The following is a 236,195-nucleotide window of genomic DNA, read 5'->3' on the forward strand; positions in this document are numbered from 1 at the left end:
AGTCTTACTTCTGTCTGGAGCACAACAGGTAGTGAATTAAAAGTGGTGTGGCTCTTTCCTGATAAGCAGGGCCGGAGATACAGAAATACAGTGGGGAGAGAACCAAATTAATGTAGCTACACCACAAATTCTTACTTCAGCATGTAACCCAGTGAATAACTTAGTTGTATTAATATATACAAATACAACAAACATTCAAGGTTCAGGAATTGCAGCTTTCAAAGTGATCAAAGTGGATCAAAGGATGATTAAGCATCCAGCTCATGTTTTGCAGAGCTCACTTGGAAAACTGGAGTGGAGGAATAAGAAACAATATTGTGGAGTCTCCAATATCATTACATACACCCTGTATCTGTGCCAAAGTGACATCTTGTTATTTAGATTGTAGTAATGATACTGCTTGAGTTTTCTCTGAATATAAATGTTCTGAATAGATAGACTGCAATGTAAACAAAACTAATCTTCATATGCGTATGATATCTGCTCTATTGTACTAACTGTTAAGGAATAATTGTTTTGCAGTGAGTGCGCTGTCAGAAGCAGAACATGCATTTTTACATACACATGATTTTAATTCTATTTTCCTTGTTGTCATGATTTTTTCCATTCTTGCTTTTTACTCAGTGGGCATCACTGCCAATCAGATTGTCCCCTGGAATGACTGCTACATGCAGGGAGATCTGTTCTTGCATCAGCTGTGCTCTCAAATGCCATTTTCTAGCACAGCAGGAGGAGAGTCTTTCACAGAGCAGATTTTGTACACTCAGCTGCCTTGCCTGTCTTCTTCTATATATTGCCTTCAAGTGCTCCATGGGGCAACATTAGGATCCATGCCACATACTGGAAAACAAAAGGGAGCCATCAAGCCAAAGTTCATACCAGTATCACCAAAAAGAACTGGAGTTGACATCACTTGCTGAAAGCGAGGAAATAGGGAGCAGCATCAAGGAGCAAGAGAGTACTGTTGGTAATGGAAATGGAGAATAAATGGTATGAGTAAAATAGATGGCAAAATTCTGTGTTTTATCAGACTTACTGCATTATAAGTTGAGCAGCTACATAGGATTGATTTTCTACATGTCTCTTCAAGGCAGAACTTCTTGAGAAAGAAGAGAGGAAAGGATGGCTTTTTTTGTTTGATTTCCCAAATGACTTTTCAGAAAAAAGACATTTATTTTAGATACAAAATTACGATGCTCTAGATTTGCTGTAAAGATCTGAGGGAGGATGTTTGTCTAATTTTGCAATGTGAATTATTTGAAAAAAATCCAGGCAATTCTAGGCCATGTAAGAATTGAATTTTCTTAATCTGTTTTTCTTCAGATGTTAAAGAAGAATTGATTGATGCTGTGTTCTGAGAAAAGAGGAAACATTACTATTTGAACTGCAAAATAAGAATAAAGAAGAGAATATCATACCATTTACTTTTTTTTTTTTTTTTTTTTTTTTTTTTAATTGCCATTATTGTTTTCCTGCTCAGGAAAGAAGCTGGAAAATTTAAATTGATCTAACTTCTAGTCTACGTTTTTTTTTTTTTTGTTTGTTTGTTTTTTGTTTTTGTTTTGTTTTGTTTTTTTCAAAATCTGACTTTATTCTTAATAATATTCTTAATGAGCATGCAGAAAAAAAAAAGCTGATACAGGCAACACAGTCCCCTGGATAGGTGGAAATTCTCAAGAGTTTGAAAGTATGGCTCTCCTGGGAAGAGAGCCCAGGGAGATTAAGTTGTATACAAAACGAGGAGGAACTCCAGCACATACAGCTAATTTTAGGAACTACAGACAGTACAAGAAGTGTTGTGGGAAGTCCAATCCATCATTTGTTTCATGTTTGCCAGCTTTAAAATGCAAATACTATAAAAATTAATATATTCAAACTATAAGTGTCAGCGATATAACCAAATCTCCATCAGCTATTAGTTGATTTGCTTCTAGTCTGAACTGCTGAGAATTATGTTGTTCAAACTTAGGAATTGGTAACTTAAATATTAGGTGAGTAACACTTCCATGAGATACTAAGATGACACAACACTTGAAGTGACTCAGTTACTGCAAGATGGGTTAATACTTTTAACTGTCTTTTTCAGTTAATAGAAACTGTGAACTGTTCAGTGTTTTGCCTTGCATTCGCACCTGCATCCTTTTAGGATGTGTAGCAATTTAATCTGATGGGATGTTTCAGCTGTGGCTTTTCTCTCACATTCTTGCAAATCTTAATGCGGGAACATCAACCTGCAGTGTTATTATGAGTAATTTAGTACAGCAAGTGATCTTGATTCAGTAGTCATGGCTGCTGCTTTACCTGGGGCTGTCCTCTTAGGAAATAGATAAAAATACACCTCTGAAATTAGCCATCAGTTGTAGTAGCAGAGGACTTTACTGAAGAGGTTTTATACCTTGGTTCATAAACAAATGGTTACAATTCCTATGAACTGTGGCTTCCAAATAAGCTTTAACCAGATGAATGCATAGGATGTATAAGGAGTGTCTAAAATATCAGGATCTTGCCATGTCCTTCTGAGGACAAACAATTGTCTTACACAGAGTTGACAGTGCATTTCCTCTGATGATTTCTGTGTTGAACTGTGAGCCTTTTCATTGTCTTTTAGACACAGGCATGGCTTAAGTAATTTTTACATTACCATGTTCTATATACTTCTATTATATTCTATGAAATTAAGCATTGTCAGGTCTTCTGCTTCATTTTTTTTTCTGTACCATTAAGGATGTTGGTAGGAGTTGAACAGTGCTGGTCCACTTTTTTTTTTCTTTCCCATTTCAATGTATTGTACAACATTATCAGTGGCCAAAGGCTAAGCAATGTAGGCAGAAACAGATTTATATCACGAATCTACAAAATTGAGAAGGAATTTTCTTTTCCTAAAGCAAACACTTATTATCCTAAAGCAAACACAGAAGGTTAGGAATATGGCGGGGAATGAGTATCAGTTCAGTTCATGCTTGTTTCACTCATCCACAGCTGAACAGTCTAAACCAATATTTCTAAGAAGCATGAAAAAGAATTTTCACTGCAATTACAACTGTGACCTGAAAACTGTTAGCGATGACTGCAGTATTCTTTTTAGCTTGTTTTGTTTTTAAATATTGTCTGAGTCCAAAACCAACCGTTCCAGGAGATAACAAGGACAAGAATAACAACAAAATATTGGCTTGTCTGCTCTTACTTGCCTCTTTTCTCACCCTGAATTGTTTTTCTCTTTACTGCATATTCTTGAAAAATTTTTAGCTTCAGAAATAGGCCTTTTGGTTGTCGTTTGATGAGTTGCACAGTGAACTTGCATATTCTGCTTGTGATATATCCCATAAAAATTATATGGGCATTCAGGATCACAATGTAAAGCAATTTCAGAAATTACCGGGATTGAGTGAGCATAGTAAAATTTTTAAATAGAAAATCTTTTGTTTTCAAGCCTTTGAATAAAGTGTAGGCATCTCCAAGTATTTTCAGTGGAACAGTAAGATTCATTTCTGTACTTGCACCTTAGATTTGCCAAGTTAACTTGGCTTGAAGTTTTGAAGTTCTTTTGCCCCTGTAGAAAACAGGGTAGGTATGTATAGGTAGGTAGAAAACAGGGACAGTATGCAGGAGGCCAAATTCATCCCTTCTGCAGTTCCACTGACTTAGCTGGAGCTAAACCAAATTTAATCTACTCCAAAGATACAAAGGTAATTTTTTGCCACTTGTGAAAATAATGACGGTTTGCATGAGCTGTGCTCACATAACACCAAGAGTTGGTCTGCTACATCTGCAATAGCAGATACACTAGTAGCTTGAACTCTCATAATTTCTTAGGCTCCTCTTGTTATTCTCTCTGCTGCAGCTTCTCTTAGTAGAATTGGATTATGTTTTACAAATGCACTGCTTGTTTTATGTTTACAAGATTCTTTGCATGCCATCTGCTCAAGAGAAAGTCTAATGAAATAACACATGTTTTAATGAAGAGGAATATTCTTAGTTTCTTTGAAGAAGGATGAATTACAAAGTATCAACGTTTATTCAGCTGATCAGTTGAAATTCCAGTTTTTATCACTTATAAGGATTATTAAAAAATATAATCTATTGCTGCATGGTAAGTATTGATTTTCCTCTTCATATGGTTGTGTCTGCATGAGAATAATACATAGAAATAATCAAGTCCATTATCTGACAGTATCATGCATCTTCACAGATAAATGCTGACAAGCATGGAAACACCTGTGATAACTCATTAAGCTTAGTGATAATCAGATCCTCAGAACTGATAATAAATCAACCAGAACAGTATGCAGAGCATAAGATGCATGGTGTAAGTCATGCATGCACTGTAGGACTTTCAGATGTGTTGCTCAGTTGTCTTATTTAAGATAACAGAGCTGAGCATTGAAAAATTAGGAAATGTTGCTGTAAAAGTGCAGCTGCTTTTGTGCCTATCTATTATAATAGTAGGTGACCTTGTAATTAATTAGTATTTTAGCTCACAGCCTCTGTCTCAGCCAGTGGATATGTAGGCAGTAATTTGGATTTTAGGGGGCTTTCCAGGCAGTGTATGACTGAGATCATATTTACTTGGTGTAATCTTTATTAACAACATAGTAAGTAATTATTCCTACATGGCATTTTTGATGATGTTCACAGCATTGTTGGTAAGTGGTACAGAGACATGAATCCTACATGAATAGGAGCCACTACAACAATTCTTTCCTGTATCTTTTTTTGCAGCTTATGAATGCAGGCACAAAAATGATAAAGTTCAGAAATGGGCACTGGCATTAAACTAAGACAATAAAGCCATAATTGCATTCACAGATGCAATCTTTTGTTGTGCATGGCTCTTACGGACTTCATTTGCTGTCATTTGTGCCCAACACTGTACCAAAGCTAAAGACACTTCTACACACAGAAAATGAGAGATCAGCTGTGTGTCTTGTCCTGCACCACTCTCAGTCAGAAGCAGACATTCTGTCTAGTTCTGATAACATAATTTGTCTTCATCACAAGGCAATTCTTTCTTTTTCTCATTTCCTCTCATTTTCTCTGTATTAGGACTTCCAATCTGCTGCCAAAGGGAAAAAAGATATCTTGTAGATCTATGTCAAAATGTATGAATACATGAATTAGAGTTTTCCTTCATGTTTTTTTTATGGTAGCATCACTTGAGATCGTAACCTTAATGTCATTTACTCTCTGTTCTTGAGTGTTGATTTTCGTTGTTGTTAAATAAGTGGTAAAAATATATGTTTCATGAGGTGGGGTCACTAGCACATATAATGATCATCAGAAGATTGAATTCTTCAATTTCATTATTTGAGCTAATGAGCTTGCAAATAGTTTTGAGGATTGCAACACAGGATTAGCAACAAAGTCATGGGCATGAGAGGACCTGCTCTCAATGTTGTAGTCTGGCACATCATACCTGCACCTGACATGTTGCACCGTTTTGCAGTTTCTATAGGAACTTGGCAATACAGCCCATAGCAACAGGTTACAACCTGACTGCGCATTAATTAAATTGTTGCTAGACTTTAAAAAATACATATTATATATAATATCTTTTTCTTAAGCATTGGCAGAGCAACAAGTTGTGTTTCTGTAAGTTCACTGTTGAAAACACCTCAGCTCTACTTCCTGAAACTTAAGTTCATATAACAAAATTCAACTTGAGGCAGGCAGAAAGTTCCTGCATTGACATTTGAACTCTGGTATGATAAGAAGCTGACAATAAGATCTGTTCACAAAAAGCATGGAGGAATCATGTGAAAAGCTACTATTAGATGGAAGAAAAACTTTACAAATAAACACGTTGTAAAGCAAACATTTACGGAAGGAAAATTTTCCAAACATTTAACAGAATTTTCCCATGTAAGTAAGCAACATCACTACAGAAGCCCAGACAGAGGGCAGGTTTTCTCACAGTGTAACAAAATGCTCAAATTGGATGGATCCCTGTTATGAAAAGGACAATGTTTGCTTCCCTTTGCACAGCTGGGAAAGCTTGGGAAGCAGCTTGTGAGATTTCTGACAGAACAAGGAAGGGGAACATTTGGCAGAAAAGCCTGCTTCTTATACCTGAGTCAAGCTAAACTGGCCCTTGCAAACAGGAGAAAGTTATTCTTCCTAGTGGATCTTGACATATAGGACTAGCAATCTTGCCAAAGGGAGGCAGTCCTTGACAGGAAGATTTTGTTAAGTAGGGCCTTCACTGTTGGTCCAGCTTTCTGTCTCATTTCTACTTCAGTGTTATTTCTTTTTCCATAACATTCTTGATCATGGACACTCTATCCTTCAAAAACCCATAAGGCAGCAAAAACCTGTGTATTGTTTTTCATTACCTACAGTTCTTCTCACTTTGGCTACTAACTAAATGAAGCATCACAAGGGAGAATCCAAGAGCAAAAGTCTGCAGCTTCTCAGAGAGCAGCCGAACAAGAGCTGTGTCTGTGATAACTTCTCCAGACAACTACCCAATGTCAAAGACTTCTTAAATATCTTCCCAGAAGAGCAAAGTATTTTCACTATTTGCTTCTGTTGGAAACAGATTCTTAGCCCACAAGTAGTGCAAGTTTCCAAGTGCATAAAAAATCTTTTTAAAGGAGGTCAATAACCAGTGTGCTGCATCTAAAACATAGTGCCCAGTTTTGGGACTCAATATCCATCACTGAAAAAACAGAGTGAGCTCAGTGGAGGGCAACAAAGATAGTAGCTTTCTGAAGCATGTTCACTGTGAGAAGATGCTGAAGTTATGACGCTTTACCAACCTGCAGAAGAGAAGAATGGTGGGGGCTAGTTACACCCTCCCTATACCTGTGAGGTTACCAAAAAGACAGAGCCAGCAGCCTCACTGTGGAACATAGTGGTAGGATGGCAGATAATTAGCATAAGTTGAACCAAGAGAAGTTCAAACTCTTGTAAGGAAAGCTTTTCCTCCAGAAGACAACCAAGCAGTGGATTAGATTTCTGTAAGACATTGTGCAGTTCTCATCCTTGGAGGTTTTCAGGATTGTGTTGGATAAAGCCTTGTTTAATCCGTCCTGACCTCATGGCTGACTCTGCTTTGAATAGATGGTCAGACCTCCTGAGGTCAACACAAAATTGGCCTGTTCTGCGATCCTATGGATCTCTTTAAGCTTAACAGTTCTCTCTACCCTACAGAAAGTAAGGGTCAGCCCAGCCTCTGCAGTAAAACTGAAGGAACTTTGCATTTTTTAATTACTATTTGCTTCCTTGGACCTGCCAGTGGGCAGGCAGCTGATAGGTTGAATGGCAGAATCCCAGACATTTTCCCCTCATAAATTGCAAAAAAGCCTCAAATCCTTGTTGCCCTGCTGGAGGATAGCAGGCACACAGTATGTCATGCTTTCTGCTTCTACAAGAAAAGACCTCATTAATTCACCTCACCCATTAAAGCATGATTTACACTAGTGGAGGATGAGTTGGATTTGACTGTCTGCCATCTTCCATCCATTTACACCATGTTTGACATGTTACTTTCTTTTCAAGAGCATTCTTTGATGTGCAAAAACCTTCAAGTATGGTGCAGGACGAAGGCTGAAGATATGGACTATGCAAGAGGGATTGGAGAAGGAGCAAAATCCCCTTCTGTCCCACAGGTGCAGTCTGCGTCTGGGGGCTCACATAGCCCCCAACAAAAATTTAAAAAGAAAGAAAAAAGCACAATCATTTTCTTTAGAGGAGACTGAAGCGAGGCCTCATTGCAGTGTACAGCTTCCTCAGTAGGAACGGCCTCCTAGGAGCATGAATCATGACTTGCTGACAAGGAACCACATCTCTCCTCCTATTGTTTGTCCAAGGATGGGATGTAACCTGTAATTTGGAGGTGTTAGTCGCCCTGCTCAGAATCTTTCCTGCAAGGGGAATCATGCCAGAATGTACATCAAAGCACTTCGGCACAGCAGCAGATGAGTAAAGGATAACAATTAAGAAGGATTCTTCTAATTACCATCCTCAAAGGACTGCATCACTGAGGTGAGGCGTGGCTTTAGAAAAGACTGCTGAGCACTGCCCCAGCTCTCCAGGAGCAGCAGCGTATGCATAAGCTGATGGTGCAGTTTGTATGCTGTTTCATTCCTACAAAGCCAAAAAACCTCTCTCTCCAACCCCCAGAGCAGAAGCTCAAACCTAAAATTCTTGTCATAAGAAGGGCATGGCAGGCTAAGGTTGATGCTTCATGATGACATTGCATGAGCCATTTCTTTGGTGGGATAAAGCAGAAGTGCAAGCCCTCAGCACATAGTAAGTTAGCAATTAAATGTCAACATGGAGAACAGGGCAAAAAATAGTTTTCAGCCTGAATTGAATGTCAAATAGCCAGCTAGAGAAGAGAAGCATTCAAACAGCCATAAAAGGCTGCCTTGTAGATTCATTTTTGTAGGAGACGCATGTGTGAAAGCCTGTATCCAGCAGTGGAAAATCTCACTAATTATTATTGCCAGTGAAGTCTGGAAGCTGCCTACATGTTCTAGGTTCATTTAAAAGTGACTTTTGGTAGGAACCAAGGTTCTCAATGCTGACAGTTTGAATTAGGTCAGTTCAAATTAGGTCATTTCCTCAGAGCTGCCAAGAAGCAGAAACTGAAGAGGTTACTATTTTATAATCATCCTAATTATATAGTGGCTGTAGGCAAAAGCCACCCTCTTAACATAGAAACACAGAAGAGTCCAAGCTGGGTTTTACTTAGCTAGTGCTTGTGAATACTCTGTTGGACAAGCAGCTTTCCCCTGAGGGACAGAAATCCCCTCACCAGGCCCTCTTGGGGTCCCAACTAGACACTCCCCATAAACAGGAATTTGACTCACATTTAGCACTATGATTTCAGTCCCTGTCACTCTTTTCTATCTACCTCCCCTTCCTGTTGCTCCTAGCCAGATCCTGTGACACTCACTTGAACTGTAGATCCAGCAGGAAATGTAGAATAGGGCAGATGTACAACCAGTTCTTAAGAACTGTCTGCAAATGCTCTACAGTATTTGGGCTGACAGGTAAAAGGGATACAGAATCATCCTGATCCAGATAGCCTGTCAACGTAAGTTCATGGTGTTGCTGCTGAAACATTTCTTTTTTCAGATCATACTGTAGCTAAAAACAGTATCTCCCTGTCAGACATTTTCTACCCCCTTTAGAAATAAACTAATTGCTGAACTATAGTTCAGCAAATTGTCAGAATACAATCTGACAGTTCTTCCCACAGTGAGTCTGTTAGGCTCACACCTTTCTTTTACTGGCAGCTTCTTCCAACATCTCTCACTGTTTCCACAGTTCAGGGATCTGCTGTTATTTTTTCTTTGCACTTGACTCAATTGTTAATATACTAGGACTCCCTTAAAATGACAATATGCTAATATGCTGTGCCACAGTTGTCCCTCCTAGCTCCACTATAAAAAGGAACCTCTTCTGTAGTGGTAAGTGTTGCTCCTGTGCAAAACCCAAGTTCTCTCCATGTTAATGCACTTTCTGACAACATCGCCAACCATGTAGCTATCTTGAGGCCTCCCTTAATTTCTGAGGCAGACTAGGTCTGACTTTGAAAGTGGTCAAAAATATATACATTTTTTAAGGAAAGCCTCAATCCAGTCCAAGAACTTTGTAAGATTTGGCCAAGTGGCAAGGACATATTTTGAGTACATAGCAGCAGATATGCTGTTTGTTTCTTGGAGCAAATTTCCGTATTTTATGTACGCCTTTTCCCAGCTGTCCTTGGCTAGCTTACAACAAATAAATAGCCATATCTTCTAGCGCCTTGACTTCATTTTCCTTTGATTTTCCTCATAGCAGTGGATAGCAGGCACAACTTGTAGCAGCCTCAGAGCAATGCAGTACAAAGCTTATCAATGTTTCCTCATGAACACTGCAAAAACTAGCATCAAGTTATTCTCTGCCACATGCATTTCAACAGCTCATGCTATCTTTGCCTACCATTCATCTGATGGTTCAATGATCAGTGTTATGTTAGTGCCTTACCCAGGACTTACACCCATTATCAGTTATCTCTTGAGATATGCCATTCCAAGCAAGTATCTTTCAGATACACCTAATCTGATTTGAAGATGAGAAACTCACCCTCTGCTCAGAGGGACAGTACAAGAAAGCCTTTTTTTAATTAAAAAAGTGGTATCGCTTTTACTTAGAAGCAAATTCTTCAGGAAATCTACCTAGTTGCTGCCTGAAAAGCCAGCTGCCTCAGAAGCAGTTGTTTGAGATGTATCGATTTGATAACAGCTTTAAGGTCTTAGCAGGACTGAAACCAGATATCACACCTATAATTCACGTTTCTGCTAAAAGGAAAGTAATAATCAAGTAACCATCAGTAACTATAATCAGCTGTCTTTGAAAAAAGATTTACAGAAAACTCAAACCAGCACATATAGAATGTTCAAGAAGGGCTGAAGGTTGGGTTGTAGTACTTCCAGAAAGAGTTTGATGGCAGACAACCATGAAACGTTGCCATAAACACTGTAAGAAGGCAGTATTGTAAAATAAAGACTAGTGTGTACAGAAAATGCTCATTTAGGTTCTTTAGCAAACAGGTGCAAACATATCCTTCCAGGTATTCAGTTGAATTCTACATCAGTTTGAGAGCTACCACCACAGCTCATGCTATTCACCTGCACTCCTGCTATCAACAACATTCTCTCATGAGCTTATAACTGAGTTAATTCAAGTCTAAACTAAATGCATGCTTCCCACTTCCTTTAGAGTGATCTTTTTTAAGAAGACAGTATGTACTAGAGAACAGATTACAGAGGAAAGCTTGTATTTGCATAAGGCTTTGAATTTATCAACAAGGCAAGACATCCAGATATTAATCTATTGCTACAGTTAGAGCCCCAAACCTCCACAATTCTGACACTTCCCATGTCAAAAGAGAACCTCTTTATGAGAGAAAAGTGGGAAGTGCTGAAAAATTTAAAATACACAGATGGCAAACACCAGAAACTCCTAAGAACATATATGAGGTGCTAGAGCTGAACATAGCATGCAGGTATAGCACAGCAACTGGCAAAGCTCTGAGGTTTGTATCCCACCAAGAGGTATTTTAAACACTATAAAGGCCATTTAGATTGCAAGGATAGGAAAACTAGTAACTTTTCAGCTAGGGTTTCCGCAATAGCACAGCTGCTCTGTCCCATTTTTCACTTTTAGTCTGAAACACAACAGCCACAGTGCTTGTCGCTGCTATGAGCAGCGACTGCAGAGTAGTACATTAACTTCTAGTAGAACTTGTGTTCCCTCCCCAGAATTCGAGATTTGGCCTTTAAGACTGTGTACATCAGTAGTTCTGGATAGACAATGCACAAAGTCAGCCACTGAGAAAAATCGTGTGAGTACACGCTATAGGAATTTGCTTTATCAAGACACTGAGGCCATATCAGATGCCAGGGGACAGAGTTATGCCAGGACACAAGCTAAGAAAGCCCACTTGGCATCAGAGTAGAGCCTAGCACAGCAGGCTACCACTGCCTGTGTATCATTAGTATGACAGTTATCTTCTAACATCCTATATGAAGATGATGTTGCAGCAGTACAAAAAACATACCTGGTTTTGTTCAAGCACTGAAAAAGGGAGAAATTATGAGATCTTCCACAGTATGTACCAATAAAGCAAATCATGAAAGATCTTTGCATTCTTTGGAATTGTCTCCTAAAATTACATCAAAATAAACATAAAATGACTGAATGGTTCAGGTAGGAAAAGACCTATAAAGAACATATACTTTCAACCCTCTGCCATGGGCAGGGACATCTCTCACTAGACCAAATTGCTCAGAGCCCCATACAATCAGGCTCTGCTCCATCAATGATTTTCCCCAAACATAAAATACATCTTACTCTTTATTAAGTATCAAATTGCCTTAAACATAAATATATCCAAATTATTTAAATTTCAAGAAAAACAGATGGTTTGTGTACAGTATTCATCTTGAGTCAAATATAACTTTATCATTTTAACCTATAGCATAAAAAGCAAACCTATATCAGTACCAAATAAAGCATTAAAAAGGTAACATACAATTTTCTTTTAGAAATGCTTTGAGAACACTAGAGTTAATGACAGATTTTATAGTGCAGACACCTTGGATTTACAGCCCTTAGACCATTTCTCTGTTTCTGCGGATAGCACAGCAAAGAACCATACTGAATATCATGCCAAAAATCTGTAAAGAAAACAAACTCATTAGAAATCAGAATGGGGAAAAAAACATTCTTATCAAGATGCAAAAAAGCATAGATACTTCCTGGCTCAAAATGCATGCTAACAACTTATTTTGCAGTTTATGCCCCCAGGCCTCCTTTCACTCTGATCCCCAAATTTCAGCTAATTCTCACTAATCCCCCTTACCCTCAGTACTTCAAAACAAATCAAATACAAATTCAAGTCAATCTCTTAAAGATTGAATCTTCCCAACGTACGTTGTTGCATCTGCATAATATTTGCCTCCCAAGAAAGGAAACAAGTGCAAGTTTTCTTATTAGCGCTGTTATTTCAGACTCCTGGTCAATTACAGAGGAAATAAACTGTTCATATTGCTAAGCCTATGTTTACAACCTGCACACCCCACACTCACTCAGTACAAGTTAACCAATGCTAAAGCTACAAGGAGGCAGATCCTAATCCAAAGTAGCATAGCGTCCCTAGGTACCCCACCCATCAAGTTGTTTCAAGGACCCACAGCATACAACTTCATCTTACGGGTCCTCATGATTAGCAGAACAGGCTCACAGACTGTAGTTAATGTCAGGCACTGTTCAATAGACTTGTACTCAAAGCAGCCTTGGCCAGGCAGCAACCCCATAACCTGCAAACTCACCATTATCACAGCAATACCAAGGCCAACTGCTCCAATGACATTCAGTTTTGTATTAAAGACATCATCAATGGCTTTAGGGCATGGCTGAAAGGAAACCATATTTGTTAGCATTCATGCATAGTGAAACACTGATTTATTTGCTTGTTTGAGCTTATCTGCTCAACCTGTCACAAGAGGTGCTCCCCAGGGGCCGGTGCTGGGGCCTGTCCTCTTCAAGATCTTTACTGATAACCTGGATGAGGGCACTGAGTGCACCCTCAGTAAGTTTGCAGATGACATCAAGTTGGCTGGAAGTGTTCATCTGCCTGAGGGTAGCAAGGCCCTACAGAGGGATTTGGACAGGCTGGATAGCTGGGCTGAAGCCAATGGGATGAGTTTCAACAAGGCCAAATGCCAGGTCCTGCACTTTGGCTGCAAAAACCCCAGGCAACACTACAGGCTTGGGGTGGAGTAGTTGGAAGGTTGCGTAGACGACCTGGGGGTACTGACTGATGCTCGGCTGAACATGAGCCAGCAGTGTGGCCCAGGTGGCCAAGAAGGCCAATGGCATCTTGGCTTGCATCAGGAACAGCGTTGCCAGCAGGGACAGGGAAGTGATTGTCCCCCTGTACTCAGCTCTGGCGAGGCCACACCTCGAGTACTGTGTCCAGTTTTGGGTCCCTCACTGCAAGAAAGACATTGAGGCCCTGGAGCAGGTTCAAAGACGGGCAACAAAGCTGGTGAGGGGTCTGAAGCACAGGCCATATGAGGAGCAGCTGAAGGAGCTGGAATTGTTCAGTCTGGAGAAGAGGAGGCTCAGGGGAGACCTTACTGCTCTCTATAATTACCTGAAGGGAGGCTGTAGTGAGCTGGAGGTCAGCCTCTTCTCTTGTGTAACTGGTGATAGAACTAGAGAGAATGGCTCCAAGCCATGCCAGGGAATATTTAGGCTGGACTTTAGGAAATACTACTTTTCTGAAAGAGTGGTCAGACACTGGAATGGGCTGCCCAGGGAGGTGGTGGAATCACCAACCCAGGAGGTCAGTGGAAGGAACGTTTGGATTTTGTGTTGAGGGATATGGTTGTGTGAGAACTATTGGTGATAGGTGGATGGTTGGACTGGACTTGTAGGTCTTTTCCAACCTTGGTTATTCTGTGAACTATAAAAGTGCCTCTCCTCTCTGTGGCACTGCAGCACTATTTCAACACTGGAATCTGATTCAGAGAATTTGTTTATGATATAACCACTCAAGCAAGACACTAGTGCACTATCTATCCTATCTCCTGTTTTCAAAAATGCCAAATTTCTCACTGAAATTTCAGACTTGCTCCCTTCTCATGTTCTCCTCCCAAAGGAAGAGAGGCAACAGCATTAGGGCATATCAAGAAGTCACTTCATGGTAGCAGCAGTCCTGACAACAGAACTCTGGAGTGTGTTACGTGAAGTTTTTGCATTAATTTGTTCATCGTGCCCCTGAATTTAATGACATAGGCCTCAACACCATACATCTGCATGTATCTACTAAGTACTGATTTCCCGCTCATCTCACTTGTTCCTTCTACAGGGAGACTGTATATTTTGTACAAGTGGATTGACTGTGTGGATAGGCTGCCTATCAAGAATGACAGGCATTTTTCATGGACTGGAAGGTTTTATTCAGAGAACTGTTTCTCATTCTCATTTGGTAGAATGACTGAAGAGTTAGGTCATGAGTTACCATTGTAGTAAGTGACTCAGGCAAGGTCTTCTTTGGACAGGTGTCCATCAACTGCTGCTCAAGACCTCCAGTAATACCACAGCAATTCAGCTACAACAGAAAACAGGAAGAGAAAACCAAGTTACATTTTTTTTTCCCCCTCTCCATACTTGCTTAAAAAAAAGAGCTAGATTACAATAGCTATTATTACAGATCTTATGTAGTTTGCTTAGAAGTCCTGCAAATCTGATTAATGTAAAAGGATTTTAAAACAAGGTTTATAGCAAAATATAAGATTCCAAAAGTAAGAACTTAATCTCATTAAATATACACATGTACACATTTTGGGGGGAGCTTGGTACTGCTTATAGGCAAAAGATTAACTTTTTAAACACATGCAACTACACATATTGTGGTACTTTCAGATCAGGGCTAGAACTCTAGAGTTTCTCAGCTTGCTTTTAAATTTATTTAGGAAAAGAACTAGTCCTACTTATTTCAAAGGGAAAAAAAGTATACCATTAGTGAATTCAGTATACAAGAGCTGCATTTCTTACCAATTCTCCTTTGGTTTCTTCTAGTTAGTAAGGTACTAGATTTGTACAGGATTCTGGATTTATTAGAAAACAGTGTCAAACAGTATAACTACCTAGTTTAATACTAACTATGTTTACTTACAGCAAAATGGAATGCTTTCAAGGTTTCTCTGGCAGCTGGTTGAGATCTCTTTTCATAGGTTTCTCTGTAGAAATCCTGTAACTCTTCAACAACCTACAAGATAGATAGTCGTATTCTATTAATGTTTTACCTTGATTAATAACTTGTTTTGGATAGAGTAGTCATTAAAATTTCTACAATCTACAATACATGGCCTTTTGACATACAGAAATAGAGAGCGGAAACTGGGTGGACAGCATTACTCACCTGGAACAAGTAAGCCTAAATGGTGTACTTACATTAAAACATTGACCCAAACAGATAATCTTCACAGATTCCCTTCAGAACTATGAGCTTCTAAGAGGATTGAGAAAACTAAGTTTTCCCCATTAGTTACACAGAATTATTTCCTACTCATTGCTGTACTCCAGAAGTCACTACAACCCCCAGCTGCATAATATAAGCAGCAAAACAATCCTGAACCAAGAACTCAGTTTGGAAATAAAAAAAAAATCTGAGCATTAAAAAGCAGAATTGAATTCTATTCTACAAAGTATATCCAAAGAGTTTCAATTATTTTTGCTATTTTTTAAATGTTTGCCAAAAAGTCTAGAGCCAAACCTACATTAGAGTTTCCTTGGCATAGGAAGCCAACGCATCTACCAACATTTCTATTCTTGCAGTCTGCATCACCTTCCATTGGCTTGTTTTGCTTACATGATGCTGGTGATTCAGCATAAAGCCCTCCTATTTCTGAGCTGTTAGAGCAGCAATAATCTGTGGTACTCCCAGCCTGACTGGTATGGAAGGCCTCACCACAGGATCTGCACCAAAACTGCAGCCAGCTCGATGCCTTACTGTTACGTAAACTCATACATAGTGACAAGGCAATATTCAGAGCACGTGAACATCCATAGTGGTAAAGGAGATACCTGAGGAGGAGATAGCAACTGGAGGCACGAATACAGAACAGTCATGGCTTAGATATGATATTCAGCCTTTAACTGCAAGCTCCTTCCTAGAAATTTTAAGACCTTACCAAAGGCTTGCTTCACTTCACAGTGAAGTGAATTGAAGCAGACATTCAGAAGGCACCTGTAAGGGACAATAGCACCTTGGATTCTGGCCCCTCTGCTACAGTCTTTTTAATTCAGTAATTAGTTTCTCAATTTGGCTGCAACAAGCCTTCTCCCTCCTCCTCCAAATTAAAATAGATTATCAATATTTGATTATTACTGGTACATTTTTCACTAGACATCTACATTTGAACAGGCACGAGTCCTCAAATTTAAAAAGAAGCACAAAGCCAGTAGGAACAGCACTTGATGCACTTAAACCCAAATGGACAAGGGCCTGCTGGGCCCCATGCCAGGTGGAAGTGAAATAGCTGGGGTGAAACGCAGAAGGACGTTTGGTTGCTGGGCCAAAACCCAGAAGAAAGATAGCTTGATGGGCCAGAAGTAAGAAGGAATGGGGCTTTCTGGTCCAAAATGCAGAAGGAAGGAGACTTTTTGGACACGCACAGGATGTAGGGGACTTGCTGCTCTGAAACACAGAAGGTGGGGGGCTTGCTGTCCACATACCCAAATGGAAGGGGGTTTGTTTGGTCCTTACCCAGAAGAAAGGGGGCTTACTAGGCCCCAAGCAAGAAGGAAGTGAATTTGCTGTGTACAAAACCAGAAGGAATTAAGCTAGCGTGCTGAAACCCAGAAGGAAGGCATCCTAGGTTAAAAGCCAAGAGGAAGTTGTCTTACTGAGCCAAAAAGCAGAAGGATGGAGGCCAGCCATATTGAAAGCTAGAAGGAATAGGCTTGCTGAGTCCAAAGGCTGTAGGACCAGAATTTACTGTGCCCAAATGCTGAAAGAAGTTGCTTGCTGGGCTGAGACATAGATGGAAGGTGCTTGCTGGGCAAAAATCTATAAGGGAGAGATTTTCTGCACAGAAACCCCAGAAGGACAGTATTAAAGGTTAAGAAAACTACAATATCATTTAAGACCTGTAGCTTTGGGAAAAATATTTGCATTTAGAAGCTGTGACATTGAAAGAATAAGTAACTAACATACATGGCCTTTCAAGTGAAGAACACTCACTCTGAGATCTCAGATAAGGTTTTGTTGATCACTTTGGTTGTTACTTAACAGCTACCTACCTTTTCTTTATTTGCAAATCCCCAGATGGCAGTAGCAATTTCAAGGGCAAAAATCACAAAAAGGAAGACGAAGAACTAGAAGAGCAAGATCACATCATTAACCAATGCCATAACACCAAAAAAAAGAAAAAAAAAAAAAACAAAAGCCAACAGTAGCAGACATCCTTGAAAGCTTGTCTGGTCCCCAGTGTTAAGCCTTGTGGGAATTATCACTCATTCTGTTTTTAGCTGAAGTTCTGGAACTCTGGTTGAAAACAGGGAATAGGACATACATTCAACACTTACTTCTGACAGCATCAGTAAGCTTGGCTATGTTTTCTAAGCAGGAGTCCTGCTTTTTTGATCAGTGTTAATTAAAGCCAATTATTTGTTAATTTAGACTTGAAGTTACACAGGTCACACAGACATCATATAGTTAACATGCTTTCTCTGGTTTGTCACCCTTATTGCTCTACAAGTCGTAACTTAATACCTAGCATGCCACCTGAGAGCCTAACTTCAGTGCTGATAGTCACTTGTTTCTAACACAAATAGAAGTAACACCATATTCAACTGACTATCAGTTTCAGAACACTGATCACTTAAAGGCACTTTAAAAAGAGGTGTCCATTATGGTAATTCTGAACTAGCAGCATAATTTTGCAAGAAAGGTAAAGCTTTACAAATCATTATACAGGAAGTGAATTATTTTTCCACCAGCTATATTAGTCCTATTAACCATATTTGAATTAATAGTTCCACAATAGGCACAAACATACTTGAACTCAGTAAGTCCCAGCAGTCTAAAAACAATGGGGTTACTCTCTGACAACTGATTTGAAGAACACTTGTCAACTAGACTACTTCACACAGTGATTATGAACAGCAGAAGTTTTCTGCTTTGAGGAGCTTATAATACTCCAGTACTGGTCTCAAATATCTCAACAAAGCATTCAGAATTTAGGACTGTTTAATAAACAGCATTAATCTTACCAAAATTTTAGTCCTGCATTCACACATTCTCCAATTCTCTTGATACACCTCAGTGTCTGAATGTCATTAACTTGGTCATTTTGCATTCAAATGTAACATACATTTTGATTTAGTGCCAGAAATGGAAACTAAATATCATTATTTAAATATTTTATCATTATGTATATGACCATAAATTAAAACATTGTGAGACCCATCCAATTAGCATTTGTTCCCTTTTTCTCCACAGCCAATATTATCCTTCCTTTCTGATCAGACAGCTAAGTTTAAACACTACTTTGTTAAGCACTCATGCTTACCAGTCCAAGCATACACTGTGATTCCTGCAACGCACCACAGCATCCCAAGAAGCCAACCAGCATCATGAGTGCACCAGCTCCAATTAGTATGTAAACTCCTGGAAAGGAAACAAAAATTCATACAAACTAGTTGAATCCTCAGCTGCAAGTTAGTTGCTCTATAAATAGCTTTTAAAAAATTTGTTGTTTTCAGCAAAAAGGAGGTGAACTTAATTTTCACAGTAAACTTCCCCACAAACTTTGAGACGCTATGAATACAAGAACTTCAACTTACAACAGGTGATGTGCACCGCTGCTGCAGTTTCACAAAATTTAGAAAAAGTACAAGATAAAGCCATCAAAATAAAACCATAAACACAATTAAAAATTGGCTCAGAGACCAAATAATATACTTATTTTTGGATAAAAGTGTTGCAGTTAGTTGGAACTAGTGATTTATCAAGAACTCAAAATTCTTTCAGTACCTGTTCTCCTAATGGAAGTGGACAGTACAATCTGTCAAAGCTTTAAATGCTTTTGTACCCTACTTGTCTGTCAAGAATTACCGAATTATTTTACCAGCCACAGTGTCATATTCAGCTGCCTAATTTAACAGCTAAAAGAAATTCAAAATCTTCTGCCTTTTTGAAAGCAGATACTTCTTTAAATCAAGTGGTTAAACCTATAGACCATTTTGCCCAGAATTTAAGTGTTAAAGAGGAGGGAGCAAACGGTTCTGGACTAAGTATTCCTATGCCCAAATATCTCCTAATCTTGGGAACTATCAAGTTAAGAATTACAGCTCTTCAGCTGCTAGCTATTAAAAGCATTAAGAGATAGCTAAGAAAACACAGGTCCCATGGGATGGATGACAAGTATCACTTAGATGGTGAAAAATGGTAAAAAAACAAACAAACAAACAAACAAAAAAACTAACACAACACATGTAAAATTACTTTGACATTCCATAGAATCATAGAATGGCCTGGGTTGAAAAGGACCACAATGATCATCTAGTTTCAACCCCCCTGCTATGTGCAAGGTGGCCAACCACTGGACGAGGCTGTCCAGAGCCACATCCTGCCTCACCTTGAATGGGCTCCAGGGATGAGGCATCCACAACCTCATTTTGCAACGCAAGCATGTCACCACCCTCTGTGTGTAAAGCCTCCTAATATTAACCTAAATCTTCCCTATCTTAGTTTAAAACCATTCCCCCTTGTCCTATCACAATCCTCCCTTGTAAACAGATGTAACCCTTCCAGTTTAGATGCTCCCTTCAAATACTGGAAGGCCACAATGAGGTCTCCCTGAAGCCTTTTTTTTTTTTTTTTTTTTTTTTTTTCCCCCCAAGCTAAACAAGCCCAGTTCCCTCAACCCTTCTTCACAAGATACGTGCTCCAGCCCTCTGATCATCTTAGTGGCCCTCCTCTGGACCTGTTCCAAGTGGTCCACTTCCTTCTCATGCTGGGGGTCCCAGGCCTGGACACAGTACTCCAGATGGGACCTCACAAGAGCTGAGTAGAGAGGGACAATCACCTCCCTCTCCCTGATAACTATTCCTCTTTTAATGCAGCCCAGAACATAGTTGGCCTTCCAGGCTGCAATCGTATACTGCTGGTTCATATCCAGCTTCTCTTTCTATCAATACAGACGAGAATTACAGTTCTTGTGTTCAGAGACTCAATCCACCACATCCCTATCTCCAAATTGGAGGAATGTAGACTTGATGGGTGGACCACTCAACGGATAAAAAAATTAGTTGAAAGGCCACAGACAGAGGGAGGTCATCAATACCTCTATGTCCAGGTGGAGGCCGGTAATGAGCGGCGTCCCCTAGGGGTCTCTCTTGGGACCAGTACTCTTTAACATCTTTATCAATGACATCAATGACAGAATCGAGTGCACCCTCAGCAAATTTCCTGATGACACCAAGCTGAGTGGTGTGGTTGACAAGGTAGAAGGAAGGGATGCCATTCAGAGGGATCTTGAGAGGCTAGAAAGGCAAGCCCGGGTGAATCTGATGAGGTTCAACACAGCAAAGTGCAGAGTTTTGCACTTGGGACTGAGGAATCCCAGGCATCCATACAGACTGGAAGGAGCAGTCCTTCCAGACAGCAGCCCTGCAGAAGAGGACCCGGGGGTCCTGATGGATGAAAAACTTAACATGAGCCAGCAGTGTGCTCTTGCAGCTCAGAAAGCAAATGGTATCCTGGGCTCTGTCAAAAGAGGATTGGCCAACAGGGACAGGGAGGTGATTGTCCCCCTCTACTCTGCTCTTGTGAGGCCCCATCTGGACTACTGTGTCCAAGTGTGGAGCCCCCAGTACCAGAAAGGCATGGAGCTGTTGGAGAGGGTCCAGAGGAGAGCCACAAAGATGATCAGGGGACTGGAGCACCTCCCCTACGAGCACAGGCTGAGGGAGCTGGGCTTGTTCAGCCTGGAGAAAAGAAGGCTGCAGGGTAACCTCATTGCAGCCTTTCAATACCTAAAGGGAGCCTACAAATAAGAGGGGAATCAAGTCTTTGAAAGCGTTGATACTGCAGGACAAGGGGAAATGGTTTTAAGTTGAGGGAGGGGAGATTTAGGTTGGATGTCAGGAGGAAATTCTTTACAGAGAGAGTGGTGAGGAACTGGAACAGGCTGCCCAGAGAGGTTGTGGATGCCCTGTCCTTGGAGGTGTTCAAGGCCGGATTGGATGGAGCCCCGGGCAGCCTGGTCTAGTATTGGCAGCCTTGCTGTGGCAGGGGGGTTACAGATTCATGATCCTTGAGGTCCCTTCCAAGCAGGGCCATTCTGTGATTCTTTAATAAACAAGTAAGTATTACCTGCCAAAATAAACATCTAACTTGATTAAGTCTATGTAAATGATTATTCTTATCAACAATTACAGCACTTTATAAACTCAGTTGAAATTCTTCCCATTGTAGGGGGAAAGAATTCATAAGAACCTCTTATTTTAAATTTTACTTATAGTAGAATAGAAGGCCTTTGAGGTAATTTCATAGAACCATAGAATGCCTTTGGTTGGAAGGGATCTTGGAGTTCCTATCCTCCTGCTATGGGCATGAGTCATCTTCAGTACCTGTAAGGATGAGGCACCCACAACTTCTCTGGCCAGCCTGTCCCAGTGTCTCACCACTCTGACAGTTTCCTTCTAACATCTAACCTAAATCTTCCTTCTTTTAGTTTAAAAAAAAAAAAAAAACTATTAAATTTATTATTAAAAAAATACTATTACTCAGATGGTGAAAACCAGATTCCCTTTGCTTTCTTATTAGCTGCAAGCTGGCAGACTCTTTTAACCTCCCACTGAAAGCTACCGCCAGAAATTAGCTCTGTAAAAATGTCAAGCCATTAATTCATATTTACCTCTTTCTTAACTCAGTTTAACCTACAGACTTTAAATAGGTTTGTTTCATGTATTCAGCCATAGGCTCAAATACAACATTACAAAACTGCCATAAATTTTAGGAGGTGAAAGGGTTGTTTTAGATTACTCAAAATTGAGCTCAGCTATGTTTAGCTCTCTTCCCCTCTCAAAGTCCAGTTAAAAGCATCTGGAAATCTGGGCAGCTGCAGGAAGAACCCACTCTACTGCCATATCAGTGGAATACAGGCTTTCTTGCCAGCTAGCATGCTTGTGGACTGCAGCTGATTCATGGTGATGCACAAGTATAAATTATTTATCCTAGCTACTGTCTCTAAAAAAACTCAACTCAGTATTAACAGTATTCTCTGCAAGACTACGTGATACCCAAAAGCTACAGTGTGAACAGTGCATACCAGGATGGCTTACATTGTCTTCACTGACCCCACGGATATCTGTTTGGATGCTGAAAACAGTTCAAGTACCTAAATCACAAGAAAGCTGCCTAAGACAAACCTGTTGGGGATGGCTAATAGTGTAGCCCACAAGCCCACATCCTATATGAAGTATATTGACACAAAGTATGTACGTACAACAAGCATCCAAGCATATGATGGCAGATACATGCAAGAAACATATTTTAATTTTCTTTGTATGCAGTTGTTTGGGACATTCAAGCTCAGCTACTCTGTTTCACGAAGGGTTTGAGCATCTACTGATGGTAAATGAAGGAACACCTGTTCTTCTGTCCAAGCCTGACAGTGGCTGTAGAGATCAATATCTTAAGAGTTACCAGGCTTTGTTGGCAGGTAACCTAGACTGAGATCTTATTAGATCAGAAAATACCAAGGAGTAAATTCTACCTGTCCTAAAACTATATTGGTTAGGTTGACCATAATGAATGCTGAAAGATTAAGACATTGTACATCCTTTTCAGTATTAGTATGCAAAGAGCTGTAGGAATTTCACAATAGTATGTATATTTCTTCAGAGATGGGAAGGGATGCAGTTATGGTTTTGTAAGCCTTGTCAATTCAGGGAAAAAGTACTTATTAATGTCACTAATAACTTATTTTAGAGTGAAATCTGACTGACTTATCTGAGAGAATCATCAGCAGGACACATTTCCTGTGCTTATCAGAAGTTCCCAAGTGCTTACCAACAGCATGCAGAGTCAACCACTGCTGCTCTTAGCACAGAGGCTCAGAGCACAAGCAAAAGCAAGCTACTTTCAGCCCAACAGATGTTGATTAGGACTGTTTTGTCTTTAGCCTTGAAAAAAGTAGCCAGGGACTCTATGAGCAAAACAGTGATCTATCCCATTGAGTTACTGCACAACTTACCTGTATAGAATGTCGTGTTGTTGGATTCCAGTTCAAAGATGCTTTTGGTCTGTACATCAAACCGAAGCCATAATCCTATTGCAAGAACTGCTGTTCCTGCAAGCTGTAGGAACAAGTAAGTAAAACCAACTAATACATTCATCCTACCAACACCAGAATTAATCGAAGGATTTGGTGCTGTTATTTAACAAGGTGTTGACAGAACCAGCATGAAGACAGGGATACCAAAATAAGACTAAAGTCACTTCCTGATGTGAGGCATCTTGTTGACAGTTCTGTTTGCATATTGAAGTACAACAAGAGAACAATGCCATGCTTTTTTTTTTTTATAATACTGAAAATACCATATGTTTACAGATGTGTCAAATACCAGATTTTCCACTGACTACTCTACCCGTGTTTTATTCCAACTGACTAATGATACTGCATGGCTAACAGATCTTGCATACGCCTTACGAAAGACATGCACAATGTAAAGAAAAGCACTTTACCATGTATTATAGGGCCAGCAAAAATTGTTAACACATTAAACACTGATGTGTACATTAAACACTGTTCAGTGTACCACAGCGCTGAGTTTAGAAAGAATGATCTCATTTGTAAAGCATGAGCAAAGACACAACAAGTTATCACACCCACAGAAAGTAGAAAATAAAGGCTACTAAAACAGCAACATCGCTGTGTGCTGACCCAGAAGAACACAGTTAAGCTTTAGGTAATATTTAACTTTGTGACATACCATTTTTGCCTGTATCCCTCTAGGCTCCTTTTGACACAGGGCTTGTGTTTGTGGCAAGCATGTGCTTTTCTTTTATCTGAATAGCATTTAACTATCAAAAGAACAGCTCAAAAGAAGGAATGATACATATACCAACACACAATACAAAAAAAAAAAAAAAGTTTTATGAAGACCAACAAGCTTAAAGCTTAGCAAGTACAGAACTTCATTTAGGCTGAGCATGCATGAAAATAAAAAAAAGAAAGCCTTATCTTTGTGAAGTCCCTTCTAGAAGGCAACACATTCTTGAATTACCTCCAAAAAATGGGGAGGTGTTTACTTTCAAGTGCCAACTTTAAACAAGAATATGGAAAGAATTCACACAGAAGGCATGTGAACACCCTCAGACACTAAGCCTAACCCTTGGCCCTATGTTCTTTCTAAAGAATGAGAACTTGTTCTCTGACAGGAATATTCATATTTACTGAAGGCAGGCATGCTCCCGTTGCCTATAGCTATCTATTCTAACCTCCTAACCTTTATCAAGAGAAGAAAAAAAAAAAAAAAAAAGCTTTCAAGATTGATAGGGGATAAAGGATCAAGCTAAGAAAGGGTTCAATGGGAAGGTATCACCCTTGTAAATTCTCACCAGAAAACATTCTAACTGAAGTCTTCAAGTGCTCAGGTACCAGTGAGTAAAAGTGAGACAGGCAGCTCTCAGAGAAGCCAAATTTGCTAGAAAAACAAAAAAAAACCCAAAACAAACAAACAAAAAAACCCCAGCACTATCTATACAGCAGACACATACCTGCTAAGCCTTCCTCTAAAGGCAGAAGAGAAGAGCTAGAGGGTTGAGGCTGGGAAAAAGATGAATTGAACACACAGAACTAAACCCACATAAAGGTTTCCAAAGCTATGCAAATGATATTTAGTGCCATGTGCATAGGTGCAGGCTTAGTCATTAACACATAATAACACATAATACAGCAAGAACAAAGTCTGCACAGAGAGAGCGCCTCCCTTGTTAGACCTATGCTGGCAGAAAAACTAAATCTCACCGTTGATGCAATAACTAAATGTAATAAGATTGTGTCACCTCTACATACTGTACAGTTGCACCATCTCAAGAGAAGAGAAGCAGCCAAGGGGATTGCAGGGAGAGAAGTTCCTGCTCTATGTAGCACTCTCTGCATCAGCATTGCTTGGGAAAATCTCTGGCAATCTCTAACACCAGAAAGGCTTGGTGATAAGCACCACCACAGCACCACCACAGCACCACCACAGCACCACCACAGCACCACCACAGCACCACCACAGCACCACCACAGCACCACCACAGCACCACCACAGCACCACCACAGCACCACCACAGCACCACCAACAAAAAAAAAAAAAAAAAAAAAAAAAAAAAAACCAACTATACTTACAGCTTACTTTCCAGTCACCCAACATTTAATTCCCTGATAGAGCCCTGCTTTCTAGGGTCTTCAGCTTTTACAGATACCCAGTTCTGAAGTGTTAGGAGAAAAACCTGCTGCCTCTTCATGGCTTCCTGAGAACTCGTGAATTGCAGAGTTCAAGAGTGCCTGGCTGTGTGCAGCTATATATTTCTGCTGCTTGACAAGCTCCAGTGTTCAAGCAGAGAACACAAGGACTGTGCTGCAAACAGAACAGGGCACAGTGAAGGTTTGCACAACTTAAATAGCATTTATAATCCAGCAGATCTTTATTTGTGAAGGAAGAACACTGCATCAAGTAGATAATCTTGCAATTCTAAGCAAAGTGGAATGTTTTGTTAATCCTTCAGGGAAAGAAATTGCATGACCAATGTTAGGAAGTCTTGACATACTTGATATGGATCATTTTGAAGAGGCTTAATACACACCTGAAGTACTATAAACAAATGGCACTCTGGTGTTTTCTCCTTTGGAACATAGCTATCTTGAGAGAAAAAAAAAATAACAGGATAATCACAGGGCATCAGCTCAGTATCACTGAGAACTGCAGGATTAAAAGGGATCTCCCTCATCATGATATACATGCAAAAGTGAATTTTTCCTCCATTTCTTAAGGGAAGTGAATTTGTTTTTCCAGTTTGTGATTTTCCAATGACTGAACTAAAAAAAGGACATTTTAAAGTCGAAGGTTAAAAAACAAAAAAAAAAAAAGGAGTTAAATCTTGAATTACTTTCATTGAAACAAGTTTAATAAGATAGGGCACTAACTTGTGTCTCAGAGGAAAAAGTAGGTATTCTTCCACTGCACTCTTGCAGGCAGCAGCAACTGCTCAGACTTCAGCTCACCATTGGCATTTAGGAAGCATTTCTGCTTCCTGGTGCTACTTCAGTAGCTGTCAAGTGGCTTTGGTAGTTCTATTTCTCCTCCCTGACAAAGGTATTTAAGCTCCCCTGCCCAGGACGCCTGGAAGCTAAACTCTCCAATGCTAAATCTCCTCTGCTAAGGAGGAGATTTTTTTTTTTTTTTTTTTTAATGTTTTCTTAGTTTAACAGGTGAATTTCTGCATTGTCATGCAAGTTCAATAATTCCAGATATTTCTAAGTACAAATAAGCTGCACTGAAACAGGAAATTTAACAGAGAGAATAGAACTCTTCCTGAAGCCAGCGTTCTATGTTCACTAAATCTACAAAAATGAACTTGTTTGTGCTTATGAAAGATACTGTAGTAAAATATATTGGCAAGAGTATCTGGGAGACAGTTTCACCAGCCTGAACAGTCTGTCATTAAAATGGAAATTATTTACTTACTGTATTAGAAACAAGTTTGAGGCAGCAAAACTCCAGCAGTAAGTTCAAACGTACTACATAAATAGCACAAGCATACTACTGACATTCCTGAAAGCTCCTCTTGTTTTCTATAACCACTATTAAGCATCTTAAAGTTCCCAGTTTATTTCCTCTTAACTCTATTCTATAGTGACAAAGGACAAGGATAAAAATCCCTGATTATTCTAGCTCTACTTTAATGGAGGCTTCTTGCTTGCATGTAGTATCAAAAGTGGCATCTCCATTGCTCTAAACATACTGCTCCTACATGCATCCTTCTGCTGCAAGAGGAAGAAAAAAAAAAAGAAAAAAAAAGAAAAAGCAGTCTTCCCAGCTTTTTTCCACCCCCCTCCCTTTGCAGTTCTGCTGCTCCCATAGCACAATCTCCCACTAAAACTTCTCTCAAGCCAGCCTATAACTAAGGGCTTATCTACCTCTGGGTGTGACACAGTCTTGCATCTCCAAAACAATGCTTTTAGCCTTCAATGTCACAAGACATAGCTGACAAAGCATCTACGTCATGATAGAGATTTGCTCTGTAGTTAAGATGAGTAACAGCTGACCTATTCTGAAGGCAAAACTGAAAATACTTCTCCTCATCATAGTTGGGCTGGCTTCAGTATCACCTTAGAGTTTAGCCACTGAGTGAAATTATCAAGCTGCTTCCACTATCATCTCTCTCTCTCCCTCACAAAGCTATCTGAAGTTTCACAGTCTGCCAGTAAAAAGTTTTCAAAGGGAGACATTAGATTTAATGACACTGGTGGGAAAACATCAAGTTACTATTTGAGCTGCTCAGGTTCAAAATTTTATTAATAGTAGTATCAGAACACTGTGATCCTATTTCAGGAAGCTGGAAAGCTTGTTTCAGATTAAATTACTCTTTCTCAAAGATCACTTTGTTCAGTCCTTTCTGAACTCGTTATCCTGACCCACCTTGAGAAAGCACAACCCTGCAGCCACAGAGCTGCCAATTGCTATAGACATCTTCCAATAAACTGCCTTTTTATGCACAAAGCCTGCTTGAGGTCCAAAAGGTTAGCAAGTCCTTATAGTTGACTGATGTAGCTTAGATGGCAGACCCCTTCAAAGCACCTTTATACAGAAAAAGCCTCTTTTATACAATTTTAGTGCATTTACACCAAAGATATTGGCAACTTCTATCAAGTACGTGGCACTACCTCAAGCAGAAGGTAAATCAATATGTGGAAATATAGTCCGTCCAAAAAAAAAAAAACAAAAACAAACAACAACAACAAAAAAAAACACAAAAAAACAAATCTCAAAGCTGCTTTCAGTGCTGCCTGCTCAGCGTGTCATTTAACAGAAGACTTTATGTAAAAAAGTATGCCAGGCTCTATATGGCTGTTATGCTAGTTTTACATAGGGCGCACCAACAGTACACTGCCATTAATCTCTAAAGCAACATCCACAAACAGGAAGTACAGGTGAGGCTCAACATAACTAAACCTTTAATTGCAACATCAGTATTCACAACAGAACTTCTACTTCAAGATCTGAGGGGAAAAAAAAGCAGAACACCCAAACCATCCTAGAAGATGTGAAATGACTGCTAGCAGTTAAATATAAAGCAACAGCTATTTCCACACTCTGAGACGGGGAAAAAAAAAAAAAAAAAAATACTGGAAAGGAAGTACTTCCAAGTTCTCAAGAATACTGTGGGCTAAATTAAAGTCACAATATTTACTGCAGTAAAATGGGACTCCAATAGAGTAGCAACAGCACTATAGAATTCCTGAGCCACAGCCAAGATCAGTGCCCATTTCACAGAAGTTCCAATTCAGGAGGAAGCCTACTGTATTTGCAAATAACTTAAACTCTAAAAGGCAACATCCTCTAGTTCCATTCTTGACTTAGTGTCTGCTTGAACTAAAAGCTGATAAACTGAACCAAAGCAGCATTTGACCTTGACACTCGGCAGCTAGATTACTTGATTAGAGAAGACAAAACCTACTCCTGTTGCTCTTGTATGTATATATGTCTGCATATATGTATATTCCCTGTTCATCCAACAATTCTGCTTCTTCCTATCACCAAGTGTACAATTAATGAACATACAGATGTTAAGGTATAGCAGAGAGTTTGGCTACATAGTTGTTACACCAAAGCAGGAAACAGAAACAATAGGTACACTCACCCATATCCTGAGCTCACATAGAAAACTCCAGTGGAACAGATCTCCAAAAGAGATCTTTCCCCACTCGTAGTCAGCTCTTAAATGGGTCTAGGAGAGGTGGAGCCAGGCTCCACCCCTTCCGGCATTACAAGTGAATTGCACAGATGAATTGCCTCAGGTGATCAACCAGAGGTTCAGGCAGTGACTCAGCAGTTCCCATACACTCCACCCCTTGACGGCACAAACCAATGATCAGGTTGACTAAAGGCTAAGCTTTTCCCAATACAGAGATCCAATGTATCGTGACGCTTTTAAATTTCCATCATGACGCATGTTGTTAAAATTCAAGATGAGTGACGATTAGTGAACATTGATATTCTTTCATGGGCCAGTGCTCAATGATGTTACTGGAGGCATGCAGTCATGAGGTGCAGGTCCATCCTATGTTCCATCAGTCCCATGTAGACCATCACCAGGTGTTGCACATGATCTGACAGTAACACTGGAATGCTTTGATGGCATTCTGATCCTTCCAGTGATCCTGAAAGCTCAAAGACTCATGGGGAGTAATACAGATGTTTCAGAGGTACCAAGAGGGGAGGTCTGCTCTCCAGGGCAAGACACAGGCTGTATTTCTATCCTAGGTCAACACTTCAGCTTGTACTAGGGCATGTCCTCGCCACCTGTAGCACATACTCTGGCCAGATGTCTGCGGCTGCATAACTGTATCAGTCACCAAAGGGGGTGTCCTGATCTGCCACTGGGACATGATGGGAGTCCCTTTAGCAATGAAGATCTGAGTGTTGACCACAAAAGTAGGCCATGTACCTATTACTGCAGGGACTACTAAGCCTCCCGCCTCCAACAATCTCCCCCAAGGTGCAAGTAGGCCACACCACTTGGGTCCTACCTGCACCTTCCAAGGCCATTTTATTCTATGGGTGCCTGGATCTAAATTCTCAGGGTCAGGGAGTAGAAGACTATTTTCATTACCAATCTAGGGTCTTACCTGATGATCAGTGCCCGTAATTTGGATCCTAAGCATGGTGGCCCATGTTGTCTGCAACATTCTCAGGGCACTGGGTCTGCCATCTCAGGGTCTTTCATTCAGGTCCCGCAAGATTTCGTAGAGTCTTTTTGTCCACCCCTGCAGGGACTGGGAGTCTGTCTTCAGGGCAGTCTTAAGAATATTGTTATAACATTCCACGAGGCCTGCCCCCATTGGATTATATGGCAGGTAGAATCACCATTCAATCTTATTTTCTTCTGCCCAGAGCTGTATCGTTGCACCAGTAAAATGAGTCCCTTGGTTACTCTCAATGTCTTAAGGCATCCAGTAGGCAGACATCAGTTTAGTGAGTGCCTTGATGGTATATGCCTGGTTTGCTTTTGGTACTCGATAGGCCTGCAGTAGCCCACCGGCAGTGTTGACGCAGGTCAGGGCGTATCTCGCCCCCTCAGACCGAGGAATGGGCCCAATGTAATCGACCTGCCATTGCTTGAGAGGATTGTGTCCTCTAGCAAGATGGGCTGTTGTTTCAGGCAATGATCTTGGTCTCATCTTAGAGCAAGCACTGCAATCCGGGCTTGCCTGGACAATGTCCGGTAGCTGTATGGGCAGTTGCCATGCTTTAGCAGCTGCCCACATTGTCTTTTGTCCCACATGCCAGAGCTTCTGATGTAACCAGAGGGCAATGTTCTCAGATGGTGAATTCTCAATCCATCAAACTCAGGCCAGCATCGCTTCATCATTTCCCAGTGACTGTAGGGGCTGGTGACCAGAAATGTGGTAGACACGTATAGTCCTGTGTTTGACTGTACTCCATATATCTAACCACCACATGTATTTGCCTTAGATTGGTCAGGCGTGGATAGTCCATTCCTGGATGGCCCACTGTGCAATCCAAAAAGTGAGACCCCAGTACACAGCACAACTATCTGTACAGATGTTCAAGATACCATCACCGGGTTCCTTGGTTATAGCCATCCACATGGCTCACAGTTCTGCCCATTGGCTGCTCTGACCATCCCCCTCGTCAAACCAGATTGTCTCAATGGAAGGATGATATGCTATTTCTCTCCACTTGCTCAGGCTGGCCTTGCTGGACCCATCTGTGTACCAGGCATCTTCAGGGATAGGATATTTTCCCTCCTGAATGGGACTCTTCTCTGGTGGAGCAACCAATGTTTCTTATGGTGCATCACTGTGATAGGTCACTGGGCATATGATCTTCTGAAGTTCTTCTTTCAAGGGTGATGAAGACAGACTTCTCCTTTGGCTGAGATAGGTGACCCATCGTGCCTCTGTCTGTGCTTGGGCCATCCCTGTCTTAGGAAGGTGGGTCAGATCTTTCACCCACCCCTGAATCGGCAGAGTGGTCTTAAGTAATACTTCAGCCATTTGAGCTATTGGCTCTACTGCCTGTAATGACGAATAAGCAGCCAATATCTGATTTTCAACCATACTGAATCTTTCTTCTGCTCCATGCCAGACCCGAGATCAGAAACTAATGGGGGTCCAAACAGAACTCTGGCATTGCCACAGGCCTCAACCAAAGCCATCTTGAGTTAACGTCTAAATCAGCTGGGAGGGTAGAATCAAATATACCCAATGCCTGGGCCTGTTTGACTGCAAGTTTTGCCTGTTGGAAAGCATCCTGTTCTGTTTTCCCCCCAATCAATTTCCCCCCTTTTTTGAGAGTCTGTACAGTGAGCAGCCTCAGCAGCTATGCTAGGTGAGGTATAAAGGAACGCCAATAACCCAATATACCTCAAAACTCTTGCAGCTGCTTTGATGTTGCAGGGACTGGGAACACCTGAACCTTACCTATGACAGCAGTGGGTAGTACTTTGGTCTTTTCTGACCAAACCAGCCCCAGGAATTTTATGGACAGGCCCAGACCTTGCACCTTTCAGGGATTTATAGCCCATCCCCTCTGTTGTAAATAGGTGGTTGATGAATCTGCCGCCTGCCCTATTGCCTCCGGTGAGTCAGATGTCAGCAGGAGATCATCAATATAATGATATAAGTTAACATAATCAGGTTTTTTCCAGTCAGCCAGGTCATGCGCCACTAGATTGTGACAATATGTTGGTGAATGCACGTACCCCTGTGGCAGGACCTGAAAGGTCCACTGCCTGCCTCCCCATGTAAATGCAAACTGATCTTGTGATTCCTCAGCCATTGGGATACTGAAGAATGCATTTGCTGAATCTAGGACACAATGATAGGTTTTTATCTCTCTACTCAATGTGTCTACTAGGTAGGCAATATTGGGTGCAGCCGCATGAATAGGCAGCGTGACCTTATTTAGCTCTCTGTAATCCACTGTCATTCTCCATGTGCCATCCAACTTACGCACTGGCCATAAGAGGGAGTTATATGGGCTGTGTGCAGGTCTTATAATGCCCACTTTTTCTAATTCCTGCACCATTTTCGATCTTTCATCTTGCCCACCCAGGAATCTATACTGTCATACTTTAGTAATCCGGCGCAGTTTCAGCAGGTAAACAGTCCCATGTTTCACATGACCTCTTAATATTGCCTGCACCTCCTGGATACTGATACAACTCTGTCAAAGTCTGAACTTTCCCACAGTTGTCTGGAAGGCCACACCCCATAGAATATCTATTCTCAAGTTGTATTACTGAACTGGGGCAATAGACACCTTATACTCCTGAGGTGGGAGACGCCCAACCCACAATTTTAACCACATTTGGGTGACAGGAATAGTCTGTCCCCCAAAACTACCAATCGTCACTCTGTCTCCATCAAATTTGGTTGTATCTCCGTAGATAGTTGATGTTTCTGCTCCAGTGTCCATTAATGCCATAACTCTGAATATTTTTTCGGGACCAACAAATAGTTAATTCTATATAGGGCCTCTGGTCCCATCTGGAGGCCCTAGGGGGACTAACATCCCTCGTCACACCATGAATTGTGCTAGGGCCAATTCTTTTGCTTCCGGTGGCTCAGGCATCATGGCCTGAGACACCTGAGGCAGCTTTTTTTTTTCCTGCTATGAACAATGAAATTTTCTAGGTTCCATGTTGTTATTGGTATTTTCTCTATAACCCTTACCCTTGGTTTCTTAGGGTAGCTCTGAAATTTTTGATTATCCTTTAGTTGTCTTCAAAGCTGGAGAAGGACATGGTTGGGCTGGCGGCCAATCTTAGCAAATTGGACTCCAACCCAAATTAAATCATTAAACATTTGTTTTCAGGAAACCCTTATGGGTCCCGATCAAGGAGCTCAAGTAGCCAGCATCTTGGTTTTAGTCACCAGCAGGACCTCAGCTTCTTCTAATGTCTAAACGTTGTGCATGGTCCGCAGGCGTTCTGTTTCTCCTAGGTCAGCCACTAACTGGGCAGCCTACTGGACTACTGCTTCTGAGGCCACAGGGGATTTGATGTAGAGATTAAAGTACTGTATGGGAACTGCTGAGTCATGGCCTAAATGGATTGATCACCTGAGGCGAGCAATGAGTCAGCCAGAGGAGCACAGGTGAAGGCTGTGCTGCCGGAAGGGGTGGAGTCTGGCTCCACCTCTCCTAGACCTATTTAAGAGCTGGCTACCAGTAGGGAAGAATCTCTTCTAGAGATCTGCTCTGCTGGAGTTTTGTAAGTGAGCCCAGGATAGGGGTAAGCTTTCTATCTATTCTCTTTTTGTTATCACAATCTGCTTTGCCTAACTGTCTTGTTTATTTTGTAGTTATAACATCTTAATTTTCATTGATTTTACAAGTACCATATAAATGAGAGGGAGTTTGCTGTAGAATTAAGTTTCTCATTCCTGCTGAAAATTTGACCATATCAAGGCCATCAAATGTGTCTTCATAAATTACTTCCCTTATGCCTAATTCACAGATATGATTTTGAAAATCCTCCACGGAGGATCACATCCCTGTATGTAGAGGTATACCAGATTTAATTGGCCCTACCATACAGCAGGCCACCATTAACCATTCTATTTTAGAATGGTTTTCATTAGGATATTTGTTACCCACATATAACCTCTGCCTGAGAGCAGGATGGATAGTCATGGTGGCCAACTTGGCTGTTTCTAGGCCATTCACCATAATACTTTTTGCTCCAGAATCCCACAGTCTTAATAACCAGACTGGCACACTTTCTCTAGGCTTCTGCCAAAATTATTGTATTAAATCCATCAATTCTGTTGCTGCATACTGCTGTTATGTGCAAGTGAGTCTGGGCAGGAGGCCACTGATCAGGTAGTACCCCTGCTAGTCTGTCCCGTACATTTTTTTTGTTTTCAAAGTTATGACAGGACAGACTTCTAGTGGATCTGTCAAAATCAGATTTGAGATTTAATTTAGATTTTTTATTTTCCTGATCAATTAAGTCTACTGATTCAGGAGTCCGGTCATCGTCTATTGGAATGTTATGAACTTGACCTAATAGAAGATACAGAATTGGTTTCTTCCCTTTTAGTACGCCAAGTTCTTGCTCTAACTTTTTGATATGGTCTTTCAAAAGTTGGTTTTCATTTTCTAAACTATTATTCCTCATTTCTGCATGATTTAAAGCATTTAATAGCGACCATGCCATCATGGAAGCAGCAATTGTCTTTCTTTCGTCATTAGTATATCTTTGCTAAGTCACAACACGTAAGGGACCCCATTTTACAATGTTAACTGCTAATTCATAATAGGGAGATCCCACAAATCCTGGGATCTGCCGTGGAACCATTTTATCTAGGGGGGCGTAACATCCTCCCCCTTGAACCATTTAAAGAAATTCCATAGGAAGGACATAATGTAAAGTTAGTATATTTTGCCTACCTGGCGTACAGATATACAGATGCTATAGAAGAGAGTTTGGCTATGTAGTTGTTACACCAAAGCAGGAAACAGAAATGATAGGTACACTCACCTGTATCCTGGGCTCATGCGGAAAACTCCAGTGGAGTGGATCTCCAAAAGAGATCCTTCCCCACTGGTAGTCAGCTCTTAAATGGGTCTAGGAGAGGTGGAGCCAGGCTCTGTGCCTTCTGGCATCACAGCTGAATTGCCTTTACCTGTGCTCCTATGGCTGACTCATTGCTTGCCTCACGTGATTAATCAGAGATTCAGGCAGTGATTCAGCAGTTCCTATACATTTTGTTTGAACAGCAAAATCAGAACACTGATCTGGCTGTCTCAAGAGCAATATAAACAGCAGGATTGTGGCCCAGAATGAAGTCACAGATAAACTCCAAATTATCAAAGAAGAACTCTCCAAGCCTGATCCAACTAATCTTGCTTTAAAAGGAGCTCTCCTAGAGTAAAGGACTTGTTTATAACTGAAAGATTCCAAATAGAAAACCTGGTCAGGACAGTTGCCTTGTTGTAGAAAGGAGCAAGAAAGTGAATCCTTGCAAAGACTGCATGAACTCTGAGCATATGCTGTAAAACTTCCATGGTTATAAACATAGTAAGTTGTAAACATTAGCAGAAGACATCTTTGTATGCCAGGAAATTCACCAGGGAAAAAACAGGCATTTAAGCTTAATGATGCAAGCCCTGACTTCTGTTCAGGAAGGGAAAGCCAGTGGGATAGCATGCAGGTGCAAGACCGTACACACAGTCGCACTAGGAGCTGTCTCACATTTATTTGCCACCTACCCCATGTCAGCCCAGCAAGCTATGGAAGCTCAGTGGGAACAATGATTCATAACACAGATGGAGGTAATCAGGCATACGCTCAGACTAAGGTTGTTCAGAGCAAAGTGAACACCACTCAGGTTTAAGGCACATTATGGGAAGTTTCCACCATTTTCTTGCCAGACTCAAGCTGTGAACATCTATTAGTTGTTTACAAACCTCTACATCTCCCTTCCCCACACCATCTCGAACTTTAAAAAACAAAAACAAAAACAAAAAAAAAAAAAAAAAAAAACCAGTATGGTTTTTATTACTAAGTATGATACAGCCAGTATTGATAGCATTATGACAGAACAGCAGTGTGCAAGTCCATTGATCGAAACAGCAAGAAAAAAAAGAAGAAATAAAAGTTATCAAATTGGCTATGCTCAGGATCTAGCTGAGTATCCCATGTGTGTGCTTTCTGGGAAGGGCATCAGAACAAAGCAGGGCAGGCAGTGTTATTTCCCCAGACTGATCTCCCAATTCACATGTTGAGCAGTAGAGGCTATGCAAAGATGGAGATAGCTCTACTGGAAAAGAATAATAGAATCATTAAGGTTGGAAAGACCTCCAAGATGATGTAATCCAACAGTCAGCCCATCACCACCACATCCACTAAATCCTTGAGTGCCACATCTACCCTTTTCTTCCAGGGATGGTGACTCTACCACTTACTTGGGCAGCCTGTTCCAATCTCACCACATTTGAGAAATTTCTCCAAATACTGAACTTGAATCTTTACTGGTGTATTACCAATCATCCTATCACTAGTAACTTGGGAAGTGGCCCACTCCCATGTCATTACAACCTTCTTTCAGATAGTTGTAGAAAGCAAAGAGGCCTTTCCTGATCCTCTTCTCCAGAACAAACAATCTCTTCTCTTAAGACTTGTGCTCCACACCCTTTACCAGCTTTGTTGCCGTTCTTTGGGCAAGCTCCTGGGTCTCAATGTCTTTCTTGTAGTGAGGGGCCCAAAACTGAATGCAGTATTAGATTCACAGCCTCACCAGTGCTGAGTATAGACAGATATCACCTCCTCAGTTTTACTAATTGTGCTGTGTTTAACACAAGCCACAATGCCATTGACCTTGTTGACAACCTGGGCCCAGTGGTGACTCATGTTCAGCCACCTGTTGAGTAGCACTCTCATATTTTTTTCTCCATGCAGCTTCCCCAACACTCCGCAGCACTGTGTTGTTGTGATTGAAGTGCAGGACCCAGAACTTGGTCTAGTTGAAGCAACTGACCTCAGACTATCAATACAGCCTATTCAGACACCTCCATAGGGCCTTCCTACCTCAGATAAACACTTCCTCCCATCTTGGTGCCATTTGCAATCTTACTGAAGGTGCACTCAATCCCCTTATCCAGATCATCAATAAAGAGGACTAGCCCCAGTACTGATCTTTGGGGAACACTACTAGCGACCAGATACCAACTGGATTTAACTCCATCCCATTCTGGGCTCAGCTGGTATTTTTATTTTTTATTTTTTCTTAAACAGCAAAGAGTACACTTATCCAATCCACAGGCAGACAGCTTCTCCAAGGGAATGCTGTGGGAGACAGTCAAAAGTTTTACTAAAGCCTAGGTAGACTAAATCTACAACCTTTCCCTCATCTGCTAGGTTGGTTACCTGGTCACAGAAGGAGATCCAGTTGGTCAAGCAGGATCTGTCTTTCACAAATCCATGACCAAATTCCCCAGTTGTCTGCACTTGCCATGGGAACACACATAACAATCTGCTTCATGACCTTATCCAATACCAAAATCATGCTTACATGCTTGTAAGTTCCCCAGATCCTCCTTCTGACAGTTCTTGTCAATAGGCATCATGCTGGTAAGTCACTCCAGGACTGCTTAGCATCCCCAAAGAGCCCTTAAACTTCTAGGGGACATACAAAAAGTAAACTAGTAGTAATAAGCATTCACTCCTCCTCCAGCATTCAGGCTTTTGAAGGCTTCAAAGCAAAGTGCATCTTAAATTCCTTACAGTAGCCATTCTTTGTTGCATAACATCACATCTCCATCTGTACACCAACTTTTTATAAAGAGAATCTTCTCAGTCTATTTCCAGAGGCACCATATATGCCACTATTCTATTTTTATAGGAGCTGTAAATAATGTCTACTGCACTCCAGTTCCCTGTCCCTAAGGTGAGCAGTAAGCCAGAGGTTTTACCTAAGCACAGCACATTTATTTATAGTTCTGAAATAACTGTTATGACTCTGGCAAGTTTTTAGTCAGCATTTTTTATTGTTATTTCACTACTCTTCCATCAGGAGATTAATCCCAAGATGGATATGGTGTCACGGACAGGTTATTCCACAGGACATCCCACGTGTTTCTCAAATATGCCAAGCAAAGTCAAGTTTTGCAGTATCTTCCTACTAACCCGCTTACACCTGGATTGGCTACTGCATTTAAGGACTCTGGAAGGCCTCCTGGTCCTAGTGCCTCTAAAGAGGGAGTATATTATTTGGATTTTTTTTTTTTTTTTTTTGCAAGTTACTGTAAAGCTCAATTCCAGCTTGCCTTACTGCATTTTTATTTGGCTTGCCAGCATTTATGGACATTTATCTTCTTGGAAAACAGCTTCAACTCTGTTTCCCACTTCTGGTCTTAGTAACCCCTGACACCCTTGTCTCCTCTTGTTCTCTCTCAAATCTCTTTTGAAGAGAGATAATATGTCACTTAATATACCGTTTGTACATATCTGTATGTTTGTTGCAGGCCATTTAAATTCTTCACTTGTCCTTTTGAGGACAACTGTTTTAAAAATAAATATGAACTTCATCACACTTCAAGCAATCTGCACTTTCTGCTGGTTCAGGAGGCATACTGGCTCTAACTATAGCAATGCGGACAATGTTAAGTAGCTCTTGGACAACAGAATGCCAGAACTTTGGGCTATGTAGAATAAAGCAAAGGTTTTTTTACTCCTCTTGGGGATCACAGAATGGCCCAGCTTGGAAGGGACCTCAAGGATCATGAATCTGTAACCCCCCTGCCACAGCAAGGCTGCCAATACTAGACCAGGCTGCCCGGGGCTCCATCCAACCTGGCCTTGAACACCTCCAGGGATGGGGCATCCACAATCTCTCTGGACAGCCTGTTCCAGTACCTCACCACTCTCTCTGTAAAGAATTTCCCCCTGACATCCAACCTAAATCAACCCAACCCCTCCCTCAACTTAAAACCATTTCCCCTTGTCCTGCAGTATCAACGCTTTCAATGAGGTCACCCTGCAGCCTTCTTTTCTCCAGGCTGAACAAGCCCAGCTCCCTCAGCCTGTGCTCGTAGGGGAGGTGCTCCAGTCCCCTGATCATCTTTGTGGCTCTCCTCTGGACTCTCTCTAACAGTTCTGTCTTTCTGGTACTGGGGGCTCCACACTTGGACACAGTAGTCCAGATGGGGCCTCACAAGGGTGGAGTAGAGAGGAACAGTCAATTCCCTGTTCCTGTTGGCCAATCCTCTTCTGATGGAGCCCAGGATACTGTTTGCTTTCTGAGCTGCAAGAGCACACTGCTGGCTCATGTTAAGTTTTTCATCCATCAGGACCCCCGGGTCCTCTTCTGCAGGGCTGCTGTCTGGAAGGACTGCTCCTTCCAGTCTGTATGGATGCCTGGGATTCCTCAGTCCCAAGTGCAAAACTCTGCACTTTGCTGTGTTGAACCTCATTAGGTTTACCTAGGCCCACACTTTGTGTGTGTTGAGGTCCCTATAACGGGCATTCCTTCCATCCTCTGTGTCTCACAGCCAAACAGTAGATCAGACTTCCAGATTTGGTATAAAAATGGCACTTATTTATGCACAGTCCAATTTTTCACCTCCAGAAAGATAAGACGACTGTGGAAAGACTTTCTTAAATGTTGCCTAGAGAAGTCACAAATGCCCCATCCCAGGAGGTACTCAAGGCCAAATTGGATGGAGCCCTGGGATGCATAATCTTGTAGATGGCAGAGTTGCCTACAGTAGGAAGTGTTGGAACTAGATGATCTTTAAGATCCCTCCCAACTCAAGCCATTCTAAGATCTCCCTCAAATTCTTCTCTTACAGGACCTTTACCCACCCTTTTCCCATATTTGGATCATTATTACCCTTGGAAAGGCCATTCTGCCTTTTAGGGTTGCAGATGCTTCACTGCAAGAGTTACCTAGGCATATGCAGTGTCAGCACATGATTCTGCAGGCCAGAAGCATTTCCTTCACCCACCACTCCTGTACTGAGAACTCCACATCTGGATGCATTACTCCAGCACACAGTAGACGGGCAGGATCATCTCAATTCACCTACTGTCTGCATCAAAAGAAGTGTAGCCAAGGGTACAGTTAGTTTCCCGGCTGCAAGGGTGCATTGCTAATGCATACCCAGCTTTCCATCTACTAATACTCTAATACTCCCAGGTATTTTTCAGCAGGGCTGCACTAGACAAAGAAGGCATCAACCTTTTTTCATGACTCAACAGGAAGTTTAGCAGCTCACTGATTCAGAGGCTTCAGCTAATATGCAGTTCAGCTCCTTTTTTAGCAATTATATGCCTCCAAACTAAACTCCTTCCTCACTATCCTAAACAGTCAAGGATTTTCTTTATCTATCTTTATCTTTATCTTTATAAAATTCTAATTTATTTTCTCCTCTTCAGAAGGTGATGAGCATAAAAATGTCACACATGCAGTTCTCTGCAGCAGCAGACAGCAGAGAAAATTTGTTTTTTATTTGAAATGAGGAAGAATTGCTTCTCAAACAAATTCCTTTTACCCTCACACTTATACATCCAGCACACAGGAAGTCACACTGTGTTTCCTCTATACTTTTCCCAGAAGGCAAACACCAATAAATTCAGATGTCCTTTCAGCAGCTTGAACATAAGGTACGTCATGCTTCTCAATACTGCTGTACACATGAGGTATTTGTACCCAAAGCCATGCTAGAGATACAACTCCTACTTGTTCTATGCTACTACATATTGAATCATTTTAGGCTTTTCTTTAGGAGGCACTGCCTCAAAGATCTGATGCAGAAGCTCTGGCTTTACCCAGGGGTCCCACCAAGAAAAGTTAACGTATAAGACAACAGTGACTTCAAATGCTACCTTGCAAGGATTTAATTCAGTACCCCCAATAGTCTGCACACCAAAACAGCCTCCATACTGCCAAGAAGAGCAGCTTCATGGTACACAGTGTTGGGAAAGCTGCCTTCCCATCCAGCTGCATCACACAGTAACACAAGCAGGATATGCAGCTTGTCTTTTCCAACTATAGCTCTAAAAAACAAAAAACAAAAAAAAAAACAACCAAACCAAATAAAAACAAACAAACAAACAAAAAAACCCAAAAAAACTAAAAAGAAAACATGAGCTGGCTGTGAGTTCTACTCAGGCTCCTCCTGACAGCACAAGAAATCTCTGAAGGCCGCACCCGACTGTGCCCCGCTCCCGAGCACGGACGGCTCCAACCCTTCCTCAGCACTTAGTTGCAGGGCTCTCGTGAACGCTTCCGGCCGTTTCTAAACCGGCGAATCAGGACGGGCTCCAGGGAGAGCAGCGCGGCTGTGGCCCCTACTCCAGGAGCCCTGTAATACCGGCTCGACGAGGGCGGGGCAGACGCTCCCGACCCGTAGAGGCTTCGACGGGACAGAGGAGAGAGCACAGCGTGTCTCCTCTATGGGCAGGGGAAAAGAACTAGCAAGAAACAAATCCCAAAACAAGCAAACTGCAACAACCGCTGCCGCTCCCGCTCCTACTCCGCGCGGTCAGAGCAGATCTCAGCTCCCTCCCGGGGGAGGTCCCGTCGGGGAAGCGCTAGAGAGGGTCCCCTCCCGAATCCAGGCACGGGTCTCTTACCCAGAATATGAAGTTGAAGCCAAAGAGCAAATATTTGATGCACTTAGTGCCTCCTTTGACAGGCATCCTGCTGAGGGATAGCAACGAGTAGACCTAAGGACAAGTACACAAAGAACAGCTTTGGCACTCACCACTCCTTAAGTACTGCCCCGTCAAGTCCCTGCCCGCCTACTGTCTCCAGCCCGTGCAGCCCGGCCTTCTCCCCTCCCTTGTCCACGCCCAGGCTCAATGTCTCTTGCTGCCTGCACCTGCCGCAGCCCGGGGGCTCCGGGGGCCAGGGGGAAGGAGGGGGGGCTTTCCCAGGACGGGCAGAGGAGAGGGAGCGCTACTACCTGGCTGCCTTTGTGCACGGCAGTTTCACACTACCTCGATGTGTCGGGAACCTTGTTTTGCAAGCAGGTGTCCCACTTGGGCTCTGTATCATGCGTTGGCCATGCGGGTACTATGTGCAAGTGATAAAAGCCCTGCAGATCCTGGGGAGAATAAAAACGGGAGAGAGGCTGGCAGGGGATGCTCTGCTGGCCCTACCTATAGGATCCACTGCCAGCATGCTCCTTCTCTCTGCTTTTCGGGAGTTTGCCATCTCTCAAGTGTCCATAAGTTACAGTGCACTTACTTAGGGAGTTTCTCCTTGACGCTTACTGGGATTATCTAAAATGGATGCCTATGTGTGTGTGGGTATGTTAAACAAAATTCATAACACTCTGCTGCTCTGAATGCATAGTTTGCTTGCCTCTGCTCCTGAGACATCCTGATCCTCAGATTCAAATGTACCTTGAAACGCTGTTTGATAAAACTGTACCTAGCAACAAGTGGAGAGGCTCTCAGTGTACAGAACAACACCGTGTCCACTTAGCATAGTATGGGTTTAGTTGTACTTAATGTGTCAGCCTAGCTGAGGCAAATGTCATTTCTGCCTTACTTATACAATTATGTTTATATAAAGTTATAAGCACACTGTTCAAAAAAAAATCAGGTATGATAAGTGCATACCTATCAACTGATCCATACTTACTAGTTGTATACATGCCCTTATTTCACCCTAGTTGCTATACAAATCTTATTGAATTTCAGGGATGTTCCAATTGATTTTAATGGGAAACTTCTGAATCTGATAAGAAAACTGAGTTCTACCAATATTAATTTCTCTCTAATAGAACATGATTAGAAGTTCAGCAGTTATCAAGATTCAAATTCCAAGCAGAACAGAAAGCACAGAAAAGACTTAGTGGTGAACCAAGTTAAATCCAGCTGGCTACGTCATGAGTGATGTTCCCCAGGAGTGCGTATTGGTTGATTCTTGGCTGAACATGAGCCAGCAGTGTGCTCAGTTGGCCGAGATGGCCAAGAAATTTTGCTGCCAGCAGGAGCAGGGAAGTGATCATTCCTCTATATTCAGCACTGGTGAGGCTGCACCGTGAGTACTGTGTTCAGTTTTGGGTCCCTCAATATAAGAAAGACATTGAGGCCCTGGAGCGTGTTCAGAGAAGGGCAGAGAAACTGCTGAGGGGTCTGGAGCACAAGTCTTATGAAGAGTGGCTGAGGGAGATGGGATTGCACAGTCTGGAAAAGAGGAGGCTCAGGGGAGACCTTACTGCTCTCTATAACTACCTGAAGGAGGTTGTAGTGAGCAGGGCGTCAGCCTCTTCTCTTGTGTAACTGGTGATAGAACTAGATGGAACGGCCTCAAGTTGCACCAGGAGAGATTCAGACTGGACTTTAGGAAATACTTTTCTGAAAGACTGGTCAAATGCTGGAGTAGGCTACCCAGGGAGGTGGTGGAATCACCAATCCTGGTGGTGTTCAACGGACATTTTTAAACACTCCATTGTATGTGGTTTAAGTGAGAACTATTGGTGATAGGTAGATGGTTGGACTGGATGATCCTGTAGGTCTTCACCAACCCTGTTGATTTTATGATTCAGCCTGAAGAAAAGAAAGCTCTGAGGTAATCTGATAGCAGCCTTCCAATGTCTAGAGAGGAGTTATCTAAAGAAGGAACAAACTCTTCAGCAGAGTCTGTGGTGACAGAACAAGCAGAAATGGCTTCAAGCTTAAAGAGAGTAGATTTAGATTAGATGTAAGAAAATAATCTATGACAGTGAGGATGGTGAGGGGAATTGGTTGCCCAGAGACGTGGTTGATGCCCTGTCCTGGGAGACTTTCAAAAGGTGAGTCTGGATACAAGGTCCTGGGAAAAATAATCTAGCTGTGTGTCGCCTTTGTTTCGGCCACCCTGACTGAAGTCTCCTTGTGAAAGTGTTCCCACAGCCCCGGTCAGTTTCGCAAGCTTTTCATGACACCAATGCGGTGAGCGGCAAAATGGCCTTAATTGCAAGGAGCACACCCTTCTTAAAACTTTCCCCATGCCTTAGGGCTACTACCGTTATCTCTGACCAATGGACATGTGGCACGTCTTGTTTCCTCCTTATTTGGTCTAACCTGTTCTTCTCTCTTATCTTCAAGACGTTTGTTGCCATGGTTTCCCAGGGGCCGAGGGGCCCCTGTCGACCCTGGCAACTGCCCCAGCTCATTCAGTTAACTACATTTCCCCCTCCCTAAGCACAGGCCAATCTACTATAACCTGAGAGGACCCTAATCGCGTACACCCGAAATCCCCGCATTACGCCTATACATGCCATTGTCCTCTCAGTTAAGTGTTGCCCCGTTACATTGTAATGCGCCAAATAATCCTAATGTCTTAAGCATGAGTTCTACATAAAGCTATATACTGCATTCTTAGACGATGCTGATTCGTTCGTCTTAGCATTTGCCATATGAGCCATTCGTCTCAGCATACACAATAGTTATCTATGTAATATTCCTATATGCCTATATATAGTATGACTATAAGTGTAAAGCATATTAATATTAGAACCTAATACAACTATAACTGAATACAGAATAGAGTTAAACATAGTTAAACATCCATTACAATACGTACGTGAACCCTGTTACAATCTTTCGAGAAGCCTATGGTATTCCAAGCGTTGATTGCTTAAACGTTATTGCAGACAGTTGATGAAGCAAGGTACACAAATTAAATGCAGGTTTCACACCACTGAGCAGGGGGAGGTCCTATCCCGTCACATCCTGAGTACTCGCCTTCTTCGCCTGCCACAAAATCTCTCCCATGCTCAGTGAAATCTTGCTCTGTTATATCGCAAAGCGCCTGATAGTTCTATCCTAACAGCCTAGAATAATGCTAAACCTAACGCAACTACAACCAGATGCAGTACAGAGTTGAATATCCCTGTCGCTGTGGGGGACCATCCAAAAAGAACTTCCCACCAGTGGTGTTCTCCGTCCTTCTTTACTCTCTCTAGGACACGATGCATCTCTTCTGTGTCATGGTGAATGGTGATCAAGGTTTTCTGTCCATTGTTTCTGACACGTTTCAGCGATTGGTGCAGGTCATCATGTTGCAAAAGCTTCCTTACCAAGTTCCTCCCTTGGTAAGCCAAAGCGAGATTCATCCCACTTGGAGTAGGTGATAGGTCTTTAATCACTGTGTAATTATCCTGCAAGAACTGATGTGATGTCGCTGACACTTAATAATTAAAGCCACATCCTACAATACTAGTAAAGTTAAAGACAGAGAGATTAGAGATTAGAGTGACTGCTGATAGACCTAGTGGCACTATCTTTGCCCAATATATACCAACATTGTCTCAGGTACCTGTTCGAGTGTACCTCAAAAATAACAAACATCTGTTTAATATCAAGGCAGATATCTCAAGCCTTGAGAGCATTGCTCTCACAAACCAGCCATATGGAATTGCTTGTTCTCCAGGCCTCAATCTGGCCACCTGTCCATGAAGGGAACCCATTCTGATGCCCACAATGTATACTGCACTGGCTTAAGCACCATGCACATCAGATTTGTCACATGCGGAAAGAGAAGGCCTAATGCTGTCAGGACTTCTAATGCATTTAAAGTGAGAAGTGATTTCAATTCCCATTTCTCTGCACAATCTATCAGGTGTGTGATGCCTTTCGGATCAAGGGATACCCTTTCTGGGTCTCTGTTATCATTCCCTACTATCGGGAAGGTCTCTAGTGCTCTTCCTTCCTTTAACAGGCTAGATCTAAACTTCCCACAATCTGTTAGTGCATCTCTCTTAACTCCCAAATGCGAATTCACCTCTCTCCTTTCGCTATCCTTTTCAGTCACAGCTGGAAGCTGCGGGCTCCGCACTGCTCCCACTGTGCCCATCTCCCTTTGATCATGCACTGACTGTTGTAGAGGCTTCTGATTGGTTGCATGCGCTCTCAATCTTGTAAAAGGATATGTGGGTCGAGTCAATGGGTCTGAACACTGGCAGAGAGTGGGTCCAGAGACTACCGTTATTTCTTTCTCCATCGGGTGCAGCCTGAGCAGAGGGCACCAGCCGGACGCCACCTACACCTTCAGGTGCAGTCAGGGTGGACAGTGCTGGCCGGACACTATCATCCGAGCACCTGTAACTTACATCGCTTCCCTTTCTCTCTGCTGTATTTTCTACCGCCTCTCTAACTTTTGACCAATCCCTACCCAAGCCGTGCCCACAGTTTCCACCCCCCTGAGTGTTACTGCATTCCACCTCCTGAGAGGAGACAGCAAGTGTCCCGTCCCAGCTTACTTTTCCCCCCGGCCCCCGCAGGGGGCAGATTACACAGAGACAGCGGTTGTTGTGGATACAGTGGAGGGGTTTCAACGACCTTGCATTCCTGCACTTTAGCCGTTTTGCAAGACAAAAGCGCAGACAGTTGAACGCCTTCTTCTACTTGTTTATGCGAAGCTGAAGCCGAGGGGGGGTGAAGTGGGATGCCGAAGGTGCGGACGAGATGTTAGTCGCTATAGCTGAGGGCGTATTTACGGTGTTCTCTTCCTCAGGGGACCTGCAAGAAAGTACGCTCCCCGCACACGTAAGCATGATCCTGCCCAAGGGGCGCTCTCCCATCCCCATGGTTAACGCCACTGTGGACGAGGGGCTCACTGAGGTACGGGACCCCGACCTTGGGTAGGCAGAGCCGCATTGTCTGGCCCATTTGGTGTTCCGGGGGAGGGGCCCTGGGCCTAAGGCACCCTCCCATCCTCGTTTCCCCGCGGCACTATGACAAACTTCCGACATTGGCGTACAGTGTGCCCTGATAGCTTTCTGGTTCAGGTATTGGACAGACCGACCAGAGGTGAAGCGCTGCTAGACCTGCTGCTTACCAACGCCGAGGAGATCATCAAAGGCGTCAAGGTTGGAGGCTGCCTGGGCTCCAGCGACCACGCCCTGGTTGAGTTTGTGATCTCAAGCGATGTGGGCTTGGCAAAGAGCAGGATCAGGACACTGAACTTTAGAAAAGCAGACTTCAAGCTACTCAATGGATTGCTGGCCAAGATCCCCTGGCGCGCTGCCCTCAAAGACAAGGATGTTGAGGAGAGCTGGCGGCTCTTCAAGGATGCCCTCCTGGAAGCACAAGAGGTCTCCATTCCTCTGAATAAGAAAGTGGGCAGGCGAGGTAGGAAACTGGCATGGCTCAGCAAGGACCTGCTGAGAAAACTGAGGGCGAAGAAAGGGGTGTACAAGCTCTGGAAACAAGGCTGTGTCACCTGGGAAGAGTAGAGGGATGCCGTCCGGACTTGCAGACGTGGGATCAGGGAAGCCAAGGCGCAGGCAGAACTGAACTTGGCAAGGGACGTGAAAAACAATAAGAAAACCTTCTACAGGTACATTGGCCAGAAGAGACAGGCCAAAACGGGCGTACCTACTTTGGTAAATTTAAAAGGAGAACTGGCTTCAACAGATGAAGAGAAAGCTGAGGTGCTGAATGAGTTCTTCACCTCGGTCTTCACTGGTGGCCAGGATTCTAGTCTTCTTCACGTCCATGAACCCTGCATCCCCAAACCTCTATGTGGGGACCAAGGAGGTAAATCCCTCCCCACTGTAAGGGCAGAGCAAGTCCGAGAGTACCTCCTTAGACTGAATGTGTACAAGTCTATGGGGCCAGATGGCGTGCATCCCAGGGTCCTGAAGGAGCTGGCTGAGGTGGTCGCCAAGCCGCTCTCCATCATATTTGAGAAGTCGTGGCTGTCAGGTGAGGTCCCGGATGACTGGAGGAAGGGTCACGTCACTCCCATATACAAGAAGGGGAGCAGGGAGGACCCGGGGAACTACAGGCCGGTGAGTCTCACCTCCGTGCCTGGGAAGATCATGGAACAGATCCTCCTGGACAACATGCTCGATCACATAAAGAATGAGCATGTGATCCGAGACAGCCAGCACGGCTTCACCAAGGGAAGGTCATGCCTGACTAATCTTGTGGCCTTCTATGATGGAGTGACGGCATTGGTGGACGAAGGGAAGGCGACCGATGTCATTTACCTGGACCTGAGCAAGGCCTTTGACATGGTCCCCCACCACATCCTCATCTCCAAATTGGAGGGAAGTGGATTTGATGGGTGGACGACCCGATGGATAAGCAATTGGTTGAAAGGCCGCAGACAGAGGGTGGTGGTCAATGGCTCTATGTCCAGGTGGAGGCCGGTAACAAGTGGTGTCCCCCAAGGGTCTGTCTTGGGACCGGTGCTCTTTAACATCTTTATTAATGACATCGATGAGGGAATTGAGTGCACCCTCAGCAAGTTTGCTGACGACACCAAGCTGAGTGGTGCGGTTGATACGGCGGAAGGAAGGGATGCCATTCAGAGGGACCTCGACAGGCTTGAGGGCTGGGCTCGGGTGAACCTAATGAGGTTCAACACGGCAAAGTGCAAGGTTTTGCATTTGGGCCGGAAGAACCCCAGGCACCCGTACAGGCTGGGAGGAGTGGGCCTTGAGAGCAGCTCGGCAGAGAAGGACCTCGGGGTCCTGATGGACGAGAGACTTAACATGAGCCAGCAGTGCGCTCTGGCAGCTCGAAAGGCAAATGGGATCCTGGGCTCCATCAGGAGAGGGGTGGTCAGCAGGGAGAGGGAGGTGATCGTCCCTCTCTACTCGGCTCTTGTGAGGCCCCACCTGGAGTACTGTGTCCAGGTGTGGAGCCCTCAGTACAAGAAAGACATAGAGATCTTGGAAAGGGTCCAGAGGAGGGCGACTAAGATGATCAGGGGGCTGGAGCACCTCCCCTATGAGGACAGGCTGAGGGAGTTGGGCTTGTTCAGCCTGGAGAAGAGAAGGCTGCGGGGCGACCTCATTGCAGCCTATCAATACCTGAAGGGAACCTACACCCAGGAGGGGAGTAAACTCTTCAGAAGGGCTGACAACAGCAGGACTAGGGGAAATGGATCAAAGTTGAAGGAGGAAAGATTTAGGTTGGATGTTAGGGGGAAGTTCTTCACAAGGAGAGTGGTTAGGCCCTGGAACAGGCTGCCCAGGGAGGTTGTGGATGCCCCGTCCTTGGACGTGTTCAAGGCCAGGTTGGACGGGGTCCTGGGCAACCTGATCTGAATGTGTGTGTTTGGTGGCCCTGCTAGGCAGGGGGGTTGGAACTACATGATCCTTGAGGTCCCTTCCAACCCAGGTGATTCTGTGATTCTGTGATTCTGTGATCTCCCGCAGACTTGGCAAGTCTGGTCTGGCCCTGCTTCCCCTTTCTGTCTCCCAGGGGCTTGGCATTGGGCTCTGAAGTGACCAAACTGTCCGCACTTAAAACAAGGTCCCCTACTCTGATCCTCCCTCATGGCCATTGCCGCTACTAACGCTGCTGCTAATCCTTCATTGGTGAGGGGTGTTGTTCTCTGTTTCTCCAGTACATACCTAATGATATCTCCCAGAGTACTGAGGTCGTCGGGAGCGGCTCGAATAAGATCCTTAACATTTTTGTGTGATTTCTGTTTAAGATTATTGCATTATGGGCAATCTTTGGCAGATCTGAGCCTTCTACTGCCCGAATCAAGCGATTGGCAAAATCTGAGAAATACTCAGATGGACCCTGGGCTACCTCTGCCCAGGGAGCAGAAGGTTCAGCTGTCCTTGAGAACCTTCTGAAGGCTGTCAGAGCTGCTTCTGTGGACGCCATCAGCTCTCCTGGGCAAAGGTGTCTGAACTGGCCTTCAGGAGAACCTATCATCCCTTCCCCATACCCTAACAACCGTGTCAGATTAGTTACCCTCTCCCAGTTCCCTACCATTTGCTGGGTGTTGTGGGTTACATGTCGCTGCTGCGACTACAGCCCTGAGCTGTGCCAACCACTCTTCCTTCCATAACATATACTGAGCTGGCTCAAGTATCACTTGCATGAGGCCCTCTATTTCGTATGGAAGCAAAGGCCCGGGAGCCATAATTGCCTCCAGTGCAGAGAGCGTAGCAGGCGGTCATAAACCCTTCTTCCCTATTGTCTCAGCGAGGCGAGTTACTACCTTTGGATCTAAAGGAATCCAAACAGGTCCCTGTCCCCTGATCTCTACAGGGAATGCCTTATAATCATCCAAAAGATCCGCCGCTCTCATCTCCTCCCTTACCCTGCCCCAATCGATAAATAAGGCCCCTTTCCCCAAGTTAGCTGGGACCCTGGCCGTTTGGGAGGGTGGAACGGGTGGCGGGGGCAGAGCCGCAACCATCAATCGCTCGGCCCCTGAGGGCAGAGCCCCAGCCAGCAATACCTTGGCCCCTGAGGGCAGAGCCGCAGCCAGCAATACCTCGGCCCCTGCCCCTACCCCTGCCCCTACCCCTGCCCCTACCCCTGCCCCTACCCCTGCCCCTACCCCTGCCCCTACCCCTGCCCCTACCCCTGCCCCTACCCCTGCCCCTACCCCTGCCCCTACCCCTGCCCCTACCCCTGCCCCTACCCCTGCCCCTACCCCTGCCCCTACCCGTGTAGGATCCTCCCCCTGACGAAAGCCATGCAAAGAGGGATACTGGAGAGGATACGGGGGCGGAGCCGTTGGCGATGATGGCGACTCTTCCTCCTCCTTTTCTGGTGTTGATGTTTCTGGCATGGTCAGTGCCACCGGCGCCATCTTATCTTGGGGCAGATCCTTGAAGGGGTTAGAGTCTCCCGGCCATGGTGACCCCCCTCCGCCCGGATCCAAACCCAACAGATCTCTAGCAAGGTTTTTGGCAGTCTTTTCTTCCCTCGCTGCCTTCAAAGCCCTCCGAATCGGACCCCAAAATTTAAGCACCGACACCCCTTGGGACGACATAGCTCTTCTGAGCAAGCGCTAATGTCAAAGAGTCCCACTTGCTGGAGTCATAAATCTCATAAGGAAAAGAGAGAAGTCCCTCCTTTTCAAGAAAAGAAAGAACAGTGGCCACCTCCTTCTTAGAAGGGGTGGTTTTCCCGCAGTACGTTTTACAGGCTTGATATAGTACCTTAATGACGGATTCCATCGTCGCCCAGGGAAATCAAACCCTCCGCGACCTGCTACCAGCGCTGCTCTTAGCCCCAGGGGATCAGCCCCTCCGGCTCTTCCGCCGCCTTACCACGGCAGGCTCCTGCGTCCGCCCCGCAGCCAGCTGTCACACTTCCACAGGTGAGACTTCCTCACACGGGGCACCATTTGTCGCCTTTGTTTCGGCGACCCTGACTGAAGTCTCCTTGTGAAAGTGTTCCCACAGCCCCGGTCAGTTTCGCAAGCTTTTCATGACACCAATGCGGTGAGCGGCAAAATGGCCTTAATTGCAAGGAGCACACCCTTCTTAAAACTTTCCCCATGCCTTAGGGCTACTACCGTTATCTCTGACCAATGGACATGTGGCACGTCTTGTTTCCTCCTTATTTGGTCTAACCTGTTCTTCTCTCTTATCTTCAAGACGTTTGTTGCCATGGTTTCCCAGGGGCCGAGGGGCCCCTGTCGACCCTGGCGACTGCCCCAGTTAACTACAGCTGTGGATGTCCCTGTTCATTGCAGGGGAGCTGGACTAGATGACCTTTGAAGATCCCCTTCAACTCTAAGGATTCTATAATTCTATAGGACGTGGAGATTCACTTACACCTTGGGATTTCTTTCCCCCAGCAGATTTGCAATCTCTCCCAGATCAGTTCCCTTGACAGCATTATTTTCCTCAGATCCTGGTGACTATGCCAATTGTAATGAAAAGCATCAGCACTTCTGTGTAAGGTTTACGATACTGAAGAAAGGATGCAGAGGCAAGTTAACATTCGTCAATTTAATAGAAAGATTCTCACATTACTGAGGGGTGGCTGTCCAGTAGTACATCCACATTGAGGTTTCTCCCCACAGATGCCAGTGGTGTCTGACCAGCAAAATGTCTACACTATCCCCTTAGAACTGTGGCCATGTATATAACAGCAGAAGACAATAATATATTAGGATAAGGAAGATCATTCACAGAAAGCAAAGGTGCTTAGCTACAGCTTGTCTTGGTTTGGCCCAGTTTGGCCCAGTTTGGCCTAATTCCAGGACAGGAGATGAAAGAACCCATGGTCTCATGCCTCAGGAAAAAGGAAAGAGGGGAAGGGAAAAAGGCAAGGAGATGGGCCTGGATGAGAAAAAAGAAAACAGTGTCAACAATCTAAGGGAAACAATTTATTTACTAAATATGATAGCGGTATGAGATACAATATAATTGGAACTGAAGCTAATAAATCAAATAAAATGAGAGAGTGTCTGAAACCAAAGGCTTTACTATAATGCTGTAGGTGAGACAGGCAGGGCACATACAAAGCAAAGGTGGGCAAAAAATGAGACTGTCTTGTGACTCCCAGCCAGTTTTATATAGCCCTCTGAACAGAGAATGGAAATTGAGTAATTACGTTTTCTGGGATCTGTAGTTCATTCTTCTCTTCTGAATCCAGGATACCAGAGCTATGGATAATCCACAGAACTGCAGCATTAACTCTTTAACTCCCAGTGGATTACATGAAGATATGATGTGGAATGTCAGTCACAAATCATAAAACCACAACACAACCTCAGAGCAGTTTATCACAAACAAGTTTCTTCTAGCTACATGCAGAAGTGAGATCCAGTGGATTTGTGCTTCCAAGCTAACAATGATACTGTAAATCAGTCTGTCAGGAAACTCTCTGAGACTCATGTTGGATTGTTAGAAAGCAGGCATTCTTTGTTATGGCTTGAAGTTGTGCCAGGGGAAATTCAGGAAATGGTGGGAAATACTTCTCCAAAAGAATGGATAGGTGCTGGTACAGGCTGCCCAGGAAGGTGGTGGAGTCACTATCCCTAGAAGTGTTAAAGAAATGTTCAGGTGTTGTATTGGAGGACACGGTTTAGTGATGAAATATTGATGATAAGACAGTTGGACTGGATGATCTCAGAGATCTTTTCCTATCTTGGTGATTTGGCTGCTCCTTTCATGTATACTTTGCACACAAGATGTTCAGCTTATATATATATGACTTGTATGACATATGCAGAAGTTTTACCAGAGGTATGTTGCATATCTGCTTCTGGTTGGAATCAGATTTCTCCTTATTTTCTTGGTACAAAGACTCAGTAGAACTTCCTTCTATATCTGTCTTCTAAGCAGATAACTTGGTCCAGAGACAAAGTTATCTAACCAAATTGCAGGTTATCAACTAACACTAGCAAATTTAATAATATCATTATAGCTTGTATTAATATGAGTCCTTTCTCATATCCTTTCTCCCCTGTTCAGGTTATAATCTGTATTTTTCCACACAGAGGTCCATTCTGCCTTCTGGAATGGCAGATGCTTCACTGCAAGAGTTGCTACTCTAAGGGTCCCTAGGCATATGCAGTATCAGCACACGATACAGCCTGTCCTGCAGGCCAGAAGCATCTCCACACACTGCTCCTCCTTCCTATCCTGCTAACAGAGCAGGCTTCATGCTTACTGGGCACTGAGTCAAAACAGAGTCTTGATCACTAGGAAATTTCCAAGAAGCAGATGCTTCCCAGGCTAAATGAAGAGATACTTGCTGTTTTGAGCCTCAGGCTACATACCGGCGTGTAGTGATGCTCATTCTAAGGTTGTCTTTGAGGCAGTGCCTTTGCCAGCACAACTGTTTCACTATAATGGCCTCTAGAAACATTGTATCATGAAAAAGTATAAAAGACATCAACGTTTTTTTTCAGTTTCAACAGGAAATTTAGCAGCTCACTGATCCGAAGTCAGTATGTCAAAATGTCAGCATGCAGTTCAGCTTCTTTTTAGCAAGTACATGCCTCCAAACATAAACTCCTTCCTCACTATCCTAAATCAAGTCTAGGATTCTTTGATTCTGCGATATAGAAAACAGTGAAAGGCTCAAGGTCTATGCTTCACAGACAAGAAAACAGAGGTCACATGCCTTCTTATTATTGTGTTGCACAGTGCCAATATCCCCGAAATGCAACTGATTGTAAATCTGACCCCTTGACAGGAAGCCTGGCAAGGTATGTTTAGTTTTAATTAAGCTCTGAAGAGTGATGATTCTCCTGGTGTTAGTGGCTCTTATAAGCTAGTGAATTACACTTTCATTTAGCACTTCATGCTAATCTGACATTGGATTTTATCTGTATGCTCAGTGGAATAAATAAGTCGTTCACATACAGCTTTCAAAATACCCAAGACCAGGAGCTTGTTTCTAGCACTTTAATGCTGGTAGTTTTCCCAGGCTCTGACTGTGTGGGAATGCCACCAGAATACTGTGATGTCAACAGATAACCAAGAGTAGATTTCCAGGAGTTTTCCCTCAGATTTCCCAGGCTGTCCCAGCATCCCTCTGTCATACGCTCCAGCTAATGAATATAATACAACACAGGTTAGGAGACACAATTTTCCTTTTCTGCTAGAAAATGGATGAAAAATTTTCATGAAATTATTTTTTTGTTTGAGATTATTGCTTTACAATATTCCTTTTTTTTTTTTTCTTTCTTCTTTTTTCTTTCTTTCTTTCTTTCTTTCTTTTTTTTTTTACAGTTTCTTATTGTTTTACAATTTTAAATTCTGATGTAAAGCAGTCTGAATATTCGCATTATTTCACTGAACCATATTTCTGAATAGCCTTTTTCTTTTCTTTTCTTTTCTTTTCTTTTCTTTTCTTTTCTTTTCTTTTCTTTTCTTTTCTTTTCTTTTCTTTTCTTTTCTTTTCTTTTCTTTCCTTTCCTTTCCTTTCCTTTCCTTTCCTTTCCTTTCCTTTCCTTTCCTTTCCTTTCCTTTCCTTTCCTTTCCTTTCCTTTCCTTTCCTTTCCTTTCCTTTCCTTTCCTTTCCTTTCCTTTCCTTTCCTTTCCTTTCCTTTCCTTTCCTTTCCTTTCCTTTCCTTTTCCTTTCCTTTCCTTTCCTTTCCTTTCCTTTCCTTTCCTTTCCTTTTCTTTTCTTTTCTTTTCTTTTCTTCCTGTAAGTTGATTAGGAACACTGTAGTTACAGGACTGAGCTTTAAAATGCTTTATTTATTTATTTATTTGTTTGTCTGTTTGTTTGTTTGTTTATTAAATTCAATTTAAGAAAGCAGGAGAAGTAATGTTTTACAATGAAGACTGTAGAATGCTTTTCCCTGATTTTTCAGCTAAGCAGTATTGATCCAGAAGATTGTTACCTGAGAACGAAAATAAATACAATAACAATATAAACATAATAAATATGTATAAATATAAAGATAGTAAATAATATAAATTAACCTTATTTATTTCAGTGCCAAGAACAAAAAAGTGATAGCCAACACTATCAACACAGAACAACAAAAAGAATACATGAAAAGAATAAAAAATATCAAAATATATTTTGGTGATAGAAATGTGCTGTTAGGAACTGATATTGTGAACAAGATGCTCCATAAGCTCTATCCTCACTGAAAATTAGCATGACTTAATTTTCATGTGACTGTTCAAGACTGGCTGCTGGAGAGTAACTTCCTATTTAAGCGCTCTATTTAGAAGGAAGAAGGTTTCATTTCCGGATAACCACACAGCACTTCCTGGAGAAGTTAAGCCTCTGATGTTAGTTGTGAAATAGCACTCTTCTGAGGGAGATGATCTAATGAGCTGTTCTGATATATGTTTAACTCATGAAGGACCAAATAAAGATAAACTTGTTTTCCAGTACTGTTCTCTTTAAAATCTTGAAAATCTTTATTTTTCAGATATATAGTTTTGAGTTTAAGCTTAAAAACAGCTCTTAGGAAATTAAAACAACTACTCACAACTTGGATAATGTTGATAAAAATGCTGTTATTAGATTAAACAAGGGTCCCAAAAGCAGCTGTCATGTTTTTATGAATTTTTGTTATCAATATTGTACATCATAACATCAGCTAGTACACTAAGAGTTAAAGAGTTAAGGCTCCAGTTCCATGACTGCCAATGTTTCTGGGTACCTGGACTTTGCGTTTCCATTTTCTTTTCAGAGGGAAAGATAAAAACTGTTTGCAGATCATGATATTCTTCTTTTCCACTTTCTGCTCATCCTGCAGTGTGTGTGCTCCCTGGTCATCTTCTCTTCAGCATTAGAGTAAGGCCTTCAGTTTTTGGACACTCATTTTATTTGATTTATTAGCATAAATTCCAATTATATTGTATTATATTGTGTTATCTTGCATTCCTATATCTTATTTAGTAAATTAACTTTCCTCTTCAGATCATTGCTGCTGTTTTGTTTTTAGACCCGTCTCCCATCTCCCTTCCCCCTTTCTCAGGGCATGGGTCAATGGGTCCCCCTCCCCCATTAGTGACGGAACCGGGTCAAGCCAGCTCATAAACCATTAACAGCAGCTCTACTTTTTCTAAGGTGCTTCAAGGTCAGTGTTGTAAAGCTAAGCTTTCTGTGTAAGAAACACATAACTCTGGAGGAGTCTTTTAAGGCCATTGATTTTGATTCCAGACTGATGAGAAAAACTACTAATAAACAGCATAGTTAAGTTGGAAGAAAACCGTTTGCTCCTCACAGATTTTTTGGGATACGTGAAGACATTATCTCAGAACAGACTAAGCATTCTTATTTACATAGAATCATAGTCTTGGAATCATAGAATGGCTTAGGTTTAAAAGAACCTTAAATGTCATCGAGCTCCAAATCCCCTGCTGTGAGCAAGGTTGCCAACTACTACATCAGGCTGCCCAGGGCTCCATCCAACCAGGCCTTGAATACTTCCAGGTATGGGGCATATACAGCCTCTCTGGGCAATCTGTGTCAGAACTTCTAATTGCCACTACCCTGTAAGTAAATTTTTTTTCCTAACATCTAATTTAAATCTACCCTCTTTTAGTTTAAAGTCATTTCCCTTTGTCCTGTCACTATCAGACCATATGAAATGTCGCTTCCTCTCCTGATTATAAACTCCTGTCAAGTACTGGGAGGCTGCAGTGAAGTGTTCCCAGAGCCTTCTCTTCTCCAGGATAAACAAGACCAGCTCCCTTAATCTTGAGATTAATCTGGAGAGGTGCTCCAGTCCTTTGTCTCCATGGCCCTCTCCTGGATCCACTCCAACAGCTTCACATCCTTCTTATGCTGGGGGCCCCAGGACTGAATTAAGTAGTCCAGATGGGGCCTTACAAGGGCAGAGTATAGAGAGACAAACACATCTTTCTCCCTACTAGCCACACCTCTTTTGAAGCAACTCAGGATACTGTTGGCCTTCTGGGCTGCAACAGCACAATACTGGTTCACATCCAGCTTTTTGTCCGTCCAAACCTAGAGGTCCACTGGACTTTTCCACAGGGCTGCTCTCAAGGAGATTTTCTCCTGGTCTGTGCTTGTATCTGAGATTACCTCCACTTATGTGCAACACTTGGCTTTGTTAAACCTCATTAGATTTGCATTTGCCCAGTATTTCAAGCCTGTTCCAAGTCCCTCTAGGCTCCCTCCCTTCTATGATGTCAACTGCACCAAAAGACTACAATTGCTTAATAGAGCCTTTGAAGACTCTTCTGGATAATATAGGGATTAAAAAAAATTAAAAAAAAAAAAAAAAAAAAAAAAAAAGGGGAAAAAAAAAGATGCAATAGAAATTTTAGAGCATACTGGAAGATTAGTAGATGTTTTAACAACCGTCTATGAATGTCAGGAGGCAAGGGTATGTCTTAAAATTGAGACAGGACTCTAGTCTACTGATGATGTTGAAACTTCAAGAAATTAATCAATATCCTAATATGGAACCAGTCTTGCTTACATATGTGCTTTGTATGAATTTTCAATAGTTGCATTTATATTATAATTTTATTTTGCTAATTCAATTTTTACTAAATATTGTTCATCTATTATGTATCCAAATCTGAAATCATCTAAGTATGATGAGTTCCATTTACCCAAATATTTTCTTAATATGAAATAAAATCAGCAAATTTGCTGATTTTTAATTAAGATACTAAAGGTGGATACAAATCTTACACAAATACTACAGCTTTACTTTTTCATTTTTTACACTTCTTTTTTTTAGAAAAACAAACCTTTCAATATGCACATGCAAAATTGTTTCTGTGAAGCCAAGCAATGTTAGGCATGACTCGTCAAAGACATCTGAGGAAACCTCAGATGTTTTGAGTGTTCTTAAATGCAAGGGCCTTATTCTCATGGAAAATAAGTATATCGTATAAATGCTCAGCATTGAATCAGGCATCTGAATACCTTTATTTATAAAGTCTCTAAACTTGGATTTAAATATTTAATTTAAATTACTAAGATTGAAGATACTGATTGGTATCTTAATTCTGAAGTGTCATAGAAAATAGAAAGATGTACTTGATCTGTAAAATTATGTGTGTTTCTTCAATAGGCTGCTAGGCAGATAGAAGTGGCAACTGATTGCTCATGGATGAAGTGCAATATGAGCAGTAATCATGGAATTACTAGAATTCAGCCTTGAGCTAAGGGAGCACTTGGAAGTGTTTGCCTTGCAAAAAGGCACTCTTTGCCTTTACACAAGCAGATGCAGCCCCATCTGCTCCGGCAGAGTTGCTCTTGACTTAACTTGAAGGATGTGATTAGTGGTTTTCTCTGGTGTTAACATGGATGCCTGAGAAGAATCATACTAGCAGATAGCTATCAGGTATTTTCTGAGATTTTGTTGATCCCAAACTGTTTATGTTTTGAGATTGAATTTTGAATTTAACAAGTATCCCTCAGCTCAGAGGTAGCACTGTGGTAAATGTCTACCTGATTGATGATCCATTTGATTAACTTGGTTGTTGCACATATGCTCACCTCGAGTTCTTTTGATTACTCCAAGACTTGTTCTCTTCTCGTGCATCTTGTGTCTCTGTAAATTTCTGCTCTCCCTGCTTAGCTAAAACACAAACTTGGATGTGCCACAGAGGGGCTTAAATCACCTCTTTAATTTTCTAAGCAGAGGAGATAAGCTTTTTGAAAATAATACAGGTACACAATGTGCAAAGGGCTCAGTTCATAATTCACTGTTAACCTGGAGCACGCACAAAGGTAATCAGCAAGTATGCAGTACTTTGCCAGATATTTGCCAGGTACCAGAACTTGGGACTGTGAGAGTTGAGTACACAGCTTTTATTGCTGACTGGAGAGGTAACAATTGTGTGAAAGGCTGTGATGTTTTTATTTTTTCTCTTCTTCCTGTTTTCATTGCCACTTGGCAGTCCCTCATCTCATTTGAGTACCTAGATTACAAATGCATATTTAATAGTGCTTCAGTTTGAGGCTGCTTTTTTTTGGTAACTAAGGAGGAGCTGACATCTGCAAATATCTGTTGTTTAGGGACTGAATTCTATCTAGACTGTGCAGAAAATGGTTTCAAGACAAATAAAATTGATATTTGTGATGGGAACTATTGCTGGTTTTTTTTCTATTTAACACATTCTAGTTAAATATATTTGTTTAATGAGTGAGGCCTGAGGACATGGCAGCATCTGCTGCAGGATGCCCAGAGATGGGATGAATGCAAACCTGTGAAAAAGCACTAGCATTGTTCTTTGTCCTTCAGTGTCAAGGGGAGATAAACTCCTCTTATTTATCCCGTCACAACTCTGTCTCTTTTGATGGTTTCACTGTCAGGCATTTGGAACAAACAACTGTATTTAGAAAACTAGGTTTATACCCTTATACTCCCTTACACTCTTATTTCCACAGCACTTGATATTGTTACATCTCTTTTCTTTTTTATTCATTAAAACAAACAAAAATCAATAATTGCTGATTAGCTTTAGTATGTTTCAAGTGTCCAGATAGAGACATACCATAACTTCCTGACACAGTTGGAAAAGGAGCCAATAAGGGGAAGCACTGGACCTGCTGTTTGTTAACAGAGAAGGTGGGGCATGTAAATGTTGGAGGCCATCTGGGGCAAACTGATTATGAAATGATAGATTTTTTGATTCTTGTTGAAGTACAGAGGGCAGTCAACAGAACTGCCATCTTTGACTTCCGGAGGGCAGACTTTGGTCTCCTTTGGGCCATGTTTGAGAGAGTCCCTGGGAGTTCTGGAGGGCGTGGGAGTCTAGGAAGGCTGGGAATATTTTAAGGAAGTTATTTTTGAGGTGCAGGAGCTGACTATCACAATGTCACAAAAGACGAGCTGACAGGAAAGGAGTCTGGTCTGACTGAAAAGAGACTTCTGGCTGGAACTCAGGAACAAAAGGAAAGTTTATGGTCTTTGGAAGAAGAGGCAAGCAACTTATGAGGATTACAAATATATAGTGAAGATGTGCAGGGAGAAAAATGGAAAGGCCAAAGCACAGCTAGAACTGAACTTGGCCACTAAGGTGAAAGACAGCAATAAATATTTCTATAAATACATCAACAGTAAGAGGAGGGCTAGGGAGAATATCCATCCCTTGTTGGATGAAGAGGGGAACATGGTGACCAAGGATCAGGATAAGGCTGAGATATTTAATACCTTTTTAACTTCAGTTTTAATAGTTAAACTAGTTGCTCCCTGAGCATGCAACCCCTTGCACTGGAAGATAAGGGGTGTAGGTTTGACACTGTCCCCCATAACATCTTTATGGAGAAGCTGGCTGCCCATGGTTTGGATGGGCATATGCTCTGCTGGGTGACAGTGGGGCTGGATGACCATGTCCAAAGAGTTGTGGTCAATGTTGTTAAACCCAGTTGGTGGCCAGCCACAAGTGGTGTTCCCTAGGGCTTGGTACTGGGGCCACTACTATTCAACATCAGTATTAATGATCTCGATGAGGGGACTGAGTGCACCCGTAGTAAGTTTGCAGATGACGCCAGGTTTGGAGTGAGCATTGATCTGCCGGAGGGTAGTAAGGCACTCTGTAGGGATCTGGATAGACTGGGCCAAGGGTAACTGTATGAGCTTCAATAGGGCCAAGTGTTGGGTCCTGCATTTTGGTCATAACAACCCCAGGCAACCCTACAGGCTTGGGGAGGAGTGGCTGGAAAGCTGCCTGATGGAAAGGCACCTTGGTGTACTGATGGACAGTTGGCTGAATAAGAGCCAGCAGAGTTCCCAGGTGTTCCCCAAGGGCATCCTGGCTTGTATCAGGAATGGAGTAGTGAGCAGGACTAGGGAGGTAATCCTCCTCTTGTGCTCAGCACTGGTGAGGTCACACCTCAAGAACTGTGTTCAGTTTTGGGCACCTCAATACAGAAAGGACATTGAGGTGCTGGAGCAGGTCCAAAGAAGGGCAACAGGGCTTGTGAAGGGCTTGGAGAATATGCCCTACTGGAACTGTTTAGTCTGGGGAAGTGGAGGCTGAATGGAGATCTTATTGCTCTCTTCAAATACCTGAAAGATGATTGCAGTGAGAGTGGGGTTGGTCTCTTCTCACTGGTGATAGGTGACAGGACGAGGGAAAATGGCCTCAAGTTGCATCAGAGGAGTTTTAGTTAAGGTATCAGGAAAAACTTCTTTACAGAAAGGGTTGTTAAGTAGTGGAATAAGTTCCCTAGGGAGGTGGTTGAGTCACCATTCTCGAATATTTAAAATCTGTTTGGATGTTGTGCTCAGGGACATGATTTAGCAGAGGGTTGTTAGGATAGGGGGTAGGGGTTGGGTTCGGTTGCTGTTGGACTTGATGATCTAGAAGGTCTTTTCCAACCTGAGCAATTCTATGATTTTATGATTCTATTTTTAATGCCAGGTCAGGAAATTGAGAATATTTCAGCTCTGAATGTATATTTATTTAATAAGTATATCTTTAATCTCTCAAAATTATTACTATATAGAAAACAGATTAAAAGTTTCCTCAAAGAATCTGTGGAAACTTAAGGCAGAAGTGATACTCCTGGTACTGCTGAGATTACATGTTTAAATTGTGTACATAATTTTTTTATATGTTTTATAGATATATATAACCTCAGAATTTTATATGACTGTTCAACTTTTTGTTCTCCTTTCTTAAGTTTACAAGATGCACTAGTTTCTGTATACTCATTTCTATTGCCATGATATTTGGTTTCGGATGAAGAGAAGTATGTAATTCTCTCTACAGTTTGTTTACTTTCTGTGTTTGGAAGTAAAGTCAATATTTATTTTCCCCTAGTATATTTCATTCCTGTGGTTGAACAGAAAGTGACAACCCTTCTATTAGAGAAAGTTGTGGGTTATTTGCTTTCACTTCAAGGGATCAACAATACAGATAGCAGCAGCCAAACAGATGCTTAAGTCCTAGATGCAAATCCTGGCACTGTGCCATCTTCTGTAAAGAGAAGGAAAAAAAAAAAAAAAAGTATTTACTTTCTCTTGTAAAGCTGTTCTTCAAGAGATTGCATTCCATCATTTTTCCTTTTTTAATAGTCAGAATGTACTGGCCCTTTATTAAGTCCACCACTCTGCTCTATAGAGATATATGTATATATGATAAATAAAAAACACTGATGGAAATACCCATTTGGTGTTTGCATATGGCGTGTCATGAATTGGACATTGAAAGTTATATCCCAGAAGGACTTGCTAATTTTATAGAACATGTGATTTTTAAACAGGCTTCCAGTCTCTCACTTTAGTCCCTTATGCATTTTTTGAATGCTTACCTGATGCTCATGTTGTCAGTCTCTGTGAGAGTACTCCTCATCATTTCACTCAGTATCTGTATTTATAATATCTTGAGGAAGTCTTCCACAAAGCCGGAGTATAGTGAGCGGCTGGGAGTGTGGAAGGACTTGGGAGAGACTTAAGAGAGTCTCGTGACGCCAAAATTGAGGTGGCTCAAATACACTTGGACTGGTAACAAAAGGGTGAATTATTTCTAGCTTGCTGGACCCATGAGACCTTGGACCATCAAGGAAGAAACACAAAAAATAAGTGGGTCAGAGATCAAGAGGTGGACTTAACTATAGAGGCTATTGCACAGGTTATTCATGACTGTGAAATGGCACAACAATTAAACAAGCCAAGAGGATGAAACCTCTCTGGCAGAAGATCCATGGCAAAAGTATAAATATGGGGAGGCGTGGCAGGCTGATTATATCATCTTGCCACAAACCTGTGATGGTAAGTGCTTACCATGGTGGAGGCAACCGCTGGGTGTCTTGAAACATATGCAGTTTCCCATACCACCACCTGGAACAGCTTACTAGGTCTTGAGAAACAAGTCCTGTTGTGACATAGCACTCTGGAAAGAATTGAGTCAGACAATGGGACTCATTTCAAAAATTCTCTTGTAAATACTCGGGCCAAAAATCATGGCATTGAATGGATTTATCATATCCTCTGTCATTCACCAGCTTCAGATAAAACTGAATGGTACAATGGGTTGTTTAAAAACTATGTTGCAAGCAATGCGAAACACTAAAGCAGTGGGAGAGGCATTTGTGAGAAGACACCTAGTTGGTCAACACTAATGGATCTATCAATCACAATGGTCCTGCTCAATCCAGCTCCCTACATACTGTAGAGGGAGATAAGCTCCCTGTAGTACACTTAAAGAGCACATTGGGAAAAGCGACTCAGGACTTTCCAGCTTCTGGAACGGCCAAATCTCCCTGTGGAACTGTGTTTGCTCAGGGACCCAGGTCCACTTGGTGATGCAGAAAAATGGAGATGTTCAGTGTTTACCAAAAGGAAATTTGATGTTGGAGGAATGCAGTCAGTAATTCTATGTATGTATATATATGTGTGTGTTTAATGCATGTTAATTGTTGTTTATTTGCATAAGTAATAAGTATTATGTAGTGATGTGGAATAAGGGGTGGAATGTCATGTTTGTTTGTTTGTTTTTGTTACTGGTATTCTACATCATAATATCACATAGAGCACTGGGTGTTAAAGAGTTAATCCTCCAGTTTCATTCATTGATGATTTTTCTGGATACCTGGCTCTCAGAAGAGAAGAACTGCACATCCCAGAAGACTTTCAGTGTTCTGTATATGTTTTCCATTTAGATGGAAAAATAAAACTACTCCCAAGTCACAAGACTCTCCTTTTACTGCTGATCTTTGTGATGTTTGCTCCCTAGCTGTCTCACCTTCAACATTAGAGTAAGGCCTTTAGTTTTGGACACTCTCTCATTTGATTTATTAGCCTCAGTTCCAATTGTATTGTATTATGTTGTGTTATCTTGCATTCCGATATCATATTTAGTATATTAGTTTTTCTCACTTAGCTCATTACCACTGTTTTGTTTTTAGGCCCATCTCCCTACCTTTATCCCTTTTTCCCCCTTCACCCTCTCCTGAGACATGGGTCCATGGTCCCTCCACCCCATTAGTTATGGAACCAGGCTGAACCAGCCCATAAACAATTGACCTATATATATGTATATTTATACATATATATATGTATTTGCTTAACAGAGAAGGTTTTGGCATTTTTGACACTGTCTTACAAAAAGTATTTGATTGTTCTTTGTGTTAAAGAATCAATGAATTTATTTAGCTTGCAATGTTAATAAAGATAGTGAATGTTTACCCATTACAAATGAGAATAAAATCCTTGGATTCAGTTTTGGCACCATTATCAGTTTCTGCTGTCCTTGTAATTTGTATAAAATTATCTCTAAACAATTATTAATGATACCTGTTATAATAATACCTAATTATTTTTGTCTTGGAAGTCTTCCTCTCTTCTAAGAATCTGAAGTTGATGATACATGCTGTTACATATTTAGTGCATCAGGGGTAGTAGGAGAGGAAAAATAAAATAGAATAGTGAATGAGAGTGAACACAGACCCCAGTCTGGACATATGAGTTGGGGACTACTGCAAAAGGGTAGGAGTATGTGATCATCTGGCAGTTCTCTGGCACATTCCAGGCAGTATGAAATAGGATGATAATAAGTGTGCCAGGTTTGCTATTTAAATATGTCTGTGTATGGATGCATCAACCAAGGTTGTTTTTGGTATATTGAATTTGGCTGCAGTAGTGGTGAAGTGTTTTGCTATTCTAGAAGATGAGGTATGTCATGGCATGTTAACGACACAGTTTGTATTAAAGTGAAATGACTGATGGTAACCTTTGGCTTTCATTTTTCTATTAATGTTGAGGGAAGCTGTTTTCATTCTGTGCTGAAAGGTGAAACAGAAAAGAGTATGAAAAATGTCAATTAACCTGAGCACCAGGACAGAAAGATGTTATATTCTGCCAGTCTACCAGATTCAAATCAAATTTGCTGTGTTATATATTTTGCCCATCTCCCATTAACTGGGAAATCTGCTTGAATATTCCAAAGATCTCTATAATTGAAAATCCATGCTTGATTTTCATCTTCCAGAAAACATAAAGGACTGCTGGGAGTCTAATATGAGATCGAAAACCAGTTTTGCATGTCTATATGGACATGAGTATTTTCAGAACTGTTTCTACAAACTTGAAAACCTTCAAGAGCAGCAAAGAGGACGTGTCATGCAGCTCAATATAGGAAGAAAAAATAGGAGACAGAGACAACATTTTTTTGCTCCCCCACCCCCTTCTGTTTAAAGTAGATGGCTGCAGAATAGAAAGAGGGGCAGTGTGTCTAAGACACAGATTCGTTGATCACATAATGGTGCCAGTTGTTCCATGTTAGCCTTGAATGTTTCTTCTACTTAATTGTCCTCTACAGTGAGTAACATGCTCTGTCTTGTACTGGAGTCAATCAGCATTTCAGAACAAGAAACATGTGACTTAGTCTAACCATAAAAAGATTGTTAAGATAATGTTGATTCTCAGCCAAAAAAAAAAAAAAAAAAAAAAAGTGAATTAACTGTGAAGGGTATGAATGGGTGTAGCTTTTTTCTAAGAAAATGATTAAGAGAATTGAATAAACATTTCAAGTGAAATCTTAGCTTCCCTTGATCAGATGTAAGATTTCTTCACAGGCTAGGACTTCAGTCTTTGGGACTTCTCTTTCTAAAGAAAATCTTCAGAAACTCAATCTGAAGAAAAAGGGAACTGGCATCAGTATGTACTCTGCTGTAAACATTCTTAATTTTATACAGCTCTTGTTTTTGTGCAGAATTTTTGTGATTCTATAACCCTTTCTAGAGCCAGGAATATAGTAGCATTTTAGAAAAAAATCCTTTTTGTTGCTCTAGCCCATATTTTGTAAGACAATCGAGTCATTGAGTCTGGGAGCACTTATAAATATTTTGTTAGAAGGCCAGAGTGAAAACTGTGATTGAATTTCTGATAGATATATGAGAATTGAAGTTCCAGCAGATAGTTCTACAGAGGTCAGCAGCTCCTACTGCCTCTGGCTGCTTTCTCTGTTGGGCAGTGGTGAGGCATTTCACAGCTACAGCCCTGGATATAAAAATGTTCCTGCAGAAGCACCTCAATGTGGGAAATGACATATTGTTTTTGCACAAGTAATAGAATGTTGTACAAAGGGGCATACCTCAAGACCCTTGATACAAGATAAGTTTTTGTCTGTGGTAAAGAATACAGTATATCCATTCTTGAGAGATAAGAAGAGACTCTGGCTGGCATGTTAGTTTGTGTACCCTCCTCCATTGGGGATATTTCTGGACGAAGAGTGGGCTACTGAAGGTAAAGGCTGGAAGACATATATCTACACCCGGAGCTGCATCAGAAGAAACAAACATAACCAAAAGACATATGGTGGGAGATACTGGCTTTGTGACTGCTTTGTGGATTCTGTTTACTTGGAGAAACTAAGAGAAACTAACTTTTTCAACTACTTAGCAGATGTACATGTGTGTGCAAAGATTGTGAACCTGGGAGCAGTAAGCATTGGGAACTAGGAGTTATAATAACTTGTTTCACAAGCAGGCATCTCTGCTTGTGAAAGGCCTGCTGTTGCAATAGTGAAATAAAGTACTGTTCACTGAGATCCTTACCTGGACCTAAGATATTGGCTTATGTGTGTTTCTTACATCAGGAAGTCTGTAACAATTAACTCTATTGTCGAAAATCCTGAAATCTGGGAAGAAAACTCTCTAACTCCAGTGTAGTGTTTGAAAGTGGCATTTCTGTATTCTTGATGATACATGCTGGACGATTTGACAAGCAAGTGCACCTTTTCAGAGTTCAGGTTCTACATATGAACAGTTAAGACATGCTGTATACTGGCATACATCTTCATTGTTTTTCAGCAGCTCATAGATATGTGCTAATGTTTTTTGTGCTTTGGGCATGCTCAGTTGTATCTAGGGTGGTCAAGTGCCCACCAACTTATTCACCTTTTTTCACCATCTGCTTAATCACTGAAGCCTTTGACCCACTTCCATCCACTTTTCCCCAGTTTGGAAATGAATCAAGGAGACAAACTATAGCCTTATTTAAACTAGGCCTCATACCTTGCACAAAAGGAAGGAACGCAGAAACCGTGGGAATGCACTGTCTCATGAAGGCCAGCGGAGTTGCTGTTTACAACACAATGGAGGATCTGGTGAAGATAAGGAGGCAGTTGCTGTTGCAACACAATACCAGCAGAAAGTGGTCTGGCTATGACCTCCCTGAAAGATTAAAAGTTCACAGCAAGGAAGACTTAGAGCCTTCATGAGAATGACTGCTAGCCCGCATCCAACAACCATTAGCCCAGAGCCCAGAGACCCCTCCCATCATTTTAACGCACATGTGCAAGAGGGCAGAACAGTATGTTAATGAGTTTCTGGAAATTTGATGCATACTTAACCTATTTTGGAGACATCTGATGAATATGTATGCACTTGCCTTTGTCTGTATGGCTGAGTGCTGCTTTGGTGGGCATGATCATGTTCACTGGACTGATTCCCTGTGCACCCAGTGCTGTATTAAAGGTATAGCTGCTTGACATAACTCACTGGTGTGTCAAGTTACTCTGTCAGATTTCTCAGTTTCAGAAGACTTCAGTTGCTTATTAGGACATAGTGAACCTCTTTAAAAACAAAACAAAACAACCACGAACAAAAACAAAAACAGAAATGTATGTGGAACCCAAGGAAAATGTCCTTGCACATTTAGAAGTAAAAGATAAAAGTATTTTGTTGTGACTACTTCAAAATCATTGAGGCAGAAGATAAATGTATTCTATTATCTCCCCAATGAAAAATTATCGAGGAAAAACAAGATTGTTCACCCACTAAAGCTGAAATTGTAATTTTAGAAATATCACTTATGGATTCCTTTATATATTTGTTCTTAAACTAATCTTATTCCTACTGCTGAACATACTAACCAATATCACTAAAGAAGGGGATGTAATTGCTTCTCAAACTGAGACCAGCAGCTTAGTGTCTGTCATTTCTCCCTCCTGTGAAGGAAATGCCTAATTCTGCAAAATAACAACCTGTGGTATTTAAGTCTCATTGTACAATCTGTGTTATGTGGGCTGCTATTTCCATTAGCACAATCACTGAAATAAATGGGTTTATACTGACAGATTTTTTAAGAACAAAAGCATGAATAGGTGATTCATAATCGAGACATTAGTTGTGAGAAACTTCTGTAAGTATGCAAGCACTTTAAAACTTCTGGTCTTTCATATGCTTTTTAAAAAGTCATTTTAAAAAGCCTCAGAGCATCCTAGAATTGGTTACACATGCACATGAAAAAGATAGCTTTCTTCTTTTTTTTTTTTTTTTTCCTGAAAAATAGGGTGATAGGACAAGAGTGTCAGCGTGATACTTACATTAGATACTGCTTAACAGGTTGTAAATATTGAGGTACTGCATTTTTTTGAGATACTGTATTATTTCAGAATAGTTTATTTTACTTACTGCAGACTTTCAGCCAGTAGCTTTCTCAGTGCTGATCTGTGAGACGTGCTGGCCTCTCCTACCAGGTTGCAAGTTTATTCTAAACAGAACTGCTCATCAGAAGGGGTGTGCTGCCCTCCTGCACTGCCTTACCAGGAGCATTTGAAATGAGAAAATAAGAAATTTCAAAGCACTTTGGGTTGCTATTCCCTGGTGATTCATGAGGTCTGTTTGCAACTGCCTACCCGCTCTTACAGGTTATTTGGCTATTCCTTGTTACTTCTGCTCCTTTCTTGGCATATTAATGTTTCCCTGTCAGAATGGATGTAATTCACTGATACAGAAGTGTGTGTGATATATATGATATATATATATCATAGAATCATAGAATGGTTTGGGTTGGATGGGACCCCAGGGATCATGAATTTCCAACCTCCCTGCCACAGTCAGAGCCAACAACCCCCAGATCTTGTACTAGAACATGTTGCCCAGGGCCCCATCCAATTTAGTTTTGAACACTTCCAGGGATGGAGCACCCACAGGAATGGGCAGCCTGTTCCAGTACCTTATCATACTCTCTGTAAAGAATTTTCCTGTCACCCTATCTAAACCCTTCTTGAGCTTAAAATCATTTTCCCCTTGTCCTATCATCTACCCCCAAAAAAGCTGTTCCGCCTCTTTTTTATAATCCTTTTTAAATACTGGAAATCTGCAATGAGGTCTCCTCGTGGACTTCTTTTCTCCAGACTGAACAAGTTCAGCTCCCTCAGCCTGGTTCCATAGGGGAGGTGCTCCAGACCTCTGATCATCTTTGTGGTCTTCCCCTGGATCTGCTCCAACAGCTCCACATATTTCTGTATTGGAGTCCACAGACCAACCTTCTAACCTATATATAGGTGTATATTTCTGTAAGCATACATTTATGGTTCTTATTGATCTCCTCCTCCATCCTAGAACAGGAACCCAGTGATACAGGCTGGTTTGTTTAGCAATAGAGATCAGTATATTAGTTTAAGGATCAGTACATTAGTTTAGCAAAAGGAATCAGCGAGTGCTGGTTCTAAAACTTTCAATTTAAGCTACTCAATGGATTGCTGGCCAAGATCCCCTGGCGCGCTGCCCTCAAAGACAAGGATGTTGAGGAGAGCTGGCTGCTCTTCAAAGATGCCCTCCTGGAAGCACAAGAGGTCTCCATTCCTCTGAATAAGAAAGTGGGCAGGTGAGGTAGGAAACTGGCATGGCTCAGCAAGGACCTGCTGAGAGAACTGAGGGCGAAGAAAGGGGTGTACAAGCTCTGGAAACAAGGCTGTGTCACCTGGGAAGAGTAGAGGGATGCCGTCCGGACTTGCAGACGTGGGATCAGGGAAGCCAAGGCGCAGGCAGAACTGAACTTGGCAAGGGACGTGAAAAACAATAAGAAAACCTTCTACAGGTACATTGGCCAGAAGAGACAGGCCAAAACGGGCGTACCTACTTTGGTAAATTTAAAAGGAGAACTGGCTTCAACAGATGAAGAGAAAGCTGAGGTGCTGAATGAGTTCTTCACCTCGATCTTCACTGGTGGCCAGGATTCTAGTCTTTTTCATGTCCCTGAGCCCTGCATCCCCAAACCTCTATGTGGGGATCAAGGAGGTAAATCCCTCCCCACTGTAAGGGCAGAGCAAGTCCGAGAGTGCCTCCTTAGACTGAATGTGTACAAGTCTATGGGGCCAGATGGCGTGCATCCCAGGGTCCTGAAGGAGCTGGCTGAGGTGGTTGCCGAGCCACTCTCCATCATATTTGAGAAGTCGTGGCTGTCAGGTGAGGTCCCGGATGACTGGAGGAAGAGTCACGTCACTCCCATATACAAGAAGGGGAGCAGGGAGGACCCGGGGAACTACAGGCCGGTGAGTCTCACCTCCGTGCCTGGGAAGATCATGGAACAGATCCTCCTGGACAACGTGCTCGATCACATAAAGAATGAGCATGTGATCCGAGACAGCCAGCACGGCTTCACCAAAGGAAGGTCATGTCTAACTAATCTTGTGGCCTTCTATGATGGAGTGACGGCATTGGTGGACGAAGGGAAGGCGACCGATGTCATTTACCTGGACCTGAGCAAGGCCTTTGACATGGTCCCCCACCACATCCTCATCTCCAAATTGGAGGGAAGTGGATTTGATAGGTGGACGACCCAATGGATAAGCAATTGGTTGAAAGGCCGCAGACAGAGGGTGGTGGTCAATGGCTCTATGTCCAGGTGGAGGTCAGTAACAAGTGGTGTCCCCCAAGGGTCTGTCTTGGGACCGGTGCTCTTTAACATCTTTATTAATGACATCGATGAGGGAATTGAGTGCACTCTCAGCAAGTTTGCTGACGACACCAAGCTGAGTGGTGAGGTTGATATGGTGGAAGGAAAGGATGCCATTCAGAGGGACCTCGACAGGCTGGAGGACTGGGCTCGGGTGAACCTAATGAGGTTCAACACGGCAAAGTGCAAGGTTTTGCATTTGGGCCGGAAGAATCCCAGGCACCCGTACAGGCTGGGAGGAGTGGGCCTTGAGAGCAGCTCGGCAGAGAAGGACCTCGGGGTCCTGATGGATGAGAGACTTAACATGAGCCAGCAGTGCGCTCTGGCAGCTCGAAAGGCAAATGGGATCCTGGGCTCCATCAGGAGAGGGGTGGTCAGCAGGGAGAGGGAGGTGATTGTCCCTCTCTACTCGGCTCTTGTGAGGCCCCACCTGGAGTACTGTGTCCAGGTGTGGAGCCCTCAGTGCAAGAAAGACATTGAGATTTTGGAAAGGGTCCAGAGGAGGGTGACTAAGATGATCAGGGGGCTGGAGCACCTCCCCTATGAGGACAGGCTGAGGGAGTTGGGCTTGTTCAGCCTGGAGAAGAGAAGGCTGCGGAGTGACCTCATTGCAGCCTATCAGTACCTGAAGGGAACCTACACCCAGGAGGGGAGTAAACTCTTCAAAAGGGCTGACAACAGCAGGACTAGGGGAAATGGATCCAAGTTGAGGGAGGGAAGATTTAGGTTGGATGTCAGGGGGAAGTTCTTTACAAGGAGAGTGGTTAGGCCCTGGAACGAGCTGCCCAGGGAGGTTGTGTATGCCCCGTCCTCGGACGTGTTCAAGGCCAGGTTGGACGGGGTCCTGGGCAACCTGATCTGAAAGTGGATGTTTGGTGGCCCTGCTAGGCAGAGGGGTTGGAACTACATGATCCTTGAGGTCCCTTCCAACCCGGGTGATTCTGTGATTCTGTAATTTCAACTTTGCTTGGTGTGTGAATAGCCTCTTAATTCTGATTCATAAGAAGCACAGGAGTCATAGTAGACTAGTGTTATCTTTTGCACCCAGCAGATGCAAGGACATCTTCATCAGGTTTCGCATGTATGGCTGTTTGCAAGTTGCTCATTTTCGCCTAACAAACAAGAAGTTAGAAGTTTGTCAAATTGGGGAAAAGCAGCTAAAGGTCAGACAAAAGTCTCTGTGATGAAGCTGATGGTAGAAAAATGGGGATAATGTAAGTGGGCATGTGACCAACCTAGAAGCTATAGTGCATGCCCAGAGGGACACCAGAATATATTAATGATTTCTTGGATAAGAAAATATGTATGTCAATGTACTACTACATGTGTATGTCTTAATTGTTTGAATGTAGAACCTGAACTCTGAGAGTGCATGCTCATTTGTCAAGTTGCCTGGTACATATTGTGAGGAATAAAGGAATGCTGCTTTCTAACACCACATTGGAGTTAGACAATTTTCTTCCCAAATTTTGGATGACACTAGTAGCAGGGATGTTTTGTCTGATGTTCGCTCAGTGAACATGTTTTGATTCTGTTGGTCTCCTCCTGCATTTTTGGAACAACTGCTTCCTCGCTACAGAATCATCATTTAAGGGTGATTTTTACTGTAAATCTTAAAAAGCTCATCAAAACACAGATATTTCAGTTAAAAGAGTAACTGAGGATTTTTCCATATAGATGGGATTTGATGATCTTGGTATGTGTCTGAGCATGACTTTGGCTATTTTAGTACTGAATTACTCTCTGTATAATGTTACATGGTAAATGAATTGTTACCAAGAATTGTTACCAAGATATACTTTTCATTGTTTCCTTTGGAGGTGTGTTTGTAACTGAGTATTAGTACAAATTTAATCAGTGAGGAAAATCACTGTAAAGTACAGAGTTTGAAAACTGACATGACTTCATGAAGAATTCATATTATTATTTTCTATTATTATCTTAACGGAGAAAGTATCTTGCATTGTATAATTTTTTCCCCAGTAGCCATGAAGGTGACATTGGTAGATGACTGGCCAGTGTCTGATGACAGTACTGGTGTTAAGAAATGACTGGGATGTTTAAATGCTTGGTCTCTCTGGTGCAGGCTAGATGAATAGAAATCATGTGGAAGACCCATCAGAGGGTGGTAACAGCCCATTCAGTCCTGACATGCTAACAATGCCAAATCAGGAAAATCCCTCCCCCAACACACTTCAATGAAGAAGAGGAGATGGGTATTGGTGTAGGTAGTTCCTCCCTACAATGAGCAGATGTGCCAAGCAGACCCTCTTAGAGGAGTCTTCTGTCTTACCTGTGCACAAGTGAGGGACGCCAGGAAACTACCTGGTATGACTGGCGGTCCTCATTCCCTTATTGCTTAGAGGGAGAGATGATGCTGCTACATGTGAGTTAAGGACTATCAAAGGATTTCAGGGCCTTGGGATGATGGCTATAGCAACTGTTGCGCAGCTCATCTTTTCTTCCCTGCCTCCTGTATTGGGTAAGGACACAGTAACAAACTGAAGGATCACTTCTTTAAATACCTGGATTTGTGGCTGGTGCTGTCACCAGAACTTCGGATTTTTTGACAGCCAATTGCCCTATATGGTACTGGGTTTGTGGGTACCAGATGGGGTTTGCCTTTCTCAAAGGGGGAGAAGGGTTTTTGTGGAAAATCTAATGGGACTCATTGGGAGGGCTTTAAACTAGGTGTGAAGATGTGGGGGGGGGAGGGGGGAGGAGGGGGAGGATAGTGAATCTTCCCATTATAAGGTGTGGAAAGGCATAACTATACTAGAGGGACAAGGTGCTAGCAGGAGCCTTGAAGGACCTGATACCTTGAAAGGTGCTGACAACACTGCAGCACATATGAAACTATGATGATGAGGCAGTGACTGCTGGGACAACAGAAGAAGGCAATGGGGAAATTTAAGGGAAATACCTAAAAGAAACTAAGGAGTTATCCTTTAAGGGAGTGACAAGACCAACTGCTCAGGTGAAGTGCCTCTACACCAATGCACACAGCTTGGAAAACTGTGTTGAGGAGCTGGAAGCTACTGTGCTGCTTGAAAACCATGATATGGTTGCTGTCACCAAAATCTGGTAGGACGATTCACATGACTGGAGTGTGCCTATTGACAGCTACAAGCTGTTCGGAAGGGACAGTTGAGGAAGGAGGTGTGGAGGTGTTGCTATCTGTACCAGGAAAGGAATAGAAGGTGAAGAGCTGTCCCTAAGGAACAGCTATTCACAAGCCCATGGTGACAGTTAGACTGAGGCAGCAGAGGGGCCTTGTGACTGGTGACTACTACAGGGCATCAGATTAGTCAGAGCCTGTCCATGAGGCCTTTCACCTCCAGCTACAGGAAGTAATGCGATTTGCAAGCGCTCTTCCTGCTGGGGAACTTTAATCACCCTGGTGGTTCACATGGTGGTTGAAGTACACATCTGCTGGAAAAGTAGCATAGTGAGCTGTAGGCAATCCACAAGGCTCCTGGAATGCACTAAGGTTAACTTCCTGGGTCAAGTGATTGATGGCCCCACTACGAGGAATGCAGCAATGGGCCTTTTGCCTCACCAATGTTAATGAACTGGTCAGTGACATTAGGATTGGTGGCTGCCTGGGCTGTAGTTGAATTCACACTTCAGAGGGACATGAGACAGGTGAAGAGTAAAACTAGGAAGCTAAACTTTAGGAAAGCTCTTCGGGGAGTTAATCAACAAAACACTTGGGAAACTCTCTTCAAGGACAAGGGTGCAGGGCAGAGCTGGCAAATCTTTAAGGAAGCTTTCTTTAGGGTGCAAGTCCTCATCATCGTCAAGTGTAGCAAAGTCAGAAAAATAAGGCAAGAGACCAGCACGACTGAAATGAAACATGCTGGTAAAACTGAAGAATAAGAACAAAATACACAGGCAGTGGAAATGGACTGGTACTGTGGAAAGACTATAAAGAAGTTGCTAGGCTGTCTAGGGATGGGTCAGAAAAGCCAAAGCTTCTGAAATGGAAAGACCAGGAGAGCATACTCTCCTAGTGAGTGACATAGGCATCTGGTAATGACAGAAAAGGAGAAGGCTGAGATACTTAACAATTTGTTTTGCCTCAGTCTTCTTTGATAACTGCTTATCACACAGCCCTCAAATGTTTGGTTTGTTAGGAGGGGTCTGGGGAAGTAACATCCCTCCCCCTGTAAGCAAAGATCAGGTTCGTTACCACCTGAGGTACCTGAACATCCACAAGTCTATGGGTCCTGATGAGATGCATCCAGAGTCCTGAAGGAATTAGCTGATGTAGTGGCCAAGCCATTCTCATTTGAATTTGGCATTTGAATGGTTCTGGCAACAAGATGAAGTCCCCTGTGACTGGAAAAAAGGCAACATCACATCCAAAAGGATAAGAAAGATGACCCTGGAAACTACCAACCTGTCAGTTTCACCTCTGTGGTGGGGACGATCATGGAACAGATCCTCCTGGAAGCTATGCTAAGGCACATGGAAGGGCAGGGACATGACCTGATATGTGACAACCAGCATGTCTTCATCAAGGGCAAATCTTTTTTGACCAACCTGGTGGCCTTTTATGATGGTGTGACTGCATCAATGGACAAGGGAAGAGCCACTGATGTCATCTGTGTTGACTTCAGTAAGGCCTTTGATATGGTACCCCAGAACATCCTTCTCTCCAAATTGGAAAGATATGGATTTGACGAGTGGACTGTTCAATGGACGAAGAACTGGCTGCAGGATTGAATTCAGAGAATGGTAGTCAATGGCTCAATGTCTGAATGGAAAATGGTGTTGAGTGATGTCTTCCAGTGGTCTATGCTAACACTGAACTCTTTAATATCTTCATCAGAGACACTGACAGTGAGGATGAGAGCACCCCCAATAAATTTGCTGATGACACCAAGCTATGGGATGCGATTGATGCACTGGAGGGATGGGATGCCATTCAGACCTATACACACTTAAGCATTGGGCCCAAGTGCACCTCATGAGGGTGAACAAATCCAAGTGAAAGATCTTGCACCTGGGTTGAGGGAACCCCTCCATTAAAAAATACAAATTTGGGGATGAAAGGATTGAGCGCAGCCCTGTTGAAAAAGGCCTGGGGGTAATGGTGGATGGGAAGCAATGGACCAGCAATGTGCCCTTGCAGTCCAAAAAGCCAACCATATCCTGGGCTGCACCATAAGACATACGACCAGCAGGTCAAGGGAGGTGATTCTGCCCCTCTACTCTGTGCTGGTGAGGCCTCATCTGGAGCATTGTGCCCAGATATAGAGTCTTCATTACAGGAGAGATGTAGACCTGTTAGAGCACATCCAGACAAGGGCCATAAAAATGATCCACAGCATGGAGCTCCTCTCCTACGAGGATGGGCTGAGAGTGCTTGGGCTCTTTCACCTGGAGAACAGAGGCTGTGAGGTGACCTGATAGTGGCCTTTCAGTAAAGGAGAATTGCAGGAAAGAAGGGGACAGGTTCTTTAGTAGGGTCTGTGGTGACAGAACAAGGGGAAATGGCTTCAAGCTCTGGGAAGAGTCTTAGGTTAGATGTAAGGAAAAAAACAGTGAGGGTGGTGAGGTATTGAACAGGTTGGCAAGCTTTGTGGTTGATGTTCTGTTCCTGGAGACTTTCAGGGTGAGGCTGGATAAGGTCCTGGGCAACCTGGTCTAGCTGTGATGTCCCTGCTTATTGCAGGGGAATTATACTAGACGGCCTTTAGATGTCCTTTCCAACTCTAAGGATTCTACAATCTATGATTCTATGATTTGTGGAGTACGTGAAGTGTATCATGTTTATGTATTGAGCCCCATGATTAGAAAATCCTTTACATGTAAATACACAGTGTAGACCAATAAGGCTGAAGTTCTGACTAATTGCAGAACAAAAAAGTAGGAATGTGAAAATCATAATTCCAAAGGAGCTAGAGGGGAAATTGCTGACCTCATGTATGCAAGGAATTTCAACCCAGGAGTATAGGTTTAAGATGTTAATAAACAAAAAAGATGGAAACAGTTCCTCAATTTTCTAACATTTTGAAGGAAGTACTACTTTGTTGTAGAAGCATCCTCCTTCTGGGAACACTATGGTTTGTGTCTGAGTAGTACAATCAAATGCATGTCCTTGAGTGATATCTAATTTATGTGAGGGACAAATTGTTCAGTTCAGAAGAAAAACTATCTGTCCCACCAGTTTCTGGTGACTCTGTAATGCATGCAGATTTATGAGACCTTTGACTCTTTGGCTAGCACAGACTATTGCAGCATAGCTGATTTTGGGTGAGGAGTGCTAGTTGACACCAGCTGAAGTTATTGTCCTACAGCTACAGTATTATTATTCCTAGAGACTTTATAGGGTTGCTGTACAGCAGAGAGATCTTTTGCTTTCACACTGTGCTGCAGATCCCTTGGCTTAAAGCATGCATCTTGGCATGGAAGTCCCCATTTTGGATATGACAAAAGGGGCTCCAGCCAAAAAAAGCACTGCCATATGCAGTTTTGTGGTCTGGGAACTAGCTGAAGACCTTTAACACCAAACACTTACTCTCAGTAAGTTTGCAGATGACACCAAGTTTGGAGGTAGTGTCAATTTGCCTGAGGGTCAATCTGTGTCAATCTGTCAGAGGGATCTTGATAAGCTGGATCGCTGGGCTGATGTGAATGGGATGAGGTTCAACAAGGCCAAGTGCCGGGTCCTGCACTCTGCCCACAGTAACCCCCATACAGTGCTGTAGCCTTGGGGCTGAGTGGCTGAATGACTCTGAAGAGGAAAGTGGAGTAGGAGTGTTGGTTGATGCTTGGCTGACCATGACCTGACAGTGTGCCCAGGTGGCCAACAGGGCACCTGCCATCCTGGCCTGCAATAGAAATAATGTGGTCAGCATGAGCAGGGAGGTGATCATCCCCCTGTGCTCAGCAGTGGTGAAGCCGCACCTCAAGTACTGTGTTCAGTTTGGGGGCCCTCACTGCAAGAAAGACATTGAGGCCCTGGAACGTGTCCAGAGAAGGGCAACAAAACTGGTGAGGGGTCTGGAGCACAAGCTCTGAAGGAGCTGGGATTGGTCAGTCTGGAGAAGAGGAGTCTCAGAGGAGGCCTTATTGCACTCTACAACTTCCTCAAGAGAGGCTGTGATGAGGAGGGGTTTGGCCTCTTCTTCCAGCCAACAAACAGGAAATGGCCACAGGTTGTGTCAGAGGAGGTTTAGATTAGACATAGGGAAAAACTTTTTCTCTCAGAGAATGGTCAGGCACTGGAATGACCTGCCCAGGGAGTTGGAGTTGCCGTCCCTGGCAGTGTTCAAGAGGCACCTGGATGAGGAGCTATTAGATATGGTTTACTAGCTTGTGGTAGCAATGGTAATGGGAGGATGGTTGGACTACATGATCTTGTAGGTCCTTTCCAACCTTGTGATTCTATGATTTTATGACCCTCAAGATAACCCCATGCAGTGCTATGTCTTTGGCTGGGATCTGCAATGTTCTCCTTTGCCTCCTAGTCTGAAATTGGGAATTGTATGAGCTTGCTGCCAGAAAAGGAGTAATAAGAAGGATTATCTTTAATGATGCATACTTACAAGGGAGAGCATTTATTTATCTTGTGAACTTCCCAATGTGTGTATCATAAACCATGTCAGGCAAAGAAATTGGTCATCACTGGCCCAAAAGTGCATTGAAGCCCCTGTAATCCATACCAGACCAGGACAGATGTTGATGTTTGTTATTTCAAGCATAATTTCTGGTCATTTCAAATAAATCTATTTTGCTAGTTCTTGCTTAAATTTGTTTTACTCTGTTGTGTGCTACAAATTCAGTTCTGCTAGAGCAGCTGCCACAAGGACTGGTCAAGGCTTTGGCTTTCTTACAGTGTTCTGATGTTAATGAAGCAGCCCTGCATAACACAAGGCTGGCAGAGCTGACTTGCAGCCTCTCACTGTGGTTGCTCCAAGGACAAGCAGACACCACTGCTGCTACTTGGCAGCCTTCTAGCCAGCACTGCTGAGAATTCCTTGCTTTTGGCTAACCAAATTGGTGATGCATGGTTCATTTGTTGTTTCAGCCATTATAGTGATCTTCTTTCTCTTGAAAAACCATAATTAATTAATTTTCCCTTCGTTTACTTATGCCCTTAACATATGTTACTAAGTAACTGTACAATATAAATCTCAGTCAGTGCTTTTCTGCATTGGGAGAATTTTGCCACTTATACTGACTTTAGTGATGGTCATCCAAAAGTCAATACCCCATTTTAATGCTAGCACATTCAATTGGTTTAGCTCAGACTTTTCCTATGAGTATGCTAGCCTAGATACTCTAAAGGGAAAGTATTAGAGACAGAGCTATGACTTTTCCAGGTGATATTTGCTTATGTTGGTTTATTTTAATTCAGCATGGAGAGGGTAGGAGGCAATGCAGAAGGAACTTTACTAATCATGCAACCTGTGTTATTTCTGATCTTCTGCTCGGGACTTTCAGGATCTGTCATAGGATCAGATGTCATAGCACTTATTTTTGGAACTATTTCAATCATTGTTTTGGCTTATTTGATGTTATTTTTCCTGATTTTCACTGCTGGGTCACTAATGGAACAATTAATGTGGATCTCAGTTGTGCAAAAACCATTCCTTATTTCAGTTTGGGATGAGGAAAACTGTATTGTTTTGGACCAGAAGTTAGGATTTTAGTGGCTAACCACTGTTGCTTAGGAATAGTTGAAAGAAATGAAAGAAAACATTAAAGGATGGGATTTCTGCTTCCACCATGCAATGGGTTAAGCCAAATGCTGTGTCTGATTCATTCAATAGCTTGTGATGATCCAGCCATTTCTCAGGCTCCTTTTTGCTATAGTGACACGTCCTAAGATCTTCATAACATGTTGTGTGGAAGCAGTAGATCCTTTTGCCCATTTAAAGGCAAATACCTGAGAATTTCATTCGTTGATTGCTTATGGTCTTTGCACTGAAAGGAACAATGAATACTAATTTCTTGCTTACCTTCTCTGGGTCCTTTGTGATATAGCAGATCCTCATATTTACTTTCTTTGCCTATTTTTCTAAGGCTGAAAGTTTCCACTCTTTGCCAAGAAACTAATCCCTATATCTAATCAATGTTATATCTTTTGTTTTCCTATATTTATGCATTCCACTGTTTTTAAGACAGATTGGATGACAGCATGAACATTATTCAAGATGAAAATACACTTTGTTTTTATAGGATTGCATAATGAGGTGGGTTTTTTAATGTGAAGAGTTTTTTTACAAGAGAAAAGTATGACGAACAAGGCTTCTAACTCCTCAGCATTAGTGGACTCATCATCTAAATTGGCTTAAGTTTTTACTAAATAATATACTTAAATAATTCATTGCTATTTTGCAAGGATCAGCCTAGTTGCCTGAAGAAACAATAAGGAAAATTGTTTTGAGGAAGAAATGATTATAGTATGAAGTATCATGATGATTTTTTTGTTTGTTTGTTTGTTCTTGGCTTTTCTATTATTATTTTTTATGCTACACTTTTTTAAGAACTGTATACTGTGACTAACAAGAGATTATCATTTTCAAAATTACTGACAAGACACCTAAGTGTTTCAGGGCTCTCAAGAAGTCTGTTTTTATTGTTCTGCTTTGTTTATCTGTGTTTGAAGTAAGGAGCTGATTCTCTGGCAGGATGTGACTTACAGGGAAATGTTGCCTGCTAAACCCTTTGTTATTGCCATTAGCTATTGGAGAATATGCAGCATGGGACATTGACAGTAAAGTAAGGTACCATTTGCTCTGCACTTCTTGCTCAGTGTATATTTGCCCATGAAGCTTGTGCTTATCTCTGTTGACAACTATATGCATGATTAACTTTTTACTACATTATTTCAGGATATCTCTCTGAACATGCAAATTCAAGACTGAATGTGTTGCTCTAAAAGAATGCAACACTTGTATCTGTTCCATGTGTGTTTATAATAAGAGAACAAAAGTGCATCTTTATAAGCTGGGTGGTTTTTCTTCGTTTTTTTTTTTTAACTTTTAAAGCAGTTGTTCTTTGGAAAAAATGCTATATGGCACTCTGGTCTTTGAGTCATAGCACATCCTATTCTTTTTAACAACAGTTCTTCAAACAAGTGTGCTATTGGCTCAGCCTGTGAGATCTGTCACATTTACACATGAAAAACATATTTTGAAGACTTATCTATCATGTAAGTTTTCAATACTACTTCCCCCCATTGTAATTTTCTGGCATTGAAGGCTACATGATTTACACGACAGTAATTTTTAAACTATTGTCTTGAGAATCAGACGGATGTGACGTTTGGTTTTTATCTTTCCTTTTAAATAAATAAAGAGTTCCTGGCTTGTACAAAACCAAGAAATTTCACTCCAAAGTCACTTCAGTCCCCTCCGTTGAGGGAACTATGGTGATGTAAGCTAAAGGTGGCAACTGGAGGAACTTCTTTTTTGTGCACAAGAGGAGTTTCACGTAGAAGAAGGTGCGTTTATTACCAGTTTAACTAGAAATAAAAATTAAGGAGGACAATATACTGGCAGATCTTATTGATTGTATCTGGATTTGTTAGTAGTGCCTGCTCCACAGGTGAAAACTTCAAGCAGGCAGTTTAGAACTGACTGGGACATAAAAAGGGACTGAAGATAGGTTTTATATCTTGTATTCTCTTTCCCTCCTTTGTAAAATTGAGGGGCTAAAAACCTAGTACAATATTGGATTCAGTCACAATTATGCAGTGCATGTACTAAAAATATACCTGACACAAGTTGTCATTATATTATAAGCTAGCTAGTGTTTGTTGATTGGATAGCTCTGTAATTGGTTTAGATAACAGAGAGAACTGTGTCTCTGGACCTAATAGATAAGGAAGTTCTGCTGAGGCTTTGTACTGAGAAAATAAGGAGGTTCTGCTTGGAATCAATAGCTGAATATGTAACATACATCTGGGAAAACCTCTACATATGTAATACGGGTAACGTATATAAGCTCAAGATCTTTTGTGCAAGGCATGTGTGATAGGAGGAGCTCAGCCCCCATGCATCTAGTGCTGATAATAAAGAATGCCTGCTAATACTCCAGTTTGTGTCTTAGTGAGTTTCCTGATTGATTGATTTATGCTATCATACCAGCAAGTGTGTGATCTGAGAATAATGCTTATTGTTTAATATTATTCCCATGTAGTTGCTAGTTCTTAGCTATCTTGCAGAATTATAGCAGATTGGCATTTGCACTGTTATATGACTGGTGTTTATAACATGGTTTCCTTTCTATTATAAGTAAGGCAAGCTGCACTCTTATTTACATGACCGTGAGCTGGATCTGCATAATTGACATTAATAAGATGTGTGTACCTACAAGAGAATATCATGCATGCAAACTTGTGTAAAACAGAATATGTGTGTATGTTAGGCTGAATTTCTTGTGGAAACTATCTTTTTCTTGCAGTGATAAGTGAAAATGGAAACTAATAAGAGTTTATCTCCTAATTGCTTTCTTGGCATGGATGGATAACCAAGTTACTGTGAAAGTTTACATAAACTTGATTAAAGCTTTCTGAAATGGTGTAGATCATCAAAAATAGCTTTACAGGAAAAAAAGTTAGGAAATGATGGGTTGTCGTGCAACAGACTACACCCCAGACTAAGAATATTTGTATGGGAACTGTTGAATCATGGCCTGAACCTCCAATTGATCACCTGAGGCAAACACTGAGTCAGCCATGGGAGCACAGGTAAAGGCAATTCACCTGGAGTGGAAAGGGTGGAACCTGGCTCCACCTCTCCTAGATGCCATTTAAGGACTGACTGCCACTGAGAAATGATCTCCTTCTGGAGATTGTTTTTTGTTAGGAGTTCTCCTAGTGAGCCTAGGACCCAGGTAAGTGTTTTCATTTATTTTTTCGATTATCCTTTTCCACTGTGATAATGTTTCTAGCTACGCAGTGTTTAGATACCAGCCTAAACGCACCACTGTATGAATTTGTTGATTATACGATGTTCTAATGGCTCTTGATTTTTGACAGATGCACCCCTTGGCAGTGCTGACAGATCTACTGCTGGTCACTGTAGTAACAGGTAGGAAAAATGTTTGATGTCTTGAAACTATATAGGTTGCTCTGAAAGTAGTTCCTCCTATCAATAGCCATGTGAACTATAACAGATACAGGAGCACAATAACTGCTGTGATTATGACTACGTACATAACAAGTGATGCACGATCTATTGCTCACTACCTGCTGACCAATGCCCATCTAGACTCCAAACAGCAAAAGGGAAGATCAGAGGCTTCCCATACCTCTCATAACTTCCGCATGATGTTGTATGGTATGGAATACCTCTTTGGCTAATTTGTCAGCTATCTTTTTCAACATAGTTATCACCACCAAAGCCATGCATTTTTGCCAATAATAAATAAGCTTTCATGTTGTTGTTTGTCTTTTTTTTTTTTTCCTCTAAGCATGACAACTGTGTGGCTGTCTGAAATGTGGCTTTTCTTTCAAATTGCTGTTACTGCTGCTGTAACAAATCACCCACACCTCCTCACATGCTAACGTCTACTGTTTAGCCCTCATAAATGTTGAGCAAGTGTTGATAAATGTCAATGGATGCAATCGTTTTCCTTGTGGAGGATTTCAGTTCCACAACTTTGCTTCATACGCACTTCAGTGTCAGACACAGACACATTTTGTCAGACTGCCCATCTGCTGCTGTCTGTCACATAGTCACAAAATTTAATGAATTACTATTGGGAAAGTTCAATCTACTTCTGATGTTGCAGGTCAACATAGTAAGATAGGAAGTGTTGCTTTCAGAGCAGCTGTCATATAATGTATTTTCATTGGTTTTTTTTTTTTTTTTTTTTTTTTCTGCAAGACACTTTCCCTTCTTTTGCACATCTAATCCTGCAGTCCTTGATCAGCCAATGTTCTCCTGATACTGGCGACATCAGTAAGGATCTTTTGGCTCTTCAACTTTCAATAAGTACTGTGTAGGATCAGTAAGGCTACAATCAGTGATGTCTGGCTTCCCGTACTAGCAGGCTTCACTATTACTACTGAGGCACAAATATGAGTGCATGGCATTTTTTAAAGCACTAAAATTAGCCATGCAGGGTTTAGGTTAGTAGAAATACAGATAAAAAGCTCTTTTGCTGATGTATGTAATGAAAAAAATATATTCCTGATCATATGGGCTGTCATGTCAGGTATACTGCCTACCTAGAAGCTAGAGATTAAGGTCCAAGACAGATTATATTCAGGGTTTAAAACAAACAAAAAAAAACACCAGGTAAGTTCTTAAACTATGAGGTGTTTGTTTTACTTTGGAAGTTATATTGTGTTTTGATATTCAGGATCCTCAGGTTCTTTGCTTCTGGAGTCATCAGTTTCCCGTTGCAGCCTTTTTGGGAATGATCACATCAAAACCTTTGATGGTTCTTTCTACAGTTTTGCTGGGGACTGCAGTTACCTCCTTGCTGGTGACTGTCACAAACACTCCTTCACACTCTTGGGTGAGTCTGAGCAAGATATAAAATAGTAACGCTTGCAGAATATTGTAAGCCTGTGACATTACCCTATGCTGAGTTCTGTCATTGAGAAAGAAAATAATATTTCCCTTTGTGAGATAGGCTAAGCTGCTGCATTAAAAAAAAGTTTCACTGGGAGTGAAATAGCTCTGCTCAATTGGATGACCAATATTGGCATCAAGTTCTTAAAGAACAACTGAGATGGTTAGGGGGCTTATCAAGAACAAAGTTATCCATGCCTAGTTCTTATCTCAATTCAGTAGATTCCACTCCCTTTTCTTACTGTTGAGCTATAGGTGTTTTGAGGAGGGAACATGTTGTTCTGGGGAGGAAACTAGGAAGGGAAAGACCAGGGATCAGAGTGGATAACTGATTCATCTTCTTGGGAGCTCTTCTAGCATGCACAGTGAGATGGAGAATTCACTAACTAGAGAAAATAAAGGGAAAAGCATGAGTCCACAGCTAGAGGCTGGGCAGCTCAGAGTTGATAGTAGCTACCCTTATCTTGAGACTACCTCTGTATTTCACATTATCTATTTCTATTTCATCTTAGAATTGCAAGTCTCTTGAAAATGATAGACAGTATGCTTCCAGTACTGCAAAACATTCTTACAAGTTACTCTCCTCAGTCTCAGAGCTAACAGTGTTTGCTAATATCACATATCTTCAGGTAACTACAAGGAAGGGGAGAAAATCGGTTTCTCTTTGTATCTTGGAGAATATTTCAACCTTCATTTCTTGTTGGATGGAAGTGTAACACAGGAAGACAAAAGGTACTAGTATTATTGGAACAGCAAATATTCCAGCAGGAAAAAACAATATGCTTAATGTCATATTCTGAGAAATTCTTGTTGTTCACCACAGGGTTTCCGTACCTTTTGCTTCCAATGGCATATTTATAGAGAAGGAGGCAGGTTATCATAAAATATCCAGCAGTGATTATGGCTTTGTGGTGAAGATTGATATCGATGGGAATATTCAGATATTCCTTCAAGAAAAATACTATAATAAGACCTGTGGGCTGTGTGGAAACTTCAATAAATTTGCTGAAGATGACTTCAGAACTCAGGAAGGTAAGACTGAGACTGTGCTTGTACTGTGATGTATTCTGCACTTTTCCTAATGGGTGACTCAACAATTCTGCTGATCCAGAAAAATGTTTCTACAAACTTATCAGATACTCATTTCGATGAAATAAAAAGCTGTCCAAGTTGTTTCATCTTCCCTTCCTTGTAAAGGGAAATGATGTAATCTCACAGAACCATAGAATTTCATTCCTGAACAAAACCAGTGCTCTGAATTTAATGCTTGGAAACATCAAATGATAAAATAGAGATGAAGCTCTGGGCTAAATTATGTGTAACATAGCAGTGCTGGGGAACAGATGAGAAAATCCAGCAAAAATTATACAAGAAATACCCATGAATTCAACTTATTTAAAAATCAGTTAGACAAGTGGGAAATGAGTAGTCTTTCAGATACAGAATACTTAAATCCAGAGTGTTGCTCCTGGAAGACTTATACATGGATTAGGCACAGTATGCTGCTATGAAGCACTTACTACTTTTTTATTCTGAGACAGGTTGCTGTGTTAGAAGTACACTTTGTATCTGAGTAGCTCCTAAAAAGAGGGAGAGACAAGATCGTTTTTGCTGCGCTCTGCACCATTATATGAAGTCTGTCAGTATGAGTGAAGATTAAGTGTTTTGGAGAAGTAATGAACATAACTTTCAAGGACCATCTTGATTTTAACGTATTTCAGAATGTTTAATAATTATTAGCATGCATTTGAATATATTTAGAGTAAACTAAGTTTAATTACTTTGCATTATCAATTTAACATAGTATGTCTTAAAATGATATAGAAAATGAGAGAGACAAAACAACATGGAGAAGTATCTGGTGCTGTCCTGAAGATGTGTATTACTGATGCCTAGGATTCATAAGCATGGCTCCAGTGTACAGATGAAACTGTCTTCACATATTGTAAATTGATTTAGCCTTTCAGCAATGCCAGTAATAAGATCTTACAGAATATCTTAGCTGGGCTTAGTGACTTTGTACTGAGATCTGAAGCTTGCATCTTGAGAAAATAACAGGAAGTGAGACTACTATAAGCGATAAGAGCAGCAAAGGAGACTGTACTGCCTAGCACTGTTCAAATATAGGATATGCCCTTCTGCTTGTGTTTACACCTTTTGTGCTGTATTTGTTTAACATTCTTAGAAAACTATATTAGAAAACTGTCTTAGAAAAGAAGCACTTTCCCATACCTAGATTTCTGATGTGAAGTACATGGCAGGGTTACTTCTTGGAAGAGCTGAAAAAACAGTGGAGAAGGTGATGAGACCATAAATGGCTCTTGTATGATGAAGACCTTTATTTCTGTAAAACGTATGGGTGTGCAGATCTGTACTCTTAACCTGAAAAATTACTGTATTATCCTAATTCTGACTACTTTCTACTCTGATACATTCTTTCATGTAATTTGATCTAGAATTAATTATATTAGAAATTATCTCCTTGACAGCTCTTCTAGCAGGGTGGCTCATGCACTCTTCCTGACGTGCTCCAAGTAAAATCAGCTTTCCATTTGCTCAGACCATTCCTTGAAGTGCCACAGTTAACTTTCAGGTGAGGGGGAGCGCAAACAGCTAGTAAAGGTGATGCTCTTTAGAAGGAGATCTAAGCAGATAATGTTATAAAACCACTTATGCTTTTCTTCAGCTGCAGTCTTTGTTCACCTTTTAGCCTGATTAGATCTTGTGAAGGTCAATGCAACCCCAGGATATGAGCTTGGCACAATGTCTTAGTGATCTGCGCAGAGGGGTTGACTTAATGTTGGCTGCAGACAGAGTCTGGCTGTCCTGTGTACCCGTAGCTTCCTGTTAAAATCTAGGTTTGTTTTCACTGTTAGTTTAGGTCTTAAGTTCTTATCTATTAAATGTTTCATTAAATACAGTAAGATCTGTGAGCTCCATACTTGAAAGTATTGGAAGTTCAACAGATTTTTCAGCTGAGCAAATAACTCAAGATATTTTAATCATCAAATGGCTTTGATTTAAACTGATAGGGCAAACTGTCTTGGGGCTAATAGTCCTCTAAGTAAGAGCCACTGTCTGTGCGAGTGTGGTGAAAGGAGAGCTTCTGCTGAAGTGTTTCTCTACCTCTCATAGATTGTAGCTCACTTTTTTTTAAAAGCCAGTGCAGGAGTTTTGTGTCATTTTCTGTACAGAAGGGAAATCCTGTGATTAACTCATGTAATTTAATGGTCTGTTTCCAGGAATTAGTTTTGGCACCAGATGATCACATCCCAATTTTATTTTAAAGTCTCAATCACTATGGACTGAACCTAAACCATAATCTCAGCTGTTCTGGAAATATCCTGCTTTTTATCACAGTTGCAACAAAATGAAAATGCTTATATCAACATAAAAAAGCTCACTATTTTCCCATATTATTAAAAAAAGAAATACCTCTATTTTAATAATATTGGTCACTTTTGCTCAGAAAAATAGTTTGGTTTGACGTAACTTGCTCTTCGAAAAGTGGATAATGACAGAATTTCATTGATTTTATTTGAATTATGTTGAGATGGTGGGTAAGATGAGAGGGAAGTTTCTGTGTTTTTGGACATTATTTACTTGCTGAAAAAAGTTATGATTTAATTTGATATCTTTCTGCTCATCACAGTAGTTTTCATCCTGTCAAATGGTTTTGGGCCAGTTTGGCCCAGTTCCATGACTAATGAGGCAGGGAAGAGCCATGATCCTCCTCCCCAGGAAATGGGGAAGGGGCATAAGGAAAAAGCAAGGAGAAAAACAAAACAGTGATAACAAGTTAAGGGAGGAAAACAAATTTAGTAAATATGATAGCATAATGGGAGATAATAATGTAATACAATTTAATTAGTGTTGAAGCTAATAAATGAGTGTCCAAAACCGAAGGTCTTACTCTAATGCTGAAGTTGTGATGGCTAGGGAGCACTCATAGCAGAGAAGAGCAGTAAAAGAAGGAAAAAAGGGACAGTCATGATTTCTGAGCAGTTTTCCCTCTAAATGGGAAATGAAACAGTGAAATCTTCTGGATTTGTAGTTCTTCTCTTCTGGGAAGTAGGTGCCTGGAAATATCAACAATCCAAGGAGCTTTAGCATTGACTCTTTAAATCCCTTGCACTACAAGATGTTATGATGTGGAATACTGACAACAAATCATAAAACCATGACAATCATTAGACTAATCTTTGCCATCTGCGGTAATTTTAAGTTTCCTTTTTGCTGTTCTTTTTTTTTAAGTGCCTAACCTAACTATTGTTTGAGTCCATAGTATCTAGGTTAAAAGAAAAAGTCAAGTCTGCTATCTTTATTATACCCACCCTTAGCATTTTCTGTATACTTCTAATGACAACCCTTCAGGAATTAGCAATGGTCATAGTGTTTAGTAAACTGTTTTTGTACTGAACTTACAGTACATCACTCAAATTTAGATTAAGAATGTAAATATATATATTTTTTACAACAAATTATAAGGATATTATTTCACCCTTTTTTTTTTTTTTTTTAGGTACAATGGGGATTATGTTTCAAGATATCCTCAGCATGATGTCTTGAATGTGTTAGCAGTAAGAACTAATATTCTCACATGAAAAACATTTGAAGTCACAAAATAGGGAAAGATTTAGAAAACTATCTATTCTGTAGCAAGTACCCATCAAAACAGAAGTAGTCCCACAGTCCTGGGAGGCAATTTGAGGAAGCATTCTTTTTCTTGTTTAACCCTGTCCTTGGTTGAAGAATAAGAAGCAGCAATGTGCCTTGTATTTCCCAAGAAGCAAAAGCCATACAGATTAACTTATGGTTGTCAAACCCTTTGGCTTGCCTGGGCAGTACTGAGTGAACAGGAGTTGACATGAGCTGCATATAAAATACATAATTAATGTATATAAGTAACAAAACTTATTGTTTATTATATTTCAATAAAAGCATAGAGCAATAAAGACAGAAAACTAATGGGGTATTTGACTTTGTTTTTGTGGAACTAATGCATAAGTCTAGTTCGAATACAGTGGTTGCCATTCCTCATGAGTTCTCAAGCTCTTTATATTTGGAGTCACAAATATACAAGAAAGGTTTCAAGATTTTTGGAAAAAAAATCTATTCTCAGCTTTCTTTATCAAAATGGAAAGAATGTGCTTTTTTTTTTTTTTTTTTTTTTAATGCTTGCAGGACTGTGTTTAGCTAGTGTATAAAAATGCATGAAATTATTTGATGTAACTTCAGCTTGCCATTTCAAATGCTGCTATTGTCTGCAATATGGCACAGATAAGAATTTTCACTTTGAAGGTAGATATTTAACTCATTTAAATGAGCAGTCAAATCCATCAAAAATGCAGATCTGTGAGCCATTTTTAATCTTCACATTCTGACACAAAGTTTTCTTTTAATTCAATGAAGGATTTGATTTTACTTTGTGGAGATTTTTAGCATTTTTCCCTGGTTTAGACTCTTTACTTCTGAAAAGTAAATGGTGACTCTGAGAAAATTGCTTTAATGTACTTTTTACTGCTTCATGCAAATCAAGAAATTTAGCTGTGTCTTTTCAATTGCAACAATAAGCCTTTTTTACAGTGACATATTTGTCATCAATACCTCTAATAAAAATGGCAAGTTAGCCATATCTGTAGCATGTGTATTTTCATCTACAGCTAAAGCACAAAATTTGAAATTAGCACCTTTACCCTCCAATTTTTTTTTTCAATAGATTTTCCAGTTTCTTCAGTTTACCTGGCTATAGTCTGATGAGATCAGGTGAGACAAGCTGATTTTAGGAAAAGCTGTTTTTTATCAGGGCATGTTTTATGCTCTCTATACATTGCTTAACAAACTTGCCATCAGGAAAAACTTTTTGCAGTCGTATTTATTATTGCATTAACTAGCTTTTATAACAGAGTCTGTTCAAGTTTTAATTTTTTTAAAATATTTTTTGAGATGACAGACTTTCAATTCTCCTGTTTTGTCTTTATGAAGTATTCTTGATATGCAATAAACTTGACAGCATGTTTCTGTATATAATGTCTTCTCAAATTGTGGTTTTTTGAATACAGGCAGAATTTACTTGCAAATTCAGCTTAGTGCTATATTATTTGCCAGCACTGTGCTGAACTCTCCCTGCATCCTGGCACCAGGCCTGGCTACTTGGTGAGGTGAAGCTGCTGTAATGATGATGGGACAGGAAGGAGTGCTGGCTGCAGTGGTGAGCTGATCTGGGCAGCATGTGGTGTGCAGACTGCAGTTTAGACATGCCTGCATTAAGTCCTTTAGATTGGCTCCTAAACAAAACAGGTGCAAATCTAGCCATGTCTGTGCCAAGAGCTGCTTATAATCCTGCAGAGAAGCATGATTCAGGACAAGATCCAAAGCAAAATTAGTTATGGTGTATGTTACGTTTCTTTCAAATGAGATTTTCTTTCAGAAATCAAGAAATCAAGAAAATGAAGGTTAACTGTGATCAGGAATGCTAATACTTCCACTGGTTCATGAGAGCAGCTTTGTTTTGTTTGCCTTTCTAATCTCTACTGTTTTGTGACTACTTCAAAATAGTATGAAAATGTCTAGATGTGCCTAGGTTTCTCCAGAGTATGTTCGACCAGCAAATAACTTCCAGCATGTTCATACAAAGGTGGGGAATGCTAGGAGCTGCCTTCTGCAGGCTTTGGTCTGCCCTGCTGTACAGGGATGGATTTTAGAAATCTGTCACTGTGCATGTCCAGAGGAAGTTGCTTTTCATACAGTCAGGCTATTTGGAATTGTAATTATTTTAGTGCTACAGATTTTTAAAACAGCTTACACCTGCCAATGGCATTTATAATAGCCAATAATGACCCTTTGTTACTCCGCACCTTGAAAAACTATGTGTTTCTCCTCTTGTTGGTTCACAGGGAGCCTTGTGGGAAACATCTATGATTTTGCAAACTCATGGGCATTGCGCAGTGAAAATAAGTTGTGCAAGAGAGTGCAGACTCCAAGCAGCATGTGCAACGTTTCATCTGATATTGCAGAGAAGGTTTGTGCCATAAGATACCATTTGAGTTTTCAACATTACCCACCTGAAGGCAGTTTGTCTGCTCTTTGGCAGGGGAATATAGATACTTTCTTGAGTCCTACAGCTGACATATTACTCCATCAGCAAAGTGGTTAGGATGCCAGGTGCAGGAGATACCTGTTTAGGATTTCAGAGGTACAGAGTGATCTGCAATAGCTATGCAAAACACTGTTTGTGTTGCCGCATGGCAAGTAAGTGGCAAATTGTGATTCCCACAAAGTGTGGGAATCAATGCTTAGTCTGGCAGGAAGCATAAGATGCAGTGGTCAGGCATATGTTGGAGGTGGCAGCGATGCAGTATGCCATGCTGTGGTGTGGGTGCTCCCAACACTCTTAAGGCTTGGCACAGGATGCAGATGTGCTTCCTTATTACCGAATGCAGTTTGCATCCTACTTGGCTGAATTATTTTTACAAATCTAGTACATACTGCCACCCCTCCACTCTGGAAAAACAATCCCAAACTCCAAACAGATAAACAAACAACTCATTTGAGCCTGAAGCATGAGTTGTTTCCAAAGTTACACCAACGTTACTTTGGAAAAAGTGTTTAATGGATGTCTTTAGAATTAGGTGAGCAACTCATTCTATTATTCTGTGAGCAGGAAAGTGTTGAGTGACATCTGTTGCCACCACCACTGCAAACAGCATTTGCGTGTGCATTGCAGTTGATACCCCTGCGCATCACCAGAGCAGGAAGATGCGTAAGTAAGGCTTTCTGACAGAGATGATCTTCTCTGTAGATGTGCACACTTCATGACACCCTGCTGTTTCCCCTGCCAGGAGGAAGACTTCAGTTAATGTACTATACTAGCTCTAACTCGTTAAAGAAACACTGAACAGCTAATTCTGTGATTCTTTTATCTTTTATTCTATAAACCATAAACAGGCCAGGCAGATGTGCATTGATGGTTGCCAGATCAGTCTTTTCCAGGCTGAACAGTCTCAGGTCTCTCACTTTCCTCGTAATGGAAATGCTCCACAACCCTAATAATCCTTATGGCCTTCCACTGGACTCCCTCCAGTAGTTCCCTGTCTTTTATGAACTGGGGAGCCTAGAACTGGCCACAGTACTCCAGATTTGGCCTTACCAGGACAGAGTAGAGTGGGAGGATGTACCTCAGGTTACCACTGATCTTCTTGACTGCAGAGGCATACTGCTGGCTCATGGTCAGTCTGCCATCCTTCAGAATATCCAGCTCCTTTCCAGTAGGTCAACTCCTAACTCATACTGATGCATGTGGCTCCTTCTAAGGTGTAGGACCCTATACTTGTCTTCATTGAACCTCATATGGTTCCTATCTGCCCAGTTCTCTAGCTTGTCCAGATCACACTGAATGGAAGCAAAATGTTACCCACTTCTCCCAGTTTTGTATCATTAACAATCTTGCTGAAGGTGCGTCTTTTCCCTTAATTAAAGTGAAGATGCAAGATGAAATCCAATCTGAGGAGTGGACTGCAATTAATGTTTTTTTTTTTTTTTTTTTTTTTTAACAGATTATATTAAATATTGTTCCTTTCTTGGACAAAGTTTGCTTGCCCACAAGAATATTAGCTGGATGAAATTATCTTTTCTCTATTGTGAATTCATGAGCTCACAGTATTTATTGTTGGCTAGATTTATTCACTACGCAAGAATGAACATAGTGCTAATAGCAGTTTTTGGCAGAAGTCCAGCCAAATTAGTACTTGCTAAAGAATACCGAGATTTTGAATAGCTTGCTTTATTTGCTTGCTCTGCTCTCAGAATGTACAACTTGTCTGCCTCCTTGCCTCCCTCCCTGAAGCCTCTGCTTCAGCCTTTTTCTCTTTCCTTGCCTCACATGCTGCAAAGTTGTAATTCTCTCTGTCCTTGCACCACAGATACTCAGCCAGAGTAATTAGGGAAATGGCTTTAGATTCCTTATCTGGAGCCTAAAGTGTTGCACTTTTTTTTATAACTAAGTTTAGAAGAATTTGGAGATGGTGAACTTTGTGTTGTGCCTCATTCAATTTTATTTTGTAAGCCTCTCAAGTTGCAGAATTGGTGACTGACTAGATGAAACTTGATCAAGGAACTGGTGAGTTAGGGAGAAGGTGGCTCTCCAGCTGGAAGCCAGGGATGGCAGTGCAGAGATCTCAGTGCTGCCCATTGCCATGAGTGGGTGCCTATTGTGGCCAGAAAAGGCTTATGCACCAAGAGCTCCCAGCTGGGCTACTTGTAGAAATCCTGATTGTACTTTGCCATGTGGAAGTCTGCTGGAGCTGCCGGTAGTTTCAGCTGTTGGTCAGGAATATTTCATCTCCTTTACAGCTTTTGTCCTCCTGTTCTACCAAACAATAGATGTTAGCACAGTGAGTGGGTGACTGGTGAATTTCAGCAGTGGTGACAATGAAAAACAAGCTATGTTTCAGACTCTTGCTGCAGAAATTATAAGAATGTGTGAAATACCAACAACAATTCTATGTGGTGGGAGTAGAGAACAAAGAAAGTCAGTGAGATTGTGACTAGTAGGACTTGCCAGTGTATGGACAATGCCAAGCCATTTAAATAAACCCTTAAGAACTGATGGAGAAGTAAAGGAAGCAATGTAAATAGATTTGCCTATATACATATTATACAGTAGTTTTACTCTCACTGATCTCTGTATTTTAAGCACTATTTCAGAATGGATTTTTTTTTTTTTTTTTTGTGCAAAGCAAGTCCTGTAACCAGGAATGCTACAGCAGTGGGTGAAACTGCTCTGTTCTCTTCATGTGTACTGTCCCCTAACTAAAGAACAAGAAGCTCTGCTAATTCAGCTTCATCATTAAGTTTTAAGGAAATGTTTGAAATATACATAATTTGCAGAGTAAGATATATCCATTAATCCATAGCAATATGTAACTGAGATGTCTAGAAGACAGGAAAATTTCAGCTATAATTCCTTTTATGGAGTTGAATATCTTAAGCAAATTGAATAGCAAGAAAACCTTAAACAAACCTTAAATAGAGAAAATTGTGACTGTATGTTGTTTTCTAGCATATAACTTGTATTCTTGATAATCAGTTAGAGATTAATCAATGGATATGTTATTGAACAAGAGTGAATAATTATGTAGGGAAAAAAAGGTTTTAAAAATCATTAATGATGGGTCACAAACACAGTCATAACACAGCAACTTTTACATGCTCTCACCTCAAGTACTTGTTTAGGCATTCAGGAATAGAGGGTCATTACTGCAAATCAATGAACTTAAAAACCTAACCTACCCCCCTTTTTGTAATAGACCTGAAATTTACAGCATGGCTACAACTGCTTATATAAAACAATGATGAATAAGTAGAAAGTTAAACTTCAAATATCTGTGTCAAGGTTATTTCAGAAATAATTCTCCTGCTTATTTGAGCACATTTTCATCCTTCCAGAAAGCTGCAGTAAAGATATAAGACTTAATGAACTATGACACAATGTAAACATAAGAGAAGATTTACTTGAGAACCTCCCTCAGAATGAAGTCAATTCTTTTTAGGCTGTGTTCTGTGTACAGCTAATTCACAACTTAGCTTGCTGCTATCGTAAAGGACACTTTCAGAGCACACTTCTCCCCATCTCACTATGCGGACTTGTCCTTGCACTAACTGTCAGCATATGGTTTAACTTCCTAGAAAAGCAGAAAATACTGCTTTCCTTCTTGGGTTATTCTCATACCATTTATGTGAGTTATATTGACCTATCATATATACCGTATATTAGACAAGCCAGCAGGAGTGACAGAAACATGAAACCATGAATAGAAAACAAACTTAATTCCTCAGATCCCAGTCAGAGTTGATCTTTCAATCTAAAACTTCCTCAGTTCTCCATTTTCTGGAAGAGGATCTGTTCATTTTTCTTCTTTCCTTACTGGAAAGTTTCTCCCCCTTGTTGTGCATCTTTTCCTGGTACTCTAGACACCATGTGGTTCTTCACTGGAAAGTAAGCAGTTCCTTGCTTTCCTGCATTTTATGACTGATCAACTGACATAACTTCAACTGTTTTGTATTAATTGCAGTGTTAATGTACCTCTATGTATACATGGATGTGGTGATAATTAGCTATTGACTGTGATGTTGTTTAACAACATCTTCTTGTTAAATAGTAACCTTGACATTATTATTTAAGAATTGTGGTGACAAATTGTTTGGAAAAAATTTTTTTTCTTCTTATGATTACAGTAATTAAATTATTTTGTCCCCTCTGCCTCCTTGTTCCTCACTTGCTATGCAGGATGTCATGGAAACCTGTGAGCTGCTAAGAACATCTTTGACCTTTGCACAGTGCCATCATCTAGTGGATCCAGAGCCATACATCTATCTCTGTGAAAGAGACATCTGTTCCTCTACCTACAGCATGAATGGTCATTGCTTAGTGTTTCTTGATTACGCAAGGAATTGTGCTCATGAAGGAGTGATTTTGGATGGGTGGCCTGAAGAAAGCTCATGCAGTAAGTTGACAGGATTGTTCCCAAGTTACTTATCCTAATGGAGGTCATGCTTGTCTTGAAGATGTATGTGTTGTAGCTAAGAACAACTGATGCTTTTTTAGGGTGTTGATTAAAGCAGGCAGGTTAAACTGTGAAGTGCCAATCACTTCAATTTATTTGAAGTGCCTTTGCTAGTTCTCCATTCCAAGCCCCCCATCATGCACCCCTTTGCTAAAAGTTTTCCTTAAGGAAGGGTAGTTTGAACCACATACAAAGATCCTAAGCTTCTTATAGATTTGTCTGATCACACTAACTACAACATCTAGAATGTTCTATTTTACATGCAGCTCATATGTGCAATCTTATCAGTATCATCATGAACAGCACTCTCTACTATTTAGTAAAGACAGTTATTTTTATCTTTGATTTACCTAAAACATCAGAATTGAGATGTTGATTTGTCTACACAATTTTTTTTCTTTTCTAGGTAAGAGATCCTGATTGGATCTTGAAATATTGCATTTATTAACTCAGTTTTCTGAGGTTTTGATTGCAAATTGACTAAGATGATTTTATAGAGGAAAGATCATGTTTGCCCCAACCTGCTGGAGTTCATATAGGTAGATAGCTCTACCAAAGAACCTCAGCATAGCACAAAATAACAGAGCAGTGAAGTCGCAGGCTACAGTGAGTGAGGATCTGCTCAGAAATAAGAGAAAGAAACTGCTTACCTTCAAAAGACCTGTAAGGCCCTTAAGTAAGCAGAGATCTTTAGATGAGATATCCTTAACTCCACTGCCAAACCTTAAATGAAGTCTGGGAAGGGATGGATCCTGGCTCCATCCCTTCCCTTCATGCACCTGAGCTCTCCTGACTGGCCTTGTTTTCCTATCAGGTTCTCAATAAGTAGTTCAAGCCATGACTTAGCATTTCCACTACACCCAGTTAAATATTTATATGCACAAATGGGTAATAATAAAAATCATTCTATATGTATTCAGTGATACATTTTTTTTTTCATACTTCTTATATTACCTAGAAAGACCATTTTTTTTCCAGTGTACTTGTAGTTATTCAGTGTATTTGTAGTTATTCATCATGATTTGTACCGACAGTCCTACAAGCCAAATTTCTTCTCTGGTAAACAACCAGAAAACACTGCCTTCAGATTATAGTTAGGACTGCAAGATATTGCTTATGAAAGGAATTGTACACTACAACAAAGACTCTTAATTCTTGAAGTAATTTATTACCTTACCATTAGGATATAAAGAGGATCTAACTAATCTCTTTGCTCAGGATGAAAGCCAGAGTACCCATTTAAGCTAAGGCTCTCTATAAATCTTGATAAAGCCATGAGAGAATATCTCTGTTACCAGATCTCATTTCTTATCCTTGACTTCATAAAACTTTTTTCCAAGTCAGAAATACTACCCACGTCTGCTGCCACAGCAAGAGCTTTATTTCATATGACTCTTCATCTGTGCTATTATGCTGTCTTAGATGATAATTTTATGTCTTGGAGGCATGACATGAACAGGACAGTGGTGCTGGGCACACTTCATTTCTGCAAGCAAGTATCTGAGCCCTGGTGCCACAGAAGACTGTTCCTTCATTATTCTTCCATCTCTGTCAGTGGAGGATTTGTTGGGAAAAGGCTAACTCTACTCTGTCCTTCCCACTCAAAACCCATGCAGTTTTGTGGGATTTTTCTATGCATTAAAATGAACAAATGGTTCATATAATATGTGCATACATAACAGTTCTTGTCTACAACATATCAGCTGTAGGAATACCATATGTAGCAGAAATGTTAAGTCAGGGCTTGAAACAATGACTGAACATGTGGTAGGAAGGCACAGTCAACTCGGGATTGCTCAGGTACATTCAATGTACCTCAGTGACCAGAAGGTGTGGAGCCAGGATCCACCCCTTCCCAGACCTCATTTACGAGCTGGAAGTGAAGGCAAAGGTATCTTGCTGGGGATCTCTGTGTACCTGAGATGTTCCGATGGTAGGAAGCTTTTTTTTTTTCCTCCTTTATTTTGGTGCCTACAGCTGTTGCATTTAAGCCGCTCCTCACTTGCTGTAGCCTTCTGTTTTCCTGTTATTGCTGTGATTTTCATTGCATTACACTCAAGCATGCATGTTAGTCTGTGCTATGAATTCTTTAGAAAAAGAGTGGGATTTTGTAGACTTAATTGTTTCCTACTTCTCTCTGAAAACACAAAACATCAGGTATTTTCTAAATAAATAGGGTAACTGAGCAGTTCAAAGGTACAGAATGTGCTTTTTTGTCCAAATTTCTTAGATATTTTGTGAAACTTCTTCCTGTGTTTAATTTTTCTTAATACACTTGGTTTTAGTTGATAATACTTGGTTTATTAAAGGCTGTAGTGGAATTGCTGGGTCACAGCTGAACCAGTGTTTGAACACCAAGTGAGAAGGTGTGGCTAACCTAGGGAGCTCAGAAGCAAGCAGTGCACCCAAATGACTGGAAGTGGAGCCTGGATCTATACCTCCTGGATCTGTCCTTCCTTACTCTCATTTAAAGGGTAGCAACCAAGAGGGTGGCATCTCTCTGGGTAGGGATCATACACTTCTTGAGCTGTCACTCCTTGTGGAGAGGGGTGAGCTTATTTTCCTTCTTCATTACCTATTATTACTCTATAGTACTTGTATCCCATTTGAAGGCATTGTGTTATCTTATTTTGCTCTACAGAGGCTGATGTCAGTTTCTTTTCTAAACGCTTACTAAATGACCTAATGTATGATGATGTTGAAAACTGAGTGTTCTGTGTCTAAGAAAGGAATCCGTAATTATGGATTTTTTAAATATATTTTTATAAATAAATATATATATATATATAAACTTTCTTGGCTTTTCTGTGTTTTAGCCTTTGGTAATTAAGAAAACTTACTGAAGAACTGTTCAGGAATTTGCACTTCTAATTTTTCTTTCATTATTTCAGAGCCAAGATGTCCAGTTGGCATGGAGTATAAGGCATGTATATCTCCTTGTGCTAAAACCTGCCAGAGCCTGAATATCAATGAAGTGTGTCATGGGCAATGCGTTGATGGCTGCAGCTGCCCTGGTAATTTATTTACTGGGTTGTTTATAGGGAAGTGTTTGGCAATGCTACTATACACTTTGTTAGAAGAAAGAAAGCTGTGTCTTAAGTATTCCTGAAATTAGAAACACTTCTCTTTTCTGGGACCTAGCCCTGGAGTGAGCCAATTCCAACACTGCCTGAATATTCCATGGAAGGGCCATTTTTTGAGACTCAACTATGATGTGAACATCAGTGCAATCTAATCATTTTAAGATTGCCTTTCATTCTTGGTGAGCAACTGCATACTACTGCAATGTCTAGATTTCTTCTGGACTGTTTTTCTATGGAAAGTAGAAGAAGGAAAAAGAACTGAACGTACTGAATGTGTTTCATTAAAAAAATCACATATAGAACTTGCTTTGCATTTCTAAAAGTCATCAGGGTTTTAGATACATGATTTTACTTACTACTGAATCCTTTGTGGAGGAACTTTGATTAACTGAAAGTTGGCATCCCAATGACTGCTTTTTTTTTTTTTTTTTTTTTTTTTTTTTTTTTAAGTTTTCCTTCTCTGTTTACTATACTTAATAGCTGCAGGTGGAGAGTTAGAATCCTGGCTCCCTTTACTATCTTTTTCATTGTTGTTATTTTGAATAGTGCTACCTCTTCATTTCAAACCTCAAATGTGGAGTCTATATGAATGTACAGATTTATTTATTGTCCTATATTAAAATACAAAATACGACTGAAGTTTACGGAATGTGTCATTTGATTTCCAAAACAAGGCAGTGATGATGAATAAATCTTGTCAGAGGAGAAACTAATGCATTCTAAAATGCTACTATTCAGAGCTCTCATTTAGCTGCTTATCTCTTGTGTATTGTAGGTTTAAAGCTGTCACTCCATGTCAGGACCTGAACAGGTGCATAGGGAAGTTGACAGGAAATAGGCAGAGGATTGTATTTTGTTGCATAGGTCCTAGATATTATATTTTTTTATATTCCCTGGGAGTGTTGGGATAAACTGAAGGAATTGAATCTACCAGCTGTGAAGGTCTCTGGCTATTCTTCCTTCTGTAGCTGCTCTGATCAGTCTGTTACACAAAAGGTGTAAGGGGATAGAAACTGAGGAGCAGAGAGACATAAGTTCAACAGAAAAGATACTGCATGAAAAATAAGTAAATTACTGGAAGAAACTAAATGACAGGAAGTAGGAATTGACAGTACATGTGTGTCACTGTCATGGGTGACTTCAGAGAAAAGGGTCAAAGTCTCTGCAGGCATTTGCAAGTATTCTCTCGTAGAAGAGGGAAAGGAATTTCTAGCAGTCGGAATTTTTTTTACAACAGCTTTTCTTAGTATAGAGGAATATCAGCTACCTATCAACATGGGGATCTGGGAGAAAAACTTGTCCTTTCTTCTACTGATAGTTTATGTTGCAATTCCAGACAAGTCTTTATAACTGCCCAATGACTCCAATTATCTTTGTAAGATGTATAGAATATGTAATTATAGTTGTGTAATGTGGAGAATTTTATAAGCTGAATTCAAGTTGGGAAGTTAGCCCTCTCACTTTCTTGTTTCTGCAGCAGTTGAGAAAAGAAACTGCATCTCTACATCATAATGTATGTTTATTACAGACCCTGTCTTGTGGAACAGTACCTTCCTGTATTCCAAGGCAGCTAAAAGTACACTGCCTGCAAAGGCTTCTTCTGTTGCTTACTCCTTCTGATAGATGTTGTTGTTGTTCAACTTTGCTCCTTTGTTCCCTACTTTGTTTTTTCTATTCTTCTGTCCTTTTGCAACAAATACAAAACCTGTCTGGGCACTCTTTACTTCTAGACAGGTCTGTTAGCTCTCAGGCTTATCTTTTGCACTTGATCTATGTATGTATATAATCTAGAACTTTTTTTTTTTTTTTTTTTTTTTTTTCAAACAAATTCCTAGATTAGCTCAGGTCGTACTTGATCATGCTCCCCATTTTTGACTCTTGTGTGTTCCAATATTTGTTTTGAACTCACGAATTGGATGAACACAGAGCTTCTTTGGGAACACCAGGAACATACACCATTCTGCATATCTGTGGGAGAGGCAACACTAAGAAAAGTAGAGATCTGCCCCCACGAGGCATTTTGGCAAGCTACATTCTTTTTAATTGTTATTCATAACTAATTACAGATGATAATGTTTTGAAGTCTTGCCAAAGTATATGAAGAACTAAAAAATCTAATCCTTTTCATGCTTGTGTCCCTGTGTGTGTTATGTGTATGTGCTGTTACCTGATCTATCCAGAGGGGAAGGTCCTTGATGGTGAACACTGTGTTGAAATCTCTGACTGTTCTTGCATCCACTCTGGAAGACATTATCCTCCTGGCTTCACTATCTTTCAGGACTGTAACTCATGGTAAATTCAGTGTTGTTCTGATATGGTTACTATTGCTCTAGAGTACTGCATTCCTTTTTTGTGACTGTTTTAGATGATCAGGGTCTCTCTATATGGGATGATGATTTTTTTCATAGTATTTATTTTCATTGGCATAGAGCCTGCTCTCTTATTGGAAATGCTACCCCCTTCTAAGAAGTGAGCTGCTCACAAATACAAATCAGCCCTGCTTTTTGAGGGATGTGTGTGCTCGTATAACAATGCGAGGGTCATACTTCAAATAGTAGAGAACTATCTGTTTCCTGTGGATAAGACAGACTGGTTCCCATGTCTAATTGGTGTCAATGGTGGTGTCTTTGTTTTGACTTCCTACATTTATTTAACCCCTAAACCTGGTTTCTTTCGAAGAGGTGCTAACTCAGGCACGTCTTTTGAAACCTCTTACAAAACTGGATTTTCCCAGCTGCACAGCTCACAATTTTTCTTTCACTTGTGAATACAAGTCTGAAGGGGAAGGCTGGCTGCCTAAAGAAAGGAAGGGAAATGAGTAATGTATTCCTGACCTGTGTAAGTGTGAACATGTTTGTGAACGGAGTTCAGACAACACTGTGCTCAGATATTTGCAGTTAAACTAAAGGAGTCAGTTAAGGCCACCTTATAGAGAAGAAAGACTATGTGCAGCTTTCCATTATCAGCACCATGTGTCACAGAATATGAACCATAATAATAACATTAGCATTCATCTCTTTTTCCTGCAGCTGTCTGCAGTTTTGAAATTGGCCGCACAGTATTACACACACCCACAGTATTGAGAGGTTAACGCTGCCTATTTGATAAAGCTGTTGTCCCATCAGCTCTATGTTCACCATCCTAAGCAAATTGACTCCCCATGTCTGTTTTTCAAGGGCTGGAATAATTAAAGGAATAAAAAGAGTAACATCTATTGAAACTTTTTTTTTTTTTTTTTTTTTTTTTTGAGATTCTGGGCTGATAGGCTTGTTGTCACAGAGACTCAAGAATGACAGAAATCTCAGAGTTTGAGTGCCTGTTGCTGGTTACTATTAGCTCCCCTGGGAGGATTGCACTGAATTCACCACCCAAAGACATTAAAACAGACCGATATTCTTGCAACTTGCACAAACAGGGCAATTAAGTGAAGGAAGCTTAAGTAAACAGTGTGCAAACTGATAAAGGTCTTGGTTTGCAGAAATCAAACCAGTTGGTGAAAAGACAGGGCTTCTTGCCCTCAGTATTGAACTCAAGAGGCTACGACTGGAATAGCATAGCTGGTGCTGGGCCCTACTACAAGAGGCAGAATGATGAACTAGAGAGAGGCTGGGGAGGAGAATTGGATTTGTATAAAGGCTATTGGGTGAAACATTCAATACATAAAGGAGAGTGGAAGGGAAGACACAAGCAAATGGCAAAGGTGATTTAGACAAATTGTCTAAATAGAGTTCCTCTTAGCACATGAGGAAAAAAATTATCTTCTGAGATGGTACAGCATTAGGGCAGCTGTCCTGAAGGTCCATGGGGTCTCATCCTAGAAATTTCTAAATTCAAAGGGGTCCTGAGCCACCTTTGACCTAGCTTTGGAGGTTTGCTCTGAACTGAGTGTTTGTAGATAAAATTTCACTCAGAGGTCAAAGTATTTTTCCTTCCATGATTCAGTCATATCAGTAGACATATCTTGAGAATTGGTTTTAAAACTCATTCTACGTGAGTAGAATATGAAAACTCTATTATATGCATAGCAATGGGAGGGAAAAAGTTAAGCTATTTAACTTTGTAAATATTCCAGTCTATATTACCAGCTGTTCCTGTCAGATGATTGTAGAAGAGATCAGGGGAATGGATATATTATTATTAGGAAACAAGATTATGGCAGATGGAAAGGATGCTAAAGACTGGTCTAATTTCCATAAAAGAAGAGTCTATGTTTCAATTATTTGTAGGGAAAAAAATTTAATTTGCAAATTACTGCATAACTGGTAACTCTGTTTTGTAGCATTTGTCGGCATGGCATCTGGATCTGCAGTAATGGGGAATGCCCAGGTATGTTGGTCCTACAGTTCTTAGGTTTTAGCACGTGAGTATATGTTATCCACATCCTTTCCACTTACATCCTACTTTTTTTTTCCCCATGTGAAGGGTGACTTTGTCTTTGCTCTTACCTGCTTGTTCCCATGCAATCCAGATGGGATTGTATTTCAGTTCTCCTTGTGAGACTAAGCAGATGTTGTACTGTATGTGAAGGAATAAATATTCCTCTTCTTTTCCTTATTATTTTTTTTTTTTTTAGGATCTGTGTCATCAGAGGAACACTGCTGTTCCTGTCAACAAATAGGCAGTACAGGCCCAGCACCTGAACTTCTTCCCACATTTTTTGCAGTAGGAATATCTCTGTGTAATGATATGTAACTCATATGAAATAATTTGTTTGCAAGCTCTTTCCTATGTGTTTGCAGAGACTGTAGAGTATGAAGATAGTACATCCCAGTAGTGGTGTCTAAATGCTGCTGTCTTGGAAATGAAGAGACACAGCTTACAGAAATATGTTAAGAGGCTGAAATGTTTAGGTAGCTTTTTTTATAGTAGGGTTGTAGGAACATCAAATCTGTGTTATTCAGTTAGTACTTGTGGATATCGTAAATAAGGATTGCTGGCCCAGTCTTTGGGAGCAGATGTATCACACTGGACTAAGTAAAAATGTTTTTCAAATGTTCTGGTTCAAGATATTGCAAGCTCCTGCATCAGTTTAAGCGGCCATGTGGTCCAGTGCACAGCACACTAGTGATGCTGGGGGAATCCTGGCTTCCACAATGGGGTGTAGCCACCTTAGGCATTAGCACTGTCACTTATACAGAGGGAAATTTGGTTACTACATAAAAGTGAATGCCATCAGCATCATGTTGGGTTCAAACAAAAATACTTTAAGAGAAATTTCAATTGAAGTCTTTAGTTCAATAAACTAGTTTACTTAAACTAGTGTAATTTGTATGTGGCAGAAACCTTGAGAAATTGTACTGATTTCCCAGGGCCACAATGACATGCTAGAAAAGAATCAAAAACCAAGAGCTAAGCTGTCTTCTGATATCATTATAAGCTACCCTTTGAGGCATTATACAGGATTTTCCATGGACAGGATTTCAGTTCCTGAGTGTGACTGATGCCATATTTCCCTGCTTTTGTTGGTGCTGTAGTTGCTACTAGTAATGACTTACAGGAATAAGCAGTGAGATAAGCATCTTGTCCATACTCTCTGGCCTTCAGGGGATGTGGGCTCTGTGCAGCCATCCAGCTACTGTTCTCCTTCTGTGGCAGAGTGGGCAAGATTTGGCTTACAGCTGGCACTGGGGTCATTAACTGCTCTATGCATTTTTCTAGGGGAATGCTCCATCACTGGCCAATCTCATTTCAAAAGCTTCGACAACGAGCACTTCACCTTCAGTGGGATTTGCCAGTACTTGTTTGCAAAAGACTGTGTGGAAAACTCATTTTCTGTTATCATCGAGACTGTCCAGGTAACAACAGCTTTGGCTCGTGCCTATGTGTGCACTCTTGAGTGAGTAGGAAGGGCTGTGGGAGTATGATAGGAATTTGCATATGCAAATAATTTTCCTATGAAATAGTTTTATTAACAGATGAAGTCTTTCTCCTTGTTTAATAAACACTTTGCCTTTTCTCACTACCATTTCCAGCAGTCTACCAGGAGATTCAAATTAGCAATGCAGTTTGGAGGATCAGCCTCCTCTTCCTCTGTAAACTAAGCAAGTACAAATAGAAGAGGCTGTACCCTTTCCTGAGCACCCTGGAGGCTGCTGCTCGCTGCTGCTTATGGAAAACAAGTTTCCACAGACGCTGAGTAGGGTGTATTGACTGAATAGTTATGTGGTCATAATAGTTTTTGGTCATGCTACTGGGTCATTCCTGTTGCTCAGTGATATGTTGTTATCTACTGACTTAAGTGTCTCCCTGGATGGAGGAGAGAAAGGCAAGACAGCTGAAGATCAGTGAGTGTAGATGACTGGAGTGAGGCAGGAAGGGCAGCCTGACAAGGATAGGGAGGTAAGGAGACCTGTGCAGCCTGTTACAGAGAGATGAGGTCCACCTGTAAGATGTGTGGGATGAAGTAAACTAGCCTGCAGACTGTAGAAGGTCTTGAACTGGCAGAAGGGACAGACAAGAGGTCCTGTGGACAGGGAGGTGTGTTGATGAGTCAGAGAATTTATACAAGTAACGGGAGTATTGGGCCACCATGCAGAAGATGATAGAGGTGTGGGAGGCATAAGCAACAGTGAGGCTGCAGCCTACAGTGGAATGGAGGTATGATGGATGAATGCATATCTGTGTCTGTACCCTTGTATTAGAGAGATCTGATAATGTAGCTCTAAGTTACCTGTGTTTAGAAACTCCCAAAATGAGTTTCACTGAAACTTTTTTTGAAACCAGGGAAGAAAGCTGGGGCCTTGTTCTTCCCCTGCATAACCTACCGCTAGTGGAAGAAATACTCTGACAGTCTAGCTGCAGGGCTGTCTTGTGTCATGATGTGTTCTATGGGGCAGTGCCTGTCATTCCTGCCGCTACAGCAACTCTGGGCTTGGTATTCTAGGAATAGAAGTTACTACAGTGTACTTTCCAGGACAGGAGCTGCAGAGAGCTCTCCCATAAGCAGTTAGCAGCATAATGAAGGAAAGGCTGCAGGACAGCCTGATGTCTATAGGAGGCAGTGTCCATCAACAAAACTGTCAAGATGCTTAATGCCTCCTTGAATTACAGGCTGGTATTCTTTTTGTGGGTCCAAGGTGAAGTCATGAATAAAGCAAAATCTTAAAGTTCAAAGCAAATTTTTTCTTCTCTGTAGTGTGCAGATGATCCTGATGCTGTGTGCACTCGCTCTGCTTCTGTCCGAATCCGAGATATGGGCAACAGCCTCATAAAAATGAAACATGGAGGAGGAGTTTCACTGAATGGACAAGACATACAGACCCCTTTCCTACAAGGTGTGTGTGTGCAAAGGGGTAACTGGCGAGCTATTGAAGGGATCCCCTTTATTAGTCATCTTAGGCATAGTTCAGTCAGAAAGTGTTTTCCATATCAAATTCTCACTTGCAGCCTCTTTCTCTGTACCAAAAGTTCCAGCTTCTTTCTATGAAGCTGACACATCTTGGGGTCAGCAGTTCTAAAATTCGGAAGATTAAGATGGTTTCGATTTGGGAGATGTGATGTTGAAAACTGCTGTTGGTCTATTTTTAAAAATTGTTATTTTTTAACCCGGAAGCTTGAAATCCTACAAGTTATCTAGCAAAATGTCACAATTAATGCCTAATTTTTTCAGAATGTGCATGCATCTTCGTCTAGGGCTCCTGAGCAGGTGTTATGGACAAATTCATGCACGTGACCTGATAAGCAGGCACAAAACTTGGGAAATAGAAAGGGGGGCTATCTGGTGCTCCTTCTCTTTGGCAGTCACCCAATTGTCCTGTTCAGAGAACTTCAGCAGTCCCATGGATTGAGCGCTGCATCTGGTCTTGACTGGTACTTTGTGGTTGCTTTGAGGTGCCCTTCGGATCCAGCGTGTGGTGAGGACTTCAGTTCGCCTTACTTATGGGGAAGATTTGCAGATTGACTGGGACGGCCGTGGTGAGCTGCTGGTGAAGGTACTCTTTCATTCTGCCTCATTTATTTCTGCCTTCCCTCCACCTCTCTCAACCCACCCAAACATATACAGTGGCTAGCTTTGTGCCATGAGAAATTGTTTTTCACTGCATACTAGAAATACCATTCTCCTTTATACTCCTTGAGCAATGTACAGGTCCTTTTGTATTCCAGAAAATGTTTTCATCCCACGGCAGACTTTTTTTTTTTCTTCTCCTTTTTGTGCTGTGGCAGCCATTATTAACAAGGAATACTTGTGTTTTGTTCAGCAGATGCCCTTCAAACTGTTTTTTTTTTGTTTTCATTGAATATAACTGTCCTGCCTTATAGCAATAGATTCATATGACATTATAATAAGGGAAGAAGGTGACTCCAGGGACATAGTTATTCCAGGAGTTATTTCCATAGTTATAACTGTGGATATATAACTGTGGATATGTATATCCATAGTTATTTCCAGGAAAGATCAGTTAACTCATACAATATATGTTGCATGCTCCTCCTTTCTACAAGGAATGTTTAAGGTCAGTCTTGATTAACTACAAGGACTTGTCTGTGCTGTAGACAGCAATAATATTGAAATGCTCAATCCAGGTTTAAAATAAGTGAACTGTAAGGGAAACTATCAAGCAGAAGGAACAGAAAGCTTCAAGTAACACACTTTATCTATAAATATGTGTATATTTTGGTCTGTTGTTAGTTGCAGAATAAGTTAGAATGCAGAAGAGCCTGTGAGGGAGGGGAAGAAGGCTGTTTACCGTGGAATGTTCTCCTGATAGCTGACCAGCCAACACACACCTCACTCTTGCAGTGGCTTTTGGAATTGCTGGGATGTTTAACTTGTGAAACACCATGCCAAGACATAGTGCAGCTCGAACAAATGAAACAGGATCTGCGTTGAGTTATGCAGGAGGTCAGGTTACATAGCTAGAGTGATCTCTGGTTGTCTTTGCATTTGCCAAGAAGGTAAATGACAAACTAATTTCATGATCCCCTTCCCTGGCAAAGCTGTCCATCATCCTCTAGCTCTTACATGAGTCTGTTTTTCTTTAGAATGGTAGAGTCTTGAGGACTACAAACATTGAGGATCTATTTTCTCCCTCAGAGCTGCAGTCTGCCTGTGGTGTTTCTTCCTGGTGTACTGATCCCTAGGTGCTAAAGCCAGCTGGACTGGCTTGTCAGACCTGCATCCTCATGCTCTGTGTGGAGAATCTTAACCACAAGCCTAGCTGAGCCTGAGGCCCTCTTATAGTGGGGTTCTGCAGTCATCTTCAGTCACTATCTTAATTTGTTTTGTATTCAAAAGTTGTCCTGTAACTATTAATAATAACACTTTTGTGAGCAGTTAAAGAATGTAGTACAGTGGTGCTGTGATGTATTTTAGAGTTTCCTTAGTTAATTGCACATGCTTCGTTCCTTAGAAAGTCTTACCCTACAATGATTACCTATTCTGGAGGATGACTGGGCTAACATCTGTGTTCCTTAGGTATCTCTAACATATACCGAAAAGATGTGCGGCCTGTGTGGAAATTACAATGGTAACCAAGGGGATGACTTTCTTACTCCTTCTGGCTTGGTGGAAGTTCTTCTGGAAGATTTTGGAAACTCCTGGAAGCTCAATGCAGACTGTCAAGACTTGTTAAAACAAGACAATGATCCCTGCAATCTCAATCCTCATTTAGGTATTGAATTCCCTCCAATATTATATGTGCTGTTGTTCAGCAACCTGCAATATTCTTAAATGGAAGAGGAGGGGGGGAAAAAAAAGAGGGGGGAACCCCAAATACTGATTGATGCAGGTTTCTTTTGGATAATGTACTGTTTTCTGAAAATAGAAAACAAAAATCAGTAACGTGAGGTCATGCTGCCATGTAATTTGGATGATAGTGTTAGATCATTACATCTGCTGCACAGGTATATGTCGCTAAAACTGATCATACAACTGATAGCGATGCTATCATTATGCTGTAGGTGGACAGAACATTTGTTCTCTTCACCTTGCTGCCCTTACACGTCTTATACTTTCCCTGATCTCTTGACTTCTGGCTCTTACCCAATCTGAACTAACAGTCTCCCTCTTTCCCTCTGTAGTGCCTGCTTGGACAATGGGTGTATTTTTGGAGACACTTTCTCATGCCACATATTATAGCAGCTTCTGATTTCTGGGATGAGCAAGAACACAGAGAACTTCATTATCATAGACCAGAGCGGGCACGGTTGATTCAAGAGTGTAGTATAGCCTAGTGGGTTTAATTCTGCAAATATAAAAATCAGCATAAGGCAGGGGCCCTGTAAAAGGAGCTGTAGTGCCACAGATAGTGGTAACAGAATATAAAAGTATTGCTTTTCCTTGTTTTGTTTTATTAATGGAACATTATTCTTTTAGTGGAACTCATGGTCTGTGAGCTGCCTATGCTTATTTGATCTGATATTATTCTTCTGTTTTTTTTTTTGTTGTTGTTGTTGCTTTTTTCTTATGAAAGCAAAACAACAACAACAACAACAACAACAAAAAAAAAACCAGCCAACAACACAAGTACTATGGCTCTCATTTTTTTTTTTTTTTTTTTTTTTTGAAAGCCACTGATTTCATACTTTCACATTGTTTTTCTCTTTTCTTCTTAGCCAAATATGCTGAGGAATCCTGCTCAGTTTTGATATCTTCTGTTTTTGAACCCTGTCATCATGAAGTCAGTCCTACTCCCTATGTGAAGAACTGCCATTTTGATGTTTGCTCTTGCTTCAGTGGCAAGGATTGCTTGTGCTCCTCTATTACTAATTATGCAACAGCCTGTGCTAGGAAGAATGTTGTGGTCCAGTGGAGAGCGCCTGATTTCTGCCGTAAGTGAAATACTTCTAAAATTTACTTCTTCTTTGTTTTCTCAAAAGAATTTCTTAGCAATATTGAATGGTAAATAGAACACAACTGTAATAATTGAAGGCATTCTTAATTAGATGGGATGTCTACAGCCTTCTGCTTACAAAAAGGCAAGCTTACAGCAGATTTTCTGAGGCCTTGTCTATGCACATTTTGAATATTTCGAGAACAGGCATTCTACAACTGCTGTGGCACTTGTTTCAGTTTTTGAAGAATTGCCTAGAAGATTGATTATCACGCTGCCAATGCAGAGGTCTGAGATCTTATTTTCATGCACACCATTCACCAGCAGTTTCTTGGTAAATGTCATTTAGAGTTCTAAATTCTAGTATGATTTGGAAGCCAGTTCAGGATGACAGCCTGAGTCTGTGAATGTCATCACTTAACACAACAAAAAAGATCTTTGAGTATGACACTTTGTTTCACTCCCATGAGAGTCAGAAAGAATTGAGTTTTAAATTCCCTTGAAGACCACTTGCAGCATTCCACTCTTTCATAAGTGGCAATCCTGGCTCAAAGGCTAACAACCTATAAGATGAGATGCTGGCAGAGTATAAAACAATTCAGAGTTGGGGAAATGGAACAATAGGATGTTTTCACGCAGATCAAAAGAGATTAGAAAGCCTTGGCTGTAAGGTGAAGTCTTCAGTGACTGGAAAAAGGAAGACATCACTTTCACATACTTAAGAATGGAAAGCCTGGGGAATTACAGGCATGTGAGCCTTATTTCTGTGCCAAGGAAGGTTATGGAACAAATCTTCTTGGAAGCTATGTCAAGGCACTTGCACGATGAGGAAGTGAGCTGTGACAGCCAACATGGCTTCACCGTGGGCAGATCATGCTTGACTGACCTGGTAGCCTTCTGTGATGGAGTGACTGTTCCAGTGGACAAAGGAAGGGCAACTACTGTAGTTTACTTGGTCTTCTGTAGGGCCTTTGGCATGATGCTGCACCATGTTCTTATCTCTAAATTGGAATGATAATGATTTGAAGGGTGGATTATTTAGTGGATAAGGAATTGTTTGAAATGTCACGAACAGCAGTATGTCCATATGTGATGAGTGGTGTCCCCCAGGAGTTTGTCTTGAGGCTGGTGCTCTTTGTTGTCTTTAACCTAAACAGCGGAATGGAGTGAACCCTCAGCAAGTTTTATGACTAATTTGAGTGGTGCAGACAGAAGAAAGGGATGCCATACAGAGGGGCATGGACAAGCTTGAGAAGAGGGTCCATGTGAACTTAATGAGATTCAACAAGGCCAAGCGCAAGGTGTTGCACTTGGGTCAGAGCAATGTTAGAGATGTGTACAGACTGGGAGAAGAACTCCTTCAGAGCAACCTTGTGGAGATGTATTTGAAAGTTCTGGTGGATGAAAAGCTTGTCATGAGCCAGTGTTGAGTTCTTGCAGCCCAGAAATTCGACATACTGGGCTGCATCAATAGAGAGATGGTCAGCAGATGAGGCACGTGATCATTGGGAAGCTCTGTCTAGAGTACTGTATCCAGGTCTGGAGCGCAAGGAAGTTGTGGAGATATTGAAGTGGGCTCAGAGGTATGGCATAAAGATGCTGGATGCATTTTTACTTTGAGGAAAGATGAGGAAGCTGGTCTCATTTACCTTGGAGAAGATTCCAGTAATCAAAGGCAGCTCATAAACAGGAGAAAAACTACTTTTTACACTATCTGATAATGACAGGACAAGAGGAAATGGTTTTAAACAAAAAGAGGGGAGGCTTAGGTTAAATGCTAGGAGGAAAATATTTACTTGAGGGTAGTGAGGCACTGGAACAGGTGTTCAGAGAAGTTGTGAATGCTTCATTCTTAGAGGCTTTGAATGGATTGGAATTAGATTGAATAGATTGGAATTAGATGGTCTGTAAGATCCTTCCCTGCACAAGACATTCTATTGTTCTATGATGAGTTCAGTACAAGATTAATTAGAAAACTACTAACAAGCTGGAACAGAAAGAATGCATTTTTTTTCTTGCTTTTCTCTTTGGACAGTATTGTAGACAAAAATCCATTGCAATGAAATTTTCTTGGGCATGGACACACTTTTTCCCATAAGTATTTGTGAAATGATTTTTTTTTTTTTTTTCCATTTTCCATAGTGATCTTACTTTTAGGGAATGGAGGCAGATGAGAATTTTTGTGAAAAGCATGTAGACTTGCTGGTCTTCAAGTTCTATTCCATTACTTCTTCCTCAAGGGAGAGTGGGAAAAACATTCATAAACTGGGTATGTAGAAGCTATGGGGGAGAGAAAGAAAGAGGTCACTGGTGTTCCTCTTGGTAGGAGCTGTATCTGTAGGGTTAGTGGCTACAGCTTCTGCAGGCTGGATGGCCTTTACTGCAAGTGAGAATGAAATGGATTTATGTACTGCATGATTTTGTAATATTTTACCTAATTTAGGTAAATGTTCAGCTAGTGGAACTGCAATGTAATAAAAAAAATCTTTTAAATATGCAGATTTGGAGGCTGAAAGAAGGAGCAGCAATAATGTACCATTGTCCTTTCTGCAAATGAACAAGTGGATTTTCACAATTAATATTTAATAGTGGAGCAGTGCTTTCTTTTCTCTGTGCATTACAGAGTGTTTTATGTTCTCATCAAGTGATGTTTTCCCTGATTACTGATCCATCAGTCCCCATTTAACAATCCTGATGCCCCAGGCATCTCCTACCTTATGAAGGAAAACAGTCCCCCTGTTAATGGGCTCAAGATGTGAATGTGCAGATCTGTGTAATTTGTGTTAAAGGATTGGTGCATTGAACACCAGCTCTGTTCCTGTGCTGGTGAACTGTGGCTCAGTTTCTTGGGAAATGGCTGGACAGTACTGGTTTACCAAGAGAGCTGGCTCCTGCCTTTACAGCCTTCTGTGAATAAGCAATAGAGCCAATCTCTTTGTGATGTGTGGAAGCAATATTTAGGCCATAATTTCAAGGTTTGTGTCTCTGATGCACGTGTATGTTTCATATGTGTGTGTTTGGTGGCAAAAGATTCCTGTATCTTCAGATTTTAAGGTCCTGTTGATCAGACTGTTTTTCCTAATGTAGCAGAGGCACACTAGTTGCTTGTTGTCTTTGCATGGATTCTGTGAGAGGGATTTGTAAGGACTCAGCAGGAGCAGTATCTGCAAAAATCCCATGGTAATAACAGCTTGTTACTCTCATCCTCTGAAATGTACTGTCATAGCTGCTACCTAATGCTGATGCTGTTTTACACAGAGGTGCTTCTCAAAACTGAGTTAATCTTCTATAGACGAAGAAGCCAATACAGTTTTGAAGGACAAAACTAGGTCTTCAAATAATTAAATTCATAATAAAAAACTTTCAGAATACAAGTTTTGGCTCCACAATTGCTAAATGGATTTGTTATTCATACCTATTTCCATGAATAATTCTGACAGCATCTGGGTTGTGAGGATTTAGACTGTTGTAGCAGTACAAAGGCATAGACATTCTAATTTTTTTTGACTAAGTTGTCCTTGACTGTACTGAAAATAAAGTGTAAATATGAACATGGTAACAGAAATTGAATAGAAACTGTTTCTCATTATGGATGAAATTTTGTTGTTGAATTACACTGCAGGGTTTGCAATCAAGCCCAAAAGTTTATTCCCAGCTGCACTTTGTAAGGTTTTGCTCATTTATGTAAAATAGCACATTAGGCTTAAAGAAAGCCGCTGTAATTCAGTGTCATGTCTTATGATTTTTGTTATCAGTATTCCACATCATCACATCATGTAGTGCGCTGGGAGTCTCAGAAGAGATATACTACAGGTCTCAGAAAACTTTGCTGTTCTGTTTCCATTTTCCAGTCAGTGGGAAAGATAAAAATGACTGCAAAGTTGTGAGACTGTTTTTTTTTTTTTTTTTTTGGTCTGTTGGAACAGAGTAATAATTTTCATTTTCAGAAACTCCAATTTACTTGATTTACTAGCTTCCATCCCAGTTAACTTATAGTTCTGCTGTATTATGTTTGTACTATAATTAGTAAATTCACTTTCCTCCTTGGATCATTGCTGCTATTTGTGTGTTGTGCTTTTTTTTTTTTTTTTTTTTTTTCTTTCCCTTTTTGTTCCCTTTCCCTTTCTCCCTGCTTTTTTTTGGGCTGGTGGGCCTGCCGTCCCCCTGTCACAGTTATCTTTAGACATGTGTCCATGACAGTAACTGGGGCATTGGCGGGGAAATCCGAATTGAATTTTTAATGTTAGCAGAAGAGAGATTTTCTTAGAATGTCATACAAAGAGTTGCAGAGTGCTGTAGCTAGCTTTGACCTTCATAGATTAGATTGTAGGTCTGCCAGACTCTGGGCACTGTACTGAGGGGGGGGTTTTTTTGGCATTATGCCAACTATGAAACTGTTGTTTATTTTAGAACTGTTCTTTATTTTAGAAGTGCTTTTTAAAGGATTAAATACTATTGTGTTCAGAACTTTAATTCTTAGAATGTACTGGTTTCTTATGAAGTTCACCATTTTCTGATTTAGGTGTGTGAATGTGTGTGTAAAACCAACTGGAGCACTGATGGAGACACCTACCTGGTATCTATGTGCTATGTTGTATGATTGGAATATTGGCAGTTATATCCCAGAGGGAGTAGCTAATTTTTATAGGCAGCACAATGTTTATACAGGTTTCCAGGTTTTCCTCTCAGTTCTGTATGTTTTTTGGAATGCTAAATTGATTCTCAACCTCCCTGAATGTATTCTTCATTTGCTTTATCTGGAGGAAGCCTTCCCCATACCTGGAGAATACGGAGTGGAAGGGCATATGGAGAGGCTTAAGAAAAATCTTAGGGGAAAGGGGACCTCTGGTGTCATGGAATTTCACTCTTGAACACCTGTGGCATCCCAAGAGCCTATGCAAGTGTCTAAGTCAAGTATGTTGCGGCTTAGGTAGATCTGAGGAGATAGAACTTATCCGGGGCTTGGCTTAGAATCATAGAATCACGAGGTTGGAAAAGACCTATAAGATCATCCACTCCAACCGTCTCCTCATCACCACTGCCACCACTAGTACTAAACCATATCACGCAGCACGTCATCCAGACGCCCCTTGAACACTGCTAGGGACGGTGACTCCACCACCTCCCTGGGCAGGCCATTCCAGTGCCTGACCACTCTCTGAGAGAAGAAGTTCTTCCTTATGTCCAACCTAAACCTCCTCTGGTACAACTTGCGGCCACTGCCCCGTGTCCTGCTTGTTGCCTGGGAGAAGAGGCCAAATCCCTCTTCACCACAACCTCCCTTCAGGAGGTTGTACAGTGCAATGAGGTCTCCTCTGACCCTCCTCTTCTCCAGACTGAACAATCCCAGCTCCTTCAGCTGCTCCTCATAAGACTTGTGCTCCAGACCCCTCACCAGTTTCGTTGCCCTTCTCTGGACACGCTCCAGGACCTCAACATCTTTCCTGTAGTGAGGAGCCCAAAACTGAACACAGTACTCGAGGTGTGGCCTCACAAGTGCTGAGTAGAGGGGGATGATCACCTCCCTGCTTCTGCTGGCCACATGGTTTCTAATGCAGGCCAGGATGCTGTTGGCCCTCATGGCCACCTGGGCACACAGTCGGCTCATGTTCAGCCAAGCATCAACCAACACCCCCAGGTCCTTCTCTTCTTCACACTCATCAAGCCACTCACTCCCAAGCCTATAATGCTGCATGGGGTTGTTGTGCCCAAAGTGCAGAACTCGACACTTGGCCTTGTTAAACCTCATCCCATTCACCTCAGCCCAGCGGTTCAGCCTGTCTAAATCCCTCTGCAGGGCCTCCCTACCCTCAGGCAGATCAACACCACCTCCCAGCTTGGTGTCATCTGCAAACTTGCTGAGGGTGCACTCACTGCCCTCATCTAGGTCATCAATAAAGATATTAAACAAGATGGGCCCCAGTACCGACCCCTGGCGGACACCACTTGAAACGGGTCGCCAGCTGGACTTCACTCCATTCACCACGACCCGCTGGGCACGGCCCTGTAGCCAGTTCCTTACCTAAAGAAGTGTATATCTGTTCAGACCACGGGCAGCCAGTTTCCCCAGAAGAAGCCTGTGAGGGACCATGTCAAAGGCTTTGCTGAAGTCTAGGAAGACTACGTCAATAGCCCTTCCCTCACCTATCAGACTAGTAACCCAGTCGTAGAAAGTGATGAGGTTGGTCAAGCACGACCTGCCTTTTACAAACCTGTGCTGGCTGGGCCTGATCCCCTGGACACTGCATACATGCAGTACAATCTCATCCAAGATGATTTGCTCCATAACCTACCCTGGTACTGATGTCAGGCTGACAGGCCTATAGTTCCCCAGATCCTCCTTACGGCCCTTCTTGAAGATGAGAGTCACATTAGCAAGCCTCCAATCCTCTGGGACCTCACCAGTTAACCAGGAGCATTGATAGATGGCTGAGTTCAGCAATCACCCCTGGCAGCTCCCTCAGCACCTGAGGGTGCAGCCCATCTGGTCCAATGGACTTGTGACAGTCCAGATGGAGGAGGAGCTCTCTGACTGTCTCCACCGGAATTGCTGGGGGCATATTCTGAGCAGTGTCCCAGACTTCCAGATCAGGGCATAAAAAGCCCAGAGGATAACTGATCTGGCTGTTAAAGGCAGATGTAAAGAAGGCATTGAGGATCTCAGCCCTCTCCTTGTCCTCAGTGACCACATTCCTTGCTGCATCAAGTATAGGATGAGAATTATCTTTGATTCTTCTTTTCCCATTAATAGATTTATAAAAGGATTTTTTATTGTCTTTTACTGCAGAGGCCAACCTGAGCTCAAGTTGGGCTTTCGCCCTCCTAACTTCCTCCCTGCATACCTTAGGTACTTCTTTGTAATCTCCCTGAGCAGCCTGCCCCCTCTTCCAGAGGATGTAGACTCTCTTTTTCTCCTTGAGTCTCAACAGTAGTTCCCAGCTCATCCACACTGGTCGTCTTCCCCTATGGCTCGCCTTACGGCGCTTAGGGACAGCCTGTTCTTGTGCCTTTAAGATTTTGGTCTTGAGGAGCATCCAGGCTTCCTGGGCCCCTTTACCCTTGAGAAGCGACTCCCAAGGGACCCGCGCTACAAGCTCCCTGAACAGGTCAAAGTCTGCCCTCTGGAAGTTCAAGAAGGTAGTTCTGCTGGCCACTCTTTTGACATCCCCAAGAATGGAGAATTCTACAATTCTGTGGTCAGTGGCTTGTGCTTACTATATAATACTATATAATACTCTATATAATACTGTTTCAGAGAGAGAGCTGAGATGCAAGCCAAAAGGGGAAGTCTCAGAGTCAAACTACAGAGAACGAGCATTGGAACTTTCAACCTGATCAATCACAGGGGGTGCCAGTATCAGTGTCAGTTGCCCCTGTGGAAGGACAGAAATGGAAATGGGTGTCATTGCATCTAGAATGGAAAGAAGCAGCAGCAGAGGATAAAGTAGAGGAAGACCACGGTGTGGGGCCATCTCCAAAACCACTGTTATTGAGAAAGGCAACAGAAATAACTAAAAGGCAAGGAGATGAGAGCTTGGAGAAGGAGAAGGTCACTATTTCCACTACTTGTCAATGCCTGAAAATGACTGAAATCCATGGTTCAAGAAAGGAGTTTGCACAGCACCTGAATGAGACTAAAATCACCTGGTTGCTTCAGTGTTGGGATACCAGAACCAATACCATGTTTTTAAATGGTAATGAAACTTGCCAAGTAGGAAGCATTGCTAAAGACTCATCTTTTGGCAGAGGAATTACTAGATGTCTGGACACTGTCTGAGAATGAGTGTTATTTTCCATAAAGGAAAAACACTCTTTAAAAGACTAGCTGGAGCCTGAGATGAAAAAATGGACTACTATTGAAAAAGGTATCCAGTATTTGAGGGAAATAGCTGTAGTGGAAATGTTGTATGACCCTACATTTGTTCCTAACAATCTACACCAAGACTGTGATCCCCAGACAGTTACGAGCATGTCATAAATTCACAAGCACAGCACTAGAAAAGCACGCTGATACACTAACAGCAATGTTTGAAAGATATGAGAAACAATAGAAGACTCCTAGTGTCTGAACTGATAATTACACCTCAAAACTTCAAATAACAATTACCTCCATCTCATGCTTGTATTTCAACCATCTCAAAAGTAACAGATAAAATAGAGAGGCAGGATGGTATACTGGAGGAACTGTCTATGTTGATTAATTGTGATGAACATGTGGTGGTATCAGAAACACCTGTTGAAGATCGAGATGACTATAACAGTCTACTGAAGGAGCTCATCAAACTAATTAAAGGTGGTGAATCCTGCTCCCCAGGTGTATCAAGTGTCTCAGCTATTAAAGACAGATATCTTCCTGCTCAAGTAAATTACCACAGTAAATCTGTCACATGCTGCCTTGTGGAGTTATTTAAGTGAGCATGGAGAATGTATGAAGAAGTGACACAAAAAAATCTACTCCTGTGATACGAGCTCGGGTGAGAGAATTACAAAGCAGCTCAACCACTAGTACAATTGGTCCAGTTACTGTAGATTCTGATCATGACTCAAAAGAGAACAATTGCAGGTAACAAATAGAGGGGCCCTGCCCTCAGCCATAGGTGGGAGAGGGGTAATAGAGTGTAATGGTCTGTGTGGATTAGATGGCTGACATACCATACCCACAGAAATATGAGGCACTGGTAGACACTGGTGTGCAGTGCTCTCCAATGCCTTTGAGTCACGAAAGAACAGAATCAATTGATGATATTTCTGTGGTGATGGGGAGATTCCCAAGAGTTGACTGTGTTGGAGGCTGAAATAAGCCTGGCTGGCAAAAGCATCCTATTGTGACTTATCCATGGGTCCATATATTCTTGGTACTGATTACCTCGGAAGGGGATATTTTAAGGATCTCAAACATTATTGATGAGCCTTTGGAATAGCTGCTGTAGACACAGAAGGTGTTAAACAGCTGTCTATTACGCCTGGCCTATAAGAAAATCTTTCTGTTGTGGGGTTGCAATTAATGGAAGAACAAAAGGTACCAATTGCTACAAAAAATGGTGCACAGAGAATAGTACTACACTAATAGGGATTCCTTGCTCCCCATTCATAAGTTGATTTGTCAACTAGGGAGTCAGATGCTGATAAGCAAAACTCACTCCCCTTTTAGCCCCATACAACCAGTGCACAAAGCCAGTGAAAGGTATAAATATGGGAAGGCGTGGCAGGCTGATCGTATCACCTAGCCACAGACCTGTGATGATAAGTGTTATGTGCTTACCATGGTGGAGGCAACCACTGAGTGGCTTGAAACACATGTAGTATCCCATGTTTCCACCCAAAATACCATACTCAGTCTCAAGAAACAAGTCCTATGGCAACAAGGCACTCCAGAAAGAATTGAGACAGATAATGGGACTCGTTATAAAAATTCTCTCATAAATACTTGGGCCAAAGATCATGGTATTGAGTGTATTTATCATATCCCGTCATTCACCAGATTCAGGTAAAATTGAATGACACAATGGGTTTTTTAAAACTATGTTGCAAGCAATGCATAGTGGAACACTAAAGCAGTAGGAGAAGCATTTGGGAGAAGACACCTGGTTGATCAACACTCAAGGATCTGTCAATCACAATGTTCCTACCCAATCCAGCTCCCTACATACTGTAGAGGGAGATAAGCTCTGCACAGTACATGTAAAGAGCTTGTTGGGAAAAGTGGCTTGGGACTTCCCAGCTTCTGGAAAGTCCAAATCTCTCTGTGGAACTGTGTTTGCCCAGGGACCTGTGTCCACTTGGTGAGTGATGCAGAAAAATGGGGATGCTCAATGTGTAACACAAAGGAATTTGATGTTGGAGTACAGTCAGTAATTCCTGATATATGTATGCATTTGTGTGTGTGTTTAATGCATGTTAATAATTGTTTGTTTATGTGTGTATCAAGCATGATGTAGTGATGTTGAGTAAGGTGTGGAAGGTCATAGTTTTATGATGTTTGTTATTAGTATCCCCCATCATTACATCACATAGTGTACTGAGAGTAACAGAAGAAATGTACTCCCGGTTCCAAAAAACTTTGCTGTTCTGTTTTCTGGCTGATGGGTAAGAGAAAATTGACTGAAAGTCATGAGACTTCTTCTTTTTGCTCCCTTGTGGATCAGAGTAATAATCTTGGTTTTCAGAAACTCTCTCATTCATTTGATTTACTAGCTTCTGCCCTAATAAAGTTGTATTTCTGTTATTAAAATCTGTTATTTTTTTCTTTAGTTCAAGACTTGGTCTTCCTGATGTGCATATCTTTCCACAGCAATGATCTGTCCTGAAGGCCAAATTTACCAGCAGTGTGGGACACTGTGCAACCAGACGTGCCGATCTCTGTCCTTCCCAGATGAGAACTGTGATGAATTCTGCACAGAAGGCTGTTACTGCCCACCCGGGCACTACCTGGATGAGAGTGAAGAGTGCGTACCAAAGTCCCAGTGTTCTTGTTACTATGATGGTGAGATCTTCCAGCCAGAGGATATCTTTTCAGATCACTATACTATGTGGTAAGTACAGGATTTATTGCTACGTGCTGAGATTCAGAAATTTTTGGATGGTTTGACTAAGTGGTTTAGTTCTTCAGTTTGATTATCTCCTCTGAAAGCAGTTTAAAAGAGAACAATTTTCTTTGCTTTCAACTAAACAAATTTTGCCATTGCATCTCTTCATATCATTTCAAATGGGTATCTTAATTTTAAAAAACTAACAGGTTATTAAGCCTTATTCTGTGAGCAGTTTATGACAGTTTCATTTGGAGTTTATTTACTGACAATGGCTACTTTGTAGGCTTTCAAAATTACGTTTGTGTACTGCAATACCTTTAACAGATTTTAAAACCTTATTACTTACCAAAGATACAAATATGAAATAGCATTTATAATTGTTAAATTGGGTAGTGTTACATTGAGAGTAGGGATGTGTAAAGCAAACAAAGGCAATGACAGAGCCTTTATTTGAGATGCAGGTGTTACAGAACAAGATATCAAAGAAAGAGGAATGAACTCACTCCTCTCAGCAACAAAAGAAGGACAAGCTGAGGAATGTAGCCTTTACCAGTTTGAACTCAGATGCACCAGAAAGGGAGGGGGGAGAGAGGAACTGCTCAGGGTCTGAATATGTATGTGTTTCCAGAAGCATGGCTGGAAGCACCGCTGAGACAGGGAGTGAGGGGAAGTGTGGATCTAGGCGCCCCCTCCCCCTCCGCCACTCCAGGCATTTGCGTGCTCACATAGTGGTTCAGGCTTTGACCTGGCAATTCCACCGCAGGATGTAATTGATACATGCTCATGACATACTTAGTTTTGGGAACAGTGTCTTCTGCTACCACAGAAATCAAATACTGCAGACACTTTTTATGCCTGTGCATAAAAAGAAGTATGCATTGTGTTCAGTGGGACAGGGACAAAAGTAAAGCTCAGCTACCATGCTAATGTATCACTGACTGTCTCAAAGAAGTTTGGCCTTTAATGTTGATAATTGGATGGAGAGCAGTAGATCAGTCCAAATTAGAGGTATAATTTTGTTACCCTCGCTGGTTTCCTGTAGGCCTATCTGGAAAAAGCATCGTAAACTGGAAAAAAAATAAATGTCACTTTGTTAAATATAAACTCTGTTTTTCTTAGCTATTGTGAAGATGGTTTCATGCACTGCAGTAAAAGTAGAGCTCCTGGTGCCTTATTGCCAGATGTTTTTGCTGATGAGAAGCCTTCTGCCAGAAGTTAGTATGCATTAATTAATATTTCCTGTTTTTTCTCCTTTTTTCATCTTTGGTCTTCTGGTAATCAATGTTGGGAAGATGGGGTGTGTGTGTGTGTGTGTGTATATTTTGTTACACGATACAAATGGTAGGTGCGTGGCTCATTGCATCCCACCTCTCAAAATCACATTTAGACACTGTAATTTCTTTGTATTTATAGAAGTTAAAAATTTTTGAATTTTTGCTTTTTGAATGATCTGAAGCTTCCAGTTACAATTCTAGGATCGTATGACATCAGTAACTAGGCAAATTTATACCTCTTTCTTCTGGCCAACAAGCTTTCATTTCCAGTGCATGCAAACTTTTTTTTTTTGTCTGAAGACTGGCCTGCTGCTGGACACTGACTGTGCCTTCAGCCAGCAGGCATTTCAATTTTAAATTTCCTGGAGTCTGAAAATTGCCTTACAGAGAAATCCACTGTGTTGAAAAACATCACACCAGTGGGCTGGGACTTTGTGATTTTCCATTAATACCCAGATGGAGATCTCTAGAATTTTGATAGGAGAGGGCAATCTGAGGCTGAATGTCTCTGAGAGGACAGAGATACTGGGGATTAGGTGAGGCCTGGGAATACCCCTGCACAATCTGTGGGAATAACTACAAATATAGCATCTCTCATTGCATTCAACCAAATGCACTTGTTCAGGATATTATGAGAAATTTTTTGGTTGATGAGTTCAAGACAAGAGTTTATCGATTGACTTTGATTCTTTGAATTAACTGTCAGACATCCTTACTGCCAAGCTTCTAGTGGGAAAATACTGCAAATTTGAGTGACTGGTAACAGCATGGCAGCCTACTAAATATGTCTTCTTAGACCACCAGTAACAGTAACTCCTTCAGGTTAAGACTTTTAAGAGTACATCAATACTTACCTCTCACCAAATTCTTGCTTTAATGCTTCAAAGACATAATTTTATTGGAAATAGTTCATTAAGACAAACAAACAATAACAACAACAACAAAAAACAAAACAGAAAGAAAACACCAGAGATCCTCAGGTGTACATAGTTCATTTGTTTGAAAGAGTAATGCAGAGTTCTTTAGGAAATTCTCTCAGAAATTAAAGTTTCACTTGAAGTTTCAGAATTTGAAAGTATTTTATTTACACTGTGTGCATTTTTATTAACAGTTGTTGATGGAGTTATGCTTGTTTTGGAGGTGGACTTAGATGCAGTATGCTGCTGATGCATCTGAGAAGATCTTTGTGATGATGCTTGTGTACAATGCCTACAGATTGAAATATGTTTCAAAATAAAGTGTACTTGCAACTTTAGTGCAATTCAGAGTCTGTTTATATTGGTAGGATAATATTTACAGTAGTACAATAATTTTGCTTCTGTGTTAGAATTCATGCTTTTGTGTTAGCCTAACTGTAGTGGTGTTACTCTATTCTATATCCTAACTTAATTATCTAACATCCTTTAAAAAAATACTATGCTAAAAAAGTAAAAGAAATTTCTGTGAATTTATTTTTTCAAGTAAAAAGAAGCTTGACATGCAGATCACCTATGGTAACACTTATCTGTCCTGAAAATAACCCAAGAGCTGAAGGGTTGGAGTGTGCCAAGACTTGCCAGAATTTTGACCTGGAATGCATCAGCCATGGCTGTATATCTGGATGCCTATGTCCGAAAGGGATGGTAAGGAGGCGTAATTGCACAAAATTGAAGCATACCACCTTTGATTTCTTGCTATCATTATTTCCCGTCAGAGTAGTCTTGCAGCTTGGAAACATGGTTGTGAGTCATTTCACAATGACTATAAAGTTATGGCTGGTTTGAAGTGTCTATATAGGTCACTCTGGAGCTAATGTCTCCTACTTGTTTCTATGGAAATTTCAACAAATACTGAGAGCACAATAACACCTATTTTGTAGAACAAATTTTCAACTACAAAAAGCTATTTCTCAACATGTCTACTACTATTAACTATACATCTTCACTAGTGGTGAGCAAGAATTTGCAAGCCACAATTGTAAAAATCTGCACCTGCAGAGGTGACACAGTGTCTTTATTGCCATTGCTGAAAAAGCACCCACTGCTTCACTGTGCTCCCCTCCACTGTTTGGTCTCTGTAAATGTTCAGCAAGTGTTGATGAATGTCAGTGAGTGCAGTTTTTCCCTGATGGAGAAAATCAGTTCCATACATCAATTTGCTTCAGCCTGCCTACTTCAATTTGTCAGACTGCCCCTTTGATGCCATCTGTCACATAGCAACAAAATGTAATGGAGAATTTTGGGAAAGTCCAGCTTTCCCAGTGCTGTAGCACTAGTGTCCACCTCTGATGTCACAGGCCAACATAAGGAAATAAGAGATGTTACTTTCAATATAGCCCTTTTTATTGGCCTGTCCTAATATACAAATGCTCATTCTTTCTAACTAATATACCTGCATAGGAGATGAAGTTTAGGTTGAAATAATAATTTATAACCAAGTAGCCAAACATTTTTTTTTCTTTTTTATCAATTTATTCTTTCTTCACATGTCCTCCCTAATGATTCCTCAATCCTGCTTAATTTCCCTAATCAGAGAGAGAAATATGCAGAAACACATAATAAAACTACCTACTCTACATCCAGCCAAGTTTTTCTAGGTATCTCTGTGTCAGCTCTCTCCCCCTGCTGTTACCTTGCTACAAGACAAGGGAGCTCCCCATGGGGTGGAATGTGGAATGTGATACTTTCTAAGATGATGCCAGAGATATACTGGAATTGCAGATAGTGTGTTGAACATGCTTTCTTGAGTTCAGGACTATGTCGTGTCCCCCCCCCCCCCGCAACACTTAAACATAACTGTTTTTTAAGTAATCTTTAAATTGAACAAATACTTATTTGTGAAGACAGACTGTGAACTCAGTATCAGCTTAGAGCTCTGATACAAAGCATCCAGTGTAGAAGGGAAAGCAAATTACTGCTATTTTTCCTTGAGTGAAAGAAAAACAATGTTCAGAGCTGTACAGTACAGAACAGTAGCTGGGTGGGTGAAGTGTTGTGTGTAGGATCTCCCTTGGCAGTTGGGGATTGGGTGCTATATGGAGACTTATGTCAGTGTCTGAACCAGTGATTGAACATCTGGTGAAGAGATGGGCTAGCACTAGGAGAACAGGTGTGAGCAATTCATCTGTGTGACTGGAAAAGGTGAACTTGGGTTCCCCTCCCTTTTATCCTTATTAAATAAGGACTAGCAACTGAGGGAGAAATATCTTGATTCAGAGTTAACTTCTCTTTGGAATGTTCCAGCATGCTCTTGCCTTCGAGATGGGGTAAGCTACTCTTTCATGGTACTGTCCTTGTGATTAATACCTTTCACAAGTCCTCCTAAACTGGTTAGAGGCAATTTGTTACCTCTTTGCCTGTTACATTTGCATAGCCCCAAGAATTCCATGAGTAGAATAGAGGTGGAGAACATGGTATGCTTTTTATGAAGTTAAGTAGAGGCCAGTCTTGAATTGTCTGCCCAGGAGAACTGTTGGGGTGAAATTTATGATGCCTGGTGCATGAAATGTAGATGGAAGTATCTGATACATGTTGGAAAAAGATAATTTATTTTGTTGGAGGAAAAATATCCTACAGTTGTTTGCTACTTGTAGCACTTACAGATGTGCAGGTACTATTTTCTCATGAGATGAGGTATAAAGCAAGATGTTTTCAAATATTGCAGCTCAGACTGTATAAAATGCAGATCGTTTATTGCTCTTTTATGCCTATTCAGAGTAATATATGCTGGATATTACTATTTGCAAGAGAAGATGTGGGTTACTGCAGGGCTGAGGTGTATGTTTATTTTTAGGTTTCAGGACTCAGGAATTCAACAGGAAAAAAAATCAACTTTTTAGTACTTAATCTTCTCCTTTGTTATATAATTTATTTTATTTTCAGTTGGTTGGAGTTGTTATCAAACATTTGTTACATATCATTTTTGCTAGGTGTCTCGCTCCAACTTATAGGAGGGAGAGGAAGTACTTTTATTATCTATATATCTGGTGTGAGATTAAGAAACAACATTTCAAATGTTGGTCCAACCAGTTTATTACAAATTTTAATTAGGGAAATGGGGAAGGGGAGGACACGCTGTTATGAATTAGGGTAATGGGGAAGAGAAGGACAGCAATAGAAAAGATAGAAAAGAAGAAGCAAGGAGGCTTTATAGAAAGCAAGAGGGAGATAGTCATCACCATGGATCCAGCGAGGTTCATAGTTCAGTCATTGATCTTTGGTAGTGGGGGTCATCGGGCATTGTTGTTCTGTTGGTGACTATGACGATGACCATGGTGATGGTAGCCCCTTTTCAATGGTTCCAAAGTGGTTGAGTCAGCTCTCCTTGGAGTGGCAGCTTCTGGCTCCAGGATCTCAGCAGAAACTCCTTTGTTCCCATCTTTCAGGCCTTGCCAGCAGATAAGAGGGAGCAGGGATGCCCATCTGCATCCTGTTTTTCACAGGACATGATGGTATCAATCCCCAGTTTTCCCATACCTAGCTGGAACTGTTTAGTCGCAGGCCAGATCTTCCGCCAGTGAACACTCCTGAGCACTCTTTTCTGGAGGAAAGCAGCTCTGGAGGAAGGGGCTTTCAACTGTTCCCAAGTGATGTCGATTGTCAGACAGTAGCACTCATCACTTGCCTCCTCAACAAATCAATCAGAGTCTTATCACAAGAAATACTTCAGGAAGCAAGCTTTGAGCCAAAAAAAAAAAAAAAAACACAAAGAAGGATTCTCACACCACTCTGTGGCTCAAAGATTGTTTGAAAACAAGCATAAGCGACCCTCCACAGTGTTGAGGAAAAGAAAAGGGAGGAAAAAAAAAAAAACAGCAAACAAGCAGGAGGAGAGGAGGAGGAGAAGAGGAAGATAATAGTTATACACGATTACTACAAAGGATTTCTTGGGCTTGGTTACAAATGTTGCCCTGATCTGTTGGACTTGTCCATCATCAGTTGAAGTGGTTACAAAGTACATGGAGGATACAACACATTGTATAAGTTGAGTAAAACATGGAATCATGTAAGGTACAAACATAAGAGTTGCAACAACACACAGTAGATAAAACAGGATACGTTTTGACCCATGGGCCACCTGGAAGCCAGGAAAAGAGATCGTAGTCTAGGCTTTTCCAGGTTTGGAAAGGAACATAAGCTATTTTCCGTATACCATGGACAATTTGTTTAACAACTTTATCATTATCATCAATCTTTAGACAACAATTAGAATCACTCAATTTGCCACAGACACCACTTGGTGATACTTCAGGAGTGGTGATGCTAATGTTACATATTGAATAAAAGATGTGGGATAAAAGTGAAAAGAGTACATTTGGCAATGACTGTACATTTAACAATAGCCAGTAATAATAATGGATAAGTAGGACAAAGAGAGGTATTTGTGTCAGCTGCTTTCCTCCACCCAGGAACTCCCAGTGTAAGCCAGGATCAAGATGGGAATTCTTCAGAAGACATTGTGGTGTTTATGAATAGCCATACAATATTACATTTCAGTTAATTCACTAAAAGTGTGTCTAGTCTAATTTGACAATATGTGGACTTGCCATGTAATGTTTTCTGAGATGATTTAGTGTCTTGAGAACTTTCCACTTGAGCATTTCTAAAACAATTCAAGTGCTGAGAGATACAAATTAGTTTGGCAAATTCAAGTATTGTTACAGTCTACCAAATTTTTCACAGGATAGTGTGTGCAGGATGCCCCCACAGTACAAACCATCAAAGAGGGGTAATCCCAGAAACATACACATCTCTTATTAAAACTTAGGCACTTTCCAGCAACCATGTTTTAGATGGAATTCCTGGACTGGTGTGACTCTGAAAAGCATCAGTGCAAAAAGGCTTTATGATAGATTTCTTTTGTGAGCACATCTAACAGATATTGATGGGTTCCTTGATTCATTTCCGAGTTTGTTAGGAATTTGGAAACACTGTGGAGGAGTTGCATGCAAATCATAATCAGTTTGGTAAAAAGGGGTGAAAGAAGGGGTCAAAAGAAATGGTATCACTGTGCAGGGAGTACCAGTAAGCCAGGATGACCTGTAAAAACCCTGCACCCAGTTGTGAAGTTTAACAGATCCAAGGACTGATATCAATCACCACCCACAACAACACAAAATATAACACTATTGCAACCAAAAAATGTAATCAAGAGGTACATTCAGTATTCTAGCATGATCAAATCTTCAGTATTTCTGTCACAAAATACAAATAGTTAAAATCAGCTATTAGCCTTTTTGTGTTCTGTCAAGGTCCCACGGGGATCTTCTGTAAAATAAAACAAGACACCAACTTTGCCCTTTCTGGGCATTGTTAATGTGGTTAAAGAAATGAGGAACCAATCCAGCAAGTGTTGATTTCATATTCCTTTTTCGGGGTGTCTTTAGCCTTCCAAGGATATTTGTTAAGGGATCCCGTTAAGGTTAGGGAAACAGGTCTCAGGTTAGCTGAGTCAATCGACACAGTCTGGCCAGAGAGGTAACAGTGTTTCCTTGCCTTATCAGCCACTGGATCGTGACTCACAGGGATAACTGACAAGAGTGGTGAGGCCTTTGGACAGAAGGTGTTAAATCGAGGATCTTGTTTCCCTTTGTTGTGAGCTTTCTCATGCATCCACCCTTTACCGCCCCCACCCCGCTCACTTGGGAGGGGCGAAGACATCAGTTTTCTAATGGCTTGGATAGCTGTTCTGGTTCCCTGGGAGAGGACCTAGGGTCTGGGGTTTTGCTTTCCTCAAGATTCTGGAGCTTTTGTTCTGGCCATCAGTTAATTAATTTCTCTAATCTGACAGTAGGTAATCCATTCATCAAATCTCATGGAACACCCTTTTGTCAGCCCAGTATCCAGAGACAATTATGTTTATGATCAATATTTCACCTACCTGTTTTTACTGACAATGAGACCCTTCCAGTCTCACTGAGCTTTGGGTAGGTGCCCTGGGGACTGCCTGCTGCAAGTCTTACTTCCCTTGGTTCAAATTTAGTGGAGGAAGAAATCACTGGCCCATATTTTCTTCCATAGTTAATTAACTCTTGGGCAACCTCCCAAGCAACTTGGGTTGCTTGGGCAACCTCCCCCTATGTCCATGCTTTGTTTCGTGACTGCAGATGTTTGGGGGTTACAGTTCCTTCTAACACTGGCCGGGTTTTATCTCCCTGAGACATAGCCTCTATTTTTCCTTGCAGTTGAATACCTATAGGTTTTAACGACTCTGGAAGCCCTCTAATTAAAGCAGCCATTCTCTCAGGATCAACAGGCATCATCATAGGTGATTCATGGTGTGGATGCAGCTTTCTATCATATATCATTTGGAGACAAGCAGCCTTTTGAACACTCTCCACTAGCTGATCAACTGTTCCAGCAATGGCAAGGGGGTCTCCCCTTTCTAAAGGGTTGAGACCACCTGCCCAATAGGCAGCCCTTTGCGTTAATGACCAGGGAGCACGACTGTTGCCAGTAGTTAAAAATACTCCTGGTCCCCAATAACCTTCTGCCTCCTTTTCTGTTAACCGAATCTGGTCGCCACCAGTGAGACTCACCCTCCATACATATTCTGTCTCAGATTCCTTTGGAGAGCGGCTAAAATCTTCCTTCAATTTCGCTAATTCAGTGGCTGAGAAGGGAATTTCCTTAACATTCCTTTGTGGATCTAGATCCTCACTGTTACCGAATGTGTATTCAGTTTTTATCAAAGGACGCAATGGGGCTATTGGAGTTTCTAATTTATCTAGCCTTTCCTTCATTCCTGGTAGTTCCACCAGAGGAAAAGTTTTTTCTCGAGGCAAACTGTGGGTGACGGTATGGCTGGCATACTTACACGTTAGCAGTTCCTTAAAAGCCATTTGCAACAAAGCCGAATTACATTTCTCTCTTTCTTATTGTTCCTCAAGGTTCACTATTTGATTCTGCAGATTTTTCACCAATTCTTGTGTTATTTTAACCGATTCCTGCAGTACTTGTATAGTTTGGGTTTCTGCCGAATGCTTTTCATCTCGGAACTCCACGGCTGCTTTTAAAGTAGCCCCGAGTACGGCACAAATAAATGACTTTCCTTTTCCAGCTCGGGTACGAGCATTCTTTTGCAGAACACTAAAACGGTCCGAAACACTCTGCAAGTTATACCAGTTCTGTCGTGCCCAATCCATACCTGATAAAGAGGGTCGAGCACCATGTTTTTCTAAAAGATCAAATAATGCATCTTCACTTTTTATGGTGTCAGTGTTGTCACTCATTTTTCAATACAGTGAAAGACCTACACTAAAGGAGGTGGAGGTGCACGTATTGAAAAGCTCAGGTAACTCATTACCTCTCCCAGGGAGGCACACAAGGGAGGCACTCCCAGGGAGGCACCTATTAAACAAATGCAAATGGTCCAAACACTCTTCCCTTTCTCTGAGGGAAGCACACAAAAAAGTTCAAATTTCACACTTAAGTTACAAAATTCAGAGAGGTCTTCTCGAGGAGGCACACACCTATTCAAAATTAATTCACATGTCCCCGAGAGGTATACACATAAACTGTAAAGTTTCAAAATGCGGAGCAGTCTTCTTGGAGAAGGACTCACGTCTAAGTTTTCGAAAATATCGCCCCATGCAAGTCCAGGAGGTACACTCAAAAAAAGATTCAGACTGTATCTGGAAGGACAGCACTCTCATGGTGGGTATCCTGCCTTCGACTAAGCCATTAAATAAATGTCTTGCTCCAATTTATAGGAGGGAGAGCATCCAGCTATGGAGGAAGGGGCTTTCAACTGTTCCCGAAGTGATGTCGATTGTCACTCGTAGCGCTCATCACTTGCCTCCTCTACAAATCAATCAGACTTTTATCACAAGAAATACTTCAGGAAGCAAGCTTTGAGCCAAAAAATAAAGGATTCTTACACTAGGCAATACAGTCCTGAACACTCTGGAATGAGAAATTCCATTTGATTCAGCAGTGATGTGTGCCACTGAATTCAACTGAGGGGTTGGGCCACCTTTAAAATAACAAAAAAAAAAAAAACAAAAAAAAAAACAAAACCAAACAAACAAACAAAAAAAACCAAACCAAAACAAAACAAAAAAAACCAGAAAGAAAACCACTTAACTAGTAAAATAAGCTCTTCTATCCACCAGATGACAGTATGGTTCAGTCTTCCAATAGACTCATATATAACTGCATCACAATTACTTTCCATCTGGCAGGGAATAAAAATGTAAAACTGTTCAGAGTGTTGTGATGTGTCATGAAAAGTAATTCTTTTTTTTTTTTTTTTTTAACTGTCTGGAAGGCGGGGAAATTTCCCTGCTTGTCTTTGGAATGGAAAAGATACTTCATAAAATATATGCAGAAATAAGAGGAAAAATATACTTCTGTATATTAGCTTACTGCACTCCAGGTTTTTCTCATTGGAAGTTAATAATAAATATACAAGTGCTGTGTTAACCATCTACAATGGCAGGCTGTTTCACTTACATCAGCTAGTGGATTCTAACTTCCTTTAATTAATCCCTTACTTCTTCATAACTTTTGGCTGACTGAGATTGTCAGGTTTATGAGGAGAAACTGAAAATCCGAGTTAACCTTGTAGTGAGACACATATTGAAAGTGTATTGATTGAGCTTCAGATGCATCCTCAGCAAGACAAAATTTAGAGCAGAGGAATCTTCAAGATTCTGTAGTCTGTAAAATTGCCCTCACTTTCGCAAAATCTATTAATAATTTTACAATTAGGAAGATGGTAAGGAAGTGGTGGACATGTCTATCAGGTCCCTAGCTGAGGAGAGATTCAGCATCTAGTCAACCATCTATAATCTCACAGATGCACTCTTAAGAGCACTACTGTAAGAATGTGAGGTAGAGCAAAAAGCAGCTATAGTCATTGCAGTGGTTGCTTCCCATCAATTGAGGCACTGTTTGATCTTCTGTATTAAATGCTATATATTAATGGAATGATAGGATGCCATAGAAAATCAAGCAGTTTATTAATAATGATTCTGGCCTAGTAGATAATGACTGCATGGTACTGTGCTCACCAGGCATGTAACTCAGTGTATCTGGCAGTGCGTTGCCCCATTATCATCTGGATGTGGTACCAGTATAGCTGGTTTTACAGGAGAAAAGTAATCAGTCTTCTGGTGAAATTCCACTCTGGGTTATGTATATTCAAATTTCTACATCCTGCTTACCCTCTCTGCACCATCCAGACAAGGTATCTCTCCTCTTTGCTAGTGAATTAATAATTCTGTAACTTCAAAGGTTGTTATCTGTTGTTTTCCATAACAAACATATGTCAGCCTATTCAGTTTTTAGAGCTGGGCACAGGCTGTGACTAGCTTCACATAGATGCATAAGAAAGCAAGTAGAGGGGATTCTAAACAACGGATTCTAAAATTCCTTTTACTAAACATAAGTGTAATCCCTAATTCTATATTCATTTGATTCTGTTTGTGAACAGTGCTGATGAACACAGTTGAAAAATTCAGGAATGTAGGTATAAGTGTAAAGTCATACACAACTTTTTCCTGAATACAACCAGGAAGGGGTGCCCTATGAAACATATAGTTCTTTGGCCTGTTTTTTACAGTGATTAGGTTTGACACAGAACCCCAGCTCTATCATCTAGACAAGTATTTATTCCCATTTGCTTCTAGTGACATAAGTTTATTTGGCATGATAACTCCCCATAATCCACAGTGCTATGTGTGAATGAATGGTCTCTGGGATGTGAAATCCTTTTTATTTGTAATTCCCTATGATGGTTCTAAGTCCCCATAGGAGAAGACAGAGCTATTCTACTTTATTAAGTATTCAGACACATTGATCTCATTGGCTCAGATTTAATAAAAAAAGAAAACTATTTTAATGGTTTTACAGAAAGTATTTAAGTTGAGAAAGTGATATTTTGTGACTTCTGAGTGAGAGGGAAGGGAAACACTCTCAATTTCAGTATTCCAAGAAGCAAGAGCCAAACTTCTCCTTAGTTTTACAGAACCACACTGAAGTGAAAAATAATAATAATAATAATAATAAAAAAATCATAAGTAGTCTTGACTTTATGTTCTGTAAAACTGAATGCCTTCTGAATGGAAGGGGAGTTAAAAATAAAACAACAACAAACCTGACAAAAAATGGAGTGGTCTAAAACCATTTATTATTTTTTTTTAAATTTGTAAATTTGTAGTAAGCAGAATGTATTTGTTGTTATACAAAGATAATCTAATCCTTAGTTTATCCTTAATCCTAAACTGAAAAAGCAAATGCTAGAATATAACACCATGTTTCTCTGTAACGGAACCTACTAGGGTGGAATAATATTTTGAATGGACTTACAGTTATTTTAGTTACCTGGTGTTCTGGGTAGGAGGCATTTGAAAGAAATAGAATGACTGCTGCAAATTTTTGAGTCAGGTTGGCTTTTGAGGGAAACAGGCTGTCTGTGATCACAAAATCTTAACCTGCTCCACATACTGTTTGTGGTCAAGTTGAAATTTTCATTGTGGTTGTACTCAAATTTGTTCCTCTAGCAGTTTATGCTGGTGCTTAACTAGTGAAACAAGGAAATGATTTTACATATCCTTAGCTCTACTTAATGTGGGAAAAAAATTACTTAGAAATGCTGTATCTTTCTTACGTCAAATATCTTGGAATCTTTGTTGATCTTTTCCTTTATTTACATTTTCTTGTGCTGAGTCCTATTCTGAGTCCTGGTATATACTGCTGGGTCTGCATGCTAATAGACTGTGTGTTTTGTTTAGGTGCGACATGAGAACAAATGTGTTGCTCCTGAGAGATGCCCGTGTTTTCACAATGGAAGAGAATATGCCAAGGGAGAGACAGTGACTAAGGACTGCAACACCTGGTGAGTCAATGGAACTGTGTTTTTCTGCAGGAAGCCTTATATATTTCTAAATATGGCTGCTCTGAAAGTAATGCCTCCTATTTTATTATGTTGTTCCATCATGTCAGAAGTGGTTGTTGGTGGTAAGGCAATAGAACTTGAACCTTCCATTACATTGTTGCCATGTTGCAGATGGTAGCAAAGGAGCAGCCTGACAAAATGGCATCTGACATGAAAGTGTGTATGAAGCAAAGGGGTGTCACTGAAAGTGGAAAAAATTGCACGCGTTGACATTCATCAATACTTGCTGAATGTGTATGGAAACCAAGCAGTGGATGTTTGTACAAGAAGGTAGTGAGGCGATGTGTATCAGCAGAGGCAACAGTAATGTAACAGACAGTAACATCACGTTCTTGATAGCTATGTAAATTCTTATGAGCATGGCATGCAGACTCTTGTTCATTGCCAGCAAAAATACATACAATAATGATGGTGACTGCTGAAAAACAGTATTTTGTAGCTGTGAATTTGCTCTGTCAAATAGTGTTGTGTTTTTTATATCTGCTGTAGTTTCCATGGAAATAAATATGATGCATTACTTTCAGAACAACCCATATGCATGTGTATATAAACAGTTTTTTGTTGATGGATCAATTTTGTATGAAGGCAGGATATATAGTGCAATAATACGTGTTGCTCAGACCAACATCTTCCTTTTCCATGTGGCATAAAGATCAATGCCATATCTGCCAAGTTACACGTGGTGCTTTACAAATAAGTAGCCTATATACCTGGGTAGGTCCTCTGTAGGCACTAGGTAGGGGATTTGCTGCTTCATCTTGCAACACAATAATCAGTACAGGAGTTGCTCTGTAGTGGAAGGAACGAAGCCGGCATTTTGTTGTAAAGCAGTTTTGCCGTGCTTTCCATGAAATCCTACAAATCAGTCCTTTTTAGGTAGAAGAATTTATCAGCAGAAAGGCCACGATATGCCAACTGTAATATGACAGAAACTCTTCAGGTAAACGTTAGAGATGTAAATGGTAAAGAAGAGCCTCAGGAAAGGTATACTTTATTTGCCTACTGGACATCTTTTGGCTTCTGCCTGGATGGCACACTCACTGTTCTGTATAGGTGTTTTTGCCTTCCATGCGTACTTGTAAAAAGAATAGTACCACTTCATGCACAGATGCAAGATACCCAAGTGTACAAGGTGTACAGCATCCAGCCAGTAGTGGCATGGAAACAGTGTTCTCTTTGGATTTCAGTTGTTCACATGCATTTTACTCCAAATGCATGTGACCAGCTCTGTGGCACATCTGAGAGATGTGTTTCCATTATCCATTGTACAAAAGCATGGAGTTGGATCAGAGAACCAGCAGCATTAAAGAGTCATTCATTTTGCTTTGTGCATTGGTCTTTCAGCAACAATAATTTCAAATGTTGCATTTTTATGTTAGTGGGGCTGATCACAACCAGTTAGATTTTGATACAAGTTTTCATGCTTTTATATAGAAATAGTTCACTTCCAGTGTTTCGGCTGTTTGTTTCTTTTTTCTTTAAAGCTGTATGTTATACTAGAAGTCATATAGTATGACTAGGCATGGAGAAAACTGTATGTCAAGGGAGGAAGATGGAGGAGAAGTTGAAATCTGTATGTAGATAGATATACATACAACTGTATGTCTATACTGCAAGTGGGCAAAAGTGACCCAACTAAAATACAGATGCAATTATAATTTTATTGAAAAAGAGGTGAAACACCTTCTCATTGTTGTGATATTTGCATTTCATCATAATTACCATGCACAGTCTTTTATTTTCAGTCATTCATAAAATCTTCAATCTTAAAATAGTCGTAGCCTTGTTGCTTCATTCTTCTAACCTTTATTTCTGGCAGTGATACTGTAAGTGACATTTCTTCTTAAAGATAGAATTTTTTTCAATGTCAGCATGAAGAAAATGTTAAGAATTGTGCTTTTCTTGTTGGTAAGACCTTCATCTTATTTTAGGTATTTTTTCTTGAATACAGAAAAAAAAACCTGGAAAATAAATTTATTTAAATAAGGGAGAGTAGAGCTGTTTGTACTGTATGACTTTGAAAAGCTTCATGATATTTCTCAGCAAATACCAAGTCAAATGTCATTTACAAAGTGATATAGGAAATTGCTTTTGCTTTGAGAATTGAGAAGAATTGAAAGTCTGCAATTTGGAGCTCTTCCTCTTTTTTTTTTTTTTCTTTCTTTTTGTACTGCTATTGCAGGAGTTCTTATTCTTACTTGTTCCTAGCCAGATGTGGACACCTGCAAATGCAATATATAAGACAGAGGTGTCAGATTTGGCATGTATATTTGACTTGACATATGGGAGACCTTAATTCATGAAGAATGTAATGTCTCCGAGTCTCAGCTAGTGGCAAAATTTATCATTCTAAGAATCGTGGATAAATAAATTTGGAATAGTGTTTATGAAGCACTACACAAAAGAAATTTGCTTATTTCTTCTAATTGAATTTTGAAAAGCCATATACTTCATAATCTGGCTTTGTACATAAAGAATCTTGGTCTTACTCTGCCTATTAGGTTTAATAACAAAGGATGTAATAGGCTTCATGTTACTGAAATTTCATTCTTTAAAGAAAATATACTGCACAGTTTTTATTATTTCATGAAATGTTTTCAAGATTAAACAATTACTCCCAGATTAAAGCAATAGACAGTGCAGTTCTGTAACTGTTGCTGCTTCTGTTAGCAATTTGATCTTGGGAAAGTACCTTAGAATTATTATCCCACAGCTTTTACATTTGTAAAGTAGGGATAGAATTCCCTTTTCCCCACCCTTATGGAGCTTGATTAGAAAATCCTCAGGGCAGTAATAGTGTCTATCTGTCATCATTTATGAGGGATACTCTGAAAGTAATGCCTCCTATTTTATGAAGTTGGCCCTTGATGTCAGAAGTGGATGTTGGCAGTATTGCAGTAAAGCTTGAACCTTTCTACCAGAATTCTGCTACATTTTGTTGCTATGTGACAGATGGCAGAAGAGGGACATTCTGACAAAATGGCATCTGTCTGTGTGTCTGGAAAGGCATACAAAGCAATGTTGTGGAATTGAATTCCTCCATGAGGCAAAAATTGCTTCATGGCCAATTGCCACGTGCAGAATGTACAGAGATCAAACAGTGGATGTTAGCACAGTGAAGTGGCTGGTGGGCTTATTGATTTTATTGTTATTATTTTTGCTCAGTCTCCTGCTAGCTAGCAAATCAATTTATTCATTTGGAATGAATCCCTTTCACACCTGCAGATCTAGCAGTAAGGCCTGTGAATCTCCATAATATTTCCAGAAAAGGCAGGAGGCTTGGGTAGATGCCATGAAGAAGTATCTTCTTATCTTTATTTCTCAATTTCCCTTATTTTAATGTGAGGCTTATGGAATCTACTTCCTTGAAGCTTATTTGTAAAGGTACTGTGCAAAACTTAGGTTATTAGGTGTCATAGCAACAAAAGGCTTGTTGTCTTTGCAAGGCTTTTGCAAGGCCTTTGCAAGGCTTGCTTTTCTTTTAATAAGAATCTTGATCTATTTTTTCTGTTACACTATTATAATTATATGCTTCAGTATAATTGAGTTTATACTAAGGTGTTTGTTTCCTTAAAGAAAGGAGGAGCAAGAAGAAAGAATACCACACACACACGCACACACATAGAACACACACAAAGAAAAAAAAAAAAGGAAACAAAAAGAATGCAGTCAGTTTCATCATGACATCGTGGTTTTTGTAGTTCAGCCACTAGAGCAAAATAGGTATAATGATATGAAAACTTAACTTTCTGCCTGATTTATCTTCAGAATTCCCCATGCTGTGAAAACATGAGGTATCTTGCTTTGCTTTGCCATTTTTTCTTCCATATTATTCCATGTTTACCTTGTGAGGAATCTAGCAGGTGTTCAGTAGGACATTACTGGCAAGATATATAGGCAAGAAGCCACTAGTATATCTCCTTTCAGAATTAGGCATACTCTTATCACATCTTCTATCACATAAAAGTAAGTTTAGGTTGGAGTTCTATTTATTTCTAGCCAAATGTGAATTCTCTTATACAGAAAATGTTTGGATTTCACCACCATAGGAGACCTCAAAAGATGTTATCACAATGACATTCCTCAGAAAGTGTATGAACTATTGAGGTACAGAAAAAATAAGTATTTCTATCTATATGTGTCCTATTATTAGACTGTGAGGTAATACCTCCAATTATTAGGGTCAAATAAACTATCCAGAAGAATGAACTTCATTTCAAAATAGATACACTTCTTTGGAAAAGGATGTTATTAAACTTAACTATAGACTCTGAACAAAAGCCACAGGGCAAACTGAGTTATAGTCCTGGTTACTTAGTCTCCAAAGTTGGTTACAAGAGTAAACACATTCTTTGTCATCATCAAATATTAAATTTAATACTATTCTAGCTTTCAGTGAGGAAAAATTGACAGTACTGCAAAAACAGTAAAAAACAGATTTGCTGATATTATAAACAGGTTTGCTGTTATTAAATTTTATATTTAACCTGTAATTTTCCTTAGAAGTTAATCAAACTGCTTTTCTAAGAGGATACTGTAAGAAGAGCAGGATATCTAAAATGAGGTGCTAACAGTATTATGAAATATTCCAATAGGGTCTGTTTGGGCCTCTTTTTGTAATGAAGAAATTCAAAAAGCATGTATTCCTATGTGCAGCTTGTAAAAACAAAACAAATAAAAACTCACATATTCTTTAAGTGTTGAACGTGTTAATGTTCTGTTTCTGCACTTAATGTTACTGAATGGTACATTATGCTGATGAGTGAGTTGATCATTTGGTTCATAATAGCATAATTAAAGGCTGTCTGGGTAAGGATGCCAGTAGCCCAGGAGCAGAGCCTTCTCAAGGCTGAAGCCAAAGTGGATCTGCTGGAGATGCACCTGAGGATGGACATCAGAGAAAAGTGTGTAAGTTCCTCACAGCTGCATGTGATAGACAGATTAAAGACACATAAGGAGACTTTATTCCCATTTGGCCTGCAGTAGGATCCTCTATGACCTATGCCCAGCAAAAAGAAGGGAATGTTCAGATCAAATCTCACCCTGGGGAATTTCATTATTTGCCCAGAGAATACCACAGGTGAAAAACTGAAACAGCTTCCCTCTCCCCAAACAACAGCCAGCAAACCTGAAAATGGCCTGCAAGAAAAATTTTCAGAGATATTTTTATACTTTTATTTCCAGTTCTGATTACTGGGAATATTTATACTCATTTTTCAAAAAATGTGCTACTTTGATGTACTAGGCAAAAGATTTCTTGGTGTCAATTTAATTCAGATCAAGAAAAACATTAGTAACTCAGCATGTAAAATAGACAAAAGAGTAGAAAATTCTGTTATATGAGAACATCAATAATACAGTACAATATACAGCTGAAGAACATACGGAAAGTTAATAATGTACAATAGTGCACCTTCTGTCCAAAACTATTTCCTGCAGGGGAGCTTGAGAGATGAGTTAGGTTTTAACATCACTACTTCCACTGTGAGTTAACAGAATAGCAGAGAAAGTTGTTCTGTTCATAAAGCCTTGTTGGATGTGCTTCTTACTATGGATGGATCACAGACGCTTCAGTTTATTTCAGATCTAAAGAAAGCTGATCACAAAGAAAGCCAAACTGAACTATCAGCTTTTTGCATTTATAATCAACCCATTTTCAGCACAGAATCTGCATCCCCAATTATGTTTGTGCTTACTGCAGAATTTTATCACCGACACTTGCTTATAAAACTTGGACTCCAATTTTCTTATCAAATATCTTGATGAGAAACACACTTCAGTCATTAATAAAGTTTTGGGTTCAGAGCAGAGGTGCCACCTTTCTCATATGAAAGTAGATTAGACAGTATTCCTGCATTACAGATGTACAAAGGCTCAAAATCCGTTTTCCTCTCTTAATTATTTGTCACCTATGTTTCTTTATTTTCAAGTTTTTGTTTTGAAGAACTTGAAAAATACTTAAACATGAAAAAGTTCTGAACACACTTTATGCTGAAGAACCAACCCGTTTAAAAATACATTGAACTTAGGGGCCCCTAAAATCTTTGTGTGCTGTTCAACACATTACTGGTGTATGACAAGTAAAACTAAAAAACTCTTCCAGATGGTGAAAGGTCATTATTTTGTATCACTGCTTGTTGTGTGTCCCTTGGAGATTCATCAGTTCATGAGCTCCTGGAGGGAGATACTTTCAATGTCTCACTTTTCCTCTTGACACTTAATATTCTTTTACTTATTTCATACATTGCAAGTAATGATATAAATGCTAAAGATCATTCATTTTCCTCTGTTGCAGTGTGTGTCATGGTCGAAAGTGGGAATGCACCAAAAATATCTGTGATGGTACCTGCACTGTTATTGGTACAGCTCATTATTTGACATTTGATGGAATGAAATACAAGTTTCCAGGAGAATGTCAGTATGTATTAGTTCAGGTAAGAATATGTCAAGTGCCTAACCCATGATGCCTGTGTATTACACCAGAGAAATCTGGCATTTGAATAAGCCACAGTATCACTGTCTCGATCACTAAGCCAGATGCATGGCAGAGGAGAGCAGAGTTTATCAATGGCTTCAAAAGTACCTTGAGAAATTAGAAGATTACATCACATTATAGAGAAGTGAATTAGGATTGTGGTGTGTCTAACTGGCAGCCATAAAATGTGTGACTGTAGCGTGTTATGGAGGAACAATCCAAATCTCATTTCTAGATGCCCATTAGTCAGTCCTTTTTCACTTTCTGCTCACCTCTTCATCCTCTACTACTGACTTACTGAGTCAGACTTCTTCAGAATGCATTAGAAAAGTATTTAGTGAACACCCTCTAAATGCTTCCAAAGCACAGACTCTGCTTGTTCACTTTGGCAATATCACTGTTTCATGTACAAAACTGGATTAAACTACTCATTTTCCTCACAGCAAAGTGGAGGGTGAATAAATACATACACACTAACTTTAGTCTGTGATTTATGGGAGCTGTCAAATTTGGAGAGTTAAATGAAATTAAGGCAATTACAAATGCAAATCATTATATATTAAAAAGTCTGTGTTCAAAAGAAGAATTTATTTTAAAATTTGGTCTAAAATAGATGTATCTGCTGTTAATTTATATAATAGCCTTCTGCAGTTAAAAATTGTCCTGTTTCATTGATTTCCCCCAAAGAGTCTTTGAATGAAGTACCTTTCTCCTTGAAATTCTTCTTGGACAGAAGAGTGTCATCATTGCTGGTCTTTGGCTGGATTTTTGAAATATGTTTCCACTTTGATACCACCTGTACTACCATAGAAGGCTGATGGTCCTGATGCTAGTGAGAGCTCAGTAATACTATTATCTTAGGGACAATAAGAATATACACTACTACAAGAATATTTAAAATATCACTGACTGAGTGTGCATCATTCTTGAATAGGTGAACCAAAACCTCTATTAATGCTAATAGATAAATTAATTGACGTAGGAAAAATGGACATACCAGCATATATTTTATTTGCCACATAGATTACTTTGAGTATTATGTAGGTCACTCTGAAAGTTATGCCTCTGATTTATCTCCGTATAAACTATGACAGATACAAAGCACAATAGCACTACTTCATAGAACAAATTCTCAGCCACAGAAAGCTATTTCTCAATGTGTTTACTGCTATTGACTATGCATCTTCACTAGTGGTGAACAAGAACTTGTAAACCACAATTATAAAAATCTACACCTACAGAGGTGACACAATGTCTCCATTGCCACTGCCTAAACACAGCACCCCACTGCTTCACTGTGTTCCCATCCCCTGTTTGGTCCCCGTAAATGTTCAGCAAGTATTGATGAATGTCAGTGGGTGCAATTTTTTCCTGATGGAGAAATTCAGTTTCACACCCTTACTTCAGTCCATGTCAGCTGCCATTTTGTTGGATTACCATCTGTTACCTTTGTCTCAAATTTGTGAGAAAGTCCAACCTTTACTGCAATACCACCAACATACACCTTTGACATTGTAATAATATATTGGAGGCATTACTTTGAGAGGAGCTCTCATATTTGAGACTTCCTTTTTCTCTAGACATCTGCATGTGTTTCTAAAATGTCCATACCAATGATTTACTAATTTATTTTTGTCTGATAGGATTTTTGCAAGAATAACTCTGGGACATTCCGGATACTGATTTCAAATGAAGGATGCAGCTTCACCGGTGAAAAGTGCGCCAAAAGGGTTACCATTTTGTATAAAGGTGGAGAAATAGAGTTGCTTGATGGAAATGTATGTAAGCTTCTCTTTCTTTCCTTTTTTTAAAGAGTTCATTATAATTTTGGAATGTTTGGTAACTTTAGGTACAAATAATCTCATGGTCAGTGGTTCTTGAAAACTGTATCACCAAATGAACAGATTAGTAGGATTATAATTATTGTATTACTATAATTAGCCTTTTTGCTTACTGTTACAATCAGAAAAGTCAACATAGTGGAAGGGTGATACAGGAGCATAGTAGCAAAGGAACTAGCGTGAATGTAATAGTGTTACATGGGAAAAGGAAAGATGCTCACCCCTCTTTGAAGATCTAGTCTCACAGAGAAAACTACATAAGGGAGGGATCTCCAATCAGAGATCTTTCCCAAGTGGCAATCAGCCCTTAAATGAGGTCTAAGAGAGGTGGAGCCAGGCTCCACCCCTTCTAGTCACACAGGTGAATTACCTTCACCTGTGCTCCTAGGGCTGATGGGTCCTTTCCCCAAATGCTCAATCAGTGTTTCAGGCCATGACTCGTTGCCTTAGACTTACAATTTTGGCATTTCTGCTTGATGCTGATAAGATCTCAGTTTAAAATGATGTTCAATGAAACTCATATGAGGAAAGCTCTTTTTAAATATGAGAGGTCTAAGACTATTTCAAGCATGCTTAAATATAAGGAAGAGCTAAGTAGTGACTGTTCTGTGACCAGTATAACTGCGGACCAAATATAGCTGTCTGAAGTACTTAGCACGTATGAAGAAAAGAAATCATGGCTGAAACATTTATGCTGTGAAACTATCTTTCCTCTTTTTAAACTGTCAGGTGGAAAATTGATAGAACTGCAATTCTCTCCCCACCCTCCCTTTTCCAACTAACAAACAGTGAAGAACTGATGAAGAGTCACTTCTACCTCTCATGCCGCTCCATGAGAGGAAAGAAGCTTTCTAAAAGGCGGATTTCAGCTCTGTGTTTCTATAGCTGTTAAGACTATCTGCATGCTAACAGAACTACAGTGGATTACAATGTTTCAATAGCTCAGTTTTCAGAAGTACTGTCTAAACTGGCATCTGGACCAGAAAACTGCAAAAAATGTTCTCCGTGTTATATGAAACCACTTTTCCTTGTTTTGAGTAAGCAGACAAAGTTGAACCAGGTTTTGCATAGTCTGCAAATTGCCTATAAATTGCTGAGTGTCACTGGTACTTGGTAGAAACATAGAAAACACAATCATATTTAAGAATGTCTTTACAGTGTCCCTTGACAGCAGGTGATCTGCCTAGACTTTTGGGTGCTGGAGGAATGAACACATATCATTTTGTTTGCCCAACCAATTCTTTATTTCTGCTGCCTAAAGAATCTTCTACTTTAATGAGTACAAACAGTAGTGCAGGGCTCAGTCTGTAAAATCAGATGTCAATAGTTCATAGGCTGGTTCGGCCTGGTTCCATGACCAGTGGGGCAGAGGTATCTGCAGATCCATGCCTCCAGAAAAGAGAAACAGGAGACCCCAAAATAATTGAAAACAGCGGCAACGATCTGAGGTGAAACCTCAGAAACGCAGAAGTGACCTACAGTTACTGTTGCCACTGCTGAAACACACCACCTGGCTGTGCTGACATCTACTCTTTGGGTCTCCATAAACATTCAGAAAGTGATGGTGAAAGTGTAGTGATAAGACGGAACTCAATTCCACACCTTTGCTTTATGTGTACTTACATATCAACTTCCATTTTGTCAGACTGCCCCTCTGCTCCCTCCTGATGCATGGCAACAGACTGTAATGGAATACTGGTGGGAAGCTTCCACCTCTACTGCCATACTACCAACATCTGCCTCTGATATCACAGGCCAACACAAAACAATAGGAGACATTAGTTTTAGGGCAGTCCTTGCATAATATACAATACAGTTAATGCATAAGTATCAAAACATTTTGACTTTTAATATTCTTATTAAAGGATTAAAATAAAATAGCAACAAAAACATACTATTATTGGGATATTTGACCATGTTCTGTGAAACTAATCTGTCTGTCTGGTTTGATAGCAGTGGTTGCAATTCTTAATGAGATCTCAAGGCGTTCATGAGAAATTTTTGAGAAAATGTTACTATTCACATGCTTCATCATTGAAAATTGTCATTCACAAATGTACATATTGCCAAAAAGAGATGACATGAATGAGGTCTGATTTTGAAGCAAAATATATTTTTTGTCCAATAAGATATGTCTCATGAAAGCATGGCAAAGAGAGATGAACAGATTTTTGAGTTGAACATCTGATTGCAACTTGTACAGTTAACAAATGCACAGTTAGAAGAGTGGCATGGGTAGCGTTAGGATAGTGTTTTACAATTTTATAGTTAGAAAGATTATCACATTGGAAAGAGACAATAAACAATGAAATACTCCCCCCATACCCTAAGCTCACCGTAGAAAACTCCAAAGGGAGGAACTTCCAGTCAGCCTTTAAATGGGATCTAGTAGAGGTGGAGTCAGGCTCCACCCCTTTTGGTCTCACACAGATGAATTGCCTTCACCTGTGCTCCCATGGCTTACTCAGTCCTTGCCTCCGGTGATCAATCAGTGGTTTAAGCCATGACTCAACAGTTTCCATGCACTCCACCCCTTCACAGCATGAACCAATGATTGAATTAGCTAGAGGATGAGCCTTCCCTAATACAGAGATCCGACACATTGTGATGCTTATACAATTGACCGTTGTGATGCAGGTTGACACAATTTAAGATGAGTGATGATCAGTGCATGGTAGAGGTTCATATTCTTTCATGTCAGTGTTTGGCCATATTACTGGAGGCATTCTGTCATGTGGTGCAGAATCACAGAATCACAGAATTGTAGGGGTTGCAAGGGACCTCCAGAGATCATCAAGTCCAACCCCCCTGCCAAAGCAGGTTCCCTACAGCAGGTTGCACAGGTAGGCATCCAGGCAGGTCTTGAACATCTCCAGAGGAGACTCCACGACCTCCCTGGGCATCCTGTTCCAGTGCTCCTTCACCCTCACTGTAAAGAAGTTCTCGTGCACATTTGTGCGGAACTTCCAATGCTGCAGTTTCCGTCCATTTCCCCTTGTCCTGTCACCATTCACCACTGAAAAGAGTCCAGCCTTGCCATTCTGCCCCCCACACCTTAGATACGTATAGACCTGGATCAGGTCCCCTCTCAGTCTTCTTTTCTCAAGGCTGAACAGACCCAGTTCACTCAGCCTTTCTTCATAAGAGAGATGCTCCAGGCCCTTCACCATCTTTGTGGCCCTCCACTGGACTCTTTCCAACAGGTCCCTGTCTTTTTTGTACTGGGGAGCCCAGAACTGGACACAGTACTCCAGATGAGGTCTTACCAGGGCAGAGTAGAGGGGGAGGATCACCTCCCTCAACCTGCTGGCCACGCTCTTTTTAATGCATCCCAGGTCCATCCTATGCTTCATCAGTCCCATGTAGACCATCGCTGGGTGTCACACGTGATCTCACAGCAATACTGGAACTCTTTGATGGCATTTTGTTCCTTCTGTTGATCCTAGAGGCTCACTCATGGGGAGTAATACAGATACTTCAGGGGTACCAGGAGGGGAAGGTCCAGAGCAAGATACAGGCTGCATTTCTATCCTGGATCAACACTTTGGCTTGTACTGGGGCATGCCATGGCTGCTTATACCAGACCCTTTGGCCAGATACCTGTTGCTGCACAACTATGTCAGGCACCAAAGGGGGTGTTCTGATCTGCCATAGCGACATGATGGGGGTCCCTTTAGCAATGAAGTTTGGAGTGTTGACCACAATATCAGTAGGCTATGTGCCAATTACTGGAGGGACTACCGAGCTTCCACCTTCAATAATCTCCCCCAAGTAGGCCACATCACTTCGGTCCTACCTGCACCTTCCAAGGTGATTTTATTCTATGGGTACCTGGTTCTAAATTCTCAGGGGCAGGGAGCAGAAGATTATTTTTGTTGCCAATTTGGGGTCTTACCTGATGATCAGTGCCCATAATTTGGATCCTAACTGGGGAGGCCCATGTTGTCTGTAGCATTTTCAGGGCATTGAATAATCCTTTTTAATAATAATAATAATAATAATAATAATAATAATATATTAATAATAATAATAACAATATATTATTATTATTAAAAAGGATTATTCAATATAATTATTATTAATATATATTATTATTATTATTATTATTATTAAAAAGGATTATTCAATGAACAACTACAAAATATTTAACTGTTCATTAACTGTATATACCTGGCCCTCTTTATAAATCCTACTTCAGTTTTGCAAATTTTTTTGGGTGTTTCAGCTTCCAACTTTCTCTTAGTAATGACAATACCTCATTCAAAGATGCAGAAATGTGGTGAGTCTGAAAGACTGTACTTTCATCCCAATTTGCTCTTCAGAAGCTTTGCTTTTAAGGAACTAACTTATCAACAGCAGCTTTTCTGAGTAGAGGCAGGCATGTAATTAGTCTTGTATACATAATTTCTTTGCAGTTTTGCAAACCCTCTTGGACTATCTGTGTGGTGTCTATAAGCTGTCTGTTCTATGGCAAACAGCATGGTTGGACATAACCACTGTTTATATGAGTTCATGTTATGCCCTACTGGGAAAATGATGTAAGTGAAAAAGAAAATCATTGGTAATACAATCTGTTTTTCTTGTTCAGGTAAACATTAAGGTATCTCCTAAAGACAGCAGTGACTTAGAAGTCATGAAGTCTGGCCGTTATTACATCATTTTACTGAGGGAAAGCATTACTGTGACATGGGATCTTGCCATGGGAGTCTCAGTTATCTTAAAAGCTAATTTCAATGTAAGTGTTTTTTGCTTTAATTCTTACTCTCACTAAAGAATGAACTTGTGTCCTCTCTTGTTGATAGCAGTTTTTAATGCAGACATGCATTCCTTTGCAAAGATGGATTCCCTTGAAGTATTAGCTACGTGCTTGAAAATGAAGAGATTTTTTTTGTGATACACAAGGGTTGCTTACTTTACCTGGTGCTTCAATTGTAAAGGCTAAATTTTCTGTCTTTGGAGATGAGCTATGATGATGAATGCTATGATGCCTAACAGTAACTCCGCTTTGAAAGACTGAGAAAATTTATTTCATTTCTTTCACAAGAGGAGCTGTGTAGAGAGCCAGGTTCACTAGTGATGGTGACTGGACAATCATCTTGAGGAATAAAATAGGGTCATATGTAAACTACCTGGTCCTGTCCCAAACAGACTCAACAGGCATCACTAGTCAGAATTGTCTTCTCACCTCCCTGAAGACATGGGAACAGGCTGGTCCTACTTTCAGCTAAGCAGAATGGGAACTAAATATCCTTCATGTCAGTCTGTGTATGTTTTAGGGAATTTGACAAGGACAAGGATAATTCAGTTTTTAAGACTGGTGCCTTTAATGCACTGGGTTAAAAAGACTTCTAAACAAAACTCTGAGCCAGCCTATAGATGTATCATTTATGTATTTTGTATTTCTTTCCCTGCAAGGATCAAGTGTGTGGTCTTTGTGGGAATTTTGATGGAATCCAAAACAATGACTTGACCAGCAGCAATGAACATCTTGAAGTGGATCCAGTTGATTTTGGAAACTCTTGGAAAGTTAATACACACTGTGCTGATGTCGAAAAGGTGATTGTGAATGAGCTGAAAAGTAATTAATACTGTTTACAGTATCACTTAGGAGTGCTTAAAGAGCTCTGAAGGAATAGAAATAAACAAAAATGAACTCATAATTTTTTGAAAAAATTCTTTTTTGAAATCTGATGAAAGATCAATTAATTATTTTAATGCTTCTAGGCATCTTGGCTTTAGATGAACGTTAACATAGCCAGTCTGAAAGGTAAAGACTTCATAGAGTTTGCCAGTCTAGATGCTAGAAATCCAGGTATAACTGGAAATCTCATGGTGAAACTTACTTTAAAAAAAAATCAGCCAGATGTAATTTTCAGACAAAAGGAATTCACATAAATGTTTCATATTTTTCCATCCAAACTTCTGTATCCCACATCTTAGTTAATCCATTTATGAACAGCTCAATGCATAGACTAGTTTCTTTCTGTATTATTTTTGATGTTATTTAGAGAGCATTCTGTTATTATCGTCGTATTAGAGAGGCATGAACAGAAAAGGCAAGGTACAAGAGTGAATGTAAGACCTTTTTTGCCATGTTATTGTCTCACTCCAATTTATAGGAGAGGGAGGAGGTTCTTTTTAATATGTGTGTACTTGGTGTGAGATTAAGAAACAACGGTTCAAATGTTGGTCCAACCAATTTATTGTAAATCTAATCAGGGAGACGGGGAAGGGAAGGACGGCTACTATTATGAATTAGAGTGACAGGGAAGGGAAGGAGAGTGATAGAAAAGATAGGAAATAAGCAAGAATTATATGAAGCAGGTGTAGTCGCCGCCAGGATCCAGCAGTGGTCCCAATGCACGCCATTTTGAAGGTTTGAGGCAAAAGCACAAGGGGAGAGCAACAGCAGTGTGACTGGCCTTGGGCAGCAAGCAGGTAGCAAGAAGAAGTCGCAGAGTCAGTATGGGAGAAAGCAGCAGGACTCAGGTAGCAGGCCCAGGAGAGTCCATCAGCATACAGGATTTTCATAGTGAGGAATCTGATGGCAGACAGCTTTGTTCTTTTTCAGCATGCAGGTAGAGCGCAGAGCAAGTCCAGGAGGGAGAGAAGCAGGTTGTAAGGCTTTTCATGTCAGAAACCTCCTCTTTGTGAGGAATCTGTTGCCAGAAAACCTAACCTCGTGGTTGTGGGTCCCCTTTTTATCCTTCTTCTTCTGCCATCGTGGCATTCCTGGGTGCTTGGGCAAGAATCATGTGCAGCACTTCCTGAGATGGCCGTCTTCCTTGAAATAAGCCCACACAAAAGACTGCTTCTTGGCCATTAATCTGAGGCTTATCTCTCTCTCGTTGCCCCAGTCTTGTCCATCTATGTCCCTCAGACAAAGGATTTCTCAACACTTGACCAGGACTTGCTTGGACTTGTCCATCTGTGTCCCCAGCAAGCTTTGAGACAATGATGTAAAAGAATAGTTTCTTACAGTTATCAGTGCTTCTGAATTTTGAGAAGCTTAACTGCTATCCAAAAGTGTTACCTAACTCCTTGTCCTGGAGATAATGTGATTTATTGATGTACTAGTTATGCTACATGTGAGAGTGCACTTCTTTCCCAAATGCTAAGTTTTTAAAGGAAGAAATTGAAAAATAAATTTATCTCAAGCTCTCAAATAATATGTCCAAAAGTATTTCCAAACCCCAAATTTTGCAAACAATTCAAAGACAACTTTTTTGATATTTAAAAAGTGGAATTTTTCATTCATATGATGCCTTTAAGGCTGAAAACTTTGCCTCAAAAACTGGCCTATATTTTCAAAGGGAGGAAGAAAAGGCCTTTTTAGATCTTTCCTCAAAATATTTAAATAATTAGAAAACAAAAGTCAATATTTGTTTTTGATCACATGGAATTTTGAGTTGGTTTACTTATGTGCAGTGACATAACTTCAGTGTTATCTTCCTTTCTATTCATTCATATAAATACATACGTGTATATAAATAAATATACATAAATATGAATAAATATGTTTATGACTTGACTGGAGAACAGGAGAAATTATGGCAATGAGGAGTGAGATGTGCAGGGTAGAATCCATAGTATATCACTGTGATAAATAACATGTTAGTATCTATGTTCTTAGCTAAATTAAAATGTAGACTTCTGAGCCTTTTTGTGTTCAGCAGTGACCTTGGTTATTGTCTTTTGAAGAGTGGTTATATTTGTGAGTCTCTCATGTCTACTGAAGAGCTGTGAATTATTGTTATAGATGTTCAGTACAGCAACACTTACCACTAAGATTGTATCTATGTTAAGACTGTAGCATTCCAGAGCTGGTGAAAATGTGGGAGGTGACATGCTCTGCTTTGCACTCTGCAAATTTCTTTTGTTATGAAAAATGTCTAAAGTGAGTTAATCTCTTCAGTTTGAAGAGTCCTAGGGTTCTTAAAGTAAGGCTAATGCAGTGTGTACATGTCTCTTATAATAACTTCAACTGGGAACAGGCCCTGGTGTCTCCACTGTGTAATGACAACGTATTGAAGCAGGTGATGGTAGAAACATCATGCAACATTCTTTCTGGAGAACTCTTTGAAGAATGCAAAAAACTTGTAAGTATCCTGTCTGTGTTTCTCATTTCTCATTTCTGCATGACCTCTGCTGATAGTTATTACAGCTGAGGGAAATAGTGCAGCTACTCTGACAGCACATGGAACATGGACTGCCTAACTGGTATTCTCATCTCTGACCCTGTATTTAGCTGACAGCTAAAGCAGCTGGGAAAATGCAAGATTCCCCTAGTGGAAAACCACAGAAAAACTTCTGCTTGAGGAAAATTTCACTCTAAACTCTAGACAGATGTGTGAAGACAAGTAAAAGGGTTGGCATTTTGGGAGGGAAGGTTGAGGAAAAGTTAACCTAATATAATGCCATTCAAGCTTTTTTCTACTCAAACTGAACAAGACAGTTTGGTAATAGGGCTCAGAATTTATAAAGCTGATCCACTCTTTGGAGTAGTAAGGTGGACAATAAACTACAATGCCTGCAACTGAGAGTGTGGCCCCATTTGAGTTCTTGTTGGCATCAGCAGAAGGATCTGCACTGATTTACATAACATCTCAGCTCTTGGTGAGTGGAGCAGCCAAACCATCTGAATGTTAAATGCTTTTGGGGTAAGGTGATTTAGTGTACTGTATCCTAAATTTATCTTTTTCAGGTGAATCCTGAGCCTTACGTCGATATTTGCATGTATGACACTTGTGCCTGTGAATCTATTGGAGACTGTGCTTGTTTCTGTGATGCTATAGCAGCCTATGCACATGTCTGTGCACAAAAAGGTGTCATTGTTCACTGGAGATCACGAGATTTGTGCCGTAAGTATGATGTCTATGGGGAAGAACTGGAAATGATTTTGAATGACAAGTAAATGGAAAAGGTTCAAGTTCTTTATCAAGAAGCTAAACTATTCTTATCTAGTTCTGTTCCCTCTGATGTCCGGAGAAATTCACTGCAATGGGACAGAGATTGCAAGTCATGGTGATTTTTCCTCTCCCTTTTCTATTTTTTTTTGAAATGCCATTCCCTCAAAAATGGGATAGAATGGATTGTAGACCAGTCAAATCCAGATATTTTTTTCTAGTAGATATAGAGTTTGTTCTTAGTAATCATTTTTGTCAAGAACAACTCTCCCTCATCTACACCAAGTATTTCATTATGTGAAAAAATAGATGTATTTGAAGAAGTAGCCTGCCCTGGATGGACTGGGGGAAGTTATTTTAAGTTGTAAATATTTCTCAATACGTATGCAGTGCACCTTCTATTCAATTTGGTGTCTTAGTTCTGAAAGACATGATGACCTCAGTGTTGATTTTTTGCCTTCAATTCTTTTATTGTATAGCACAAAGCTGTGAGAACCTAAATAAACAAGAATTAGATAATCAATGTGAATGGAGATACAATAGCTGTGGACCTGCTTGCCCTGTAACATGCCAACACACACAACCTTTGAAGTGCCCTTTACAGTGTGTAGAAGGATGCCATGTTCACTGTCCTGCAGGTAAGTCCATTTTTTGCTGCAGTCAGTTAATTACAGTTTTACATTCCAGGAACATTCACAGATTTCTAAGGATGGAAATTGCTTAGGGTATAGATACTGAAATTAATTCCTCAACTGTTTAACTGATATATTTCATCACAGTTTCTTGACACGTAAGTTGGAATTTGGTTAGGAATCCTAATTTGTGTCTGTGAGATCAGGACGATGTGTGGAGGGCACTAAATTGTTCCAGGAAGAGAAGAATGGAATCTTGTCATCATGAATGATGAGACGGGAGCAGTGTAATCATGGAGATAGGGGATTAGCGGCTATTTAATGACAGAGGCTGTTGCCTGTGTAAGTTATGAATTTGTGCTGGATGCAGTTATCTGAAATCCAGGAAAGAAACTCTCTAACTGTAATGTGGAGATAGAAAGCCAATGTTCCCTTATTTCTCATGACACATATGAGGCGACTTGATAAACCAAGCATGCACACTGGGAGTTCAAGTTATACATTTAAACAATTAAGACATACATATGCAATACATTGGCATACATATTCATTCTTTTCCAAGAACTTGTTAACATGTGCTAATGTTCCTCTGGGCATGCATGGCCCTCTCGTGGTCTTAAACCACTTACTTTCTTCTCATTTTTCCATCATCTTCTTCTTCTCAGTGCCCTCTTAGCTGTTTTTCCCCAGTGAACAGCTTTCTATCTTGCTGCACTGTAACTCAAAACAATTTACGTGAAACTCAAGAAAAGTTCTTGCACTGGTGGATGCAAAGATTAAAGTAGTCTTACTGTAAATTCAGTGCTTCTGTGAAGCAGAATTTTTGAGAAAAACAAGGCTATTGACACACCAAGCAAAGCTAGACTGAAAAATGTTTTAACTAGCACCTGTTGATTCCTTTTAATAAATTAATATATTGGTCATTAAGCTACTATATAGATCCCAATAACAAAACCAGCCTATTTCAATACTCACAAAATGCTTGCCTTCGAAGAAGCTACTGTGGTGAAGGAAATTCCTCAACTTGACCTGCTCACTGCTCTCATGGCTCCAATGCTTCTGAAGCTGCCCGGCAGATTTTGGCTTAACTGTACCCATAAGATTTCTTAGAAAGGGGAAAACAAAAAAAGTGCAGGAGGAAAATATGAAAGATAAGGAAGATCCAAATGAAGAGTGAAAACTCAAGTGAATATGTGGCTCATAAGATCAGAGTGAAAATGTTGAAGGAACTGGGATTGTTAAGCTTGGAGAAGAGAAGGCTCCAGGGAGACCTTGTTATGGGCTTCCAGTACTTGAAGGGAGCATATAAACAGGAAGGGTGGATAGTGATATGACAAGGGGAAATGGTCTTAAACTGAGACAAGGGAGGTTTAGGTTAAATGTTCAGAGAAAGTTTTTCACACAGAGGGTCGTGTGACACGTTGGAAGAGATTGCCCAAGGAGTTTGTGGATGCCCAACCCATGGGGCATTCAAGGCCAGGCTGGATGTGGATCTAGGCAGCCTGGTCTAGTGGTTGGCAACCCTACGCATAGCAGAAGAGGTTGAAACTAGATACTCATTATGTTCCTTTTAAACCCAGGCCATTCTATGATTTTATGATTCTATGATTTTATGGATCATATCACATTAAAGCACAAAAAGAAATTTTTTTAAGACCAAAAATAGCTATTCTGGGTCTTGGTACTTCTGTTTACACTTTTACAGACCAGTGAGAGCCTTCTTGGATATAACTTTATGTAAGTATTAAATATTATACTCAAGCCTTCAGTATTCAGGTAATAGACATTTAAATAGTACTCTGGTATGATCAGTACCAGGAGGTACGAAATAAGAGGTCAAATCAGTAATATACATGTGAAAAGGAGAATGTTTCTTTCTCATGGTATTTTTGATACTTTATTCTGAACTATGTTCACCTTCTGCATGGCCCTGGCTGTTGCAGGTTATACACTGAGTAAAATATTTCCAATATCCCACTAAAATAAAAATTGTTTTGAAGTCAAATTTGTGGTGACATTAACACTAGTGGAGTATTCAGAACTTGAACCCAACTCAGAAAACTAGTCATTATTTTTTAAGCAGTATAAATGCAATGGATTGAGTTTGCAATTCAAGAATACTGGCATTTTTATACTACTGTCCTATTTCAAAACAGGGAAAATACTTGATGAACTATCCCTGGATTGTGTCAGTCCAGAAGACTGTCCAGTGTGTGCAGTTGGAGATGTCAAGATCCCACATGGAAGGAGAGTAGTTTTGAACAGAGATCATCCGCAGCACTGTCAATCTTGGTATGATGGAAGAATTTATGTAGTGAAATAACATGTCTGTTGAGGAGGACAAAGAGAGAGGGATGAAATGAATCCCTACAAATATTTTGGACTTAACCTAATAACACTACTGAATATGAGGCTTAGAAATCCTCTTCTGTGTCAATACTCTTTCTTAAATATCCTGAAAATGAACTTTTTTGATGGATGGAGCAGTTGGATGACAATTGAATTTAAGAAAGGGAAATCCATTAATTCCTTTCAACAGTGTCTTTTCTTGTATGTGGTGGCTTCACTAATTTAAGTCATTCTTCTTTTTTGTAAGGTGTGATTCAATATCAGCAGAGCTATCAAAACTCTTTCCTCCTGCTGGTACTAAGGAACATTATATACGTATAGTGAAAGATTGAAAAATGCACTCCATCTTGAACTTTCTGAGCATTTGGTAGTGTGCAGCATAATTGAGAAAATAATTTCCCCAAGATGTTAAGATGATATACTGCTGTCTGATCCTCCATGCATGCATTTCCAACCATTACAAAATTAATGCAAGGGTGCACTATGCTGCTGTGCAGTATGTGGGATTAGGCCCTTCAGCTGCAAAGTGGCAGAGACAGATTTTCATATTGTATGCTGCTAAATGGCATATTACACAAAGTTCTATATTACCTGAAAGCTTGGCCTGCTTCAACTCTCTAGTCTCTTGAGAGATACTTTGACTAGTAACTCCAAATGCTGTGAATACAAAATTCTTTTCCATTATGTAATTTGATCTTATTTAACAGAAACTGAGTTGTTAAACTGCAGCAGCTATTAGCCCAGACTAACACCTCAGCTGCAAAGAGTCTGAACGTCACAGAACCTCCAAATGGGTATGAAACTGGAATTCTTGGCCTTTTGCTGGAGCTAGTGTGCATCTGCCTTATAAACCCAAGACACGAGACTGTTAGGCTGATCAATAACTAAAAAAAAACCATGAAACACCATCAATAAAACAACTGTATTCATGAAGAGCCTTGAATTCCATCAAGAGGTCAAGAAAGAGTCTTCACAATTGAGTATATGTTTCCTAATCCTTGAAACTTTTAATAATAATTTTTCTTAAATGTTGATCAATTGGCTGCAGTTCACAAAAGATTACAGAGTGTTAGGATAACTTACCTCACTAGGGAAACATCTTTTTGCATAGCTGTCACCTAATTTAGAATGCCTACACCATCTGTACAAACAATAAAAGATATTGTGCAAAAATGAATTTTATAGCAAATGCCCAAAGGAAATTGGAAAGTAGAAAAGTCTTGTTCATATTAGGATTAAAATAATAAATCTTCTGTTGCTTTGCATTAATGCCAAAAATATCTGAGCATTCTTCAATTAAAAAGACACTCAAAGCAGCTTGAATATAATGTAGCCCTGTGAGAACTTAAAACTAAGATGCCATATGTAAAATGACACATTTTCCTGAAAAAAAATGATACCTTCTTCTAGCATTTACTTGTTCGGTCTATGCATCTTTGGTTTTCTCTGACAGTGAGAATTAGTACATTTTGATCCTTACTCCTTCATATATTTTCCATATTCTCTCCCTTATACTGTCCAGTTATACAAGTAAAATGTCTTTACTGATTCTGAGTCGTGTTGTTCATGAGTACAGATGTACTGATTTTTCGTCAGATAAGAGAAGTAAAGAGAATGATACAAACAAGATTAGCAGAGTAGAATTGTTAAAGCTTTACTGAAGTTAGAAATTAATGAATTATAAAAAAGTTCCTAAAAGGTGGAGAGTGACAGAAGTGAAAAATCTTATGGGATTAAGAAAGGATTAACAGTGGATAGTGTGGAGATGCATTAGGTAGTGAAGTACACTCAAACCTGAGATGGAAGGGAGAAGAGAAAAATGTACTAAGGGAGGTGAGCAGAAATTGTGAGGAAGGTAAGAAGAATAAGAGAAAACATAAAATACATAGGGACTGGAAAATAGAATACAGTATGGGGAAGACAACGAAACACACATTAAAAAACGTAGGGGGTGAATATACATGGTTAGCGGAGGACATGACCATGTGAGCCTAGGCTCTTTTTCTCCCAACAGATAAACATGTACCAGAGCTATTCAAAACAAAATGAAGTCAGAAAAAAATCAAAGGAAACTAGTACAATTTAGATGTGGATAGAAAGCTGATTACATATTTCTTCTGCTAAGATTAAAACCTGAGTAAGCTAAGCCTCCTCACAAATTCTGCTAAATCTTATTAGAGCCAACTCTAGTATTTTTCTTTGTATTAGCTGCCTTCAGTTTGCCTCATAGCTTTTCTTCCTTGTGAAGCAAACCATGTTTTCCAGTTAAGTTCACCAGTTGTTGCATTGCTCGAGCTCAGAGTATTTCCATGCTGTTCCTAGACACAGATTTTACATGTTCTACAAGCTTTTATAAGAAGAGCACTGTCTGACAAATACAGCATATATTTTCAAATGCTTCCTGTATTTAAGCAAACATGCATGAACAGTTCCTCCTCTGAGTGGGTTTAATAGGGTTTGGCTATACAGTTCCTTGTGGGGAAGGGGATGAAAAAAAAAATCACTCTTTTGATTTTGTTCTGATTTTGTTTTGTTTTTGTTCATTTTGTTTTGATTTTGTTTGTATATAACCAGTGGACTTTCTTTTGTAAGATGTGGGCAGTATGTTATTAAAAGTATGTTATTTTTTTTTTTTTTAATAGTTACTTGTGATGGTTTTTTGTAGTCTGTGCGAAGGGAAGAATTTATCCTGTGTGTCCTGTGGACCAGTGGAAGAAATCCTAACACTAACAACACCTGCTCCAGAGGAAGACAGAGAACTTGCACCTAGTGAATATTCATGCAGCAAGATGATGGACTTGGCCTTTCTAGTGGATGGCTCCAATAAACTGTCAGAGGAGGACTTTGAACAGCTGAAGACTTTCATAACTGGAATGATGAACAAACTCCACATCTCTCAAAAGAAAATCCGAGTGTCAATTCTGTTGTATAGGGCTGGGCCTACAATCTACCTTGGCCTTAAAGATATCAAAACACAGTCCCAGATGAAAAAAATTGTCCAAAGCATAAAATACACAGGTGATGAAGTAGCATCTGTTGCTGAAGTCCTTAAATACATTGTGTTTCAAGTGTTTGGAAAAGCAGAAAGGACTAATGCTGCCCAAATTGCGATGCTATTTGTAGCAAGCAAGTCTCCAGGAAAAGTCCGCACCATCATCCCAGCCTTGAAGAAAAAAAATATTACAGTTATTCCTGTGGGAATTGGACCACATGTTAATGTGGAACAAATCAGATTCATTGAAAAGCAGTTACATACTAGAGCCTTCCAAATGAACAATGTGTTGGAGCTAATGGATAACAGAGATCTCCTAATTGATTATCTGTGTGATCTTGGGCCTGCAGAAAGTTCTCCTGTACCCACTCCAACAATGTCTAATGACATATTTACCCAGAGAGTGCTTACAGTACCACCACACTTCTCAGAAAATCCCACTACAAAAAGTCTGGACATCGCTTTTGTTGTTGAAGGATCTGACAATGTAGGGCTGGAAAATTTCAATATCATCAAGAAGTTCCTTGAGAAAGTGCTCAGAGAAATGAATATAGGACAAGAAAATATTCATGTTACTGTCATGCAGTATTCAGACACTATCACTCTAGAGTATTCCTTTAGGGAAATACAGTCTAAAGAAAGTATTATTGAGAAAGTGAGGAGTATATCCTACCAAGGAGGGAAGGCCACCAACACTGGGCATGCCCTTGACTATATTTCCAAACATACATTTACATCAGCAAATGGAGGCAGGCAGAATGTGCCTCACTTGGTATATATGGTGTCATCCAATCCTTCCACTGATGTTATAACAAGACATCCTACTAGCATAAATGTTATTCCCATAGGCATAACTCCCAATGCAAATGTCCAAGAGCTCAGAATGATCAGTCAGCCTAATAGACCAATAATCTTACAAAGTTACAGCACACTTATTGAAGAAGCACCTGAATTAGTGTTGCAGTCATGCTGCTCTTATAAAACTTGGACAGAAATACCAGGTAAAGTTGAATGTATTTTTTTGTGTAATTTCCTGTTTCCTCTATCCTCTCTCCTTTGTTTTTACTTCACGTGTCTGATATTTCTCGTATCTCAACTGATATTTTGTCCAAATGCAAAGGAAGGAACATTTATCCTTATTCGAGTCAGGTGATTCCACCCCAGTTTGGTAGTGCCATCCACTGACCTGCAGCCAGCCTTCTGTGGTCTGAGCAGTTCTTGGCTGTGTTTGTCAGTAGTGTATAGTAGCTTTCAGATAGCATGGAATGTAAGAGCAGAAAGAGTATTCTCATCTATCCACCTCAAGCAAGTAACAAAGTTCCTCTTATCAAACGTGACTAAATTGTTTGTTTATTTTTAGTCCTCTGAGAGCAAAATAACATTAGCAGAACAGACGGAATTGAAATATAAATCTTGAGCCCTTCATTAAATATACTTACTGTTTCAACTTTGTTTTCTCCAACTGCAGCAGATAGCCCTTTCTACTCCTGCCAATAGATTAGTAGATGTTAGTTCTGGTTATCATGCTTAATGCTCTTTGTTTTTTTCCTCCCAACTCAGAGTTGTGCAACAAACCTATGGATGTCATTTTTCTTCTGGATGGAAGTCCAAATATTGGAGCATCAGAGTTTGAGGAAATGAAAAACTTTGTACAGGCATTTATTGAAAGAGCTGATATCAGTATGTGCCTCTCTTTTACCTCAAAAAACATAATTACTTTCAAATTCTTTTGCTTATACTAGACAAACAGCTCACTAAAGTCTTATTTTGTTTGTTTGTTATTTTAAATGATGGCAAAATTGTTCCGAAAAGCTAGGTTTGTATATTTTATGTAAAGCATTTCGGCTGTGGATCTTTGTGTCCTGATTTCAGCACAATTTGAGATCAATGCACTACATAGACCTCCCTGCCGATGGCACAGGGATTGGAACAAGATGGTCTTTAGATTTTTATTGTAAGACATTCATATGCATTGCTTAAAGTATTTGTTTTCTGCCTTTCACTTCAGGCAATACATCAGTTCATGTGTCTGTTCTCCAGTATGCCAGGGAAAATAATCTAGAAATTTCGTTGAACAAGCCTCAGGAGACTGAAAATCTCATCAAGATGGTTCACTCAATTAAACAGAGGGAACAAGGTCCTACCAGACTGGGTGAGTGATTATGTGGATGTTAATATTTATGCAAGAAGGGAGGAAAAAAAAGAAAGAAGTCCTGTGAATATAGTCTGATCTTGATCACCGATTTCTGTTAGTGCTTTCTACTAGAGTGCTCAGGTTTCTAATTCAAGTATTATCTTTACTATATGTACATTTCTTGGTAAAGTTTCAATTTTCATTAAAATGTAACTTTAAATGGGTTTTATCTTAATGTATTTTGGAAAGAAGAGCAGCAGTTATTTTTTAGCTCTGAAATAATTCTAAAGATTTTAATTCATTATCTTTCAAGCAAGCAAAATGCGATCAGAAAGCGAAAACTCAATCATAAACTTTTCAGTATCAATTATTGAGGTATTTAGCAGCAGAGATGCTTATGCTGGATTTGATAGCCGCCCTCTCCAGCTGTTTGTTGCTCTTTGCTGGGCCAGTGTAATGGGGCTTGTTTTGAAACAGCTTAGAACATAACCACTGTGTTACTGGGTAGTTTTGTTCCTTGTCAAATTGCCATGCTGGTCCCACAAGGACTTAGGTTGACACAAAGCTGGGAATGGTGCCAGGAAGCAGTGATCGCCTACCAAAAATTACTTGTGAAACTGTGTATTTGCTGGAAATCTGCATCCTGAAGCATATGTCCACTTCAAATTTTTATGTGCTAAACATAACAGATTTCCCACTGAATTCGTGGAAATTCAATACACACATGTATCAGTTGTAGGGTTCAGAAAACAGTGATTCTCCTACAGTGTATCTGATCTTTCACCAGATAACCTGATAATTTTGTTCTTTTGGACTAGACTACATTTGCTCTGGCAGCAGTCTAGCATTAATGTCCTGTAAGAGTTAAGGACTACACAGATTTTTAGAGTCTTTGGCCTACATTAGGCTGTAAAAAAATGTTGGTACAGAAAAGTGAGAAAAAAACCTGACTTCCATAGTTTGCAGAAGGGTTAGCCATGATTGCTTTCTCAGCCTGGAGAAATAAAAATACCAGATGGCTGATAAGACCTCTACAGACTCATTTTATGATAAACCAATACATACGAATAGATATGTTTCATGAAATCTTATATGGCAATGGGTATAGTAAACAATGCTGCAGAATAAATAAAGAAAAAATAAAGAAAAAATAAAAGGGAGAGGCAGCCACATGACATACTTGTTAGTGATTTGTTTATGTCTCATTGGAAAATACTCAGAGATCATGATTGGGGTATAGTATAATAAGCCTAAGTGGAATAGAGTATAAGTAATTCCTCCCAGTGTAATGAAAATAAGTCACTATGGTCCTGTCCTGCACTTTGCAGTGTGTGAATGTGGCTGGCTGAGTAGAAGGATTGACGTTCTTGGGAAATGCATGGTCATTCATTTCACTCTGTCTGTGCTTAAGCCTCTGGAAACATGTAGGCTGCTTAAAAAGTTTTGAGACAGCTCTAAAAAGACAGCTCTATTTGGATTCTGTACTTCCCTAGGAAATTTTTCTAGTTTATACAGAACTTGATCAGATTTACCTATAAAAATATCATTCTCATCTGACCATCATTTTCATCTGTTTCTTCTCATCTGTGCTGGCTTCCCTGCTGCAGAAACATGATCCTATAATTCTTATGCAACCTTTGCTGACCAAAATAATCCTGTTTCAGTCAAAGCTATACAAGGAGAGAACAACTATAGGTTTGAGTCACATGACTGACTGTACCTTCCCTTAAGTCATAGATGTCTAACATTTTGGCTTGGACTTCACTGAGTCAAAAAGCACTGACTTGGGCTCCATGTACATAGGTTTCTTTGAAAGTAATTCCTCCTATTTATTTTCATGAAAACTACATCAGATGCAAAGAGCACAATAAAAATCACTGACTGAACAAATTCTCAGCTACAAACCCTATTTTTTCAACATAGTCACAGCCATTAGCTATTCTTGTTTGGCAGTGATGAACAAGAGCCTGCATGCTGTGCTTGTAAAAATCTGTACTAGTGGAGGTGACTCACTGTTGCTGCTATCACTGCTGAGATGCACCACCCACCATTTCACTGTGCTCACATCCAGTTTGGTCTCTAAAAAAATTCAGTGTCAATAAATGTCAGTGGGTGCCATTTTTTGCACATGGAAGAATTCAGTTCCACGCCTTTGCTTCATACTCATTTCCATGTCAAATGCCAATTTGCAGACTGCCCCTCTGGTGCCATTTGTCACGCAGCAACGAAATGTAACAGAATCTTGATGGGAAGGTTCCATCTCTAATGTCATACCAGAAACAACCATCCATCTCTGATGTTGTAAGCCAACATAAAATAGGAGGCATTACTTTTGGAGCAACCCTATTAAATACATAATGGAGTTAATGTATATAAAGTAACAAATTGTCTATTTTTAATTTTTTTTTTTTTTAAAAAAGCATAAAACTAGTGGGATATGTTTCTTTGCTTTTGTGAAACTAACATGATTGTCTGGTTTGATGGCAGTAGTTGCAATTCTTAATGAGATCTCAATATATTCATATTTCTCTTTCTGTACTTCATCCTTCAAAATAGCTGTTCACAAATGTGCATACTGCCAAAAAGCGATGACATAAGACATAGTTTTGAAGGGAGGGACATTTCTATCTGCTAAGAGAGGTCTTACAAGAGTCTGGTAAAGACACATGATCAAATTTTTAATTGCAACTCTATACATTCCATTTGAAAATTCACAAATAATGTATTTATGATGACTAAAAATGGAGTCACAAATAAACAAAAAAATTAATGAATTTTTGCCCAGACTAAACCACGACATTTTTTTTCAGCAATCTTGAAACTTATTTCCAAATTCCTTTATTAAAACAGAAAGCATGGATGCATTTTCTTTGCTGTTTATAGGACTGTGTTTAGCTAATTTGTCAAAATGCATAATCTTCTTTGCCATAACTTCAATTGGCACTACACTGCATCCCAAGCTCTTGTTTCAGCTCAGATAGAGTTAATAGCATACTAACATTTAGTTGCTGCTAAGGGGCCTGGCGGGGCTGCTCATCAGAAAGAGCCCCAGCAGTGATGGTGTGGGGCGGAGATGGGGAGTAACCGTGAATTGTGCTGGGCTGCATTTAGGCTGTGGGCTGTGGATTGGCTATGACTGCTTTAAGTTATGGCTCTAACATGGCTCTAACAAGTGGCTTGTCTCCTAGGGTATTTTCTTGCACTCAAAAATGCACAGCATGTAAGAGAGCTGGTCTGTGTGCAATACTGAACAGATAATACTCATTTTAAAAGCTAATGGATGGGGATGTGACAGAACTGTACACCTCCAAGACCTGAGATGGGCTACAGGTGTGCTTGCTGAATTAAAGAAAACAAGGGTCTGTCTCCTCTCTGTATGGAGTTTATTCAATGGGGAATGTTCCAGATCTGTTCCCCCTTCACCTGCCCTGATCTAAGGGCTCTCATCCTGTAAAAAAGGTGTCTTAATGTCTTGCTTTATGCCCTCCCTACTCCCTCCCATACACACATTTTAACATTAATAGCAGAATATTGAAGTCTTATAAACGGACCTTTTAAAACATCCACATGTGGGATCAGTTTGCAAAAGCTAGTTTGCTTTGAAATAAAAAAAAATCTGATATTTTCAGTAAAAATAAATTAGTAAATAGATTCATATTCAGTTAAAATCCTCAATTAAGATATGAAGACCAGTTTCTAATTTATTGTCAAAGAAGGTTGTTTCTGACAGATCCTTAGTTACCAGGTGCAATCTGGACTATTCACAGGCTTCATAGCTTTGGGCTGTTTCTGTACCTTTTCAAGCGCTAAAGAGCTATGTCTTTTAGCTTCTTTCCCAGGCAACTTTCAGTGCTTGTGGGACATTGACTTCTCCTTTTTAGTTAAGTAGTTGCAGAAGTTTTAGCAAAATCATTGAGACCACTGAAGACATGGATACATAAGTTCCCAGTAAGGAACCTCCACATATTTGGAGCTCCCTGTCACAGCTCCACAGGCCCACACAAGGGCTTTACATTTTATTCCTCATTTCAGACAAAAATGAATAAAATAATTACAAAACTGTTTTAAATAGTTTCTGCTTTCCCCAAGTTATTGACAAAACCATCAAACGTTGCTGTGTTGGCTTATGTTCCTCTGGATTTACTTATTCTGGAATGAATATCGTTTGTTAGTTCTTGGTGTATGTCTGTCAACGATTTATGGGCTGGTTCGGCCTGGTTCTGTGACCAGCGGGGCGGAGGGATCCGTGGATCCGCTCCTCTGGAAAAGGGAAACAGGGGACCCCAAAATAATTGAAAACAGCTGCAACGATCTGAGGTGGAACAAACTAATTTACTAAATATAGTATCAGCAAAATATAATGAGAGAGAGAGAGCGTATCTGAAAGGTGGATAGGCCTCACCACAACTCTGAGGTGAGAAGTGCAGTCCAGTTGAGCTGATGAAGAAAAGCAGACAGAGAAGAGCAGGTGAAGCATCAGGTGACCTTGCCAGGAGTTATATCTCCTCGCTGACCTCAAAGCCTCCTGGGGAAATGTAGTTCTTCTCCTCCGAACAGGCACCCAGAACTTCAGTATCAGCAGTCAAACCCCTAGTGCATTATATGATGTTATGATGTGAAATACTGATAACCAAAATCATAAAATTATTACATTCCACCCATTATTCTACATCACTACATCATGCTTAATATATACAAACAAAGTATAAACACACGCACATACGAACCTATGTATAAACACATGGAATTACTGACTGCACTCCTCCAACATCAAATTCCCTTGTGGTACACACTGAACATCCCCGTTTCTCTGCATCACCCACGAAGTGGACCCAGATCCCTGGGCAAAAACAATTCCGCAATGAGGTTTGCCCTTCCTAGAAGCTGGAAAGATCCAAACTGCTTTTCCCAACATGTTCTTTACATGTACTGCAGGGACCTTATCTCCCTCTATAATATGTAGGGAGCTGGATTGGGTAGGACAGTTTCGACTGATTGATCTTCTGGTGTTGACCAGCTGGCTGGCTTCTGCCTAATACTTCTCCAAGTGCTTAAATGTTCTGCCACTCAGTGGTTGCCTCCACCATGGTGAGCACATAATGCAAGATCATGGCAAGGTGATATAATCAACCTGCCATGCCTCCCCATATTTGTACTTTTGCCATCGCCCTTCCCCCCAGAGACATTTCATCTTCTTGGCTTGTTTAATTGTGGCACATGTGTTACAGTCATGAATGATTTGTGCAATAGTGTCCATAGTTAAATCCACCCCTCAGTCTCTAGTCCACTTACATGTCACGTCTCTTCCTTGATGGCCTGAGGTCTCATGGGCCCATCGAGCTGGAAATAATTCACCCTTGTTCTGCCAATCTAGGTCTATTTGAGCCACCTCAATTCTGGCAGCTCGGTCTACCTGATGGTTATTTTGCTGATCTTCAGTAGCCCTGCTCTTGGGCACATGGGCATCTATGTGACACACCTTTATAACCATATTTTTTGTTCGGGCAGCAATGTCTTTCCACATTTCAGCAGCCCAAATAGGTTTACCCCTTCTTTGCCAGCTATTTTGTTCCCACTGCTGCAACCACTCCCATAAGTCAATGAGTCAATGTAAAGATAAAGCATTGGTCACCTCTCCTGTTCAGCAACATCTAAGGCCAGTTGCACAGCCTTTACCTCTGCAAATTGTCTTGATTCTCCTTTTCCTTCAGTGGCCTCCACAACTTGTCATGTGGGGCTCCACCCAGCAGATTTCCATCTGTGATACTTCCCCACAATACGACATGATCCATCAGTGTAAACAGAGCATATATCTTTTCATTTTCTGGTAGTTCATTGTATGGTGGGGCCTCTTTAGCACGTGATACCTCTTCTGCTGGCGGTGTTCCAAATTTCTTGCCTTCAGGCTAGTCCATGATCACCTCCAGGATCCCTGGATGGCTGAGGTTCCCCATCCGTGCTCGTTGCGTAATCAACGCAATCCACTTACTCCAAGTGGCATCTATGGCATGATGGATGGAGGGAACCTTTCCCTTGAACATCCAGTTCAGCATTGGCAGTCAAGGTGCCAGATGGAGCTATGTTTCAGTACCGATTACTTCGGAAGCAGCCCGAACCCCCTCATACGCGGCTAAGATCTCCTTCTCAGTTGGAGTGTAGCATTCTTCAGCCCCTCTGTATGCCTGACTCCAAAATCCCAGGGGTTGGCCTTGGGTCTCTCCTGAAGCTCTTTGTCACAAACCCCAAGTGGGACCTTTCTCTCCAGCAGCAGTGTAGAGGATGTTCTTCACATCCTGTTCCATCCATACTGGCTCCAGGGCCGCAGCACGGGCTATCTCTTGTTTAATCTGCTCGAAAGCCTGCTGCTGCTCAGGACCCCACACAGAATCATTCTTCTTCCTTGTCACCTGATAAAGGGGGCTTACAATGAGGCTGTAGTTTGGAACATGCATTCTCCAAAAACCCACTACACCCAGAAATGATTGTGTCTCTTTCTTATTAGAAGGTGGAGACATGGCAGTGATTTTGTCGATCACATCTGTCAGGATGTGACGATGGCCATCTTGCCCCTTTATGCCTAGGAACTGAATTTCCTGGGCAGATCCTTTCACTTTACTTCGCTTAATAGCGAAACCAGCATGGAGAATGATCTGGATTATTTGCTCTCCTTTCTCAAAAACTTCCTTTGCTGTCTTGCCACACACGATGTCATCAATGTACTGTAAGTGCTCAGGAGCACCTCCCTGTTCCTGTGCAGGTTGGATCAAGCCATGGCAAATGGTTGGGCTATGTTTCCACCCCTGGGGCAAATGATTCCAGGTGTGCTGAATGCCCCTCCAGGTGAAAGCAAACTGTGGCCTAGATTCTTTGGTCAAAGGAATGGAGAAAAAGGCATTAGCAATGTCAATGGTGGCATACCATTTGGTTGTTTTTAACTCCAGTTCATGTTGGCGTTCTAACACATCTGGCACAGCTGCACTCAGTGGGGGTGTGACTTCATTCAGGCCGTGGTAGTCCACGGTCAGCCTCCATTCTCCACTGGCTTTACGCACTGGCCATATGGGGCTGTTAAAAGTTGAGTGAGTCTTGCTAATCACTCCCTGATTCTCTAATTGACAAATCAACTTCTGAATGGGGAGCAGGGAATCCCTGTTGGTGCGGCACTGCCGTCTGTGCACTGCTTTTATATCAATCGGTACCTGTTTCTCTTTCACTCGTAGCAACCCCACGACAGATGGATCTTCTGATAGGCCAGGCAAAACGGATAACTGCTTAACACCTTCTGTGTCTACAGCAGCTATTACAAAGGCACATTGATACCCTTTGGGATACTTAAAATATCCCCTTCTGAGGTAATCAATACCAAACATACATGGAGCCCTTGGGCCAATCACAGTAGGGTGCTGTTGCCAGTCTTTACCAGTGAGGCTGATTTCGGCCTCCAACATAGTCACCTCTTGGGAACCCCCAGTCACCCCATGAATATAAATAGATTTTGTCCCTTGGTGACTCAAGGGCATTAGAGTGCACTGTGCATCAGTATCCACCAGGGCCTTATATTTCTGATCACCGCGTGGTTCTGATGTCCCAGGCCATCAAATCCACACAGTCCAATAAACTCTATTATCCCTTCTCCCTCCCCCTGGCTGGGGGCAGGGCCCCTCTATTTGTTACTCCATTGTCTGCAGCAACTGGAGCAATCACCTTTTTGGAGAAGTTCACCTTGGTGGTTGATTTGTCTTGTAATTCTTTTACCCGGGCTTGAAGTGCAGGAGTAGGTTGCTTATGCCACTCCTTTATATCTTCTCCAAGGTCACGTAGGTAATGCCACAAGGCAAAACGTGACGTAGTCTTACTATTGTCACTTGCTCGAGCAGGAGGACGTCTTCTTTTGATAGCTGAGACATTGGATGACACCAACTGGGAGGAAATCAAGTTGATCAGCCCCTTCAGTAGGCTGTTCTGGGAATTCTGTTCCTCGTTGGATATATCTGTTACTACCATGGATTAATCAACATCAGGCAATGTTGATAGTTTGTCAATTATATCTTCTTGTTTGTTCTCCATTCTGTCCAGCTTTTCAGCTGCTTTTGCAATGGCTGAAACACAAGCTTGTAGAGGGCTTAAATGTAACTCAAAGTCTTGAAGTTTATTAACCAATTCATTTATAAGGGTTTTTTCCCTCTGCCATACATTGCTGCAAATGTACTCGCGTACCTTTCTGGTGCAGTCTTTGTGAATGTATGCCACATGTTTGGTGTACACCTGACTCTCCCAGGATCATGCTCTTGGTCTGGCTCATTAGGAATGAAATTGGGGCTATGTAGCGTTTCCACCACAGCATATTCTCTCAAATAATGGATGCCTTCTTCCATATCAGCCCATTTCTTTTTCTCAGGCATCAGATCGTCTTTGAAGGGGTATCTTTCTTTTACAGCTAACAACATCCACTTCCAGAGGATAAAGGTCTGGTTCTAGCATGTACCTTTGTCAATGGCTGAGTCTCTAGCAATGCCACTCAGTTGGCGAACTTCTCTACTATCTAGCCACACACTGTTGGCCCCATTGTCCCAGCACACGAAGTAACCAAGTAGCAATAGGCTCATTTGGGTGACGTGAGAAGTCTTTTCTCAGACTTCAAATTTCATTCATTTTGAGAGATTGATCAACAATGATAACGATATCTTGTTCACCTCTTACTCTTTCAGGACTTCTTGTTGCCCTTGTAGGTGTTGATGACTGTGGTCTTACTGAGGGCCCCTCCCCTGGACTCGGGGGTGCTTCTCCGGGATCTTGGAGCCACTCCTCTGGACCTCTTTCCTCCTCTTTCTTCTAACTGAGTCGAGATTTGTTTTCTGTCTTCTTATAGGGGCAACTGACATCAATTGTGGTGCCTCCTGTAGTTGATCAGGTTGGTCAGTTCCAATGTTCTCATCCTCCAGCTCAGCTTGGAGCCTGTCTTGTTTGATAATGAGAGTATCTAGCTCATATTGGAGGGTATCTTGTTGAGATTGAAGACTGTCAAGTTTGGATTGCAGGGAATCTCTCTCAGTTTGGAGGGAATCTCTCTCAGACTGGAGGTCTTTTCTCTCAACCAGGAGACTCTCTCGCTCACTTTGTACTGTTTCCCTGTGACTCTCCCTTTCAATTTCACAAACTCTCTCCCTCTCCCAGATAGTATTGAATAAGGCCCAATAAGCATTAGCCAGGCCCCATATCATTTGTGCCTCCTCAGATCTGCCTGAGCCGCAACATTCCTATCTCAAATATCTGTTTAAGCTCTCAGGGTCTTTCAGGTGTTCAGGAGTACACTGAAGATTTCCATCTGTCTAAAGTCTCTCCATGACACTGAAGATTTCCATCTGTCTAAAGTCTCTCCCAGGCCTCTTCACATTCCCTGCAACTCAGTATTCTCTGGTTTTGGGGAGGACTTCCTCCTCAAAATACAATAAATACTAATACTGAATGAAATGATGAGCAATACATTCAGGGAGATTAACAACGTGATCAGGTGAGCATTCAAAAACTGCATAAAGAATTCAAAGGAGAGATTGGAAACCTGCTTAAAAATCCCCAGTCCTGTAAAATTAGCAGCTCCTTCTGGAATTGTATGCCACATTGCATGTAAATACCAGGCAACCAGGTACGTATTTCCACCAGTGTTTTCAATTGACTGTATATATCTGTAGCTCCATACAGCAAAGTGGCAAACTTAAGTAATGCCCAGTATGTTTTGAACATTAGAAAAGAAGAAACAGTAGCATGCAGTCCCCAGTCCATTGAAAAACAGTTTCAGAAGAGAATGCGCTTTTTTTTTTTTTTTTTTTTTTTTTTTTACAGAAGCAGAAGAGCAAGGCTCAAAGTTTACAAATACCCTAGAATATTGACAATCTGCCTGGAGTTTTCAAGGTCACATTTTCAGAGAGTACCGGTGAAACAAATGAGCTTTCCCAATGAAGGTCTCTGAGAGCAGAGAGAGAGATTCATTCTGAACAGCTAAAAAGCAACTATTGCCCACATTCTCTACCAAGAATGTCAGGTTTTTTGTCCTTAAAAATCTCTGACTGTGCAGAAGATGAAAAAAAAACAAACAAGAACAACTAATTTTTGAACGGTCTTCTTCAAAACAATAAGAAAAAGATTTTAAAAAGGCTTAATTCTATTTGTCAAAGTTGATAATCAGTATTTCATAAATGTAGGTAAGAGGAGAAAACTTAGGCAGTGACATAATCCCTTCTCTGTCTTTTTTCTTTTTTTTTTTTCTTTTTCCCCTCTTCTCAAATATCTTTGTAGGATATTTTCTATTCTTTTCACCTTAATCTTCATTCCATGTATGACTCTTGCTATGTATAGCAAGGAATCTTAGGGCCAAAATGACTGAAAAATAAACAGTTTGTTAGAACTGTTTTACAGACCTAGAAAGCTTGTATGGGCTGAAGCCTGTATAGGTAAGATATATTCATTTTACAGTTATGTCTAAAATGCTGCACACTCTCTTTCCATATCTTAACATATCTTTGTCCTTTGTGAAATTTATTTCAATGTAAACATTTTACATTTCCTCTGTAAGTACGAAAATGTCAGATTACTGCTATATTGCAGTCTAGTAGTAAGAAAATGTTCAAATGTCAACTGTGGACCAGACTGTTTATTAGTATACTGAGCAGTTTGCTATTACTGGATGTAGAAACTAATGGTTGAGAAGTGACGTACGTCTTCCTGCTTGGTATAGCAAATTTCTGAATGCCTCCAAGTGTTCATTTGATCACATCTTTATACACCTGGCTCTTTTATCTTGAGCTGACTCCAAAATAAGGGTAGAAAGGGTAGAAGAAGATTTGACTATAGTTATAATAATTTTTCCATACATTAAATTGGATATTTGTTTGTTTGTTTTGAAGGAGGTGATTTTGAAATAATTGCTGGCTCTATTACAATAGAACTTGATTTCCTTATTAGAAATCATAAAAATAATGGATTTTTCAGTTTATATATATGCATTAATGTTTCTGCAAACTATCAGAAATAATGGGAGAAATAAAAAGTAGCTGGTTTTACTGGTGACTGCATGAACAACACAGAAGTCAAAGTGGTATTAAAGAACAGGAAAAGCACAAGAGTTCCCAGTACTTTTCACAAATGAATGGAAAAATTAATTTGTAATTCTTACTGTGCAAAAGTTAAACCGCGAGTATATAAAAGTTAAAGTCTGAAATACTTTTTAACAATTATTTATAGAACAGAAGGGAAACCAGTAAATCTCCTGGCATGGGGATCATCCTGGAGTAATCTCAGGGGTTAGAACATAGTTGTATAATTATTTTCTGTATTTTGTTCCTTCCCATAATTATTTATAACTAACATGCCATTCTTAATTGATTTTCATTATCTACAAACATACAGAGAAACTACTATAAAGCAAAAGCACTTGATTATGTGCAAAAGCAATGATTATGTGACAGCTTTTCTTCTGGTCAGGAATCATAAAATAACAGAATCATAGAATGGCTTGGACTGGGAGGGACCTTAAAGACCATCTAGTTGTAACTCCCCTGCCATGGCTTGACCTTCAGTACCTACAGGAATGAGTATCCACAACTTCTCTAGGCAATCTTATCCCACACCTCACTACCCCCCCGAGTAAAGAGTTTTCTCCTAATATCTGGCATAAATTTACTCTCTTTTAGTTTAAAACCATTCGTCCTTTTCTTATCACTATCAGCTGGTGTAAAATGTCAGTCTCCTTCCTGTTCATAAACTCACTTTAGGTACTGGAAGGCCAAAATGAGATCTTCGTGGTGTCTTCTCTTCTCCAGACTGAAAAAGCCCAGCTCCCTTAGCCTTTCTTCATATGAGAGGTGCTCTAGCCCTCTGACCATCTTGTGGTCCTTCCCTGGGCCCATTCCAACATCTCTATGTCTTTCTTGTGCTAAAGAACTTGGACTTGGACACAGTACTCAAGATGAGGCCTCACATAGGCCAAGTAGGTGAATAGTATTTTGTGAGATGGAATCAACATCACCCAATCAATTAAGATATTTTAAAGCATTTTGTTATAAGTAGAAAAACATTCAAAATTTATACATTCAAGGTTTCTACTGAACAGAATCTTTTAAGTGATTTAGTTTCATCTATAAAAAGTAATACTGGAATACTATGTGACCCTCTGTCAACAAATTGCTAGTGGAGGTAAATGAACTAAACAGATGGTGTCTTATAGAAGAAGAGCTCATTTTGGATTGTAATTCTGCACTAAGTCTGATGAAGTCTTACAGGTGTTCCTGAACATTTCCAGCTCTTCTGTTCAATTGTTGGGCATCTATGTGGAGAGATGACACTGAAGATGAGGCTAGGTCTGTAGGGACTAAATAGTGATAATGTTCTAGCAAGGAGGAAGTTGTGTCCAGATTAAGATGGAAAGAGGCTGTCAGGGACTGTAGGATATTGGAGATGAAAGGATGGGCAAAGCAGCAGAATTTGAGAAGATAGTACCACCTTCAAAGCAGTACTGCAACAATGGAGACATTTGGGTGCCTTCTAGATTCCAGGCTAGATTCTTCTGAGGGTTAAGTTCTTCCTGAAGGTCTGATTTCTTAAGATAAAGCTTTGTAGAGTATGCAGTTGTTGTTCTCATGTTGTGTGCTGAATGGGCTTCATAGAGGTTGTCCTTGCAGTAACTTGGTGAAATTATCTTTGCTTCTGTCAGTTAAGAGGGATGAGTAACAAAAAAAAAAAAAAAAAAAAGCAAAATGCAGAGTTATTCTGCACACTTAAACATTTTGCAATTTATTTTGTTGTTAGAGTGGATTGCTGGTGAACTAACTATGATCTGATTTAAAATGTTTTTATTATTCAAAGTTTGTCAGTAAATTTCTTATGCAAGCATATTTCTGCTCAGTAGTTCTTTGAAGATGATTACTCAGAGGAATTAGTATCTCAGGCACTTTTTTTTCACTATTCAGTGTTTTCCCTGAGCATCACATCAGCCATATAGTATCATTTCTGCTTCCTGACCTGATGATTTCCAAATCCAAAGCAGCTTTTAAGATTTTGAACAAAATTTTCTCTGAGTATTCACTTTATTCACAATTAAAGAACACTGGGTACCCATTTTAGCTTGTCTGTTTTTTTTTTTTCATGGGATTGAATTCTCTGGGAACTGAACAACTTCATTGTACCAGTAATGTAGTATGAAATTGTAGTGTTCATTGAAGACAGATCATATAGTCGCTAGATGTCCATGTTATTCTGCAATTGGGAAACAAATACGTTTTCATAGAGTCACAGAAACATGGAATCACCTAGGTTGGAAAAGACCTTAGAGATCATCGAGTCTAACCACAACCTAACTATAGTACCCTAACTCTAACAACCCTCCGCTAAATCATGTCTCTGAGCACCACATCCAAATGGTTTTTAAACACATCCAGGGATGGTACTCAACCACTTCCCTGGGGACCCTATTCCAGTGCTTAGAAACTCTTTCTGTAAAGAAGTGTTTCCTGATAACCAACCTAAACTTACCCTGGTGCAACTTATGCCCATTTCCCTCATCCTGTCTCCTGTCACTAGTGAGAAGAGACCAACCCTGCTCTCTCTGTAACCTGCTTTCAGATATTGAAAGTGAGCAATAAGGTCTCCCCTCAGCCTTCTTTTCCCCAGACTGAACAGCTCCAGTTCCTTCAGTTTCTCCTCATAGGGCATATTCTCCAAGCCCTTCATAAGCATTGTAGCCCTTCTTTGGACCTGCTCCAACACCTCAATGTCCTTTCTCAAGATTAGTCATCTTATTTCCTTTTGTGTAGCACAATGATAACACTTCAGGAAAAGGTCATTACTGAAACAAGAATCATGACTTTATCCTTGTGACTATGGGAAGGCAGTAAGATTTTCAGTCCATCAGAAATTGGGGACATAAGAAAGAATCTTTTGTGTTGGGGTGTATTAGTAATGCTGCTAGGGACTTAGTAGCTTTCTCATGTGGCAACAATAAAAAAGGCACTAAATATTCCTTGAAAAGAAATCCTCTAATATTCCAGTACTCTGTCACCTACTAATAAAACATATGATTTAGTTTTATATCCCTTTCTATGATTCTATGAAAACTCATAATGGTTTCAGTCGGGGGGGGGGGGGGGGGGGGGGGAGGAGTGGGGGAAGACACACTTCCAAGATCATCTAGTTCCAACTGCCCTGCCATTGGCAAGGACAACTCCCACTGGTTGCCCAGGACATCATCTAGCCTGCTCTTGAATGTTTTCAGGGGTGGGACATTAACAGCTTCTCTGAGTAATCTGTTTCAGTGCCTCACCACCCTCTGAGTAAAGAATTTCTTCAATTTACCCTCTTTATTTTAAAACTTATTGTCCTATTACTACAGCTCCCTTCAATCATCTCCTTCATTTATCTTTTATTCTTAGGCAAAGCCATTGACTTTGTAATTCAGAACGCGTTGTCAGAATCCTATGGAGGGAGACCCAGCGCATCAAAGGTGATAATAGTCATTGTGTCAGGGAAATCAGAAGACACCATGGAGACTGCTGCACTCACTGCAAGAATGAACAGTAAATCTCATTTCACTGACCTTATTTTTAAGCAGTTGTTTTTTAAGAGTTATTTCTAAGTAATTCGCTAGAACAAAGGGTGAAAAATTCAGGCACTTGTCTGTAAATTTACTGATACAATCTTACTGTGTCTAAAGTTCAGATAAGAACAGGCCTGAAGAAAATCTTCAGGGTGAAGGCTCCTTTGAATTACTGGTGAGATGAGGACTAATCTGCAGTTTAAGCTGCACAGTTTATATAGACTTCTCAGTCTAATGGCATTTCATATTCTGGTTCGTATGAACAGACAGGCACAACTGAAATGTGATTTAATGCTATAAATTCGACATGGCTGCAATATAGTGAATCTTGAAAGATTCATAAATAAATGAAGGATTTGGTCAGTTTCTGTACTGACTTGTATGGGAACTTGGTTTTGGTATCAGTGTTTTTTCAAGTTTTCTGGATGTAGCTTCTGTATCTCAGTTTCTTCAGGTATTCAACTGAGAAACAGTGGCTTCATTTGTTGATTGCTTTGGGAGTTCTTGAATAAGGCATGGTCTAAGTAACAACTGTTATATTCTAGCTAAATAAGTTGGAAATAATCCGATTGCAATCTAAATACAGGATGAAAAATTTCCATATGTTGTTTTCTTATCTGGAAAATGTGAGGATGTTGCCAGTAAATCTGTACCTGCATTCTGTTGACTTTACAGAATATTATTATGTTTGTGATTTCATTTTAGCTAACACTAATTAAAACATTGCAATTTCTACCTTAGATTGCTTTTAGTTTATGTCAAGGGAGTAGTATAAGTAATATGTAGAAAATTAACTGTTGAAAGAAAACGTTCCTAGTAAATTTTTTAGGGAAAAAAAAAAAAAAAAGAAAAAAAAAAAAAGAGAGAGAGAGAGAGAAATCTGCATTATCTACTGAAAATCTTTTATTATCTTATTCCAGAGGTGTCCCTGTTTCCGATTGGAGTTGGTAATGGGTATGATGAACAACAACTCAGGACTTTGACTGGGCCATCGGCTGTTAATAGAATCATGAAACTCCAGAATTTTGAAGACTTATCCACCATGGTCACATTAAATAGTGAATTTATCAATAAAGTGTGCATGGGTATGTCCAGTATAATTGTGGCTTCGTAATTTGAGCAAAAACAGAAGTTGAAACACAATAAGCAACAAAAGAGCTACAGTGTGCTGAAATGTTTCTACCTATTTAAATGAGTGTAACTTTCACTTAATTTCAGGCAAGAATCCAATGATTTTTCCTGAGCTGAGAACTCAGACTAGATCTCCTTTGATAATGTTTCAATGACATTCTTAAAAATTGCTAACGTATGTCACCGCTATCACTTAAGTGGAAAACTGAATTTGAGGCCTTTTAGCATGTATCCAACTTCTATTCCAATTAATGAGTTCTTTGCAAGCTTTTAAACTGCAAGAGCTTAAACTTTCATGTACCATCTCCTTTATAATGATGACTGGTTTCTAATCGAAGGACACCAGAAAAGCTCAACTGGTCATAAATGAATGGGACATGCTTCAAAGTGTTGTGTTGTTGTGTCCAGTTCTGGGCTCCTCAGTACAAAAAAAATAAAATAAAATAGGATTCTCCTGGAAAAGGTCCAGTGGAGGGCAATAAAGAAAATAAAGGGCTTGGAGCACCTCTGTTACGAGGAATTGCTGAGCAACCTGGGTCTGTTCAGCCTTGAGAAAAGAAGACTCAGAGGAGATCTGATAGATAAATATTTAGATAAATATCTAAACTGTGGGAGATGAAGGAACATGGTCAGACTATTTCAGTGGTGTGTGGCCATAAAACAAGGGGAAATGGCCACAAATAGGAGCATAGGAAATTCCACACAAATGTGTGTAAGAACTTCTTCAAGGTAAGGGTGATAGATCACTGGAACAGGCTGCCTGGGGGGTGTGGATTCTCCTTCTCTGAAGATATTCATGACCCACATGGATGCCTACCTGTGCAACCTGGTCTAAGGAGCCTGGTTCGGCAGCAGGGTTGGACTAGATGATCTCTAGAGGTCCCTTTCAGCCCCTACAAGTCTGATTCTATGATTCAAAATGTTAAAAGTTGTGAGTAAAGATTTCAAATAGCATTCTTTTCTGCACAGATCTAAGCTGTGGTATCTGTCTGTCTACAAAGAATTTAACCAAAGTGTAAAAGGAAGAGTAAGAAAGACTTAACTGTTTCTAGGGAAAAAAAAAACAAATAAACAAGTACTGTAATGTATGGGAAAGAAGTGCAAAATATTTTAAAATATTAGAATATTAATATTTTTATAAGTTAATTCATGTATTTGTAAATAGTTCTCTTGCTAACAAAATTTACCTAAAAATTTCATTTCAACTCTTGGCATTATTTTACTTGTTTTGCCTCCTTGGTCTGTGTATATATAGGTATTTATTTGTCCTGTTTTATTATTACATCCATCAAAATAGCATCTATGTAACCTCTTTGCAAGCCAGTATCTCATTGTGTTAGTCACTGCAGAGTTTTTTTTACCAGCTTTAGTAGTGCTTATGTCTCCATTAAAATAACAGCCAAATACTTCCATGAGGAAGTTGCAGGTTGTGCACAGTTCAGCTTTGAGATATCCAATTAATCTCCACTGAGATCACTTCTGGCATTATAAAACCTCCCCAGAGCATCAAACAGCTGCCATTTTTTCTATTTTCTTTTAAATAAGCTTTTGAAGAACCACTTCCTCTCCTCACAGTATAAAATGTCTGATGTTCTTACCCTAAATTACATTGATATAGGATGAGGAGCAGGAATTTGAAAACAGTAGCTATTTTCTTATTGCAATATGTGCTATAATAGACAGGTGGAAACTTCATTTAATTATAAAACCACATCCAGCTTTTCTAACAAACAAATTGTATGATAAAAAAATTTGAATATAAATCTGAGAAATCTGGCTCTTTCTGTTGCTGGTAAAACCATCTTTATGGAGTGTGAAATGATTACCTTTTTTTTCCTTCTTTTTTTCCCCCTTTATTTAATCTTATTTAATTTTCTTATAGTCCATAAAGTAATATTGAGCCTGTAGTCGAATTTCTTGTACAGAGAGTCTGTTTTTTTGTTTTTGTTTTTTTGTTTTTTGCTTTTAATGGAAGCATACCAAGAATAATACTATTAAAATATTTAAAAGACTTCCCAAATGCTTTCAAAATGTATTACTTTCCTGGAAAAGAGCATATAAGGTATATATCTAGCATAATTCAGTAACGCATATAGAATTTTCTAGTCAGTGTTTTAATTTCCTGGATGCATGCTCATCCCACAGCACTTACATATCATTCCTCTTAACTTCAGGTATGTCATGAAAGCACATTAGCATGGAAACTATAATTTCGAAGCGGGTTTGTGAACATCTAAACATTTATAGAAAAAAAATTACACATAACAGTATTATCTGAATGTAATGAGACTAAATGTATTTTTAGTACAGCTGTTCTCATATTTATACTACTTGCACTTTTATACTAGTTGCTGACACTTTGTTTCAGGTTACCCTCTGTATTTTTCCTTCTGCATTGAATAAATATGTCTGTGTGGAAATTCTTATTATTTATTAATTAGCAGAGATATTTCTGATTCAGCAAAGAAATAAGACTGGAGCATTTCTTAGAGCTTAAGCTATGATCTTTTAAGGACCATCTAGGCAGAAATCCACGTCAATACAAGGAAAAATTACAGCCTAAGTGGTTCAATACCTGTTGTTCACAAGGTATTTTCAGGACCAATGCCATTGTAGAAGTAAGGTAAAGCTAGCAGTAGGAAAGTATACTGCTTTGACAAGAAGTATACATTCTTTGACTTTCTTTTGTACATTTTGGGAAAATGCCTGCGATATTCAGGTAGGAAATTCAGACAGAGATTTCACAGCTGAGAACAGAAACACTTCCTACAGTCTGCAGGGGAACTGTTAGGCCACAACTTGAACTGGTGATTGAGCACCTGGTGAAGGAGTGTGGCTGGCCTAGAGAGCACAGACAAATTGTTTGCACGTATGACTGCTTGTTGAAAAGTAGTGGTGCATAGCCAAAGAGCCCTTTCATCTGTGAGTGAACTCTACTCTTTTTTCTGTATATGACTGTTGAATGCTTTGCCTGGTATCACATAGAACCTGTCACAAGCAATTCTGCTATTTTGTGATCAGGATGTAGTCTAATTCACACTTTTAATTAAATAGTCTGTATTTTGGCAGACATTGCCTTTATTAAGCTTTGGTAAGGGAGAAAGGTTGATAAAAAATATTTGTTTCTCTTTCAGATCCTGTCAGAGAATGTATAGATGAGGATGGAAACAAAAAGAAAGTAAGTTTACTGCTTGTGGCGTCCATGTGGTTTTCAAGTTACAAAGTTCATGCAGGATGATGAATACCTGAATAGATGTTCTGAAACAAGATGTATTGGCTAATATTAAGGTTTTCTTTCTGAGAATAATTTTTGAGGAAGAAAACAGTGGCTTTTGAACTGACAGGAGGCTTTTATGCACACCAAGGAGAATTAATCCAAGGACACCTGATCTTGTAGTATGTTGAATGTGACTGAAGGCAGTGTAGAGCCAAAATATTACGTCTGCCTTCCCTGAAAAAGAAAAAATGTACTTCCATCACCTGGTAAAAACTTCTAGGAAAGCTATATATGCCCAAAAATTACGTGTAAAGAGGAAGGTAACATTACTGTCCAAACTTCTAGAAAGTGCAAGTACCTCCTCCCTATGGAAATTTCATTCAGATAATTATTATGTGATAATTTTCTCTCTAGGAAAATTCATGTCTTCTTAAGGCATTTCTGAATTGAAATCAGAGTTCTTAGCATTTGTTTGCATAAAATCTTCTATTAATCCTGAGAAAATTATCAGAATTTTTAGCAAAATTGCCTGCTCTCTTGAAAGTGATCCTCTGTAGGGAGTGATGTAAATACTACAAATGATTCAGATCTCAGGTGAGACACCAAAGTTGTTAAGTCTAGATGATGCTTCAAGCATTCTAAAATGTAAGCATAAGTTTGTACAACCTTGTATGTTTTAGTGTCAGTTATGTGTTCTACTCTGATTTATTTTGAAATTTCAATACATTAAGAAGTATCTTGATTTTTTTCTCTTAAATGACTGTAAGGAAGGATGTAGCTAATAAGGAAATTCTTTTGAACTACTTAGACTCAGGAAATACGTCAGTTGCTCCAAAAGCAATGCCTCCTATTTATTTCCGTAGAAACTACAACACATTCAAAGAGCTATGATTATACTATATGATAGAGCAAATTCTTAGCCACAGAATGCTATTTCTCAACATAGTCACCACCATTAGCTATGCATTTTCACCAGCAGTGAACAGAATTTTGTATCTTTGCATCATATTCTTCATGTGCCAGATTCTATTTGTCAGTTTGTCCTGCTGCCATTTGTCACATGGCAACAAAATTTAATGAAATATTGTCATGAAAATTCAACCTGTACTGCCATACCACTGACATCTGCCTCTGATACCATGATACATGATAAAATCGGAGGTATTACTTTGAATCTATTTGAGTTTTTGGTATTCATGCCCTGTGGTGAGTTCAAATAACTCTAAATGCAAGCTGTGTAGAGAGCCACTGTTTAAATATGATTTGAATTTGCTGAATGCCAGAATATGAGAATGATTGTGTTTTTTTAAAATGTAATTTATTCTTTTTGGTACTCTTCCTCTGATGCTTTTAAACAAGATTGCAAGTGGCAACTGAAGTGTTAATATTTGTCTTAGTAATATCTCATCATGAAGAATTTGTTTAACTATCTTCTGATGGATTAGCAGTTAAGACTAGATGGTTCTAGTAGTCTTTCCAACTGTAATGATTCTGATTCTATGATTTCTAGCAATAGTAATCACATTCCTAAACTAGTGGTTGCCATAACAAAACTTTTCTAGTATTGCTCAGTATTAAGTTTAGAGAAAAACAACCAACCAGCAAAAACCTTGACTTAATTAAAAGCTGGCAAATGATAAATCCAGTCCAGGCACATGACTGTTTTCTGTGGATCCACAGTAATAGAAAGTGTACATCTATGTCCACATGTTCAGAGCTCCCTCAAAGAGGAAGTCTAAATCTTCTTCTGGTCCATCTCTTTTCAGTAGATTTCTACTTACCTATTGAGGTTTTGCTTTCCTTCTATTCTACTTTTGCTTCTATGATTTCATATTAATTGTGATTTAGGATTTTTTCTCTTTGAAACCCCTGAGTTTTTGTCTGCACTAAAATTCTTGATTTTGTTTGGATCCCTCAATTGATATTTTCATTTTAATGTGGTGTGCTTTGTTGGACAAGGAGTCCAGATCTGAGATGTTTTTCAGTTGATGTACTATGAAGGATTGAAATAAGAAAAAAGAAATTAAATACATATGGAAGCCAGAGAATCCTTTGCCAGTCTTGCACAGCTGTATATGTAACCTTCCAGGTGCCCTACTTTCACTGAGTTGTAGGCAAAGGCATCATAATTTAAAAAAAAAAACAAAAAACATTCAATTTGCTATAAATATTTTTTTTCCATACTTAAAGTTCCTTACAATTCTGTCTCACAACACCCTCTAGGTTCACAAGCCTGAAAAGTATCAAGTCACTTTCAGGCCAGCTTCCCTTCCCAAATCCTGAAACATGAGAAGCTTACACAGTCATTCAAGTCATATTTAATGTGTGTTGTTGTGGATGCAAATCTGACAGTTCTCTTTTAGACCTGATGGCATGTAGTAGCTCAAAGATACAGGATGGTTATAGGACGGTTAAACTAAAAATAGATGTAGTACTAGATAATTCATTCTGTTGTGGCAAAATGCCTCCTATTCTAGACTATTATATTTTGCTTGGAATTTCAAAAGTCTATTTCCTGCAGTGGTGCTACATTTAACTTTCTCTTGCTCATAAAGTCCTTAATACATTCATTCTATTATTTAGTGATTCAAAGCTTATTTGAGTAGCATTTCTATAACTGCTATTTTGTGAGCTAGATGGAGATTATAAATTGCAGTGTGGTAGAAGGCAAATTTTGCATTTTTCTCCCTTCAACATTCCTCAAGCTCCAAGTGATGTTCTTTTCAATAGTTAAATATTAACGTCTCTTTATCTAGCCTGGTGACAAATGGACATTACTAGATCAGTGCCACACTGTGACGTGCTTCCCAGGTGATTACACAGTTTTGGAGACTCACCAAATTAATTGTGAGAGGATGCCAAAACCTGTGTGTCACAGCAATCTTCCGGCTGTTAAGGTTGAAGAGACTTGTGGCTGCCGATGGATGTGTCCATGTAAGTATCTATTTTTGCATACATATCTCCCCTTGTCATCACTTGAAATATTTATCAGAAAGGTAATGCTGAATTCACTGAAGATACGGTTGCATTTCTACAGTCCAGTTGTATACGCTATTACAGCTAAAATTTATAAAAATATCAGAATGGAACCTAGAGGTGTTTCCTGTAGCATTTTCAACCTGTTTAAAGCCTAAATTTCTCCTGTTTGTTGAATTTCACTGACCTTGAGGTGCTAAAAGAAGTGCATAATTCAACATAATTCTTAAAACTGGGTTTGTATTTCAAGTTGTAGGATTACTTTTCAAAGTAAATCAGAACCCTCAGAATGTATTGGAATATATACACCTCCTCTTTATAATGCATGATTTCAACTTAAAATATCCTCTGTAGAACTGGGTGTTTTAAGAACAATTCCTAGTTCATTGTCTTCTTCAGAAACAACATAGTTGTTTTGATATAAATAATTGAGAAGGAAATATTCCAGCTGAAACATCTTAAATATTTTAGAGAGTTTTAAAGACAGTCTTAATGATATCTACCTATAGAAACTGTATCTGTCCTGATCTTCTTGATCCCAAGTGTGTTAATACCAATATGAGGACATTACTCTTGGCATTGAAATCATTTATTCCTAAAGAATTTCTGATGATTTGAAATTAAAATTGACATTTGTGTCATTAGTCAGTTGTTATGAAGTGGTCTGCAGTTCACTTCAGATTGCTGCTGCTTAACAGAAGCTAATGTTTGTGTAGCTCTTTATTAATTTAATGGACCAGAATTTAATTTCCCAAGATGATACACCTTGTGATCCTACTTAGTGAAACTAGGTTGATACTGTAATTAATGCCAACATCTGCAATAAATCAGAAACTCACAACAATTTGTAAGATTTACAAATGAGATAGCAGGGAGATTACTGGGAGGTCAGAATTTCTTTGTTGTTACTGGTGGAGTTTGGCTAGGCACTCTGTTCTGCAGGAGCATATCAGTGTGTGTTTTGTCGACTGAAACTGAGTGAGGTAGTAGTTATTTAGACAGAATCACAGAATCACAGAATCACAGAATCACAGAATCACCCGGGTTGGAAGGGACCTCAAGGATCATGTAGTTCCAACCCCTCTGCCTAGCAGGGCCACCAAACGTACACATTCAGATCAGGTTGCCCAGGACCCCGTCCAACCTGGCCTTGAACACGTCCAAGGACGGGGCATCCACAACCTCCCTGGGCAGCCCGTTCCAGGGCCTAACTACTCTCCTTGTAAAGAACTTCCCCCTAACATCCAACCTAAATCTTCCCTCCTTCAACTTGGATCCATTTCCCCTAGTCCTGCTGTTGTCAGCCCTTTTGAAGAGTTTACTCCCCTCCTGGGTGTAGGCTCCCTTCAGGTATTGATAGGCTGCAATGAGGTCACTCCGCAGCCTTCTCTTCTCCAGGCTGAACAAGCCCAACTCCCTCAGCCTGTCCTCATAGGGGAGGTGCTCCAGCCCCCTGATCATCTTAGTCACCCTCCTCTGGACCCTTTCCAAGATCTCTATGTCTTTCTTGTACTGAGGGCTCCACACCTGGACACAGTACTCCAGATGGGGCCTCACAAGAGCCGAGTAGAGAGGCCTCCCTCTCCCTGCTGACCACCCCTCTCCTGATGGAGCCCAGGATCCCATTTGCCTTTCGAGCTGCCAGAGCGCACTGCTGGCTCATGTTAAGTCTCTCATCCATCAGGACCCCCAGGTCCTTCTCTGCCGAGCTGCTCTCAAGGCCCACTCCTCCCAGCCTGTACGGGTGCCTGGGATTCTTCCGGCCCAAATGCAAAACCTTGCACTTTGCCGTGTTGAACCTCATTAGGTTCACCCGAGCCCAGTCCTCCAGCCTGTCGAGGTCCCTCTGAATGGCATCCTTTCCTTCCACCGTATCAACCTCACCACTCAGCTTGGTGTCGTCAGCAAACTTGCTGAGGGTGCACTCAATTCCCTCATCGATGTCATTAATAAAGATGTTAAAGAGCACCGGTCCCAAGACAGACCCTTAGGGGACACCACTTGTTACAGGCCTCCACCTGGACATAGAGCCATTGACCACCACCCTCTGTCTGCGGCCTTTCAACCAATTGCTTATCCATTGGGTCGTCCACCCATCAAATCCACTTCCCTCCAATTTGGAGATGAGGATGTGGTGTGTGGAGGAATGGCTACGTGACAAAGGGCACATAAGCAGGGTACCGCTCACTGATCACGAGCTGGAGGGTTACAGAACCTAGCTTGTCTAAATTGTTAACGTAGCAAGGACACAGGACATGGTGGATACAAAGAAACAGAAGCAATATCTAAGGAATGAAGAACAGGCATAAGATGGGAGGGATTGGCATTCAGCTTTAAGCACCAATGATGAGCTCGCTTTTGCACTATGTATGAGGATCATTAAGACCTGTATAAAAGAGAATCTTTGGTAATCAATAAACGTGACTTGCTGACCATGATAGCATGAGGCTTGTCTCCCGCGGCTCCTTTCAACAAATGGTGACCCTGACGTGATACAAGGGCGGCCAAGGATAAAGGAGCCCCGTTGGGTTCGGGTCCTGCGGCAACCCAGGACGACGATAAAAGCAAGGTGCTTCGCGTCCTGAGCGACCACATCGGTGGGCTCAGCCGATACGTGCTGCCGAAGCCTGGAGGGTTGCAACAGCGCGCGCTGAAAAATAGAGGTAATGGATAGGCAAGCAGCATATGATTTATTTTCCCTTTTCCTATGTCGCAGACAGGTCAAGGGTATAGATTTAGATAAGGAACTCCCTCAACTGTTACAACATGCCGTGTCTTGCGGGTTTTTCACTAATCCACATACTGTGCATGAGTTAGGAGAATGGAGGAGGTACGGGGATAAGTTATGGGAATTGGTTTTGAATGACGATAAATCAGCTAAAAGGATGAGTAAGTTGTGGAAAGTGGTGCAGGATGAGATACTAAAGAGTCAGGCGGAGAAACGGGCGGCTCAGGGAGCACAGGCAGTGCAACAGAAAAATCAGGATTATGGGGCAGAGGCTGGTGCCCCGAATCCGCCGGCGTTTGCCACAGTGCATGTCGCCACGCCTGTTGCGCCCTCAGCCCCCCCGGTGAGTCAGGAGGGCGATCCCCCGCAGAGCGCCGTTTCAGTTCCCGAACTGCCGTCAGAACGGGCGAGTGTGGATCCTGTTTCAGGGGCAGAATCGGAGTTGTTTGAGGCAATGGCCAGAGAACGGCGAGAGTTATGGGCTTGCTTGGCCAGGGAGGGACTTGCGACTGGCGATGCTGATCTGGTAGAGGCGGCTGGTGAGAATTTAGCTTTTCCAGTTCTGTTCACCCAGAACCCTCAAGGCGGTTTGAACGCTGAGATTCGGACTCTGGACTGGAAATTGCTATCTCAACTACGCGCCACCGTAGGGAGTTATGGGGTTGCGAGTGAACCAGTAAATCAAATGCTTGAATTTCTTTTTAATGCGCATATTTTACTCCCGACGGATATCAGGAGTATTGCCCGTTTGATATACTCCCCACATCAATTGCTCCTTTTTAATGCACATTGGCAGCATGAGGCTTCTGCATCGGCATCGATTCAAAGGGGGCCCGGGGACCCCCTCCAGGGCATCACTGCAGAACAGTTAATGGGCTTAGGACCGTGGGTTCGGATAGAGGCTCAGGCTACCGCGGGTCCTGATGTGCTGCGAGAGGCGATGACCGTGCAATGCGTGCTATGAAACGAATTAAGTCTCCAGGTGGGACGCCCATATACATGGGAATTAAACAGAATAGGGATGAACCCTTAGGCGCCTTCGTGGACAGGCTAATGGACGCCATTACAAAGGCAGGCGTCCCAGATTACATGCAAGGGCCTTTACTTAAGCAGTGTATCCTACAAAATGGTGGTCCGACTACTCGTACATTATTGAATTCCATGCCTGGTGACTGGTCCTTGCCCGATTTGTTAGAGAAAGCAGCAAACACGCCCACCGGCACGCAGGCGTTACTGGTTAGTGCTATAGAGAGGCTAGGGGAGGGGATAAAGGAGCAGGCTCGACTCTTGCAGAAACACTCTGAAAGCTCCCAAGCGCAAGTGTTGGCGGCTCTTGCGCCCCTCCAGGCGGCAGCTCTCAGCCCCCGGTCAACTAACAATTCCTGCATACGCTGCTACCGCTGTGGCAACCAAGGACATGTTCGCAAAGAATGTCAAGCTTCTGGAGTCTGGTGCAAAAAGTGCCACTCGACTACGCACAATACCAGCATGTGAAAGCGGCGGATGGGAAACTTCAAGCACAGCGCGAACAGCAGCCGCGCCCAGACACAAATAGCCGCTGACATGGCACCGAGCAACAACAATCAACGCTCCAACCCCAACCTGCCACTAGGGGAAGCCTCGGCCTGGACATGGCAGCCTCAGTAGACGTGGTCGTATTGACGTCACAGCCTCACAAGGTTCCCACAGGCATCTTTGGCCCTGTTAACATAAATGGACAAATTATGGGAGGACTCTTAATAGGCCGCTCATCTGCAAGCATGATTGGAGTATTTGTTATACCCGGAATAATTGACGCAGACTATCAAGGCGAAATTATGATAATGATCCACACACCATATCCGCCAATAAAAATTCTAAAAGGTTCAGAGTGGATCCCTGCTCGCTGGACAAGACCCGCAGAGTCACCTCACCCTGGAGAGGACGACGATCGCGTACGTTGAAAGCTGTTTGCAGCTACTGGAAGACCCCCACCTTTCGCTCGTACTTTCGATCTGGCTGTCCATCAAAGAACATCTGCGTGAACCGTTTTCTGAACTCTACTACCCATACCGCGAGTTGGCGTGGGCAGTAAGTCAACTGCGGGGTCCTATTCCAACCAAGTCGGGGTGCTGGGGCTGTAATAGCCTGCTTCATAGCTCTCAGATTCAATTCATCTGTGGCGGCTGCGGTGCCTTGGCCTGGCTCCCTCACGCTCACTTCTGGCACCCCCACCACGCATTGTGGTGTCGTCATTGTTCGTGGACGTGGTGGTCTATTAACGCAGAAGACGAGGGCCTGGACCCGGAAACTCCAGGCCATTCCGCCTGGCACCTGACCCATCTTGCCAGTCGAGCTTTGGTTGTTAGAAGGTCCCGAATTATCAATTACCAATGTCCCCAGGGCCGACGGGCCCCAGCTGCCTAGCCCTATTGGTATGGCCATTATTAAGCTATGCCATGTGGGCTCCAGTCCAGCCCAAGGAGAATATTTGGGTTACCCTGGCTAATAAGACTGGCCAAGACGCCATTTTTCTAGCCTTAACAACCCCCGGGAATCCCTTTTCTACCTGCCTGGTGGGTATCCCGTTAGACGAGCCCCCTTGCCCACACAAGGCTACGTCCTGTCAGCCAAACAACACCCAGCATTATGCAGATAATTGGGATTCCCAGGTACCATACTTCCCGTCATCTCCCCTAGAACGCCAAGAGTTGGAAATTTTGGGTTCGATTCGGACTGACTGGTGCGTTTTCTTTAACTGGACCAGTGTGTATCGGGCCGGTCCTACAGGTAGACAAGCAAACCAGTCATACCCTATAAGCGTCAACTCTAGCATTCCGGTGTACAGAAATACATTGGCATGGTGCAACTACACAAGTAATAATGTCTCCCGATCATCCAATAGCCCTATAACATTACCCTACGGAATATTCCTGATGTGTGGTGATCGGGCTTGGCCGGGTATACCCTCCAAGATCGAAGGGGGTCCATGCACCCTAGGTCGCCTCACATTGTTAACACCCAATACATCTATGATTCTGCAAGCCTATAGAAGTTACTCAAAGGGCTTCTCTAGGGTTAAGCGGGTTGCTCATGTGTTTGCAAAGGATTGCGATGACAACCTTAACTTCTGGAATTTTGAAGAAAGGTTTTTCTCCTCCCTACTAGCGCATGGGGTGGCTAGTGCTAAAGCTCTATCCAGCCTTAATAAGCTAGGTTGCTGGCTCACTAAGCAAACAAATGCCACCTCAGAAGCACTATCTCAGTTGTTAATGGATGCGGATTCAGTACGGCATGCCACGCTTCAAAATAGAGCAGCAATAGATTTTCTGCTTCTAGCACAAGGGCACGGGTGTGAGGACTTTGAGGGTATGTGTTGTATGAACCTATCTGATCATTCAACATCCATACATCAGCAAATACAACAGCTACATGAGCTAACAAGCCATCTGCAGGTTAATTCTGGCTTTGGCCTTGACGATTGGCTGAAAGGCCTGGGCTTGGGGCCCTGGCTAACCTCCCTCTTACAACACCTGATTGTATTTGGTCTCACGGTATTGGCCATGGTATTGTTACTCCCTTGTATTTTCAAATGCTTGCAAAATGCCCTCATGCATATAGTTGATTCTAGGACCAGTGTTTCATTGATCGCTTCTAAAGAAAACGGGGGAATTGTGGAGGAATGGCTACGTGACAAAGGGCACATAAGCAGGGTACCGCTCACTGATCACGAGCTGGAGGGTTACAGAACCTAGCTTGTCTAAATTGTTAACGTAGCAAGGACACAGGACATGGTGGATACAAAGAAACAGAAGCAATATCTAAGGAATGAAGAACAGGCATAAGATGGGAGGGATTGGCATTCAGCTTTAAGCACCAATGATGAGCTCGCTTTTGCACTATGTATGAGGATCATTAAGACCTGTATAAAAGAGAATCTTTGGTAATCAATAAACGTGACTTGCTGACCATGATAGCATGAGGCTTGTCTCCCGCGGCTCCTTTCAACAGTGGTGGGGGACCATGTCAAAGGCCTTGCTCAGGTCCAGGTAAATGACATCGGTCGCCTTCCCTTCGTCCACCAATGCCGTCACTCCATCATAGAAGGCCACAAGATTAGTTAGGCATTAGTTAGGCATGACCTTCCTTTGGTGAAGACAGTGCCATTTCTGTGGCATTTCAGTGCCAGTTTTTTTGACAGTGAAGCAACAGAATTTGTTTCTTCTACTTTAATTGTGTAAAAATTGCTGTTAATGTAATCTCATATAATTATGCAATGATTTGGTTTGGAAGGGACCCTAAGGCCCTTCTAGTTCCAACCTTCTACCAGATCAGGTTGCCCAGGGTGCTATCCAAGCCTGGCCTTGAACACTTGTAGGGATCAGGCATCCTCAGTTTCTCTGGGGTTCTTGTTTCAGTGATTCACCACCCTTATGGTGAAGAATTTCTTCCTAACTTCTGATATAAATCTACCATTTTTTAGTTTAAAACTGATACTCCTTGTCCCATCACTCCATAATCAAGAATTTCTTCCCATCTTTCTTGTAGTACCCATTTAGTACTGAAAGGCCACAATAAGGTCTTCCCTGAGCCTTTTCCTCTCTAGACTAAATAATACCAACTTTCTCTGCCTGTCTTCACAGGAGAGATGCAACAATTTGAGGAAGAAAGTTAATTTACTACATATGATATTGGAATGCAAGACAAAATATAGTACACTATAATTGGAATTGAAGCTAATAAATCAATGAGAGAGTGTCCAGAAAACTGAAGGCCTTGCTCTAATACTGAGATGGATAGGGAGCACAAACTGCAGACGGCAGAGGAATATCTCATGACTTGCAAACATTTTTGTCTTTCCCTCTAAACGGAGAATGGAAACAGAACAGTGAAAGTATTCTGTAATATGTAATTCTTCTTGTCTTCTGAGAACCAGGTACTTGGAAATGTCAGCGGTCCATGGAACTGGAGCATTAACTCTTTAACTCCCAGTGTGCTATATGATGTTATGATGTACAACAACAATAACAAACATCAGAAAACTATGACATTCCACCCCTTACTCAACATCACTAAATTATACTTGATATACACATAAACAAACAATAGTTAACATGCATTAAAAACACACATACATATACATACATGGAATTACTGACTGTACTCCCCTGACATCAAATTCCCTTGTGGTACACATTCAACATTCCCATTTTTCTGTATCACCCACCAAGTGGACACAGGTCCCTGAGCAAACACAGTTCCTTGGAGAGGTTTGGCCTTTCCAGAAGCTGGAAAGACCCAAACCACTTTTTCCAACATGCTCTTTACATTATCTCCCTCTACAGTTTGTAGGAAGCTGGACTGGGTAGGAACACTGTGACTGATAGATCCTTGAGTTTTGACCAACCAGGTGTCTTCTTCCAAATGCTTCTTCTACTGCTTTAGTGTTGCACTATGCATTGCTTGCAACATAGTTTTAAAAAACCCATTGTGTCATTCAATTTTACCAGAAGCTGGTGCACGATAGGGAATATGATAAATCCACTCAATGCCATGGTCTTTGGCCCAAGTATTTATGAGAGAATTTTTATAATGAGTCCCATTATCTGTCTCAATTCTTTCTGGAGTGCCATGTTGCCATAGGACTTGTTTCTTGAGACTGAGTATGGTATTTTGGGTGGAAACATGGGATACTACATGTGTTTCAAGCCACCCAGTGGTTGCCTCCACCATGGTAAGCACTTAACATTAAAGGTTTGTGGCAAGGAGATATAATCAACCTTATCTATCAGTTGCCTGCCTGTCCCTCAAGAAATCACACCCTGAGAAATTGAAATGCCCCATTTTGAATCACTATTCTTTTTCTTCTTTCTTCTTCTTCTCATTTAATTATTTTCATAAATTTAGGGGGAAAAAAGGAAATTCTCTTGCAAAAATACCTGATGTATCTGTATCTGATCCCTGGAATATTGGCAAATGCTTTTGCAAAGAAGTATTAGGAAATCCATTTTTATTATGTCATAAAAGCAAACAGAAAGAATTAGGAACAGGAGTTACACCATAAAGTTGCTTCCTTGTTGAACTAGTTCAAAATATTACAGCAACATGATGTGCAATGTGTGATTCACATCTTTTAGGTATTCGTGGAATGTGTTTAAAAGGAACAAGGAATTCATACATTTTGTGCCATAGAATACTTATGAGAAATTTAAAAGGATTCCCATTATCCCTATAATTATTTTTAGATGTTCAAGAATAAAAAAATGTTGAGAAATCTTTTTTATTGCTAACTTGTTTACTTGTTTTACTACTGTTTATAATAGAATATTTATAAGTTCAGAGCTGTTTTTCCTAGGAAATTGTCATAGTTTTGGCTGGGATATAATTAATTTTCTCCAGAGGGGTTTATATGTTTCTGTGCTTTGGGTTTAGGGTGAAAACAGTGGTGGCAACAGCAATGTTTTTAATTACAATAGAGCAGTGCTTATACGGAGCAAAGGATTTTTCAGCTTTTTGTACTGCCCCATCATTGAGTAGGAAGAGGGTAGAATGCTCAAGAAGCTGGGAGGATACATAACTACAACAGCTGAACCAGTCTGGACAAAAGAATATCACATGGTATCATACTCAGCAATAAAAGCTGGGTTCAAGAAGGAGGAAGGGGGAGGGCATCTGGAATGATGATGTTTGTGTTCCCAAAAAAATATTATGAATGATGCGCACCTAGCATGGGGCACTAAGATTTCAAGATGATAACAGATTTATCTAATTGTAGTATGGAGTTGCTAGACCAAATTTATAAATGTTATAGATGTTCAGATCATAATTTTTAGGCTCCTGTGGTTATCATGGGGCTTTCTTGCCTTCTTGTATATTAGAGTCCTGGGTTTATTAGTGGCTGCTTTTGGTTCTACCCTTTGCTTTGCTCTTTACCATCTTGCTTTGCTGTGCCTGTGAACATTTTTACAACAGCTGCCAGCATCAACCTGGGCTGGCAGATGGATAAGGCATTGTTGCCATCTCTGTGCTGCTCTTCTGGGTGGGCTGGAACTCCAGACTGAACTTGAGTCAGAGGACGCTGACCTATGGATAAGTCCACATCGAGCATGTACACCCTAAAGCATCTGTGACCACAGATAGATTCATTCCAGAGCAAGCACATCTTGAAGCATCTGTGGCCAGGGAATAGTCTGTGTTACAGCAGGTACATCTTGCAGTGTCCGTGTCCATGTCCATTGATAAGGCCGTGCCAGAATACCTCAAAACATTGGTATTTGTGGATAAAACCAAGAATAGAAGGTGTCTGAAGGGACATCTGGAGGGATCACTGAGGGGACTGTGACCAATGGAAAAGGCCATGCCAAAGCAGGTACACCTCGAAGTGTCAATAGGTAAATTCTTGCTGCAGCAGGGCATATCACTGAACAGACGATGGCTCATTAATAAATAAAGTCTTTGCCCCTGGCCAGACCAGGGGCAAGGGTAGGAATTGTGATATTATGATCTGTAGCCTGGTCCAAAGGAGCTGGAGGTAGACATTATGATGGATATAATGTTAAATGTTTGTAAGTCATGATCTGAGTTGCACATTATAGGAAGTCCTATAGCAGGAACCACTTGAACCAACAGAGAAAGAGCCTCACAACAAGCAGTATAAGTGCAGCAGTGACCTGACCTTCGCTGGCTTTGATTTCCTGTAATGCCAAAGAACATCACCTTTCCTACCCCAGATGACCTTCATTATAGATAGAAGCTAAATTACGGACTTAAAGAACTAAGTGGATATTTTATTGACTTAGCCCATAGATTATGGGAAAGATATCTGTGTATTAAGTGAAGAGTCATGATTAATGAGGATGTACTGGCAATGACCAAGGTGCTATAGAATCACTTTCAGAGTGATGATATCTGTCTTCCAAAGAAAGTACTACATGTGATGAGCCCTGGAAGGGGCTGAACACTTTCATGCTGGTGGAAAGTAGTGAATGAATTCCTTGTCTTGCTTTGCTTGTACATATGGCTTTTTTCTTTATGTAGTAAACTGTCTTTATATATCAGCCCATGAGTTGTCTCATTTTTACCTTTTCAGTTGTCTCCCTATCCTTCCTGAGGAGAGTGAGCAAGCAGCTGAGTGGTTCTTGGCCTTCTGTTGGGATTAAACAACAACAGAAATCAAGTTTGAAGGTCAAGGAACACAAAACAGATTGCTCTCAGCTGACAAACTCAACTTTATGAGTTTATGAGTTTAATACCACTGTTAACAGTGGTAACATTTTCCTACATACTTAGTAGTGACTACTTTTCATGCCCTTGTAGTCTTTAAGCAACAGAACTGAGTTTTAATCATCCTTTTGTTTGGGTCTCGTTTAGGTACTCATGGTATTATAATCTTTATTCTTCACTCTGTGAAGAAAGATGGTGTTTCTAACCTAATATCTACAAGCACTAACCCATCAGTTGGCCATTAGGTGATTCTGTGTGCAATATTTCTCCTCTCTTTTCCTCTGTTTTCCATCTGAAAAAAACACACGCATATATATATATACATCCTTTTGAATCCTTTTATGACATGTTTTTTAAAATGAAATAGTACTATGTTTGAAACAACCAATTTACTGAATAAAATGCTATGTCATAACAATGACACAATTAAATTAGTCAAATATGATTGCAGCCTTTCTGAAAATAGGAGATGCATTTTCCTTGCATTTAATTTTCAAATTAAATTTATTAGCAGATCGCATTCAATGTGAGGGAGCTTCATTCTATTTTTGTATTACTAATTTGTGTGGGTGATATTTTATAAATAATTTATTATAGATTAATAGCTATTATGATTAAGTGATTTATTAAATTTACATGCATATAATGACTGCGAAGAAATAGTCTAATTTGAAAGAAAGTGCGTGTTTACATGTCGTTATTTATTGATTTACAGGCGTCTGTATGGGAAGTTCATCTCGACATATTGTCACTTTTGATGGGCTTAATTTTAAGCTCACCAGCAATTGCTCCTACACCTTGTTTCAGGATATACAACATGATGTTGAAGTTCTTCTCCATGAAGGACCGTGCAGAGCTATACCAAAGATGAACTGTATGGATGCTATTGAAGTGAAACATCGTGGTGTATCCATTCAGCTCTTCAGTAATATGACAGTAAGCAAAAGATAATTAAGTCATGTGTGCATTATCTGCTCATGCTGTGGAGTTTTAGGTTAGGAGGAGAGATTTGTTTCCTCTATCCAGTTTCTGCTCCCCTTGCAACCTGTTCTTAGTTGTCTAAGCAAATGCCTCATTTAAACTTCCTAATGTATTCTACATTCACATAATAAACCTGTCATTGTTTCTCCTGTTGTTTTCCCCACTGTGCTGGAGTGACTGTTTTCCAGATACTTCTGCAGGAAAGGCAGGAATTAGGACATACTATATTCTGATTTTCCTTTGTTGGTAGAGGTCCTCTATGCAATGTTATCAATTAGTGAGTGGGAGAGCAGTCCTATTTTTTAAAACCTACACAAGTTTGTGGCTACCTGAAGAGCTAAGGAGTCAGATCTGACCTTGCTTGCTGGTGGATACCAGTCTCAGAAGAAAGACCAGCTATGAGTTACGTATTGCATTTCTTTTATAGGTAATTCAAATACTGTATTCAGTATTCAAATTATGTATGAAACATTTGCAGCCTCTGAGTTCCTCAGACGTACTGGTCGACTAACTTGAAAAGGTGATCTCATCTAACTCATGCAGTAAAACAGGATTGACAAAAAAAACTTTGAATCAGTCTGGTATGGTATTGGATAGCCTTGATTTTCACCAGTGTTACAACAGTGCTCAGGGTCAGCATTTTAGCTTCATGGCATGAGGACACTGTATCTGTTGTGCTGTAGGAATGCACTCATATGGAAAAATGCTGAAGAAGTTGTTCATGTAATGCACAAAATGTAAGACAAGTAATTCTGTGCATCTGAATCTTAGATTCAGTGGAAAGTTTCAGCATGCAAAATTAACTCTTACAACCAGATTCAGTTGAAATGTGATTCAACTATGATTAGGTTGGACTGATCTTAACTGCTTGTCACAATTGATATGATCATTTTGCTTTTTTAAAAACAGGTGACTGTTAATGGTGAAAGCATTCATATTCCCTACTCTAGCAGTTTGTTTGAAGTCACTGTCTATGGAGCAATAATGCACAAAATCAAGTTCTCCCATCTTCGCCATAATCTCACATTTACTCCAAGAAATAATGAATTTATTCTTAAACTTAATCCGAAGAGCTTTTCTCCAGAAACTCAAGGGCTTTGTGGTAAGTTAGAAAGTTAGTGACTTTAACAGCTTGCTACTCAGATTTGAACTATTATTAATGCTGAAATTTGTGCAGTCCTGAGCCTTACAAGCTCTCTCATCTAGGCAGTCCACTGTTGGCACACTGTTAATCTGTATTGTTTTTTCTACTATGACTATTAGTGTAATAGCTCATTGACTCCCAATAAGACCTTAAAAAGATCAAGACTAGACATCTGTCATATTTTACTTTTATTTTACATCATCTGTTCCACTTTTTTTTTTTAATGAGGTTTTAAATATAGCTTTTTGTGTATATGCAAGAGCACACTGTGATGTGAGTCCCATCCTGTGTTTGAAGGGCAGGTGAAGGGCTTGTGGAGAATATTTCTGGGAGAGTTAATTCTGGGGTGTCTTCTACAACAGGTTAGATATCTATGGCATAATCTGTGCCTGCTGTATTACAGAAACAAAAAATCAGGATCATTACAATTACTCAACTGCTGTAACTAATATCATTGATTCATCTTCCCCTTGGAGTTTACTGAGCAGCCCCAGCAAGCTCAGTCCTCAGCCTGTTTTCTCTAGGTTTGTTTTACTGCTGACTATACTCAGACTGTTTCTTTTCCTTTTACTCACTCTCCTAGGAGTGTGTGACCAGAACCATGCCAATGACTTCATGCTACGTGATGGCACGGTTACTGCTAACAGTGATTCATTTATTAAAGAATGGTCAGTGAAAGAGCAGGGGAAGGACTGTGAAATCCAGAGAGAAGATGACGAGTGCTCTGAGCATGCCACCAGTCATTGCCACCTTCTGCTCTCTGACCAGTTTTCAGCATGCCACAGGATAATACCCCCAGACATGTTCTATGAGGCCTGTGAAGAGAGCAGCTGCTATGAGGAAGAAGCCTGTGAAATGATAACTTCTTATGCTCACATCTGCAGAGAAAATGGGATCTGCATAGACTGGAGAACACCTGAGTTGTGTCGTAAGAGGTTTTCCATATACTAAAACTGGTACAGAAACTGCCTGATTCAGTGTAGTATTACTTTTTGAATATCATGTAATGAGGCAGATCAAGTTTCCGTGTGTAAGTGGTATTAAAGATCCGTAGCTGGCTCATCATCTACTAAGTTGCATATTATGGAAAAAGTGTCTCTTAGTAACATGCTAACTAATGAATGCAGGGCATTTATGCAAGGCTGGACGAATAACCTATGAAAAAAATGCAGCCATGTGATAGTATCTGACTTCGCGGCCACTGAACTGTCAAGGGGTCGTGTTGAATTGCCCTCATTCTGCCAGTTACTTGCAGACGTAATTGATTTGGTACAGACATTACGGGATCTGAGCAAGACAGGCAGGAAGGCTAATAATCTGTGCTGGTGGAATTTCTTCCCGGCCTGTAATCTTTTTTTTTTGTGTGTGCCAATTGCACAAAATCAGACTTTTCTGAATTTTGTTTATGCATATATTTGTATGAGCAAAGGCTTTCAGTTGATTTTTAAGCTCCCACTGTACTTAAAAAAAATGGGGAAATTGCTATGAACTGTGGTGTTCTATTTCCAAATTATGCTATCTACACTGCCCAAGCTATTTTTAAGTTATTTTGCAAATCTCGTTCTACCTCTCTCTGTGGTTTTTTTTACTTCCTTATTGAAGGTGAAGAGTTTAAGTGTTACGAGAAAACAGTATAACAGGATGCTGGCCTTGCAAATGCCCAGAGCCTAATGGAGGTGCTAGTGTTAAACTCATCCAGTTGTTTTGTATACTAAAACTTCTCAAAATTCTTATAGACCTAAGAAATTCTGCCCTGTTTTCTGTTTTTTTTATTTTCTTTTCTTTCTTTTCTTTCCTGAAAGCCCTGTTATGAAAGATCTGCCAAAAACCCTGTACATTAAATGACTTTTGAGGCAGCATATTCTATGCTCACAGAATTATGCTTTTATCTGCAGCAATTATTACAGGCATTTAGATATTCACTTGCAGCATTTTTGGAATTTAAGGGACCTGCATATTTGTCTAGAGAGAGAGACATTTTCCCTCCCAGCAAGTCCAGCATACACTGTCTTCATATCCCAGCTGTTTTTTGCATCTGATTTTTGTAGGTACATGTAGTCTTTTTTTTTTTTTTTTTTGGCCTTGTTTCCCTTCCTTTTTTTCACAGATGTTTTTTACTTCGGAATTAGAAAGCTAGCACCTTGAACGCCTGATACCACAAAATCTCAGTACATATTGTAGTTTGGTTTGAGGTCAGATTGAGGAAATTATGGAATATATTGTCAAGAATGTGAAATTGGCCCGTACATCCAGTTAATTTCTCTATTATCTTTCTAGAATAGGTTATTGATCAACATGTTACTGTTTCATACTGGTTCTTTTAAGAAACTAAACTCTGTTTGAAGTATTGACCTAGAAAAGAGCAGTAGAATATTGCCTGTAATTTTCCAAATTTAGTCCTATGTAAGATTTTACAAATTGTGATGTCCAAGTACTTTAGTAACTCTGTAATCTTCAAATTTGCATCTTTCTTGTACAGCATACACCAGGATAGCCAAAGAGTTGCCAATTTTAATCCTACTTATGTAAAGAACTTGTTAGTGGCCTAAGAATAGTATCATCTTTTTACTTCAAGCAGGTGCATGTGTGCAGCTGCCAAAAATAAAATTGCTAATTACAAGGATGTTGTACAGGGTACATTGATGATTGAACAGTGCAACCTAAACTCTCAAACATTGCATGTTTAATAAAAATGGCATGGTTCTGGAGAAGCTTGGTTTATTTCTCTTTCAGCTTCCAGAAAATCCCTGTCATTTTTGTAGACTCTAGATTTTTCACTATGGACTTGTAATTGGTTTATTTTATTCTGTTGAGCTTGAACTTTCTGTAGAGCCTCACAGATTATTTGACCTCTGTGAAGGAATATCTACTAGGAATGGCTACTGTAATTCAAAGACAAAATAGTTATGTCTCTTTGAAATGTGATTTCATAGGTTTATAGAAAACTGGTGACTTTTCACAGTTTTTTTTTTTTTTTTTTTTTAACTGTTCTTTCCCTGTTTGAAGAAAGAAATCATGTTTTAATGGAATCAGCTCAGAATACAGTATAGAAGCATGATCATAATATCCTCACATCCTCCAGTCTTGTTTTTTTTTTTTTTTTTTTACACACAAACAAGAAACACTGAAATAACTAGCTGGAGGAAGTGGCTTGTTGAAAAACAGTTTTATGAGGTTGTCAGTGGGGAATACTTAATTCCTCCTCACTTTACGTGTCTATAGCAGAATTTTCCATACAAAATACACAGCAACATGCGAGTCATGCAGGATCTGGCCAGATTTCTGGAACAAAAGCACAGTAATGTCTGAGGTGGCCTTCTACAACCATCTGGTTATTACTGTGCCATTAGGATGAAAGAATGTTTACAAATGATTTTCCAGATATTGATGATGTTTATCCCATGTCTTGACACTACTTACACGCACTGTACTCCCATGTGCCCCAAGGCTAGGAGTCAGTTCAGAACAGGGGCACTCAAGAACTAGCTTTATTTATTTGCAAAACACAGCTACATGCTACATTGCATGAACTATGTTAGAGGCTATATAGCACTGACACTAGTTTTGCTTTTGAGCTGTCCAGATTCTACACTGATGAGTATCAACATTAAACTTTAAAATAAATTAACCTGATTTTGTGCAGAGGTTTATTAGTTTTGCTCTAGGGTTACTGGTAGGTAATCAAGATGAAAGCCTGAGTGTTGACACAAATAAATATGTAGATGGTGTGCTATTCTAACAGGTGCTATGGATGTACTTTGATATGTACTCATCAGACCTGAAGTGAGACTATTGCAGGCAGCATCCATCACTGCTTATACTCGATATAAGGATATATTTTTCTTACCATAAGTATAGTGAAGTCCTGGAACAGATTACATAGAGAGGTGGTGTATGCCCCATCCCTGAAGATATTTAAGGATGGGGCTCTGATCTAGCTGTAGATGTCCCTGTTCATTGCAGAGGCATTGGAATATATGATCTTTAAAGGTCGCTTCCAACACAAACAATTCTATAATTCTTACTGCAGTTGCCTTGTTTGCAGAATTTTTTGGAATCTTTTTTTTTTTTTTATATGCAGAATAATTTTTGTAGCTAGTACTACCAGTTTTTAAGCAGGCATTTTTGCCTATTTTACACGAACAAACTTCTTATATTTTATGCAGAATTCAACCAAAACCTTTAGTAAAGGGATTGATCCCTTCAACAACTGTGATTTCCAAGTTCCTCTGTGAATGCTGGACTGTGGTGCCTGGTAAAGTACAATCATATACTCCAACACACCAGAAATAATTGAATTTAGCATTTTTTGAAACAAAAAATCTTTTTTTTTTTTTTTTTTTGCTTTAGCTAAGAGATGTACATGTATATACAGTGTATCTGAAGAATGCTTGCTGAGTTGGGAGCTCAGGCCTTTGTTCAGTAATTTTATTTCAGCATTTTTTGGTAGAGGAGTTTAAAAAAGATTTTATAAATATTTGGAAAGCAACAAACTAGAAAATAAGAAACGTTTCTTAATTGGAAATGTAGAGAAAAATAAAGCAGACAAGAATGTACGCAGTATGCAAGCAGTACCCATGTGTTTCTCAAATTGCTATCAATTAGCTTAGTTTTATGATTTTGATGAATTAACTCTTCTGAAGTCATCAGCAAAATTTTTATGAATTGGCTTCAGTAAGAGGAGTGCAACTTTCCTTCATTTAGGGCAGTTCAGTTCATAAGATGCAGGTATCCAACAGATTCGGTGTTGTAGTACCAAACATTTCTGTTCATTAGCTTTCTTTACTTGCTTGGGACACTACTGCTGATCAAGTTGTCAAAATCTCTTTATTCAGTGCTGTTGCCTGTCCTGGTTATGTCCTAACCCTGAGCTGTTATCAGTGCTTCTCTAATGCATGTAAAATGGTCTGAATTCTTATGTCTATTATCCCGTGTTGAAAACAAAATTACACAAGATGTTCAGCTCATGCAAACTGTTGTATCATTATTGGTGTAAGTTGTGCTATGTTGATTCATGCAGTCTAAAATAGTGGCTTCATGATTTTTCTGTGGGCTGCAACTTAAGCATGTGCCTTTAAACACTTTATACTGCAGGTTCTGTTATTCCAAAAATGTGTTTTCAAAGATGTTAATGGCTGCAGAGGATATTGGCTTTAAAAAATCTCAACAGAATTCTAAAGAAAGTGGGAGTAGGAAATCTGCATTTTAGATCTCTAAGAAATTTTTTTTATCTTCCCCAGCAATGAAGTGTCCTGCATATTTGATATACGATCACTGTCACAAAGCTTGCATAAAGATCTGTGAGAATAGTACCAGTCTCAGTGTCTGCAAAGATTATCCCACAGAGGGCTGCTTCTGTCCAAATGGGCAGGTGGTTTTCAATGACAGCTGTGTTGGTGAAGAAGTTTGCACACAATGCATCAGTGAAGATGGCACGCACCATCAGGTAACCGTATACTTCGCATGTTGCCTTCACAAGTGGTTGTGGTTTGTATTTTGCAAGTAAATCTGTCCTCTAAGCCTAACTACTTTTCCCTTCGGACAATTTATTTACTAGCTCTGCTCATCATAATTAGACAGCTAATTATAATCAGCCCCATTAGCTTTCCCAGTGTGAAATTAGCTGGTACAGATATAAAACTCACAGCTGGGACTGTACACATCCAGAAACACATCTATATGGAGGGAGGGCTACAGGGAAGAGAGGAGGAATAGCATAAGCCAGCTTCTAGCAAGATGAACTCTTCATTCAGCAGGTTTTTTCCAATAATGACAGTTAAATCATTAGTCCAGAACACTTGCTTATCATGCATAGTATTGTTTTTGTAAAGCTTACTGAAATATTTTCAGTGCCTGGTATAGAGCCATCAGATCAGACTAAGATGACTTAAAGTCCTATTAGCCTACCACCTTTTTTTTTTTTTTTTTTTTTTTTTTTTTTTTTTTTTTTTTTGTAATTTGACATGTGTAGATGAGGATCATTCTTCTGAAGAAACTAATCATTTTAATTTTCACAGAAAATCCACTTTCCTCAGCTAAGTCAGACCTCAGAATGGAATGAGTGCTATGAGTGCTGAGTGCCACACTGCAGTGAAAGACTGTTAATTTCTCTTGCTGTATCATGCAAGTGGGTGCACAAGCACCTGCCTACATCCCTGCTGGGAGTATGATGCTCTTCCTATTCACCCACAGCTACTCCACTCAGAGTTTTCATCAGAATCAGCCAGGTTAAATATTAAATCTTCAGGTTTTTTTATGGGACTTTAAGAAGGCCTTAGTTTTAGTATTTTATGGATTATACATTCTTGCAATTTTATCACTATCTCTTATCACGCTCACCGAGCATACTGTTGAAGACATTTGTTTTTGCTAGATTTTCTGTATGTAGAAGTCTCTGCGTGTGTGTTTATAGTCTATTTCCTCTTGGAAAATATGTTAAGGCACACACAAAATGAAGATGTGATCCAAGCAAGCCAGCATAGCTTCACCTGAAAATGTGCCTGACCAATTGGGTGGCCTTCTACAATTCAGTGAGGTCACTGGTGGACCAATGAAGGTCAAATGAAGTTGTCTATGTAGAATTCTGCAAAGCCTTTGACATAGTCCCACTTGATTCTGAATTATTTCTGAATTGGAGAGATATGAATTTGAAGGGTAGACTCTTTAATGGATAAGAAATTAGTGAGAAAGTCACAGCCAGAGGATTGTAGTGAATGGCTCCAAACTTAGGTAGAAGCTGGTGATAATCAGTGTCCCCCGGGGGTCCATGCTAGGACAAGTGCACTTTAACATCTTTATCAGTGACATAGACAGTGGGATTGAGTGAAAAAAATTTAGACATTGGGAATATGTTCTTTACTTAGTGAGTGGTGAGGCACTGGAACAGATTGCCTGAAGAAGTTAGGGATGCCCATCCTTGGAGGCATTCAAACCCAGGTTGGGTGTAGCCCTGCACAACTAATCTAGTGGTTGGAAATACTGTCCTTAAAGGGAAGGTTGAAACTAGATGGCCTTTGAAGTTCCTTTCAACCTAAGCCATTCAATGAGTTTATGTTTTGTGTAACAGCCTTTTATAGGTGCTGGGGCACTGATAAACAGTGCACTTAGTGAAAGATACCATGCAGGCATCCCTGTGCTGGTCAGGACATCTGTGCATTGGGAAATCCAGTTGTGCCTGCCCAGCTCTGTGCCTCAGTATCAACTGCTGGTGCTGTTGCAGCACAGCCTTGGAGTGAGCATTTCCAAAACAGAGATTCTGAGGCTTTCCACCTCACAGACAAGGGACCTAAAAGCCTTACACTTCTAAAGGCCTTAGACACTAATTTTGTCAGCAAAGGGAAGACTGATTTTTTTTATTCCACAATTGTGTTATCCAAATGATATTTTCCAAAATAAAAAGTATGTTTTAATTCTTTTTTTTTTTTTTTTTTTCTTTCTCAAGGATTCAACATGTAGCTTGTATTAGCTTTTATTTTAAAATTACAGTATCTCCGTACACGTAGCTGTAATCATGGTAGGTCTGTTGTGAATCTTTCTCTTATATACAATATATTTGTATCTGTGTACTGCAAATAAAGCTGGTAAAAATTGAAGAAAATTTTTTTGTTTGTTTGTTTGTTTTGGTAATAAGAGGAAATACAATTCATCGTATTATTTCTGTTGAAGGAAAAAAATAATAGCTCTCAGTGTATATTTCAACCTACCCTAAACATAGATCAATTGTTCCACTAAGACTGTGAACTTTTCTTTAATATTATGATTCTCTGTGAAATTGTTATTACAAATATAGATTAAAATCTTTGTGGCTATATACTTTAAGCCCCAAAATCCTCAGGCAGTTAGGTGTATTTTCCGTTTAAATAATTGTTTCAAGCTCTTATGGAGAAAAGCTCAGAGCATGTTTTGAGAATAATGACTGTGGTGATATCTGCTTGTTTATGTACAAGTTCTGAAATTCATATGAGTTGTTGCATACCCCTTAATGGGGTCTTAACTCTCCAAACCTCTAGTCTGTACCTGGATTTAGCTTCAGCTACTGTGTGGAAAAGGAGGATTAGCTCTCAGCTTTTTGCATCTCTACCATTGCAGGACTAACCATGTGAGCAACATCTCAGGCAGCGAAACCATTGTTAGGTTATGATCTTCTTAGTCCCTTTCTTTTCCCCTGATGTTCTTTTCCTCTGTTCATTTCTCTATCCAGAATAGTGCTTGGGCTCATGGGATTCTCAGTACCAATACCCAGTAAGAGCTCTACTACCACCATGCTATCTCTTGTCATCTCATCTAGTATAAGAAAGAGACTCATTGACGTTGAGAAAATTGAGGCTGATGAAAACGTTAGAGTACAAGTAGTGATTTTTCAGTCATGAAATATCCAAATGCTTTTCACATTATCATCTGTAAATGTAGACTTTCTCTGTCAGCTGCCTTCTCAGGGCTTTCTAACTTGTCCATTGAAATCTATGGCAGAATAGATCTTTCAGCAAAAGATCTTTTCTAGCAGACATCAACGCATGCTTTCCTTGACTAAAATAGATTTCTTATGCATTAATTAACTCTATGCAATTCAGTTCCTAAGCTTAGGAAAATCTCCAGTCGTCTTGTTCTGGCATGCCTCCTCTTATCTTGCCATGCTTTCAACCTTTGAAGGTAAAATATCATTTCACTTGTCTTTACAGATTCCTGTAATTGCTTAAATCACATAGATATTGCTAGGTACAGATGACAGTATGTTTCCTTTCTTTATTACTGAGGGTTTCAGCAAGCTGGTTTTTTAAAATGCACTTTGGAGTTGTCTGGATGACGCCTTTTTCCTTAACGGCATCCTAGCTGATTCTCCATGTTATCACCCAGAACCCTGATTGAGTGTACAAAGTAACTTTATTGTCCTGTAGCCCATCTTTTCATTCATGCCTACCTATTGTCATAGGTTTTAAATGTAGGTAACCCTTTATAAATCTCTACATCTTTAAAATCAATGATTTCCTCTCTCTAATGAGAGAGACCTGTAGTTGAATAATTATATACTTCACTGGTAGTTTCTTAATATGCTTATTACCTGCTGGTGGTCATTACCGGAGTGATTCTTTTGGGTTTGGACTTGCTATATAATGTTTTTCCAGCCTGCAAATAAATGGGAAATCAGGTGGTGAGACACCACAGATTCTTAATCAAAAATATATACTGTTTATTTCTTTATATATAAGTACAAATAATTTGGGAAAGAAGCCACTTCGTGTATTTCCAAAAAATATCATTTCTTCTATTATTATCACTGAACACCCACCATGGCATGTAGTTCCATGAGTCCACGGTTAGTTTCACAACAGCTTAAGTTTGCATTTATAACATCTGAGAATTTTTTATGCATAAAAAAATAGTAATTGCTCATCTCATCCACACATTCTTTACATGTTTAGCTAAACTTGTACAGTACGATTATTTCAGAATTATGCACCTCCTCAGTTTCCTACTGTTAGCAGAGCAACCAACTAAATCCTCATGCAGTCTTCTGGTTTTCCTCATTAATTTTGCTCATCCTTATCCATTCCCATTGCTAATATACTAGTATAATAGCGATCATAATATTACAATTCATTCTAACAATCAATTTTTTGTTTGGTTGAGTTTTTTAATTTTTTTTTCCTGCAGCACATGGAAATATGGATTCCCTCCAGTGAGCCTTGCAAGATCTGCACATGCCTTGACAACAGAGAAGTAAACTGCACTCTTCGACCTTGCACTACTATCAAAAGTAAGTTAGTTTAGCTCTGAGTACAATTGATCTCAAACAGATTTTTGTTAACTTAGTGCTTTAGTTCTTATCTAAACTTAATTTATGGATGTTTCATTCTCACTCCAGCTGTGCAGTGTGGCCCCTGTGAAGTTCCTCGTCTGCGCAGGGACCCTAACCAGTGCTGCCCTGTGTATGAGTGTGGTAGGTTCTCATAAGCTGTTGGAATTTTCTTGGCACGTGTTTTTACTTGATCATTCAAAACTATACAACACAGTGTTTTTTTAAACCACTGAATTATCATCTATGTGGAAAAAAAAAAGGCCTGAGGAAACTTCAAACTCGACTTTGCCCTTCTATAAGAGACGAAGAAAGGAAATAAGATAAGCTTCTTTTTTTTTTTTTTCCTAAGTGACATCAGAAATTTTTTTTTTCAAGTATGCATTTCTTTGTGATCTGTATTTTTTTTTTTTTTTAACACGAAGTGTGTTAGAACTTCAGTCCTCATAACACAAACTTGAACTGTTCCCTAAGCTATTTTTGAAAATGATCACCAACCTGCTGAACACTAAATTGCATCAGATTTTAGGATAGCAATGGAGTGTAGGGAACAAGCATAATGGGAATGTACCTGAATGCATATAGCTTCTCTAGAAGATTTACTAGTCAGGCATGTTTTTAAAATACTATCAATTTCTCTTCTCAGTCTGTGATCTAGTTTCTTGTGATTTGCCTCCTGTCCCTGACTGTGAGTTTGGCCTACAGCTTGCTCTGACCAATCCTGGAGAATGCAGACCAAATTATACATGTGGTAAGATGTAGATATATATTTAGCACTGAATAAAGTTGGAGCACTGCATTTAAATAACACTGACAGTGACATTTATTCACAGCATTTTCCCTGTGGAAAGTTTTATTTGGGAGCCATTGGCCATGTAATGATTTCACGGACTTAGAAAAAAGTTGCTGTTGACACTTTCAAAAGTGTACTCACATTTGAATTAAGGAAATTGTGAACACCATATATGTGCTCTGAAATTTGTGTATACTTTGTAAATCTTTTTGTATTTATGAGAAGATACATATATGTTTGGCAAGATAGGACTTTCTTCTGAATCTACAGTACAATCTCTGACCTGGGTCTTCTATATTTGTTTTATTTATTATTATTTTAAGGAGATGTATAATAATTTGCAATAGCAATTAGTGCCTTACTCTCTAAGAACTGTCCTCTTCATTTGCAATGATCTGAAATTGTATTTGCTTAATCTTTCTTTGCTAGCTTGTAACAGAGAAGTGTGTAGTTTAGTTCAAAGACCTTTCTGCCCATCCCATCGGGAGCTGATTGTTAAGAAGACAGAGTGCTGTGACAAATATGAGTGTGCCTGCAACTGCAGTAACTCAACAATGACCTGTCCTCTTGGGTATTTATCCAGATCTCTCACCAATGACTGTGGCTGTATATCTACTACTTGTGTTCCAGACATGGTAAGGAAGGTGAACTAGAAATCCATGGATGAGATTATCTTTTATGTGTGAGGTGAAGGCACCGAAGGCAGTGGGTAGATAGATACAAACAAAACCCCAAACAGACTACTGGAATGTGATACACAGGCATTTTTCATTTGTATGTGTGAGAAGAACGCACACTTGGAATCTACTGTAATTGTTTATTACAGTAATTTTATTCTGATGTAATCACTTCGTTTTTGTGACTATGAGAAATTCAAATGATAATACATGCTCGTATATATTTATACATATATATAAAATCCACAAATATAATATATATAAATGTTATATCCATATATATATGTACTAAATCCGTATATACTATTATGACATTTTAGAGGTCTTCTTGAAATTTTTGGTTTGTTTCTGCATAACAGGTATGTACTTTTGTTTCAGTACAATTACTGTATTTTAGAATTTTATCTTTTCAATCAGATACTGACTTTATGTACATATTTACATCACCACAGGCCCAGTTTCTGTTCTTTGATTACCTTTGTATGGGAGGCATTGTATCTTATGGGAACTATATTGCTAATTTCTTTTTATTTTTCTAAATTAGTATGTGTCTTGGTTAAAGTTATACTCATTCAAATACTTTTTTTCCCTAATGCTGCCAATCATTTATTAAGTTATTATGTTATATTAATATTTAAGATAAGGTTGCTTAGAAGGGAGATTTCAGGGCAGTGAAACCTGTTCACTGGAGCAACCTTACATACCAGCTTAACATAGGGTTAGAGTGTCTTGCAGCTCAGGAGAAGTAGGCTTTATTTTCTGCTCATACATAGTTCAGCACCTTACATAAGTCATTTTGTTCCTTCTTTAATCAATTTCTATGTCTATAAAATTAACAGACATATCTCTTTGATAGTACACTGTAAAATTGTAGCAAAAAGATGAGATAGCTGTCAGAAGTTTTGTGTGTGGGGGGTGGGGTGGAGGGGGAAGGGGGGCATCTTCTACAGGATTCATTGTTTATCATTTCTAAATATTGGGTCCCATTATAATTCCAGTGAAACCTAGTCAGGCCTTGAATTGAGTTTTTATTTGACTCTGAATGCAAACAAAAAACTCCAATTCATTCATTATAAAACAGCAGCTTTGGCTGTTTATGTTCCTTTCCTCAACAGAATGATCTAAGTTTTGAGATTTGTAGCATATCTAGTGGGTTTAAAATATGGCATAGAACTTATGGTAGGTTTCATGTGTTAATGAACAGCCTTTTAGAACTAAGTGTACCTTTACAACAGCAATGTGTTCTTTTATGTATGAATTGTTACATTCAACAGGTTTGTGTGCACAATAACATTGTCTACCCCATCGGGAAAACCTGGAAAAATGGTTGCAAGGAATGTTCTTGCACTAGTATGAGAGATGATATTACAGGATTTCAGATGATGGAATGTCATGACAGAATATGTAACACATTCTGCTCTCGGGTGAGTAACATTTAAATCAGTGCACTACACTGATAGAGTACTGATGGGAATTGAAGTGCTTTTAAACCTGTGAGCTTAGAGAAACTAAAAAAAAATAGGAAGTGTAGCAATGAATTATCTTGGAAACAGAACCTAGGAGTGTCCAAGTCTTACTGACTTTATTTTAGGGTTATTGCTTCAGGATCAGATTCTGCTGGCAAGAAAATCGGAATTAACCTAATTTTATCTTTTAGGTATTCAACTGCACCCTGATGTGTCTATATTTTACTTCACTTGCACAATAAGTGTTCACAATGCCCAAAGTTTGAGATGACTTAATTATAAGTGTAGTTCATTTTTTAAGGAGAATATTTTAGATCTGTCTATTGTTAAGCTCTGTCAATTATAGCAGTAGTAACAGACATGCTTTTGCCTTTGTTGTGCTCAGACATCTGCCACATGCCTTAAAATGATGTGAGCTATTTTTGAAAGCCCTCAAAATTATGAGTTGCTTTGTTATATTGATATAACTGGTTAATCAGGAGGAGATTCAGTAAACAAATTTGGCAGAGGAATTCTAGAAGAGTCAAAGGAATTGGTTAGAAGCCAGCAATACTTGCCAGTGTCATAGATTATGAAACGTTGGCCCTGACATGGTTGGTGCAAAGAAAAGTTCAAAATGTTTTTCATATTGCCTTTAAATACCCAATTTGTATCCTTAATATTCCACACCTTTAAATAATGTGGAGAATAAGGAATTAAAAAAGCACTGTAAAATTTAACATGATGTCTTAGAGTGATATTTAACATCTTTTGTCCATAATTCATGAGCATTTCCATGTTTTTGCTTCATGGGGTTAGCATGTAAGGGGACAGACAGTGAAGACAGTGGCACTATACAGCTCAGGTATGCATAAAATGCAATAATAGAATAAAATCAGTAATAGAAGTGGCTGCCTAGCCACACAGTGACAACCTACACCCCTTACCCACTGACATCTGGTCAGAAGAATAGTTAAGCTATGAATACTGGACACCACCACAAATACATCTTGCCTCGTTCTATAATATTTTTCAGAATATATGGAAATTAATTAAGATTGTTCTTGATGGCAGTGGCTGATTTCATTCAGGTCATATTTGACCTGAAGAAGCTCCTTCCAACTTGATGATCAAGTGTTTACAATCTGTAAGTTCACCAAGGGTGTGCGGGATCCATGTGAATTGGCAAGGACTGGGACATGTGAGATGCAGAGTATTCTCTGTAAATCTTTTTCTGACCCAGAAAAGGTGATTTAAAAAACTTCTTTTCCTAAGTGCAGAAGCAAAGATGAGCTAGCTAATGCTATGCAAAAGTTCAAGTTGTTTTTAAAATCTTGATTTTGGACTATATGGAAAATTTGATGAGTTGACCAAGCAGCAGGTGTTCCAGTTGTGAGTTGATATTCAAACTACTTGCTGCTTTCTGTTATTAATTCCATTGCCAGTTTTAAGGCTGTGAAATGTCGTCGTTGTCCATATCTTCTGACTTATGTGAAAATAGCTTACAGATTTTTACTTATGAATTAAAAAAAATCTAACCCACAAACAAACAAACATACTCTAAAAACAGCAATAAAAAATGCATAACAACATAATACATAACAATCCATCATTGTGATGAATGAATGGTGCTGCTGTTATCCTGAGTATGACCAAATTAAATGCAAGTCTGATCTGTTCTTTTAGCACATACAGAAACACTATAGAAGGAGGTGCTTAGATTAACAGTGAATATAGCCTTCTCATTTGCAAACAAGATGTGGTTTTGCTTTAATATGTATTTGTAGTCCTGTCACTTTTTCTACTGTCTCCTATCATTCTCACAAAATATTGATAAAGCAAGTAGGTAATTGTCATAATTATTGCATCTGTCATTAGGAGAAGTGATATCTGTACATTGCTATTCTCCTGGAGCATTTTAGATAAACTTTTCTCTTGAGAACATCAAAATACAATGGCTGCTGATAAGTGGTGTCCCCAGGGCTCTGTGCTAGGACCAGTGCTCTTTAACATCTTTAATTTTTTTTAAACTGAAAGAGAGTAAATTTTTCACTGAGAAGGTAGAGAGGTGCTGGAATCAACTGCCCAAAGATGTTGGGGTTGCCCCATTGCTGAAGATGTTCAAGGCCAGGTTGGATACAGCCCTGGACAACATGAGTTAGTGCCTGATATAGTAGTTGGCAACTCTGCTCATGGCAAGGGAATTGTTGGAACAAGGTGATGTTTGAGATCCCTTCCAACCCAAGCCGATCTATGATTCTGTGTGGTTCTATGAACGTTTGTACCCTATCTGCAAAGACATAGTGAATGATGGTTGTAATAGACTATGAAATTGTTGGCTTTAATGTCCAATATTTCAAGATGATATTTACCTTTGAAGGAGCATACTTTGACTTCTACATGCAAAACACGGAAGTAAATTGCTTAATAGTGTGTATATTAAGGAGGTCAAATAAACTAATTTCAAAGGAAGACTGTGGTTTGAGGATTAAAGATATTTAGGATTCTATTTAAAAACTGTGACAGTCTTGGTGGGAAGTATTTTCAAACATACTGCTTGCATTTTCAAGCATAATTTATTACGGAAGTTAGCAGGGGATACTTTAATGTTCTAGACACTTTTAAATAGAGAATTAAGTTCTCACCTGGTGAAAAGGATCTTATCTCCAGGGAAATCTCTAGAATTGTGCTGATTCATCACCACTGAAGATTTTGCATTCAGCATTTAAAGTTCATTTGTATCTATCCTATTATGTCTTTTGCTCTTTTCCTTCTCTTTCGTTCCTCTGGTTCTCTCTAGGGACTCTCATCTCAAAGTGTAAAATTGAAATACTGGAGTCTTCGTAAAAATGCTGTGTGTTAAGAGATACTTTCTATCATTTATTTCCTATTTTGTGGTCCAGAAGGCAGCTGACAGAGTTCTGACCAAAACCTTAGTATCCATAAAAAGATTAATTGTGCGTCCTGAGCAACACTGGAATGAAAGCAGAAAATGCCCATGTAAGCCAAGTCATAGTCTGTGTAGATCCTTCCTGCAGTTTTGAGTGGGCAATGAGACCACAGTGTGCATTCTCTGAAGGCTACAGAACTAATCTGCAAGTCCCAGTTCAAAAGCAGGCAAAATTCCACAATTCCACTCCTCACACAGAATGATGCCTTAATCTCTGCAATTAGATGTGATAAAACAGCCTGATCTAGCGGCAGAGCTGAGCACTTGTCAGGTTCTTTGAAGCAGCTGAGTATTATCACTGATGGGTTGAGTCAGCCAGAGGCATGTGATTCAAATGCTGCCTTGGGAGTTGTTCAGGAACTGGGAGCTGTGACCTTTCATGTTTCTTCCACTGAGGAGTCCTCAGATTCCCTACAGCAGGTTCCCTACAGCAGGTTGCACAGGTAGGCATCCAGGCAGGTCTTGAACATCTCCAGAGGAGACTCCACGACCTCCCTGGGCATCCTGTTCCAGTGCTCCTTCACCCTCACTGTAAAGAAGTTCTCGTGCACATTTGTGCGGAACTTCCAATGCTGCAGTTTCCGTCCATTTCCCCTTGTCCTGTCACCATTCACCACTGAAAAGAGTCCAGCCTTGCCATTCTGCCCCCCACACCTTAGATACGTATAGACCTGGATCAGGTCCCCTCTCAGTCTTCTTTTCTCAAGGCTGAACAGACCCAGTTCACTCAGCCTTTCTTCATAAGAGAGATGCTCCAGGCCCTTCACCATCTTTGCGGCCCTCCGCTGCATTCTTTCCAAGAGATCCTTGTCTTTTTTGTACTGGGGAGCCCAGAACTGGACACAGTACTCCAGATGAGGTCTTACAAGGGCAGAGTAGAGGGAGAGGATCACCTCCCTCGACCTACTGGCCACGCTCTTTTTAATGCACCCCAGGATGCCATTGGCCCTCTTGGCCACAAGGGCACACTGCTGGCTCATGGCCAACCTGTCGTCCACCAGGACACCCAGGTCCCTCTCCGCAGAGCTCCCCTCCAGCAGCTCATTCCCCAACCTGTTCTGGTGCATGGAATTATTCCTCCCCAGATGCAAGACTCTACACTTGCTTTTGTTAAACCTCATCTGGTTTTTTTTTTGCTCAGCTCTCCAGCCTGTCCAGGTCTTGCTGAATGGCAGCACAGCCTTCAGGCGTGTCAGCCAATCCTCCCAACTTCGTATCATCAGCAAACTTGCTGAGGGTGGCCATTATCCCCTCGTCAAAGTCATTGATGAAGATGTTGAACAAGACCGGACCCAGCACCGACCCCTGAGGAACACCGCTGGTTACAGGCCTCCAACCGGACTCCGCACCACCAACAACAACCCTCTGTGCTCTGCCAGTCAGCCAGTTCTCAACCCACCTCATTGTCCACTCATCTATCCCACACTTCCTCAGCTTTGTTACAAGGATGTTGTGGGGGACAGTATCAAATGCCTTGCTGAAATCAAGGTAGACTACATCCACTGCTCTCTCCCCATCCACCCAGCCAGTGACAACATCATAGAAGGCTACCAGGTTGGTCAAGCATGACCTCCCACTGATGAACCCGTGCTGACTACTCCTGATAACCTCCTTTCCTTCCAGTTGCCTGGAGATGACATCCAGTACAAGCAGTTCCATCACCTTTCCAGGGACAGAGGTGAGGCTGACTGGTCTATAAAATGCTCAACAGCAAAACATTACCCGCAAATCTACTTCAAACTCTGATCCTATTACAGAAGAAAGGTAGTGCTTGGGAATACTTAAGTAATTTCAGCTCAAAGTTGTTGACCACAATTGGAATGATTCTTATTTTCTTTGACACTTTTCCCATGAACTCTATTTTCACTGTAAGAACATTTTCACATCTGTATGGAAATCAGCGTTATTATATTTTGCCCCCTGGAGGCTGTCTAGTTCCTAAATATTAAGTATATTTTTTTCTAATTAGAATAATGTTCCTTGCTTAATTTCACTGGCATACTCCCATCTTTGAATACTTGGCTAGTGGTTCAAGAGATGAAATGATGCAATGCTCAGTCAGAATTGATCCTCAGACTTCATATCTGACCTACCCCTTCCCTCTGCTTCAGCGTGTTAAAAACCAATGCACTCAGACCTCAGACTGAATTCTAACCTTGAAGTCTCAGAGCTGGAGAAGTGTGGGTGTTAATTCATGCCCAAAATGCCACCAGAACAATTCTCATCTTGTATTTTCTTTTGTAAAATATTATTGGTATATTTATATATGTATACAAATAAAGACTTTTAAAACAAATAATTCTCACTTTTTTTTGGTATCATTTATGTGTAAAAGCGCATGTTTTCATGTAGTGATTCTCAAACAGATTTTTCTTCTTCCAAACTGGATTATTTGTATTCATATACAGTTTTCTGAGTGGTGAATTTCTTATTTGTAGTATCAGTGTATAGCCTTACAGTTCTGCTTTTAAAATACTTTCCTTAAAATGTTGCTAACATCAAGCCTTCAGCTCTGTGTTTTAATTTTTTCTTCTAATTTTCTCTTCTTTGATCAGCCAATGTTTTTCTTTTCTCCCTCAGGGATATAACTATATTGTTCAAGACGGGGAGTGCTGTGGGCGCTGCCAGAAAACTGCCTGTGAAGAGCAACCGTTCTGGTCTCGGGGTGATGCAGATCCTCATTTATATGAGGTGAGATGATAACTGGGAGGACTTCTCCTCTCCTAAAACAAGTTCCCTGGCATTATTTTGTATTCCACAGAAGGAAACAAAGTCATTTTTCTTGTAAGGTTGGCAACGCTGAAAGCCAGTGGGTACTGGGCTTGTTACTTACTCAATTCCCTTAACAAGCAAACCCTCCCACCATCTCATTTCAGGCTCTAAGGAAGAAATCTTTTTTTTTTTTTTTTTATAGAAAATTCATAATTTCACAAATGATAGTTAAAAAGAATTTTAATGAAAAAATTTCTCTGGCTGTAGAAAATCTGTTTATCTTAATAATGGTGGATGGTGTGTACATTGGATATTTAGCTGCCTGAACTCTATGGTTCTGTTCAAATACTATGTCCCATTTTATGTGAGTTGAAATATCAGAATATCAGGAACTGAATGTGGATAGAAATATTAACTGCATCTGTCTATTGAAGGTGAAGGCTGAATGTCAGGTCTGACTGTGGTTGTCTAGGCACTTCTTTGTTCAAAATAACAGCTTACTTTCAGCAGTGTCTCTTCCTTTAGTATTTATTTGTGTCCTTTCCAAAAAGACCAAAAATGGGAAATAAATACATGCAACTAGCCATTCAGAATATTCTGCAGAAAATCTATCACTCTGGATAACTAGGCCAATATTTTCTCTCTTTTTTCTCTTCATTTATGTTTAAATTCCTTCAGTTTATTCAGTTTATTCTGTCCCTAATCCAACTAACTGGCCTTGGCAAACCTTTGCCATCCCTTGTAGCATTAAATTACTTAATCTTACACAGAAATTTGGATTTGGTGAAGAAAGGCATGAACAGTAATTTAAAAGGTCTGAAAATAAAAGACCTTCTCCCCTTGTTTTTTTTCCCTCTTATTCATTATAGCATGTTTGCACTTACAGTTACATATCACTTTCATATATTTGGTATTCACTTTTAAATTACCTATTTTACAAAAGCAGTTTACTTCTGTCCTTTTCAAAATGTAAATGTATCATTTTACTGCCTGTTTCTTCCCTGATTTCACCAAAGACATTTCATAATCTGGATCAGTATTATTCTCTGCTTCATAAATCAAGCCCTCAGAAGACCTTTTTTTTTCTACATCCTGCTGTGTATTACTGGGTTCTGTTGTGTTAGTGGAATTACAGATACTTATACTCTGTTATCTTGTTCTTGCTATGTACTCTTTCATCTCCTCTGTTGTCAGCAAGGAATGAACTGTCTAACAAACAGGAGGAAGAATATTCAGGAACTTTCTGAGCAGTGATGTTTGACTACTTGGAGGGGTCTGATTCTCACAGAATGGCTTGACTTGAAAGTGATCTTAAAGGTCACCTACTTCCAACCTCTCACATCACTTTTCTTGAAGTGAAATTAAAAGTGGAAGCATGCTGCCTCAAAGCAGTAATCAACTCTGCATGGCACTGAACTAGGGAGCATTTTCTTTCTAGCCTGCGTTGATATCTCTTCCCATTTACCTGCTTTATCTAACTCATGGATGACAATAACCAGCAGGAGACATCAACAAGATATAGTCTCTCCTATATTTGCAAGTGTTTCTCCTCAATGATTTATTGCCAAAGCCTGTTTTGGACCTTAGTGAAGCTGGTTTGCAGTAGGTTCCAGTGGAAAGATGGCCAGCTTGGCTGCTGAGTAGTGCAACACAACCAGCTACCAGGAATAAATGTAAACTTAAATCGATGTAAACACGCATTTTCTTCTTTGAACGTTATTTCCCTGCCTCTTTCATTTCCTTACCTTAAAAACCAAGCAGAAAACTATTTTGTAAACATATCGTCTCAGTATGGGCTTGCGAAGAGATTTTGAGTGACAGGTTGTTCCCAAAGCAGTGGATGTATATTCTGCAAACTAATGCTTTGACTAGGGTGCCCTTCACTTTGTTTAGTGACACAAAAACTGCTGCCTGTATTTAATCCTTTTACACTTTCCTGTCAGGTTGGCACGGAGTGGCAATCCCCCTTCAATAGGTGCATAATTAATGAGTGCGTCCGAGTGAATGATGAGGTTTTTGTGCAGCAAAAGAATCTGTCCTGCTCTCAGATGGATGTACCTGACTGTCCAGATGGAACTCAATTACGCTGTGACGAAGTAATAGACTGCTGTCCTTCGTGCAGATGTGGTAAGGAATTATGTATGACGAATGACAAATGAAATTAGTAAAGAGTTAATCATCTCATGTGCCAATCTCCTGTTTTACAGTGGCAATTTCAAAAGTATATCCTACGCAAGTGTAATATCACTTTCAAGCTATCCTGCATAATTTAAACATTGACTATAGTAGCTCCTGCTGCTATTATTTTCTCTTTCTAAACAATGTTCTCAGATTCCTTTTGAATTACTATTGTCACTACTTAGAGAGACATGCCAGGCTATGTCTGAACAGCAAGTTACAGTACTAGCTTGTGTTGTTAAGCAGTTATTACAAGGTCTTGACATGCTTTTGACCTAGAAAGGTGCAATGCTGTTACCAACATCAGTGTTGTTTACTCCTTACGAACAGGGAGTTTTCATGTCATTATGCCTTCTGGACATCTGAGTGTTATAGTGGTGGCCATTTACTAGCATATACTTACAGCAAAAATAGATATAAAAAAGATTTGGCTGTTTGGACGCAGTCTGGGTAGACTCTCAGTCACATATAATTTACAGGTATTTGGGACAACCTCATGGGAAGGAACTTCAGTGGAAGAAGGAAGAGAAATAAGTGTTGTAACTTGCTGAAAACATTTGAGTGTGTTTTCTGAGAATGTGAGGATAGAAACGGGGAAATCTACATAATAAATAAATTTAAGAAAAGGTTAGGGAAAGAAATAACAAGCAGTTCAACAAGGGATATTTGGAGGCAAGGGATGTTCAGATGTGGATATCGGTATAACTGGCAAATTATTACTTTTCAAATTATAATGTAAGAATGTAAAATTGTATTTATTTTCGCTGAACCTGGATTTAGATATCCTCAGTTGGAACTTTAATGAATAAAGAATATATACTTCTGCTTTATTAAGTCCAAGTAACAGCACATTAAATGCAATGTTATCATCTCTTTCAGTACCCATGAATGGTTGTCCTTTGAATGGCACTCTTATTGGGGTAAGATAAGCTTCTTTTTATTTGCTTTAGTGATATGACACTTAGCTCATTTGAATGGGCTTTTGAAGAAAACAGGCTTGCTCAAATACACATAAGTGTACAGGGCAGCTTTTCTCAGCCAGAATCCCTACCAATGAGGCAAAGCAATCATAGGAGTTCCACATGTGCACAAACTTTCTTGTATGACAAGTGAGCATCTCTGCAAAATAGGGAAAGTCATGTGATCTTATCTTGAAATGATGTTCAGAAAATACGTTCTTAGAAACTGTGCTAATTTGCATTGTGTAATGACTTACAGGCTACCAGACACACAGGAAATTGCCTGTGATGGATAATCTCTAAGGTGGTTCTTACCAGTCTCAGGGAAGGGAATGCTTCCTGTATTCTACCAAGAGAATGAGAAAGATTAAGAAAGGGTAGAGATTCTTGTTCCACCTGTGTGGAAGGAGGACTCTCACTCCTTAGTAGCAGGAATAGGAAAGCTAAGCTCCTGCTTGCCTTCTGTGCCATTTTAAAATCTCTGCTGACCTCAGCTCAGAGAAAGTTTTTGTCTCAAGTGCATATTACTGGATAGATAAAGATGTGTTTTACCCACTTCATGACACTATGAATCTTTGGAGAGCTCTGTCAATAGGCCATTATTCCCCTAAATCCATGTTCTGGCATCATCTCTGGTGTCAGACAGCTCTCTCAACATCCTCGGGGGAAACAGGTGCTCTTTATTCATTTAACCTAAATTTTAACCTATACATTCCTTTTTTTCATTTATTGATAAAGTATATTGACAAAGTATATTGATAAAGTCCAAATCTCTTTGGACTCTCAAAGAGCAAAACTCTTTGCTTTTTTGAGCAGAGAGCACCTCTCTCCATCTATTGCTTCCATTTTGGATTTTTTTTAATATTTAGTAGGTATAAGTTCTTCATTTTGTTAGAGCTTAAGCCATTAAACCTCCATCATTCTGTATAGATAGGTTCCCTGTAGGGGAAGGAATTATTCAAGGAGTTATTCAAGGAACAACTATGCCTTTCTACCTGAATGCTGGAAGAAGGGCTTTAAAGTGGTTAAATCTTAAATAGACTGCTTTCTCTTTGATTCCTCTATTTGTCTCCTCTACAGTATGTTGAGAGACAAAGCCTTTCATAAAAAACTTTCTTGTAAAGAGTACAATTCAGTATAATTCAGTAAAATTGTCAGCTCCTGACATCTGTTGTCATAGATTGTGTGGATATAAATTTATAAACAAAATTCTGTGCTGCAAAAAGAAGGTATCTTTCCAATTGCATGCTATTATTTGATGAACAGATAATTTTTTCTCTTCCAACAAAATGTTGACTGGATTTGTCAGAGTCCTTATTCTGTTTTCAAGTATTTAAAAATATTCTAAGTGCAACATTAGAAATTTTTGAGAAAGCTCTTATTAAGAGCTCTTATTAAGAATTTTGAAGATAAAAAGTAAAATCTTTAAATTTGTCAAATACTGAAAAAATTTCTATCTTAATAAAATTTCCCAAATTATCATGAATTCATGATGTGACACAATTGCATTATGATTCATTTTTGTTTGCTATTTGGACCTCTATAAAACCTTATTTTTTTAATCCAGGTTTTAAAATGTTTCATTTGTCTTTTTGACAATTAGCCATTTTATCAAACACAGTCTGTGAAAGATTTTGAGTGTATAGGTAGGCCTCAGCTGCTGTATTGCTTCAACGCTTCTCATTTTGCACTGTATCAGGCACCTAGCATTCAGCAACACAGTTAGTAACATTTTTTCAGAGTGGAGAGAAGAGTGTGAAATTTGAATGGCGATATGAATTTTGGAAGCTATCTAGACAAAATGGACATTTTAGTGGAAAAAAAAAAGGATAAAAGTATTTTGTGGATCTTAAATTAGAACTTGTTTAATGCATACTTTCTTTCTTTTTTTTGTTTTCATTCAATTATTTCTTTTAAGCTGATTAGCTGTACGTCTGAAATTTTTTTGAACAGCTGGGGTTACCACAGCTTTATCTTAGTCTACTTCTTACGTCAGTAACTGTTTTAGAGCTCTGGTCAGGAAGGGAGATGTTTTGCTCACAGAAGTTTGTACTTCCAGGATTTCAAACCCTTTATTCTGTGTCTTTTAATAATAGGTTTCAGATTTCATTTTAAATCAGGGAAAAACTTCGCTCTATTAACTCATTCAGTGAATAGTTCAAAGTTTTGAGTCATTTACTGCAGTTGTTAACTGTGTAATTCAGTGTATCATATTCACTCCACTGTTCTTAAAAATATGGTGAGCTTTCCTGCAGAATTCCAAGCAGGTGTTTGTAGTTACTGGAAGGATTATCTGCATCACTCATCTGTTTTCTCAGGCATTTATTGTGTTGTAGTTTTGTAGGAGATCTGAACAGATCTTGGCTTTATGCATATAATTTTATTTGCACTGAGAAGCACTGGGCTAGCAGATGTTGACATTTTATTCTATGCTAGCCAAGAAAACATATGATAGCTGTGTGTTATATGAAGGGAAAAAGTCATATCAATCTATTGTTTCACTCATTTCTGTTATCCTTAGCTATGTTTGCTCACAAAATATCGTTATTAAAGTCCATTTGCATGCTGATTGCTAAACACTATAAAAAATTATAAAACTAAGCTGTAATAGAAATTTTGGATCAAAGTAAATCTTTCCTCCATTTTTGTGTGCTTTGTTCTAACTAGTGTTTCTAGTATGCACTTCATTTCTGCCCATAACAGTGATTTTTGGATAGCTCACCATTACTTATCTTTTTCTATAAAATTGGAATTTTTAAACTATCCAATCAGAATAGCAATTGTTATATCAGTTGTGGTTTTTTAGATCCTTTCTTCATGATATGAAAGCCTGTGTTGCTAAGAAATTTTATGTAAACATTCACATCTAGAGGAACTGAATTAAGTATGTTTATAGCCAAAAAGATGGTCAGAAGGCTGGAGCACCCCTCCTGTGAAGAAAGGGATTTGGGCTTGTTTAGCTTGGAGAAGAGATGGCTCTGGGGAGACCTCACTGTTGCCTTCTAGTACTTGAAGGGAGCTTGCAAGCAGGAAGGGGATCAACTTTTTACATGGTCTGATAGAGACAGGACAAAGGGTAATGCCTTTACAGTAAAAGAGAGGAGATTTAGGTTAGACATAGGAAGAAATTTTTTATTCAGAGGGTGGAACAGGCTGCTGAGAGAAGGATGCCTCATCGCTGTAGGTGCTCGGTGTCAAAGTGAATGGGGTCCTGGGCAGCCTGATCTCCAGATTAGTAACCCACTACAGCTGTGCTATTATCAGTGAACCAAATGACCTTTAGGGGCCATAAATTCTGTACTGGAACTGTCATTCTGATATACAAACCCTTTCCAATGTTAAGAGTAGACAAAACAATGTGTTTTGTATATTTGCTTGCCTGTGTGTGCCTTCATGTCTGAATTCATTCAGTTCTTTCAACTCTCTAGATATTCGTAATAGAAAGTTAAATTGGTGGAATTGAAGGATCTTATACTGAAATTTCAAGCTAAATTATTAAAATACTGGTATCTTCGCATCAGAATCAAAACCTCCATCATATTGTTCATGGTGGATCTTTTTCCTAGAACTCTACAAAACAAAAATAAGTCATTTCTTTTGTTGGTGCTCTATTAAAAACCACTGAGCTCTAAAGACAGCTGTTGTGCTGAGGTCTAGTGAAAGAATGTAATTAATATTCTTTATTCAAAACATTTTTTCTTCAGTGGGTATGTGGTTCAGAACTACCCCTAAATCTATTACCTTTACACAGTTGCTCTGGTTAACTTCTTAATTTTGCTCCATTTGTTCCAGGAATGTCTACTTGTGTGTAATAAAAAAATGAAATTATGGTTACTTGTAGTATGAGACACAGAAAATTCCTGTTCTCTGAGAAATCAGCAGTGAAATTCCATTTTGAAGCCTACTCAAAGCTTTTGTCATGCAATATTCGGTGTCTGTTTATTAGTTTTCAGATGTTCTTTGTGCAATCTTTCATGCACTCCACCAATTTTGTCCACTTAGCCAAAGCAGTTTATTATTTTGAGGTTAAAATGAAAGGCTACGTGCTTTAGAAGCAGAAAGAATTTGGATTTAGAATTTCTTTAATCCAGTTGATAACTCCACATCCTATCCTTTCCTATCTAGAAGTGTGGTATTTTCCACTCTACATTTTAATGTCATTTTTGCTTACTTTCAAAAAGGTGATAGAATTAAGAAAACAATGCTGCAAAAAAGTTCTCTGCCAGTTCAGTCACTGATTTTCTTGTAACTGAGGGAGTCCAGTGCATCATTCAGTAGCTGCTTTCTGTTTGTTTTTCTCCTTCTACTCTTGCCAATTTTAAACTTTTAAGCCTCCAGGGATTCTAAGTAGTTGTTTTTTTGTTGTTGTTGTTTTTTTTTTTTTTTTAATATAGAAACAATAACAAGTAATTTTCGTTCATAAATGGTTAGCTGTGATGGCTCAAGAACAAAATATTGTTGGTGAACTGATTCATAGCACTTGAGAAAAATGAACTGGTGGGAACCACCTAACACATAGTAAGGACAACTCATGACAAAATCTTTCTTACTGTTTTCAAAGATTCCTTTCTTCCTTGCTAGTTCTGTAATTAAGGAAGTAATCATAATGCCATTTTGGAAATAACAGAATTCTAAGTGATTTACTAGAAAAATAGGCTTCTGCTTTGCTGCTTGTTGGGAGATTGTAGATGTAAAATTTGGATCTCTGGAAAATGAGGGCATTGATTTTTCTTTCTCTTGCAAACACTTGAAGAACTTTGCTTAATGAAAGATAGTTAACACAGATAAAATTGCTCATTTGTTTGAGTTTTGCTCGAGACAGACTCTGACAAGCCATTTCTAATGTTTCAGCCTTGGAAACGCATGATGGTGGATCAATGCACAACTTGCATCTGCTCCCTCCAGTCAGTGTCTTCTTCTCGGAGATACAGTCTGACATGTACAAAATTCAGCTGTGAACCATGCCCAACAGTATGTGCAAGTATTCTGGATGCTCTAATTAAGAGTGTCTGATGATAAGATCTTCACTGTATATACCAGGTTTTTTTTGTACAACTCAGGCTACTTACCTTTTGGGCAAAATGAGATATTAGAAATCTCTGTTACAGGAAGTGCTATAACTACTATGGTGTCCTTTCCTACATTTTCTCTGTCCATCTAGGAACTGACAGCTCAGACAGAATCTTCCTCCTTCAGGACTTTCCTGTGACTATTTCCAAATTGTCTAATAGCTGAACCCAGTAGTAATTCGAAGTGATTATCACTATTAGTTTCACTGGCCTTTTTGAAGTCTGCTGATGCTTCATGCATTCATTAGCAATGAATAAGCTTGGCAAACAGCTCTCATTTGTACTCTGCTGACCAACAGTGTGACTGGAGTGCATGAGTAGTTTGCTGAATCATATATATATTTTTTCTTTTAGTGTTAACAATTCAAAATGAGGGAGATCTAAGCAAATTGCAGAGGCTGCTTCTGTCTCCCCCTGTCCAAAGAACACAGAGCAGCAACTAAATTTCACAGAAAATGTTTAAATGTCCTCTTCTCTCTGCCTTTCCATGTGTGGTAAATGGAGTCCAATGGGCCCACACAAACCCACAGCCTATGCAAGCAATGGCCATTGCATCACAAACACATCTCTGACACAACTATATGGGATTCCTGGTTGATATCTAAGAGAAGAATAGATCAACAGAGTCCTTGCAAAAGGAGGGGACAGTGTCATGGGGAAGGCTGATAGAAGTTGGAAGGAAAAAGTAGTAAATCAAACTTCCACTATGCCAGCTGCACTAGTAAACAAAACACAACACAACTACAGCCTCAAGTTATGACCTGCAACCCCTGATATTGATTAATCATTAGAAGTGTCCCAGTTAGCTTGTCTTACAAATAATTAAATAGGCAGAGGTTATTTGTTTCCTACCTCTGTTTCCTACACAAACTAGAAACAGCCAGTCTCTTTTACTGGGAGAAGGCAATTTAGACATACACATATGTGTTCCATTAGTCTGTTGGTTGAGAAAACAGACCTTGACTCTGTTCGTTTGTACCAAGTGACAAAGGGATGAATGTGGAATGTAGATCTGGATCCTAATATTGCCACTCATATAAGATACGATTTTAGACACACACTCCTGAAGAGAAAATAAATGATGAACCTTGATGCTGAACACCTTTCTCTCTTTCACAAAATGTAACCTGGTAGATAAATGACAAAAGATATACTAAAATGAATCTGTGACCAGTAACATGTGTGCACACGTATGTTCACACACAGACATGCACAAACAAGAATTCTTCCTTTTCAGTGCTAGCTGTAAAAATTAAGGTAGGAGGATCGATAAAATACATGGTAAAAACAGAAGGGGAATCATTCCACTCTTGCCCCTTTTGACATCCGTATAATTCCCAAACAGCTTTCCTACAACCTGACTCAAAAATTCAGACTAAACAAACAACAAAAATAAAAACAAAAAAAAGAGCTATTTCCAGTTGGGATTATTAAACACCATGAAATTTTGTTTCGGAGATGCACAGCTACCCAACAGAACTTACAGGTCTAGATGTACGTGTCCCATTGTAGCCATAGTAATGATACTGGAACTCAAAGGAAACCAAATTCAAATAAATCAAATTAATGGAATTAATCACTCTAAGGCCAGTGAAATTTACACACTCACTTTGGATCTTTTCTGTCTCAGTCACTGATCTTGTAATATAGCCAGATTAAAAACAATTCCTCCATAATGGACAAAATCATGGGGTAGAGTATGTACTGTCTCAGGAACACTTGCTTTCTGCTATATCTTGAAGCTGTGAAACTCAGTGCACTGGTCATTGAAATGCAGCCAACTGCACTGTTCTTCAGGGTCCATGTGTTTTCTGTTTATGGCCTGCTATAGGTGCTTACATTTTTAGTAGTGGAGCAAATTTACCTAATTAGTTTTCTGCCTGTGGTTTAATATTAACACCACACTCTCCCCAAATTATTTTTTATAATAATTCATATGGATAACAAGCATGCCTTCATTTGATCAGGAAGTGTTTTTTGTCTTAAAGAAAATTCAGCTAATCATAAGCAGCTTGTTTATGTGTAGCAGCTGGAGACATTTTTGTGGGACACTTCTTGTCTTAAGTTAGTTTCTTTCTGTTGTTTTATTTTTCAGTTACCATTATATCTGTTCTATCCTCACCATCAAGTTCTACTCGTTTTTCCGTACTCCTTCCCCTGCCAATGTTTTTTCCTTTTTTTATGCCATTTTTTCAGACTCTATTATTCCTTCCTACCTTCCTTCTTTTTCATTTTATGATACTGTATCCTCTCCATTACTCTCTTTCTTTTCATACTTCATAATTTCCATCTTAGCCTTATTCTTCCATTTCCCTGTCCAATCTTTACTGGTTTTCTAACCCTCTTAGTTTATGGAGAAAGGTGGCCTTACGGAGAAACGTATTTATTAGCTTATGGAAAAGTTCCTACCCACCACAAATGTGAATTGCATGCCTCTCAAAATATTTTAATGAATTTGTTTCCTCCTACTGTCACTTCTTTTGGTGAACCTTATCTTGCAACAGTTATAGTCACAGAATATTGAATTTAGTGGACACAGGAGACTTTGTAATTGGAAATTAACTTCTTTCTATATTTATTATAAATCAGTAGATAAATCAGTTTATATTGATTTATTATATAAATCAGCATAAAACAAAAATGTGCAATTAGTTAGATTGAGCTAGTTTAGACCTACTTTAAAAACGAACAAACAAACAAACAAAAAACTGAAAAATATTTGCTTACAATTTCTTCAGCTATTGAATCCTTCCTCCATTCTCTTCCCCCTGGGAAACACCTTCTATAAAAAAGCGTAGGAAACATGCTTAGGAAAAAACAAAACAAAACAAAAACAAAAAAAAAAAAAGACAACAAAAACAAACAAAAAAAGCCCCAGCAAACAAACAGGAAAAGAAAAAAAAAGGGAAACAATTCCATGTGAAGTTCTTTGCCTTCTAGAATTACAGAAGGCAGGAAATTTCTGGTTCTTGCTGTGGAAAATGTGTGCCAACTTCATGTGGCATCAGACTGAGAGATGGAAGGTTTCAGTACCTTCAGGTAAGTTCAAAGCACTGTTTCTTTTACTAAAGAGTTAACATATATGTAGCACAGACTTGTGGTAGCTACAAGAAAAGGTTTTTTTGTTCTCTTTTTTGTTAATCAGTAAGGCATTGTTAGTACCTTTTATTTTATATCCTAGAATGTTTTCTAAAGAAAGTTTTTGTTGTTGTTTATAGAAGAAAATGAAGAGTTCACAACAGAGTGAATTAGAGAAGGATAACCTAGACGTCTAGAAGTTTGAATATTATTAAATAACTTTAACTTGAATAGGAAGTCAACAGCTACCTAGCAAAAATCTAAATCCTCCTTTGAAATAAAATGGGTAACTTCAGTTGAAAATGTGAATCTGAAAAAAAAAATAAAAAAATCCCAGCTTGATTGTTTCTTAAACAGGAGTTCCTTGTGTGTGATTGTGTTATTTCATTGAGGGAGCTCCTCACTCTGCCAGCTATTAAATATGCATATATATGTCTCTTCAAAAGACAATTTGTTTCTTGCTTAGACAAGTTTCTTCTTTAAGTTAATGGAAGTTCCTTCCCTGGTAAGAGCTAAAAAAGGTCAGATTTGGCAGTCTTCACTGAGCTGTATTCAGTACTGCTATGTAAGTAAGTAATTATTTTTAGAAAACTACGGTTTACTGGAGATTGCCATGTTTTATAAGCTTCCCCACAGTGGTATATTACTTGAATATGGTATATTACTAGAATATTAATAAAGGAATATCAGGTTGTACAGTACCCTGAAAACTTACTATCCTGTACTTTAGTAAAAAGCTAACAGTTCTTAAATCTTTCCAGCCAAATGAATCACTTCAGGATGGCTGTGATAGTCACTTCTGTAAAATAAATGAGAAAGGGGAATTTATCTGGGAAAGGAGAATCACTGGCTGTCCTCCATTTGATCCCAGAAGATGTTTGGCTGAAGGTGTAAGTAGTGAAATGGGTCCTGTTTCTATGTTTCCCAATAGCCTTTGTCAAGTTTATTGTTCTGTATATAAGTACCTTAAGTGTATTAGGGATAGGAAACTCCAGTTCTCTAACCACACCTTGGCTAAACTGAATTTGAACTTACTTCGAAATTCAGAAAACTGTAAGTTTCCTTTATTTTAAAATAAATGCTAGTTGCATGTGAGAGTCTACTGCTGGAGAGATGCAGTAATTCCATGAGATTTCATATGAAGCAGTAAAACCAAGAAAATTATTGTTCTCACAGTATTTTCAGTTCAGTATCCTGAACAAAGCTGAGTGAATAATTATGCATACTGAGAAAACAGTCAAATTGGATTCTTTTTTTTTTTTTTTTTTTGCTTTTGATAATATACATTAAATACCAAAGCATTTATTCTCTACTCTCTTAAAAGACTATAGAAAGGAAGTTTTACTCATGCTCTTGGAAGAGCTCAAGCCTCTGCATTTGCAGTGGTTTGGTGTAATGGTGTAACAAAAACCCTACGTGTGCAGTCCAGGAAGGGGTGTTGCACATAGTATTCTATTTTTGCTTAGCTAGCATCACTCAGATACTACATCCACCTGGTCCCATTTTTTCAGCATGACAGGAAATAGGAAACCTTAAATAAAGCTCATGCCCAAACCTTGCTCAACATACAACCAAACAAATGGAGAAAGAATTGATGTGTTAAATGCAGAAAGAATAAAACCATTTTGGGAAGTCACTGCAACACAAACAAAATTTTTGAATAATGCTGGATTATGTTGCAGGCATGGTGTTATCACAACATTCAGAATGCCCTGATTATAAATCAATGGGGAATAATTTTTAACACCAAAATTCCCAAATTGCATTTATTCTCCTCCACTGCAAAACAACAGCAAAGCCCCACTACATCATCTGTAAAATTAGTGGGTTTTTCTCTTGTTACAGTAAGTTTAGAAAAAAAAGTCAGGAGGGACATTTAACTATTTTTCTTTCAGAGAAGATTTGAATATGTTGTTTTGTCACTTTGGTTCCTAGGAGTTGATCTGTATTCTGCATCTTTACTTTAAAAAACTTCTACTATTAGCTAAAGTGAAAGTAATATTTTAAAGTATTGAACATGTTAAAATATTCAGTTATTTCCAATCTTTTATCAACAAATGTAATCACACGTTCAACACCTTTAAGTAGATTAAAATGAGATTGGTTACTACTATAGATTTATATTTTTATATATTTATAGAAATACAATTCTCTTGCCTAACACACTGTTTCAAACATATTTTGTAGACTTTTAGCAGAACAAATGTGTATCAGTAAAGTCAAAATATTTGTATTTTTGTTGTTTTAGGGGAGAATTGCAAAACTAGGCAATACCTGCTGTGACACATGTAAGTAAATAAGCCAAAAGTCTTATTTGGAAATTGCAGAGAACATAAGCTTTTGGATAAGGAGAGCTAAGAAATGTCATCCCCAGTACCTCCGTGGATAATGCTGTCATGTTTTTTCCTCTAATATGTGTTTTGACAGTATTTATAAGCACTTTGAAAGAAACAGATGTTCTCTACATTTCAATATGTACCATTATGCACTTGTTAATTAATTACTAATGTTATATTTTATTGTTTATCTGAAGAGAAAAGGAAGTTACAAATATGCAGACTGACATGACACATAAACTGAGACTGAGTCAAACACTTAATGAATAATCAATGGACTGAAAATAGATTTAGCAGAATGAGCTGGTGTAAGAAAAGTAATTATAATTTTTTTTAGTATATATTATAACAAAAAAATTGTTGGAAACAGATACTTGTCAAAGGTTTATGCCTACTGGACAATCTGTCTGCATCTTAAGTTCTGTCATTAAGGAGTCAGTCCTGCAACTCTTAATTTAATGCATTAAATGGCAGTCAAACCTAGAAAGGGCTTCCTTACACGAGGAAGGGTGGGCTCTCATTTCTACGGTGAATCTCTGAGTGCTCACCAGCACTCATTCTCATGGGAGACTTCAGTTTTCCAGATATATGTTGGAAATATAATACAACACAGAGGAAGCACTACAAGAAGTTTCTAGAGTGTTTGGAAGATGGCTTCCTTACGCAGCTGATAGGAGAGCCTATCACAGGTGATGCCCTGCTAGACCTGCTCTTCACTGACAGAGAAGGACTGGTGGGAGATGTGAAGGTTGGGGACTGTTTTGAGCAGAGCAACCATGAAACTGTAGAATTCTCTATTCTTGGCGATGTCAGAAGGGAGACTAGCAAAACTGCTATCTTGAACTTCAAGAGGATGGACTTTGTCCTGTTCAGGATGCTTGTAGCATGGGTCCCTTGGGAGTCACTCCTTAAGGGTAAAGGGGTCCAGAAACCCTGGATGCTCCTCAAGATGGAAATCTTATAGGCACAAGAACAGGCTATTCCTGAACGCCTTATGTCGAGCCATAAGGGAAGAAGACCAGTGTGGATGAACCGGAAACTACTGTTGAGACTCCGGAAGAAAAAGAGAGTCTATGTCCTCTGGCAGAAGGGACAGGGTACTTGGGGAGATTATAAGAAAGTTGCTAAGGTATGCAGGGAGGATGTTAGGAGGGTGAAAACCCAACTTGAACTCAGATTGGCCACTGCAATAAAAGGGAATAAGAAATCCATTTATAAATACATCAGTGGTAAAGAAGAACCGTGGAGAATTTCCATCCTTGATGCATTGGGGAATGTGACCACTGAGGATAAGGAGAAGGCTGAGGTCCACAACGCTTTCTTTGCATCTACATAGGCAGATCAGTTATCATCAGGGCACGTTGTGCCCTGATCCGAAAGCCTGGAATGCTACACAGAATACAACCCCGGTGATTCAGATGGACAGTTCGAGAGCTCCTCTTTCATCTCGGCTGTCACAAGTTCATGGGACCAAACAGGCTCCATTCTAGGGTGCAGAAGGAGCTGGCAGGGATGATTGCAGAGCCACTTGTGGCCATATACTGGCTCCTGGTTATCTGAAGAGGTCCCAGAGGACTGGGGTCTTGCCAGTGTGACTCCCATCTACATGAAGGGATCCAGGGAACTACAGGCCTGTTAGCCTGACCTTGGTACCAGGGAAAGTTATGGAGCAAATCATCCTGGGACAGCTCACATGATATGTGGCATTCAGGGGATCAGACTTAGCCAGCACGGGTTCGTGAAAGTCAGGTCATACTTGATCAACCTCATTTCCTTCTACGAGTGGGTGACCAGACTGGGAGATGAGGGAAAGACTGTTGATGTAGTCTGTGTAGACTTCAGCAAAGCCTTTGACACGATCCTCTCACAGTATCTTCCTGGGGAAACTGGCTGCCCGTGGTCTGGAAAGGAATACCCTTCTTTGGGTAAGGAACTGACTAGAGGGCTGTGCCCAGCAGGTAATGGTTAATGGAGTTAAGTCCAGCTGGCAACCCGTTACAAGTTGTGTCCCCCAGAGTTTGGTACTGGGGCCCATCTTGTATAATATCTTTACTGATGAGTTAGATGAGGGGATTGAGTGTACCCTCAGTAAGTACACCGATGACACCAAGATGGGAGGTGGTGTCGGTTTGCCTGAGGGTAGGAAGGCCCTTCAGAGGGATCTGGATAGGCTGGATCACTGGGCTGAGGTGAATGGTATGAGGTTCAGCAAGGCCAAGTGCTGGGTCCTGCACTCTGCCCACAATAACCCCATGCAGTGCTATAGGCCTGGGGCTGAGTGGTTGAGTGGGGATGACTGTGAAGAGGAAAGGGACCTGGGGGTATTGGTTGATGCTCGGCTGAACATAAGCCAACAGTGTGCTCAGGTGGCCAAGAGGTCCAATGCTATGCTGGCCTGCATTAAAATTGCGTGGTCAGCAGGAGTGGGGAGGTAATCATCCCCTGCACTCAGCACTGGTGAGGCTGCACCTCGATTACTGTGTTCAGTTTTGGGCCCCTCACTACACAAAAGACTTTGAGGCCCTGGAACATGTCCAAAGAAGGGCAGTGTAACTGGTGAGGGGTCTGGAGCAGCGGAGGGAGCTGGGATTGTTTAGTCTGGAGAAGAGGAGGCTCAGGGGAGACCTCATTGCACTCTACAACTTCCTGAAGGGAGTTTGTGATGAGGAGGGGTTTGGCTGCTTCTCCCAGGCAACAAACAGGACCTGAGGAAATGGCCAGAAGTTGTTCCAGAGGAGGTTTAGGTTGGACATAAGGAAGTACTTTTTATCTCTGAGAGTGGTCAGGCGCTGGAGGAATGGTCCACCACCGGCGGTGGTGGATTTGCTATCCTTCGCAGTGTTCAAGAGGCATCTGGATGAGGAGCTACGAGATATGGTTTAGTGTTTGTGGTAGCAATGGTAGTGGGAAGATTGTTGGACTAGGTGATCTTCAAGGTCATTTCCAACCTTGCCATTCTGTTTCTATGATTCTTTTTTTTTATAAGACAATCTCTCAGTTTTCTCCTTTTTAAATAGTAATAATAATAATGATAATAATACTAATAAACATAAAACTTGCAGCTCATAAAAAAAAACAAAACATCTTGCTTGTCCTTTGTTATCTCTTTTATTTGCTCTATGCGTGTGCTAATAAATAAAAGATTAGCAACGTAATAACACCCCTGGTGAAAGAAGTAAACTCTACAGAGTTTGAAGCCATTGCTTGTCTGTATAAACACTGAGTTCTGGCTGTAGAAATAAAAGTCAAAAAATTATTGAGAAAGATTGTCATCAAATGGCATAAACAGGTAATTTAGTGATGAGAGCTTTAGTATACCAGGCTTCATGTAAGAAATGCTGAAAATCACCTATTAACAAAAATACCTTAAGATTTAAAAGATGTGTGGGGTGAGTGGACTTTACTGAGAATTCCTATCATTGTAATTTTGTAGAGAAGAAGGCCTCTTCTGAATGATCATAGCTCAATAAATATGTTTATTTAATGGTTATAGTAATTTAAAAGCTCCTTGCAATAGTAAAATTAAGTTAAATGAAATACTGCATACTGGAAAAAAAAAAAGCATGTTAATAATTGGGCAAATAATTAATTTATTCTCTCAAGTTCAAATAATAGTCTACAGTGATTGGAGCAAATGTTGTTTAAGGACCAGTTTCTCTTTGTATGATATGACTTGGCAGTCTTAGCTAATTAGTGTGCCAAGTGCATTGTTCCAGGTTTAAAATACTTAGGAGTGCGTAATTGAACAGGCTTATTTTCTCATTACATTTTTGCGTCAAGGGACTTCGTTATTTGCAAAGGATATTCCTTGTTTTCCTCTTAAGAAATGAGTTCTATCTCTGCTTTCTACATCTTTTCTCAGCTGATCCCAATTGAATATGTCTTTGTAAGTTACAAGCAGCAGTCTTTGCAAAGGAAAAAGTCTATGAAAAAGTAAATAAGAAAACTGAAGTAATTTGGGAACAAGTCAGTAAGTCAAGATTAGAAAGTCAATGAAGCTGCTGTTGAGTCTAACGATTATTTTCAGCTATGCGCACACAAGTGTGTGTTTCTCCTATGTGGACAAGTTTTATCAAGTGAAATGATTAAATCATTAAAGGAGAATGTGAAACTCCAGCAGGCCTGGAACTATGGAGGTGTTTTCTTTGGTGTTTTTTTGTTTGTTTGTTTGTTTGTTTGTTTTTGTTTTTGTTTTGTTTTGGTTTTTTTTTGTTGGCTTGTTTTTGTTTTGCTGCTCCCCACATAACAAACATTAAATTCTGTCTAATTTCTTGTTAGATAGAAGCGTAAAACTAAACATGAGGACTTAGTAACCACTAATAGCGAAAAGTACTAAAAAAACATGTATTAGATTATTTCATGGCCCAATGAGGACAGTGACAAAATTCCTATTGACCAAAACTTAGATATTTTCAGAAATGGTTCTGTAATTTTTTTTCCCTCTTCACATTGGTTTTCTGCAAAATACACCTCACATGCAAGAACTATGAAGTATTGTAAAATATAACAGCTTGAAATAGGCATGACTGCTAGAGCTCCACGTCCCCAGCTCTAGGCAATGGTGAGGCTGAACGTATATCCTAAAAGGTCATACACACAAACACATGTACATTCTTAGAACCCTGGCAAATATGAGCAAGACCCACAGTCTCATCCTGTTTCCCTCTCCGGTTGATCAGTATGAAAGTCCTAAGTGGCCATAGATACTCACTATCTGGTGAGGGTCATCACAACCCTGCAAACCTAGACTCAGACACTGTGACCTATGGTCCAAGTGCTGATGCTTAAGCCTCCATACCAACCGAATACACAGACTAGAGAGTCTATCATCCAAGACATCCTTAAAAATATCCTAGTGAGTCTTGTAGAACCTCAGGCTGTACTTCCTTAGTGTACCATAACGAGTCCTACACTCTTGTAGTCAGTGACTCACCTCAGTCTATAATGTGATCTGGAGACTTGCTCCCATTGACTCATCTTGAAGGGCATCATCTCAAGTGAATGAAATATCTCTCTTGGAACAGTTCCAGGTGTAGCCAAGCCAGGGTACTATTTTTTCTCTGGTTGAGTTACTGGGTTTCCTGGATGTGTCATCATTCCTTTACATCAGCTCGCCCAATGTAGCGCTGAATCATCTTTTAAAATTGGGACGCCTAATAGAAGCTACCAGAGAAAAGGCAAATATTAGTTGCTGAGAGAGTTTAAAAACAAAGCAATTAATTGAAAAGAAACTTAAGAGAAACCCTGTTCTTCTGTGGAATTTTAGGAATCACTGTTGCATCACTGTAGTACAATACACTTACACAGAAAAAATTGCCAGCCAGCATTGTCAGACACTATTGTTATTTTTTTTTAACTTGGTAGGTGTGGAAGAGGAATGTCGACCAATAAGTACCAGACTGCAGTATAAGAACGTCAATGGATGTGTGGGTGAAAAGGAAGTGCCTATTTCTCATTGTGAGGTAAAAAATAAAATCACCTCCCTCATTTGCCAACGCATACACCTTACCTTGCCCACTTTTTCTCTTACACAAAGAGAACTTTTGGATCACTTTACAGAGCACCAGTTTTTTTTTGTCCTCACTGATTCACTCAGACAATGAAAACATTTTTGACACTTCCTAAAGTAATTTGGTGGTGTTGAATTTTCCTTGTTTCAGCCAGCATGAAAAAGAGGAACATAATCTAATGTACAAATGTGCAGTTCACAATCCTTTGCTTCCAAAATTTGCTTTCCAAAATTTCCAAAATGGCTCTGACAAGGTTTAGTTAGGACTTGGAAGAGAATTTTCATCTGAACATTACTGAGGCTGATTTTCAGATTTGTGTCTAAAATTAAGGACAAGTATCCTTCTTTAAGTTCTGAATTTGTCTTATAAGAGCAGAAATAAATATTTAGATGCATGATAATTTAAACAGGCATTGAAACTTAAGTGCTATAATTTGGCTTTTGTGCTCTGTAAGCTCTGTGACTTTTCTATTATCCTGAACACTAGTGGCTGTTGTGTACTACGTGTCTTTGCATGTTACCACAGTTGGACTAGAAGGTGATTTTTATAAGAAATGTTTCTGCCTATCACTCCTTGCAACTTGTAGAGCAAATTCCATTTCATACAAGAACATAGCATCCCTTCCAGATATTTCTGTCTCTCTGAGACAGGGAACAAAAGAAGGCATTCTCTTCCCTGACTGGTTTGTAGCAGAACAATTGCTCAGTTTGATAAAGATGTTTCATACAAGAACTACATGCAACAAAATGATGATGCACAAGGATGGCTGCCAAGAAGTTGCTTTGCATCCAGCCTTTAAGTTTTATCTTTAGTTGATGTAGTAGGCAAAATGAGTCTTCAAGTTGCCCATGACTACTTGGAAAAAACAGGAATGGCATTATGAGCACACATAGCCAGGCTTTTCATACTGGTGTACCTCAGTTTGCTGCACAAATCCTAATACAAATGGAAGCTTTAAAAACAGCAGTTACCTTTCATTAAAAACAAAAACAACAAAATGAACAGTGACAGCAACAAAAAAACTCCTTGCTTTATCTCTTTTTCTGTCCACAGCAAATCAGTAGTAATTAACTTTTTAGCCTGTGAAAGTACAGATTTTATTTTGTTTCTGGCCACATATTGTGTAAATACTCATGCTATAGATTATAGTTTTTCTGAGCACTTCTCTCATAATGCTATGAGTATTTTTTTTTTTTATTAATCTCAAAAGTACAGAGACACAAAAATAAATGGACTCTAATAGAGATTGATGGGGGTATTTGTTTTTACATAATGAAAACATATGTCAAAATCATTGACACATAAGTACAAATTAGAAAAGTGATGAGACAGGAAGAACAATGGAAAATAGCAATCAGAAATACAACAGTGTATTTACTTAGCATGAAGAGCAGCAAGAAACATGGCTCAGAAGCAGTTGGACTAAGTCATTCTCTGAATGTGGTTCTCATACATACAGATGAGATAATAATAGAAAAATTTTTCTTAACTACCATTTTTGGTCTGTTTAGAAGTCAACTCCACAGTCCTAGAAATATATATATATTTTTTCCTCCATAACTAGTTCCTTTACCTTTTCTTTGCTGTGCTTGTGGTTGTGGGACATTATTCTTTGACTAGCATCCTACACTCTGGAACAAGATACCCATTTCTGAGTTCATGCTTTGCAGCAGGAAGCTGAACTTGAGGCAAAAAAATCATGTATGTTTTGAAGGAGAAACCTGGATCCTGATTTCAGTGAGGTCTGGCACTGTTCAACCTTGGTATCTGTTTTTCTGCTTAGGGTAAATGTAGAAGCAGTACAAGATACTCCATTCAGACAGAGAAATGGGAAGACATGTGCAGCTGCTGTACAGCCATACGAACAACCACAGTTGCCATCCCAGTCCACTGTCCCAACGGCACAGTGGTACAGCATTACATCCCTTCTGCCTCTCAGTGTGAATGCAGCTTGCGGAAGTGTACAGAGTGAGTAATTTGAAGAACCTCAGTGGTTTAATCTTGAGTTTTATGACGAAGAACTTTACTGAGCAAGTCACATTTCCTCTCTGTAGCCAATCTTATCCAGTAGAATTCTACTTAATTGTATCAACATAGCAAACAATAAAACTTAGTAGCACAACAGAATAGTATTTTCTGACTGTTATTGCTATAAAAGTAATAAACGTTACGTTGTTCCTTCATATTCATATGGAAAGTTATTCTCATTAATACAAGAAAATACCACAGTAACTGAAACAGTTGTTCCTACCCAAAGAACGTATCACAAAGCGTTTAGTGTTGTCTTTGAAGACATTACACTGGCCTTCCCCACTTTAGACCTTAGCCACAAATAGTACACATTTCATTTTTGGCTCTTAATTCTCCCATCCTATCACTGAGTACAGTGATTATAGTGTGAGACTTCACAGTAAGAGGGAGATGTTCTTGATACAGAAACAACATTGATTATGTCTCAGGCAATCAAATATGTCAGCAATACAGATATATTTTTCTCCTTTATCTGAATGCAAAGAAATTATGTGCTAAGGACTTGTGTACTGTATGCAAATCCTCAGTGCTTGTGAATGGGGCTGAGAGCTCTTAACTATTTACTTCAGTACTTCTACAGACCAGCTTGAAGAAAAAGTTAATGTTATCTCCCTTTATTCCACATACTAGAATTTCATCTGTTGCATTAGCTAAAAAAGAGTTATTTCAAATGTGAAATTGTCAGGGGCAGGTTTAACTTAGTTATTTCTCCCAGGAAAAAAAACTAACAAGATTTAAATTTCATTTAATCTAGTAGGATCACAGAAGAAAAAATATTTTCCAGAGAGTAATTTCTGATAGAATTTAGTGCCAGTGAAGCACTTTTATTGAGAAATACTGACTTAAAAATAAAAGTATAGAGGAGAGAACTGTTCATTTCATTTGCATTTTTGAAAGACTGCCTTTCAACAAGACCTAGATAGACTGGAGAGTTGGACGGAGAGATACCTGATTATGTTCAGTAATCAATTGTGGAGTCTTGCACCTGGGGAGGAATAACTGCATGCATCAATACAGGTGGAGAGGAGGTCTGCAGAGAAGGACCTAGGGGTCCTGGTGGACAACAAGATGACCAGCAGTGTGCCTTGTCAGTGGTAAAAACAGTATGACTGGCATGTTGAGGAAGGTGATCCTCCTCATCTACTCTGCCCTAGCAAGGCCACATGTGGAATATTGTGCCCAGCCCTGGGTGACCCAGTTCAATGAAGATGAGGATCATCTAGAAAGAGTCCAGTGGAGGGCCACAGGGATGATTAAGATCCCTCTCTGTAATGAGGAAAGGCTAAGTCTGGGTCTCTTCAGTCTGGAGAAGAGAAAGCTGAGAGGGAATCTCATAGCTTTTCATAAACACCTGAAGTGTGGGAATAGGGAGCAGGCTCTTTTCCTTTTTCAGTGGCAAGCATCAGTAGATAAAGAGCAATGGGAAGAAACTGGAACACAGCACAAGGAAGAATTTCTTCTCTGTCAGATTGCTAGAGCACTGAAGTAGGCTGCCCAGAGAAACTGTGAGCACTCTTTGAAGATATTCAGCACCTATCTGTATGCCTACCTGTGTGACCAAGTTGAAGGAGGAAAGATTTAGGTTGGATGCTAGGGGGAAGTTCTTCACAAGGAGAGTAGTTAGGCCCTGGAACGGGCTGCCCAGGGAGGTTGTGGATACCCCGTCCTTGGACGTGTTCAAGGCCAGGTTGGACGGGGTCCTGGGCAACCTGATCTGAATGTGTACGTTTGGTGGCCCTGCTAGGCAGGGGGGTTGGAACTACATGATCCTTGAGGTCCCTTCCAACCTGGGTGATTCTGTGATTCTGTGATTCTGTGACCTGCTGTAGGGAACCTGCATTAGTAGAGGGGTTGGACCCTACAAGTCCCTTCCAACTCCTACAATTCTGTGATTCTGTGAAAAGCACAATAACCTCAGAGAGAAAAAGAAAAAACACATCCTTATTAGCACCATTCTCACTTATTGCAGTAGATCTGTCGCTACTTTCCCGCCTTCCATTGTAGCTACCTCTGGATATTTAGCATCCTGACAGATGTATTTGAGTCCCCCAGGTAATCAGGTGCACAGAATCTCATCTGAAACTGTAAACAAGTAAATGTCGAACATCAGAGCCTATAACAGAGAGGACCAGAGCAAAGGAGTACGTAGAAGGTATAAGGTAATACCTTCATCTTCCTCTTGCCATTACTTCATTTCTATTAGGACCTTCACCCAGACTGACCTTCTTTAGCTTGCAAAAGCTGGAAGGATTGAAGTCAAGGGCTTCATAGGTTCAGACAGACCTTCTAATCAGATAATTATATAAGTCTAGCTTATTGGCATGGGAAGGACACACAAGGACATCCACAGGACAAAGACGGAGCTACTGTCTTCTGCAACCTCTGAAATACCAGAGAAGCATAGCTAGTATTTTCATTAACTGCAAAGCGGATAGATAATATTTAATTAAATGTCTGTCCAACAAACAAGCAAACATTCCTGTCTTTATTATTTCTAATTCATTTAACAAGAGCTAATATTCTGGGGAGAAACAAACTAAAATAAAAATGTCAACCTTCTAACTAGAGTAATTTTTATTTTTCTTCAAGGAGAGCCCAGAGATTCCTTGAAAAACTATATATAGATTCAAACTCAAAGTAGCTATACTTCAATACAATGGGAACAACAGAGCTGCGTTAAAACTTTATGCTCATTCAAGAATGACCCATATTACTTGGCTTTCCTTCACCTTCCTCTGCTGCAAGTTTACTTTCATGTCTATGAAAGTAATGTATGTGCCAGTATATGAACTAAAATGGGCATACAGTAATGAGAACTCAGTGCTTTTGTCTTGTAGAATAGAATTCTGTGGATATTTGTATAGCTAATACTTTTATTTATGAGGTCTAGCTAATGCCAGTGCATTCCAAGCAAAGCCAAGGCACTGTTGTGTTTGATGTACAATGCTAGAAGAAGCATCTCCCTTGAAAACTGTTTCATAGAGGCAGACAAGTGAGAAAGAGCAAGAGGAAGAAAACGTTATAGCATCTCACTCAATAGACTGAGAAGGCACAGATTTTTGGCACTGACTTGCTGACATGAAAAACTAGCTTTTCCAGGCCGCCTATCCCAGAAGAGCTCTTTCTGATAATGGTGCCAGGAAGGGCTGCAGAACAGATCA

The 236,195-nt window shown here is 40.1% G+C and overlaps 2 protein-coding genes across 11 annotated transcripts; one reads left to right on the plus strand and one right to left on the minus strand.

The window, feature by feature from the left end:
* Nucleotides 1-4,561: 4,561 nt before the first annotated feature.
* CD9 (CD9 molecule) lies at nucleotides 4,562-41,545 on the minus strand. 7 transcript variants are annotated; one of them, XM_052690572.1, is made up of 8 exons: nucleotides 41,399-41,545; nucleotides 23,271-23,373; nucleotides 18,579-18,676; nucleotides 17,308-17,382; nucleotides 15,179-15,271; nucleotides 14,522-14,611; nucleotides 12,825-12,908; nucleotides 4,562-12,170 (listed from the first exon to the last, which is right to left on the minus strand). In XM_052690572.1, exons 1-8 carry the CDS (start codon nucleotides 41,462-41,464, stop codon nucleotides 12,105-12,107), a joined length of 675 nt encoding a protein of 224 aa, XP_052546532.1. In that variant the 5' UTR covers nucleotides 41,465-41,545; the 3' UTR covers nucleotides 4,562-12,104. The 7 variants fall into 7 exon arrangements, with proteins under 7 accessions (XP_052546532.1, XP_052546537.1, XP_052546538.1 ...); XM_052690577.1 differs by lacking the exon at nucleotides 41,399-41,545 and adding an exon at nucleotides 34,802-34,823; XM_052690578.1 differs by lacking the exon at nucleotides 41,399-41,545 and adding an exon at nucleotides 28,931-29,007.
* A 39,355-nt stretch (nucleotides 41,546-80,900) lies between these two features.
* VWF (von Willebrand factor) lies at nucleotides 80,901-233,130 on the plus strand. Of its 4 annotated transcripts, none has more exons than XM_052690523.1 (52): nucleotides 80,901-81,030; nucleotides 82,570-82,621; nucleotides 83,898-84,056; nucleotides 84,742-84,844; nucleotides 84,936-85,144; nucleotides 91,009-91,133; nucleotides 95,400-95,616; nucleotides 98,568-98,690; nucleotides 100,940-101,051; nucleotides 103,039-103,085; nucleotides 104,418-104,554; nucleotides 105,895-106,033; nucleotides 106,590-106,690; nucleotides 108,175-108,370; nucleotides 109,314-109,529; nucleotides 119,823-120,063; nucleotides 121,180-121,274; nucleotides 122,796-122,956; nucleotides 133,048-133,151; nucleotides 139,507-139,645; nucleotides 141,330-141,464; nucleotides 146,116-146,262; nucleotides 146,943-147,083; nucleotides 149,507-149,626; nucleotides 150,232-150,388; nucleotides 150,913-151,071; nucleotides 153,222-153,357; nucleotides 156,080-157,407; nucleotides 157,967-158,086; nucleotides 158,415-158,558; nucleotides 172,961-173,104; nucleotides 174,045-174,209; nucleotides 177,390-177,433; nucleotides 180,229-180,406; nucleotides 192,094-192,314; nucleotides 193,269-193,461; nucleotides 194,087-194,431; nucleotides 198,744-198,949; nucleotides 203,155-203,257; nucleotides 203,366-203,440; nucleotides 203,943-204,047; nucleotides 204,519-204,724; nucleotides 206,041-206,190; nucleotides 211,742-211,852; nucleotides 213,817-214,000; nucleotides 214,931-214,971; nucleotides 219,862-219,981; nucleotides 223,020-223,118; nucleotides 223,919-224,047; nucleotides 225,406-225,445; nucleotides 230,858-230,955; nucleotides 232,787-233,130. In XM_052690523.1, the coding sequence occupies exons 2-52, from the start codon at nucleotides 82,570-82,572 to the stop codon at nucleotides 232,973-232,975; spliced, it is 8,409 nt and encodes a 2,802-aa protein (XP_052546483.1). In that variant the 5' UTR covers nucleotides 80,901-81,030; the 3' UTR covers nucleotides 232,976-233,130. The 4 variants fall into 4 exon arrangements, with proteins under 4 accessions (XP_052546483.1, XP_052546482.1, XP_052546481.1 ...); XM_052690522.1 differs by having other exon boundaries at nucleotides 80,910-81,025; nucleotides 82,568-82,621; XM_052690521.1 differs by lacking the exon at nucleotides 80,901-81,030 and adding an exon at nucleotides 82,350-82,424.
* Nucleotides 233,131-236,195: the final 3,065 nt, after the last annotated feature.

The sequence above is a fragment of the Tympanuchus pallidicinctus genome, unplaced genomic scaffold (assembly GCF_026119805.1).
Source record: "Tympanuchus pallidicinctus isolate F22 unplaced genomic scaffold, pur_lepc_1.0 scaffold27, whole genome shotgun sequence".
In the NCBI taxonomy this organism is placed as follows: domain Eukaryota; kingdom Metazoa; phylum Chordata; class Aves; order Galliformes; family Phasianidae; genus Tympanuchus; species Tympanuchus pallidicinctus.

Excerpts from the sequence above, each read along its gene's own strand:
- CD9 (XM_052690572.1), bottom strand. The coding sequence starts at position 41,464 with ATGCCTGTCAAAGGAGGCACTAAGTGCATCAAATATTTGCTCTTTGGC. Across the intron at positions 23,374-41,398 it reads GCTTCAACTTCATATTCTGG|CTTGCAGGAACAGCAGTTCT; the intron begins GTAAGAGACCCG and ends TTGTTCCTACAG. Across the intron at positions 12,909-14,521 it reads CTGAGTCACTTACTACAATG|CCATGCCCTAAAGCCATTGA; the intron begins GTAACTCATGAC and ends GTTTCCTTTCAG.
- VWF (XM_052690521.1), top strand. The coding sequence starts at position 82,365 with ATGATCTCCTTCTGGAGATTGTTTTTTGTTAGGAGTTCTCCTAGTGAG. Across the intron at positions 204,725-206,040 it reads CTACTTGTGTTCCAGACATG|GTTTGTGTGCACAATAACAT; the intron begins GTAAGGAAGGTG and ends TACATTCAACAG. Across the intron at positions 225,446-230,857 it reads CAATACCTGCTGTGACACAT|GTGTGGAAGAGGAATGTCGA; the intron begins GTAAGTAAATAA and ends TTAACTTGGTAG.